The 215,751-nt window shown below is 40.5% G+C and overlaps 16 protein-coding genes and 1 long non-coding RNA gene across 24 annotated transcripts; 9 read left to right on the top strand and 8 right to left on the bottom strand.

Moving 5' to 3' along the window:
• Positions 1 to 11,177: 11,177 nt before the first annotated feature.
• LOC133155672 (homeobox protein otx5-like) lies at positions 11,178 to 15,233 on the top strand. Its single transcript, XM_061281168.1, has 3 exons — positions 11,178 to 11,521; positions 12,234 to 12,385; positions 13,566 to 15,233. Exons 1-3 carry the CDS (start codon positions 11,422 to 11,424, stop codon positions 14,202 to 14,204), a joined length of 891 nt encoding a protein of 296 aa, XP_061137152.1. The 5' UTR covers positions 11,178 to 11,421; the 3' UTR covers positions 14,205 to 15,233.
• Positions 15,234 to 23,208: 7,975 nt separating this feature from the next.
• On the bottom strand, positions 23,209 to 26,181 carry LOC133155076 (histone H3.3A). Of its 2 annotated transcripts, XM_061280079.1 has the most exons (5): positions 25,984 to 26,181; positions 25,511 to 25,568; positions 24,916 to 25,059; positions 24,478 to 24,631; positions 23,209 to 24,389 (listed from the first exon to the last, which is right to left on the bottom strand). In XM_061280079.1, exons 3-5 carry the CDS (start codon positions 25,041 to 25,043, stop codon positions 24,261 to 24,263), a joined length of 411 nt encoding a protein of 136 aa, XP_061136063.1. In that variant the 5' UTR covers positions 25,044 to 25,059; positions 25,511 to 25,568; positions 25,984 to 26,181; the 3' UTR covers positions 23,209 to 24,260. The 2 variants fall into 2 exon arrangements, with proteins under 2 accessions (XP_061136063.1, XP_061136062.1); XM_061280078.1 differs by lacking the exon at positions 25,511 to 25,568 and having other exon boundaries at positions 25,984 to 26,167.
• Positions 26,182 to 26,711: 530 nt separating this feature from the next.
• On the bottom strand, positions 26,712 to 29,101 carry LOC133155075 (histone H3.3A). The gene is made up of 4 exons (XM_061280077.1): positions 28,950 to 29,101; positions 27,942 to 28,087; positions 27,621 to 27,774; positions 26,712 to 27,531 (listed from the first exon to the last, which is right to left on the bottom strand). The coding sequence occupies exons 2-4, from the start codon at positions 28,067 to 28,069 to the stop codon at positions 27,403 to 27,405; spliced, it is 411 nt and encodes a 136-aa protein (XP_061136061.1). The 5' UTR covers positions 28,070 to 28,087; positions 28,950 to 29,101; the 3' UTR covers positions 26,712 to 27,402.
• Positions 29,102 to 29,206: 105 nt separating this feature from the next.
• Positions 29,207 to 34,719, top strand: nop53 (NOP53 ribosome biogenesis factor). Its single transcript, XM_061280076.1, has 12 exons — positions 29,207 to 29,831; positions 30,055 to 30,140; positions 30,254 to 30,356; positions 30,668 to 30,870; positions 31,299 to 31,354; positions 31,435 to 31,530; positions 32,149 to 32,250; positions 32,333 to 32,497; positions 32,668 to 32,843; positions 33,428 to 33,494; positions 34,004 to 34,080; positions 34,184 to 34,719. The coding sequence occupies exons 1-12, from the start codon at positions 29,629 to 29,631 to the stop codon at positions 34,242 to 34,244; spliced, it is 1,395 nt and encodes a 464-aa protein (XP_061136060.1). The 5' UTR covers positions 29,207 to 29,628; the 3' UTR covers positions 34,245 to 34,719.
• A 2,585-nt stretch (positions 34,720 to 37,304) lies between these two features.
• LOC133155787 (gap junction delta-2 protein) lies at positions 37,305 to 53,253 on the top strand. Its single transcript, XM_061281338.1, has 3 exons — positions 37,305 to 37,843; positions 37,957 to 38,176; positions 51,916 to 53,253. The coding sequence occupies exons 2-3, from the start codon at positions 38,106 to 38,108 to the stop codon at positions 52,763 to 52,765; spliced, it is 921 nt and encodes a 306-aa protein (XP_061137322.1). The 5' UTR covers positions 37,305 to 37,843; positions 37,957 to 38,105; the 3' UTR covers positions 52,766 to 53,253.
• A 21,406-nt stretch (positions 53,254 to 74,659) lies between these two features.
• On the top strand, positions 74,660 to 76,527 carry dmac2 (distal membrane arm assembly component 2). The gene is made up of 6 exons (XM_061280971.1): positions 74,660 to 74,729; positions 74,963 to 75,153; positions 75,369 to 75,449; positions 75,683 to 75,822; positions 75,930 to 76,092; positions 76,192 to 76,527. Exons 1-6 carry the CDS (start codon positions 74,712 to 74,714, stop codon positions 76,346 to 76,348), a joined length of 750 nt encoding a protein of 249 aa, XP_061136955.1. The 5' UTR covers positions 74,660 to 74,711; the 3' UTR covers positions 76,349 to 76,527.
• A 282-nt stretch (positions 76,528 to 76,809) lies between these two features.
• sirt2 (sirtuin 2 (silent mating type information regulation 2, homolog) 2 (S. cerevisiae)) lies at positions 76,810 to 82,769 on the top strand. Its single transcript, XM_061280657.1, has 16 exons — positions 76,810 to 76,973; positions 77,119 to 77,165; positions 77,507 to 77,555; positions 77,658 to 77,768; positions 77,833 to 77,874; positions 77,969 to 78,075; positions 78,252 to 78,308; positions 78,422 to 78,490; positions 78,584 to 78,713; positions 78,991 to 79,050; positions 79,488 to 79,543; positions 79,627 to 79,703; positions 79,831 to 79,882; positions 80,146 to 80,213; positions 81,244 to 81,310; positions 81,550 to 82,769. Exons 1-16 carry the CDS (start codon positions 76,958 to 76,960, stop codon positions 81,655 to 81,657), a joined length of 1,116 nt encoding a protein of 371 aa, XP_061136641.1. The 5' UTR covers positions 76,810 to 76,957; the 3' UTR covers positions 81,658 to 82,769.
• Positions 82,770 to 83,294: 525 nt separating this feature from the next.
• rinl (Ras and Rab interactor-like) lies at positions 83,295 to 89,847 on the top strand. Of its 5 annotated transcripts, none has more exons than XM_061280652.1 (11): positions 83,295 to 83,594; positions 83,732 to 83,897; positions 85,752 to 85,863; positions 86,299 to 86,371; positions 86,498 to 86,586; positions 86,671 to 86,756; positions 87,011 to 87,149; positions 87,674 to 88,330; positions 88,820 to 89,137; positions 89,215 to 89,346; positions 89,429 to 89,847. In XM_061280652.1, coding segments are annotated over exons 1-11 (2,097 nt in total). In that variant the 5' UTR covers positions 83,295 to 83,592; the 3' UTR covers positions 89,752 to 89,847. The 5 variants fall into 5 exon arrangements, with proteins under 5 accessions (XP_061136636.1, XP_061136635.1, XP_061136640.1 ...); XM_061280651.1 differs by having other exon boundaries at positions 83,297 to 83,594; positions 86,930 to 87,149; XM_061280653.1 differs by lacking the exons at positions 83,295 to 83,594; positions 83,732 to 83,897 and adding an exon at positions 84,307 to 84,841 and having other exon boundaries at positions 86,930 to 87,149.
• A 5,531-nt stretch (positions 89,848 to 95,378) lies between these two features.
• meis3 (myeloid ecotropic viral integration site 3) lies at positions 95,379 to 105,478 on the bottom strand. Its single transcript, XM_061282036.1, has 13 exons — positions 105,202 to 105,478; positions 104,849 to 104,937; positions 101,086 to 101,225; positions 100,717 to 100,891; positions 100,600 to 100,650; positions 100,474 to 100,524; positions 99,607 to 99,756; positions 99,403 to 99,511; positions 99,170 to 99,315; positions 98,459 to 98,535; positions 97,502 to 97,560; positions 97,328 to 97,414; positions 95,379 to 96,392 (listed from the first exon to the last, which is right to left on the bottom strand). The coding sequence occupies exons 2-13, from the start codon at positions 104,858 to 104,860 to the stop codon at positions 96,193 to 96,195; spliced, it is 1,257 nt and encodes a 418-aa protein (XP_061138020.1). The 5' UTR covers positions 104,861 to 104,937; positions 105,202 to 105,478; the 3' UTR covers positions 95,379 to 96,192.
• Positions 105,479 to 115,892: 10,414 nt separating this feature from the next.
• On the bottom strand, positions 115,893 to 120,938 carry itm2ca (integral membrane protein 2Ca). The gene is made up of 6 exons (XM_061281567.1): positions 120,690 to 120,938; positions 118,410 to 118,556; positions 118,069 to 118,257; positions 117,618 to 117,728; positions 116,998 to 117,148; positions 115,893 to 116,880 (listed from the first exon to the last, which is right to left on the bottom strand). The coding sequence occupies exons 1-6, from the start codon at positions 120,780 to 120,782 to the stop codon at positions 116,789 to 116,791; spliced, it is 783 nt and encodes a 260-aa protein (XP_061137551.1). The 5' UTR covers positions 120,783 to 120,938; the 3' UTR covers positions 115,893 to 116,788.
• Positions 120,939 to 121,634: 696 nt separating this feature from the next.
• Positions 121,635 to 129,606, bottom strand: cab39 (calcium binding protein 39). 2 transcript variants are annotated; one of them, XM_061281051.1, is made up of 10 exons: positions 129,376 to 129,606; positions 128,975 to 129,058; positions 126,635 to 126,790; positions 126,377 to 126,541; positions 125,360 to 125,478; positions 125,071 to 125,239; positions 124,647 to 124,706; positions 124,366 to 124,431; positions 123,732 to 123,875; positions 121,635 to 123,502 (listed from the first exon to the last, which is right to left on the bottom strand). In XM_061281051.1, exons 3-10 carry the CDS (start codon positions 126,746 to 126,748, stop codon positions 123,314 to 123,316), a joined length of 1,026 nt encoding a protein of 341 aa, XP_061137035.1. In that variant the 5' UTR covers positions 126,749 to 126,790; positions 128,975 to 129,058; positions 129,376 to 129,606; the 3' UTR covers positions 121,635 to 123,313. The 2 variants fall into 2 exon arrangements, with proteins under 2 accessions (XP_061137035.1, XP_061137034.1); XM_061281050.1 differs by lacking the exon at positions 128,975 to 129,058 and having other exon boundaries at positions 129,376 to 129,605.
• Positions 129,607 to 130,290: 684 nt separating this feature from the next.
• On the top strand, positions 130,291 to 132,879 carry her8.2 (hairy-related 8.2). Its single transcript, XM_061281430.1, has 4 exons — positions 130,291 to 131,566; positions 131,681 to 131,776; positions 131,857 to 131,935; positions 132,161 to 132,879. Exons 1-4 carry the CDS (start codon positions 131,504 to 131,506, stop codon positions 132,496 to 132,498), a joined length of 576 nt encoding a protein of 191 aa, XP_061137414.1. The 5' UTR covers positions 130,291 to 131,503; the 3' UTR covers positions 132,499 to 132,879.
• A 2,355-nt stretch (positions 132,880 to 135,234) lies between these two features.
• Positions 135,235 to 137,798, top strand: her13 (hairy-related 13). Its single transcript, XM_061280902.1, has 4 exons — positions 135,235 to 135,407; positions 135,493 to 135,579; positions 135,684 to 135,765; positions 136,068 to 137,798. Exons 1-4 carry the CDS (start codon positions 135,321 to 135,323, stop codon positions 136,511 to 136,513), a joined length of 702 nt encoding a protein of 233 aa, XP_061136886.1. The 5' UTR covers positions 135,235 to 135,320; the 3' UTR covers positions 136,514 to 137,798.
• A 3,137-nt stretch (positions 137,799 to 140,935) lies between these two features.
• LOC133155518 (period circadian protein homolog 2-like) lies at positions 140,936 to 156,959 on the bottom strand. Of its 2 annotated transcripts, XM_061280899.1 has the most exons (22): positions 156,772 to 156,959; positions 153,376 to 153,934; positions 152,458 to 152,550; positions 152,126 to 152,280; positions 151,871 to 151,992; positions 151,535 to 151,736; positions 150,472 to 150,523; positions 149,713 to 149,855; positions 149,439 to 149,517; positions 149,241 to 149,347; positions 148,970 to 149,123; positions 148,732 to 148,840; positions 148,382 to 148,649; positions 147,966 to 148,104; positions 147,748 to 147,884; positions 146,812 to 147,009; positions 146,361 to 146,606; positions 144,390 to 145,432; positions 143,593 to 143,830; positions 143,268 to 143,505; positions 143,001 to 143,151; positions 140,936 to 142,871 (listed from the first exon to the last, which is right to left on the bottom strand). In XM_061280899.1, the coding sequence occupies exons 2-22, from the start codon at positions 153,816 to 153,818 to the stop codon at positions 142,716 to 142,718; spliced, it is 4,473 nt and encodes a 1,490-aa protein (XP_061136883.1). In that variant the 5' UTR covers positions 153,819 to 153,934; positions 156,772 to 156,959; the 3' UTR covers positions 140,936 to 142,715. The 2 variants fall into 2 exon arrangements, with proteins under 2 accessions (XP_061136883.1, XP_061136884.1); XM_061280900.1 differs by lacking the exon at positions 146,812 to 147,009.
• Positions 156,960 to 160,950: 3,991 nt separating this feature from the next.
• Positions 160,951 to 202,294, bottom strand: pik3cb (phosphatidylinositol-4,5-bisphosphate 3-kinase, catalytic subunit beta). The gene is made up of 23 exons (XM_061280628.1): positions 202,075 to 202,294; positions 175,696 to 175,891; positions 174,654 to 174,882; positions 172,456 to 172,676; positions 170,872 to 171,051; positions 170,148 to 170,315; positions 168,926 to 169,015; positions 168,456 to 168,710; positions 168,282 to 168,378; positions 168,052 to 168,182; positions 166,951 to 167,001; positions 166,180 to 166,368; positions 165,565 to 165,686; positions 165,254 to 165,397; positions 165,011 to 165,110; positions 164,346 to 164,527; positions 164,136 to 164,245; positions 163,968 to 164,046; positions 163,531 to 163,698; positions 163,321 to 163,444; positions 163,062 to 163,207; positions 162,404 to 162,536; positions 160,951 to 161,967 (listed from the first exon to the last, which is right to left on the bottom strand). The coding sequence occupies exons 2-23, from the start codon at positions 175,852 to 175,854 to the stop codon at positions 161,830 to 161,832; spliced, it is 3,216 nt and encodes a 1,071-aa protein (XP_061136612.1). The 5' UTR covers positions 175,855 to 175,891; positions 202,075 to 202,294; the 3' UTR covers positions 160,951 to 161,829.
• LOC133155372 (uncharacterized) lies at positions 165,295 to 171,625 on the top strand. Its single transcript, XR_009714662.1, has 2 exons — positions 165,295 to 165,425; positions 170,116 to 171,625. It is a non-coding gene; the product is annotated as an uncharacterized LOC133155372 (long non-coding RNA).
• An 8,479-nt stretch (positions 202,295 to 210,773) lies between the features above and the next one.
• foxl2a (forkhead box L2a) lies at positions 210,774 to 212,628 on the bottom strand. Its single transcript, XM_061281556.1, has one exon. The coding sequence runs from the start codon at positions 212,313 to 212,315 to the stop codon at positions 211,401 to 211,403; it is 915 nt and encodes a 304-aa protein (XP_061137540.1). The 5' UTR covers positions 212,316 to 212,628; the 3' UTR covers positions 210,774 to 211,400.
• Between the last annotated feature and the right edge of the window lie 3,123 nt (positions 212,629 to 215,751).

Here is a 215,751-nt window from a genome sequence, read left to right as displayed (position 1 = left end):
ATATATTGCATTTCATACACAAGGTAACTCAATGTGATTCACAGGAATTAAAAATGATATACAATAGCATTTCCAAACAAAAGAGTTAAAGACATTTCTAAGCAAAGTAAAGAAATGTAGCTTGCTAAAAGAACATACAATGCAAGAACGTGATTTGGGAGTAGATAATTTAAAAAATGCTTTGAAAGACCTTAATTACAGGTATGGAAAAAGAGAATACAGTTATTAAACTGGATTTAAAATCATTTACACTTCTGTTGGAAAGTCTATTTGTGTGCAGCGAAACTGTTAAAAGGTGCTTCACCATGTTTGTTTTGAGCTCTACTGGGTTTATCTTCCAACAGCATTTCTGCAATGTAATCAGGACCTTAATTATAGACCTCAAGTTATAGACCAGTAGCAGATTTTTTAAAATTTATTCCATAGCTGACTGTGGAAGTCAGTTGAAATGCTTTACAAATTGTTCATCAATCAATGACAGCAAATAATAGTGACAGGCAGAACAATTAATCCCCAGAGACAATTCCAGCTAGCTATGACGACTGCGGCGGTGTCCGTGCGGATGGGTGTTACACCAAATCTGACCTGATGCGTGTGTGCTTGCGTGCGTGCGTTTAACAGTGACGCGTCAGGATTCGGTTTTACGGATCACTGTCCTTCTCAATTAATGTGGACCACCAACATGGTGTTTATTACTATCCACAGACCAACAGAATCCGATCCAACCATTTCAGTAAATAGATTTCAACCAATGACAGACTGCACCAAATGAGGTCTTCTTTTATTCTTTATTCATAAAAGTAATTATTTCATGTAGGTAAAAAAAAAAAAAATATATATATATATATTTATATATATATACGTGTGTATATAACAAAAACAAAAATATATATATATGGTAATTTAAATGAACTCCATCACATGAACAGCCAAAGGCACTTTATCTAGTATTCTCGTTGCCTACTTTAGGTTTGCAAAGAAGGATGTTGGCTCCTCTCCTCAGACACAATCGGGATTTAGATTGAGAGTTCCGTAACAGTACAACACCGAGATCAGGAGCCCAGCCAGTCTCCTTAAAGCTACTATAGTGCAAGATGCTCTAAGTTACGTGACTCGACCAGATAACGTAATGCTCTACTGAATCCACTTTATGCTTACAGGGTGTAGGGATACTGCACGAGGTGCATTTTGTAGTGTGTGTATAAGATGCAAACCAATTCTTCTCCATCTCCATCTTCTTTTGAAACCAATTGTAGTTTATACAATATTTGAATGGTGGTGTCACGACTTTTCCCCGGTCATTTCATTGTGTGTACATTTTGTCATAGTTTGTGTTAGCGTCTCTGTGTACTCGCGCCTCCCCTCCTATGTGATCGCACTCACCTGCCTCTCATTACCTGTCGTGTATTTAAGTCCAGTCTGCCCGCCCCTCGCGCCCTGTCAGATTGTTCTTGTCTCTCGTCCCACGTCTTGGTCTGTCAGTTCTATTTCTCTTAGCCAGTCTGTCAGTCAGTCCCGTTGTTGTGTTGTTAGGTCATGTCAGTTTGTCTGTTGTCTGTTCCCCCTCATCTTCCCCTCTAACTACCTTTTCCCTCACTAAACCCTGATCCAAGCTGCGTTTGGTCGCCCTGCTCCATTCCAATCAGGTGGGAGTAGACTGAGATGATTTGTGTACTGTTTGCAGGCTTCCAGTTGTCATCTTGCTCTGCATGGATAACCTGTGGCAGGAAAAAACATTTGCTTTTGAGTACATTTCATAAGTGGATAGAAGGCAATTTTCCCAAATAGTTTAGGGCAGTTTCCTGTTGTACCATGCGAAGCAATAGCCATATTTGAAAAACATTCGCCTGATTCTTTTGGCCCAAGCTCATTTAAGAACTGACCCAAAATAAAAAATGAATTCTCTCATGTTCACATTGGGTACAATGAATCTTTTTTCATTGGTTGAACAAACTTTAGAATGCATTGTTTCCTGTGATTAATTGTGCTATCAATTAAGACTTTTTACTTTTCAGTCGACTTATAGAGTCCTTTTTCAGCAGCCGTATCTCATTCTGACAGATGGAGTTTTTCCATGCCCACTATGTCCAACATCTCAACCCTCTAGCAACCCTTCCACTTCTGTTAGCTTGTCACTCCAAACTTGTCCACGTTTCTGCAACATTTTCCTTCCTCACACCATTCTGTGCTTCTTTCCCCCGGTATGAAAAGTTGACCCTGTGGCTGGCATTGCCTAGTACTGGGACTCCCGGCCAAGCTGAATAGGACCAGAGCGTCGGGCACTCATGTTGTGTGTGCTTGTGCCTGTGTGTGCCTGTTGGGTCACGGCGTGGGGATTAGGTGTGTGTGAGTGATTGAGGGTGACAGCGGCCCTAGCATTAGGGGGCCCTGTGGCAGATTTTGAAGTCCTGTTTTAGACACACTAAGCTGGATTTACCCGCAGCAGTGTGTCACCAGTGATGCAGTTTGCTGGGACCTCCGACAGAACACACATGCACAACAGTGCACACACGTAGCCTCTTGCCACCTGTGACTTCAGTTATTTCTGTGTCTCAAATACTTTTATCCCTCTGTTTTATTTTTCCATCCTCCAATTGTGTCCTTAAATTTGTCATATTCACATTTAATACACGGACAGAACTTACTTTGGCCACTGCAGCCAAGCCTACCCTGCACAAACAAACAGGAAATGTACTCTTAACTTTGTTCATTTTCCTATGCCAACAACATATAGTGACAGGCAGGACATTTAAATGTTCCTCCACTAGATGGCAGAAGGTACATATCGCCTTTCTATGACATTTGTTTGGTGGTGTACTTGGTTGGTGTAATAATGTAAAATGTAAAATAGATGCCTAAATTCAGTTTGAGTTGGGCTATTTTTTTTGACCCAGCAGTTAACAATGCACATGATAATTTGGTCACCAATGAAAGTAGTGCCAAATTCACAATCATGCTAAACTAGACTTAGCATGGTTGTGAATTTGGCAGACCAGGCTGCACATAGCCAGGCCTTCCAGCAAACAGAGGGCGTTTTCCATTACACTCCCCTGGCACACCTGTCAATTGGTGAGAAAAAGTAGACTAAAATTTAGACTACCTAAAAGCAGGTCTAAATAGTAGTGTAGGCAGTGCAACGCGATTTTGGTGTATTTGATCGAGAGCCAGGGAGAGAGATTTTGGTGCTCTGGGGATGTGTGCGATGGATATGTTGCAACCTAGAAGTTTTGAAGGAATAATTTTTTATTATCTGTGAAAAGATATGATTTCTTACTTTTTGATACTATATATTTTATTTTTATGCAGTTCCTCTGTCTGTTAATTGAATGATCGATAATCATTATCATCTAAAAATATTTTAGGAGCACCCATCCTGACCCACCCAGCACAACTATTGGGGGGTGGGAGTGGAGGGCTTTGATACACGGATGCATGGTAGTGGGTATAAAATGGTCTCCAATTGCCCACGTCACATGCACAGCAGACATCTGCGTCATCTGCAAAAAGAGATCTTGCAGTTTTCCTCTATAAACGTATTTGCGGCTCAGAGATTCAGATGATTTGGACAATTCTAAAACATCCTCTATAAACGTAATTGAGGCTCCGCGATTCAGATGATTTGGACAAAAAATGTCTCTAAACAATTAATGGATGATCAAAACAGTTGTCAGTTAAGCAATTAATTTTGACAGCTCGACTTTGGACCCAGCACTTTTAAGACTGTTTGCCTTTTTCTAACATGATTTGTTATGTTAGGGATGATTCATTTAAAAATATTTTGCATGCAAAAAACTGCTCTAAACACATACTAATTCTCCATTTTGTTTCCTCATGTATACCTTTGTGTGTGTGTGTGGCATATTCAGCCGCATGTGTGAGTGTTTGCGCCCAGATCTCTCTTACAGCCCGTCCATTGTCAAGCGATTGTGAGTGTTGAGCAAGACCCCGACCCACCGGCGGGTACTAATCAGACGCATTCCTTGGGATTAAACGGCCAATTAACAATAAGAGAGCCATTGTTGCCTTGTCTCCGTTTGCGTCATAGTTAAAGGGTTTTGGAAGTATGGCCTACGTGTTGCAGTGAGTGTAGCTTTGACTCTTTGTGTACATGTGAGGACTCTTTGGTGTGCAAGGTATTGTTCATCAAATACTACAATTATATGAACTGTCTCATGTGGGTCTAACATGGAAACAAATCAGGGAGTGTGTGTGTCACAGTGTTCTTAACAATGCATGCTAATCTTGCGGGCACCAGTGGCAAGTTCACCGGCCCTTTTATACATGTGCATAGTCATGCAAATAAAAGGATGAACATTGTTCATACTGTATTGTGTTTGCATGTGTGTGTGTGCGGGCATGCGTGTACAGAGCTGGGTTCTACGCATCAGTGTGGCACGTGTCGGAGTGAGGCTGGGGATTAGTGAAGCTCAAGCCCTGTTGCTCCACTTCCATGATTACTACTGCTGTCTACTGCCATATGGGATGATGGGGGTGCAGGTGGAGGTGCATGTGAATGCTACAGGGCACCATGCTACACCCACTTCACCTCAATACACCCAGATTTACATGCATGTATTATAGTGTAGTCACAGCAGCAAATAAATATAGCTATAATTCTGTACATGCTAACCTACTTCTGTCTTTGTGACATTGTAGAACATAATTTATGTTTGGCTACAGACGATTTGCTTACTCAAAAAGACAACAATAGATACTGTGTTCTTCACAAGCAATATAGTAAATGTAATGATGGAATGTACATCTAAAATAAATAAAGTAAATAAAGTAAATGAAGTAAATAAAATAAATAAAATAACTAAAATAACTAAAATAACTAAAATAAATAAAATAAATAAAATAAATAAAATAAATAAAATAAAATAATGCAGTTAATCTCAATAATATCAAGCCCATGATAGTTCATACTGTTGAATAAATAGCTCTCTGACTGTTTCAATAAAAACACATAGCACTATCACAACAATTGATAGCAGTAATATATAGGAAACAAGAAGTAGGGCTCAAATAAGTTCCTGTACTCCTGTTGAACATGTAGACGGCATTGAACTAAAATAATCAATTAATCAATCACCATCAAAAGGCATAGAGGATTTTTGACTGGATAATTATGAACATAATTTTTAACATTGTCCTTTGTTGTATTTATTTTGGTCAGGATAATTGGTAGTCCTTGAATTAGATGTAATTAAGTGAATGTGTATCTAATCTGCAGGCAGTTATTCCATCCATCCATCCATCCATCCATCCATCCATCCATCCATCCATCCATCCATCCATCCATCCATCCATCCATCCATCCATCCATCCATCCATCCATCCATCCATCCATCCATCCATCCATCCATCCATCCATCCATCCATCCATCCATCCATCCATCCATCCAAACATCCATCCATCCAAACATCCATCCAAACATCCATCCATCCATCCAAACATCCATCCATCCATCCATCCATCCATCCATCCATCCATCCATCCATCCATCCATCCATCCATCCATCCATCCATCCATCCATCCATCCATCCATCCATCCATCCATCCATCCATCCATCCATCCATCCATCCATCCATCCATCCATCCATCCATCCATCCATCCATCCATCCATCCATCCATCCATCCATCCATCCATCCATCCATCCATCCATCCATCCATCCAAACATCCATCCATCCAAACATCCATCCAAACATCCATCCATCCATCCAAACATCCATCCATCCATCCATCCATCCATCCATCCATCCATCCATCCATCCATCCATCCATCCATCCATCCATCCATCCATCCATCCATCCATCCATCCATCCATCCATCCATCCATCCAAACATCCATCCATCCAAACATCCATCCATCCAAACATCCATCCATCCAAACATACGTAAAAGACATGGTCAATTACTCATCGTAAGTGTATGAGTATGAGGACATGAACAGGTGTCGCTTGCTAAACTGCAGACTCTAGCCAAGAGGGGGTAAATGGTGTTCTCGCTCTCTCACACACACATACACACACACACAGACACACAAGCACACACACACACAGACTGCCCCCCACCTGCTGCTGTCTGCAGTGGATTAGAGGTCTGTCTAACCCCCAGTGGGCAGCAGGACACGCACTTGCACGCCACGGGGGGCTGCTGTCTGTGAAATTGATCAAAACGCTACGTTCACAATAATGTGAATGTCACAAGCATGTTAGACAGGCCAGTGTGTCTGTTTGTGCGTCTGAATCTTCTGATGAATATTCATCCATCCATTTTCCAAACCACTTTATCTACACGTCTTCAGCAATAGGCGGGGTACACCCTGAACTTATCGGCAGTGAACTGCAGCGCACACAGAAAAACAATCATTCACACTCCCATCCACACTTATGCACAATTTGGTCAATTAGCCTACCATGCATGTTCTCATGTGGGAAGAAACCAGAGTACCTGAAGAAAACCTATGCAGGCACGGGGAGAACATACAAACTCCACACAGGAAGGCCTGAGCCAGAAGGGAACCCTGCAGCTCTTAACTGTGAAGTGGATGTGCTAACCAGTGCATCACCCTGAGTGCAGAAGTGATTTGGTCCTTCGTTTATGCTTTGCCCACTAATTCTATATGTGCTCACGCCGGCCTATTAACTGTAAATTCAAGCAGGCTCCTATAGAATTTAAAACAGGCACACACTCAAAACGCAGGCTCACCTCTTACAATTATTATGATCTGAAATCTGCATGTATTCTGGAGTTTGTTGACATTTCTGAGGAGCAAGTGAGAAATGATAGCCTTTGCACCCCACATGATTCCTTCTGAGGCAGACTGAGATGTTTGGAGGAGCAAACTCTATTCCAGTAGAAAATTGGCGACAAGTTAGAAAAGTCAACGGGGTGACGGCGGTGCTACACGGTACTATCAAGCACAGCCGAATATACGTGTGCTCTTCCACCGCAACTCCTTGTCTAATACGTTGCAATTCCGGTCTGAAATGGACCGCTCCGTACCGGAGTTTTTTTTTTTGTCCCGACAGCATTTATTTTGGTTATATAAAAAAATATATATAGAAAAAAACATAAATATATATATAGATTTTTTTTATAATCAAGCACGGGGGAGAACAAACTCCACACAGGCGGGAGCCAAGATTCATACACAGGATTTTAAAACTTGAGACAAATGTGCTGTATGCAATGCGATAGGAGAACATTTGATCCAGCCAGTTGGATCTTTGCTTCATTGTAATGACAATTTTATCTTCACTGACGTTGACATAACACACTCCACTTCACACAACTCAAACACTCAGAAGCAGTAGACAAAAGATAGAAAACAGGAGTGTTCCATTGTAGAACATAACAAAAGCATCCTTCCCACATTATGGAAAACTCCACTGATGCCCCTCCCATAAGCCCCCTTCCTCATCCCTCTCTCTTAGTTCAGCCATGTTTGACTATCTTGCTCTTCTTACTTGCACACCTCCTTCCCACTACATCTATTCTTTACCCCACTTTCTCATTTCCAACTTCCACCAGTCCTTATATACACAATGCATGCATGCATGTGCTAGCCAGTGGCACACACACACCAGAGGCTCACCCTGCCTTGGCCCTCCCCTCTCAACACACACTACCATCGCAGTTACCTTGTCAAAAGTGATCGATCCGGCCCAAAAAGTGCACGTCCCGCTCTGTATGCCTGCATGTGCAGCCAGTGCTCCATTCTCTCCATCCACCCTTCCTCTGTCAATCTGGCCACAAACCCCTCTTTCCTCCCTTTATCCCGAGGTAAGATACTTACTTTTCAGATAAAGCATATTATGATAAATCGGCTGAACTCTGTGCATGCGTGTGTGTTTATGTGTGGGTGTGTGACTGTCTCACACACACACACACACTATAATCACACAGTGGCGACACAAACATACAAATATGCCGTGGACAGTGTGTGTATCGAACATCATGATGTCAGAGGTAACAGCTGGGAAAGTGTGGGAAAGGTTGGTGTGAGCCTGATTTGGTCTTTTAGGATTGTGATGCTATTTGATTTAACTGACTCAAATGAAATCCTTGTAAATGAAGATATAAACTTCCATAACACGTTAAATTCTGTCATCAGGTAAAAAGGCAAGTAAATGTATTGTAAGAATGTTTTTCTTTTGGTTCAATTTTAAAACTTTTTTTTGTTTGATGTTCAACTTGCATTCTAAATGACAACTCTCTTTCTCTTTCTCTCTCTCTCTGTCTCTCTTCAATTTACTGAGAAAGACCCATCTGCTAATGAAATTGCATGAGAGAAATAGTAGAACATATGGGCAAATGTTCGACAAAGTGGAAGGGACGATGAGGTCAACCAGGGAATAAAAGAGTTTGGAGAAAATGAAAAATAAATGAAAATACAATGGCCTACATGGTTACCTCTGGGACGTGTATGCGTGCCTATTGGAAAATGGGATGTTTATGAAATACTGTGTGCACGCGTGTGTGTGTGTGTGTGTGTGTGTGTGTGAGTACAGATTAGATGTACTAAGCCTCTTACGTGCATGGTGTCTGTCCTTAATTTGTTTGGGCTCCGGGTCCTAGTGCGTCCAAACTACTCCCAAAGTCAGACACTGGGCAGTGTAATTTGCTACACAAACAAATTCACCCTGTCAAAATAACTTAAATTCATAAACAAGTTTAAAAGTTTTAATTTAGACAAAGTGGGAGAGCGAAAGACAATAGAGTATGAAGGTGTTTTTATAATGCCTTAAATAATGCAACTATTCTAATATTAATTTGATTTGAATGCAGGTATGAACCTTCCGAGAAATTGCTGATTCCTACTTTTGTAACAACAACAACAAGAACAACAACAACAACAACAACAACTACACTAACAACAAGAACAACAACAACATCATATAATGATTATTATCATTATTTTTTATCTGTGTACACACGTTGACAGAAAAACAGACAGAAAGTGAAGGCATGCAATGTTTTGGTAAAAATTGATCGAATTTAGCTGTTCACTGCAAAAGCGCGTGCACACTCCAGTTGCGCGCGCACGGAAGCACCGGCCTCGCAGGCCCCATTTCTATTTTTATTAAATCCATTTGATTCATTCTACGAATCGACCTGTTAGTTCATTCAACAATAACAATACAACAACGGCGGTAGCAGCAGGTAGAGTACTAAATAGCACCCACGCGCACGCGCAGCCACCCCCCCCCCCCCCCCACACACACACACACACGCACAGTCACGCAGTCACAGGCCTGTACGAATTACGAAACACTCACCTCATTGAGTAGATGAAGACATTTCACTTCAGATTTTGAACCATTGAAACACGCTGGTGAAATTCTGCCTGTGGCTCTGTGTGTGTCTTTATATCTCCGCTTTGGCTTTACAGAGCTAGATAAACCCCTTATACACTTTGGGCCGCAGCTACATTGTGCGCTTGTCTTTCATGTCTATGTGTGTGTGTGTGTGACTGTGGATTTTAAACTATAAGAAAGCCGATTCAATTAACAAGCAATGAGAATCGGCTTTGGACTTCGTGAAATTGTCTCGGCGCATTCGGAACCTGAGAGAACGTATAGTGACAAACGGAAACCTAAAGAAGAAAAAAAAGTGTAAACATTGACAATATACAAAAAAGATTTGAGTTGATAAAACGCCACCACTTGTAGTTTTGCAACGAATTTCACGAATAATTCTACCAATCGTTTCTTGTTTTCTTGATTAAGTTCCAGCTGTTTTTCTCTGCATCTGCGCACAATCTCTGTTTATGAAACAAATAACGGACCAAACAAATTGTGTTACATGCTGGAGCCGTCGTTTGTAATTGTAATATAGTGGTAGAACCTCTACGGTGAAATGTTTCACTTAACTTTATTGCGTGAGCGCGTTGTGGTTCCGGTGACTTTATTTGCGCCCGTTAAATTACAATTGTTATTATTATTATTATTATTATTATTATTATTATTATTATTATTATTATTATTATTATTATTATTATTATTATTATTATTATTATTATTATTGTGTGTCACGGGCTGGTGGTACCCTGCATGTTGGGATTTAAAACGGATTTAATTGCAAAACAAGCGCTCTTTCGTGCTGCCTTTAATCCGACCATTGCTCTCTTCCACACTCAGTCAGTCATTTCCATATACAATTACGAATACATGGTCGTTAAAGTCTATACAGCACAATATATTTATCTTTTTTCTATGCATAATCTTCCATCATTTTTGTCTGTGATTTCCCCATGAACCAATCCCGATTTGCGACCAAAAATGATGAAATGAAAATGAAAAACAATGATTACACAACAACCACTTTATATGCGGCGGCAAACTTGTTAAAGTTTGAAGAATTAATTGGTTAGTTTGTTAACCGTTTGTATCGATTGATGTGAATCAGTGGACAACATCAGCAAACGCCGTCTCAAATATATTTGAATTTGTTCAGAAACAATATGCCTGTATGCTATTTATAATATGTATTCAATCGAATTAAAAAGTCATTATTAATCTTTTTTTCTAAACAGTTTGTTCATTCTTAATAAGGGCAAGAGTGTGAAAATAATAATACAAATATAGGAAGGAAAATTAAAGGTGGACGTGCGAGACAGAGAGAGAGAGAGAGAGACAGAGAGAGAGAGAGAGAGAGAGAGAGAAAGAGAGAGAGAGAGAGAGAGAGGGAGAGAGAGAGGCAAGAGGGAGGGCTGTCTACTTAGGCAAGTTCTAATTAGCCAACCACTTCTTCTCTCGCCTCACTTTGTCCACTCTGCTGCCAAACGCATCTTCTCCAGCCGCCAGCTGAAGCGAGCTAGGGACCACCCGGACCCTACTCAATTGGTCATCATTCATTTGGAACTTCATTTTCGGCAAAAATCGAGCTGGAGACGTGCGCACTGCTGTTACGCATGACGGGGACTGCATAAAAAGACATCTTAGGGTCGTATACAATTACTCTGTAGCGTTCTGTTATAGCGTGTGGCTCGCTTTTGGGTTTTGTTTTGCACCTAAAATATTCAAACGGGTTATACGCGCACGGATCTTAGCTGCTAAATTTGCAGGTGTCACGCAACAGGTGTATTGCACACTCCTGCATTGTGAGCATCCCGTTAAAGGACACCGTAAAATAGACTGGAAATTCGTGGAAGAGAATCAGGAGAGAGAGAGAGAGAGAGAGAGAGAGAGAGAGAGAGAGAGAGAGAGAGAGAGAGAGAGAGAGAGAGAGAGAGAGAGAGAGAGAGAGAGAGAGAGAGAGAGAGAGAGAGAGAGAGAGAGAGAGAGAGAGAGAGAGAGAGAGAGAGAGAGAGAGACCCCGTGGAGACAAACGAAGACCGTGTCGTGTTGTGAGAGAAGAGGAACAAGTGAGTGAGGGAGTGAGGGAGTGTTTTAAAGCCCACAGGAGGCATGATGTCCTACATTAAGCAACCCCATTACGCCGTGAACGGGTTAACTCTGTCCGGCCCGGGCATGGATCTGCTACACACCACCGCCGTTGGATACCCCAGTGAGTATTAATTGATGATCCTTAAATGGTGTCTTAAGTTTATTATTTTCCGTTGATTAAAAAAAATTAAATGCGTGGAAATAGATCGGAATCAGTGAGAAAAACGCGTGCAATTCTTTACTGTGATCGTGCAATCATAGAAACATGTGTCAGTGTTCACTTGACCTATCAATTTAGCAGATTATAGAGTCAAAAAACAATGCAAAAAGTGTGTGAATAGGAAGACCGTTTGTTCTCACACGGACTTAACATTCAAACAAACTGCAATCTGTTGCATAACCTATATTTGATAAGAGACCCTCTTTGTATTTGGTTTTGTGCTAATCATGCTTTGCAACATCTGTCATCTGTGATGAAGAGATGACAGAAGGGAGGTTGGTAGCCAAGGTTGGCCCTTAATGTACCAGTCTGAAAATTAATGTGATGACTTGTGCGAATGTTTTCGCTTTGTTTACTTCTGCACGTTTTATTCGTTTGAAAAAAGTCAGTAAAGTGAGTATCTATTAGAAACGAATAAGAACATCAGAAAATAACTAGAGACATTATTATTATTATTATTATTATTATTATTATTATTATTATTATTATTATTATTATTATTATTATTATTATTATTATTATTATTATTATTAAAGACTGATGTAAGAACAATAAAAATGATTCAAATACGGCTGTTCTAATTTTCCTTTTGATTGTGTTGATTTCCACGCAGGTACTCCACGGAAACAACGTCGTGAGCGCACCACCTTTACGCGCGCACAGCTGGACATCCTGGAGGCTCTGTTTGCCAAAACGCGCTATCCAGACATCTTCATGAGGGAGGAGGTGGCCCTCAAGATCAACTTGCCCGAGTCCAGAGTACAGGTAAAGATGTCACATTATTAGGGACACTTATTGAACTGGCTACAGTTTTTTTTATTTTTTATTAGTAGCTTTTTTTATTTCTATTGAACCACTGGCTTCTCAACCAGGGCTCATCAACGTGGTGCCCGCACATACCACACGGTAGCCCTTTAAGGACCATATGACTTAAAAAAAAAAAAAGTCAGCGGTTATGAGACAGGAATGTTGTATGATCATTTTAAGATGTTAACTGGCAGAGAATTATACAAAAACAGTTTTCTAATTATTGTGAGAAATATGCTAATGGTCTTCATATGGATTAATAATAATAATAATAATAATAATAATATTTGAGCACATTTGTTATTTCAAAACCGTGTCCCATACAGGTACCTTCTCACTAATCAGTACCAGAGGTAGCTCTCAGTTTGGTGGTGGTTGGTGTCCCCAACTGGGCAAAAACTCACAAAAGAATATTAAAAAGTAGAGTAAATTGAAAAAAAAAAAACAAATTAAAATCGATCAACACGGTACAAATCCCGGACAGACAGGTCGCATATAATATCACTTTTTGACTTTGACTTTGATATTGGTAAGCCACCTGATGTATCATTTCCACTCTACTGCATAAAAAAAGGGGGAGGAATCTTATAGCTTGGAATATTAGTCATTCCTTAATACAGATGAAAATCACAATAACAGAACAAACAAAACACTGGCAAAACTCACATTTTGTCAACCGGTGGTCTTTGGCCCTCTAGTGGTCCATGCTGGTATTGCAGGTGGTCCGCGTAATCAGAAATATATATATATATATATATATATATATAAATTGATTGATTGACTTGATTTATTTTCCAGCTAATTTCATGAATCATTTACCCATCCAAATTATGTCAAATGTAGCTGAGATTCCCAAAAAAGACATACAGATGCAAATTAATAGCCAGTATAAGTCTATCCTCCTTCCGTGCGAAATAAAATAAAGCAGTGGTCCCCGAGTTGCTTCTTGGTTATAATAGTGGACTCTTGGATAAAACCAGTTGAAAACCCTTAAAGTAACAGATTGTTCAGAAGAAAGGTGTACAAAACAATATTAAAAATGATATTTCTCTTTCACTTTTTTTAATTATCAAGATTTCACATGGATTTTGACACTGACATCAAAATGAAATGTTATGTGATCTTGCTTATCATCCAGGTATGGTTCAAGAACCGCCGTGCCAAGTGCCGCCAACAGCAGCAGCAGAGTACAGGCCAATCCAAACCGCGGCCTCCTAAAAAGAAGGCCTCCCCAATTCGGGAGGCCAACGCTGAGGCCAGTGCCAACCCGGCCAACGGTCCCTACAGCCCGCCGCCGCCTCCTCCGGGCACCGCCATCGCCCCCAGTTCCAGCTCTGCTAGCGCTACAGTGTCCATATGGAGTCCCGCCTCCATCTCTCCGCTGCCAGACCCCCTGTCCGCCTCCAGCACCCCCTGCATGCAGCGTACCAGCGCCTACCCCATGACCTATACCCAGGCCCCGGCCTACAGCCAGAGCTACGCTGGCTCCTCCTCCTACTTCACTGGCCTGGACTGTAGTTCCTACTTGTCACCCATGCACCCGCAGCTGTCGGGCACAGGAGGTGCCCTGAGCCCTATCACCGCCTCCTCCATGGGCGGGCCCCTCAGCCAGTCGCCTGCCTCGCTCTCTTCCCAAGGCTACACGGCCGCTTCGCTTGGCTTCGGAGCGGTCGACTGTCTAGATTACAAGGACCAAGCTGCCTGGAAGCTCAATTTCAACACCACAGACTGTCTGGACTACAAAGACCAGAACTCCTGGAAGTTCCAGGTCTTGTAAATAGCATCAAGCAAGAGCTTGGGAAGCGAGGGGATATGGGAAGAAATGTACAGTCAGTCAGAGTTGGATTAATGATTAAATCACTGTTGTTGATTGTACAAATTAAGCAAACAAACGGGCCTGGAATAATTTCTCTTTTTTTTCTGTTGATGATGGGCTCAATTATAAACTATTGAATATTAACAATAATGATCATAATGACTAATAATAATAATAGAGAAGAAAGTGATACTGGTCCATCCAAATGGCATAGGTTTTTGATAATATTTGCTAAGTCAGGTCAAAATTTAAAAATAACACTAACACCACGAATTATTGAAGCAATCAGCTGTCATGTCAAGCACATAAAAAAAGACATGTTCAAGGAAAGTGTAGTTATAATAGAAATATAATCTTTAAATAATTCGATTTTTATACGACAATATTTTGGGTTAAACTGACTTTTCAACATGTGATCTGTAAAAGACACATTATGTGCTGATTTATTTCATACCACCTAACCGCCTCAATGGCCAAACTGTTTTGAGCAAAATGAATGACAAATTAACATAGTGAGTTCTTTATGTTTTCCTTCAAGATGTGTCTTGTTGTATTTACTGACATTCACTTCTCCAAATAAGACTGCTTTCCATCATTTGAAGCATTGAACCCACCAGATGAGCTTCCCCAATGGGAACCTTTGAGAAGTGCAGATCAAAAGGCCATCCAAGCTGATGATTCCCCAGAAGCCTTGTTTGATATTGACCCTCTTCAGCCCGCGTGTGATCCAAGTCAAGAGGATGGATCGAGTCCCCTGAAGTGACTGCAGTACAAACTTGTTGCCTTTGAGCATGCTTGGGGTGAATGGCTCATGCATTGTTAGTTTAATAGGATCAAGTCTTGGGCAACAATGGCCCCATTGTGGCAATTGGCACTCAACAAAAAGCCCCCCTCCTGCTCCTTTTCACGAGAGGTTGGCAGAATTTAAGCAGTTCTGTTAAATGACTGTATTGTTTGACTTTTTTTTTTTCCGAGACATCTGATGAGCAAAAAGACTGCACCAGGGAACGGGGAAGAAAGTGCCAATGCACCTGCCCCCCCTTAGCACAGAGAGTTAGTTGTCTCTCAAAATGTCCATCCAACATGTAAAAAAATGTGATGGGTATCAATATATGTATTTCATGTATCTTATTTTGTATTAGACTTCAATATTGCTGTTTCTTGAAACATTTGTGGAGTTGTCAAAGTAAAAGTAAAGATTGTTGTCATTTGTTTTTGAAGTTGATATTATCAGTATAACTTACTGTGATCAACATCAATGATATTATTTCTTTAGCTGGCACGGCCATTACTTAAATACTTTTTTTTTTTGTACATACTCAATCCTGGTAATACAACCACGTCTCATATATGCACTCCAAGCAATGCATCTCTCGCGCTTAAATCTTAGTAAAATGCCAACTTTTTTCTTTTATTTTTCCTTTCGATATTTTTCTGCTTTTTGTCCAACTCAGGGTTTTGTCTGATAAAAGTAGCAGTAATAGGAACAATGCTGGTAATGCTTCTTAATCTTAATTTACTCTACATATGTCTTTTGCATCATTATATCATTTCTGCTTTATTTTTCTGATATGAATGATTGTTCTTCTTTTGTATATTTCATTTGTCTCCTGTGTTTGTTTGACCAGTCAGCACCAGTATCCTGCTAGATAGCTTTAATGTTTCAAAGACATTAAACAACCTTGTGTAAATTTGGGGTCTGCTGGGGTTCTTCTTACAGCATGCTGCTGCTGCTGAAGCCTGATGAGATCATCAACGAAGACCTCCATGTCTGTGTGTCGTATCTTTAAGAACCTGAACTTTGCAACCAAAGGTGCAAGGTTTGAATCCTGCTGTGACCAAACAGGGTATATGCCCTTTAAAAATGCTGGAATGAAAATAGGACCGACCCAGGAAGTTGGGTTAGTTTGAAGGACGAATGGGCGGATGGACAAACAGATGGATGGACGAACAGAAGGATAGATGGACGGACAGACGGACGGACGGACGGACGGACGGACGGACGGACGGATGGATGGATGGATGGATGGATGGATCCATCCATAGATAGATAGATAGATAGATAGATAGATAGATAGATAGATAGATAGATAGATAGATAGATAGATAGATAGATAGATAGATAGATAGATAGATAGATAGATAGATAGATAGATAGATAGATAGATAGATAGATAGATAGATAGATAGATAGATAGATAGATAGATAGATAGATAGATGCTAAGGGTCCTGTAATCCCCCAGCAGCAGCATATGGACAGGGGAGTGCAGAAACACAGATACACTCTGGACTTAGAAATATGATTCATTTCTTTCCGAGCTCTAATCCTCTCGAAACAAGCTGGCGGCCAGTCTGCTCTGAAGGCACACTGTAATCATGCCCTGGGCTGAAAGCGCTGACCAGCCTCTCTATCATCCCCCATGACCCCCCCCCCCCATTTTCACCCACCAGTCCAATTTCATCTTAATCGATTCCTAATCCCGATGCCGCCAAACGTACACGCGCCAAGCATGAGGCTAAGCGCTCGTCCATATACATACATGTTACACACATGGCAACAAATTCACACATGCACAAATCATTTAGTTGAAAAATTAAAAACATGTATAATCTTACAAAGACACATATGGTAAAATTCTATTTAAATTATAGATGGACCCAAAACTCACGCAAAAGTACGAAGGTAAGATTTTGCTTTGTGGAATCAGGACACAATGTGATTTTGAAGTGCGTTGCGAAGCAAAATCAAAAGCATAAGTCATGAAAGAAGATTTGTAATCGTGCAGTAATGCTGCTAAATCACACCTACAGCAGTGTAAGTCGGTTTGAATGATCTGCAGCTAGCAGTGCTAACAGGATCAGCATTACTCTATGAATGGATCAACCAGCGACTGTCACATACACTTCTGATGAGGGCTTTGCTGCAGATTACAATTTTAACACCTTGTTAATATCACTAATAGTAAAAATCAGTGTTTAGCATTTAGACTAATATGCCCCCAAACCAGTTGGATTATAACACTGATTGACCTCTGTACATACATACATGGGCACTCACAAAAGTTATAGTATTTTGTTGCTGCCCATTGTGCATCTGTATAATTTTTCTTGATTTTGTCAGATGTCTTTTGAGCCACAAAACCAAAGTGTAAACATGTCCTGTCTGCTTGACACCCTCTTTTATTTCCATTCACGCTCAGGCCACATTGGTTTCCTTCAGTCCGGTCATGCCATGCACCTCTCGCGGTGTGCCCCTTCTGCGCCACCTCTCCTTGCAGTTTGTTATTCTTGCTGATCTAATTTAGAGAATGTCCCAAATCCTCTTAGTGTCCTGCGCCCTCAGCGCAACGCTAAGTGAATTAGACAGGATTACTGTCTACCTCTTCCTTCCTTCTCTTGCAATTTCTTGTCACCAGACTGTCACTCATCAATTCATCACTCTATGACCAACTTTCTCCGGACAAGTCTCATTTAACCAGCAGGATAAGATTGCATCAGTTTTATAATGATATTGGTCCCATAGAATGAATGCTTGTCCAGCTTGATACCTTGTGGAACAGTAATGAATATGAGACCGATATTCAGAAATCCGGCATTTATTTGATCATATTTACATCTAGATGTGTTGAACAACTCAATACAGAGCACCTTTAGTTTGAATCCACCCACTTTTCACGTGACCAAAAGTATTGGAACATGTGACTGATGGGTGATTCTATAATAATAATATAATATATGTTTAGTAAACATGAAGACCTGAGAGCTGTTGACGGGAGTAAAGCAATTTTTTTTTGGACTCCTTTCAAAGCATCGTAAATGTCCACATGTTTAAAGTATCAAAACATAAATATTCATAAAACAGGATAGATTTATTTGACAAAATGTGCAGTTGAAAATAATGTACCACCTGGTTTATGATCCTCCATGTCACTGCCAAGTCTGTTTTTTTAGACCTTATAAAACTTTTTTTTTCATCATGTTTTGTTTTGCTCACGTAGTGCATGCAGGTCAGTTCTTTTCATTCTGATAAAATCTAGCTTGCAGCATAGCTGTTCTGAAAGGGAAACTATTTTGTGCCGAGACTATTTTGTGCCTATTGTGCCTAGGTATCAATATATTGATATATATATTATAGTGATGTACAACTGTATAATGTGTGCGTGCGTGCGCGCGCGTGTGTGTGTGTGTGTGACATTATTCTTAAAAAAAAGAGCACTTCTACTCTTAGAACTCAGTTTTGTCCAAATAGACACTTTGCCGCAGTTACAGCATCAAACATGACATTTGCATGTGTTCATGATCAAGCCCCCTTTTAGAGTAAACCTCTGTCCCCCCTCTCGCTTTGTCTTCCAATGCTCTTTGTCTCTAACACACACACACACACACACACGCACACGCACACACACATGCACACACGAATGCTTTCCTCCCTCACTTTCAGTAATTCCAGCGTTGCCTCTCTCGCTTGCGTCGCTCGTCCTAATCCAGTTTTGACCTCAATCCCGTGATGTAACGGATCATGTGATAGGGAGAAAAAGTGGGAGAAATGGAATAAGGAAAGAGGGGAACAGGACAAAATGTGGGGGAACATGCTTTAATCCTCCGTGATCGAGCCACATCCCAATCCCGCATTGTTGGGATGGGTGAGGGAGTGAGTGGATGCCTCCATTAAGTTACCACATACTGTATGATCTTGCACTCTCTCTCACAGAGACACAAACACACACACTCACAAACATGCGAGCACAGACACAATGTGAAAACAAGTCAACATGTTTGTTTCATCTCTATGACTCAGACGCTATTAAAGTCTGCATGGTGCCAAAACACAACAACACAACATCTATTGTGTTTGTTACTGAAGGCCACAAGCTAACAAATATTTACTGAATTTGTGGTCATGCATGCATTTGTATGGCTTCTGTTGTTAAGCCTACATATATATGAATTTACCTGGATTAAACCAGATGCATCATTCTATTGATTTATTTTAAAGTTTCGATTGTTGATTTTAGGCACAGTAATGTGATGTGACACTTGTATAAATATATATATATATATATATATATATATATATATATATATATATATATATATATATATATATATATATATAAACAGATGGATGGACGAACAGAAGGATAGATGGACGGACAGACGGACGGACGGACGGACAGACGGACGGATAGATGGATAGATGGATAGATAGATAGATAGATAGATAGATAGATAGATAGATAGATAGATAGATAGATAGATAGATAGATAGATAGATAGATAGATAGATAGATAGATAGATAGATAGATAGATAGATAGATAGATAGATAGATAGATAGATAGATAGATAGATAGATAGATAGATAGATAGATAGATAGATAGATAGATAGATAGATAGATAGATAGATAGATAGATAGATAGATAGATAGATAGATAGATAGATAGATAGATAGATAGATAGATACATACATACATACATACATACATACATACATACATACATACATACATACATACATACATACATACATATAATATATATTTATATTTACATTTATATCATATATATACCGTTTTTTTCCGTGTATAGTGCGCCCCCATGTATAGTACGCACCCCTAAAAATGGCATGCTGATGCTGGAAAAAAGCTTGTACCCATGTATAATACGCACCGAATTTTTATGATTTTTTTTTAAAAAAAATTTAAATTTTTTTTTTTTTTTTTTTTTCTTTTAAGTCCCAATGATCGTCACACACGCAGGGAGGCAATGGGTCCCATTTTTATAGTCTTTGGTATAGTCTTAACTAGGCTGGATGTAATTTTTTTTGTTGGCGTTGATTTCTCCGACTGCCCGTAAACGCACCACCGCGCTCCGTGCGCATGGAGCGTGTTTGAAGTGAACAGCAGAGAAGAAAGGAACAAGGCAAAGTGTTGTGAAATAAAATATTACCTGTAATACGGATTTAGGTAGAGAACTGAACTCTCGCTCTTTATATAGCTGACGTGTCTTGCTCATCCGTTCTGCGCATCTGTAATGGCGGCCTCCGTATGATATCCGGTTTGCGTGTGTGCGAGAGCGAGAGAGAGCGAGAGAGAGAGCGTGCGAGAGAACGCTCAACCGTAGCGCGCCGCCGACCGCCCAACTGCACCGGGCTGGCCGATTATTGTGACAGAGCCGTCGCTGAAATTTAGAAGATCTTTTTAAAGTCCTGATGTACTTTCTAAAATTTAAGTGGACCTCAGTGCGCACTGCGCAGGGAGCTTAATTGGTGCGGTCGCGCAACCGCAGCGCGCCGGGCGCTCACTGTCGCATTGCTTAAAGAGCGCCTTTGTGTTTTAGGATGAACAGCAGAGACGAAAGGAACAAGGCAAAGTGTTGTGAAATAAAATATTACCTGTAATACGCATTTTGTTATTTGCTGATTGAAACTGCTAATTAAACTGTGAATTGAAACTAATAGGAAGAAAACAACTCTCGCTCTTTATATAGCTGACGTGTCTTGCGCATCCGTTCTGTGCATTTTATTTCACAACACTTTGCCTTTCTTTTCTGCTGTTCACTTCAAACACGCTCCATGCGACCGCAATGCTCTCGTATCAGACGCTTGCTCGATCACCTGCTCGTTTGCTGTCCCGTGCGCGCACGAAGCGCGGTGGTGCGTTTACGAGCAGTCGGAGAAATCAACGCCAACAAAAAAATTACATCCAGCCTAGTTAAGACCATACCAAAGACTATAAAAATGGGACCCATTGCCTCCCTGCGTGTGTGACGATCATTGGGACTTAAAAAAAAAAAAAAAAAAAAAATTAAAAAAAAAAAATTTTTTTTTTTTTTTTTTTGTACCCATGTATAATGCGCACCCCGGATTTTAGGACAATAAATTAGTAAAATTTTGCGCACTATACACGGAAAAAAACGGTATATATACATACATACAATATATATTTATATCATATATATATATATATATATTTGACTGAACGAATGCAGTCATATATATATATGTATATCATTTTAAGTCATTACAGCCATTGGGGGAAACCATAACCACCATACAGCTTCCATTGTAAATACATTTAAAACTTTTGACCTACTTGCTTAATTTGGTTATGCACAAAAGATCACGGTTTGATGGGTCATAATATATATGGAGACATAATGGCATCCTACTGTAACAAAAAGTGAAATATGTTTCTGGCAAATGTGCAAACTCTTCATATTACTGACATAAAAAAAAATTCACACACAGTCACATCTGGTTTGATTCCCCACCCCACAACCTCTCAAGCTGCTCCTGCATTGTACCACTCTAAACTCTATGCCCCTCCTTCCTTGTGTACCAGTTGTGCACTAATCTGTCACCAACCTCTCAACCTGCTCACTTGTCACCACTCAACCCACCATACACATCTCTCTCTTCCTCAACAGCCGTCTCTATCTTCCACCCCCTCCTCCCCAGCACCACAACTCTCCTCGACCCCCCACCCCCCCTTGTCTACCAATCTGAGCACTGTGTTAATCTGGTGCTGCTCTGCTGGTCAGCACTTTGAGAAGCAGACAGACAGATTGGCTGTAATCCCCTGAGTGCCACAGATGGAGGGCCACCACACAGACCTTGGGGAAGGTGAACACACTGTTGTATGTATACGTGCATACAAATACACACACACACACACACACACACACACACACACACACACACACGCACATGCACGCACACACACACAAAGAATTCTCATTAGAATGAAATATGTATGCATGTCCTGGACATGATGTCCTTCATTTAGATGCGTGACTGCATTCGTTCAGTCAATTAATTATATGATGAGGCTGATGACCAATGTCAGCATCCATCAGCCATAAACAATACAAATACTCATGCTCATGTTGTTAGTTATTTGGTGACAATGGGTAAAAACGTTTCGATCTCAGTTGATAGCTTCAACATACAAATAATGTTTCTGTATCATGTAGAAACATTGTGGGCACATGTATATACTATGAGATAAGAGCACAATAAAATCCCACCAATTTATCATTATTCCAAATTTATGGTGGCACAGGGGGGCTATAGCCCCATCAGAAATCAGTGTAGTTCGTCGGTGAAGCCCCGATAATATTAAAAAATGGATTTATATCTAGTTTTCTCAGACCACCTATTGGTGAAGCACCCCCTTCAGCCGTGCTGCATCCAGATCATAAATTATTGTTTTGAAGAGTTAGATCCACAACGCACAAATGCAATAAACAATTGTCCATTCATACTTTATCCGATGTGTGTGTGTTTGTGTGTGTGCATCTGCGTGTACACAGTGATGTCCATGCAAAACAACAGGATTAAACTCTAGTGTTTGATTAGATGTTTGTTCATCTCTGAGTATTTCATTGAAATGAGCATAGCCAAGGCACGTTTTTCTACTTCAATGTAATGAATATGGCTGAGGACATAGCTTTATCCCTTTTAATCAAGGAAGTAGAATGATTACGTGAAATAATGTTGAGGGGATATGCATCAACCCATGAAACGGATATAATGCACACAGGAAAATTAGTTTCCACATCAAATCAATCGGGGGTCCATCAGGGGCTTCAAGGCCGTCTCTGTTGGCCTAAAAATCATCTGAATAACAGACAGATATTAATTACATTTTGTCCATGAATAAGTAAGAAATCATTTCAAAAGGACCATTTATTTGCCAGTTGATAGGAACGACCAGGACAAGACACGCTGCAGACTTTCTTTCCCAGCTTGTATAGAAATGCCTGAGTGCTTCAACGGGATGGATGGGTAAGTCTTTTACTGACATCTAGTGGCATATCTTACAACTGCACCCAGTCCAATAGTTTGGTTCAAGTCATTGTGAAGCGCTCTTATTACCAAATTCAGTCCTGAAGAGAGTAGAATTTATTTGGAACATAATTCTTTATATATTAATAAGAGCACATAAGGACTACACGTAATAGGCGTGTGTAACATCCATTTATTACCATCTTATTTGACAAATTTGGAAATTACAAACATTGCTTTATTAAAACATCACCAATGTTTCAATAAAAGAACACGAGAAACACAAAAATTAAGTTGTGGGGTAACAACTAAACAAATAAGACAGATGATCAAACTACTTGGAGGGAGGGAGAAATAAAGAAGCAGAGGGAAAACTGATAGAGAGGGGAACAATTTTTTTTTGAAAAAACACTTCATCTCACTTTGTCTTGAAAAAAAGAAAGAAAAAAATAGAATTGCCACATAATGGAACCATATAAATCTCCCATCAAGATATATGTTAAAGAGCCAAGAATACGAGAGTATTTGCACGAAAGACTCTTTCAAACTTTGGCTAAAACATTTCAAGGAAAGCAAAAAAGAAATAACATTAACCAAATGTTTAGGTCCTTTTGTTTTTATTGGAAAAGAGGATTGATTATAAACCTATTTCAGATCTATTTAGGTTTGTTCACCATCTTGCAGTGAGAAGAAATCTAGTGTTATTCGAGGGAAAGAAAATATATGAAGAATATAATATTTGAAACATTGTCTCCAGATATGTTGATGGATTGTGTAGAGACCTCTGTGGTGATCAGAGCTAACACTTATGCAGACACATTGAATGGACAGAGAACCCCACCGAGACCGGTGTTGAGGTCTCTGCGCACCTGGGAGCTGAGGCTGGTGCGTGATTCAGAGCAGAAGAGGATCATCTCCTTACCTGCTGGAAAGAAGCTAGAAGAAGCCCATCCTCTGTCTAAATTAGCACTAGGTTTACTGGCAGTATTCTTGTCATCATGGTTTCCCCCCCCCCACAAGAGAGTGCCCATTCATTACCAAAGAGTTGATACATGCACATAAAAGGAGTACCATGGAAGGCTTCTGCTGAGAGCACTAAGAAAAAAACCCACTATGAACTTGATTATTAAACAAATAGTTTCCCTACATACTACTACAAAGAGAAAGGGATGCGGAAGTGAGCATATACTGTACAAACAGACGGGTGAAAAATACAAAGACATTTATTTACGCGCGCTCCCCACGGATGCGACGTGCCAGTTGGATGTCTTTTGGCATGATGGTGACACGCTTGGCGTGGATGGCACACAAGTTGGTGTCCTCAAACAGACCCACCAGGTAGGCCTCGCTAGCTTCCTATGACAGCAGAAAAATATTGAGGCGCTTTAGTGAGATGACATCACCACATTGATAAGAAACCAAAGCTAATCTGAATGACACAGACCTGCAGAGCACCAATGGCTGCACTCTGGAAACGCAGATCCGTCTTGAAGTCCTGCGCAATTTCTCTCACCAAGCGCTGGAATGGCAGCTTGCGGATCAGAAGTTCAGTGGACTTCTGGTAACGACGGATCTCACGCAGAGCAACAGTACCGGGCCTAAAAAACATTTCCACAGCAAGAAAATCAATATTAGTTGTGATCTATTTGATAATGCATTTCACACATTTATACTGTTTACTGTAGGGCTGGGCGGTATATCGGTATTACGAGTTCTACTGATATATTTCAGAAAGTGATACGTATTTGGGACAATCCCAATATACCGATATATATTTTGATGCTGCCCAGCCCCAGTTTACTATATCTCTGATGCGCCAGCAAAAATTACTCATACAACATCTAAATGTATTTTGACACATGAACAGTTACATAAAATGCACCTGTAGCGATGGGGCTTCTTCACACCTCCAGTGGAGGGAGCGCTCTTCCGGGCAGCCTTTGTGGCCAGCTGCTTACGTGGAGCTTTGCCTCCAGTGGATTTACGGGCAGTCTGCTTGGTACGGGCCATTGCTGCTTAAGATTGTCTGAAGATGATGGAAACAATATAAAGACATGTTGCGTCTTGCATCAAATAGTTGGACATGATTATCATTAGTTAACAACATACGATGGAAATACTAATTCACTTCCTTCTTTCTTATGTGATAAATGCACTAAGTCAAGATTACACCACCCCAACATGGAGCTCCATGAAGAGTTAAAATATTCAACACGACTGAGTTAGATGTGGTGCTCTGCAAACAAAGGCAAACATTGGGAAATTCATATCTCTGAATTATTAGCAAAACTGTGCTTTAATGTATTTTCAAAGGGAAACATTTGGTACAGCTATTGCAGCTCATCAGTCTCAATAGTTTGGAAATATTCATGTTTCGATCAGTATTTTAAGATTTCGAACTTTAAAAAAAAGTTTACGTCACAGACCCATGAGACATCAATCAAAGACGAATAGCTATACAATTGGCGCGTTCCTACTCGTAAGCGGGCGGGCTTCACAGTTGCTTCCAGTCTTTGTGGCCCCGCCTCCCTCGCTCTGATGATGGCGGCGGTTTGATGCGCAAACGGGGTGAAGACCAAGGCAGACAGAGCAGCACGTAAACAACTCAGATTTAACAAGTTGCCAGTGTTACCGGTTATCGGAAAATACAATAATTTCTTGGGAGACATTCCAAGGATTTCCGAAATATTCAAAGCACTCTTGAACGGCCCCACTAGCGGTGCAGAACCGACTTGAATCGGCGCACAATTCGAAACAGAAATTCGCCTCGTCTGAGCGGCTGTAGAAAGACTGCGACTTGACTGTCGTCGTCTCCTCCGCGGCGTGTTGTTTTAAAACACCACAAAACGAGCGTTTATTCGTCGAATACATTAACGCGAGAATTGAGCAAGTTATACTAAAAAATCTAAAGTTAATTGGCAGCTAGAATAGCTTGTAGAAAATGACTTACGTCGAGAAAAAGTGAACCGAAGTGACGAGAAAGCTTTTGCTTGTTATTTTCTTCGTATCCACAATGAGAGGAAGCGTCTAGCGGGTAAAATGGCCGCCGCATCAATCAAGTGTCCCAAAATGCGACAGTATCGAAGTCGTTCACGTTTATTTTGGACTTGACTCAGGACCATCAAATTAGTCTCGGCATGTTTGACCACACTCGTTTTTTTGTGTAACAACACGACGTTTGCTTATAAGTTAGTGAGCTGCTTGGTCCTATTTTTAACTTGTCAGCATGTATGTGATTTCCGGTAGTAAATTGAGTGGCAGAAAAAAAGTTACTTATACTGTATTTATGGTGGCATGATATAAATGGACGTGAAAGAACTTGTTGAAAGAAAATCAATTATGAATTTTGATTGGCATGATTACATTTTTGGAAGAACCCATTACTACCAAACTGTATTTATTTTTAAACGTTTTATGCTTTTATATTATGCCATCTATTTTTGTTCCTACCTCATCACTCACAATTATATTCACCATTTTTTATTAAATATTACAGCAGCAACTCTGGCTAAAAAAAATCACAGGCTGTCTAAACACTCATTACTATTTTCTTGGGATTTAATGTATCGGCGTTAATATTGCAGCCCCCAAGATATGTTTGACAGCAAAATTAGGCTGTCATTGTGGCTAGACTGTAATTCATATTGGATGTTAAAGATGGGATTCAATCACACGCTATTCAACCACAATTAGTTTATTTATGTCTGTATGTGAATTTTGGAGTACAAATGTTTTAGCCTTCAAAATGACCAAACACACACATACAAAAAAAAACAGTAGAAAAAAAATAGGTTATCGACCTGAGAGAGAAACCAAAACATCATATAACCTTGCATGGACATAACAGTGTGGTGAAAACCAAGTGTAAAATCAATTTCGGTCTGCTACATATTTGCCGTGTATAAGTGTCAAACCATGCAGTCATTATAGTGCAATGACATTTTAACCAGAATAAAATATTTGGATTCTGATACAATATTAAACACCACCGTTGTAAAAATAGAACTGACTGTGTTTTATGTCTTTTAAAAAGAAAAGAAAAACAGAGGACCCATTATATCATTGTTTGCAGACTGAAAATGTCGACGCTATGTAATATACTCATTCCAGATTACACACTACTTACTTATGGCTAATAAAAACACCATATTCATATCAATAGATAAAGTGAGGAGTGTAAAGTTTAAACCTAAATGAATATATATCTAAACAAACTCTTCTACTTGTAGCACCAACCAAGACAATCACACATTTACGATTATCACAGTCATAATATATAGAGAACCTCAAACCAAACTACTATCTATATAGGGAGAAGGAAAGGATGGTGATGAGAAGAGAGAAGAGTATTTCATAAGAGAAAAAAAAATTAAGCGCGCTCCCCACGGATGCGACGCGCCAGCTGGATGTCTTTGGGCATGATAGTGACGCGCTTGGCATGGATGGCACACAGGTTGGTGTCTTCAAACAGACCCACCAGGTAGGCCTCGCTTGCCTCCTAAAACGCAAGAAAAAGAATGAGGCATTTTTAGTGAGATGACATCACCACATTGATAAGATAGCAAAGCTAATCTGAATGACACAGACCTGCAGAGCACCAATGGCTGCACTCTGGAAACGCAGGTCTGTCTTGAAGTCCTGGGCGATTTCTCTCACCAAGCGCTGGAAGGGCAGCTTGCGGATCAGAAGCTCAGTGGACTTCTGGTAACGACGGATCTCACGCAAAGCCACGGTCCCGGGCCTGTACAATACAGAATAAAAATTGCACTTTGTTTCCTGATGGTCCACATCAGTACATTACAGCAAATCTGATTTTGACATCTTGTATAACTCAAACAACAGAGCAAGATGTTGTTGAAGATCATTAAATTCTTGTCTTGCTTAATTAAAGAGGCGGATGGCTCTCACCTGTAGCGATGGGGCTTCTTCACACCTCCGGTGGAAGGGGCACTCTTTCGGGCAGCCTTGGTGGCCAGCTGCTTACGTGGAGCTTTACCTCCAGTGGACTTACGAGCAGTCTGCTTTGTACGGGCCATTGCTACTGTGGATCAAAGCTAAAAGTATACAAAGTTTGGTTTCAGTTAAAGTATGTCACGTGAATATAGCATTGTGGTTGTGGATATAGAGGGCATGCAAAACTGGAATATTAAAATAAAAGCTGGAAAATGTGTAAAACGATATAAAAGTATGGTATTAGCATTACAGACGCTTTTATTCAGATTGTTGTATGCGTTAGGACATGTTTTTCAACAAGGGCAGTTTAGAAACAGAATGCGTGATGTAATAAATGACAGCCGAGAAGTCCAATCAGGGGAGCACTTGAGAGCTGTTATGGAGGTTTCAACCAATGACACTAGTATTGCAGAAACCCCTCCCATTGCGCAGCGAAAAGGGTATGTTCGCTTAGTCTGAAATGTGCTCCCTGTGTGGCACTAGCGTATATTTTCCTATTGAGAACGAGCTATTTTAGAAGAAACCCAAGTGACACCGCCCTCGTTGGCTGCCCTATGTTCATACGCTAACACACCCTCACATAATGGCTGGCTGCTGCCATGAAGCACGTAAACGGGAAGGAAAATTCACTAGTGTTTGCAATACTGGTGGAAAAAACGATCGAATTGCGTAAAACCCGTTGAATGAAAGTGGAATATTATTTTCGGAGACGATATTAGACATGTCAAGTATTCACTTGGTGTACATTATTTTGTCAGCTGACTATTTAGTAAAGGCGCACTTCCGAGACAAAATCGAGCAGACCACGAAAGCTTCTTCAGGTTGCTGACTCGCAGCAGGCGGATAAAGGCTCGACGGCTTTGCGTTTTATTTTGGTTTTCAATCAACGAAATATTCGTCCATCCGATATTTAGAACTGCTGGAAATGATAGATTTACGTTCGAATGAAAATATGATACGTACCTTTGGATTTTTAGTGAGAGATTGCAGCTTTCAATTGCGATTTAATTTCTTGAGTCTCTTACGCGTTGTTCTCGCTACAAAATGAAGGGAGGGAAAAAAGAAAAAGAATCGGAGCGCGTTTGGAGGCACGTTTCCCATGATGCATTTAGGACAAACATACATGCCACAACATGATAACCAACGAACACGCCATGTGCACTATAAAAACATTCTCAATATAAGAATTATATATTTTGCTCATTCATCGAGTTAACTTTAAATATATCTTGTGTTTTAGAGCTATATTTCACATAGAAATGAAATACAGGTAAATCCGGTTTCTATAGTATTTGGCATATTTTTATGAAGCATTATGTACTTTTCAATATTTTAATTGGGTGTATTGTTGTATCCTCATTTTATTATGTACATACAAATACTAAAGAACACTTTTAATTAAATTTGTACTTGCAGGAATATGACATGTAAGAACATTTTCTATGACGATTTAATGTTACGTTCAGAAAAACAAGAAGACGTACCAAAATAATAGTGCTGTATGTACTATCATCAACTTTATGTCAAATATGATGTGTAATACGATATCGAGCCTTTGGGTGACGCCAAAGTGCCCTTCCACGCTGTACGTCACAAAAGCCATGAAAGAAGAAGACACGTTAGAAAAAAATTCAGTTCCAACATGGCGGCTGCCCGAAAACTGAAACACATGGTGGCCTCGCAGCCAGGCTTTTTAAGTTTGAAGTCCTCGGATCCTACAAGTGGGGTTAGCAGTCGAAGAAAGCGCGTGAGCAAGAATAAGAAAAAGAACTGGAACAAACACAGTGACATTCGAGATGTAGAAGACTTTTTAGAAGACATCAGGCATCAGGAGAGGACTACCGGGTGAGTTGTCCTTAGGTGCACTTATGAAACTACAAAAATTCAACCTCAGAAAACACGTCGAATCGTTTAATGTATCGATATGTTGTCCATGTGTGGACACGGTTTCTCATTAACACCATGTGCGCGTGCATCTGTTGTGTAAATATACTGTACAAGTTATTCGTTTAAGTGATGGCCTTTTGTATGAATTGACGGCCTTTTGTATGTATTGTATTTGTTGCAGTGGGCTGTTGGCTGAGAAATCGGATGACAATTTATTCTTTCTGGATGTCGGACAACAACAACAACAACAAAAAGATGATCACAAAGGTAGTCAAAGGGCATAACGCAGTATTACTTTACACTCATGTATTTGCAGTCTTTTCTAAATTGTAGTTTGATACACGCTGAATTGAATCTTAAATAAATGTTTGTCTTAAAAGCATCGGAGCAGGTGAAGGACAAGAAGAAGAAAGGGAAGTCACAGCGTCCTCTCAGGATAGACTTGATCCTCCAGCATGACTCACTTGTCCCACCAATTAAAAAGTCAGTATACACCACTTAATGATTTCGTTGAAAATCTCCCCTAACATTAGTCCTGACATTTTTGATGATTTATAATGGTTTCTCCAGTGATGATCTTATTCTTGCGCTTCCAGTATTTCCTTTTTTGGAAATGTGAAGACAACACATGGGAACTCAGGAAACTATTGTGTGAATGGTCTCTTGAGATCTGAGGAGTTGCAAAAGAACAGCCAAATACAATTTAAAGCTAATGTTGCTATCAACTAGGTTTTTTATGTACTTGTTCCCCCCACAATAAACTGCTAAGCGCTCCCATCTGTATGCTTCTCCAGTGTGCTGGCCTACCAACAGCCCAATGCAAAGAAACTTCGTCATCGTCTCAAGAGGCTGGAGCATTTGGCAGCCAAAGGCGTAATACCACGGACGCAGAGAAAGGCTCTCAACAGACAGATATCAAACACAACACTTAAAAAGGCAGTGACAGAGGCCAACAACAACCCAAAAAGAGAATATTATGACATCTGGGGTCTAGAGTGTAAGTGGTGTTTTTTTTCTTGTTTAACAATATTCTCATACATTTGCTTGCTGTCTATTTTGTTTATCATGTGGAACTGACCTTTTTTGGGGGGGAAGGGGGCTAAAGTTTTTTTTTTTTTTCTTCCAAGTGTAGCTGTGCTATTTGTAGTGCAATGCTTTGTTGCAATGGCACACATTTCCTGTTGTGGGCTCATCTTAAAACATTTGTGCATTATTTGCAGAGGTTTCCATATCCACTCTTATTTTGCATATCTGTTAGGTTGTCTAGTTTGTTGTAACACACTTGGAACACCACTACCATTCAACTCAGATGGCGACATGTTAGAGAGACTGTCATACAATCTTCTGCCATCTTCTGTAGTGCTTAAATATTTAAAAGACTCAAGTGGTAAGCCTCAGTTTTTGTTTTTGGTTTTTTTGTAACAGCCAAAAATACAGCAGATCCATGGTACCTTCAGCAGACTGGCAAAAAGCCAGTCAAGGTAAGAAAGTGTATCAAAATGTTCATCACAATACGTTGCTAATCGATTTAGTAGTAATTTGTTGGTTTATATTGTGGTAGCGGCCAGAGAAATTGAATGAGAAGCCATCCATTTTACCGGCAGTGGAGGTGATTGCACCTGGAGGTTCCTATAATCCAGACTTCTTCTCCCATCAGGTAAGTTGTCCTTCTACTGTATTGACTCAAAGGACCATTAATGCATACAACCTGTCAGTTTCAGGTCAAAGTGTCTGACTGTTCAGCTTGTGATTGTTTGACTACTTCCTCAGAAACATGAACAGTGAGGAACTTGAACATAAAATGATCAACTTTCTCACGCTCAAACTGCGGGGGCTTTCTTCCTTTCCCATCGACCTTAAACACTGAGATCTAACTGTTAGAACTCTCAAATCCTTGTTTGAAACTGATAATACAACCTCTGATGATGATTCATGATAGTGCATTGCAGAAAATACATTCAAATGGGCTGAATTGTTGATGAATATTTCCGAGATGCGTGTCCAATGATGATCTCATCCTTGCGCTCCCAGTATTTCCTTTTTGGAAATGTGAAGACAACACACAGGAGCTCAGGAAACTATTGTGTGAATAGTATCTTGGGATCTGAGGATTTTAAAACAAGCTGCATAAATTAAATATACATTTCAAATACACATGCTACTTTTTAGATGTGAATTGGAAAGAAATCAACATATCAAGGATGTTTACTTTTAAATATGCAGATAATGAACAGAAGACTTGCATGGTCTTTATTTGCTTCCATTTTGAATACAGGCTTTACTACAAGAAGCTCACAACGTGGAGGTTAAGAAAAAGAAGGTGAAAGACAAAATTAACAGACAGCTCTCTGTCAAGAAAGCAGATAAAGCGACACAGGTACTGAGTCCTTCCACTTTTGCCATCACTCCTGGGTCTCAGTTTGGCAAATTCCTGATTGTAACTGTGGTTGGGTCTGCAGGAGACTGTGTTTCATGAGGAAGTGGAAGGCCTGGTGGAGGAAGATGAAGATGAAGAGATACCTGCTGTCGGGGAGGAAGAAGGGGGTGGGGTAGGAGGAGGCATCGCGCTGGCAGAGAAGAAAACTGAGAAACAAAGAAAAAAGGAAAAGGCAGCGAAAATGAAGGTGCTCACAAAGTTACTATATACTAAAAGAAACTTACTGTTGAAATTTGTTTACTGTTGCGACCACGGTTTTGTCTTTTAGTGTTGCAATTCTGGATGCAGCTGGCCATATGCACAAGCGTCCTGGAATAAGTTACCATCTTTCCTTTTGTGCAACTTTTGTTCCATTAGGAGCAACAGCGGCTGGCTGTGAAAGATCAGACCAGCAAACGACAGCAACTCTTCCAGCTTCGCTCCATCAAAGATACCATCAAACAGCAAGAAAAGAGAACCGCTGCAAGACAGAAAAAACGGAAGGCCAAGATGGAAGCCGAGAAATCTCAGCCTCGACGCCTCGGCAAACTCAAGTATGCACTTAACACGCTCATCAAATCGGTCTCATTATGTTAAAAGCTTTTCTGAGATGACATTAAACTCGCTAGTCAGACCAGTTGCATTCTGGGACTTCCATTTAGTCCCTGAATGCACTTTAAAAACCATTAAAAGCCACATTCCTTGCTGAATTATCTCATCAGTCTAGTGACAAAATGTCAATATGCCAACAGGGATAGATTTGATTTATAGTACTATTTACCAGTATAGTTATATTTGAGACCCATTTGAAGGAGCTATTTGGCAGCATTTTTACAATTTATTTTTTTAGTGGTATCTTAAAAGTTTTTAACATTCTTCCATCAAAAAGCACAAAGGCTAAAGAATAATAGTGCAATTAGCATCGTCTTGACTTAACATAACTAAAGTTTTGTTTTTAGGAAAGCAATGGAATACTGTAGCTCTGTTTCTAATTTACGTTAGAAATAGCTGGCTCTGCATTTTCGACTCAACTTGCCCTCTTCTGCTCATTTCTCTCCAGTTGTAAGGTTATATTGTTGTTTCCCCCCCTAACCCTAACTGATGTTCTGGATTTTGAGCAATCTTGTCCATTTTCCAGGTTTCACCCTGAGGACCTTGAAATCAAATTAAGTGACGAGCTCACCAGTTCCCTACGGCAACTCAAGGTACTGCTTCCCTGTCAAACTTTCTTCTTACCAGTGACGATAGTATTGTCCTCAATTGAAGGGTTTTGATACATTTTCGGTGTTATTTACCATAATTTCTGAAGTTCTTCATTTTCCCAGAGTTTGGGTGGTCTTCTGAATTATACTCAGGAGCAAATTGTAGGTCTTAAAATTAAAGCTAAGGCTCTCCCCCAAAAGCCCCGTTCCCAATGTTTGTTGACTTTCTTTTGGTGATTTACAAAGAGTTTTGCTTCATTTCCATCAATGGAAAAAATGTGGTGGTAATGGCCCGAAATACGGACTTGGTGTAATAATAATAATAAATAACGTCCAATTAAATTTAAATTTCCAATGGGGATAAAACCTTCTCAAAAACATTTTTGTGAGTACGTTTTTAAATAAATATGGGAATTATAATGTGTGAGAGTAATTAAGTATTCAAGGCACTGACTGAAAGAAATGTGTCCTGGCTGTTTTTTGGGACATGTTGCAATGCCCTGCTGCTACAGCCAGAGGGCAGCATCCTCAAAGACCGCTTCAAGAGTCTGCAGAAGAGGAACCTAATTGAACCCAGAGAGAGAGCCAAGTAAGAATATGCTTCACTTTTACTTAACATGTCATCCTTAGATCACAAGGACATACAGATTGTTAAAAATGAACGCCTTTCCACCCCTTTTTTTTTTTTTTAGGTTCAAGAGGAAATATAAACTGAAGTATGCAGAGAAGAGAGCTTTTAAAGCCATCACTTAACGCCGCGGAGCCTGAGAAGACTGGAGCGCAGTAAAAGCTTCAAATGCAACATATTGGAACTAGCTGTGTATATATACACCATTATGACCCGGTGACCTTTTTGGACAATACTTCCAGTTTACACACACATTATATGGCAAATAATTATTACAGAAATGCTGTGTGATTTGTGTTCGGACAAGTTGATCAGTTCTGACCAGATAACAATGGTTCTGTTATTTTTTTTTAATTGATCATAAATGACTGTTCATGCCAAGTGGTGGTGTACTTCCATTCAAGTGTGATTTCCAACTAAGCACGATGACAAGCTCACTCATGTAAAGTGTAATTGTGCAGCAGATTTGTTCAAATTTGAATTTACTGTTGCAGAAATGTTTGAAAAAATATCCGATATTTCTACTTTGTTTGAGGTTTTAGCCTTACTAACAGTTGAAATGATCTGACTTAAGACTCACTTAAAGAAGATTGAGCAATACCAGTGTTTCTGATTTAAAGATGATGCAAGCTGATGACATTTAGGAGTCGGTGCTTGTGATAATTGATTTCAGGCCATCAATGTAAAAGCTTAACTGCCTTCGGTCAGATGGGGATGGAGGCGCGACCACTTTGTTCTTAGGTGCCTTGAGTTACAACAAAGCCTCTTAGCCACTAATCGGTGTGAAAACGTCTTTCACATTTGAGAGATGGGTGCACGCTTAACAGATTTGTTGCTGCTTTTCACACGTATATGGTACACAGGTGCAGTTTGCTAGCGGCGATTTAAATCTAATGCTGCAGTTTATCTCTAACGAACCAAATCCATATTAAAGGTCACACTCAGTTATGTCATTATTAGCTGTAATTAAAAAAATAATTGCATTTTTTACTTTCACACCCTACATTTAAAAATTGATAATGGTATATATTACCCCTTTTTTGTTGTTGAAAAAAGATCATTACTCCCCCCCCCCCAACTGATAACTAGAGAGCGGTTTAAAAACAACAGTGCCTGAGATCTAGAGAGCTTGGTGATTTAAAAAAGGACAACAGCAAGATAAATAATAAATCAGTGAATATTAATGACGACTAGGATGAGGATAGTCCTCGTTTGACAGGCCAAAACTCTTTTGGGATTTGTAAACAGTAGTTTTGAAATCTATTTAGTGATAGACTGGAAGCCAATGAACAGCTATTAGAAACTGATGTTTTCAAATCTTCTTATCCTGATTAAAATTAGCACCAGTGTTCTGGATACGTTACAGTTGTTTAATGCTGTTTTGGGGAAGTTCTGTTTAAAGGCCATTACAGAAATCCAGTCTACTAGAGATTAAATACAACTTTCCTAATAATCTTTAAAAGCACAAAGATTCTCAATTCCCAGTCATTATCCCACACCACATAGACCATAGAACTGAAGAACCTTGGGTTGCAGGTATCTCAGAGTGAAGATGGAAAGACAGAAAAGCAGGGTTGTCTGAAGATTGGAAAGACTTAGAAAATCAGGGTTGTTTGAAGATAGCCAAATTAGTATCCATCCTCCTCCTTTGTACACTGTTTCCTGGGCTCTAGTTTTCCAGAAGGTGCTCAATTTCTGTGTTGGGCAAAGCGTTGCCAACCATCTGATTCTGCCATCAATACATTCCCCCTACCAGCAAGTACAAAAGTAAATTAACTGGAATGAGAACTTTTTATGACAACAAAAGTAATTAAATCCAAATGTGGGCGCTGCTGTGCACCTCACAAAGCTGTTTGAACATTAAGGGAAATATGTTTCTTATTCTGTATGCTCATGCCAGACAGAGGCAGATGGCACCTAAGTTATTTGTGTTTTGCTTTCCCTTTTTCCCCCCCTTCATGTTGTGTCTCTTTCTTCATGTGGGAGGCAGAGTGCCGCCAGATTGTTTTTGGAGAGTGCCTGTGTTTGTGAGCAGTCATAGTGATTCATTACCAAATATAACCACCTGCCTCTCACTTCTGGACTCTTGTGGAGTTCACAGATGCTGTGTCGGAGCACATCGACACGCTCCAGATGTGAGCTGAAGCCAGCTGAGGTCAGGTAAACCAATATGTATAATTTAGAACACGCACACACACGTGTGTGTATATATGTATGTATATAGACTGTGTGTGCCGTGTCTGTGTGTGTATGTATATATATATATATATATATATATATATATATATATATATATATATACTACTATTCTGTAAATATAATAAAATATTATGAATTAAATATTATAAATTATATCTTATGTTTGTATAAGATTATATATAATCTATGAATATAAGTATACATATATATATAAGATTTTTTACACAGAAGATTATATAATCTATAAATAATTATCTAAATAAATATATACACTACCGTTCAAAGGTTTGGGGTCACCCAAACAATTTTGTGACCCCAAACTTTTGAACGATAGTGTATTTTCTTTTTTTCTGTAAAATCTTATTTTTTTTATTCAACCAAAAGTTAAAAAAAAAACACTTATTTTACTTTTATATCCACTATATTTTATACATTTATTTCAATGACATATCTTTCGCCGTTATGACGAAGCAAAATGTATTGCGTTGGAAATAATGAATATACTGTACATCCGAGCATGCTCACTGTATAGTGTGCTCCTAAATCCATTGCCATTCCTCACACAGTCAGTCAGTTACTCACTCACTCATTCCAACACATTTTCTCTCTGTCTCACACTTCCCACATGCCTGCTCAGTATCCTTGCATAGACTCGTTGTAACTCTGGAAGTGGGTAAACAGCAAGCGTTGCCTGTGCAGTGAATCAACGATGCTTGACAAGGTGATGAGAACAGGCGGAAAGCAAAAGCAAAAAAAAAAAAAAAAAACATTTTGATGAGGAGTTGGTTATTCGAGAATGGTGTAGCTGTTTCAGATACTGTATATGTAAAAACGTGTGTGTGTGTGAGGGGGGTGCTCAGGGGATAAATACGGTGATGAAGAGTGAGCGAGAGGAGGGGGAGGAGCAGAGAGATGAATCCTTTCTGTAATCCTCTAGACACACGCTCGGTCTGGCTGCCTACTAGCTCTGAGAGCAAGAGAGCGAGAGAGAGCGAAAGCGAGTCAGGTGGTGGAGGGTGCAAACAGAGGAACCAAGTGAGAATGAGAAGATGAGGTGAGGAAAAGAAAGGAGAGCTGCCTCTTGTTAAGAGAAAGAGAGAGAGTGGAGGCAGTGAGTTGGTAAAGGAGAGGAGAAACCACCAAAGGACTCTTGCAGAAGCAGTGGAGACAGTGGTGGAGGAAGGCAGGAGGGGGGTGATGCCTCTCTTCAACGCTGCCTGAACCACAACCAGGAGAGAAGGAAGTATTACTCCAGCTTGGATGAGAGGAGGAGAAACTGAAGATGGGAGGGGGATCCATATCTCTTTTCATTCGGGCTCACATGAGTGTGTGGACATGACCCCGGTTTGGTGTGACAAGCTGCTCTCAATGAGTGAGTGGAGGCAGAGTGTTAGTGTTTGGGAGATGGATGCTCACTGGCTCTAATTTCGCCTGCTTCTTGAAAATCATCTGGAGACGAGACGAGTGTGTGATTGGACGCAAACAGGTGCACTCACAGGAAAAGTGTTACCCTCGTGGACGGCGGGTAAGGAACAATTCACATGCACACAACACTTTTTTATTAAATCACTGTACGTTTCGAGTGCATTCATAAACAACTCCAATACATATTGTGAATGAGTTCCTTTGCTTTTTCAGGTTCGCAACACCACATTAACCTGTACTGCCTCACCGTCACGCTCAAGTGGACTCAAAGAAGAGACAAACAGCAATCCTGGTGTCTTATTGAAAGGTCGAGGATCAGCCTTATCAGCCCTTTCCCCAGTGGATGCCTCCAAACCGCAACCATGGGAGAATGGACCATCCTCGAGCGCCTCTTGGAGGCCGCCGTGCAGCAGCACTCTACTATGATAGGAAGGTGAGTCTGCGCCGATTAAATATCGACACAGTCACTTCACACATCCTCACCAGAGCCATATCCTTAGTGTGTCGCGTGTTCAATTGCGAGCGTACTTGTTGCATGTCCCGAGCAGGGACCCGGTCTTGCTTCCCGTTAAGTGATTGCCGGTCCGGAGGGGCTGTTGGCAGAGCAAGGGGGGGGGTTTAGCTTCTTTAATCCCCCTGAGTGACATGATGGAAGATTTAGGCAAACAGGAGAGACACTATTAGCCCACGCAAAGGCTTTGGCTATCGCTGCTATCCGAGCGTTGTGAGGACATCTCGCATTTCGAGTCCACTGCCTTCATTCACGTTCTCCGCTGTTGCCATACTCCAGTGCCTCTCCTTCTTTTCAAACATGCAAACACAGTTGCCCCCCCTTATTCACTCAGTTGATTATGTCATTCCTAAATATAAATTAAAAACTAGTCACTTGAGTAAGGTCATGGAGGCTATGATTTATGTATTTGTTGACATGCCGCAATGTCTTGTACTTTATTTTGAGTAACTCATTGTTGTAAGCCGCAGTAGGCGAAATTATTTATGAGGACTTTAGGCTCACAGGCACATCAGCTCAGTAGTCAGTCTAAAACACAACTTTACAACTAGTCGGGGACTTAGTTTTTCTGACTTTGGGGTTTTCTTGGGACAAAAATCCCGTTCAGCATGCATTCATTAGTAGCATGTATGAATTAGCACTTGAAATGAAGCTCCTTTCCCGAAAGCATACTGACTCATTGTTGAGCGCAAACTTTGAATTATTGAGTGATGGCATTTTATGAAGTAACCGACATGTAGATGAATATTCTGCCTAGAGTGTAAAATGTTCTTGAGTCTATTCATGAAACAGAAAAATAGTTTGAGCTCATGTAACTCATGTAGTACTTTGCTACCGTTCAGTTGCTTACATGGGAAATGATGTAATGAACCAACTCGGTCACGCTTATTTGCACTTGCAAATTATTATTTAAAGTCAAACATAATCTGTCAAATGAATCAGTTGGTTTCATTCTGCCGTCAGGGTCCGAATTTGCTTGCATTCCTCCATGAAACAATGAATTGTCACACTGCTGCAGGCGCTCTGTGACACTGATATGGAAAAGAGATTGAAAGCGGGTGTGTTGAGCAGTTCAAATTCAAAGACAAATTGAGAAGAAACTCAAGGAATGCTGGGCACCAAAGACGAACCGTCCAGCTGCAATATGTGGGGGGAAAAAAGCGAGTACCGCTGATGGAGACGTAGGCAAGGTGAAGGCGAAGCAAGCAAGAAGCACTTCTACACAGACAAGCACGCAGACACATGGCTACTGTCTGCGGGGCGTTGGGAAGAAGCCAAGAGGACTGTCTCGTCACGAGATGCCGCTGTGCGTCGTGACCTCAGCGGGGCGCCCGGGACACCCAGAGGCAAAAATCCTCCCATAATCTTCTGCGGTTTATTTTTGTCGCCCAGACAGCTGCTATGTTATGATGACGAGCATGCAAGAGTGGAACTTTAAACATTTAATCGTGACATCATGAAAAAGGCATGTAGTATTTTTTTTTGTTTTATAGAGCCATGCTGTCTTCATTCATTTTGTCCAATAGGACTATAAATCTGACTGAAAATGAATCAGAAACAATTTTCAGAAGAGTGAAGAGAGTGACTGAATTATTGCTCTTTGGGACCAGGACGTCACATTTCTACAATGAGATGACAGCGAGTCTCTTAATACGTGCTGATAAGAGAAAATTGCCGATCCAGAGTGTGACTTCATCACACTGTATAAAACATGATTTTCAATGGATTTACTTAAGCCTAAATGGGTTTCTGTTCAGGGGGATTCTGTGCGCTTGTGTATTCACCTGTTCCCCATGATTTATTTCTGCCATTACTGGCTGTGGTCCAGCTGTAAATCGACTTCTACGTGACAAAGTGGGGGACGGCGTTCCCGTCGGTACACATTGAGGATAAGCATTCTCTATCCAACCGCTGTCAACACATCGCTGGGGAAGTCTCTGTAAGCTTACGCCCACTGGTCCCACCTTTGGACAATATAGCGGTGCTAAATATGCAAATGCATCCTCCCACTTGAAGGATATTGATCTGGAGTAATGGGATAGGAAGTGGGAGTTGATTGAAGGTGGGACACTTAAATAGTCTTTGGCCTTGTTCATTTGCATTATAAATATACTCACGGGTCACTGCAAATGGAATGCTGAGTGAATAATTAAAGCTTTAAGAAGCTCATGGACGTTTAAGTCATAAAATAACACATCACTGTTATTATATATTAGTATATATATATATATATATATATATATATATATATATATATATATATATATATATATATATGGTTTAGATTTTAATACAATTTGATGTAATAAGGTACAGTCGCTGTTTGTTGTTTGGAAATTAGCCATTATATTCAAATTAATTAACATGAATGTATAATGTAGTTATGCCATACCATATTACTGTTTATGAATTAAGGCAGGGACCAAAGGCATTTTAAAGCCTTAATAAATTTCACCAGGGACAGTTTTGTGGTGAGGTTTTAGGAGACAAGGTAGAAGAGACATTGAAGATAAAGATCTATTGGTGTCTTTTTTTAGTACGCTTCTATGCAGGAGATCAAGAACGTGTTTGTTCTTTCTTACATAAGTTGCTTTTTTTAATCATGACATAGACTGACCCGATCTGCATGACTGAATCAAATGGGCTTCGTCACTCAGGTATAATCTTCCATCTAGGAAGTGTTTATGCCACATGTCCTCTTTCAGCAGTACTTTGCCACAGCAACCTAAAACCAATATTAATCAGTGAGCGGTATTTACGTGTGCCTCTGTCTGTGTTTGTTGATGGGCACAGCTCACATGACCTTTATATGCTTTTGTTTAGCTAATCCCTCACAACCCTCATGGAGGTGATGGATGATTATGTTTATATGGCAGGAAGTTGACCTGGCATACGTGAGCAGAGAAAAAAAAAGGCACGACACCAGAAATAGTTTTGGTCCGATTCCCTTGAGCGATTGTTGAAAAACAAGTTACAGCAGACAAGTGAGAGCTCAGCCTTTCATTCATCTCATCTTTTACTGTTTCCGCGTTCACTCTTTCAATCTATATGTACATAATAACCCCTCGGGAGTGGTGGGCTGTATTGTCACTGCCTTTGCAGTGAGGCTGTAAGAAGCTGATTATTAAAATGACCTAAGGTGATCCACAGGGAGATTACTGGTGCGAAGCAATTGTACTGTACGCCCTATCGCAACTCACGTGTATCATCCTTCTTTGAGCATGTGTCAAAATAACAAAACCATCTTGAATACAAATGTATGAAAATTTAGAGCTGAGGTTGGAAAATATATATATTTTTGTCATTCATCTTCTTTACATAGTCCGCAAGTCAAAGTTAACCTTCCAGGAGCTTTTCTCCATGAGGGTATGAGCATGGTTTACAGGTTTAAGTATACTCACATTTGAACTAGCAATATATTAAGACTGATGCAAACATATCCAAAAAGCTGCTCATTGGAATGTATATTTTAAATATATGATATCACATTATTCTGACTGGTAAAAGAGGTACAATATTAATCCACTGAAAATTACATTAGGTACTCTGCCGCACAATCTCATTTGCTGATAATTTTAGAAACTGTTACCGAGTGTTCCAAGTTCATTTGCTATGGTGCACTTGAATAAGGCACATCATTTTCCTTACTAATTTTCCTGGTTTTGATGACTATAATAAAAGAGTCAAATCATGTGCAATTCATGGAAATGGGGCTGTGTGCCCGAGACTATGGGATGATGCCTACCTTCGGCTTGACATTGTCAGACAGGTGTAACAATGCTGTACATTTATGATTGTAATAGTAGTTTTAATGAGGTCAATGGGTTTGCGTTCTACTCAGAAGTGTTCCTAATATTTTGCCTCAGTATGCTGGAAATGCAGAATTTGCAGAATTTTGGTTTCTGTGATTGTATTCGTCCATTTGCATTTATGGATAAGATGCTTGATGACATATTAAGATGAAGACATGACCTGTCAGCATCCTCAGTTGTTTAGTCTGAATATGATCTTAATTATCAGAGGGAGACAATCATCTCACCAAACTACGGTTTTCAGAGCGATATCAATTGTGGTAGATTACTGGACATTGTCATTGTAGTTCTTTAAATACTTGTATGTATAAATTTGGGGCTTGTTAATAAGCATAAGATGACATCTTTTTTGTACGTTCATGCTGATGCTTATAGTTTCATACCCTCGTAAGACCTCTCGGTCACATGCGTGGAAATATATTTTGGATTATTTGACCACAGAAGTTAACGCTGTTTATCTGAAACCACGTTTGGCCACGTCTCAGGCCACTCATATTACCATTTAGCCTAAATTGTGGCACATATTTTTATTTTTATTTGATCAAGGTGCAGATTCTGGATTCATGTTTGGCAGTTGTCATCATATTTGTTTCATAGATAGGAAAACTCAATCTGCTCACCTTGGATATTTCTTGTATTTTGGTCACATGGGTTACTCGACTTACTGAATACGGGCTTCCGATTAGCTGTAATAAGTAATTGGAACATTATAGCAGCATTGAGAAGTGTCATGCCAAATAAAATGTTATTTTAAGCACATCAGCTGAGACACGAAATAATTACTATAACAATAGTGAGGCGCTTTTAATATTGTGACAGCTCTTATTATCCGTTTTGTCATCATCCTCATCTGGGCTCTTACTGCATCATTCAATAATTCATGTGCTACCTCTCACATGAAGATGAAAATGATGCAGATTGATTTATTTTTGTTTAACCTCACTCTGCTCAACTCCCGTCATTGGCTGGCTGCATCTTCACACTGGGGTCTCTAATGTACAAGGATGTATTTAGGCTATTAGAACACTGAGCACATTTGACTTTATGGACACTATTTTTGTACATAGCGCACGTGCTCGGCACAAAAACTGTTGGGGCAAGTCTAGTTCATCGTGTTTGGGAATTTGGCAGACTGTGTTGCACTAGACTGGGCCTTCTGGCAGACCAAGTGTGTTTTCTTTTACACACCCCCAGTGCACCTGACAATTTTATGACTGAAAGTAGACTAATCTTTGGAACTGCTAAAAGCAGGTCTAAGTTGTGGTGCAGGTGGTGTAATGTTATTATGGTGGATTTGATTGAGGCAACGGCAGACAGATTCTGAGTTCCGTGCGGTGGATGTCAATAGTAATAATAATAATGGATTTTATTTATAGGCATTTCATTCTTACCTATGACAACGTTCATGGAAATGTTCAAAATTCCCTTGTGATAAGAAACACATTAAAGCTGTTGGCAAATATCTGGCAAACTTTGAACAAAAACTGACCAACTCTGACGAGAACTCAACATTCGCTATCTTCAAACACTGGCAAACTTTTCGAACTCAGTTGGAAGTGGGCTTTGTAAACTTACTTGACACACATCCATCTCCCGCATTGACTCCAGTGAGTTAGCTTTTCTGCCATGAACCTCTCCTGCCCTGAATTTAAAGGAAATAAGAGGAGCAGCTCGAAATGGCTGGGAAGCAAATCACTCCCATAACAAAGCAGACACCCATTTCTGACTGCATGCGTTTACCCCCCTTACCCCCCAAAAAACAAAAACAACTCCACCTATGCACACAGTTAGACCGTGCTTTGCTCTTGACCTGGGCTCGGCATAAAAATAGGGCGTGCGTGTGTGTGTTTGTGACACCTTCCTTAGTCACTATCATTTTCTTCGCAGTGTGATTGACTCAACATGAATAAAATATGTGGAGCTCACTCTAAACACCTTACAGCTTGCATGTTTGACTCTGGGCAATATATAAATAACACTCTAAGCCAATTATAGAAAGCTTTTTGGTGAGAACAGATATGTTTTTGGTTTTCAAAAATTTAGATTTAATAGCAAAACCTTGGTGTTGGATTTCTTTTTAATTGACAGTTTTTTGGCAATTAATGATGTTGGTGACAGGCTATTTAGTATTAAGCATCAAATCAATGTAATCAGAAGTAAACATTGGGAATTACTTGTACAGAATTTTAATGAGTGTTCTTTTGAAGTTGTACAGTACAAATCAAAATGCATTTGCTGTCCGCAGCAGCGGTTGCTATAACTCTCTAGTACCTTTTAGCAAATCAGAATCCTGAAGAAAGCCATTTCTGAAAAAGGCGTAGTGCAACAAGTGAAATTGTGGCTAAATAGAAGAGAACTATATATTTGTGGCGAAATACTCCTGAATATTATACTTCAGTAAAGTGTGAACTAAACCTAAACGACAAGAAATAAAAAAAAAAAAAAAAACATGTCACACATACATTTCCATCACACAGTAACCCGCTTTACCTTGCGTTTTCTGTACTTTGTAGTTCCATACTTTCCCCTTGTATGTCTGCATTTATATTCCCCTTCAAATAAGAGTGAATTAAAATAAAATGATACGTGATGGTGACGCCAATTTTGACCATGATGTGTGAGTGTGTGTGTTTGTGTGTGATGGAGGCTCCCAGCATGTGCCAAAGCGCCTGATTTGCGTTGGAGCTTGGCACGGGAGAGCTACAGAGGGTAGGGAGTTGGCATGAATGCAACACTCTTTACTCGGGATTGTCCAAAACCCACAGTTTTAATCTGGATTATGCCCATCAATTCTCTCTATCTGTGTTTCCCTCCTCACCAGCCCCCCGCCTCCCCTCATTTGCCCCCCCCCCCCTGAGGCTTTTGCTCTCTTTCTCTTTCCTGCTGCTCTTTCTTCTGCTCCTGCTTCTATCTCAACCTTACAAGCAAAATCCTAAACCAAGAACCCGATGGCTGTTATGTTTCCATGGTGACACATCATGTCACTCCTTGTGCTTGTCACGTGTGCCATTGATCTACTGTGAATGAGCTCTCGGAAGTATATTTTAGTGAGTCTATTTTTGGTGTGTGTGCTTCTATTTTCACCCTTACTTGATCCTGTAATCTGTTGCCAAGGTAACTACATCTTTTTTTAATTTATTTTTTATTAAATCTTCACAGAGACCCCGGTGAACAGTGTTACTGAATGTTTCCCAAACCAAAACCCTCCAATATTAATCTGTAGTCCATTCGTCATTATAACAATACCCGTTTATAGCCATTGGATAACTCATTTAACCATTCGGCAACAAGTTACAGCTCATTTAATTTCGCTGATATCTGCACTGGTGGTATTTTTAATTGTGTATAATGAAAGTACAGATGTGACTGTGGCAGAGATAGAGATGGACTTCATATGGGCAGACATGGAATATTTTGTTGCATATGCAGACAATGCAAGCATGTCACGATTAGCAGCAGTAATAAGAATAATCAGAAAGAATTTCTGAATTTATTTTCTTTCCATCTCTAAAATAGGTACTTGGTTTTGTGCACCATGGAATACATACATTGCTATACTGCTCTTATGTTTGTCCACAGGCTATTACTTATTCTTTATTCTCTGCAAAAAAACCAACAACTAATATTATTGCATTTTGGTTGAGACGTTTCATCATCTAATTGTGTAATTTGTCTGTAAGTATTATACTGCCCTTGATGAAAAAGCCATGCACACACAAGCGCAGCACAGTATGCATTTAATTATGATCATACATGTTTTTTTTTACAATACATTATATTATAACTATGATTATATTACACTATTATTTATATTTCGCTGTGATTATGAAGTACTGCACTGTAGACCCATAACAGGCTTGTGCTATGCACCATTTTGAAACCTGATTGGAACTTCCACGACATTGTTTATTTAAGAACAATTTCGACTGTGTATGAACCATAGAATTTGAGAGATGAATGGAAGCTTTGAATTAAATGAATGAAGTTACAAACACAATCGCACACAATAGAACTCAAGTTGAATCACATTATTGTGCAGGTGTTTATTTAACATTGTGTCGGAAATAATGAATACAACTGACGTCAATGAGATTATTTGGAACAACCTGATAGGAAACCCGTTTTCATTTATGTTACCACATGTTTAGAATCCCAGACAGTCAAAGCTGTACTAAAATAACTATTCCTAGTTGGTATGAAATTTATTTTCATCTTTCTCTGAAGGGATTGGATGAACCTGGCAATCGGCTTTGTGACGCCCTGCAACATCTGGGAGACTTTTTTTCTCTGTGATTAAAAAGTCTTTGTGTGCATGTGAATGAAGAGGTGTCCTTACCATGTCACAGATAAATATTCAGAGTCTGTGTTGTAGGTACACTCCATCTTTCTATGCATTGAGTGTAGTTCTGTGTGCGTGTGTATGTGTATGTGCATGCTTGTTAGGAAAAAGGTGGCCATGCAGTATAAAGGTCTGTCAGCAGGACAGAGTGCAGCCACATCACTCCTTCTGTCACTGGCCTCAAGCCCCGGAACATCCCTGTGGGCTTATGAGTGTGCGTGTGTGTTTGTGTGTGTTTGCACGTGTGTGTGTGTGTGTGTGCTTATAGTTTGATTCCAGATGACCTGCTGTGAACTATGAGCTATTGATAAACCACAGCAAGGAAGATAGTCTAGTAGAGAAGTTGTATTGAGAATTCATATTTGATAAGATCAGGATGAAATTATTGATAGTTTGTGTTAGCATGAAAAACCACAGGAAGTCAGGTGCTCGATTAATTAATTAAAAATACACAACAGTAGGTAAGCCTCGGCGTCGTGTGTTTATCGTTGGCTAGAGGCCAAAACATTGTCCGCATTGACCTATATTTACAACATGAGTTCTAATACAATATTTGTTTCATTAAATAGTTTTAATTTATTCCCAACAGCCTCTTCATTTCAAACCTTTCTTTTGGCTGCGCTGCATTCTGTACTGTATATTTTTTGAGCGACCAATCAGATTTCAGCCTCTATGTGCTGCCAATCTAAAGCTTAGGATATGCCACAAATGCAAAGTACATAAAGTAATATGATAAAAAAAAAAAAAGGCTGTCCAGGTTGCTGTGTTTTTTGCTTTATTTTGGAATTAAACCTTAGTCAATGTTAAGTGGAATATTGTATCATGAGGAATGGATTAAAAGTTAAGACCTGAAGAATTTGGGACAAAATGTCCTTAAGCAACAGTCATGTGACATTACATACTATCGGCAGCCACCGCTTTTTAGGTTGGATCTTTTTAAGCTGTGTTGTGTTGAACTTCCCAAATGTCTGGAAGGCACCATTGCAGTTGATTCCAAACCAGCACATGCTGCTCCCTAAGTGTACGATGAGTGAACAAGCAACTGACCGTTAGTAACACAACATTCCAGGAAGACGGGTGGCTCTATAAGCGGAAGTCAACAAAAGAGCAAACCAGGAAAGAAATGTAATTACGAGTAAAGATGGAGACACAGGAGGGACAGAGAGGCGATCTGTGAAATGGCAAAACTAAGCAGAGTGAGCAGGTGATGAAGGTTAAAGGTGACAGTCTGAAAAAAAAGAACTGGTCCGCCATTAGACTGTAGAGGTTTGCAAAAGCTGCCAGCAGAGAAAAATCTCTGATAATAGCGCCACCATTAAATGAAATACCTTATTCAATTTCTTCTCAAAAGGGCACCATTATCTGTGCCCGTTCATTAAGTTTCCATCAAGCTTTCGAAATGAATTATGCATGAAGTAAAATGAGAGCAATAGGGCCTATTTTCCCTCCAAATCTTCAAAGCATCTTCAACATCGCAGTCAACCGTGCAGCGTGCGGCTGGTCCAATAGAACCCCAGCAAAATCAAACTGTGTTAGTTTACTTTGCTGCTCGGCGCCACTCTCCCTGCATCTCCTTTCTGCTCCTCGCCTGTTGCCTTGGTAACAGGCAGAAGGAAGTTGAGTGGAGAGAGGATGGAAGGGATGAGAAAACGGCCAAGAAAGGGTGGGGGGGGGATTTAGATGGGGTTTCTGGGTAAGGAACCTCAGCTGCTCTTCTCCCTTTTCTTCTAATCTCTCATTGTTGATGACTTCCTCTACTTTGCCTCCAACTTCTCATTCTTATCCCAGATTAATGTACAGTATTGTGTCGTCAAAATGATATGACATTTTTGTAGTTTGCAGTAATCATAATAAGAGCCGTGTCTAATATCTCGAATAAAATAAAACATTACCAAATAGTTGGCACATCCATAATATTATTCAGGATCATCATTTTGCACAATTAATAAGTATGGTTCACCACATAATACATATGCACAGTGGCTACCTAAACATCTATAATGAAGAGGGAAAAAAAGGAATATACCCAATTGCTGCGCTCGGTTTATGAGATGTGTTGGTGTAATGTTTTCGCATAATCCCCAACGCCTGCGTGGTCACACAGGCAAAATATTATTCAAAGGGAACAACAAACAGCGTCTGTTGGGAGCAGAAGGTGTGAGCGTGTTGAAACATGCTAATGTGAATACAAATGTGACCAAAGTGCGGGGAGATGAGGCCTAACTATTGTTGATTGTTTATGGGAGCAAGAATGCCATTCACTAATTTGATGTGTGCAAAAAAAAAAAAAAGAAAGCATTTCTGCTACAAGAATTGGTTGCAGAATTTGATTTTTAATTTACTAATTTATTCAGAAGGGTTTCTTGTCTCCTGTGGCGGTGTAAATGTTCTTTCAGATCTCTTCTCTGACTCTGAGACAAAAGGGTGATTGGGTAAGGCGGGGATTTTACTGCATGGGTTATGATAATCTCAAGCTATTTGATGGCATTAACAATAAAAAATGCTAAAGCAAGAATCCTCCCTTGGCCCAGTCACAGATTACATGCAGTGGGTTTGCGTGTTGAAACTATTATATAATTTATTCTCCGTGGAGATTTTCTTCCATCGCTACCCCTCTCCCCTCTCGATCTCTCACATACTGTCCTGGCACTGGCAGGTTCCTCTTTTAATTTAAGGCGAAGATGTCTCAGCCTCACTGGCTTTTTTCTGTGGGTGACTTTATAATCTTTTTATCCCTGTCTGGAACTAATTCATCCTCGAACGCAATTTGATGTCCTTTTTTTCTTGAACTCGGCTAGTTGAAATATTTTGCAGCTATACGATATATAGTACACGTTTTGTGTGTAGTGTCGCACTGTCTCTCTCTCTCTCTGCTATTGTGAATTATCTGCTCACTAAGCTTCTTAACACGGCCATTACAAGGGCACAAATATTTTTTCTGTTTTTCTAAAATGGAATTGTTCTGGATCCCCACTCACTCTTGGCAGCTCATCACAGGTGGGAAGATTGAAGAAAAAAAAAAATGTCCTCATATTTTTCCACTTTGGAGGTCATCAGTGGTCTGTGGTTTGGATGAGAGGCGCATGTCAACTGCATGCCCTCACGAGATGGAAAGGATTATCTCCGCCCTGTGAATCTACATCTGTGCCACACAAGACTGGCAAAATGACTGTGATTGGTAGATTTCCCGTCACACTACTAAATTCAATCCAACGGTTATCTGGCAAAGTCTCAAGTTCAGCGGCCAGGGGCCTTTCTGTGGATTCACATTTAACAAAGTAGCAGTACTATTGTATTCATAAACAGTAGGATCATCTTCCAGCTACTTAGGACGAAGAGAAAAACAGGAAATTCTTTTATAGTTTGATGTGCTTTTTTTTTTCCCCTACCAAATTCTCTTCTAGGGGTACTTTTGGGAAAGAAACTAAAAACACATTTTTCACATTATAATTTTACAATTTAACATAAATAAAAAATGCTTTTCGGAGTGTTCATAGTGATTTAACAGATAAGATACTGTACTGGTAACTCCAAAGTACTACTGATTATATGGTTGTAAACAATTTATAGGGCTACCGTTTATGTTGGTACCAGTAGTGACTTGAAAAGAAGTACTTTAAGGACTCCAACAATTTGATCACCTCTATTTAGATTATAAAATCACACAATATCACTACATACATACGTATTATATGTGCTCCAATAAGCAGTGACACTTTTTGGGTAACGGTAAAGACGTTTTATATATTCTTGATAGACGGTTGCGAGCCCGCAGTCACATGGAAAAAGTCGATGAAACATTTTCCTGTGCAATTTTACTATGTGCTGAGTGAAAGAAGCGAGCAAGATGAGAACAGAACCGGCTCATTATGTTCATTTAGACATTGCTAAATCATGTTCAGATTTATATATATATAAATATATATATTTATATTTTTATGTTCAGAAGCCTTTATATGCATACACGCACAAACACACAAAAACACACAACTTCACAACAGTGCCTGCAATTTTACTTTGATATGTCGCCATCTTTTGACTTGTATGCACACAAAACCCATCAATCCATGATTAATGTAATGAGGTCAGGTTTGATGTGCTTTTTTAATGCTGTGCACTTTGAGTCACATGGAGTAAGAGGAGCCATTCATCATGTTGTTCTTCATGAGATTCTCATTAAAATAAATGGTGGTGATTACTGAGAGATGATCTTGTGGAACTGGACTCAAACTTCACGGCAACGCTCAATCACCGGAAATATTCTTGTTTGCATGCGGTTTACCGTGCAGTACAAGTCGAGTGAGACAGCCAAACTTCACACAAAATGCAAAAAGCTTGCTGTTGAAGTGCTGTTTGCCTAGCCTTGGATCTGAAAAATAAATGAGACAAGAAACAAAGTAAATTATTTCACTGGAGAGGAACAAGAGAAGAGGAAGACTACAACAAACTGAGAGTGTGTTTACTGATTTGTATGTGTGTGCGTATGTGTTCGTCATAAAAAAGCACACACGTGATGTAAAGCTATGTTAAGTCAGCATCTGATGCAAATGATTCAAAGGGCAAAGGGTTCTGTTTATTTTTGACACGATTACCCATAGTACATATTTGCAGCTCCACTGAAAACAAAATAGAAGAAAGAAACACAAAGCATATGTGAGTCATGGGATTGCCCGTGCAAGGACATTTTGTGACATTTACGACCCTGCTGATGAATCGAATTTTTCTTCCCTGGTGCTCATCAGGATGAACAGTGGCTCAGAAGTGACAGTGTGTCACACTCCATCATGAAGGTGGTGTTTTCTATTTCTTTACCTCTGTGACCTAGCTCTTCATGGTGAAGAGGACCCACAAAGCCTCCTCACTTGCCTTTTTTTTTTCATTCATATGCATGGGCCATTTCTTTCAGAGCTACTTTGTGTCTAAAGTGTTAAGACAAAGCGGTTGGAGAGTAGGTCACACGTCAGTCAAGATCTTCTTTCTTGACTATAGTACATTGCCTTCCTTTGCAAAGTCACTGTGGTTTGCACACTTTGGTCAAATGGTGCGTTCACCGACTAGGAATTCCAATACGAGAAGTTGCGCTTGAATGCTTGACCAGTATACACATTTGTTTTTTTTTTCCCAGGAGAAGAAATAAATATACATTCCTAAATCTTGACAACAGGGTTAGCTGACTTGTATGGAAGGACTATTTTTCCCATGTCTGAAAAAAAAAACATTTTAGGCTTCTCTGAAAATGTTGCATGTGAATAGGCCCTTGAAGAGTATGAAGGATGGAGAAAAAGAGGGAAAAAAAACTGGACACCCTGTTCCACATTCCATCAAACGTCCCTCGATTGCAATTGATGTTGTTGACCATGGCATGTTAAAAAACGATCCGGCGATGGAATATTTAAATCAAATTCCAGTGGCTTTCCATTTCTCTTTCAATAAACGAAGATCCAGATGATTGATTGGGCAGGAAAGAATTGATTTCCTCATTTCTCTGTTTTTTTTTTTTCCCTTTCCAGGATCCTGCTGACGGTGGTTGTGATCTTCCGCATCCTGATCGTGGCTATTGTAGGCGAGACGGTGTATGAGGACGAGCAGACCATGTTCATCTGTAACACCCTGCAGCCGGGCTGCAACCAGGCATGCTATGACAAGGCCTTTCCTATTTCCCACATTCGCTACTGGGTATTCCAGATCATACTGGTGTGCACGCCCAGCCTGTGCTTCATCACCTACTCCGTCCACCAGTCGGCCAAACAGAGGGACCGACGCTACTCGTTTCTTTATCCCATAATGGAGCGGGACTACGGGGCAAGGGATGGTGCGCGAAAGCTCCGCAACATTAATGGAATTTTAGTTCAGCACGGTGGCGACGGTGGCGGAGGGAAGGAAGAACCTGATTGCTTGGAAGTCAAGGAGATCCCCAATGCCCCACGAGGCCTCACGCACAGCAAAAGCTCCAAAGTACGCCGGCAAGAAGGGATCTCACGGTTTTACATCATTCAAGTGGTGTTCAGAAACGCACTGGAGATTGGATTTTTGGCCGGCCAATACTTCCTCTATGGCTTTAGCGTGCCTGGGATTTTCGAATGTGACCGCTACCCGTGTCTGAAGGAGGTGGAGTGCTATGTGTCCAGGCCCACGGAAAAAACGGTTTTCCTAGTCTTCATGTTTGCCGTGAGCGGCATTTGCGTGGTGCTCAACCTGGCCGAGCTCAACCATCTGGGTTGGCGCAAGATTAAAGCGGCCATCAGGGGCGTCCAAGCCCGCAGGAAATCCATTTGTGAGATCAGGAAGAAAGACATGGCGCATCTGTCCCAACCGCCCAACCTGGGGCGCACACAGTCCAGTGAGTCAGCCTACGTCTGATGGTGATGAGTAGAGGAAGAGGAGTGGGATGAATGTGCGAGTGTGAGAATGAAGTCATTATGATTTGAGTGCAATGAAGATATACCGCAGTGGTCCAACTAGATGAATGACTTTCTGTGATGATGGAATGACAACCAAGCGTCCATCTTGATCACTTAGAGAACCGAGTCAGAACTCTAAGACTCATGATGAGCACATATGAATCTCTTTTTGGAGACTGTCTGCCATTTTTTACTACGAGCTCCTCAGCCCTCTTGTCTCTCGTAACTGGGAGAGACAAATCCTCCCAGGGCTGGACAGGGAACAAGCAACTGGGGCTGCTTTGTGTTATTTGGGGATACTGCGGGAGAAGATGGCAGTCTTTTGACGCATCCCATGGTGCTTTTCTGGACTATGTCAGCTTCCCTGAAAAAAGGGACCGGACAGGGAGGATGAGCGGCTACGGCACGAAAAGAAGGAACGGAAGACCTGTCAGAGGCAGGACAGGAGAAAGGAGGCGAGTTGGTGAGTGTGAGAGACTGGGGAGGGGGGACATGACGCTTTGGCAAAACGTGTGAATGGGGGGGGGGGGGGTGTCTCAGTGGCTTCCTCCTGCGGCTGAAAGTGAAGCCAAGCGAGAAGGAACTGCTTCTGATCATCGTCACCCCTGTCCAAGCCAAAGCCAAGAGAAGAAGAATGATGGTGTTTATGTTTTGTCTCTTGGCAAAATATTATTTTAACACAAACACAGCTAGTACCATGAACACATTCTTTTTTTGCTCCTCTTCCCCATCTCTCGCTCACTCTTACACCAGAGTTGGCAGCTATGTAGAGCCCAGAGGGGGTTTGGATGACAGTAATGACCCTCGCTGTTCTCCTTCTACGTAGATGTTGGAGAGGAACGAATGAACACATGGGCTTGGTGTGTGAACGTTCGTCTCTCCCAAAGCACAAACCAAACGTTCCTCCTAGCTGGATTCCAGGGTGCTGAGGGTCGAGGGAGAACCCAAACAAAAGGGTGAGTGGGAAAAGGGAACCAAAGGAGAGCCGAGGACTTGAAATGTATTCTAAATATCACAATGTGTTATCATTTTTTTTAGAACGCAAAGGTGCCATCATTGAGAGACCAATTTATCGTTGAAAAGATAAGCAGAGTATATGAGTGATATTTATCCATTTAGAGTATATCCAAATAGATTTATTTATCTTTATGGGTGGAGTGTTTGTGACATTGTTGTTTTTGTTCCAAATGTATGAACTGTCTGTTTTTTTCACTGGTGAAACTGTTTATTGGCACGGAGAAGGAATGGTTATGAGCTTTGTTTGTCTTTTCTTTTTTTTTTTTTTTTGAGGATGTGCAACTGATTTTGTTTTATGCAATGCTTTTTTTAAAAAACAACAACAACACGCTAATCTGCATTGTTTTTTTCCCATAAAGAGCCTTGATATGCTTTTTGGAAATCAGCTGCACAGCTTCAAGTAACTAAGGCCATGTGAAAAAGGCATGTTTACATGATGCAATGTTATTGAATGATCCAACTGTGTAACCCAGTGAGTTGTAGATTGTCTTGAGCATTTTTATTGTGCATTGATCTCCTGAGTGGATTTCGGCATGCATGCAATGTAAGAGACTAGCAAAAGAGCGCGATGAAAGTATCAGAAAAAACAAACATTGGAAAATGTTGCACCTTGATTTTTGAAGACAAGCTGGAGAGTGGTTGACTGAAGGAATTTATTTTGAAAATTACAGTAAATGGGGGAGTGTGGCGGTGTAGTGGGTAGTGGTCGAAAGGTTACGGATTCAAATTCTTGGCTCAGGCTCCCTGTGCGCAATTTTAAAAGTGGTTGCCACAAGATTTACAAATTAGGTATGAGCCACACAGACATGATTTTGAATATTACCTGAAGTAAAATGTAAGGACACACAACTCAAACACACACAAAAACATACCAAAAATTGGGAGGAAATCTCGTTACATATTATTGCTGTTAAGATCTTGCAATATATTGTATTTTACAATCAGACACATCTGATAGAGTGGAAACTTTGACGAGTTGTGATTTTTAATAATATTTCTCATCGGAAATAGCAGAAATCAAAATATCCATCCAAAACCGAACCAAAACAAAACAAATGCTGGTTCTGGTGTAAATTATTCTCCCTTTATGTATAATTTGATTCATAGGAGAAAAGGGTCTCCGCATGTCATAATAAATGTGACTTTGTTGGCCTACGCCCCGATGAGGCCAGTTCTCCTTTTAATGCTAAAAAGCCAAAGATGCATCAAAACACGCACATAGTTTATTCTTTGAAACATTCTGATCGGAGCGGTATCACACATTATGCTGTCAAATGCCAAGGTTTTGCTCGAATTTAGAGGCTATTGAGGTTCCACACTACTTCCATTAGTTTTCAATGGGGCTCTGATGCAAGACTGTTTGTAAAGTCCGAACCTTACATGATCATTGGGCAGATAGATGACGATAATATAATTGTAGTGGTTTGTCGTGCATTGATGAATGAGGATGAAATCAACACCCATCGTCCGACATCCACTAAAATCCAGACTGACCCTTAGGCCATTCGCGTTCCATTTGTAAATCTGTGGTCTAACATATCATGGCCTTCTCATATCAACAAGCACAAGATCTAGTTTGTCTTGGAGCGACAAGAAAAAAGGATGTAGCTGACAAAAGCCCTCTTCTCCACTCTCTCCCACTCCCATAATCTCTCTGATTCTCCCAGGTGATTGTCCCCAGATTTAGACTCTTCCAAGCAACTTTGATGCTCCTCATTTGGGATTGCTGTGTTCCGCTGAAAGTGAGGGGCAGATACACTGACACGACACTCCACAATACCTAATAATAGAATTGCCATCTTGGCTTCCTCTTCAGTCAGAGCTCGTACTTGTAGAAAAGGCTTATCACTGACCTTGAGCCTTAAAGCCAAGCCAATGTCCTGTACTATCTGCAGCTCCTTCTGCAGTCAATGCCCAGAACGGCTCTCATCTCCACAACACAGGTCGTTGGGGTTACACTCTATTTTTAGAGAATGGTGGACACACACGTTGGACTTGTATGTAGCTGCCCAAAACACACACGTTGCTTGTATGTGTGTGTATGTGTGAATGTGTGTGTGTGTGGGTGTAGAAGGAAATACTGGGAAAAATGTGTGCTTTTTCAAGCCTTCATTTTGAACACATGATTCCTTGCAGGCCAACTACTGCAACACAAGCGTCAATTGTCCACCACTACCCAAAGTAGGCAAATTTCTTCCAACATTCCACTACTCTCCACAGTTGACTTTTTTATTCATCAATGTGAATTTATGCAAGTTTTTGAAGATCTTATTTGCGTATCTTTATGACATGTGGGTTCATTTTGTTGTCTGTTGCTCTTTTTGTGCAGTAACATGTCAAAAAGGATTTTTTTTTGTATGTAAAAGATCAAGAGTTAAAAAAAAATGACAAGAGAGCCTAAAAGACTAGAATTTTTTTTATATTGCCTCCCTTGCCAAAGTGATATGCAAAATTGATTTGTTTTTTTTAACTGCATGTGTTATGGATAGATTAAGCATGTTTCAGTTTTCCTTCACAATAACTTTAAATCCTTTTTTTTTTTTTTTTTTAAAGCAAGCTGTTGCATCTCAATGCCAAGTGTGTATATAGTAGATGACCAAGGTGTTCAGACAGTACAGATAATAACAACTCAGTGATTGTAGCTCTACAGACACCCAAAAGATTTGTATAACCCCAACAGTCAGCCTTTTACCTTAGGAAGCATATGAAAATACCTTTAAATTATTTTACGAGAGGTTCAACTTTACGAGCCGATAAGTCCAGCATAACACAGGGTATGCAGTGCTATATAGGGATGCTAACTAGACCAGAACATTCCAGGGTTCAGATCATAGCACATTATTTAATTAATATACAATTTTAAAACTTCAATTTATTAAAAACAAGTTCTGAAAATTACATTTGCAAAATGGTTGTTTCATTCCAACAGACTCAGGAAATAAAGTAGTTGTGATCTTTTGAAACAAAAATCCTTTTTATAGAAGTCAAATTTATGGTGCTGGTGCTATTGCGGTTAGACTTCAACTAAATATAGACATCAATGTGGATCTTTTGTTTTTCAGTTTACAAAGCAGGTGTCCTTACAATCAAGCTTGACTGTTACAAATGACTAACAGCACAAACACTTCACCAATTTTATATCACAGCTACTAACAATCAGATTCCTCAGGAAATCATTAAAACAGAGGTGTACTCGGTTATCATGTAATTCTTTATACCACTGCCAAAAGAACCTTAAAGCCGTGTTTCCAGCAAGCAGTTCACCTTTGTTCCCCCATTAGCAAAAATAATGAAGAGATCATTGTTTTGGTACAGTGTCAAAAGAAGAAATACCTGTAAGTTAAATGTGAGGGGTGGGAATTTCCCCCAAGATATTTTTTTCTGTAATTAACATCCACATTCCAAAATTAATGGAGAGAAAATGATAGGCGCCCTCCATTGTTGCCCTTTGGGTTTTTTTTTTGGTTTTTTTAAATACACTAGCAGGTTACAGGTGTCGAGCTGTTTTTATATATAATTTAATTTCCAAATTTTACAATGACAAATGAGCTGCACTGTTTGGTTGAAAAATGGCTTCAGGTGAATTGAGAAATTCCATTTCTTCGGGATTTTCAGCCCATCTACATCCAAGGGCTTTCAACTTTGATACAAACTTAATGAAGCCATAGTTTAAGAAAGAAAAAAAATAACTTCGGAACACTAGATATAAGTAAGATTTTATCAATAGGATGGGGAGAAAAGCTATTTAAAGCACTGCACTGGGGTTTCAACTGCAGGCCAATTTAGATCTATTTCAGCTTTCACTAATCACTAATCTACGAGAGTGACAATAGTGATTACTTTATCTAATTACGGTGAGTGAAAGATTCCGGCACATTGGATTTTATTGAAGACCCCTGTGCCACAGTCTCTCAGGCTCAAGATCTTGATTGTGACCTGTAGTCCTTTCAATTTCTGGATGATCATTTCTACAATAAATAAATCCAAGTGAGGAAAAGATTTTACAAGTTGATGGACCACCATTGTCTCACTATGCATGCATGCACACACTATAGGAGTGGCTTCTCTTACTGTGAGTGGTGTGAATACTGCACCAATATTTCCCATCCCACAGGTCATTAATATTCAATTGAACATAATAAACGACTCAAACAAATCCAGCCCTTGAAATGTGAGCATAGACTCTGTGACCATTACGTGCGATATATGTACAGAATTTGAAAAGGTTCAATGAAAACTGTGACCATAAATCCAACATACAAAACACATTCTTTGTGCTCTTTATGAAAATCTCTTGAACTGCAGATTCGAAGGTGTACTGTACCTGAAGAACCTTAAAGGTTTACTGTATATTCCTGACTGATGTTCTGTATGTAAAGACTGAATTAAACCTTGAATGTTACATCATGCCCAGCGCCATTCTTGATTTATGACTTGTATGTATTTGTGTTATTCAATCTAATGCTTGTATGTGTGTACGCGCCTGTGTGTGTGTGTGTGTATCACTATTTTATAGCCATATAATTTTCGAAAGGCCAAATATTTTATGCAGCCCTTGTGAACCAGTGCGGCTATAAAGCTGAGTGAAGCAACATCAAGAGCTTTTGCACTTATTTCAGTTATTTCGAAACTGAATTGGCGGCAGTAAAACCTTTCAGCAGGATTAAACGCCTTACACCTGATGAGTACTGACTGATGAGACCAGAAGAAATGTGTGTTTGATGTCCCTCCAACGTTTGTCACATTTACTTGACATACTGTAGCCTATACTGTACATGCGCGTGCGGGCTCCGAAATTATTTTCACGTATGCTGGATGCATTGTATTACATTAAGTGTGCTGTAGTATGTTGGTGTAATTGCCGAGTCTAACATCGACCCACCCTTCCCCGCAAGGTCACATGGTGGCTGTGCTGGACTGGGATTGAAGGCTCGTTGCCACGGCGATAAGCCAGCCGGTAATATCTCTAAGCACAGGCAGGATTAATCTGCTGACAGATGGCTGGCTGCTCAGCATCACTTCCTGAAAACACGCAAAACACACGCGTACACACCATATTTCAACATCCTCATAGTCTTCATAGGTTTCATCATCACCTTCAACCTTCAGTCAAGCAATGTGACCACCAGCATGTCTTCTGATGACACCCTAGCATCATTAGCAGCATTATCCATTGCCTCATCAGTGCCATCCTCCTTGTTCTCATCCATTATCATCATCTCAAGCACCTTGGCCATGACAGAAAACTACACTGGGAATCAATAGGCCATCCACCCCTCGCTGTGTAAAGGTTCCTCTTCGTATAATATGACCCTCATTACTGTAAAAAAAAAAATGGAAAAATTGCCCAATTATATGGTAGTGCGTGTTCTCCAACCTGGTTGATTGGTGGGCGGAGTCCCTGAGCTGGAACTCTTTCCAACCATCCTTGGATAGCTTCACTTCCAAATGAAGGAAAGTTCCAGAGTATCACTTTGCTTCCCGTATTGCTTCTTGTCATGACACCTCTCCTCTGACATCATTACTGTTGCATCCACTCTCGTTGTTTTTATTAGGTATACTTTTAAGGTTTGTGTGTTTGAGCACTACTGTGATTTTCTGTTGTTGATGTTTTTCTTTTCCTCTGTGCACTATTTCTTTTTTGTATAAAGTCACAAAAATGGCCAAACACTCACTGGCCATTTTTGGAGGACAGTTGCTCAATTTCATGACATTCATAGTTTCCCAAACGGCCGGTTCATTTGGTCACTGGAATCCCGCCCATCACCAAATGGGTTTTGGAGAATGTCGGTCGCTGTCGGCACCCAAACGCCCCCCCCCCCCCCCCCCCTCGTCTGATGTGTATACATATTTTATAAATTCGCATGACTTAACATTGCATTCACTATACAAACTAATCATGCTGTTAAAGGCTGAACAAGGTCAACCACAAGTCAAAATATATTATTTATGGTTAAGTGCATAAATTAATCAGCACCAGTTATTGATTTTCTCATCTGTTGCATAGTTTCCTATTATTTGCAAAGTGTGCAGATCATTGCATGAAGCAATGTAGTCCAAATATGGTAAATGTTATTTACAACAATAATGGTGAAACGAATTCATCCATGATGGAGTCAGTCACTTAGACCAGCGTCTCCACAAACAGGCTAATGAGCACAAAATTGCAAGGATAAATGCAGCTTAGATTTCCAATTATTGTTTTTATTTTCATGGTGTAAATCTGTGCATTCATTTCAAAAGAACCTTATTTTAAAACCAAGTTCCATATCAGGCAAATTTTGTTTTTATTTTGTGAGAAAGATGACATGAATGGTGTGCAAAAGGAAAAAAATAGGTAACATTAGCATTGTATTTAATTATATTACATATAATATCTTTCATCCTTGTAGATGATGAAAAATATAACAGCTCTCTGGGCAATATGATGAAAAAGAATAATCATACTGTGCAATGAATGGATTTGTCAGAATAAGATTCTGCAGGTGCACTGAGTGCATGTATGCTGAATAGGAAGTCAAACGTACAAAAAATATATATTTTAAGGGTAATGACCGAGGTGAGAAAATAATGAAGCACATGTGTAAATGAAATCATGTTTGGTAATGTTTACCCATTTTTCTGTGTCTCAAGTGATCAACTGGCTCTCAAAATGTTGCTGAACAAGATGTGACAGGGCCGTGGGCAAAGTAAGCATACAAGGAAATCATTATCATATACATGAGCTAATATGTGACACTGCATGTGAGTGGGAGAAAAGAATAATTTAAAACAAAACAAAAAAACAACTAAAAATAACAACAAGCAAAATGTTGGGTTGTTTTAGAAAAACTGGTTGTTTTGGGCAAAACAACGGTCGGTCTAGTTTTTAAACCCAAACTGGGCTCTTTTTAATTCAACATTTTTGAGGGTGTGAAGAGAAAAGTGGTGGGTTATTGGTGATGCGCTGCAAGAAGCTTTTCATACCATCCAATTATGACTTCACCTTCACTCGGGACCTTTTTGTAGACGACCGCTTTCGTGATTCAAGGAACCTTCAAGTCGATTCGATCGAACTGAGTCAACCACACATTTTGTTTCTTGCAGGCTAAACACTTTGATCATGCTATCTATTCTAATTTCCTCAATGGAACGCCTGGTTCTTTGGTTGCACACCGAGGACTCCAACCAAAGGTGCTCCATATTTGTTATTTATAATCCCACGGATTCCTTTGACCCTCAGATGGTTTATTCTGTGAAATCGAAGTGGGAAGAATAGATTGGAATGTCAATACTACATGGACCCTGGGAGCATATCTGCATGCTTGGTATTTATAATAGGCACAGTTTTCAGCTTTTAAAGGTGTATTATACAAATGTGAGGCTTGCTAAAAGTTACCCCAAGGTCAATAACAATTGCAATAGCCTGCTAACCACACACATACGTTTTGGTCATGTCCTAATTTTGTTGAGGTTAATGGCTGCATGGAGAGACTTTCCACCGCCACATTCACACCGATAGACAATCTAGAGGCTTCAATTAACCAAATGTTCATGTTTTGAAATGTGAGCGGAAGACCAAGTTCTCAGAGAAACATCACACAAACATGGGGAGGACATGTGAACCTCTTCGAGGAGGTCCCGAGCCTATATTTTAATTTAGAACATCTTGACAATGAGGCAGATGTAGTACTCCCGCCTTTCTATCACGCTGCAATAACAAAACCAGGTAACCACTCACAAATGCAGACTCTCAAAAAAATAAGTAGCGATGAGGACAGGCGATTTAGAAAGACTTTTGTGATAGGACGGCATAGACAACAAGGGGTGGGGGGGCATGCTGGCCGTTCTGCCTGGCTGCATCTCCTCTGTCTTCAGGGAGAAAAGCTGAGGAGGAGGAGAGGAAGAAGAAAAAGGAGGAGGGGGTGACTACATATAGAGAAAGGCAAAAGCTGGAGAGGCAGTAAAGTGAATTTGGGAGGTCGAAAGGGAGAGAAATAAGTAGTGAAGGATGACAAGATTCTTCATCGAGGATGATGAAGGGGCTGTCAAGCTGTTAAGTCCAAAGTGGCCTTGCGAGAGTTGAGAGGTATAGTGAAGAGATACAAATGGATGGCGACTGTGGAGGGAGCATCACCAAAGTGGAACTAAAAGGGAAAGACAGAAAAATAAGGAGGCACGGAAGTCAAATGATATTTCAAAGGCAAGCATAAGAGGCAATGTATGACAGAGAGGATTTCGGGAGAGGCGCAAAGAACGAGTGAGGAAAGAGGAAAAGAAGGACAAGCTGGGAAGGGGATCGTGCGAGAGTGACTGTGAGATGGCGAGGCAGTAGCTCAGGGCAGGGTGAGAGGAAGTGATGCGTACACTGAGAGGAAGGAGCAGATCTCGGCGGCACGCGCCAATCAAACACCAGTCTTTTCCTCTTTGACCGCCAGCACAAACACACTTTTTTACCAGCATGCAAATTATGAATCAGTCATGGGTAATCTCAATATATGGACACACACGCACACACTTGGCAGCCTCTCCGTTGCATGACACCGAGTCCATGTCTAGTCTCATCTGGGAGTGCTACTGAAACACAACCGCTGTCACTGGAGCCTTGCACGCATGACATAATACACTACTCTGAAGTGAGAAGTACATGCGAGACTTAAGAGTTTTGCATGAAGTTTATGTCACGCAGCAAGAGTCACAGCAACCGGCACTGACAGTACATCATGTCCTTCATTTGTATATATAATGGAAAAGGAAGTCACATAGTGTCCTTTTAATATCTCCTGTTGTACAAAAATGTACTGTACATGTTGTAACCTCTATAGTACAGTCTTGGCAGCCTGTTTCTCCAGGCCATCGGTCACCAACAGGGTACCCGCAGGCACCAGGTCGTCCCCTAGGACCACATGAGTAGCGCATAGGTCTTTTCTAAAAATATCTCACCAGCAATGGCACTTGGAAATTTCCTATAAGAATGTCGTGGTGATTTTTCACAAATGTAAACAGTAGCAGGGATAAAATATTTGGTGTCAAAAAGCAACTCTCCAAAATAAACACTCACACAGCTGCGTTTTGAATTGTTCCCACTAGTTTCACCGGTTACCAGCCAATCACAGTACGCAAATGCTCACACGCACAGTCATGCCCATGGACAATTTAGTGTGTTCAGTTAACCAACATGCCCACTCTTGGAATTTGGTAAAAAGCCAGAGTGCCCGGGGGAAACCCAAACAAGCACTGAAGAGAATATGCAAAGTACACACAGGAAGATTGATTTTTTTTTTCATTGGTCAAGAAAAAATATGTCATAATGTGAAAATCTTTGCTCTACTCTAATTACTCATTGGGGCAGCCCATCAAAAATGTAAAATGACTTTAATTTATAATAGAAAACGACAGCATGCTCTGCAATTGACTGGCTCTTGTCCAAAACTCGTTTGGGCTCCAGCTCACATATGAGCCCCATGAGAACAAGTGATACAGAAAATGGAAGGATGGAAAATAACAGCGTGGAATTTAAAATGAAATCCCACAGCATTATAATTGTTCTTGATTTTGCATCCAAAATGTTGAAATCTATAGGAATACATATTTTTAATCAGGACAGTAATTGAAATATGAAGGAATCCGATGTTTTAATTGTAAATAAACCAAGTGAATAAATTGCCGTACAGAGAACATTCATTAGGGTCCAGGAATGCAAATGTGCACATAGGTCACAGCCCATCTTTTATAAACACAGCATAAGTGGAGGCACGTGAGACCGTTATCGTCATATTTATGGTCATCCTTAATACGCTACGCAGATTTACAATTCATACGAGCGTGATGTATTCCTCTTAGTTTTCTTATCTAATCCACTCGTATGACCTTCATATTGCTAAGCAGGTTTCATGTGGCTCTTTCTGATGCATATGACATAAATATCACATATTCAACCTGACATGCCCTTTAAAGCAGCCTCTTTCGAAATGGCTGGTAAAGCACATACACTAATGTTAACATCGTGAGCTCATTGTTGCTGATCTGTGAGCGTTTCTCTTTGGTTTACAGACCCAAGCATCTTTTCAACAATTGAGCTTCCTTCTTTATCCTCCAACCACACACTTTAAAAAAGCGTCTCAATGAATTATTCAAAATGACTGTCAGAAGCTCTTCTTGGTTTTGTCCAGAAAGTCAGCTTAACTCAGATTTAACATCCCCCCCCCCCCCCCCCCCAATGGCCAGTGGATATTAAAAATGGTAGAAATGATGGCAAAAACTTCATTTCCAACCAAGGTAGTATTTTTTTATTAAAACCTCAAAAGAAAAAACAAAAACATCCTGAAAATTAACTGGAGAATGGTGTATAATTTTCTTTTGATTATTATTATTATTTCTAGGTGATCAATATTCGATAACTTAAATCAATATTCAAAATAGACCTTTGCACCATTCCCTATGGTGTAATTCTCAGAGAACAGTTTATAAGTGCAAAATAGCAATGGAAACTAGTACTAATAATGAAACTTTAATATTATTGCAATGCATTCAGAGCAGAAGAGGCAGTAGGCCTACACCACCAGAAAGTAGGCCTGCACTCCCCCCATCTCCATCTCTCTTCCATGTGTTTTATATTGAATACAGTGTACTTGTGATTAATGTCATTGTTGTTATAGAAGAAAATAAGTCATCCCCACTCCCAAATTCCACTGCTATCACTGAAAATCGAGTCAATTTGTAATTTTCTTTTCCCAAATGGGTTTGCCAGATGGGGCACTTGTGTTTCCTTACATATTACAAAGGAGAGGACAGTGGATATCAACCAGGAACTGTACTTGCTGCTTCTGGACAGTGTCTGGATCCTCTGGTGACAAGCACACATATACAAGCCTCCACAGAGACATATATTGTATATATCTGAAGAGTCGTGCATCCCGCCAACCCGATCTGAAATTATGTACATGTTTCCAGTCCCAATCACAGTCTTTCCACAAAGACATATTACACAAATCTACTGTGCATCTCTTTCCTTATGTAATCTCCCAACTAGATCTCATTACCAAGGCTTTAAACCTTCAATCCGTCACTTTAACTCCGACCGCTGCCATTTTGTTTTGGGTACACGGATGATGACGCACACAAGTTCGTACCGTTGACCATGCCAGGAAAAGTTGGGGTTACATATTCCTTAATGCATCTAGCAAACCAAGAAAGGTTTTCTTGCATGCCAGACATTTTCTTTTTCTGTCCTTTTTCTTTCTTAGCCATAAGTTTAGCCCTTGCATCTAATTTTTTTTTTGTATATTGTTTCATGTTTGCAGTTTTATTCTTTACTAGTCTGTTAATAATTGAACCAAATTTTTGCATTTCGACTGTTAATGTTCTCGCTTACTTGCTTAGTGGTGGGAACCTGAAGGTCCAGGGCTGCTTTGCTAACTCAGGACCTGCACTTGATGTGATTGACCAAATCATGAATTCTGATTTTCACCATAAAATCCAGAGGGAGAATGTTAAGGCATAATTTTATGACCTCAAGCTGAAACGCACTTGGGTTTTGCAGCAGGATATGATCCAAAACACCCCAGCAAAACGGATTAAAAAAGGTTTGGAAGTGGCCTACTTAAAGTCTAGACTCGAATCAAATTGAAAGGCTGTGCTTAACAAGGCCTTGCTTTTCTTTTTACACAGGTAGCTTTGAATATTTATTATTTCTTCATTAATAGAAAAACCATTTAAAAACTGCATTTTATGTTTATTAGTTTAAATATCTGACCAACTGAAATTTTAATTTGACTGATGATTATAAGATTCAAGAGTCAAGAGTTTTTTATTCGCCATGTTTGAGCGTGCCAAACAAGGAATTTGACTTCGGTAAATCACAGCCTTTGTTCAACATTTCTTTTGCAGGATCACTCCATCATAGTTTTTGTTGTTGCTTTGGCAATTGTAAAGTTTAGTTTTTTCCATTAGTACACATTTTCACTGCTTCTGCATCTGTTGTCCTATCTTCTGTTTTCACCTGTTGAACTTGTGTTTCAGCCCACACACGCCATTACTCGCCATAATTGGCATCAGTTGTACCATTCCTATACGTTCACTCTACCTCCTCAGCTCATTTGAGTCGACTTATTTATATTTTTCCTTATCTGTCACCTTTCCTTGTCTTCTTCAAACGCTTTCTTCCTCTTAATCTACATCATGCTAACTTCTTATCATCTCTACTGCACCCCCCCCCCCACTCTCTATCCAAGCCCATTATTTTCCATTCCTTCATTTTCTGATAAACAACTGCTGCCATCACCGTGCAGTCTGTGCAGCATGTCACTAAGTTCCTCGAGGTGTCCATGTTAATAAAACGGTGACCAAGTAAACAGCAAATCCCCTCCTGGTGACCCCAGTCTTCTTTTGCATGGTGTTGTTTAAATTGTTTTTACTCTCTGACTACCTTTCTCTAAATAGGACATCTGCGTGTCAGCAGCCGTTTGACATAAAATGTTGCTATGAGCCACATGTCCATTATTAATTCTTCCCCTGTAGGTTGATGGAGTGGTAAAAGGCATGTAGATGGACAGATGGGTCAGTTGCCTTTTCCGAAAGTAAATGGGCATGTCAGAAAGAAGCGTGAAAAGCAAATTACATCCATTGTGCGACAGGAAAACAGTGTGCCTGTTATATGACCCATCCATGTATTTTCTGTACCACCTAATCTGGTCAGGGTCATGGGCAGTTGGAGTCATTTAATTTATCAAGGCTTTCATTATGATCCAATAATGTTCAGTATTTCAAAACATATCTATAGATAAATAACTCTGACCAAAACAGTGTTTTATATTTGATTTATGTTTTCATACAGCTCTTGCAGTGGATCTCATTAGATTGTGCAAGTGGTCATAATGTTGTAGCTGTTTGCTAAACACTGCTTCCTGTGCTTTTAAATGGGACATGTGTTTAGTGATGCATGTGCACAGATTGCCTGATAGGTGGAGATCAAATAATGTTTGGGCCGCATGAGGTTTGGGGAGTGTTTCCACAGTCTCCAGCTACTGAGAGATTCAAAACGAATAGCTCACTGTGCTTGCGCGCGTGTGTTGGCTTTGCTGACAGAAAAAAACTGGGACAGATATCTGACAGAATTTCTTCTCTCTTAAATCAGTGCACAAAATGCATGCATACTGAGTTTGCTAAATATAATTTGCAATGACTTTGTCATCTTCATATGCCCTCTCTAGTGGTGTTATTAAGAAACCAATGCTTAACTGTAAGTACTGTCTATGTAACGTTGTTGTACGTGTTTTTGATACGTTCAATTGCCTAGAAAGCATTATTACTGTGATTCTAAAACTCAGTACTTGGCTGAGTACCGACCTAATTAGCAACATTACAATACAGTAGCGTAGTAAGCCCACGTCTTCATCAGGAACAAATTCCAAAATCTGTAGATGTTGTTGTGTGACACAGGGACGTATAGACATGTAGACAGCGATCAGCAAACACTATGTGATAGGCAAAATACGTAAGATGACAGCAATGAATCAACCAGAGGACATTGCGGTTCATGTAAAATACGTAGGCCGGGGCGGTAAACCAATCAGAGAACTGTACGTAATACATAGAATACGTACCTCCGCCGCAATTGATAATTATATCAAATTAAAATGGATACATTCAGTTACAGAAGATGCGGACTTTGATGAATTTGCGTATGAATATCGATTAGCAATAACGTGAGTACAATAGAGTACATGGTCAAATAGTAGAATAAAATACAACCGAGCTCACGTCTTGCTCCCATGACACCTTTTTGTCATGACATGCATGCGTTTTATAATGCTGATTAAGTACAGAATAGGCCCTTAGGTCTGCATCTTTTAATTTGAAGCGCTTTATGGTACAGAAAATACGGTATACTATAGATGTTTGGAATAATCAGAGATTAATTAATTCATCATTAAAATTTGAATCAGCCATCATTTACAAGCAACTCACATGACGCGAAGAACATCACTGAGCACTTATTAAGAATGACTCTCGTTAATTAGCTTTTAGCCTGCATACTTCAATATGAGGTATGAGGTGTCCTCACTGATGGCACACATGGGCGGTGCAACAAGAACTGGGGAGAAAAGGGTGGGGTAGTCAAAGAAAGAAAGAAAGAAAGAAAGAAAGAAAGAAAGAAAGAAAGAAAGAAAGAAAGAAAGAAAGAAAGAAAGAAAGAAAGAAAGAAAGAAAGAAAGAAAGAAAGAAAGAAAGAAAGAAAGAAAGAAAGAAAGAAAGAAAGAAAGAAAGAAAGAAAGAAAGAAAGAAAGAAAGAAAGAAAGAAACAAGCTCTGATACTGAATTCACAAGCAATGCGTGACTGTTTTCTCAGGTATTTCATCCTCAGACTTTTTTGATAGATTTCATTATCAAACGAATTGCGTGAAGCATGTCAAGAAAGCAATGAAGTGCAGCGTGAAGTCAATGAATATGGTTGAGCTGCACGGATGGATGAGGGGTGAAAGAGGGAATTGAGAAGACATTATGGGTAATTCAGAAGGAATATATAACCAGGGTTAGATGGGTGGAAGACGGATGAAGCTGGATGCCGAGTTGAAGGATAACGTTTCATGAGACATTCATTAAGATGAAGCGTTGTTTTCACAGTCAAAGCAACATGCTTTATGCAATCGAATCTAAGACGTGTATTAAATATTCCATTTGCAGTTGCACGAGAAATATATAGAAACCAAATTGTTCTGACCCACACAATCTATTTTTTGCATTAAAATCTAAAACATCAGCAGTAGTACCCTAAATGGCAGCACTCCAACTCAGGTAGATCAGATGAAGTGTCAAAGTCTTTACAAAGATCCATTTGCGTCCCTTAACGTTAGATCAAATTCAGTGGAAAAGACATCACGATGCTGCGTCTTAATTTGGCTTTAAAGTGACTTCCTAAGTTGCATCAAAATAGACCAACTATTTTAAGCGTATTGATGTGGAAATTTGCAGCTATCTTGGTAAATAAATGGGCCTCAATGTCGGCCTACCATATTTATATATTTAAATTAAAAAAAAATTATATATATATAGTCACCACCTAATTTACCTAGCAACAAAATAAGGAGAATTTTTTTTTTCCACTCCACCTGAACACTGGGTCAACTCAAGATTCAGCTTAGTCTCTAAAAGCCCGTGGCTATCACCTCCAATACTAATCCCACCTCTTAATAGCTCATGAGCTCATATCACATTCTGGGGTCATTTGTCAATTCTGTCGAGAGTGCAAGCCGAATGAAAAAGATTACAGCTGCTGTGTGTGTTAGTGTGCTCTGGTTTGCCTAACAAGGCATCTAACTGTAAGAAAAATGTAAAATGTAAATTTCTGCGGTGAAAAGGAGGTTAAAAGCTTGAAGCTACCGAAATTGGCCAATGAGCATCTGAGACCATGCAGGCTGCTGTATAACTTAATGAGAGCTGCCGAAATAACAGACTGCTTAAGAGGCATCCTAATGAGAATGCTTTGCTATTTTTGTGTGTTTGCGTGCGTCAGTGTTTGTTTTTTTGAGTGTTTTTTTAAATGCATAAGAGAAGATTTTGAGTTTGAGATGTTTTCATATTGTTTCAAACACATGACTTTATGGGTTGACTTAATCATACACAGGTAGTGTGTGTAACACTAAAAAAATTAAAATGAATTCTCACAATTGTTGAAGCCAACCGCCAAATTTAAATTAGTAGAGTTTGGCTCATCTCCATCATTGTTCCAGTTGTGTTTCTGCGGCAGGAGGATGTCATGGCAGTAATCAGCTTCTCACGTGAAAGACTAATAAAGGTTCCTGATTTAGTAGGTGAACTGAAGGGCGGGCAGGGTTTACAGGAGGAGACAAAAAGATTTGGGAGGTTACATAACTCTCACTGTCTTGACTAAATTTCCTCAATTTACTGAATTAACCAATTGCTGAAATTGAACACAATTTTTAGAATTATTAATACAGCATGAATTTTATTTGACCAATGTATTGCCAAAAACAAGAATAGAAAAGAATTGTTTTAATACAGACTCTTTCAATTACAATGAGATCTTGATGTTGTAGTATTTTGAAGGATTTTTTAAAAATTATTTTTAGGATTCTATTTATTTATATATTTATTTTTAAGATCCAAATTAGGAGAAAAGTAATTTTTCTTAGAAATGAATTTCTCATAATAGGCAAAACATACATTAATTAACATTATTATTAATCATGGGCCCCATTAAAGTACTTATTATTAATCATAAGCCCCATGTAATATTAGATTTCACATTACAAATTCAGTATGTTAGAATTAGACCTGGAAAAAAATGAATAAAAAAATCATAATACAGAAATGTTATTCAATCTTTCAGAAAACTGGTCAGAGAGAAATGTGCATTTTCACTGTGCGAATTTTATTCATGGTAAATTATGTTAAAGAAAAAGAAATACTGCTTTTATGAACAGTGATCAGAAAAAAAAGTGGAAACCCATTACACAGTCAAAGTCCCATTATGAAGCCACAGTGGCGTGATAGACTGACGATTATCCTCCACATTGATGGATGATACCAAGAAGAAGAGAAATAGGAAGATGATTAGTTATTCATGATTTGCAGCTGGATCGTGGTGCCATTATTAATTTGCTGTCATCTCGCCATTTTCTCCACCTATTCTATTTTTGGCTTATTGAAAAGCTTAGATGTATTTCTGCACTGACTCATCTCAGTGGTGCTGACAACGGGGACAAGAGGGTAGATAAAGAAAAAATGTCGATGGAAACCATCACGACAGCAGAATTTCTAAATTTGAAATCAAGTGCTTTTACAGAAGTAGGTCGTTGAATATTGCTGACGTAGGGAAAACAAGGCTTTGGCAAAAGGAGGAACGACAACCTAAGAAAAGAAGACTTACAAAGGTTAATCAGGCAAATGAAAAGTAATTAGAAATGAAAGGATCTTCAATCATTTTGTGAAATGCTATTAGCAAAGCACTCTCATAAACATTCGTGAAACGCTCTGCTCTTTTGCACTTTTGTCAAGGGGAGCACTTCACTAGTGTTTGTAAAAAGTAATCCTGAATTATCAGCACCTCCCATGCAAAAGAGCCCCCATACTTCACTAAATCCGCATATTGTTTTTGGAAATTGCTCTTCAAAGCTAATGCTTCAAACATCTCATACTTATTCGAATAAGTGTGCATGTGAAAATCTGTGTCTTGTGGTCCTCATGGATGAAAGAAAGAAGGTCTCCCATGACGGTTCAAGTCAAGCAGAAAACGTTTGCGTTAGTTTACAACTTGCGTATAATGTATCATAGCTCATGTAACTCTTGCGGGGTAAAAAAGCCTTTTATTTTTGTTGAATTATTCATCTGCTGACACTCTGGGGTGGAGGTGGGGGGATGGCCAGTATAATGGGAATTCTCGTACAGTATGTACAGTAGTTGTTTTTCCAGGGGAAAACGAGAGAAGGAGAAATTCTTTACATAACAAGTAAATATAATGCATTTAAATTAATTCGATTAATTTAGAACAAATGATAGTTTACGTGCTGTTTTAGCATGTGATTGTGAATGCACATGAGTATGTTTAAAGGGTTTGGTACAGCAGGCACAAAAGTAACCTTGACCTTTGAACTCCATTTACATTCTGGAGCTTTCCCCACATAGTTGCAGTTATGAGAAAGTTGTTCTTGCACTGATAATGATGCGATGCGTGCATTCACTGAATAGCTGAACATGCACAAGAATTGAATTCACTTAGTATTCAAAGAGAAAAGATGAGATCAGAATATAGTTAATCCCTCTGACATTTTATGTGATTCACAGCTAACGTGCTATCCTGCGTGACTTCATCCTGATAAATAACTGTGCTGTTGTATAATTTTACAGCCTGGGAAAGGAAGAAGAGTTGGTCCAAAGTGCTGTTTGTCTCCATGGTAATGAATTCTGCCAATGGAAATCAGTGCAGATGTGTGAAAAAGAATGATAACAAGATGGCACGCTCTGTGCAGGCGTTCAGTTGAACACGCTATTCAAAGGTGCTTAAATCATGAGAGAAGAGATCAGGTGACACATCACAATAACAGTACGGCAGCGGAAAGCGCACATCATTAGTGGAGATTTGTTAATTAGCAGTGATGCCACACAGAGTTACCTTGAAAAAGGAGCTTAGTTACTTTACAGATTATTTACTTGAACAACTATTGTAGTTACTTTATTGAAATTATATTGCAAGTTACTCTATTAGTTACTTTTAGCAGCTAGCACTATTTCACATAAAAAATGACAAAGGATCATGTATTTCTTTAAATTAAAACACAGACAACATTTTTAACTTATAATTACATTTATTTAAAAAAAAAATAAAAAGAGTCTTTTTCGAGATTTCACTTGGCCCAGCGCATCCCATCCACTAACGGCTGTCCTGTCCTTACTACAGAGATTCAAAAACTCCACTTGACCTTATTGGAGCAAACCAAACGAACTCCAAAGCACCCCTGACAGCCGCTAAAGGTCTTGAGAAGGGTGGAGCAGCTCATGTATGTGTGTCTGAAAGCATAAGAGATGTGTATTGTACTTGTTTGTGTGTGTGTGAAGAATCAGTTGAGGTGGTGTGAAAGAAGGTGCAAGACAACCGGGGGCTAATGGCTTCCCCACAGGGCCTTCACTTACTCCAACTCACAGGAAAAAGTGGAAAGTCACAGGGGACCAGCAAAACCTAAGCCTTCTAAATCATTGATGTTTGCGCTGCGTTGGAGACATCTATATTTTTTAAAAAGTGATGAGGATGAGTGTAGAACAGATTTTGAAATTTTCTTGAGGTTGCAATTATTAGATTATTAGGTTTTTTTTAAATACAGCTGCAGGTTGTGTTGATGATCTTCAAATGACTCATTTTGTTTTAGTCTCTGCGACCCACTTTTGACTCTAAACACGCCAATTGAGCACAATAGCTCGGTGATCACGTTTACTCAGGTAGGAAAATTTCAAATTTCACATAACAAAACATTTTTCTAAAATATTAGTTCACAAACATGCTTTCAAATCTTAAAACTTAGATAACCAAAAAATGTAAGCAATAATATGACATTCCTTGAAACATTACATTCTCAGGCTAGGTCAAAGGTGCTAAATATCAACCTTCAAAATAAAAGGCTTGACCTCAAACTAAAAAGTTTATTTCTTACCCACAAGGTACTGACATATTTGATTACTGTGACGATTATGCCATAACTGTACTCTGTTGACCTACTTTTTCAGACATTGAAAAAAAATGCTGCACATTACAAGGTATGGAAAGAGAACTGCATTCTGTATTCCAGTGTTGGATACCCATTATTGTGAGTCCACAGACGCTCACGCTGGTTAACTTTGATATGCAAAGCTGTTCTTGGGCTGCTTACTACAACTTCCCGTGGAGACTGCATGCTGCAAATTCAAAGCCAGTATGCACTTTGCTCACAGCTTAATTTACTGATACAAATCTGAAATCCCAAGGTTGACCACTTGGGAAAACCCTCCTAAACATGCCACACCCAAATTGGAAAGATGCAAATGTGTCACTCTGAATTCAAGGTTTTAAGGGACAGGGAAAAATACTCTTGATAAATGTTCACATTCAAAGAAGAGTTTGAAATTTAAGGCCATACTGTTGGATGCCACTTTTTTTTCTTTTCTGAAACATCGTACTGTTGCTATATATTACAACTCATATTAAAAGTGGTAAATCTGCATTATTTGAATTATGAAAACACAATTTGTCAATGTAAACCTGGATTTTTTTTGCTTTGTAATTTGCCAGATTTTTGGAAGTGGACTCAAGCCCCGATCCCATGCTGTTCAAGAGTACTGCATATATGAAGCTATACATTCTTTATGGCTCGAGGCTTTTGAGCACTCAAAGGTCATACGACTACATGTTGCTTTCCATTTAATATCCATCAAGGCCTGGTAAAAGATTGATGAGTACACTCGAATGTTGAGTTTAAAACCACCCAAAGAGTTATAAAAAGGGATAGTAATTATTACTGTATGAAGAATTCCTAAGGGAAAGACTTTGATACAACTACATGAATGTTTTTGGCACTTGATAACAGATTTACTGGGGAATCAGTGAAATCCATCCATATTGCTTAATCGTCACTCTGGTCTGGGGTGTGGAGGAGCCTACCCCAATTGACTTTGCGCAAGAGGTGGTATACACCCCAAACACAATGCCAGACAATCACTGGGCCCTTATAGACAAACATTCATTCCATTATGATCAGCTCTGTATCACGCTTTATTATGCTATTATATACCACAACCCATTCTTGCCACTTCATTCAGCCACTCACTAGTCTGTACAATGACACATCTTCTTGAAAAGGCAGCGTGTGAGCCAATTTGTTTTTAATTAGTGCTATCAGCTCAGGAAGTGCCAGACATCTCATCATCTGTGTGTGTGTGTGTCTAATCTAAAATAGTACATTTGCTTACATTATTTAGAAAAACAGAATTAACTCATTGTTTGCGCTTACATTACCACCACCATGAATGTGAGGGTTTGATCATACACTAAAGCATTGACCTTTGACGTGGTTTTTTTTTATATTGCCATCACTAAATTTAAACAAACGCAAGTGTGACTTTGAAATAGAACAAAAAAAACCTGAGAAATAGTAGGAAAAATGTTAGATGTATTCTACTGTATTATTATTATTATTATTATTATTATTATTATTATTATTATTATTATTATTATTATTATTATTATTATTATTATTATTATTATTATTATTATTGCAAAATAAAATTGAAATCAATTATTGGTGACTGCCAAAGGCGAAAAAGAGCTAAGCCTGTAGCGACACCCTGTGGGGAAAACACAAATTACCTCATTGGCAAAGTATACATTTTCGACCCTCGTGCGTTTCTGTAGAAACACAATCATGTCTGCTCCCTTAGTGGTAAGTTACCCTTGACGTTACTCGAGTCCAAAATATGCAGCACACGTTTATTTCGAACGAAATATTTGTCATTACTATTTTAATATTTTTGCTGTGTTTTGCACATTCGTGTAGGGGTTTGTCCTGTTAGCTAACGTCCGTAAACATAGCCTGTGCTACAAATACGGTTCTTGTGCATTGCCATGTCGTTAATTGTGGTGGTATTAGTAACTATATTTACCACTGTTCACTAGTCTCTACTCGGATGCTATCTACGGTCATCTCGGCTCCTAGTTGCTAGGCGACCATGGAGCTCCAGCCCTGTGAGCTCGCCTCCCCTGCACACGAGGCTGCTCCTCTACCTCACCAAGCGCTTCTATGACGTTGAGATGCTTCTAAGATTGAAGTCTCTGATGAAGAGGAGAGGGCTAAAGACGGAGAATGCGTAAGCAAATGTTCATAAAACAGTAGGCAACTTTTTTAACCTTCACCAGGGAACCTAACAATTAACAATTGTTCGGGATAGGGGCTTTGGATCTGCACATTGAAAACTTCTGAGAAGGTCAAATTAATTTCACCTCTAAAGGTTAATTGTGAGATTTTACTCAGAAATTGCAAATGTGATATTTTCTGAATCATGACTCTTTGTGTCTCTCTCAGTTACTACAGCTACACCCAGAGCCTTTATGGAGCTGACATTGCAGCAGCCTACTACACTTTGCGTTTAAAGGGTGGATTCCGGTACGTGCCATTTTCCTTTTCCGTGTATGGAAACGTGAATATAAAAGAAATTCTCCCTCATTGAGGACATGAAAGGATGGTTGCCTCATCCTTCGAATGACAAGCAGTGAGGTCATTCTGCGGGTGTCGCTGTCTTGTGTGCTATATTGTTGATTTCTTAATTTAAGAAAGAAAACCCCATAATGTAAAGTAAACCTCCCAAGCCTTTTTACAAATCTGTCATGTCTCCTCAGGTTTGCTGGCCATTCAGAATGGTACCGGGCAGACCATAAGGGCAAGTTCAATTGGGATTTCTTGAATTACAAAGACACACCTCTCGAGGAAGTAGACATGAGTTATTCAGTCATCAACTACATTGGACTATCCAATTTGGGTACTAGTCTTTCCCCGTTTCAGTTTTTGGGATTTTTCAAATACCATAATATTGTCCATCATTATTGATTTACTTCATCAGCATGTTTGGTGCTTTTTCTCTCTTAGAGGGGCAACGGTCTTTGCAGACTCTGTCCGTACGAGGATGTCCAGAGGTGGATGACTGGTTCTTGGCTAGACTCCACGTGTTCCAGGACTCTCTAAAGGAGCTGGACATCTCTCATTGTCCACGCATCACCACAGGCGGCCTGGTTGCCCTGAGGAATCTCAAGTAGTTCACACTCATGAGAGAGACATTCAACTAATTGACATAAATGTTAATTTTTATTGTATGTTCCTTTTTTTTTTTGGTGTAACTTTCTTATTGAAGGGGACTGCGGCGTCTGGACGTGTCGGCCCTTCCAGGGATTTCGACACCTGGCTTGGTGATCATCCTGCTAGAGGAGATGTTACCACAATGTGAGATCATCGCTTCTGGTTACGATTACAATTTAAAGCAAGTTGAGGAAGAGTGCAGTCAGGGGTAGAAAAAAAATAAAATCGCTTTGGTAATTAGACACATCCAGGATAAATAAAGAAAAATCACAAGTATTTTGTTGGTTTCAGTATGCATTAGATTATTCAGGTTGGATTAGATTATTCAATTATGTATTTGTTGGTAAACTGTGTATACAGTATGTTTTTAATAAAGGTTGATCCAATTCGATTCAGTATTTTATTTGTAAATGCATGTCTCTTACATTTTAATCTGAGTCTTTACAAGGCTAGCGTCATGGAGACAAATTGGATGTTCAGTTGCATTTATGGATATCAACTGTGACTGGGCTCCACATTACTGGGGGGGGGGGTATATTATATATAATATCTATCTATATATATCTATATATATATAGATATATATAGATATATAAATGCGCATTTCAAGGCTGAAGAAACACACAGTCAGGTAGGAACCAATGAAGCCTGTCAACATAATGAACACGGATGATGTATTTTGACGGACAACAACATAGGCGCACTAGCCAATGGCTAAGTACCCTAGTTGAAACCTGTCACGACGGTGTATAACCAATTTCAGGGTTAAAAGCGGTCCTTATTTAAACCCTTTTGTTTGAAAGGGTTCCATAGGGGAATAAATGTCTGAGGCACCAGGTGAGACATCTGTGATTTGACATCTGTGATGAACAGTGGCTCATAATATATACTAGGCGTGGTTTTGTTTCTCTCGCTAACCTCGACGTTATACTTGGAAAATTCCAAAAAGATCCATTTGAATTTGTTTGTTTTGCATTTTTAGAACCTCCTAACACCAAAGAAGGGGAGGAAACCACATCCGAACCAGAGGTAAATAATGATGAATACGTGAAAAATACAGTCTACGCTTGTGACAGCTGGCTGTCATTAGCTGACACTGCTAATCGGCTGCACTCATTTTTATGAAAGCAAGAAACGTTTTTATTTTATGGAAAAGATGGAGACTGAAACTTCAAATCATTCAATATACAATATCTACAACAGAACTTTTCCTACTTAAAGCACCATGACGCTATCTGATCGGGTAGTTTCTCGTGTATGCCCTGTGGCACGACAAGAAATACCTCAAAAGTGTTTCTGGATAATCCGGTATGAACATGTTATTTTTGTCTGGTTTGAACGATTCAACTGGTAAAATATGTGTCTGATAGGAGCCATCTGACGACAGCAGTGAGGAGGAAGCGACTGGAGACTCTGAGAGTATGACATTATATTGTTTATTTACTTTTACTGTTTATTGTCTGCCTAGTGAAATCAGTCTACATTATTTAACCATCATTTATTGATCTCTTATCCTGCCAGTGGACTTCCTGCGGAACTTGTTCTCCCGAAATCTTGGCTTCGGCTACCCAGAAAAGATTTTGGATGACTTGACTTTGGAAGGAGTGGCCAAATATATCCTGAGTGGCAAATGTCAGTCTCCCTTTATGTACTAGTGACCTTTATGAATATGTTTACTAAGAGATTCTCCTTACAGGTAAAAACATCATCTGTATGGCTGGAGCTGGTATATCCACTTGTGAGTATTCCACAGAGGAAACATTTAGTAGAAGTAGACAAGCATTTGGTAATAATGGACTGGTGGCCATCATTTGACATCTGTACAACTCCAGCTGCTGGGATTCCCGATTTTCGCTCACCTGATACTGGGCTGTATGCAAACATGCAGAAATATAATCTGCCCTACCCGGAAGCCATCTTTCAAATAGATTACTTCAAGGTCAGTATGTTATGGTAAAAATAATTAAATGACTACAACATAATATAAAACCATGAAGAATAACGTAATATGTACATTGTAACCCTATTTTCTGCTCACTCACTTGACTAGTATTTTATGTGTAGGGGCAATATGTTTTTGCTTTTCACTGACCCAGTTTCCTTGTTCTATCCAAGAAACATCCAGAGCCCTTCTTTGCCTTGGCCAAGGAGCTTTATCCAGGAGAGTTTAAGGTAGAGTGTAGGCCAAAATAAATACCACAATATCTTCTAAATGCTTTCAATGATATCAGCAATGGAATGGATTTTGGTGGTGATTGCGCTCCTTTGTTCGATTTTTATTTCAGCCGACCGTGTGTCACTACTTCATGAAGCTGCTGAAGGACAAAGGCCTCCTGAAACGCTGCTACTCACAGGCAGGAAAATAAACTCACTTGGAGCCTTCACATAATAAATTGCGCTTGCCACCCTGTTATTTTATCAACCTTGATGTGTTGGTGTTCATTTAGAATATCGACACCCTGGAGCGAGTGGCCGGGCTTGAGAGCGGGGATCTAATTGAAGCTCATGGTACCTTTTTCACGTCCCACTGTGTCAAATTCATCTGCCGCAAAGAGTACAACTTGGACTGGATGAAAGGTGTCTTTATACCATCTTTTGATTATTAATTTATCTGAGATGAACAAAAACGGGTGGATTTTGCGCTTTACTCATATTCCACAATATTGCAAAATTAATTATATAATTGTAATTACAATATTAATCAGAATACCATGTTTATAGTAGTGGGGGCACCTACAACGTATTACTGTAAAGAACATTTTTGGGTTGACTCCCACTTTCAAGGACATGTGACTTTTATTAATTGAGTTAGACTCATATTTTTGGGACTAAAATCTCTTTCCTTTCTTTGTAGAAAAAATATTTTCTGATGATATTCCCAGATGTGAAAAATGCAACAGTCTGGTCAAACCAGGTCAGTTTTTTTTCCTTCTTTTTCTTTTAATTTCTCCTTTTATTCCTGTCTTACGCTTTTGTTCTCGCAATACATGTGACAGATGTGTGTATTTACATTTCACATTTGTACAGCTATACAAGGCAATGATTTCAAAGTGTGGTATGCCTACCACTGGTGGCACATCATTGAATATCGTTGCAATCAGTTGAGCATATTGTTCATGTGTTCTGTAATTTACGATTGTCTCAGAGGTCACGAAGGTAACCAAGTATGATCTGTGAGTGAATGAAAGGATGACCAAGTGCTGAGCAATAAATACGTGGACTTAACTAATATCAAACACCATCTCATTTATTTAATATTACAGTACATTACTGTGACATTCTACAGTTTGAATTCCAATCATTGCGTCATCATTTTTTTTTCTTTCCTTTTTTTTTATTTTAAATACGAAGATATCGTCTTCTTTGGAGAGAGCCTACCAGTGCGGTTCTTCACGTCAATGAAGATGGTGAGTTCATGTGGTAGCTGTTTACACGTTTAGAAATGAGGTATTGCATAGTGTTTACACTCGTTTCCTTTTTACACCTCCAGGACTTCCCACGTTGTGATCTTCTTATCATCATGGGGACATCTCTGCAAGTCCAGCCTTTTGCAAGTCTCATTAGCAGGTATTAAGATTCCATCCTCTTTAGACTCAGATTACACACAGCAACTTTGCTTTTTATGCTTTGATTTTATTTTTTTTATTTTTTTACTTTTGCCAATCTTTCTTGTTTTATGGTTTTTTCTTCTTAGGGTTCCCAAAAGCTGCCCAAGATTGCTTATCAACATGGAAAAAACAGGCCAGGTGAGCTGGAGTAGTCTAACACTAGCAGTAGTAAAGTCATTATTACAATGAACAGTTCTAGGCCAGCATTACTACAAGCAGAAAAGGACCAGTAAGTAGGACGGTGACTGAGCATGCCTTTTGGAGCACAAACTAGTTAAGTGAGTACTGTTTAGGACTCTTGCAAACCGACAACAGTATCTGTTTTTTTCAGTTTTTCTTTTAGTTTTAATTAAGTGTCGTTAAATGCCATTCTTTGACCAAAATTATTTTTCTGTGTGCAGGGTGATCCTATGTTAGGCCTGCTGGGTTTTGGAGGAGGAATGGATTTTGACTCGGACAAGGCTTACAGGTAATGCATTTGTTGTTGTTTTTTGTTAGCATTAACGAACCCAGAAAGTTGACCAATTCATAGAAACACAAAAAAATGGAATCTGCATGGAAAATTTGATCTGGATCAGTTAGTTAGTTAGTTAGTTAGTTAGTTAGTTAGTTAGTTAGTTAGTTAGTTAGTTAGTTAGTTAGTTAGTTAGTTAGTTTGTTTGTTTGTTTGTTTTGCATGTATTCCCCAAATGGAAACAATTGTGGAACATAACTGGCCAATCATAGGAAGTGATCCATCCAAAAATGTTGACAGTAAAGTAACTGGAAATGGATGTCAAAACATTTTCACCTTGGTGGAGGTAATGGTTTGGTATTTAATATGTACCTTATAGTTTATACCAGCAGAGGGCGTCTAAGAACTATTGAATGAGCTCCATATAATTTCTGCAGGAAGGATCTGCTTTCCTAGAGTGGGTTTATAATCGATCTATTTCTACCACTATAACAAATAAAAATGATGATTTTCATAATTCCAGGCTTTCATCAAAAATACAAAATAGAAGATGGGCCAATGGACTGATTTTGATTTTAATGTTTCATTGATCTTGTTTACTTGGCCCCAGATGTTTGGTAATTGATCATGACAAGTGTTAGCGATACGTACACTTGCTAGTTGTCACAATTAGTCTGCACCATGACCATGATCCATCAGCCATATTACATCAAGAGCAAATTCTGTACATCTGAAGTGTCATCGTAATCAGCTTCATGGATTTCTTTGCAGCGGCAGTCGGAAATGGTTTAAACAGTTTCCTTCTGTTCAGTCATAGACATTGGATATAAATAGACTCTAAATCATTCCTCAAAGTTTTCACCATATTGGAGGTGGCAAAATGGACCATTGTTTTAATTTACTTGCTGCTCGGAGATGTAGCAAATGCTTTACACTCAAAGATGGACAAGATTCACTTGTTGAAGACTTTTGATTATATCTGACCATTGTAAAGTCAATTTATGAACAGTATAGATGATATTTTGTGTGTTGTCTCTTTCACCAGAGATGTTGCTCATATCAGTACATGTGATGACGGCTGTATGGAACTCGCTAACCTGCTGGGATGGAAGGTAAGTTACCGTCTACAGAAATATCAACTCGTTTACCTTCTCTTGTCATCTCTTATTTGTTTTCATATCTGTTTGTGCTATTTTAAACCTTTTTTGTATTGTGTTATACTAGCTAAATACAGTAGTACGGTTGCCCCACATTAAGAGATACTGGTATGGGGTATAAGTAGATTAAAATGTTTTCCTCTATTCTGAAAATAATACGTGTTAGTGCTAAAACAAAATGTGTCTGTCTACAGGCGGACTTGGAAGAATTAGTGAAGCGAGAGCATTCCAGGATCGACAGTCAGGACAAGGAAGCAAAGTCAAGTGAAAGCAAAGGTGCAAGCGCTTCAGCAGTGGTGTAAGAAGAAGTGAAGTCTTTTGGCATACTTGGCAGTTGTTCTTGATGAATTATGAGCTATGGATACAGATGAAAGTTTCAGTGCAGGCTTACATGCTCCCAGAATTCCTCACATGTCATGCTTTTGTAATTTCTATGCACTTAAATTAAGATAACTTGCTTCGGATTTTCTATGAATGATGATATGCTATCTCATATCATGCAACTCTATATAAGGTAGTCTGCAAGGGTTGTTTTTACTCGATAAACAGTAAGATTTTTCAACCGCTTTCAGTAATTTACATGAAGTTGACAGAATTTGTACAGTGGAGGATAAATACATTTACTACAAGAGTGGCAAGCTGGAAAAATCTCCAGATATGTTGGTGTTTGTTTGTTTCTTCATCAAATTATCTTCTGTTGGAATGGTCCTACGTAATTTATTCCTTACGAACAATGTCATTGTAAGTAAATGGAATGGATTGTTAATATATATTAGTGCAATATGATGAAGAAGTACCGTATTTTCCGCCCTATAAGGCGCACCTAAAAACCTAAAATTTTCTCAAAAACCAACAGTGCGCCTTATAGTCCGGTGCGCCTTATATATGGACCAAATTCCTAAATTCAAACTGGCCCGAAGTATTGTGTCATGAAATCAATCATAAGTGGCCCGCTGAAGACTATGAATCATGACTCAAAAAGACTATGGATCATTATTTTATGATTATAAAGTAATTTGTTCCGTCTGAAGTTGAAATAAAAAAGATAAAATGGAGAATTATTTGATTTGGATTAAAAATCTGACATGATGCATTAATGGTGCGCCTTATAGTCCGGTGCGCCTTATATAAGGATAAAGTTTTAAAATGGGCCATTCATTGAAGGTGCGCCTTATAGTCCGGTGCGCCTTATAGGCCGGAAAATACGGTATATATTAGAGGTTATAATGTCTATTTTTAACTCGCATGCATTCATTGTTTTGGTTTATATTTGCCCTATTCAATAACATATTGTGCGTGTTGCATGAAATAACACTGTAATTAGGAGTGACTAAGTATAACTATAACTAATATTGTATATAAAAAGTCATGCAAACTAATATCTGGCAATAAATTTTATCTTTGTAATTCATAATGTTTCTTCTGTTATGGAACTGTTAGTTAAGTTAACTGAATCGAATAACTTTGACCACCCTGCTAGAGCTTGCAAAAACAATCATTTACACAACAACATCTGAAAATTTACTCATTCATCCTACCAAGACATTTTGGAAAATTCTAGTCTTTCAACTCTGGAAGAAAATAGGGATAGGCCATTTTGTCTTCCAGCATGGCTGTTAGTTACTCTTGTGAAAAGGAGCCAAAGCGTAACGCTGTGACCATTTCATATTTTCTTCAGTCTTCACTTCCTGTGGGTAGACGCAATTACCAGGTGTCCCCAAAACCTTTCCGCGGGTCATGTATATCTTGCGTATAATTTTTTGCACTTGTTGGCTTCTAATAATTTTATAAATACATTAGTAAAATAACTAAAATTACACAGACTATTACTTGACTTGGAGTTTAATTGTCTTTGACTGTGGACATATAAAAAACTAACGACGTTGCTGCCATTTAAAGGAAAACCACGTTTGTCTGTAACCAGGTGCAGTACAAACAGTTTTTCTGTTCTGCGCAGACTTCCAATGCAGAGCTAACCACATGTAGACAGAACGTAACCATTTCACATTCTGCACTCTTATGTGCAACAATAGGCAGCAGCAGCATGAGCAGGGGACAAAAGATTCATCAGTGGGGTTCTTGGAAGATCTTTAACAAAACAGTGAGCTTCCCATTTTTAGTCTGTGCTGAAATAAATTGTGCCATACAGAAAGGAAGAAAGGATTGCGTCATGTGAAGGCTTTTGCAAAATAGACAGAAGACCAAGTGAATCATCATGAACTGAAGTTACTCAAAACATGTAAGTAGGATTCTTTTCATCCTAAAATCAGAACTTACCGAAGCTTTTTTTTGGATGCATTGTTTTGTTATTTTTGTGAATGTGCCTGATTCGTGCATTGCCTGCTACATACATGTGATACATGCATGTATTTGCAGGGAGGGTCACAGTCCACTTAATAGGCCAACATCCATCAGGAGGAGGAGGAGGAGGAGGAGAATGTCCCGGCTGGAACTCCTTAGTGGCTGTCAGAAAGCCTGGTTCCCAGCTGCACCCTGGGACAGAGAGCGGGCCCATTCGGCCCTCTCTGGAACACCCGCTGGGGTGAGCTGACACCTTACACACGTAACACACAAATGCTCTGTTACCCTTCATAATAGACAATTCAGTGAAACATGTGAAAAGTTAAGTCCAAACACAACCTCTGTCCACACATTAATTGCAATATGAAATTAAATTGTAGTAATAGTTTGCAACGGCGTAAAAGAATTTGGTATTATAGCATGATGACTTTTAAGATTTCATTATTTTATAAGGGTTAAAAAATACAAACATGTGATTTACACCTATGAAAATATATTGTCAAGTTTAGATAGGCCTATACTCTGTCATGATCAAGAAAAATAGAGCACTGGCCAACAGCACATTTTAATCAGAGATTAATGTGCGTCTCTAAATGCAAATCAGGTTTTTGAGCTATTTCCAATTTTTCTTTTTTTTTTTTTTTTTTTAGGATTGACCTATAAAAGCTTGTGCAATGTAGATTTTACCATGCATTGTAATTTATAGCTATGACATTACAGAAAACATCCACTCTTACATAGATGTTACCAAATGTATTACTATAGTACATATTTTATTGTTGGTGTGAAAACGGACATGCTAGCTTGACAAAAACACAGGGCCAGAAAAAGCTTTACTTGCATTTGTTTTTTAAACGTTATTCTGCGTCGTCATTGACTCACATGAATATATTTGATCACCATTTGTTACATTCTCTGCCCTTATTTATATGAAAAACACTTGGAAGTTTGCAACCAATATTATGCACTTCTATTCTTTTTTTCATAAACTGTGCAAGTGACCTTCCTTGCCCAGCCCACACTAAAAACGCACAAGTCTCAGCACTAAACAAAGAGTTCCCTTTTTTTAGTAGACATCCAATAACAGCACGTGTTACTTTCTGGGTTGATAGCAGAAGTAGTGTTGAATATAGGCAGGCTGACATCAATGCAATGCATGCTGAAAGAAGATGAGGACATAGCAAGGTAAATATTCCATACGTTAACAATGCCTTTGTCTAATTTTAAAAGGTGTCGCGTTGATATGTGCATATGTCAAGGGATTACGGGGAACAGTAAATCTGTTTCAGTTTAATGTCGAAGGAAATATGGGGAGCTTGTTGCGCAACTACAGTATTATTTCTATCGTGACTTGCACCCGTAACCACTGCTGTGTTTCACATTGCACATAAGCCACTTCCTCTGTCTGCTTGTGCGAAACTAACACATGCAACACGTTGAAGTGATGTAAAACACAAGATTAAGATTAAATTAAATACAATTATGGGGGATCAATGTTGCTGTTAAGGAAATGGGACCTTATTGAGATGTTTGTAAAAATGATCTTTATCGTAATTTGTTTAGAATTTATTTGGAACTATGTCACTATACGTATATCATAGTCTATGTAATGTCATCGGGAGAACAAAATGTATTCCGAAAATACGTCAGTCTGGACAATGACGAGTTAACTGCCATCAGTTTTCCCACTTTTGCAAAAGCCAGAGCAGCTCATTTTAGATTCTAAATACATATTTACTGCACATGCCATATTACATCTATTATATATGATGCCTCTCTTGATGAACCGATTTAAGTGAGAGCCCTCAGAAAAAGCCAAATCTCTGGTGTTTATTGAGAAACTCAAACACGCTAATGAGCGGGACCATCAAGGATCAAAGCTTTGTGAATATCTGTTAACCCACAAAGTGCGGAGAAATTTGAGATGCTTGTGGGACATTTACCGTGCTCAAGTTACAGCAATCGGTTCACTTTCAAAAGCAAATGAACCTCGCCGTCATCCTTTCTACTTGTCTTCTGTTTTCTCATTGCTCAAGTGGTTCTTGTCACGGTTTTCCTAAACCACCAGCTGAAATGAGTCATTGTCTCCCTCTAGAGTTTTGTGGTTGTGAGGGACTGTGTGACATCACTGCCCAAGTTCCTGTGCGTGTCTATGGGAGTAGACAATGAAGTTCTTCTTGAGTACCATATCACATGCGCAGCCACAGGTATGGACAAACTTGCTCGCTGATCAGATCACAGTGTTAGGAGTATGTCGGATTGAAAAAGTGAGTTGGATACATAGCCATCAATTTTCCTTCTTCCAAAGAGGAAAATAACCACCGCATAATACTTTTTATTTAGCAATATTCAAGCTGAAAGAAAATCTCCTTAATGGTATTTCTTTTTTAGTTCATGAATGTTGTCCCAACATGTGTTATAGTCTAATGGCATCAAAGTTTTTCTGAAAAAAAGTTGATTGAGTCATAATTTGCAAAAGTGCCCCCCCTCTTTCAGTTTCACACTAAAATAATTGTGTGAAAATATGTGGTTAAGACCTGTCTTAGCCACTTGACACCTTTATATTTACTGGTAAAGGACTGTGTTTATCACAAATACATTTTTTTGTTAAGGTTTTATCCTGTCCATTATTTCTCTGTCAGTTTTTCAGCTGTCCGGGTCTCGTCTTTGTTTTTCTGATTTGGCTAAGCTGGTGTTCTTCTACTCTTTGACCAGGTGAATCTTTATTTTTTTTTTATGCCTTATTAATACTGTGACCTAAAAATGTGACCCCTTCAAAGTTTAAAAAATCGAATCCTGAGGGGGAAAAAATTATTTCAACTGCCTTCTATCTTTTGTTAGAGACGTGTTGGCTCTCTGTCTAAGGATTCCTTGCTGGATGGACAATGTGACTGAGCGCACCAAAGATCATCTTTCTCAGCTTGAACCCGGTGAGTCTTGGTTTCATTGTCATGAATAGCTGAGCAATCAATCATCTTTTCTAATGAATGACCAAATACACTTCTGAAATGCAGAAGCCTGGCTCAGCAGCACGCCGCCTGACCAGATTTCTGATGAAATAACGCACATGGAGCCGACCACTGTCATGTGCGCCATACAGGTACCATGATGCTTCGTTTTTTATTTATTTTTTTTAAATATAAACTCCAAACTACTAAGCTGTTCAAACTGTGCACCTATGTATGTTCTCATATCCAAATGCCATCCTCTGTTCTTTTTGCACATTGTCCATAATGCTTTTAATGCTATTCATTGGCTTACGTGTTTCTCTAGCTGACCTCAACCAATGGGGCATTGTGTGTCATCAATCCACTCTATCTTCATGAACATGGTGATGACTGGCTTTCATATCAGGCAACTGGTCTGCAGACATCAAATTACAGACAAGAACGACGCCTCAGTTCCACTCGAACATGGGCTGGAGCGAGCCTGATGAGCAAACGAACCGTTTCCTTGGACCAGGAATCTTTAGTTGCCACTACTGAGGGCTCAGGTAGACATTTTTTTTTTTTAACCTTCAGTCAGTGTTTTATAGTGTGATTTGTGGACTATGCAAGTGGATGATCAGCATAGGATGAGGGGCAAACAGTTTATTAATGTTCAGGAAGAGCCAAAAGGTATACGCAGCTTGTTTGGAGCACAGCAATTTGCTCTAACTTCTTTGTGTGTATTTAAATAATGGAAATATGCTCACGCCAAAGCACTCCAGGGGGTACCCCGCCTCTCGCTCAAAGTCAGCTAGGGTAGACTCCAGCTCACTTGTGACTTAAATGTGGACATTTCCAGAAAATGCATGCAAAACCCCTCCCTCTTTGGCCTCTGTATAGAAGACACACGAGGTGAATACATTTGTTGATCTGCTTGTTAGACAACAGCAAGTTGTGCAAAATTACTTAAATATTGAATAGTTGGACTTGGACATGCATTCAAATGTTTGAAGATTATGTAAAGCATTGTTTATTTTCACACAAAAGCCAAACATCTCTTAATAACTGTGTAGTTTTTTATTATTTCCAGGATTAATCCGAGCCAAATCAGAAGAGTCCCCGCCATCAGTGTCTGTCCAAGAAGGGGTAGTCCTCAGGCATTCCAGCAACAACTCCACATCGAGCGTTTCCAAGAGAGCCAGCACAGGGAGCTTACCTCTTTCCCCAGAGCTGCTGAACCGTGGCAGCCATGGGCCTCACACCCCGCACAGGGTGTCCTGGATCGAGGATGGACTGTGGCCACCTCCAGCCCAAAGGCCCTCTTCCTTTCTTCAGGCTCCATCGCCTGAGCTCGACTCGCTGTCCATTAGCAGCATCGAAGAAGAGCAAGAAGAGCAGTCGCCAAGCCCGGCGGCGCACCAGCCGTCGGCACAGCGGCTGGCCGACAAAGTCATACATCGCTTCTCAGCAGTGGGCCAGGCTCTCGGCAGCCTGGTGTGTCAGAAGAAGAGGTTGACCAACCGCGTGTTGGATCTTAGCGAGAAGAAACGTGGCTCATTTGCAGATGCTGCGAGAGAATTTGTGGAGGTGACGCTGCAGAGAGGGACTGACCCTGGGGGCTTAATGGGGTCAGAGTTCTTACAGGAATTGAGGTCATCGCTTACTTCGCTGAGGGAGACTCTCTTGGACTACCCTGATATCCAGGCACTGCTGGACAGTATGACCGACTTTAGTGACTCAGAGATAGGTGAGGCTGTTGTTTTTTTAACATTTTTTTTCTCCCGAGAGGTTCAGTAGTTTTAGTTTTTAGTTATGTGGAATGGCATTACAGTAATTCATTGTGTTTCAACGTGCTTTGGAAGACAAAATGTTATGTTTAACCTCTCAGTAAAGTCCAATATATTTGAAGAATATTCTGAGCAATGTGAGAGTTTTCATATTTTTATGGGTCTTTTTTTTAAATTTACAATTAAAAATAAATTGTAATCGTTGTTTTTTATTTTAACATTCATACATTGATGCTACAACAACTACTAATTACAATCATATTCGTACTAATGATGATGATATCATCATTACGTATAAGAGGGACTACAGTTTAAAAAAAAAAAAAGCAACATTTGAAATGATATTTTACAAGGATCATATGCACAAATGACTCTTGGACAATTTTACTGCCTTTTTGAATTGTCAGTTTCAATCTTCTAATATTTCTATCCGTGTGTCATTTCTTCAGACTCCCTGGTAGAGATGTCAGTTCATAAGGTGGCCCTTAAACCCGTGTCAGCTCACATCTACTCTTGCATTTCCATTTGGCGCACCAATGATGGCAGTCTACAACGACTACAGAACAAACAGCGTGCTTTGGTCGACAACGGCGTGGAGGCGCTCGGGGGCGCAGCTGGAGTCGGTGTTCCTGACTCAGTCACCCTTGAGCGGATCCAGCAACGGTGGTTGAGTATGCACGAGGCCTATTCCCCAAACAAAAAAGTCCGGATCTTGCTGAAAATCTGCAAGAGTATCTACCACAGCATGAGTAGCAATGCCAGCTCAGGTAGCCTGTTGTTTGCTGTCATTTTTTAAGAGCAGGGAAAATCCTTCCCTTTGACTCAAAGATGTCTTTTCTTGCAGATGTGGTGTTTGGAGCTGATGATTTCCTGCCTTGCTTGACGTGGGTGCTTTTGCGTAGTGAGCTGGTCAATTTGCAAATAGACACCGACTACATGATGGAGCTACTGGACCCCACACAGCTTCAGGGAGAAGGTACGGAAGAGACAGTCACACGTAAAAGCAGTGCAGTAATAGCATAACACATCGTCACTTTTTTTCATCCCCTCATCAACAGGTGGTTACTACCTCACAACCTTGTACGCCGCTCTCTACTACATCAGCAGCTTTCAGCCACGCTTGGCCGCCCGTCAGCTTAGTGTGGAAGCCCAACACTCTCTCAGCCAATGGCATCGCAGGCGCACCCTTCACAGCAACCAATCCCGTCACAGTTTGCGACGACAGACCATCCGCAGACAGACGAGTCCTAAGAAGTCAGTGCAGGCTGGGGAGACCGAGAGCGGGGATGTACACGAAAGTGGCAAAGATGAGCCACAGCAGGAAACAGAAAGCAGTGCAGAGGTTGAAGGTCGAGAGGATGGAGACCAGGACACTGAATGAAGCTTGTGCTTTAGAACAAAAACAAAGGACATAGGATTGAACATAATCTGCGTGATGTTTGCAAAACTTGCTTAACCACATAAAAGGCAAACTGTGGCTTGTTCATCTTGAATTTTTCTCTCCAAAGTAGGCTCTTATAATAATCCATACTGCAATTCTGAGTCTGTACACTGGATACCAGCTTTGTCTGTCACATAGTACAATATATCTGAATAGGAATAGGAAAATAGGAGATAGTAAGAATAATCTCATAATATAATTGTCTATCATATGTCAAATTACAAACTATTGATCTTTTCAAACTGTATGAATAGACTGTCTTTACATTAATTAGTGGATGATTCATCCTTAATGTTTCAGAGAAAATGAGAAGCGTAGATTTATTTGCTACACGTCACTTGCTTTTGCAGTTGCAGATCTCGAGCCTGTATCGTGGCCCCTTCTGGTTTCAGTATGACTTCTGGTTTTTATGTTGACTATATCTGGTCCGTAAGATGTTTTGAGCTTCCACAAAATTGCCCCATCCATCAATCCATTCGTCCGTCCTTCCATCCATCCCTCCATCCATTCATCCATTCATTTTCTGACCCGCTTATCTTAACAGGCGCATATTTCTGCCAGAGCCTGTCTCTATGTAAGTATAGTGGAAACACAAAAAAAGCTCTCCGTGTGGTTTCATACTCCCTCTGTAACACTACTACCACACACACACAAAAAAAAAAAATCACACATTGATGTCATTGACAGTTTTACACTTTCTGGAGGCACACCATTCCCCTTATTTCCTCTGATTCACCACATACACGCATGCACGCGCACACACGCACGCACACACACACAGTGTTTCGGGTCAATTTAGGAATCGTAACCAAATTTCCTTTTGAAAGAATAACATTAAATGTAATTCTTATTCCTATCAAAAGGTTTACCTTGACTCTTTGTAGGCTCAAAGTGAATGCTACTGTATATTTTCCAGCCTTTTCTGTTCTGTTAAAAATAAGGCATTTGATATCTCGAGGATACACAAGTATAAGTACAACTTGGATAACCTTTTTAATTGCGTGAATAAGAAGAAACATGCATGATCTCAAACGTTTGTAAAAAGACAGTGATACAAATATACCACAAGGAGGCAGTAATGCATCTATGCTGCCATCAATTTTTATACTGCTTGTCCTTTTAGGAGGAGGAAGTGGAGCAGGGGTTAGCAACATGGTAACCAAGCAGCACAACTCCAGCTTGCAGGAATAAGCTATCTAATGGAAAGGGTCATTAGAAAATGTAAAAATAAATAATTTTTTAAAAAAGGCCAATATTTACATTTTGAAAAAGTGTTGTTTTGATATTTTTTGATTTTCTACCTCGTTAGACCAAATTTGCTATTTTAGAAGTGCGCATCAAACAGGAAACACTTTGCATTAATCAATTCAAATTGATTTTGAAAAATGCGTACTGCTGCAATTGCGGAAGCATGTATTTTACATGCTTCACAAGCATTGCCACTTTCAAAAAGATTTTCAAAATATAACGCACCTCAGCTCTTTTAGTTTTCTACACGTAGAGTTTGCATGCTTCAAGTTTAAGTCCGTGGCAGCGGCTGTGGCGGTTGTGAGCTTTTTAAAACACAAGCTAAGCTGCTACTTGCTGATGCTGTTGTTGTCTTGACTTGGTTGGTACAGTAAAGCAGATTCAAGCCAATTAATTCTCTAGCAGTGAAGGCCCTGATGAAGTTAACAAGGAAACTGACTGAGCGTATGATTGGTTTAGGGATTCATGGAACCTTAAGGACATGGAGAAAATTTTGTGTAAACTAACTTGCACTTAGGAAAAAAAGAATGTGAGATACAGTAGAGATTAACTCCTGCAGAGCAGCAGATAATATTCCCACGAGTCACCTGCCAAGCCCTCGCATAAGGGCTCAGGTATTGCACTTGTATTTCCAGGGTGAATTAATTAATGAACAGCAGATGAGTAGGTGAGTTGTGTGTTGAAACCTGCACCCACACACATATGTTAATTCTGAAATCAAGGCCAGAGATGCGACAAAAATATGGATCTAAAGGCTGAGGTGAATTATACTTAGGTTAGGATTTTCTTATTACATTCACGGCAAACATTGCAGCCCATAGAAAAAAAAAGTAATATAACACCCCCAACCTCTGGAGCCAGTAGTTTTGCCGACCTATTTTGGAAAAAGAAAATGTATATACCAGGACCAGGAACACGCTGCATTGTAATTTTGTTATCAATCACTGTGTAATCAACAGCATGTATGTAATCAATGCATGCACATAAATTGTGCATGAACACATGTGAACAGTTATAGGGGCTCTCATGTAAATGCAACACACAAACCGCTCCATGTACACACATATGGAAACGTCTTAACGCTGAATTCTTAATGACCAAGCCAATCAAATTTGCCTAATGAGACATCTGGCTTTTCGCCTGCATGTTGATGTCAAGCACTGAAACAGCTGGCAACACACACACACACACACACGCACACACGCTCACACACACTCACACACACAAGCAAAAGAAAAACTTAAGGATGTGTTAAAAGGAAAATTAGACTGGCACCATATATTTCAAATGCAATATATTATGCATACATGAGTGTGTGTACAAAAATCTTCACCACGTTCATAAATTAGGTATGTGTGTGTGTGTGTGAGAGAGAGTGAGAGAGAGCGAGAGAGCGAGCGAGAGAGCGAGAGAGAGAGTGCAAAGAAGGGAGGAGGTTAACACAGATGGCTGTGGCCTGAGGCATCTGAGGTACTGCAGCAAGATCATGAAGACTGCAAAACACACATCTGTGTGCGTGTGTGCGCACTTAGAAACCTTTACTGTAAAGAAGGCAATGGTTCATCACAAATAAATGGAACTCAATGGGTGACGGAAAGTCCACCTTTTTTTGCAAACTAATAAAATCATAAATTCATCAAATTAGAAATCAATTCAGGGAGTTATTACACTTTTACCTGTACACCAAAAGGGGTGATTTTAATATCAGGCCTCCAGTTTACCACAAGGTGTCAGCACCAAAGCAATATTTCTCAATCATAAGCAACATGTATGTTTTTTCCTCACCAAGTCTGCCACTGGCAATGAGAGCATTCGTAAAAAGCTAACAGATAGTGAGCATTTATCTAATAGTCAGACCAGTGAAATTTAGTTTTGTTCAATTTCCTCAATTTTATTATTATTTGATCATTTTATTTCAGTGTTTGCATGAAATTAAATCATATGGATTCAGATACATTTTATTAATCCATTTATTTCTGTATCCAGATGATTTTGTTTTGTGCAACCGCTTAACAAAATAAAAACGAGAAAATTCGACCCATGATTTTTTTTTTAGTGTAGTTACGTGTGAGGTTGATGTGTAACTTTCACACATAAAACATATGTACATGAGTCCATTTCTACTGTGACCTTTCAACGGCTGTCACCATCCGACAGCTTGCCCCTGTCACGTGCACGCGCACACACACAATAAAACATGTGGTTTGCTTTGGAACCCGCCCGCCTGCGCTTTTTCAATCTTCTCTACATTTCCCTCCTTTATGCCTTTTTTCTCCATTCCCAGCTGCATTCTTCTCTTCCTTTTGTCTTTCCCTCTACCTCCCACTCCCCTATTTACGCCCTCCCTCACCCTCCTCTCCTACATGTCTGAACTCTTGACAGGTGTGTAATTGAATGATTAATGACCAACAGAGTAGCCCCTGTACACACACACACACACACGTACACACACACATGCACATTTGTATGCCCTCAGACATCGGCCATGCACATTACACACAGACATTTGTTTGTTATCAAACAGGCTATTGCTAAGCGTAAACCAATGGCAGAAAATCATTGGCAATTAGTAAGTGTTTCTGCACAATCAGTGAAATATAGTACTAATATGTATTTTTGTTTTCTTTTTTACATTTGTTTACAAGTTTCAGGTTCAGTCAGTTCTATACCTATTCCGAAATATTTTCTTCTACATTTTATAGCAATTGCAGCCATATTGTAAAAAGCATCAATGTCTTGAATTTAAAAAAAAAACAACTATATTTTATTTCTGCACGTCCTTTGTGAATTAGATGGTTTCTTTTTGCTATCATTTAGTGAATTTGGCTTTGAGCGAGGACAGTGTGTAAGACAGGGACAACGAAAAATGAAAAGTATAGGGGCACTGAGGTCAGGACCTTGGAAGCAGGGAGAACAGTCATTTCCTGTTGACCTCAGTTTGAACTGTAACCCTTGAACCCCCTGCTGCTTCAGGCCCTGCTGGGGGGCAGGGTGAGGTCCAAGGGGGGGTACTCAGGTTTGAGGGGTGAATGCATGTTTCTTTATGAGAGGAATAAGTGAGGCTGTATGATGCTAGTGGAGCTTGATCTTCATCTTTTGTTATTGACAGCTTTTGTCTTTCTTCTCTTCCACCTTGCTTGTGTAAAAAAACAATGACTTAGTGTTATTGTTTATTTTCACACTTGGTCGGTGGACAGGGGCTGCAGAGACCTAATTATATGAAAACAAACAGTAAAAGTCACTTTTCCTTTGGGTTGTGGTTCATACTACATCATTACATATCGCAAAATAAGTGCGCCGTGGTAATCTAAATGGATGTACTATAAGAATGGAAGCAAGAGCAACCTTTTGGGGATTCATCCATTTTGTGTCATGGTTTTTTTATTTTGTTCAGGGTCTCGTGGGGTAGAAGCCAAACCCAGCTGAATAATGTGGCGACCATGATGAGCTCATCATCCACCTCACATACACAAAAGGTACATGTCAAGAATAAGTGGAGATCCAAATCTGTGTCTTTTTACTATTTATAATTTTAATGGTAACTCAGATTAGAAAATACTACTTACATCGCAATCAATTGTGTGAGTGGTTGTTTTGGCAGGTCAGTGAGCTGTGTATATTTAGGGTAAATTGCAAAATTGATTTTGCAATTATAATAACAGTTTCTACAGCTATGAAAAGAATGATGACTTCATTTTTAATAATATACAGAGCTCCACAAGTGTTCATGCAGTGTTTCCAATTTAGAGCAGTTGTGCATTTGAGAATTTTTTGCTTGCTTTTGGGGATATTAACAGTAAATTATTTTATCGTGAAACTTAATAATATACTTTGCATGTATTGGTTTTATGATTTGATATTTAGTTTTACTTCATTATAATTAAAGTTCACTTTATTGAATGCAGCTTTTTTAATTTATATTATTAGTTTTTTAAATTGCTAGGGTGTTTAAACACAGCAGTTCATTCATCCATCCATTGTGTACTGTTTATCCTTAATGGAGTGTATTGGAGCTAATCCCAGCTAACTTTGGGCAAGAGGCGGAGGGAACACCGTTGCCAGCCAATTGCAGGGCACACACAGACAAACAACCCTTTACACTCACACCTAAAGGCAATCTCGTCTTCAATTAAATGACCATGCATACATCGGGAATGTGGGAGGAAATTGCCTGAAAGTATTTTCAACTGTTAGGTACAACCAAATGAAAAAAAAGAGACAGTGGATTAAATTGTCTTTAGGTTGAATAATTCAGAACACACTGAAAGATGACCCATCCACGTGTGGTACAAAAAACGTTTTAATTCTTTGACCATATCATTCATTCAGAAATATTTCAATACAGTCCGAGCAGAGCAGAGTTGATAGGGAGCAGAATGTTTAAAGTCCTTTGGCTGCAGCTCCCGTCTCACTGCTGCGACACACAGCATGTATGCAAATGCTTAAAGAGCTTGTCTCATCAGTGTGTAAGTGTGTGTGTGTGTGTGTGTGTCTGTCTGTGTGTGTCTGTGCGCGCGTGCAACGGACACCTGTTGGCATATTAAGGAGGTCAGTGGTATGAGAGCGAGGCAGACTGGAAATCATTCATCGTGTTTTAGCTTCATGCTGAGGAAGAGCACTAAGATTTCAAACAAGCTTGTGTCAAACTGCAACTGCCATGAGTTGCTCACATAAATACAAAAATAGAATAAGTAAAAACTCAAATCAGCTTTAAATAAAGTGTGGGAAGGGTGTTTGTATGTGTTTTTTTTTTTTTTAATCTGGGCAGTCACTTGTGCAGGAAGACAGAGCTTGAAGGCATGGTCACACATAGACTCGAGTCCCATCCGGTAATGTCGTAACATAAAATCATGTCTGGTGATAAATATTGGTCTTGTCTCTTCCAGTGGTCCAACAACACGTACAGTGGGAAGGTTAAAGCATTGTTCTCATCCACGGGACACAGTGGAGATGATGGGAGCGGCGGAAGCACTTCTACTCGGAGAGAGGTATGGCTTAAACCAGTTTATGTGTTGTGTGTGCGAGAGCTACATTGAGGTCATTGTCTTTTGGTAGGGAATGTAAACTCAACTTGTTTTCTTTAAATAGTGTGTAGGAATCATCACACTCACAGAAACTCCCCCCCCCCCACAGCTAGTGTGCATGGATGTCCAGTCCTTGTGCAAGGAGGGGCTCTGTAGGATGCGCGTGTGGTGGCGGGTGAAGCAGCATGGCGGCGTGTGGGTGTGGGCCCGGGTAGGGGTGGAGGGAAGGTCCTGGGTGGGCTGGGTAGGCTGCTTGGGACAGCAGAGCACTGGAGTAGTCCGCCTGCAGTGATGGCATTCCTTGAAGACCTGCTTGAGGGGGTAGAGAAGGTGTGTGGGTCACTATTGGAGGACGCCCACCACAAGGATGTTTCAAATCAAATACAGGATCCTATACTGGTGTAAAATGCGTGGAAAAATGATACTGCTGAACATAATTATTACATAGCTCTTATGTTTGAAATTTTAGGCACAGTCTAAGATTATCACTTGTCTTTTTCACATTTTTACAATGTTTTCAGTTGTAATGGGGTGTTCAATTTTTTTTTTTAAATTATATTACTAAGTTTGGTATTGAGAATAGCAAGTCATGCAGGTATCATGTAGTCTGTTGCAAAATTTAAACTTTTTTTGCAATTCTTTTAAATGAAATTAATTCTGTTACTGTACCCAGAGTTACTGCAACTACATTAGTATACAAACAAAATTAATTTTAATTTCTCCATTGTTAAGGATTCATTCAGTCATATTTAAAAAAATATGTTTTTCAGCTACTTGAAAATCGTTGACAGGATATGTTTGTAGGTCTTTCCATTGGGTGGACTGTGGGTGTGTGCTTGCAAATGTTCATGCGTGTGTGTGTTCATGTGTGTGTGTGTGCGTACATGCGAGCATGCATGTGCATGCTTCAAAGCCCTTTACTATAAATCAGCCCCTTCCAAACTGTGACCAACTAAAAAGTCACTTAAACGTACACTTAATCTTTGAATCAAACATGCAGCATGTACTGTTTGACTGACACATCATTAAATAGAATGAAAAGCATTTAAAGAAGAAGTATGCAGGCATCCATTGAAAATGTAGGCTCTTAACTACAGTACACCAAGCTATGTACTAAATAATCCCTTTACCATAAATAATTGATTACATTTTCAGCAGGAGACCGCAAAAGTGGCTACGGAGAATATTAAGACCACATTTTCAATTTTATCATCAACGCGTCTGTGATGGCGTAGTTAGTATACCTGCTGCTCGGAGGCTGAGGTGGGCTTGTCCATCAAGTCCGTAACCCCCAAGCGCTGCTCCCTCTGGGCTGTAGGGACCACCCTGACCTGCCAGACGATATAATATAAGCAACCTCAGTACACTGCCAAAAGGTTTTGTGGCCGGCCAACATTGGCTGACTTCAAAACACCAACCTGAGCGATTTGACTGGTCAATCATGGGCTGAACGATTCTCCTCCTGGCGTTGATGAACCTGAAACAAGAGAGTGCCGAGAGCATATAGGGGGTCCCCGTTAATGAAGAAAAAGTCTGACCGAGGGACTGTTAACCTTTTTCCTTTTACAACCACTTAACCCTTTCAGAGGCTGGAGTAAATCAACGTTAGGCCTTAGCCTGTATTGATCGCCTTATGATAATTGATTGATCTGCATAGATGGACAACCGCCATGTGCTTGTGTGCGTGCGTGTGTCTACCTGTACGTACGTACGTACGTACGTACGTGGTTCCACAAATAAATGAATGTTTGGAATGTGAATGTGGTTTGCCTGTTAAACACAAACATAGCCTTTGAAAGAAGCTCTTTATTGGATAACAGACCATATTTAGTGAGTAAAAATTCAAAATGAATACCACTTTCAGAATTATGTGTTTTTCCTTAGCCAAGCAGTGAAGAAAAGACACATTTATAATAAAAGCAAAGTTTTAATTGATTGGACAAAATTGCTATCGTCAAATCTTGAGTGCCTTGTAAAGGGTTAATAGAAAATGGGGATGCTGTGAATAATTTGCATATTGTGTATTGATTTGGTATTCAGTTTTATGAGGTTGGAGTGAGTCGATTTTACTGCAGCATCGCTCCTGTAACAAAATGCTTAGTAGGATGTTTCATCTCCCTTTTAAATCGGCCTTATTTTTAGAATTCATTGCAGTCTCATAAAACGGCTGACTTTTATTTAATTCACCTTTACCAACAAAGTCCCCTCAGTTGAGCTTTAAAAATCTAAAAAAAAAAAAAAGAAAGCGGACCAAACTGGTTTTATAGTTTTTACCCTGCGTTTGAATAATGCCACTTAATATATTTAAACTTGGCCAAGTGATTATTGATAAACCGTACCGCGCAAGTGGTGGTATTGATTGGCAGTACACTGACCAGTTGTTGACCTGTAAGATGGTCAGCCCCGTGTCCTGCGACAGCTGCTTCTTCTGCTCCTCTGATGGGTACGGGTGCTGAAAGAGGACACAAGCAGGTTCGAACAAAAAAAAAAAACAATACCACAAGGCAATTTTTTATTATTACCATTATTTAAAAATGTGAGTCAATTTCATTGTCTCTACAACAGGAGGCTCTGTGGGCTAGTTACTGGAGGTTTTAGATTATTTGCAGAAAGAAGAGCAGTATGGGAAATCTCAGGCTAATTACCACTGACTTGGAGTCAGAATTAACATCTGCGCTTTTATTTTCAACCTTTCAAGTCCCTGTGTGTGTGTGCGTGTGCCACGTGCACTCCCCCCTTCCACACACACACACATATGCATCAACACACACACACAATCGGAGGGAAGCAATATTTGACCTGCCTCATTTAGTCACTAATTACCAGCCTAACAACCTCGCTGACAATTACTCACCCCATTTATTTCACTTCCGCAATCATTCAGTTGCCAGCATATTCACATAATCACTTCATCCCCAGTTCTCCGTTTAATTTAACCGGCCTCCCTGATACACTCTCTAATATTTCTCGCCATGTCAGTAAAGCTGCACCTTTCGCCAATCGTCTTCTTATTTGCTCAAGCTCCACTCTCGGTGTTCACCATAGATGAGCGATGATTAGCAGAAAAGGTCAAGCTAATGTCTCACCGTTAGATGCTGGAAGAGCCACGCTCTCATTATGTTTGTGGCCACTTTGGGGAAAATGCCTCTCTTCTTGTTGTTTCTTCTCTCTCTGTCAGACTCGTCCTCTTCTCCCGTGCTGGGGGAGGCCATTCCAGTGTCCAGACCGTCACCTGGAACGGGACAAAGTATTGTGTAAGCTGTTGCTGTGTAAAAACTAACTAATGCCAACAACCCTCGAACACTAAGAATTTGTGTACCTGTATCGCTACAATTGTCCCCTGTGCTGTGTGAGGGCAGACCACAGGTGCCCGGGGTTCCCAACGGAGTGGCGGCACATTCATCCGGCTCTCGTAACCATGATGCATTCTGTGGAGACAGAGGGAGAGAACAAGGGTGAAAAGAGTGAGTCATAAAACCTTGAGCCATTAGACAGACATATCTGGTTTTACGTCATAGCCCACCTGTTCCGACAGACTGGTGCAGGATCCGTTAAAGTCCTCCATGTCGGACTTGGAGCCTCCCTCCCGTTCATCCAGGACCAAGTCCGTGGGCATTTTGCCCTTCAGGCAGGTGATGTAACGGTGGCAGAAATTATCACATAGGTCATGCACCTAGGAGAAAGAAGATCATTTTCAGGTGAACATTTCACTTCATTTATGTTCTAGAGTGCCAGCCTTTGTTCGACTTCCTGGAGATAACGCGGCTAAACACACACAAACAAGCTCGCCTATGCAGGCAATTATTTGGCGAGCCAAGCTACAAAGACTCGTGCCGCCCCGTTCGTCATCAAAATGTAACGCATAATAGCAGGTGCCCGTGGTGATTATCTCACTTGGGAAATCTGTGTTGTTCGGCGACATATAGAAAGATGGGTTACTGCTTGTTAGTCCCTTCTCTAGGCATTAGAGCCTTTTCCGTTTGGAATTTCTCAAGATGGTTGGGGAGTTAGTTGCAGTGAGTCACAGGTAGGTCATCATTTTTTGGTTGCCGGTTTTAGTCCCCCATTTAAAAAAGTAGTAGCTGCTGTCTACTAGTGTGGACTGAATGGGCGGCAATGACAGGGAGATGCCGCTATTTGGAGGGTAGTGGCTCGCAACAACAGTGGAGAAAAAAATTAAGTGGTTAATTTGTGGAATGGTGAACTTATTTCAACATTTTGAATGATTGAATATGAAGTGAACAAATGAGTTAATCAAAAAACATTTTTGTCCTGATTGATCTGATTCATTGATTGGGCTCAGTAAAAACAGTATTGGAACTGTTTGCATTATTCTTCTAAAATGTTTGCTCTCCACTTATCTTAAATGAAAAATGGATCATCAACCAACCTTTTCTAACTCCAGTAAATGAAAGCGAAGAACTTGTATTGCTTGAATCATCTATGGAGAAAAGAAAGCTGATTATAGGTTCAACATATCATTACTACGTCTCCAAAAACATTTGACGTATCTTACCAAGTTGTCCAGTTCAGGATTGGAAGAAAATATTGGTTTCTCTGAACGAATCTGCAAAACAAAGCCTCAAAATTAGTCACGCTTTTTCTGTCATTGGCTCTCATAGCTGTCTCTCACCTGTTTAGCAAAAGCAGCAATGTCATCATTGAAGGATTCCGAGGAGCACACGTCGCTGTGACTTGTCATGCCAGGGAGGTGGGATGTGGCTGACAGCGAGGCGGAGTCTCGGGGAGAGCAGGTGGCAAGCTCGCATTTTTCAAAAACTAAGGCCAGCAATGGGAACAATGGGTGACTGCGCACACACACACACAGGGGCAAACAGTTAACATACTTCACATAAACACAGTGACAGTTGACACACGGTGTAAACGCCAAACATTCACTAGAGGTTTAAGATGTCATTTTATAGCACAGAATTTCTGAACGTGACAGCTGTAAACGTCGTGTACGCTGAATGTTAATGTGCTTCACGTGTTGGGAACGCACCCATAGATCTGGTCCTTGTGGTGTTTGAGGGAGTCGGGGATGACGGCTCCGTACTGAGGGGTTGGAAGTGTTCTGACATCATCCCCGTACACCCCCATTGACATGCCCTCCGTCCCCGAGTAGTGCACCAGGTCTTCATACTAGCGGGCAAAAGAAGACAAATAGAGGACACATGAGACACTCATGAACATTTAGCGTATTTTTATAGTAGTGGTAGAAAGGTTCCTTTTTTTAATTAAGGGCTTTTTTATTGAGATGCATACAGTGCAAAAGTCTAAGGCCACCATTAACTTTTTAAACTATACTGTCATCATAATAAAAGAGTAGAAGAGTAGAGGGTTCCATTCAATTTTGCGCATAAGGAAACTTGCTCTATGTTACATATAAGAAATTAATGCACATTTTTCAGGGGAGGTCACGCTAATTGTCAATTTAACTTGAGAATGTTATTCTATTTTTGTGTGTTTTGCAAACAAGAAAATTGCATGTGGTTATTTAAACCTTTCAACAATACACATCAATAATATCTTGGAATGACAAATGTAGCCTATTCCTCTACTATGTAAATTATTATTTTAATGCTGTTTCTATTTGCTTGTACAAAACCGAAAGTGATTAGTCAATATTCAGGCATAGATATGTAAGTGTGGGTTAGGGTTGAGAAACGTCATGTTGTCTATAAGAAAAATGTCTATCACAACCACAAACCACCATTCCAGGAAATGAGCAAAATAAAGCTTCATATTTATTTATTTTTTAACAAATCAATATACATTTTTTTTCCATCTACTTAACAGTAAGGCAAACGCTGCACTAATAAAATCTAGGTTTACCAAAGAACTCATGCAATGAAATACCTGCCACTCTGTGTAACCCTCAGGAAGCCCCCAATAGACATTTGAGAATGCGACGAGACAACAGAGAGGTTCAGGATCTAAAAAGTGAGGCTTTATAGCAGACTTGATTGGCCATGCAAAAACAGCCCTCATAACCCGCTGTGACTGCCTCACTGGGGTTTGAAATCATGCCCTGAAAATTTGTGGGAATTGTGTGTGCCCATCATAGACACACACATTCTCCCACAAAGCATCCCCTTAGCAGCACTTGCACATCAAGCATCATCAATATACCGTGCATGTGCTCGGCTCCCTTGCTCCAGCCTCTCATCCTCCTTCTCTGTGTTAGTGAGCTCATTTGTGCTCCACTGCAGCTTCCCTCTCTAAGGCTGCACAGGTCAGCACATCTACTTTCCTTCCTGCTGGATTAAAGGGACTCCTGTCGTGGTCCCGTAGGGCACACCCACCAACAGACAGCATCTGCTCCGTTGGCCCCAACACCTTCTTCTATACTTCAGTGTTATTTTAAACGCGCCGTAAAAGTTATGATCTGCTTCGTGTAGTTTATGTCTATGATGGATTATTCCCTGTGGCCGGCCACAAAGGTTATGATTTACCACACAAGTGTGTGACTTTGCACACTGTGGTTGTAGCGGGTACAGCGAGGGCAGTGATCCCCTTACCTATATTAAAAAATATAGAACATTGCCTGTCCATCCATTATCTGTGCCACTATCGCTGCCAGCCAGCTGCAGGGCATTGACTATAGATGTTTTAAATAGACAGACAGATAGATAAATAAATAGATAAATAAATAAGTTCATAGACAAATAGACACAAATAGAACAAATAAATAAATAAATATGCTAAGAATCTTTTTTTGTCGTCATCTGTAGCTGGCTCAAACAATAAAACAGACTATAAACACTCACCAGCGACAACATATGTCCATGTGTGGTAAAAAAATATATATATTGACGCTGTCAGAAACCGACTGATGACGGTGTTTTTTTATAAATGTAGGCGTTTAGAACTGGATTGCATAATACACAGAGGTCTTTACAATATGTTGGTAATCTTAATCAGACCGCCAATATATTAGGAGCAGCTCTCTGTAGAACGCAAGAATTTTCAGTGTCACTTCAAACTACAAGCGCTGCAAGAAATGCATGTAAATTAATATATCTCTTGAAGTGTCAATCAAAATTGAGCTGGGTTGTTTTCAAGGGTAGACTTTTTGATAGCCCTTGAATCGGATCCTAGCAGATTATGCAACTGGTCATAATGGTAAATATGGCCTTAAATTATTTTCGTGACCATTTCTGCAGGTTCCACATTTGCCATATTGCATGACTTCACTGGTCCATCTGGACGTCACCCAAAATAAAGTCCACTTTGGTAACCAGTGCACTGTCCTAAACGGCTGATCAAATTGGTTCGTTTCATCGTCCCATATGGCCACCGGGATCACAGAAAGCACCTGCTCTGAGGCCCTAGTCCGAGACACCTTCTAGTTTTATGGAGGTTGGCTATTAACACAATCACCGCTATCGGATTGCGCCTCTCTTTTACGCATGACCCCGATCGGGTTTCGGTGCGTCAAGCGGATCAAAGCGCAAAGCTCGAGATGACAAATTCCGTGAATTTCCCCCTTTTTAAGTCGCAGGGCTGACAAATGGGCTACAAAAGGCAAGACAGCATTACCATTGCGAGATGTAATTGTGTTATTTTAACAGATAATGGGGCTCTATAAGATTCAGCCGGCGGCGGATGGAATCCGCTGTAATTCCATCTCAGAGAACTTTGTTTTTATTCAACATGAACACTTTGTTTATCTTAAACGCTTAAATAAAAGCAACTTATTTTGTTTGCTGCAAACAAAGAAGAAATTATGTGTCTATAAATTCTAAGCTGTGGACTGGCTTCTGGAATTGAAACGTTTTTACAATGATGTGCTTTTTCAGAAAAACGCTTTGATGCATTTGCAATTACGTCTAATTTTGGGTGAACATTTTTGTCAACTTTTCAGGCGTTTTCATTCGGCTACTTCTCATTTTAAAAGTTGTTGAATAGTAATGCCTCGGAGTTAAACGAATGAACAATTATTGTAATTCATACATGTCAAGAATTCTAAAAGCTTCTTATGTTCCAGAAAATTAGGATGGGTTGTTCCAAAAGACAACAACAGAACCTTTCAAAAATTATACAATTCTTTAAAAAAAAGACTACCAATTCTAAAATTTCTACATAATAAAATGATTTTTCTGAAGAAATGGGCGGCAAAGGGACTAAAAATAACGGCTGCTATTGGACTCTGGTGGTCATCTTGACCTTAACTAATGATGTTCAATGACAGCAAAACCAACAGCAGTTTACAAAGTAGCTCACACTTGCTTATAAAAAAAAAATGTGAATGTCCAGTGTGTGTGCGTGCGTGCATGCGTGTGTCCATCTCTAATTGCTCCCCTCCTCAGTGAGGTCTCAGCCTGCAGCCTCACTTCTCCTGCGCCATGCCTCTGAATCAGTGTAGCAAAAAAAGTGACCTACTTACCGAGTTGAACAGCCGCCCCGCTCTCCTCCTTTAATGACCCACACTATCTAACCCCTGTGTGCATTTCGCATAGTCGCTCAACCAACATTGTATTTCCACAAAGGGGAAAACATCCAACATAACCAACTGCATCCTCACAACCTTAAAAGTTCAACTATGGTTTGCTATCATAATGTTTAATCATAACACCCGAAAGCCAAATTTGTAGTTGCTTCGGTCAGCACACCTCAGGTTCACTGGGCCTTTAAATACTGTAGTAGGAATTACATTCTAATGAAGTTTTCAGATGCAGCCATTTCCAATGTTGGTGCAGCTCACTGGACATGAGTAAATGAAATAAAAACACACACAGTAGTGAGTGAGAGCATGGACATACCCTCTTCTCCATCCGACTCGCCAGTCGGTCCTTCCCCAAGATGATGATGCACTGCCGGGCTACAGTTCAGCAGTCTCAGCCTCCGTGCCCTGGTAGAAATTGAACACACTTTTCAGTGTTTACAATGAGACATTCAATAGCAGCTCGTGTGCTTTGCAGTCACTGCATTTGCATTTTATAGCAGTTACGAAGAAAGATGGCATTTTGAGCTCGTAAATAAAGACATATAGCAAGCATCCAGAGGGGGTTCACAATGTGCACAGTGGCAATAAACGCTTCTATAGCCTAAATGCTATAAAAGGCTACTACAGGAGAATGCACTAAGAATTAGAGCAATATATTAAATATCCCACCTAAACGAAAATATCTCCTAGTTGTGATCGAGTCGTGTTTTAAGTCCAGAGAGTAGCGGCTGCTTGTAGATCCTCGCCTCCGCCTGGTGCGCCTCTCGCTCCGGCTACAAGCGGATCGGGATGCTTGCTGCTGTCGGGAAGAAGGGAAGGGTCCAAAAGAGACGGGGAGCTTCCAAAGAGGGTGTCCGCGCAGCGTGCGGCGACAGGCTGCAAAATGTCACGGGTGGCAATGAGCGATTGTGTTTTCAGTCTCAAGAAGAGAGGAAGGAGGAGGAGGAGGAGGAGGAGGAGGAGGAGGCGTGATGATGGTGGCGGTGTGCGGGAAGGTTTTGGAGGGTCAATACGCGACGGGGTCTCTTACTCCCCCTCTCCTCCAATCCCTCCGCCTCTTTCTCTCCCTGGTTTACTCCTCCTGCTTATCACGCCAGAGAAGACCCCACACTCGTTTTCTTTCCTTTTTTTTAATGGCGTCCTCTACAAAATATAACTCCTTTCTTGTAAACCTTGCGCTATGACGCACATGAGAGATGCAGATAAGATACTTTAATTATTTTTCTTAATAAATGATGCATGCATCACATTAAAATATTATGCAATCTGACATGTTTTTTTGTGCTCGAGGGTCTTTAGTTTAAAGACTAATTAAGGAGCTAATTGCGATAAAGGTTGGCGTGCATCGTATGTCATAAATAAAGTTAGTGTGCTCCGTGACGTAGAATTTAACGGCCGATAATAGCTTTCAAAGTGTTTTATTGTCCGCATATATTCTGAAGTGAACAGCCTTGTGACTCAGCCCAAAGTCGCCAGCTACTCCCCCCTTAATGGTGTGAATGTTTTATGTTCATTTAAAACAGGGGGGCAAAAAAAAAAAAAAAGATCTCACCCACGTGGTTAAAAAATGGTCTTGTGTTGTTAATGACACGTCAGTAACATAATAATTATTCAAAACGTCCCTCTTTGCTGGGTCCTGCTGCGAGGGGCCAACAGGCTGCTGCACTTCAATCGGCGGCCCGTCCAGAAGCTCCATGGGCGGCACGGAGCTCGAGCGTGCATGTGGCCGCTTTTTGAGAACCCGAAAAGTTCTTAGCTCTGCATGGTGCTGGTTTTCCTGGGGGGGTTGATCACAGCACCCCGACCCCTCCTACACGGAGGCGATGAAAAGTTAACATTGAAGCAAAAGGATTAACCCCATCCCAATCTGCTCGAGGTTCGAGTGAGATGCGTTGGAAATTTCAAGGCACCTTCATGTTTTTCGTCCTGTCTTTCTATCTGTTGCTAGAAAATCGTTATTTCCAGTTTGAGTAATAATGTAGATCACTTTAATTAACATCTCAAGCACTCAAAAGTAAAGAGGTTTTTTTTCCCATCACATCCGTGCGTGTGGGACAACACTTCCTTTTACATGTTAATGAGACATTTGTTGAGAAGTTTGTGCTGAAAGTTAAAACGCGACACCAACGTCGATTTAAGATTTTTTTTCATGCAAAAATCGGAATCAGATGTTTCATCAGTCAAATTAATGGTGTGAGAAACATTAAACAAATAACTGGTATTAGTTTATTCTGGACACTACGCCTATTTTTTTAGATTATTACTTCACATATGATAATGTTGCGGGCCACCCATGGTTTCCCTCAAATTGTCATTATGACTGTAAAAACATGCAGATTTATGAATAAAACAACCAGTTGATGGATAGTTTATAAATCATAAATCAATTCAAAGTTTGTTCAACCATTGTTTAATTTATTTTAATAAAGTGGGGTTTTGCTGACTGCTAAACCATGCAAATGTAACCATAAAACAACCAATTGATGGATAGTTTATAAATCATGAATCAATTTAAAGTTTGTTCAACCTTTGTCTAAGACCTCGCAATGGACAGCAACTTGATTTGCTTTAGTGGGCCACATAAAATAATGCAGCTGGCCAGATGTGGCACCCAGGCCTTGAGTTTGACACCTGCTCTTTAGTGTCACATAAGTGTTTATTCAACAATGTTGAATATTGTGGTTGCACTTCGCAATGGTTGTAATCAGATATGTTGCTAATAATTTGGTTCTATAGCTTGTTCAGTTGAGAAGGTGAAACTGTTACACCATTTCAAAGTAAAAGTACAAAACGAACAAAAAAATCCTTGGCATTGAATTGAGAAATGTTGACTTTGTAAAGGCGATAATATATATAGTTGTGCAAGTGTATATAATAATTTTGTGATCATGCAATAAACTTGTACACTTACTGTATATACTGACAACTTGAGGAAATGTGGTTATATGATGTGCTATAGTACTGAAAAAAATTATCTAACTTGCTTCCTCAATTAATATTTTCAACGAAGCTCTAAATGGAATCCGACTTATTTGAAGTTAACCAAAAGAATTTGTGTTTGTCAGTGCTGTCAAGTTTCTTGACATTAATTCATGCTTGCGTTTTGATGTCAGTTCATTGCAATTGAAATGATGGACTGTTAGGCTAGTGTTGCAAAATATCATAACGATTTCAAACTCCTTTTTGAGCATGTGTCATAGTAGACAGTTACTAAATACAGCCCATGAAGCTCCACGGTAAAAGTGTTGAAGTCACACTGAAAGTGTGAAAATAAGAGAAAATAGTTTGTGTGTGCGTGCGTGCGTGCGTGTGTATGTGTGCACATGTGATGAATGCTAATACAAGAATTAATGTATTTCATTTGATCCTGGATGTAATGATAAGATTTCAACCTGTGTTGACATCGTTACCGAGAGGATATTACTGTGCCGTCTGACTCAGTTGACAGAAATCGAGAGATGTGAAGCCAAAGCCAAGCAGCTCAAGAAATGTGTGTTTAGTCTTAGGAGACTGAGCAACAGAAGAGCTAGCCTGCAAGGCCACCCAGCCTACTTGACTTGGGTGACTCGGCCATTAAGAAAATATGGCTGCCGTGACCTTTGGAAAACCTTGCACGAGTACCCAAAACATCAGAGAACTGTGACCCTCCACCACGTGCATGAGTGGGAGTAGAGGTGAGTGCAGAAAGAGAAGATGAGGGGAAAAAGTTAAGGCGGGGGCAGGGGGGGGTTACACAGAGTGCATTTTTATGAGCCTGCGCCTCTCTAGTTTCTGGGTCATCTGGCTGCACGGGCATAAATTTGGAGGCCCTACTTTGCTTGGCCTTCCACGTTTTCCGCACTCTTATCCAGGCCGGCTTGTTTGCAAACTTTTCCTCCAGAGTTGGCTTTGCTCCTTACGATGTAAGCCATTTCTCTTTCTTTATTTCTCCACTTTTTAGAGTATTGACCTTCTCCTCCACCATCTTTCCTTGCAGTCCCCCTCTCCATCTCTTTTTGTTTATAGTAAGGCAACACTACTTCTCTCCCTTCTGTTATTTTCTTCATCTCCCAGCCCGCATCCCTGCCCGCCCGCTTATAGATGGAGATTAACTGGGGAGTGCAGCACCATCCGTCCTCATGACTGTTTGTTGTTAAGGAGATGGATGAAGGTTCCTTCTGCCAGCCCCACGCAGCCGCAATTACACCAGCCGCCATGATGGATGGCGGCGAGGGAAAGGGCGGAGGGAGAGGAGGAGATGGAGAGCGGCTGATAGAGAGAGGGGCATCTATCACGCCCCTTAATCTACCTGTCAGTGCACAGGCATGAGCGAGTGGAGGGGGTCGGCTTTACCCCGACTGCTGCTCTGAGGTGTGTTTCTTCTCCGTTACTCGATTTGTTCTGACTCATTTTCAAAGACTCAAGGCTAAAAGGACTCAACTTATTAAATGTCTCTATGTGTAGAGGCAGTATTTATATACATTATGGAACACAAATTAATAGTTACGTCTACAGTTTTTACTGGCTTTATATGCATGATTGTAGTGGAACTGTATATGAGAGGTGTTTCAAAAATTTAAATGAAATTCACATTTACATTCAAAATCAATATGTGGCTTGCACAGACAACAGGCAGGTAAAGCACTATACCATCTGTGAGGTAATTTTAAACATACTGAAAGGAAGTTCCGGACCCTTGGAGACCCCACAAAATAGAAAATGGATGGATGTCTTATATTTACACACTGACGATTCATTATTGCACAAGCTTAATGACAGCCAATAGGAGTGGAATATGCAGTGTTGGTCAACACCGCTTTAGAGTGCAACCGCTATAATAAACCTCTGTTAAATCAATATCTCACTGGCAGTATCGATCATAAATTACCATTTTTAAACAGTTCTAAGTGTAATTCATTTGTAAATTATCCACTCACACATTTGCACCTGAGCAGTTTTATTCTCATACCTGTTGATGCCATCAAAGAAACAGCCGGCGATGAACTACGGTGGAAAAAAATCTACATGCAAATTATTGCCACAATGCTACAGAAACATTATGAAAAGCAATCAGGGGTCGCCTGCCCTCTGCTCCTCCACCCCCTCTCATCCTCATCTTCCTCCCTCATACCGCCTCATCTGTCCAGAGGAGTGAGAGATGGGATGGAGGGATTAATACTCTTCCGCCCAGCCAGCCCTGGGAATGATAGATGGACAGATCCAGGAAGGGAACCGAGGAGGACAGGAAGATTAAAGGAGAGAAGTCTGAAGGTTCATAAATTCAAAGTCAGGGACCTGGCCCACATCACGCACTAATAAGATCTGCAAGGAATCCATGATGTTGGAAAAAGGAGACAAAGGAGAAGAGAGAGAGATGGGGAGCAGTATAATAGCATTAGATATAATCTAATCATGGCAATAAGATGTGAATGGATAGCGGTGATTATGTAGAAGAGAGACGGTGGCGCCTTGATGAAGCTTGGAGGTGTGAGGAGAGAACATCGGGCCTGGCCTTTTGCCTCCCAAAAAATATTGCACTGCACCTTTGTTACACTTTTTGTTTATCTCAGGTTTCCTCATTCCAATCAAGAGGCTGTGCTGCTGTGCACTTGTTGGTAGATGTACATAGTACATATTTGTTTTATATTATGGCAAGGGGGGGGGGGGGTCAATGCGATGTTAAGCATCCACTGTAAGTGAATAAAGTGCAGTTGCGCGGACGTGACCTGACTCAGATGACATAAAGTGCTCGGTCACCGCCCTCCTCTCATCTAGGACCCCGCATGCTTCCCCCACTTCTAACCCCCGAGTCCACCGGGGCACATTTTTCATGGCCCAGCTGTCGGTGGGCCGTGATTGGTTGGCTCGGCAGACAGATAGCCGATAGGCTCTGATTAATAGTTGAGGCCCAAGAACTTCCTCATTGATCAACGGGACAGGCTGGAGGAGGAGGAGGAAGGCTATGGTGGAAAGAGAATAAGCATGCCTGTCGCTCTGCAAGTGCTGGCTGATAACCCGGTCTGATAGCGTGCGTGTGCGTGTGTAAGTGCATGTGCGTGTGTGTACGTGCTTATTTACAAGTATAGATTAAGGGAAGCAAGAAACAGAATAAAATGGAAAAGTTGCTGATGTATTAAGTTTTCGTCTGTCTTGCATTGTGGTCAGGTGCCTGATAGCAGCTGAATATGAATAGGAGAGGAGCTGATCACACTCATCAGACACGCGCATGAAAGGACGACTTGACTATTTAATTTTCTTTGACTTTCACTTGAAATACTAATAATTGTTTTTGTCAGGCATGATTGACAGAGCATCTTTTACTGTATCTTGGATTGTGTGTGCGTGCATGTGTGTGTGTGTGTATCTGTCCCTCCTGCTGCTCTGTCCAGCCTCCAGTTGATTGATGATCTCCGCTCCCACAGGGTCAGAAGGGTCGTGACCTCCCACTTTTGACCCCCTGCTGAGAGGGTTTTTCTCTCTCTCTCTCTCTCTCTCTCTCTCTCTCTCTCTCTCTGTCTCTCTGTCTCTCTCTCTCTCTCTCTCTCTCTCTCTCTCTCTCTCTCTCACACACACACGCACACGCACACACACACGCAGACAGAAATACACGCAAAAAACAGATGGCTTTATGACAACTGGCAGTCCTTCACCTTTCCCAGAGGAAAACTGCACATCCCAACATATATAGATAGATAGTCATTATAAAATCATTGTTAAATCATTACATCACTGACTTTGATACCTTATACACATATACGTACATACATACTCAAATACAGTAATCAAACGTTCATTGGAATTGGCCTTATGAAACCATATTATCACACTGAGGTGCAATCGTATTACATTTTTTCAAGTTTCAACCACCCCATGGACATATATATATATATATATAATTTAGAGATGCACCGATCCGATATCTGGATCGGATATCGGCCCCGATATCAACAAAATAGATGGATCGGGTATCGGAAAATACAGCCGATCTGTGAGCCGATACTTTCCTTAATCTATTGGGACGCGGGCTACGTCATACGTCAGCAGCACGTGTGCCGCATGCCACGAGAGTTTTCTAAACAAACGCAAACATGGAGCGAACGTTCGCTTCTCTTCCCCGGGTTGCTAAGCGGACGTCAAACCATGCGCGTTCGCTTCTCTTCGGGTTGCTAATGGGACGTCAAAGGCTGCGCGTTCGCTTCTCTCCCGAATGGGGGTGGGGGGGAGGCTAATCGGATGTCAAACGCTGCGTGTTCGCTTCTCTTCCGGGGGGGTGTTAATGTTATATGTTTTCAGAATTTGCTGCGGGCCAATAAAAACTGGACCGTTAGTTTGGACACCCCTAATTTAGAGCAAAGAACTGTGTAGTCTGCCTGATGCCATTGCCTTTGGTCTTTTCTGTTCCACATGTAGAGTTATGTAGCTTGTTAAGTCAACCATAATATCGGATCGGTATCGGGTATCGACCGATACGCAAAGCCACGGCATCGGTATTGGAACTGAAAAAGTCGGATCGGTGCATCTCTAGTTGTGGTCCATTGATCCCATCAATTGTATTTTAGTTTTATACAACAAAATGACCAGTTAATAGGAAATATTGATTTAAGGCACTGTTTTATGTGAGTATTTAAATGGTTTATGAAGGGAACATTTCCAAGTAGGGAATGCTGGAAAATTGTGGGTCTCATCTAAATGTGGCTGGGTCACCAGTTTATCCAGTCGCGTGTGTGTGCCTGGCATCGTTTTATAACTCAACAGTGACATCTGTTGGTTAAAGATTGTCCATACCAGGGATAGTGACAACATAGTGCTGCTTATTTCCATCTCTCGAAGAAATAGCGCCTCCCACAGGGGGAAGAGAGAAACAAGGTGCAAGCCAAATATAAACAAAATGAATTGTAGTGTATTACACATGTTGTCATCATTGATCCAGCAAATTTGTGATCCGGTGATTGTCTTGTTTGGGAATTTGCAGCAGAAAAATGGCAGCAAGACGTCAGCATCCTGTGTGGTGAGGCGAAACCCAGGTAAAGTATTAGTTATGTTGATATGATAGAACATACCTTTTGAGGGAAGGGTATTTTTGGGTATTATAGTGTTATTATTTTTAATGAATCAACATTGAAAAAATCAAAACACTCTCCACACTGTCACTGTCGTGTTTCAAAGCTGCCACCATCGTACCTGTGCCGAAGAAACCCGCTCCGTCCTGCTTCAATGACTACCGCCCCGTAGCACTCACGCCCATCATCATGAAGTGCTTTGAGCGGCTTGTCATGGAGCACATCCGATCCGTTCTCCCCCCCACCCTTGACCCCTTCCAGTTTGCGTACCGAGCCAAACGGTCTTCGGAGGATGCCATCTGCTCTGCCCTCCACTCGGCCCTCACCCACCTGGAGAGGAGGGACTCGTATGTGAGATTGCTGTTTGTGGACTTCAGTTCTGCCTTCAACACCATTGTGCCACAACGCCTCATCAGCAAACTTGACGCGCTGGGCCTCAGTACCTACCTCTGCAACTGGCTACTGGACTTCCTCTGTCAGAGGCCACAGGTAGTACGTGTTGGCGACAAAATCTCCGCCAGCATCACGCTGAGCACGGGGGCCCCCCAAGGCTGCGTGCTCAGTCCGCTGCTCTTCACCCTCCTGACGCATGACTGCACTGCAACCTACAGCGACAACCGTATCGTGAAGTTTGCTGACGACACGACTCTGGTGGGTCTCATCACCAAGGGAGACGAGACTCAATACAGGCTGGAGGTTGACCTTCTGACCACGTGGTGCAGGGACAACAACCTCCTGCTGAACGTCGACAAGACCAAGGAGATTGTTGTGGACTTCCGGAAGGGTCACACCCAACACCTGCCGCTGACCATCGACGGTGCTGTGGTGGAGAGAGTGAGCAGCGCCAAGTTCCTGGGGGTGCACATCAGTGAGGATCTCTCCTGGTCCACCAACACCGCATCACTGGCAAAGAAAGCCCAGCGCCGCCTGTACTTCCTGCGGAAACTCAGGCGAGCGAGCGCTCCTCCGGCCGTCATGACTGCATTTTACCGCGGCACCATTGAGAGCGTCCTCTCCAGCTGTATTGCTGTTTGGGGTGGCGGCTGCACTGACTACAACTTGAAGGCCCTGCAGCGCATAGTGAACACGGCTGGTAAGATTGCTGGTGCTTCGCTCCCCTCCTTGAAGGACATTTACACCTCCCATCTCACCCGCAAGGCGACCACGATTGTGAGTGATGTGAGTCACCCCGCTCACTCTTTGTTCGAGCTTCTGCCCTCTGGGAAGAGGTACAGAAGCCTGCGCTCCCACACCACCAGACTCTCAAACAGCTTCATACTCCAGGCTGTTAGGATCCTGAACTCGCTCCCCCGTTCTGCGTAGCGTCTTGTACTTTTACTGTCTGTACTGTCTGTATGCACACTGGCTCTTATTTGTTGTGTTATCTGTTTATTTATTATTTATTATTACTCTTATTATTTATTGTTTGTGCTTTTTTTGTTTATGATGTTTTTTACTTTTGCGCTATGCTTGCTGGCTCCGTTTTGCTCCTCTTATTTATTGTGTTAACTGTTTATTTATTATTTATTCATCACTCTTACTATTGATTGTTTGAATTTCCGCCTTCTTGTTTTTATATTGTGTCGCGTACTTGTATGTCTATCGTGTTATGTGTCTCGTCACCGTGGGATAGAGAAAAACGTAATTTCGGTCTCTTTGTGTGTTGTGACGTGGAGAGATTGACAATAAAGCTGACTTTGACTTTGACTTTGAAAAAATCAAAACACTCTCCACACTGTCACTTCATGTTAATTGGTACAAATAACATTTTATCAAAGTCCTGACTCAATGTTTGAATGATGAACAGAATAAAATACGGTGAGGCTGTATGAGAATAGAAGTTAATAGTTTCATTATCATATTGCATGATGCAGTGCTATTCCTGGGGGGGCGCGTGTGACCCTGGGGAACAGGCTTTTTTTTGGGCAGTACTAGAATAAAGTGTAATTGCGCGTTTACTACAGCAGGGGGCAGTGGCGCTCTCATTGTTACTTCTGTCACGTTTGCGACAGTGCAACATTTTACGACTTACAAGACAAGTTAGGATAGTCACGGTGGGGAGGGGGGGCGCGAATAGTTTTCTTCTTGCTAGGGGGGGCGTAACAGAAAATAATTGAGAAGCACTGGGTTAAATAAAGGTTAACCTAAAAAAAAAAAAAAAAAAAAAAAAAAAAAAAAGTGAACCCTGAACTTTGAACCCGCGGTGACCCCGCGGTGACCCCGTGGTGACCCCGTGGTGACCCCTGGGTGACCTTTGAACCCTGAACTTTCAACTCTAGTTAAAAATCGAAAATGTGCACATGACCCCGTGAACTTTGAACCGACCTTTGACCCCTGGGTGAACTTTGAACCGTGAACTTTGACCTTTGACCCCTAGCTAATTACGTTTTTTTTTTTTTTTTTTTTTAAACCGGCATAGCAGAACGATCCATGGTCTTCAGATGCCATGCTGTCGCCATCTCCTGGTCAGTTAGTGAAATGCTTTTGCTGATGTTTTTTTTTCTCTCAATTAAAACAAATCAATCAGCCAGTTGGTTTTCTATATTTAATATCTGATATCAGACAAAACCAAATTGTGAATCAGTCACCTAGGCTATAGCAGAACAAACAATCCATGGTCTTCAGATGCCACGCTGTCGCCATCTCCTGGTCAGCTAGTGAAATGCTTTTGCTGTTTTTTTTTCCTCTCAATTAAAACAAATCAATCAGCCAGTTGGTTTTCTTTATTTAATCTCTGATATCAGACAAAACCAAATTGTGAATCAGTCACCTAGGCCAGTGCTTCTCAAATAGTGGGGCGCGCTAGGGGGGGGGCGTAACAGAAAATAATTGAGAAGCACTGGCATGATGCATAAAACTGTTTAGATTGCATCATGTGTGCTGTTTATTTAACTGCCAACAAATGTGAACTTGTGTCATCATCTGAAATTTCCAAGTACAGTACACACACACACACACACACACGCACGCACGCACGCACGCACACACGCACACACACACACACACACTTGCCTTAGACTTTGTTACAATGCAAAACATTGAGCTCCAAAAGCTTCTGATTTGAATGGCCACCTGCTGTGCAGTACCAATGTTGCGATCACAAGAGTTGCAATTAGAGAGGCATCGCTCCATGCAACTAAATCCCATGGGCGTGTGTGTGTGTGTCTAAGATGTCATGGTAGGGAATCGTGGTGTCTGGTGACACATGCATGTTAATTACTAGATGTATGCGGAAGATTTGTAGATCTAGATTAAAATATGGACCTCCTTTTATTACAATTTACAGTTCTTGGACATTGAAATAAAAAATATATACACTACTGAGAGTCTTTTTAAACTTTATTCACAGACAGAATTTCATAGGCAGGTAATATATACAGATAAAAGTTGGTTGTATTTATCTAACATCAAATATTACGCACCCATCTGTTTTATTAGTAATAACATTAGTCCAGTCTTTGAGTCTGGACTAAGGCGTTATACATCTTACAAAACAGTTTATCAAATAACGAAAATACATGCAAGGGGGGGGGGGGGATATGGGTGATATGAGGGACAGATACATTATACTATTAAACGATTCACAGATACATTATTTGAAATAAATTATATTGAAAAATGATGGGCAATAAAACTAATTATGGCTCTTGATTTCTTTAAGGGTGGAAGTCGTGCGCAGTAATGCCCAGCGAAGTCTTCTTTTTTACCAGCAAAATGAAAATGGAATAAGCAAAAGCAAAAGCAAAAATGCAAGCAACTAGTCATCAGTAGTTTGGTCTTTCCGAGACAGAGATCAAGAAATGACCAAATTTAGCACTTCTTTTCGGCGCTAAAGTTTGTGCGCCTGTGTGCTATTTTTGCCTTTTGTGCTGTGTCAATCCACAGATAATTAGCTTCCAAAGCAGAAGGAGAAACAAAAAGGTCACTTTGACAACATACCAAGAGAGTCATCTCTCCTACCAACAGTAACCATCGTAGTACTCCCGAAGGGCAGAGGCCAAAAGGATTGGCTACATGAAAATCCTGTGAGAGAACCTGCATCTTATTATTGCATTTTAAGATTGGCTAATGGAAAAAGGAGAGGCAAATAAGCAAGGGATGGAGAAGTACATAAAGACGTCAAATGAGTGGTAAAGTGCAACATGATCAAATCCACAGGGTGCTACAGTAGCTGGGGAGGTGACTAGGATGTGCCGTATCACATGTGACCATCCCGCTCACGCCTCCTCGCAGATAACCGTCTCCACCACGAATGTATTCTCAAAATGACGAATGCGGTGGCAGTCCTTTGCCTCTCGCTTGGTGAGGCCTGTGAGAGAAAAGTGTCGAGACACACACACATGCTGAGAACCTAAGCCACACTTTTGATCAGATTACAAAAGCAAGTCAATGATCTCCAAATAGCTTTTTGTGCTCGATTACTCACGTCTGCGGGAGACACGGCGGTTCAAGCGGTACGTGTCTTTGCCGTTGCAAAGGCGGTAGATGAAGGGTCCAAGCTGACGCATGTTGTGCACTTTGCCGGTCACCATCATCTCTTCATGAATTATGTAAGTCTGCGGCAGGTATGTTCCTTTCTACAGGACCCCCAAAATACAGCAAAAAAACAGTGAAACAGTTTATCACAGGGAACAGGTTCCTGACCGACGCACAATAGATGAAAATATGCACTATAGAGAAACCTTATTAAAAAAAAAAAGAATTTAATTTTTATTGCGTTACTCATTTTAAGTGTGTACTCCAAGCACGCACGGCACCACACTGCCCCCAAGAGGCCAAAATGCGCATAGTAGGAAAAGTCAGTATATTTATTTATTGCTATTAATTTTAGTAAATTGTTGTTTCTACTTCTTATTTTCTTTGTTATGTAGCATTTCTTTCACGTTCTTTCAAGATATATTTGGAGTTTAAGGATTTCTTTTCCTGTCCTACCAACATACACAATTTCACATGATACAGCAAATACTGTATTGAAATCAATGAATAATCAATTTTATTCATTGTGATATCAGCACCAGTCAAAAATAATCACGATCAATGCAGTACCTTGACATTGATAAGCAACTCCCAAAGGTTACGCGGGGGCATCACAATGGTGGTGTTGAGCTCAATCACGTAGCACTTGTCCAGGGCAATATCATGGTAAGCAGTCAATCCCTGCAAAACACAACTGCTTATTCTGGATGAATATAAAAATATCCATAGCTTAAAAGGTTTTAAGTCATACAGTATTTTTTGATATTCAAGCAGCAGGTGTCTGGTAATGTTGCATTTACTTGATTTTCCACATGGGAAGTATGCTAACAACTCTGAAGCTAGTTTGAAATTGTTCATGATATAAATTATAAAGCGAAGCTGATCTCAAAACAAAATGACAGTAAAAGAAAGTTGCAGACTAAAACACTAGATGAAATCCTTGAGCCTTACAAATGAATGCATGTTCTATGTGGGTGAAACAAAGTGTACATCGAGTACAAGTACAAATCAAATTGCTCACTCTGTGGAAATCGTGGATTATGTCAGCAGGATCGCTGCCTCCAAAATGAGGCACAGGCACAGTGATCTTCTCATAATTGTCTGCCAAGTAGATCCCGACGTTTTCTGCCAGTTCTTGTCGCCCACGCAGCGGTGCGTACACAGAGTCCTCGTAAACCACCTTGCAGTGGAACAAGTTTTCTTCTGGGGCCTGTTTTCGTGCAAAAGCAGGCCAGAAAATTTTTTCTCAAAGTGAATCAAAATGACTCATAATTAAAAAACATCAACAAACACCCACTGTTTCATTCCCTAGCTTCGAAATGCGCATTTCGCAGTAATGACCAAAAAAAAAAGATGGCCTACGTGAGGTATGAAGTAGTAGCGGTACACATAGATGGAGGAGAGGACCAGACCGGCCATGAAGACAACCAGGCCGAATGTCAGGCAGCACAGCCCGTTGAGTGGCGACTTCTTGGGCCGCAAAGGCAGGACAAGTTCATCCTCCTCCTCCTGAGAAACACAAATAATAATAAAACATTTGTACTGTATATAGGAAGTCCAAATTTAAAGTTGAGCACTATTAAATGCGGCGTAATTAAAAGGGAAAAAAAATAGAGAAGGTCCCCTACTAAAATACTGTCAATCTGGCAAGATTATACGGTTTTGATTGAACACTTTGTAAAAACAAGCTTGGTTCTCTTTTGTTTTTTTACATTCAACTGAAAGTGACAAATATCTTGAAGCTGGTTTTATTCAAGTGTTGTTCTACAAGTCTCCTATTCTTAGAGGTAGGATTTATTGAGCAGTTATTGTAGATTGCTTCGGGGTGTAATTACTGTACACTGCAAGAAGTGTCTGTATTACTATGCTCTATTTATGCAACTAACCTCCGTATTTTAAGCGGTTTCAAATGTTGCAAGGAACACCGGAAGTGATGCGAGACACCTACGATGAGACAAGATGGTGTGAGTGCAGCATTAACGCCTCCAGTCTCACAGCCCATCTGCAAGTGCTGCTTTTTGGCGGGTTGTCACTATGTAGTAGGGTATGAATCAGCGGTGACTCCAACCGAGAAGTGAATTGGCCGTTTAAAACCAACGCTGAATCAGAATTTGCAGATTCCAGTCAGAACAGGTCATATTGAGGCGATCCCCGATTCATCGGTAGAATAATAGGACAATCGATTGCAAAAAGATTTGTTTGTGACAGCTGTGTTAGCTATTCATCTACATTCAGCGAACCAACTCAAATCTGTTACTGATTGTACTTTTGACAAAAAACACATCTAAGTACAAAGAAGTGACGAATGGGAAATGGAGTGCATTTTTATAGTGCTTTATTTATCCCATATTTTATTCAAATCAATTATCCTATGACTTATTCCAGGGGCGTCAAACTCGTTTTTTTCGCGGGCCGCATTGTATCCATAGCTTCTTTGGGAGGGCCATCATGACTGTCAACCCAAATAAATGTATGAGCACCTCATATTATATACAGTAAAAGCTACAAAACAAACTGACAAATAACTCGTTTTCAAATCAGACGAGTAAAAACTGGTCAAATATTTAAAAAGAAAGATATTAAAAGTGAAGACAATTTGTAATTCTAGTAATGACACACGAATTTGATGCACAATTTGTCTTCGCGAGCCACATGAAATGATGTGGCGGGCCGTATCTGGCCTTGAGTTTGACACTTGTGCTTTATTTGAAAACATGAAAATAAACAATCTTAATCCAAACATTTCAGTGTTATTCTGTTCATTGTCAATGCTTGAGCTGAGTTTGCTTATTCTTTGGACAAGATGTGCAGTGCCTACTCGTCGGTTCCTTATCTGTGTGAATGACACTCTGAACAGGAACATTTGGGGAGACTGAGCTAAGTGATCGAGGACAAGGACACAACTGTGCATGTGTAAACACAGTCTGTGATACACGCAACCCTTTGTGTTCTTTCTTCCCACAGAGATGGAGCGTTTTATTTCACACCAGCTGAAAGCGTGACGCACCACGAGGCCTATTTGCCTCCCTTCTGCTCTCGCCAAAGCATATTTCCAAGTCGGCAATGCACAAAAAAAAACGCTGCAGTTTGTCAATATATTTCCTGTTCATTTGCAATTAGAGACACTGAGGTGTGCAGGAAATCTGCCACCCACGTCATTAGATGACGAGTGCATCGCTCACTAGCTGTGAACATTTAAATATAATCCTGCAGGCAGCTGCATCTGCCATCTTGTCAGCAAAAGCTGGTGCATTTCTTCAATCCTGCCTGAGGTGAAAGGCTGCAGTTCTGAATTTTGGGCTAAATCCTCGCAAGTCATTGCAGACTGCGATATTCAATATACAAGCTGCAATATCACTGTACTTTGTACTTTTGTGTGTTGTCCTCTGGGGGGGTAATATAACGCGCGTGCGTTTGAAATAAATTCAATGGACGCTGAAATGAGAGCACTGTAAGAGGAAGCCATCACAGCCTAAGCAGGTTTTTGGAGTCAACCAAATGGCGTTCGGTGTCATGTTAAGCTTCACACTGGCGTGCAGGTACACGATGTACACTCACACCGCGTTAGAATAAATTAACCACAGGAAATATTGTTAACAGCATAACAGTCACTATAAAAAAAGAAAAAGAACGTGAACTCACCATCGGATGAGGAATGAGGATTTCGGTCTTGTCGCCATCATTCTGTTTATCCCCTTTCTGCCCCGGAACAGGCTGGAAAGTAATCTTCACCATGTCTCAGTGTGTTTGTGTCAAGTATGCGTGTTTGTGTGTCTGTTCTTCTGATCGTGTTGAATAGCTGGGCACAAACGAGACCTTCACCTTTCCGACGAGAAACCGTCTCACCGCTCTACTGCTTTTTGTTTGTCTCGCTCAACCGGAAGTGGGCTGCCCCCCTCTCTCTCTTTTTTTTTCATTCTTAAAGGGGCCTCGTAAGGGCACTGTTTTTTTCCCCATGTACTTTTGAGGTCACTGAAAAACTAGCAATATCTAGACATTTAACAGCTTGATCAGGAAAAAAAATGGAACCCCAAATACTCGCAGGTTGCCGCCATTCGCGTTTTTTTATTCCCAAAGCAAACTTTATTTTAGGATATTGAAAGTTTCTCAGCATAGAGCGAGTATGACTAATATAGTATTGTTTAGGACTTGATATTAGACGCAGTATACTTCCGTGTAAACAGAACTGCAATAATGTTCAAATTTTGTGTGAGTTGATTTTTGTGATAAATGCACAATATTAGTCATTCATGCACTTGGTACGTTTTATGCACAAGAGCCTTTTATACTTGGCTATGTGGTTATTTTGTGGTTGAATAGTTAATCTTTTATACATACATTGAGAAATTTATTATTAAAAAAAATCAACAGGCTATACTCAGAGAATGTTTGTTCATGTTCAAAATTTGATTAAACAAGTGCGTAGTCCATTGTGCCACCACCCGCCTCAATCATTTAAGATGCCCATCCCTGCATTAGGGCAATGCAGTTCATGAACTATGTCTTGGACGTTTTGTACCCCCCCCCCCCCTCCCAAAAAAAAAAAAAGGGCATAAACATCAGGGTTGAAGCCATAAAATAACACCATTATTTAATTTCAAACTTTTTTTTACTTTATTCTCATTCGGCTCAGGACTTTTGACACTTCCGAAAGCACCCATTTGTTTTACGCTGAAAAGCTGCATACAAGCTGAGTTCAATGTGACATTTCAAAGTTGTTAAATTAACAATTCCAGTACAACATCATTAGTACAGCATCATGCACAGCCAGTGTAGGAACATGCATGTTCAATGTGCGTGGAGGGGCTGGGCTCTGAGCAGTGCTGTGGCCTGCACTATAGGTATACTTATTACCTGTTTGATATATATATAGTGGACTATGTCAACTCACTGCAATTCTGTTCATAGGTTTGTTTACGTACCATAAGGTCAAACCATCACGCCCAATTCTTCCAACCACAGATGCTTAGCACTCATAACTGTACTGGATTTATATTCCATTAAAAGACCCTTAGAGGTAGTTGGAAAGCTACCAAGGTCTTACTAAGTGTACCACAAAAGCACTTCCCAAGAAACAAGCCAGTAGCTCAGAAAGAATGGGGAAATACAATCACTGATATTGAGGAGTGGATATCCCTTGGGGTTCTTTCCTCCAATTTGCAGTTGGTTTCAATTGGCTTTTAACTAAAGCACTACTGATCTCAACCTCCCTTTTCTATCCAGGAGAGATGTTGTTAAAAAAACAAAAAACAGAATGGAGCCCTTTCTGAGCCTTTCACTTTCCCTCTTTGCACATTTTATTAATATTCCGTTGGGTAGGAAATATGGGAGCGACACTTTAAGTTACAAACAAGAAACGCAGCAACCATCTCAGCAGTAAAATGAAATGTAAAAACAATTGCTTAATGAAGGTTTAGAAATTCGATTACCATTAACGTTATGTTTAAGGTAAATACCAATATTACGTATATTCCTATGTTAAGGTTAAACAAACAAAAAAACCTACAAAGCAAAAAAAAAAAAAAGTCCATATGTACATGTTCTCACTATTCCCCAAAAAATAATACAGAGAGAACTTTTGGGTATTCACAAGTTTCATTTCTCTTGCTTTTCCCAAGAATTCTCAGTGGTGGGTTATTTAACAGCACTCAGGCGGTCAAGACTACTGTGTGTCATGGCATTTGCGAGCCCCCCCCACACACACTCACACACCATATTGGACGAAGGCATTGACTCATGTCAGTCTGACCAGTCTGAACATGGCAGCAACACTGGCCGGGTCGCGGCAGTGCCGCCATCAGGCGCCGATGCCCCTCCGTCACCTTGCAAGGCAGGCGGCAAACAACCATGTTTCTCGTACCATTTCCATCACAAAGGTTTGAGGCCATAATCTTTCAGAACGCGTGTATGTAAGTGTTGGTCATATACTCATATCTAATGAGTACTCATTACGACTAAAATCCTGACTTCTATGTGTGTACCAAGTAGGAGGCGTTCATTAACTTTTGTTTATGATGGACTTGTGTGTTTCTGGACCGTGTTTGGGTTAAGGTGCATGGAAGCAGCAGCATCTACTGTTTTCTTTTGAACTAAAGAAGGGGCGGGGGGGACAAATGTTCACTTGATGGCTGGCAACCTCCCAACAACTTTGAAATGCTTTTTTTGTTCAGAAACCAGAACGGCAGCAGCTGATGGGTCTGTTAAGCAGGTGTTGAGCGGTCGGGAAGTGGTGGCCCCGCCTCCTTTGTTGTCCTTGGCACCTTGCCTCAGGCCTCCTGTGGGGTGGGCCTCTTGAGGTCTCGGATCTGTTTGACCAGGTAGGTCTTTTCATCATTAAACTGTTCATCCTCTGTTCTATCGTTCTGGAACTTGCTGAGGAACTCGATGAGCTTGGCCTGGTTTTTTAATAAGATGTCCAGGATGGGCTGCGTCTTGTTGGGGTTGGCCACAAACACCTGACACAGGAAGCGGGAAAGCACATGTTCAAGTGTGTGCCGACTGCGGTTCCATAAGCTGCTTGGCAAGGAGGTTTTTGTTGATCTTATTGTAATTTTTAAGAAACAAAGCTGGAAGGATACATTTTGCATAATGCTTAGCTTTGTAAATGATTTTGCGACTAGATTGTGACACATGAGATTGTGTTGCCAGTGAAAGTGTTTTTCATTTTCTTCTCACTTACTTTACCTTAAAAACATGGAACGCCTCAAACTGAATGTTGCGGCTCTTGTCACGCAGCAAATTCATCATGAGCTTCAGATTTTCAGGCTTGCTGATGTATTTTGTCATGATGCTGAAGTTGTGCCGGTCAAGAAGCAACTCTCCTAGTAACTGCCAATTCAGAGTGACAAAACGCATGACAATTAATCAATCATTTACTTATAGGATCTAAGGGCAAGAGAATACTGACTATGAGAATGGTTCGCCACTAGATAGTGCTCATGGGAGGGATCTTAAAGAAACAACTCTTGACACTATGAAATTGAGTGAGTTAATAGTAAGACATTTACAAACATGGAGCAGAGGACTGAAGAAGCGATTTTAAAGGTTGTAAATAATTTTCTTTGGATGTGTGTCTTCTGCGCTACTAATAAAATGGCAGTGTTGAATCCCCTTCTGAAGAAAAGTTAGTTAGGCCCCTGATTGGGAAATTACGGACCTTTATTCAACTTTGCATTTTTAAGTCAACCTTTAGACGAACTGAAGGTGCTTAGATGTAGGAATAGAAGAGGTGAATTTCTGTACGTTTGGGGGTTTTGTTTGACAAGTGATCAGGAACAACATTTTATTACACTGGATTTGTAGACCTGTGCTTTTTTACCTTGAGAGACTGCCTTTTTGTCACGTAGTTTTCAGAGTGGAGTAACTTCTCGTATTCGCTAAAGAACTACATAGAAGGGAAAAAAACAGGACATTAGCTGATGGGCCAACGCAGCCCTGACAGAAATACTGTATGACTGATAACAATTTAATAAATTGTTGACGGATTCAAACCTCAGCAGTAAATGTAGCTCATTTATTCCCTCAATGATAATGTCTTGCACACTTTATGTGGATCAATGTCACACATCACAACCAGACAGGCAAACTTAGTACACTTACTTTATCATAATCTTGCTCCAAAAACTCTGCACTCAGTAGCTTGTGTCTTGTAAGGAGGTCCTACAATCAAATTCACAACAAATGTAGATTTGGTCATGACAATCTCTACTTCAATTTTTGATGACTAGACACCACCGTCAAGTCATAGTTGTAATCGTTAATGGTGTAAATAAAAACTAAATTCGATGGAGTGATCACCATACAAATAAAATTGTGAAATCAGCTCATAATATATAATTGACTGATGTCTATCATAACTCAAATTTTGGCCTCTGCTCTTGCATGAATAAATTGATGCATCAAGCAACTTTCTGTCAATGGTACGATCTTACATGACTTCAGGTCCAAAAAAAAAAAAAAATCAGTAAAACAGATGTTTGTGGGTGTGCTGCGTGCAGTACTTATCACAATGCAGCCTTCTTACTTTGAAAGTGGCGAACGCATCTGAGGCGATGTCAAACGTGGACATCTCTACATATCGGAAAAAGTCATAAAACTGCTCCGACCACAGTGTGATTTTGGCCAGGGGTTCATGTCGGATGCATTCCCTCAACATGATTCCGCAATTTAGGGCAATCTCTGGAGACTCATACCTGCGCAGAACAACAACAGCCCATATTAATCCCAAAACATACACACAGAGTATGTATTTTTTTCCCCCCCTCCTCAATAGATTCCTTGTGATTTGAGCACACCCGATAAATGTTTCCTACCCTTTTAATAACATGAAGAGTATATTCTGCTGGGTACAGAGGTACTCCACCGTCGGTGTTCGAGTGCCAATTTGACGTCTCAAGATGTTGTTGAAGATCTGCGCTACATCCTTCTTGCCCTGTGTGTGAAATGATAAAAAACCAAGCCATTGAGGTAAGAGCAGAGAAATTTAAGATAACAACATGGCCACACACTTCCATTTTTGTTTGGTGATGTGTATTTCTCAACCATACTCTCGCAGTCGGAAGTATTCAAGAGTGTGAAAGAAGAAGTGGCAGATCACACAACAAAGCCACTACACAAGTGCATGAGTCAAGGAAGCAGCAGTGAGCAGCTCTGACGAGGCACATAGCAGAAACACGGGGCTTTGGTATACACAAACCCAGAGAAGGTGTACTTCTTGTAAAAACACATTTGTTCAACGTCAAACAATACCAGGTACCTATCAAACATCAACCAGTAGAGGCACAATGGATTGAACATTTTCTAATGTCCACTTAAAACTACAAATGTGTGGTTCTCAACATTTAACCAACTGGAAGGTCACCAATTGTTTATCATACATGTAGAAGAGTGGTTCTCAAATTTCTTAACCCAGAACCACCCTAAAAAATGCAGTACTTAGCTTTCAAAGTACCAATGCTGGAATGTGCTTCTGAAAAGATTTTCAAAGAAACCTCTCTGGAATTGCACCAGTATTGGACACTACTGACATTAGTGGTTTCATGAAGCTCAACATATTCTTCTTCTCAAGTACACAAATATGAGGAAGCATGACAAATAGTCACTTCAACTAACTGTAGAGATACCACTGATATCAAGTACTTCTCCTTTGAATGTAAAACAAAAACTGCAACTTGTATTCTAAACAAACAAAAAATCAAGACAGTGGCCCACTGAGCAATCCAATAAATTTTGACACCCTTCCAACATACGCCCTTTCATATGTAATACAAAGTCATTTTTCATAGATAGGTACATGGTAGTTTGCTTTGTCTTCATCAATAAGCTTTTACCTCAAAGTCAATGAGCTGGAGGTCAGCTATCAACGTGCTGAGCAAGCCGCTGTTGTAAAGCTCTTGAGCGAGTTGGGCCACAGCTTCGGTTTGGGGCTCTTTCTCATTAGTCCCATAAAGGATTTCCTTCATGGCCACCAGGCTCTTTGACACCTCTTCCGTGGCCTGAATAAGTAGATACATGTGAATTAATTACTACACACTACATAAATGGTATATTTAATAAGCCCAGGAACCATTTTCGGAGACTCAGCTTACCTTCTCAGCCTTTTTGTCAGAGATGTCATGCTTCTCAAGCACCGTCATGCTGTCCTTTAGGTTCTTGACGATGTCTGTCGGCGACTTGTGGGACTTGCCAAAGGGGAACGGCATGGCGGTGGGTTACCACGAGAAACTGATCAGCGCACGCTCCACCTGAGTTGTCACATAAAGATGGAACCGAAATTGTAATTTATACGGCATGAAAGTAGCATTCTGCCTATGACGACACGTTTGAGCAAGTTCAAGATAATTGCAACACCGTGTGCAAGGGTGATACACAGAGGTGACTGTTAAATTATTCCACGCAGACGTGACAGAAGACATGCTCGTACAGAGGCTGACAAAAATGATAACAGTAGATACCATGTACATCCATACAGAAGTGCAAAGCTAAAAACATCAGCACATAATGTGTACAGCATTTTAAATACAAAATGATGGTGAAAAATCATATTGGTACTTTAACCATAGGGTCAATGGAGTACTTGTACATCTGGATCTGAAAGGCAAATATAAAAAGCATCTGCATTGACCTGTGATTTCAAATTGCTGCATTGGGTGTCAAGAGGCAAAATAAGAAATGCTGTGGTTCTAAACCCCTCCTTCACCTTTAATACTAGTTCAATCTTGTCAGACTGATTTGAAGAACTACTTGTGTTGACACAATGCATAATGCTCAGTACAGCCTCTCCTACAAATGATAATAAACGCACCCTTGGAATATAGAAATATATATATCAAATATATATGTATAATAATACAGCACCTCATGTCGGTCATCGGTTGACCCTGACCTCTAAATATCGGCATTGGTATCGATTTAACAACAACAAAAAAACATCGGTTGACCCCTAATTACAATTATGGTGACAAAAATTAACATGGTTAGTAGTACTATCATGATGTTGATAAAATAAATGTATGTTATAAATAACACAGCTATATAAACATACCCACATACAACATATTTTATTTAACACAATGACAACATAGTCAACTAAAACATAATTCTCATGTTAACTGTGTCAATATCTCTGCTCCTCAAACCTGAACCATGTGACCAAAGACACACGTAACAAACAGCTGTTGACAACCTTATCTCACTGGAGCTGGTTAACTTGAGTTACAAAACAAGGCCACTTATCTACCGGGGCCCCACCTAGTTACTTTAGACTCACGCCAGACAAACATTTTCAACAGATAGCAAGATTGCAAACCACGCTTTTGTTGTAATTTTAAACAGGACCTTTTAGGTGGCCAAAATAGTTGCAATGGTAAAATGAAGCTTCATAATGCTTCATGAACCAGTTGGGGTTTTTTCCCTCTAGATGGCACTATTGGTTTAAAAGTGGTTCAGAGATGTCAAGTGTTCAACAAAAAGTTCATATTTACATACCAATAAAAGCATTCATTTCAACACGATTGGCCATGAGAAGTTTGCTTAATGTTACATCGTTAATAATCTGGAGACACCTCAAGTTTCCCAGGTGGCCAAATCCGTCTTTCACCCTGACTAATGCTTGTTAACATATCCAGCAAGGCAGCCTTTCTACTCCTGACCTGCTTCAGTACCAGTGACGCAAATAGGAAGGTATCACATATGGCAGGTTCCATCAGCTGCTGCTGCTCCAATGACTGCTACTTGGCATGTTGGGGTGATCATTCAACCAAAACCTATTCACACATTTCAAACAGTAAGACAACAAGATGAAGAAATATTACACAAACAATGCAAACAGTGCCACACACCTATGCATCACAAGAGTTGCAACATATTGTCTGAGCTGTTTTGGTTTCAAATTATTTTTTGTAGTTTTCTAATCGGGCTATTAGCATAAAAATGAGACAGTGCACTATTAAAACAAGTGAGTAGGATGCAGCGCAATTCTCCTCCAAAACAATTCTGGACTACATCTGTCGGAGTAAGATTGTTTTGTGGGCTTGTTCTGGTGTAGCAATGATGAAGTGAACAAACGATCATCAATTTGTCGGACTGTTATTAGATTGATATACTTTCTTTTATAGCGTTCTCTGACAACCTTAATTAAAAAACAGGGGATAATAAATAAAAGCTAACAGCCCATTTCGTTGTTGTAACATGAAGCTGAGTACCTCCCATCTGTGTTCAACCATGCGTGCTTTGTGATGGGCTAACGCCAGCCAACTTTGCGCCAAGCTTGCACAATGCATACTTATTCATTGCGGAGCAAAGACAGACACAGCATCAATGCGGAGCCATGGACGTATGTGTCATGTAGTACGTACTGATTTGGCAGCAAAATAAGAATAATATTTTAGAGAGGCAATGCGGCCTATTATACTTCAATCTGAGCTCACCAAACCGCTGCGTGTGCGTTGTAGCGTGCTTGTCAGCGCTGTGACAGGCCTCCAGCTTCCAAACCATCTCAGGTGCTTTTACTCCTTGGAAGTGTGTGAGAGCGCTGGCTGTCAAAATATGTAGTATGATCGTCGAAGGGTCAACAATATAACAGTGGTGAGCTAGCTTAGCATGGCCAGGCCTGGCAAAGGCTCCGCGCGACAGCTTGCACAATCAAGCAAGCCTATGACACCAACAACATGTTAAAAAGATGTGCTAAACTCCTGACGTCATCAAGACAAATGTCAGAAATTGTAAAACGTTTTAAATGAGATACCTTTTAGGGCTTCGGATGTTAAGTTATGTAGTCGCACAATATAATCTTGACAAATTGGAAAGACTGGAAAATGCAGCAGATTACCTCGTGAACGGCGTTTTCACTCGTTCCCCCCAATTCGTCACGTCGGTAAAAGGCAACGCAGGCCCTCCTCGGAACAAAAAGTGCTTTGTTTTCCTGCGTCGTCGTGCCCCCTTGTTTGTAGTGTAGATAGATAGTTGTGGATGTGTAGCCACAGTTTCCCTGTTCCCCCTTGCTGACTGTGTCCGGCTGGTAACATTGGCAGAAGCGCCACTGTCACCGTCACGTGTCTCGTGCGCCCCCCTCTGGCCGTCCGAGGCGGTGCAGTCATTGTGGATGAACGTCCGCTAGGGGACGCGCTGAACCCTTCATCAGGTCGATTGTGAACCGCACTATGGAGCTCCTAATTTAGTTCAGTCATACTCAATCATAGTGAACATTTCAGGCAAGGTGCATCACGTAAGACTTACACATGAGGATTTTTAAAAATAACAGTCATACTTAGAAAGTGAGGTGAGCCAAGATATCGGTAAACAGATATTTTTAGACATTTTCCTTTCATTTTAGTTTGAGTTATTTTGGTAAATACTCAGTATATTATTTAAAAAATGTCTAAACTCAAACATAGAGTCGTGTAATACAGCCTAGACTAGAAGTAGAGTTGACCCTGGACTGATAACCAGCTCACCAGATCACCAGGCCGCATCCAGATAAACATCTATCCACCATGCATCCTTGTTTAATTTAAAGTTTTCTTTAGTGTATGTAATTAGACCGAAATTGATGGATGGATGTTTTTTTAGACACAAAATTATAGATAGATTCATTGAGTTATTGATGATTAATTAATGGTTACTTATAACCATTAATTGATAGTTAAATAGTATATATAAATAATGTTAATAATTTGTGTTTGCACCTCAAGTGTCACTTTAAGATGAAGCTGACTGCTAGCACTGGTCACCTTGCCAGAGGTTCCTCCTCTTCTCCAGCCTCACAGTCCAGCCTCTCTGGGGGTCATTACTCTCTTCATGCTGATTAGGTTTGCATGAATACAAGCCTTTGTTCATCCTCTGTTCCCACGACCCAGCATTCGCCTGGCAGTCGCGTGGCTTCAGTGCACGGGCCCCCGCTTCAACGCTCCGTCCAAAGATAGGTTGGGCATGTGGTCAATCTGACATCTGCTCAGCAAAACATCTAAAAGCAGATGCTCGACACTCGCCAGTACAAAGTGTGGTCAGTCAGCCGGTCCCTGGTTCAGCAAATTGCACACTGCAGGTATTTTAAGTCCGTATCTCATTGAGAAGCAAAGGTTTTGCGTATGTTTTTTTTTTGTCAGGGTTTGTTGTTGAATGCTGCAATCAGTTGCAAAAACATTAGCCAGACATTCCTAAACAATTTTAATGTTTGCAAACAGTTTCTCTTGTCATCATCAGATTTTGAAACACTGTTGGCAACTGTTTGCAATTGTTTGCAACATTTTAGGAACCCTAACCAAATACCAACATCTGTACGCTTGCAAACACGCGGCTCAGTGAGATACGGGATTTGGGGAAGGTGCTTTATCCCCATGTCAGTTGAACCGGAAAGTGCAGAAATAACTTATTTAAGAAGAATACTTTAAATAATCTCACCAGAGAAAATTACATTTCACAATTCAAGGATATTTCACTTCATGACTGGACAATATATGCGCTGTGTCACACCCAATGTGTATGCACGTGTGCTGCCCTATTCCCTGGTGATTTGTCAACATTTTGTTTTCGTCTGTCTATGGCCTTTGGGAGTGGAGCTCTGGCTTCTTTGCAGGTGTAATATAACGTTGCTGTCGCGAAGAATGGCTGAGGGGCTCCCCGGGGCAAATACATGGTAACTGCACACCCTTGTTCATCTCTGGGAGAGCAGGAAACGTGCAACTTTCCATGGGTGGAGGCCTGCAAAAGAGTGCATGGTTTCAGGGTGGACATCTGTTGCTCGTGCTTTTCCCCCGCCTCCTCCAGGCCGGTTGGTTCTCTGGGTGAATCTTTTGAATGGAGGCAGTGACCTGGCAGTCTTGAGTGTGTGTGGGAAAATCCCACAGCCAAAGAATTGCTGTATTCACATGCTAATCGTGTTTGTATAAATAGGAGGGACGTAGCGCGCCGAGGGCCCTAGAGACACACTGAGATTCAGAGAGGAGACTTCCAGCATCATGACTGCTTCATCGATGGCCCACGCTGGAGGAAAACACGCCAGTGCTAAAGAGGAGCGGAAGGTGTGCCTTCATTTTATACTATTAACCATTTTCTGGTTTGAGACAAACGTACAACTTGTTGCTTAGCTGTGACACATCTTAACTGAGGTTTATTTCCCCTTCTGCACTTTACAGATGCGGAAGCCTCTGATCGAGAGGAAACGGCGCGAGAGGATAAATAACTGTTTGGATCAATTAAAAGAGACCGTGATCAGCGCCTTCAGACTCGATGTGAGTACTTCACGTGCTCTTGATCAGAAAGGCTGAAGAGAAAGGAACTTTATAAAAACTGTCTTTTTGTCTCTCAACAGCAATCCAAACTGGAAAAAGCGGACATACTCGAGATGACAGTGAAACATCTGCAAAATATCCAGATAAATAAACTTAATGGTGAGAATCTTTGCCTGATTTGTGTGATGCAACTTGTTCTATTTAAATAGTGCCTTTGGAGTAATGTTGTAATGTAATTAAATTTTTTTAATATATATGATAATTTTTGGAAATAAAAGCCTGTAGAATATCCAACAAATGAGAACATTCTGGGAGGGAACGCCTGATGCAGGTTATGTCGTCATCACTAGGGGCGCTATGTTAAGCAGCCATCCTCCCTTGCAGACCCTTTGGAGGCCCAGCAGAAATACAGCACAGGTTACATCCAGTGCATGCATGAAGTACACAACATGCTCCTCACTTGTGACTGGATGGATAAGATGCTCGGCTCCCGCCTGCTCAACCACCTGCTCAAGTCCTTACCGAGATCCACTGAAGAGCTACAGCCCACAGCCAGAAATGATGTCCATGGAACTCCAGTCACTCAAGGTGCTCGACCTCAGCGCGATTCAACCAGGAGGGAGCGGCCCGGCTGCCATGTGTCTGCTGTCTCTGGGCGCCAGGATAGAGCTGTGCTCCACGGTTCGCACTTGGGGATGCTGGAGATGTGGCGGCCCTGGTGAAGCTCCCAATTCAATTCCATCAGCATGTTGTTAGGCCAACCTCTGTTATGTATCTTATAGATATGCTGCTCAGAAGACAAACGTGGGGCAGTTTTGTTCCAGTCGTTATTGTTTTAGGTGTGCTATAATGTTTCTGTAAAGACCTTTGCGCAGTACTTCCCGTCCGAAGTTGCCTTCTCGTAGCCTGCATTGTAGAAGGCCCTTATTAATCTTTCATGTATTTATTGTGTTAACACGCTATTTATTTGCCATTATAATGTATTTCTTTCCTTCATTCTTTCACTTTCTTGCCATTGCATAGATCTTTGTCTGATCCTTGTGCTGAATTAATATCATCAATGACAATAAAAGATATTATTTACTGCAATTTGGTCAACTGTATAAATGGATGTGTTTACTTTGACTTTTTTGCAAAGACCTCACTCAGATTACAATAAATGTCCCCATTTGCAACGACTCTTTTGTAAAATACCATTGTTGACATTTTTAATATTTTCAATTGCACTGACTTGCTGTTTTGACATGTCAGTCCATGGCTTTTGTTGCTCAGTCAGTACAGTATCCATCCACCCATCCACCCATTCATCCATCCAACCAACCAACCATCCATTCATCCATCCGTCTGTCCATCTATATTCTATGCTAATTAGCTGAAATAGCACCAGTCATACAACAGGTACTGAGCAAGCACTGAAATGAAAAGGAATCCCAACTCCACTCAAATAATGCAGAGTCACACAATTACAATTACACAAAGAACACACAACCCGCTGAGTTGCTACGTACATTGCAATAACTTTCATTTCCACTTCTATGGCTATCATCACACTTCTGTGACTGGCATCACTTTGTGTGGTGGTTTTCTGATTGTTTTGAAGTGACACTGTAAGCATTATTTGGGACGTTTTGGTTTTTACGCCTGACAAAAGTCTAACCTGTATTAAATATAAATACATTAGGAAAAACAATGTCACTCCCATAATGCAGTGCTGAGACCGACCGCGGGTGTATTCTGGGCAATGATGTAACTCATGAATGGGATTTCAAAGCTGTACATATGGCCCATTCTCCTTCATTATAGTCGTTATGAGTGGCCCCCTTCATGGAGAGGGGGGGATGCCTGGTCCCTCATCGAGTCCTCCAACAAAGGCTGGTCGGGACAGCTGCTCCCAGTCCGCACCATTAAAGATATGGCGCGGGGATCTGGGGGTGGCGAGGTGCCAAAACTATTCCACTTCAAAGGTCTGAGACGCTTCCTTCATTTGGGGCAGTAGAGTTTTACTGACGCTTCTTGCAGAATGACGCGCAACAGTGGCATTTCCGCGCGTAAACGTGCTCGGTATTTGTTTATCCAGAGACACTGTGCGCATCTCTCATCAAAGCCGCTCCATTGTAGTGCTCGTTTGCATCATAATAGACTGCACAGAACCTTCGCAACAGGGCAGAGATTCTATTCTGCAAAAAGAAAGCTATTCCACTCGAGTGGGAGAAATAAAAAAAATATGATTTCATCATATATTTATTTTAAGTGCGGTCTTAGTAAGTAGAAGCACAATCTTAATGTTAGGAGGTTGATAACGTGGGAATACAGTAGAGTTGCACACAGATCAGGAGTCAACAAACAGGCAGAACAAACGCATATGCAGCAGACACGGGCCATGCAACACCTGTCGCTTTCTTTGGATAAGGGCCCTTAATTCCCCCGGCTGATTCTGTTTGGGCCGAGGGGCCGCCAGCAGCAGCAGCAGCTGCCAACTGAAGGCATCGCATTACAACCACCCAACAGGCGAGGCGATCTGCTGAGGCATGGACACAAAAGCGAGCAAGAAAGGGAAACGGTCGGGCACAAAACTTGCCTAAGGAACCATCCAGATCCAATAGAAGAACATTTCTATTTTTGTTTTTATTATGACATCTAGGAATATTTAAATGTTATATTTATCATTTTAGATGTAGTTTGTATTGATTTAATTCTAATGTAATTTGAATTATTTAGCTTCAACGACACCGACTATATGTTGTAATGGATGTCATCTCATTTATCTTTTGCTATGTCATACAGGGCTGCATATTATGACAAAAACAAAAAATACATGGAATTAATTCAATTAATATTAATTATATTAATATTGATTTTTACAACCTTAAGTGGCTGTGTCTTTTAAAACTAAATGAATACAAAATAAAAACACAGTGGAAGAAAAAAAATCAAACATAAATGTGTTAAATATAGCACAATTGCAACTACTGTTAACACAAATACATATGACAAGGATTAATGGGCCTTAACTTCCTTATTCATATGCAAAAATGCATATATGCATTATTTATTATTGTGTGCCAAATACACTGGTGGGACAAGAGTACAGTATTAAGACTGTCATATTAAAGTAAATGAACTACATTTTTTGCACATCATATTATAAAATAGGCTTTGCTTGGAAGAAATAGCTAGCCATCTGCCATTTAAGCAATAAATAAATAAATAAATAAATAAATGTGAGCAGTATTGCACGTTATGTGGCCTTTACTCTTAAGTTTTGCATACAGATGGGGAAAAATGAAGTAGTCGCTGCCTTGACACAGAAAAACTCTCTCATTAAAGTCTGTCCAGCTCTTGCGCTGCTGACCAGAGACAAAGAGCTGCTTGCCTATTGGCTGCTGCCGTGTGCGCTCTGTTGTCCCCCAGCAGGAGCAGCTCGGCCCCTATTCACATGTAAATAAGCCCCTATAAATACTTACAACAGTCAGCCGGCGACTGCACCACGTCTCACTTGTATTGCACAATAAACACGAGAGGACTGAAAGCTCGACTACGCAACATGGCTCCTTCTGCTCGGCACAGCAAGAGCGATATTGACGTGCAAGAGGAAGAGTGCTACTATGGCATCCAGAAGGTGGACAGGAAGGTAGGCGAGAGGACATAGGAGAATAAGTCGCGCTGGGCTGCAAAGCGCAGTGGGAATAATTATATGGAAATGTAATGTGTTGCAGACAAGGAAGCCTCTGGTGGAGAAGCAAAGGCGAGCTCGCATCAACGAGAGTCTGCAGGAGCTGAGGACCTTGTTAGCAGATGCAGACGTGAGTACGCACACGCACGCGGGTGCGTGCGCTTCATCTTATTCAAATGACATTAACATTCAGAATTTACTGTTAACTACTGTTTCCAATCCCCCTATCAACAGTTGCACTCCAAGATGGAGAACGCAGAGGTGCTCGAGATGACGGTGAAAAAGGTGGAGGACGTCCTGAAGAGCAGAGCCAAAGGTTTGGACATCTTCCATGTCATTCAAATATAAGAGGAGATAAGTGATCATCATTGAAATTGAAAGTCTGGAGGCTGAAATGAAATTCATTGGTGTGGCTCCTTGATATGCAGGCTCCGAAATTAATCAATGTCCGTGATTGCTGCATGGGCTGGCTGAGTTCAGTGATTCCCAACATCTGAGATTTGAGAGATCTTAAAAATATCCAATGTCATGTAATTGGTTTGAAAAATATTTCTTTACAGAAAATAATGTCTCATTTCCATCACAGTTGAGTTTTTCTTAATCTGCTTGCGCCAACAGAAGCGGACACGCTGAGCCACGAAGCAAGCGAGCGCTTCGCAGCCGGCTACATCCAGTGCATGCACGAGGTCCACATGTTCGTGTCCACCTGTCCCGGCATCGACACGACAGTGGCCGCCGAGCTGCTCAACCACCTTCTGGAGTGCATGCCCCTCAACGAAGATCACCTCCAGGACGTGCTGATGGATCTAATTGCCGACACATCCGGGAACGCAGACGGCACGTGGCGCGGAGGCGGAGATCCGCTTTGTTCGACGCTGGCCTCCCCCGGGGGAAGAAGCGTGTCCAGCGGGTCGTCCTCCGGCACGTCCGGCGAGGACTCATGCTCCGATCTGGACGACACCGACAGCGAGCACAACCAGAGCACTGCGGAGGCTTTGGAAAACAGGGAAGCTCTGAGCACACCCACCGTGACCTACTCCAGGTCCATGTGGAGACCCTGGTAGGAGCCCGCCAGTTTCCATGGGCTGCGTGGATCTATGGACGCCCTTGAGGAAAAATTCCACCCCAAAACAAACACTTACTAATTACGGATGAACACACTCTTGTACAGTTGCCACGGCCATGGATTTACAAATGCTCTCCACAACTCACCTTCACAATGACTCTGTGGATCCAATTTTTTTTTTCCTGTCTCTTTGCACATGCCAACTGAAAGCGTCTGCAACTGTCCATTGGATTTCGTGGCTTGGTTATTTCAGAAGAGTGGCTTTTCCTTTAGGCAGCACAATGAAGTAGTGGGAAGCACATCTTCCCAATGCTGAGGTTGTGGACCCCAAGCTCAGCTTTGAGTTACCCGTGTGGCGTTTGCATGTTTTTCCTTTTTTTTTTTTGTCCGACTTACATTCCAAAAACATGTATGCCATGTTAAATGAAGACTCCATATTGTCCACGGATACAAATTAGAGTGTAAAAGGTTGTCTATTTGCGCCCTGCCCACCGGTTCAGATTGTCCTCACCCATGCTGACCCCAACAAGGAAAATAATATCAATAACATTGGTCAACAGCAAATTTTAATCAGAGGTGGCTTTATGTGTCCCTAAACATATTTTTTACCCTGATTTCAAAACGTCTATTTTTTACCCCCTAGCACATCAGGTTTGCATTATTAGTCTTTTTGTTTGACCTATAAAACCTTGTACAATACGGATTTTACCATGTGTTGTAATCTATAGCTCTGACGCTTCAGAAAAGAACCTAACCATTAATTCATAAATATTAATAAATATATTACTATAGCACATATTATTATTATTATTTTGTGAAAACCTTTTGTGCTAGAGAAAAGACAAGGGCAGATTCTGAATCAATGCCCCAAAAAAATCTAGAAAAGTTGACATGTCTGATTAAAAAAAAAAAAAATTGTCAACCAGTATATTGGGTGGATGGACGTCGTTTGTGGCCTAATAATGACACTCTTCCTCACAATATTCACTTATCGTTCTGCCACTAAGGACAAATGAGGAATTGAGCCCTTTTTTATGTGAATAAATTTCATGTACTGTATATAGCATTTGTAAGGAGAGAAGCAAGCTCTTTTAGAAAATGTAAGTTTGGCAGTGCCTCTAATTAATATAAATATTTCTAATGTATTTCATAAAGATTTGTAGTTTATCTGTCCTGTAAACTCCTTTAGAATTGTTGTCTTGCTATAAAGTATAGATCTCTGTATTTGCTTAATAAAATACTTGGATGGAAATGCTTGAGCTACTTATGTGACTCAACGTGAAGACTTTTGTGGAGAATGTTTTGTTTTGTGAGTGACCAGCTGTTAATGAGATTGTTGAGATCACATCAGAATCATCACGAGTTGAACTCAATGTTGCCAACTTTGAATTTGGATTTAATAGCTTTCACCAAAAATAGCCACAAATATAGCAATTAGCTTGTTTTGCATGTAGTTCCTCGTGTTAGTTTATTATTGGATATAAACCTTCAAAGGCATCCTGTCTGCCTCCAGACTGAACATTAATGTGGGAATAGGAAGCAGACACAGCAGAAATTGATAGCGTGCATGTCCAACTTTAGAACAGTAAAAGAAGGAGAGGGGCCAGTACTTTGAAAAACATGCCACAAATTATCCAAGCTGATTTTCTTTTATGGATATTAAAGACCCTGTGGATTTATTACTGACAACAGTAATTATTTTGAGCACATTCATTTCCAATTCCAATCAACAGAACAATCAGCTTCAGATGTTTTCTTTTTCTTTGTGTACTGCAATGCTGGAATTACATCAGCAAACAATTTAGTCTGATTTTATTTTGTCATGGAAGTCATAAATAAATTGGAATGGAGTGGTGTAAAAATGGTCTGAAATGTAAATAAAATACATATATGTGAAAAATCTACTCCAGTACAGACATTTTTGTACTTGCTCATAATATTCTCGCCATTGTTTGAACACTGCACAAGGGCATTTAATTATTCAAGAGCTATTATAATCCATAATAATTGCTTCACACGGAACTTTGCATGGCAAATATTTTTAGTTCCTGATTGCACAGACATGCACACACAGTCATAACAAGGTGTTTCAAAACATGTTTTGTTGAAGGTTTTGTGTCCTTGACCCGCATGCAGTTAGAACGTCACGCATGGTACACAGACAGGGTGTGTCAAAAACGAAAAGAAACGGAATTTTACTTTCATTCCATATGAAGCCCAGCACGGCTTCACTCGTGTATCGTGAAGTCCTTAATCCAATTTGAATCTACTCTGTTTATTGTGAGCTATTTGACAAAAATAACATTCTTCTTTAAATGTCCGAATACATTGTTCAAAAATGCAAAAACTCTTCAACAAAACAACTTTTGCATTGGTTTTCGTTAGATGTGTACCTGTTGTAGCTGGTGAATGCGTGTGTGCGTTCCCATTAGCACATCCTCCCCTTCGAGTCGCACTTCTTCTCACATAAGCTCATTGACAAAAAGCTGTTAAATCCTGTCAGGGTTGAATGGACCCACCATCAAAATGTACTGACAGCCATTGTCTTCCTTCCTGACAGAAACAAGCAATAGTGGAAAACATTCTCAGTAAAAGCAAATGTTAGCCCATTTCACACGGGCCAAATTGGATAAATGAATATTTGCATGGAATAGTTGCTGTCAGATGATCTTGAAAGTATTTAAGACAAGTAATTAGCAAGGCTGAGTGTTGGAGAGGGGTGTGAAAGTGACAGGAAACACTCTCAAGGAGTAGCCGTGATCAAAGGTGCCACTGACCATTTGACAGGGAAGCGTCAAAACCTTGCAGAGCTGAAAAGAACTTGGAAAGAATACAAGCTGCCTCAGATTCTTCAAAGGCACAACACACGCACACACACTGAGCCAACAAAATTACAACAGGCATATGATGATCTCATTCCAATTTACACAATTTGAATTTCTCCATATGAAGCTTGAACCTAGTTGAACCCAAAGCTGATCATTTTCCTCCACCAACGCCATCTTCTCGGTCTCCATCGCACATGAGGCTGGTTCAAAGGTCATCTTACTTAATGCAGCAGTTGGCCCGAGAAAGATTTAACGGGCGCTCGGTGGCATATGGCACTGAAAAGGATCCCCTGGGGAGCCCGGCAGCCACCCTCAACTGTCTTTGACCGTGAGAGAACAATCACTTGGAGCAGCAGCAGAAGGCTGAGCACTCCATGTGTGTTTAAAAGCATGCTACTGCATTAATAAGAATCTTTTTTTGGTTTTCATTCTGTCAGGAATGATTGGAACCAGGGTGACCAAATGCAGCTTGAACCGGGGTTTATTGAAGGGAAGGGAGGTAGGTGGGGAACCGAAGACACAGACGGGATAGAGACTCACGGACAGCAAACAGACAGAAGTCCACGGATAAAATTCTGACCCTGAGCCTCCAGACAAGACCGACAGGATAACAAACAGGCAGGGCTTAAATACATAAGGTAACAAGAGGAAGCAGGTGACAGACATTACGGCGATGAAGAGGTGTGGCTGAGGGAAGTTGCCGGCCGAGCGTGCTCTGGCACGGACAGGCGTGACACATTCACACACAGAGGCCAGTGAGCGTGCAGTTGCAGACTGAGGTTGAAGTCACATCACTGTGAGCACGCACGCCCTATTATCTTGGGATTTAATTGATCGAATTGAGTTCATTTGGGATTTTGAACACCATTTCTTTTCCATAATGTGACTGACCCTTCAAATTTCAATACAAATACCCCATTAGGAACATGTCTAAAATGTCATTTGTTTTTGAATTTCTTAATTATTTTGATATCTCACTGGTGATGGGGGCTCCCTGAAAAGTGCTGATTTTGGAGGATTTCATCAAACGTCAATATATTAATATGTAACTATTGTTAACTCAGAAACCATTTTGTCCCCTAAAGTGTCACATGATCATCAAACTAGGGATGTGTAATTCTGCCTAGTAAGTATAAAAAATATACTCAAAACTTGGAATTTCTTGTCACATAGCAGTACAATTTTTATTTTTATATGTTATTTTGAACGTTACTGTATGTGTAAAGACATATATAAATCAGTGGCTGCAGAGAACCTAAATCTATTTGCTGATATCAGAAAGTGCGCAATTAGTTTTGTCGATTTTGTGAGTCATGTAGTCTCTTTGCCCTTTCAAGCCAATAATTTCTTTGAGGCATTAAGAAATTCACAAAAAGTCCAACTAGGAAGTGATCACAAATCTGAGAATCAATCATTTTCAAATAATTAATGCTTTTTGGGCCCCAAGTTCAAAACACAAACGTGCAACTTCCAATCAGAGCCACTTTTGCTTTGTATTTTTTAACTCCTACCTTCATCACGTGTTGCTTATTTATGAGATATATTCATAACTATCTGTGTAATAAGTATCACATGATGCAGTCTTTCAACAGTTTAAATAGTTCTTGTAATTTTATTCGAACATTGTCAAACTTTCAAACACAAATTGCTACAAACAAAAATGCACAAAACTGCACTATAATTGAATCTAACCTGACTCATACAGTGGCAACAAAATTTACGCGACAAATTTTCATGTGCCAGTCCCGCTTATGTATATATTTATGCATTTACAGCTCAGGCTGTTTCCTCCCATTCACGCACCACTCTCATCAGTGTGGAATTAACTGACTTCCCTCTTTGTGGGAAAACAGTAAGGCGTAAAAACAGTTTCCATTTCCTATTCCTGATGTATGAACCGCATTTCCATTCTCAATGCGGAACGTATCTAAGACCGCTGGGTCATCCTTACCACTGTACTGGGATGTACAATTAGAGCAAATGGAGTTTCTTTGGGTTTCTTTCCTCTCCATGCACCGAGGCGTGGAGCCCATACGCAAGGGAATCATTTAGGGGCAGTTCTTCACTGTTCACAGTAGTAACATGACAGGGGACTATGCCCATCCCCAGCTACACTTGCATCTAAAAGCTTTTCTGCAAATTAAGTGGGCAAAACAGGACCATAGAAACCCATTTAAAATTGAATGAAAAGAACAAAAGAAAAGGACACCCACAAAAACTACTGAGTGGGATGTCCTTGGTCCAGCCTGTGCTACATTCCGAAACCAAGTTTGTTGAAGGACCTGAGCTGGTTCCGGGGCACCGAGCATCCTGGTTTTGTACAAAATAGCAAGAGGGTTGTTTTGGCAGAAATATTGGATACATATTTCTTTGCTATGGTCCCCTGATTTCCTCTATTATTCTGTATTCACAGAATACACTAGGATTGAATACAGTGCTGGAAACCATCGAGGCATGCACGTCTCCGCTAAGTTAAGTATTCTTCGATTCGTATGGATTTCATACTCTTTGAGGGGAATAAATAATGGTGCACATTTCCTCTTGTGTGCAGGATTCATACTCCAGTTTAGATTAAATCTCAGAGTAAAGTGATATTTAAGGTCCTGCAGATGACTAACATGTAACATACACAGTAGTCAACTGTTAATACAATCTTGAAGTGATTTGGCAGTAGCATAAGAAACCCTGGTCTGGTTTATAACAACTACAGAATAAATAAAACAAGTTAAATGCACGTCTTGTGGTGTGTATCTGATTGTCACTGCTGAGGCAATTTACAGTCAGACTGCTTGTGTCCCGTCCCGTGGTTGATGAGTGAGTATGACACTCGTCAGTCGGTTTGCCCGACTACAGAAGTGCTATGCGATGGTCAAAAAACATATATATATATATATATATATATATATTTTTTTTTTAAAAAGAACGAGGTCCCTGCTGACAACAGCCCATCAGTTCCAATATTCGTCATGGGGAACAAATGTGACAATCATGTCTTCTTCCATTTTAAGTTACTTTCATAAAGTCAACTACACATTATTAAATGCTCACGTTGTCTCCCAGGAAAAAGGGGTAAATTAAATAAAATGGAAAAGTGTACATTTCATATCTGAGACTGTGTTGAGACAGCTGTACAGCATAAAGGCTCTGCGTTAACAGACTGGTGCGTGATCCCACTTTCTCAGAGTCAACACACAAACACGCTCGCAGCACCCACACAATCATCACAGCTTTAGTTCATCTGTGTTTAAGAGTCTTGTTGAGGACGGCCAGGCACACGGTTGTTGCGTGTCACATTTACAATGTTGTGTGTCTGAGTGTTTGTGTGTTAAGGGTCCATGGCTGGTCAAGTGTGTCTCCTCTCCCTCGAACGCTTCATGAGTCAGGGTCCAGTTTGGGCTGCGACTCCTCCGTTTGGCTCTGAGCATTCTCGCATTCTTGTCTCAGCTCCTCGCCCATCTCCCCCATGTCCATTTCAGGGAGGTTCTCCTCGATGTGGTCCTCTGCAGCATCTTTGCAGTACAGACACTCCTGAACACACACACACAGTCAGGTTAAAGCTTTTAGTTGGTTGGCATGCTTTGACTGGCCAGCACACACAGATAAACAGTCGTATAAAAACATTTGCGTCTCAAATCTTTTAAGGATTTCACTGCGGACCTTCACATTGATAGCTGCAGGTAGACCCCCTCTTCGCATCCACGGGTGTTCCTCCAGCAGCTCTCGGCGCTGGTCTGAGGAAAAGTGGGGCTGGCTCTTCTGCATCTGTCTGAGCCGTTCCTTGTCTTCCCGCAGGATCTTCTGAATGTCCCTATGGAACAAGTCATGCAACATTGTAATGTTGTGCTCAAGGGAGGGATAATAAGCCTCACTCGGTGTGCATTTACAATTACAAATCACCACTATTGCTCTGAATCGTTGACTCACCTGCATGGCATTTGATACGTCATCATGACCTTGTCGTCAGCATTGGCCATCAGCAGCCAAAGAGGCTCCTGGAGAACGTATTTGATGAAATGCTCGCCCTCGCCTTTGGCCAACGCCTTGACTTGTGACTGGCCATCGCCAGAATCTCCTTCTCCTCTCGCCTTGACTTTGGTTTTAGTCTTTGGGTCATGTTCCAAAGAATCAATACTGCCAAAGTATTTGCTTGTGTTGCTGCTCCCTACATAGCGGTTAGGAGAAACAAGTCAAGTCAAATGGGGCTTCAAAGCAGCTTTCTGTTAGCTTGGATTGGCAACTATGGACAAACCTGTTCTGCTGCCTGAGGCTCCACTTGCTGATGTACCGCAGCCATTACAGCCAGAGCCTGAACCTGAACCTGAGCCCGATCCAGATCCTGATCCTGAGCCCATGGAGCCAGATGTTGCTGAACCAGTGCCGGAGTGAGAGTCCTCCTGCTCTTGGAGAAGGATGTCCAGTAGGTCACAGGATGATGAGTGACCGTCACTATGTGCGCCATCTTCTGGAGAATTAACCTGCATTGTCACCTAACACGAAACACCCCCCCACAAAAGTTGAAAAAGCTGCCATTTGTGTAATCATTCATTTGCAATAAAAGTAACTTTTATTTGTTCATACATTAAACAAAAAAAGTGGACCACACGCTACCTACAGTAACATTACGAGGTGGGATTAGTGACATTCGACACATTTCCCAAAAACTGACAACCTCGATGTGGTGTAATACAGCAGTCATAAAACCAGCTGAATGAAAATAAATACATTTACACTTAAAACATGTAAATCTTATGTATGAAATCAATAAAGATGAAAAGGAATGACATTTGGGCTATGATTGGCTCATTTTGTATCATTTTGTCAACAGAAAACATTTTAATGAATAAAAAGTTATTTCATCTAAAATGTTCATTATTTTATTCATTTACATTAAGTATAATAACCTTGTAGTCATTCTAATACCTACTCTTGTACTCGAGAGGACAAAGCGCCTACTGGTAAACGGACCTTAAGCAGAATATCAAAGATAGTGGGAAAAACAAAAAATATATATAAATAATAATAATAATAAAAAAAAGGACCTCTCACCTGCTGAAGATTGTCAGCCTTGGCTGAGGCGGTCGCGTTCCTTTCCCCTGCAGGTCCTGCTACAGCAGAACATGCCGCTGGACTGGTGCCCTGAAGTCCAACAGAGGCCACTGTACTGTCCTGCCGTTCCATGGAGCGTTGGCCCTCTTCCATGCTCAGTAAATTGAGCTGCAGGGGCGAGCTGCACCGCGACTCAAAGAGCGTCGGTGACGTGGTGCGCTCGCGTGCTCCAGACGCCGGAGTAGAAGAGCGAGAAGCCGCCCCCTCTCTGGGCTCCAAACCTGAGGCTTTAGGGGCTTGGGTGCTTAGGCTATATGGGAAGGGCTGCGGTGGATATGGGGCTTGAGCTACAAATGGAGTCTGCACTGAGAAAGTAGGTTGGGCAGCGAAGGGCTGCTGGGCAGGATAGGTGGTTGGCCGAGCCTGGAATGGCTGCTGGGCTGGAAAGGCAGTCGGCACGGGGAAAATCTGTTGGCTGGTGAACGGAGGTTGTGTTTGCATGGTGTACGCTGGCTGCGGGGTCTGAAAGGGCTGCTGGCCATTGAACTGAGGTTGCGTCTGAGCCTGCTCCAGGAAAAACGCTGGTCTGGGAGCAGGTCCCATTTGGCCCAAAGGTCCCATTTGAGGGAACAGGTAATTTGGTAGCACATAAGCCACCACTGGCGCAACAATGGGTGCGGGGAAAGGAGTGGCAGTGGGAGGGATTTGGTTGCTCTGGCCCTCAACAAAGGCTGTGGAAAGAGAGGGGTCGGGAGGGGGGACCTGTGCTGGAGCCGCAGGTGCCGGTGGATAGAGCTGGTAAGCGGGCTCCATGGCTGGGTAGGACACATTGAAAGCTGACAGCGACGCTTCAGACGGGGACCATGACGTTTGGTTGAGGCCCTGAAGAGGGGGGCGGGGTTTGCGGTTTGAGACGGCGCTGTCTGACGACTCGGGATGCTTCATGCGTGGCTTCTTGGACTTTCTGTTACGGTTCCCCTTTTTGGCAGTAGTCTCTGGCCGGGTGGTGCCCTGTTTGGCAGCACCTCGTAGTCCCGATGGTTCTGAAGTGACCAATTACAAGGTCAGAATGTTGTACTTCACAATATCTGCATTTCACCAAGAAGGTCATTCAACACATAAAGGACACAAACACACAAAATACTAGCTCAACTGACAACTAGCTCAAAAGACTATGACAAACTAGAATTCATATTAGTGACCATGTATGCCAAACATTTCACAGGAGTGGAACATTTTGTTTCAACAAAGCAAAAAACCAACTCCTCATTCTATTCTGTTTCCGCTGAAAGTATTTGTAAAACTAGTTTTGGCACCAAAAGTCAAGACAGACAAACCAAAGGGCAGGTGAAAGTAGAACGAGATTGTCTCTTTTATGTGGTTCGAGACTAGTAAGTAGCTATGGAAATAGGCCATACTTGAATTAAACTTCAGTGCTCATATCCAGGGCCGATTTGTGCTATGGGCAATATGGCTGACCGCCCAGGGCGCAATGTATGTGGGGGTGCACGAGCGCTCTCAAGATAAAAAAAGAGGGGACAGCAGAGGCCAGAGAGGAAAAGACCAAGGGATTCCAAGGCCACACAACTGCTTCTGAATAAATTGTAAATTGCACTGCATTCATAAAATAACACTACCTATCCACATGTAATCAATTGGGTTATGTGAAATGCACAAAAAAATTAAAAAAATGGACAGTGCACGCACTATGTTATGGCCGCATTACCTGATGCACGCATACGTGACGTGATCAATGTCAAGTTAAGGTTGTTTGAGGGACCGGATAGTGTTGGCAAAAAAAATTGTTTACGGAAGGGGGTGCCGCGATGCACGGATCACCCAGGGCGCAAAAGGAGCCAGGACCGCCTCTGCTCATGTCAAGTAAAACGCCCCAAGTTAGAGGGAGTGAACTTAGTTAGTGACAATCCATATACAGTCATTTCATGTTGTCATTCTGAAAATATTGCTTACCTTCAGGGTTGACTGGCCCTTTCTGCCTGTGCAGATGGTTGGAATAGTCCTTCTGGAACGTCCTGGCTTTACAGAGTTCTCGGCAGCGAGTGAGGAAGGCCTGCTCTTCTTTCTGCGTGTGGGCTGCCAGCACCTGCTTGGTCAGTCCCAGGCGCTTATAGGCCTCTTTCTCCTGGCTCAGCGGAGATACAACACTAACGGGCGGAGCAGGAGGGGCAGGGCTCTCAGCCACGTCCTCAATTATTTCTGCCAAAACAGCACATTCATATAGGTCAGTCATTAGGATTGCTCCCATCTAAAACCCTATGCTGCTCTTACACTCTCTTGTTTTTGCAAGGCATTACAACATATTGTTTCGTATTAGCCAGTGTTTCAAGTCCTCATCTCATAGCTTTCTTTTGTCTTCTGTTTCTGAGGGAATTGTAATATTTAACTGCGAATATACACTTACCAGACTCTGGGTGTGGCTTCTTGTCTCCCACATGCACAATGGTGCTGCTATAGCTACACTGAGATGTGATTGACACAACACTTTCGGCCTTGCTGGGTAAGGGAAGGGGTCCCATTGGTGCTCCAACCACCGCGGCTTCGGACTTCTTCAGCGCTTTCATGTTTGACAATCCAGGCTGGCCCTCAAGCATCAAAGCATCTAAAGAACAGAGTCACCCATTGTTCGCTCTGAGTCTCACAAATCTCATCATCCATGCAACCATCCATTTTCTGATAACTAAATCCAATAAAGGCGGCTTGGTGACGCGCTGGGTCGCACGTCCGCCTCATAGTTAGGGGGGTGCGGGTTCGATTCCACCTCCGGCCCTCCCTGTGTGGAATTTGCATGTTCTCCCCGGGCCCGCGTGGGTTTTCTCCGGGCACTCCGGTTTCCTCCCACATCCCAAAAACATGCTTGGTAGGCCAATTGAGCACTCCAAATTGTCCCTAGGTGTAAGTGCGAGTGCAAATGGTTTTTTGTCTCTGTGTGCCTTGCGATTGGCTGGCAACCGGTTCAGGGTGTCCCCCACCTACTGCCTGTTGACGGGCGGGATTAGCTCCAGCGCACCCGCGACCCCCGTGGGGACTACGCGGTTCAGAAAATGGATGGATGGAAGGATGGATAAATCCAATAAAAGTCATTCACGAGAAATGTAGAGGGGAATTTCTCAAGTGACAGGAAATAATCTAAAAGACACATTAACGATAGTAGTAAATAATAATAATAATGCTGTGAACATATTTTAGTTTTTACTTAACCATAAAAGACACTTGTCTAAGAACCATAATCGTGACAGCAAAACTGAGATACGAACCGAACTGTGAATTTTGTAAACCCTTCCACCTCTGCTATGTGTCTACGTGGGTGTGTGGACGTATCTGAATCATCAGCCCATACCTGTGTTGGAACCACCAGGAGCCTGCACAGTGTCCTCTGTACACTTTTTGTCATCATCGGAGTTGGAGGAGGTAGTATTTGAAGAAAACTGGTATTTCCTCTTTACAGTAATGGGGATGTTACAGCTCTCCAGGTACCTGAAAGAAAGGTACGGTAGATTATAAATCTTGAGAAGGAATACTACACAAGCACAGACAGATACACTCACAAACACTTACCGGATAACACTGTCAAGGCAGCTAATCTGCTGGTAGGAGCAGACGGTCTGGTCTTTGAAGGTGAATTCATCCATGCTAGCTGCATTACCATCTTTTGGTGCAGAATCCTTCAGACGCACCCCTGGACTCTTTTGAGACGCTGCCATTGTAGGAAGAGAAACGGAAACTTGTGTCAGAAAGCTACACAGCAAGGCATGTAAAGGGGTTTCGCACAACTCGTGCGTACAAAAGAAAACAAACGAGCTGTCACGCTCTCCCTCAATTTCTGTGGGTAACCTGTCTCAGGACACTATGCTAGGATTTTTCACAGTAGAAAAGCATCCTGTAACAACATTTTAATTTGTTTCTGACCACTTCTATAGAAAACAGTGCCACCTTAAAATGAACACTTTCAATAATTGGAGAATTGAGCTTACCATCAGAGTTCTTCTTTTCAGGTTTGGATGGGTATGGAGCTGGTGAAGGCGGAGGGGAGCGCAGGCACACCTGGGAGTCTTGGTTCTTGAGCATGTGAACTCCCTTACAAATCTCCTGGAATGTCCTGGTGGGCTTGGCCTTGCTTGTCTCCTCAGCTGTGTTCCCGTTGCCATTGCTTTCACTGGATGAGCCATTGCTCATCTGTTGTTCGTGAGAACCGTTGCTGCCGTGGCTACCATAACCACTGGATCCCATGTTGTGAACCGGCTAAGGGTAGAGAAGCCATTACAGAAGCTGGCAAAAGCTTGTTATAAGGTGTGTTTAAATAAACTATAATGTGTATACATACTTGTAGGAGAAGCCTGTGGATCTGCTCACTAATTTCTTGGATGTCTGAGTCCATCATCTTCCCTTCATTCAAAGCCAGGGGTGCAAAAACATCTTCATTCACAGGACCCCTGAAAATAACATCAACCGTGTCAGTAAAACCACTTGAATATGGACAACTCCTGTATAAATGATCAAAATCTAAATTCGCCGTCAAAAAGGGTAACATAACTTTTAATGTGTGCGAGTAAAAGACTTACATGCGGACTTTGTGCCTGCCGATGACAAATGAAACTTTGCGGCTCCATGGGTTGACAAAGCTGGACCAGCTGGTGTCGATTGTAACGTATTCGCCATTTCTTGCGCAGAAACGGATTGAGGAGTGGTCAAAAGGCTGGCCAGCATACTTTAGAACTGTTGGTAGAAGGCAAAGTGTTTATGAGATGATATGGTCGTGCAAGTAATTCACAAGTAGTAATTAGTATAGCCAGATGGCACATATCAAAAACCCAGAAAGAAATCTAGCCTTACTCTTGCGATGCACGGCCAGCATGATAGGCCTGTCACTCGGGTGGAGATTGAGGAGTACAGGTGTCCCGATCAAGTCCTGGGGGAGATAACCCAGCAGCGGAACAGCCCTGATGGAGAATATAAGAATATTAGGAATTATTTCCCACATGCATCGACATAACCTCGTTCATTAAGTTCAAAAGGCATTCTTTTACTCACCTTTCATCCACATCCTGAAAAACACAGTTAGGGGTGTGTGTGGTGGTGAAAATGCGCTTGTCAGAAGGGATTCTGGGTGCTAGTAACAGAGAACAGAGAAAAAGAAAGTCTGCATTAGCCCTTTGCTGAAATCTAACCAATTTAAATCAAGGATGGAAAAGAAGTACATTTTAAATTGCCCGACTGGCCCCCATCAAATTCATATTTCAAAAGTAGGAAGTAAATCATGCTTCTCACATGAGGGGCCAATGCTATCTATCATTAGTGGGCTCACCTTCATAACCGGAGTGCACCCTTTCTGCCAGCAGGAGGCAGCAGAACTGTTCCTCAGACAATTCCGCATCTTGAACTTTCATTAGGTAAGGAGTCATGCGGAATGGGTAGTACTGCATGTCCCCATAGTGTTCCTTCCCGCCACTGAAACAACATAGATGAATAGTTCAGTTAGTTTTGTTTCATTTATATCACAGGCAGACTTGCACTTGCAGTTATTTTGATGTGTTGTGTCTTATTATCGATAGTTTAAAGTACGGGTCAGCAACATGGTGCAGTTGCGCACCAACTAGTCATTTTCTAAGAATGTTGTAGAAGTCATCATTTAAAAATAAACACTTGCATAGATTTAGAGAAGTGGTGCGTATTGATATTTATGAATTATCTATGTTGATAACCATTTTACTATTAAATGGGTATTTTAAACAAATTTCAGAAGTGTGTATGAATCATACATGTAGCCCTCAAATAGTTTCAAGAAGATTGGTTGGTGACCTCAAGTTAAGCCTTTAATGTGGCTTCAAGCAAGTGACCTAGGAGCAGTACTTGCCCAAGCAGCCAAAACTAAGGCGGGTAAACCCAAGAATAGCGGTGTTAAGCCCAGTTGGGAAGAAAGTGCAAAACAAAAGGGGCTGAATATTAGAAGCTCTCAGCACTACCCCACACACTCTCTTTGCTCCTGCTTGGTGTGACTTGTCTTACACAGGGATTGTTAGAGCAGAAATCTATGAATCGGAATCTGCCGTGCGCTCTCACTCACCTGATGCGGCAAAAGAAGGATTTCTCCTGCATGCACTCCGTGGGAGAAGACTCTGAAAAAAACACAGGGAGGAGGGTGGAGAAACAGGATGATTATATACTCAACAGTGCGCATGACCAGAATCACCCATCCGTTGCAGTTTGCTGAGACTAAAACGTCAGTGTAGTTCTACTCAAAAACATCCCCAAACCAACATTTTATCAAAATAACAATAATACCTGCTGTACTGAAGGTGTTAAGTATGATTTTCTTTTTAAGATATCTGAAAACGGCAGGAGCCAGCATACACTCCATAACATTGGCACCCCTAGTTAAAAGCCTTATGATAATTTTGTTTTTTATTGCCGAAGCATACTCTCTTCTGGAAAATTGTAGTTAGGATTCACCAGATACACCAATAAGCTCCTTGAATGGTTATCTCGGTCCCTAGACCTCAACCTCTTCTTCAGGTTGCTGGATGATTTCAAGAGCTTGTGCAAAGAGAAATGATCAAAAAAACTTCTTCTCTGTATTCTCCTCTGTTTGAAACATAGGAGTAAATTAAGTGTTGTTTTGTTAGAAAAAGGGGTATGTACAAAGTATTAACATTAGGGCTGCTAATAATTGTGGCACATGATTGATGGTAAAAATCTCAACTACTCAAAACTAACCTCAGTGGAGGTTTTTCTTAGCCACTGAATAAACGCATTTGAATTAAAGGTTGGATTTACTTTAAAGGGAATAAAAGAACTCATGAAAAGTTACAGAATACATCTTGATGAGGGGTACCAATAATTATGGAGGGCAGTGTATATTAAAGAGTATAATAAAAAACTGTGTGGCAGGTGTCTGCATAAATTGGTTTGTGTGATATTGGTCATGCTAATAAAATATGTGCGACGTGTGTACAGGCATGTGTGAGTGGGTGGCTCATGTGAAGGAAACGGATGAGTCTATGTGTGCAGGTGGTGAAATTTAGGTTTCATGTGGGTTTTCCACGTGCCTGGTGCAGCTGGTGGGAATCCTGCCCCCATTTAGAGTGTTTGAATGCAACACATCCCACCAGTTTAGAGATTGCTGTTACCTGCTCCAGTGCACATGCTCCACGAGGGCAAGCGGTAAGGAGTCGTGAAGCTGTAGAACACGCTCACGTCCTGAGGCGTCAAGAATTCCACAAACTTGGCATTATGGAACACCTCACGCTTGCAGTTTAAGATGGTCGCCGCCTGATCGGAGATGTAAACTATTTTCCCTGTGATTAGTGAGACAGCCACAGCAAATATGTCCTGCAAGAAACAAAGCAGGTTGCTGTTAGACACTTTAAAAGAAAAAATAAATGTACAGTAGAAAGAGGCAACATTTGAGCAGCAATGAATAAATGTATATCAAGTCAAGGCTCACGTGTGACAAAAGAACTTACAGTGTTTCTGAGGGTGTATTCAGAAGTGATGCTGTTGATCTCCTCAATGCTGTAAGACGACACGTCAAAACCAGGTGGTTGGCTGTCGTTGATCATCAGCATCTGGTAATACTCCTCGTTGGCTGTCAACAAAATAACACCACATCTGTAAAGCTGTAATTGAAGATGCTGATGCATGACAACATTTGCCCAACAAACATATAAAACATTGATGGTATGTTCTTGTTGCGGACTGACACCAGTTGGATATCTTACCTTTCACCTGCTTGACACACCGTAGAGCATATTTGAGTGTGTTGACAGTGGTAGATTTGCCCTTGTTCCTCTTCTCCTTGGGCAAATGCATCTTCAGTTCCTTAAGGGTCTTGAAGAGCTCCTTCTGTGTCTTCGCTTTCGCCGACTGTTCGCTGCTGCAGAGCGTACACGAGACACATACATGTGCATCAGAGAAAAGGTCTCACCGAGGCTGGCACACTCTTGAGCGCGGGGGTATAAATTGGCGGAGGAATGACGGTGGGAGAGACTGGCACGGAGGTGAGTCAACGTGATGAATTAAGGAGCCAAACATGTGTAAGGTTCATACTAACCTGCAACCACTAGTAGATGGATTGTCCTGCTCGGAGCTCACCAGACTGAAGGCATTGGAGCTGCTTGGTGGCGAGGGGCTGTGAGAGTTTGAGCTGTACAATAAACAACATGGTATTGACAATGTTAAGAGCAAAAGAGCAGCGAAAGGGCCCAAAAACAAATGGTACGCAACACAGAGTGATCTAGGAACTTGCTAGAATGTGTCGAACCAACAACGTGAAAGTAAAGAAGGTGATTTCTTACGCATGGAAAGACGACAATGATTTTTATGGACAAACTTCTCTGTAAAATACGTCGATCAAGCTAATTACGATCCCATTACAGAGTCTTCAATGCAGTGCAAAACACGCTGTGGATGTGTCTTGGACTACCACTAATTGATTGCATTAGAAAAGATGTATTATATTTTTGATTCTGAATTACAACAGCAAAGCGCTTGCATGAGAAATGCCTGACATTCAATTAGTTGAACTTCCCATGTTAAAAAGTTACCAAGGTGCTTAGGGTCGCAATGGCTCTTCGAGGGCTCCCAAGGAAACCAATTAGTCCATGACAACTTGTCCAGGATTTGAGTTTAGACATTCCAAAAATTTTGCATTGCGCTTACACGGACCAAAAGGATCAGATAATGATAAAAAAATGTGTCTGTTACTTTAAATTGGTCACAAGTGGCTTCATAGGGATAGTTCAGAAGGCAGTACATTAGTTTTAAGAATTAAGGTGCTTGTGAATAAAACTTTTGTGTCACTATCAATTTGAGTCGAAAGAAAGCAAGACAGCGTTGCAGCCATGACTCATACAGGAGAAAATGGCCCCTTTGTTATATTTAATGATCCATACTTCCATGACCTAGATGGTCTGCTTCCACATAACGGCGGAACATTCAAACACAATTGAGTGCGTTAGGGTGCTCTCACCTTTTGTTGCTTCCCGATGACTCGTGGATAGCGGAATCTTTCCCGTTTCCATTTGAGCTGCCCACAGATTCATTGCCGTGAGACTCATTTCCGTGCGATTCGTTGCCATGGGACTCAGTCCCACTCCCACTTGAGCCGGCCATCTCTACATCTTCGTGTAAGCGTGTCCGCTTCCTTTCATCGTGGGGAGAACCAGGCGAGGCAGGGTGCTCTTGGCTGCTGTCGCTGCCTTCTGAAGCCAAGCTCAACTCTGGCTCCATGTCGCCCCCATCCCTCCTGCCACAACCCTCGCTGTAACTGCTGGCCATACGGTGAAGTTGGCTGATGGCGGAGCACGGGGAAAGTTCTCCTTCCTCCCCTTGAAGGCCGACCCTTTCGCGGGACCGTTCCCGCCCGTCCAGGGTTGAATAGAGGTAATGCTGAGAGTCACTGCTCTCTGACATGGAATGGGCCAATGGACGCGAGATGGGACTTTAGATTGTCTTCCTCATGGCAGCACCAATAACGGTATTGTAGTGGGGTGCAAGCGTAGTTGATCCCTCACCAGGAAGCATTCACTCTACAATAAAATAAAATAATATGCATTATTATATTGCAATGAGGTTTTCATGCGCAAACAACAAATAATCTGAGCCTGTTCGGAGCAGCTGTACATAAAATATTCAGTGGTCTGGACTGTGATCCGATCAGACAGTTTGGCATTGGATGCGAAATGACAGGGCGCCGTCTTCCAAAATAAACCAACACTCTACCTGCGCATGCACACACCTTCACATTCCTCAAAATTTCAATCCTCAAAAATAAAAGGGAATTCCAACCTTTTTGGGTGAAGCATTTCAATTGAAAGAACAGTATACAACTATGAAATATCTCTACAGTCAAACAAATATTTCAAATACAGTAGCAGTCGTAATACATATTTGCAATCATCATTCTTGTACTCTCTAAAGGATAGCCAGCACAGAAAACATTTGGATGCAGATTTGCTTTCTTGATTGCAGCATTGTTTTTCAATATTAGGTCATCTACTGGAAAACTCAAGTACAACAGCTCTCAGAGAGCACATTTAATACACCTAATGGTATGTTAATAATGCCTTAGATAGTAATTCTACACAAACGTGGTAAATTATCCAAGATTTCATCTTATGTAACGCAGAGATGCGCAGCAGAATTTGCTCGGAGGCGCTATACGATACAGGTGATGTGCCTTCTGTGTGTCTGATAGCAACCATTCCCTAATACTGTACCAACAAAGTTAATATCAGACATGTTTCTTCAAAAGACAACTTATGTCATTAAGAGATAATACAATTACAATGCAGAAGATTCTTCAAGAGGTACTTACAGTATGTTTGTTTAATCCACCCTGCAACAAGCACTGTGGAAAAAATCCAAGCAAGCTGCAGCTACAATACTTATGTAAACAATTTTGGGCAATTTGATCGTTCTATTCTTTACATAAGCACCTCTGTGCAAAAAAACCCCAGAAATACAGGTATTTCTCTGAAAACACACAATAAAGTCCAAGCAGCCACAAATCCTGCTGCTTTTCACATGGTCTGAAGTTCAGAGGAGACCTCCTATTGGCTGCAGCCAACAACCAGTCAGGAGAGAACAAGGAGTGTCAACATGTTAAAGTCATAATAGCCAATCAATGGATTTACAGCAAACATCTCCTTTGCTCTCACATTTAAAAAAAATAATAATAATAACGTGTGTATATTGTATGATATGGTATGTTTCTTAAAGAGCATTCTTCACCACAAAAATCCATCCAAACAGGCACCCGACATTATAAAAGAACCCACAAATTCTCTAATAAATAGTTAACCATTTCTAATGCCACTTAATTGCCAATTCATCAAAGAAAACGTTACAAAACTAGATTTTCATCAGAAGAAAGTAAAAATAAAAACATCAGCATATAATAAAGCATGCCCTTGCTTTGCTTCTGTATTAAACTTATACAGAAAAAAACAAGATACTGTTTAAAAGGGCAAGAGAAAATGACGCAAGAACCTGGAAAAAAAAACTTACCACAGGCTCCTTCCACTGAGAACACACAAGCAATGGCAAATGAATAAATTGCCAAGGAAAAAGCTTCAACGTCCCATAGAAACATGCTCGCAGACGCATAAATCTCAGAATGACATAATGAAACTCAAGTCAAGTACAGTAGTGCTTTAAGCACTGCATCATCATTCAGGGGCCGAACCAGTCATACTAGCCCAGCTATCGCAGCATTATACAACGGCTGCTCCAGTCACATGGATTTGGATCCAGCTACCACAGCCTTGTTTCATAAAACCAAATGTTTTCCACTTCATCCAGGCGTGGCACTTCATCAAACTCATTACCAACAGAAATTATAAGAGTAAAAGCCTCAAATACAGAGGGAATATAATTGTTACTTGATATCTCTTGTTTAATTTCATTCTGTACAGACACAACATAAACAAGACATAAATAGTTACGTCATTCCAAGAATAACATTGATTTATATTCCAATGTTTTGAAATAATCCTCTGTGACTTCCTCAATTTTAGACAAATGAAAACTGTGTACTCAGAAGTTAAAAAATTAAAACTAGGGAAACACCGTAGCTCAAAGAAAACAATCATAGATTTATGATGAGCGAGAAAAAAAAGCTTTCACAGTTCACTGTGGAAGGGAAGGTTTAAGTTTTAAACTTTAAAATTCAGACTCATGCCCTTAAAATAATGAGTAAAAAAATAACCGTATATTAATAATTTCTTCCACTTTCCTATTATGCAGCAGCAGAATTGCCTCATTTCAATCGGTTATCCCCAAGCATGACAGAATGTTGCAATTTTTACATTTCAAATACATTTTCACACCCATGAATCTGGTTATGCCTATTAACCAGCTTCCACGTTTCGTTTCGTTTCGTTTTGTTTCGTTTATTTATTTTTCACGTTGGTAACAATTAAGACATCATGTTGACTGACATCGATTATTTCACATACTCCCATGTGCTTGTACTTTAAAGGTCAGAAAATATACAATAAAAACGCTTGAAAGGGGCAAAAATCCTCCCTCCCTCCCCCTCACCCACAGTGACCTGCTATTCACAATCCACACACACGTTGACCTGCAATCCAGAGCACGGTACACTGACACAGTTATGTAAAAGTGACGATACAGTCCACAAACAGACGCAAAAACAGCATTCCCGTGCCCCCAAAGGGCCCATGTTGCGCAAATGGACGTCTTCCTTTATAGGTATTCACAAAACAATCAAATGTTATTTCTGCCTTAGAAATAGTAAAAATGTAGAGCAAACGGAGAGGCCGCGCATGCGCACATCGGACTTAGTTATGCAATTTTTACGCTCCGACTACATCTACAAGGAGGAATTTAAGCATAAACTCACCTGCTTGATCGAAATAAACCCCTTTTTCTGGACGTGCCAGACGACATGTAAAAATAAAGGCAAAAGGCAACAACAAGACCCACGTAAAGCTCAGTGTTCGTCAATAGGAGACGGCATTCAGATAGGCTGTCACAGTAGTCAGATAGGCTGACACAGTAGTCGGCAAGTCCTCCCTTAGTTTCCTCCGTTTTAGATACGCCAGCCAATCAGCGAACTCGTAGCGCGACCTCAATTCTTCTACCGTTGTGCAATTGGTCAGAAATCGTAGATATTTATGGCAAACGTGACGAGTTCACAAAGACCTGAGCTGATTGCCCGAAGAACCTGCCAATCATTTTATATAAACAAGCCAACCTCCACACGTGGAATCCCATGTTACGTGTCTCGCGTGGAGCGAGCCGGTTAGTTGAGACAGCGCGTTGTAGACGAGAATTACATAAAAAGAAAATACTGTACAGACTTTTAATGGAGAGTCACTCATGAAGCCCTTTGACGATTGCCTATTCACCAGATAAACCTTTCGCTACGTGCGGGCAAAGCACTTTACCTTTGAAAACGCCAATTGCTACAGGAAATTTCCTTCCCAACATAAGCGACGACCAAAAAAAGGTCGTCAACCTGGTGAAGTCGTAACCACAACATTAAATCTACTCGCTAAAACCAATAAAGTCTAATAGAAAACTCATCCATACATTTATCCCAGCCGACACGCAGTCAGTCACAGGGCACAGACTAACAATCGTTCATATTGGGATTCACAATTTAGTACAAAGACAAACTCAATTGTCTGTTAAAGGCTGTCTCTGCAAGGTAAAATGTTATGTAACTCGCCCTGTTTTTTTTTTTTTTAGATAAATCTCATTTTTTTTTACTTGGCAATCGTGCAAAGAAAGGGCAGTATGATGCGCAAGGGGTCAGAAGCGTGTAAAACAGGGACGGCTCCAGAATTGTTTTCTCCGGGGGCTAAAAGCAGTAATTCATACATACGTGGCTGAGAAAATAATGCATTTATAAATCTGTGCAGCCTTTTCAGCATTTTCTTTTATACTCTAAAATATATTCATAAATTATTTTTCCAATTTAGTATTCCAAAGCCAATTCTTGCCAATGTCAGCTTCAACCAGCTACATTTATAAGAGGTCTTAATGAGGACAAGCAAGTGTACCTAATGATGTGTCCAATGAATGAGCATGATGAGCAGACAGCTCAAGATGTTATCCCATATTTGAATTTGCATAGCAAGTTGCTCCGTTTTATGATGCTTGTGCCATACTGAAGTCCATATTGTGTTTACTTGGCTGCAACACAGGAAAATGAGTCCATCATGAGCGAACATGTGTTGTTTTCCCATGATGTCATGATAGCCACAACATATTTTACACTCCACCAAAGTAAATCGCACAAATATAGCCACACGCTTGGTGAGTAAGTGCCAATGTCTGGTCAACAATCTTCCCTGCTGTCTGCCATCCTGTGGTCCACTTAGCACTCCTCTCTCACATCAACCTCCTTTCGCTGCTTGCATGCACCCACCACTTTCAGTGGCATCACACTGAGATGCTAGAAATTTCCAGGTTATGTCGCTAAAGGCTCTCAAGCACAGCGAGGAAGGCTCTCACTTCCAATTTTGTTACTGTGGGGTAGGAAATCTTCAGACTGTGTGAGATGATCACTCGACTTGGAAAGATGGCTGCAGTGAAGGAAGGAATTCCAGAATTTGAGGTTCAGACAGTAAAAAAAAAAAAAATTGACACAGTTTGGCTTTAGCCACAGGTAACCGGCACATTTGAGATCCTCAGTGTATCAATGAAATTGAGGTCAGGAGAATGTGACACTCTAGAACCTTCCCTTTTTTTCTGTTGTTGCCAGTGAAGAGTTGACCCGGCCTTGCTTTACATGTTGGATCATTGTCATGTTTGTAAAGTCGAAGTGTGTCTCTTACTATCTTCCAAATTTTTCCAAGAACATGCTTGACCTCAATTTTGACGAGATCTCCTGTGCCATTGTAGCTCACTGACTCCTCTCTAGTCTAATCAGTTAACACCACTTCTTTTTTTAAAGACCATTTGAGCTGACGTTGCTTTTGGTTTTCTCTTTACATCCGTAACAATCTTCATTATAGTTTGGCTGAAATCTTTGCTACCCAACCATGGCTTACAATCAACAGAACTACAAGATAAAAAAATATCAATAATATATAACTGTTTAACCAACCCGTGTTGGTTTACTAACCAGAGAGAGAAGAGAAAGAACTTTTTTTTTTTTCCTGTTTCTTGTCATGATTGGTCCCCAGTTTTGCTAAGTTGCCATGGTTTCTGTTCGCGTCGCCCCTCCCCTCCTGTGTTCCCTCAATCAATGTAACCGCGTTCACCTGCCTCGTGTTTTGTGCTTGGTATTTAAGCCCTGTCTGCCCCTTGTTCATTGTCGGTTCATTGCTCGTCGATTGTTGCTTGTCGATCAATCGCTGCTGTCATGGTCACGTCACGATGTCTTTCTGTTCCACGTCTTGTCAGGTCAGTCCTATTATTGATGTCAGTTTACCAAGTTTGTGTTTGAGTTTGTTCCAATAAAACCCTGGTCCAAGCTGCACATGGTCGCCCTGCTCCATTTCCACACGCCGTCCGTGACAGTTTCTAACGTCATCGAATGCTTGCTCCAATTTATGCGAGGTGTCATGCGCGTATCCGCGCATGAAATAGGCTCCATTCAATATTCTCCACTCAACACCATCCTGTCTTTTAATAACATCACATCTTCATCACATCATTAGACTGGGAGAGTTTACATCCCAGTCCACAGGTGGGTGGAATTTTCTGAACAAGTGAGTCACCACGTGGGCAGCGCCGGAGCTTTAAAAGGCACGTCTGATTGTCAGGATTATCTAACCAGAAATCCTCTTGGTAATGTGTGTTATTATAACAATATTTCCTGACATTATTGGGTGGCAAGAATACTGAAGTGTAATGGATTACTGGTAAAAGATTACTTTACAGGTACATATTCCTAGAGTTTAAATTTAGTTGATAAATGCAAAAGAGCATAAAAAAAGTGTAATACATATTAAAGCAAAATTTTGTTGTTTTCAAACCACATTTGATTCTGCTGATCAATGTAAATCTCCCAGTCATATAAATCCTTCACGATTCATGTATACTGAACCCATTTAACACTTAAGCTATCGATATGTTTGTGTTTTCATCCACCTGGTTATATTACATAAATTGATGATCAGCACCAGCAGGTAACAGCCACAGAGTAAACATTGAGTTCTCAATCCTAGTGAGCCTATTAATAAGCACTGCATGGCAACATTTTGCAGATAACGAAAAGAACAAACCTGAGAGGACAAATAATAATTAATACTTAAACTACTGCTAATGACAAGGCTCAGAAATGGAGCATTACCCAGCTGATTATCAGAGAAATAAGTTGTGTTTTTTATTTATTTATTTAGGTGGTGGTTTTGTCTCTCTGCTGAACTGTGTCATAGTATATGGCTGACTGGTGATAATAAATACGTAATGACAATAACCTTATTAATAATTAAATTATGTACTGCCTTTCAAGGAACACAAGAACACCACTGTCTGTTGACACAAAGAATAACAGTCTAAAATAAAATACGTTGCACACCCAACTAGAGCATTTCAAACAGCTTGAAACACACTACTTTCACAGGACATTACATTTGCATCAATACAAAAACGGAAGTGTTTCATACATGCATTTTCTGTACCGCTTTTCCCCATGGGGGTCGTGGGCGTGCTGGAACCTAACCCAGGAGTCATCGGGCAGTTGGCGGGGAACACCCTGAACTGGTTGCCAGCCAATCAGAGGGCACACAGACAAACATCCATTTGCACTTGCACTGACACCTACTGGGATTTTAGAGTGCTACCATGCATGTTTTTCAGATGTGGGAGGAATTTTTAGTTGAACCCACGCAGGCACGGGGTGAACATGCAAACAGACCATGCATTATTTTGAATGGACAGGCATTTTTATTGAGGCACATTTGTTTTTGCTGTGATCGATAATATTTAGTGCTTCAAGATCTAAAATATTTTTGGCAATGTTTGACTGTTTGCCATACTTTAAGCTTTAAGAACAGGGCACACATTCTGCAAAACTGAACACATGCACACAATCCCCACGTAATGAACAGACCACGGGAGGAAATACAGCACAGGGGAAAATAACCTTTAATTAATAAAACTTATTAATAGAACTCCTATGAATAACAGCAAACAACAATAAAAGTCTGTACATTTGACAACATCCAGTGTCTAACTAAGACTGTCAATGGCTAGTGGTGCAAACTACAGTTGCTACACAAAAAAAAAAAAGATAGGCCAAGACCGTAGGAATTTTATACATGTAGATATGGTTTATATACTCATTGATGGATATTGCACAAAATACAGAGACAGATCCTTGGGGGGTGCACCCTGTCAAAAATAATCGCCCAATATAAAAACCGCTCCTGGGAAAAAGTGGCACATTCATGAATAAAGTCGGCAACCAAAACATTTGCTTTTTGTTATTTCTCAGCAAGTCCAATTGTCGTTGGGTGGCGGGTTATTATTATATATCTTTTAAACAAAATAGATTGCATTCATAGTAATTATTGTTTTGGACTTGATTGGACTTTCGGGGGAAAAAAAGCCATCTCACATTTCTTACAAAAATGTTCCAGTGTTTAAAGGTCCAATTTGATTCAAGTCAACCATTGTAAAACAAGGACAAAAGGCTCACTCCCATCAAAGTCTCCTAGAATGAGGAGAAGAGCAATAAAGGCATCTCAAATAAAAAAAATACAATCCGCCTACAGAAATGGGGTACACTTATAGCCCCACTGCCAAGCTGTACTTCCTGTTGGTGTTGATGGTCCTTTAAAGTATAGAGGAATGTTTGAAGGAGCGTGGGGCTGTGGTGAGACCATGTACCCGTTCGCTTCTACAGTACATGTGGCAAAGACATCACACCTAAAGGCAAAGAGCGACACCGGATCAGCCTGTGATGTGGATGCATCCTTGCCTTCAACGTGTCTCTGGTGCTCTAGGAACGGTTGTCTTTGGCAACATTGTGGGCCATCCAGTTGACTTTGGTAGTCCAGCTCTCTCTCAGAGCCTCATCAAATTTCTGCCGGAACTGTTTGAGTGCCTCCTCGTCTGTTTTGCCCAAAGCCAAGGAATCCTGTGGGGCGGCGTCCATGGAAGATAAAGATATTAGAAGAAAATAAATAAATAAATATTTATATCGTGCTTATATAGTGCATAAGAGAGAAAGAAATTGACGAAATTGAACAAACTGGATTAGTGGCATTATGATTTTTTTTTTTTAAATGCACATTTCCCAACTGGATCTTATCTGTGCTTAATTTCCAGCAATACTATGTGGCAGAAGTGAGTGCCGCCAGAGCCGTATGTGAAGTACAACACTGCCCCCTGCAGAGTTGTTAGTGTATATCCATACATGTTGCTTATTACAGTAGACAGAAAATGATCAAAACCGGTTTTGAGGCGTTCTAATTACTGTCCTGTCACTCCAATGTCATTCATTTTTATTAGGCATTATTGCTATGTCAGCAAGAGATAGTGCTGAAAGGCATGCCCGCAAGTGTCTTGATCACCTTCAGGTATTGGATGTCTTTGACCGAAGTGAGCTCAGGCAGGCCAGCGGTAAGCATGAGGGCAAACAGGGTGATGAAGAGGTTCCCATTCTTCCTCAAGATGAGATAAGCTTCCTCACAGTACTGACGGAAGCTGCCAATACAGTCACACACAATGGAACGTCATTCACAACTGCAATTAACATTTATATTAAAGTGGTTATGTTGAATATGGGTGAAACATGGACTCGGAATGTCTCTATGAGCTTATGTTGGCAGTATGAGGAAATAACCTAATGTTCAGCTTCATTCCTGAAATTATTTTAGAAAGAAAATACAGACTACAATATTATTAGTATATATCAAAATAATTACACTAAACTTTGTCTTAAATCGAGTGTATGATCATGTAGGTTTTTAGAAAAATATAACTAATATAAACGTGCCGCAAAACCGCAGTCTTGTCTGCCACCTATTGGTGGCTACGTACATTACAGTAACAGACAGAAGTGATCCAGCTGGTAGATGCTATTCCATTTTTTTTTTTTTAATTGTAGATATAATTCATACAGACAAACAATCCTTTAAATATGATGACCAAAGTAGTTTCCAACAGCTTATTGAGACCAGCAGCTTATTGAGACTTATGACTTGATAAAGTAGACTAAGTGGAACAGACCTGGCAAATTTTTCAGTGTACCCAGTTTTGCCCTGTTGTATGACGTGGATAAAGTCGTGTGTGAGGATGAATGGCACACGTTCCCTCTTTATGCCAAACTTTGACTTGAAGTTGCCCAGTATGTGACCAAAGTCTATGTGGAAGAGCTGGTGGGCAAAAAAAAGGCAATGAGCTCCAGCTTTAAATCAATATTAAAAATATTTATTTACTGGTGTTTGAGGATACTGCACACTAAATTATAATAAAATAATTTTCCAACCTGCCCAGTGCTGCGGACCATGATGTTGTCACTGTGGCGGTCCCCAATGCCGAGGACATATGTGGCTACACAGTAGCCTGCACATGACAAGGTGAACTCCTCAATGGCCCGATCAAGAGCATCTCTGTTTAAATGCAAAAATGGATATTTGTCAGAAAAAAAAGCACAAGCTATTCATAAGCAATTACTCATCCTGTGGTACCATCATACCCAGAGTTGCGTTCCTTGAGCCAGTTGAGCAGAGCATCCTTATTGAATGCGGCAGTGGCTGCCACATTGGAGCTGGTCAACTGGATATTGGCAATCGTGTCAGCCGATGACACAACTTCAATCAGCCCTGCCCGGTCACCTGTCGCTAGGCAACCATATGGTACTACCCTGCACGACATACGGTGAGAGAATCAGGTTTTAGGGTGTAAACACACAAGAACTACCCCAGGGCAGTCACTATCGACTATTTTATCGATTAATCGAATACACATTTATTTGCACCCACTCAATTATTGTTTTATACACAGTTGTTTTTGTTAATTGATATTATTTAGTGATTAAAAATCAGGGCTTTTCCAGATATTGAGCCACAGGCACAAGGTAGTTAAGTGCCTCCTATTTCCTACAAAGCAACAAAAACAAGCAGATGCACTCACCTGAGATCAAGATTAGCCTCCTTCCATAGCAAATCCATTAACCGCAAAATCTGCAGTGTCAACATATCTTGTCTTAGGTCTGGGGAGGAAAAGTGAAATAGGAAAGAAAACAGTCTGACAACTGTACAGTAAGTAAAAACGATGCCAGCTCTTCTTGACTTTTCTTACCATCCCCATTCTTAAAGATGATTCCTAAGGTGTCTCCTGCCAGCAGCTTGTTGTTGTAAACAATCCAGAGCGGCTTCATCTTGGAGTCCATGTAGCGACACTTTTGCACACTGTCATATAAAGAATGAGCATGTTTAAAATAAATAAATAAAATAAAAAATCCCTCTTTAACACATTGCCCCACACGCGGGTTGTTGACTGTTGTCTCACTTCATGCCTGACAGCAGGATGTTGGGATTTAAAGGAGAGTGCAGGTCCGACAGAGTCTCCGAGTAGCCACTCTGCTTTAGGCAAGTCATCATGGCCTCCTTGGTCAACTTACTCCGAGCATTCTTCATGGTACCCAGCTTTATTAGCTCATTCACTGACTTTAGCTTACTCAGGGCTTCCACCTAGTTGGAATATATCCAGAATTAATCAAGGTAAATTATGATTTTGTTGTCCTACTTTTACATTGTTACCAATCAGCATGCGAGTCATATGTTAAACAGTAGATCATCGATTCCTATCGCTGTGCATGTTCGCCTTAAAAACACAGTGTCAGCAATATGTCAACGCAGTATGTATAGTGTACTTTTCAAAACAGGAAGTGGCTAATGCACAAAAGGGTTGAAAAGGAAGTAGAATCTCCAACGGACCTTCTGTCAGAGCAGCAGAAAGGGTAAAGGTTAAGGGGCAAGAGGGTGATGCTATTGTCCCTGTAAGAATACTATAAATCCAATGTGATAGAGATGAAAACAGATTTGTTTTATTCTGGTCTAATTTATATAATAATAATAATAATAAAAATAATAATGCTAATAAAAATCCCGTTTGAATTTTAAGACGACGATGACATTGCTTTGGTGTGAGTTTAGATATGTTAAAAAAGATACCTGTTTCTTTAGAACCTCAATATGAGGGATACTGCCTCTACAGTAGGCTTCGAGCATGAGGGCAAACTGAACTGAAACAGCAGGCATGTGGATTTCTGACCTATAGGTGGCAGCACACACAAAGACTGATCAGCAAGTGGAAAACTGTGTTGCCAGCGTTCAATTTCATGTTGTAAGAAAAAAAAGACAACAACAACCATCTCTCTTTGGACTGTAAACAAACAAACAAACAAACAAACAAACCTTAAGTGCCAGAAGAGGAAGTGCCCTATCTTGCGATTTCCTTGGGCTCGCTCCAGCAGGAAGTGGGTAAGGGCGCAGTCATAATAGGGCTCATAACGCAACACCTGAACCAACTGAAGCAAGTACTGTGACAGCTCTTCGTTACTTAAGAAGAACAAGAGGGAAGCGAGAGGTCAGATTCTTACACTCCTGAAGATTGACAATTTGAGAGGAAGCATACAAACATGATGATAGTGGAAATTATGGAAATGACAGAAGAGGATGAGACAAAGGATGGGATTGAAAATAATTGGGACAGTATTTATGCTTACCTCATATCATACAAGCAGCGTACAGCATACTCTCTGACATATTGATCTGGATAGTTAAAATCCAGAAGCTCCAGTGCGTCTCTTGGACACAGTTTAGGCCAAATCTGAAGCAGTGCTTGCAGCTAAACACAGAGAGACATAAAATCAAAATTATTCAGAAATTTTAAACACTTACATATAGGCTGGGGGCATGTAGTGTTGTTATGAACACGTTTTACTTCCAGTTAGAAATTAAGATGATCAGAATTATTAACTTTTCATGACAAAAATATAATGGATTCCTCTAGGGCTACATTTAAACATAAAATAAAATAAACCAGATAGCTTGTCAAAATGAAACAAAAATTGTGGGATGTTTATCCAGCGTGACATTATATTATGTGCGTTTAAAATTTGTGGCCTTTTCGTTCTACTTTTACACATGCACTTGTGTCTTTTGTAGGCGAATTTGTTTTGGGTAATTTTGGCATTAAATTTGAGATTAGCAACATTCATACATGCATTTATCTAGAGCTTTCACTATGATAATTTTAATTAATTTTAAGCTAAGAATAAAATAAATAAATACCACCATTCTAATTGTAGCATTTTCTAGAATTTGTTGTTTTTGCAAACCTGGGCCATGTCCTCGTGTTTGCTCCACTTGACGGAGAGCAACAGCTTGGGCAGTGACTGAGGGAAATTTTCTCGGCAGTCGTGGCGTAGTGTCCAGATCAAGTCCTTCTCATTCTCACATAGCTGAGAGAGTGCGTCGCGCTCCATGATCTCCTTCAGCTCAATGTGGAACTTCTTACCGCCACGACTCTGAGGAAAGTGAGGTAACGTAAGAGAGAGACGAGGATAGTAAAAAGGGAGTTTGAAAAGTGATTGTAGTTACTATAAATGTCCACTAGAAAGCAGGCGTGTATCAACATTGTCTTTTTATCCAAGCTTCCATAAATTTAATCAACCACAAGATAAATATGTAAAGGTAAACAAAAGAAAACATTAATTTCACACTTTCCAATAAAAGTATTACATGTATTCAAACTATCAACACTTGCAGAGCTTTGCAGATCACACACTACCTCACAGATCGTGCATTGCAAAACAAACACAGAGCTAATGTTAGGTTCAGGCATGCCAAAGACAAAATTATGTAATGGGCTGTCGACGCCCAGGGGTGGCTTTCAGGTTGACGGATACGTAAGGCAGGAAAAAGCAAGAAATCTGATTGGAGTTTCTTTTCTTCTGTTACACACTGACAGAAGGAAACAATGGGTTTCAAAGGAAGAGCGTTGCTCTAGAGGGAGTGGTCATATTTAATAGCATTATTGCTCATAGTGCCATGGAGTTTTTTTACTTGCCTTTATATGTGCAATTACAACCTACTGTACATTAACTCACCATTTGTGCACAGTCACTTGCTCCAGCAATCTCAGCAGCCTTTTCCAGGATCTGTAAAAAAAAGTATGAATGGACGTTCACCCCACATATCAGAGAATTCAGTGTCTTGAAAAAGTGTTCATAACCCTTGAACATATTCACAAATTACTTACAACCAAAAATTCAACTGTTTTATTATTAAGATTTATATGATCAACCTACACAAAGCAGTACTTAACTATCTGCTGAAGACTGTCTGACTTAATTATCAAAAGTTTCATGATATAAATTTGATAATGTAACATAGATGCCTGGTTTACAATAGTGCCATACTTTTCTCATATTGAGACGGATGGATTAAAAAGTGCTCCTTTTGATGATTTAGAGTTGGGATATATACAGTACACGTTTTATAATTCAACTATGCTTTAAATTTCACAACTTGTCCGGTGAGTTCCTTGGTCTTTATGATGTTTTTCACGAGTGTTCTCTAACAAAAGCGCTGAGGCATTTACAAAACCGGTGTATTTACTGTATACTGAGATTAAATTACACACAATGGACTCTATTCACGAAATAGGAGACTTTTTAAGGGAACTGATTCACTGGATTGTATCTAGGTGTATCAGTACAGGAGATGAATGCAAAGGCACAATACACATTTAAGATTTATCCATCCATCCATTTTCTGAACCGCTTTTCCTCACGAAGGTCGCGGGCATGCTGGAGACTATCCCAGTCAAAAATGTTTTATGCGATGTGCGAGGAAATCTGACGATTTAAGATTTATATCACATCCAATTTTGAAGACTACCGTATTGTCCGCACTATAAGGCGCACCGGATTATAAGGCGCACCTTCAACGAATGGCCCATTTTAAAACTTTGTCCATATATAAGATATATATATTTGGCCCGCGGGCCGGACTTTGGACATCTAAAATACGGTAATTTGATTACATGGTACTTTGTGTGTGTCTAGCTAGCACATAAAATCTCAACAAAATACATTTGTGATTCTAAGGTCACAAGATGTGAAGTTCAAGGGGTATCTGTACCTTTTCAAGGCACTGCAGGTTCTGTACCAAATGATCAACAGTTCAATTGCTTACTGTGGTCTGACCTTGTCAAAGGGAGGGAAAATGATGGGGTGCGTTGAGTATTCGACGAAATTGATGTGCAGAGCTGTGGCGTTTTCTGTGAATGGATTGGTCTGAATAGTTCCAATGGGATTCAGCATCTCTTCAAGTTCATCTGACCAAAGCAAAATCATTTCTTGGTTAATTGCTGAACACGCTTAACCAGCTTTTCAATGAAGTCAAATAATTAGAAGTGAATGGTTGAGTTTAATACCAGGAAACGAAGACCAGCAGTGAAGGATGATATCTCCCATCTTTAGATGACCTTTGTAGTCAAACACCATTGTGTTCACCCAGGCTATGGGGTAGTGCTAACAAATAAAGACAGAAGTTAGGGGTCAAGGGTATCGTAAAAGCGGGAAGGGTAGTGAACCTGCTGGCTTCTTACCACTTTCCCTGCTTTGCGAATAGTCTGGTACTTGTTTGGATGGGCGTTTTTGGTAGACTTCTGCTTCTTGACCTTATCCATGACGGCATAGATGGCAAAGCACAGGCGTGTCATCCGCGGCAGGTCACAGACCGAGATGTCAAACTCTAATGTGCTGTCTTTCCACGTGTGCTCTGAGCGGCCGTTGCTCTCGCTGCTCACAGCTGGTTTGCATAAAAGCTCTGTTCCGTGAAAAAGCCCGGCCCTGACCTGGACCTGTGTAGACCATCACAAAGAAATATAATCTGGTTTAAATTTGATGGCGCTAGTGACAATAAATATAAATAATACATTTTGGAGATGGTTATTATTTAGTAAGCTAGGATTTTCCAATCCAACTACCTTATTTTGTTTTTTTTTTGTTTTTACTGTTACTGATTTCTTTATGTTAATAATAATGCAATACTGTAATTGATGTGTACAAGGTTTACCTTAGCAGTCTCCTCCGCATTCACCTTGCAGCCTTTCAATAGAACTATCTTAAATGGGCTTGGCACATCCCACACACAAGTCTGTGCTTGCTGTAGGATAAGAAAAAATACAATGAATGCAGCAGCAGCAGCAGCAGCACAATAAACAGCCATACATACTATATGCATTAATTCATATCCTGGATTGCAAATATGTACATAATGTGTGCATGTGGTGGGCTGTATGTTGCGGTGGGCACGGTATTACTACAACCACAATAATAACAAGTGTGTCTGTGTGTGTGAGTGTATGTCAGCGTGTGTGTGTGCGTGTGTGTGCGTGTGTGTGGGGGGGTATCTTTATTTTTACGTTTTTGTAACATTTCCATTGTTGAATACTTGACATGAGGGGGAGACAACACCATGTTTATAGCAAAACTGAGCGGTATGTTTACTTTTATGTATTTATTTTTTGGGGCAAGGTGGCAAATAATGTCAGGTAACAAAAAAACAGATCCTCGTAAAACACAGGAGTTCATGGCGACGCATGTTTGCTTGGTAAACCTGAACACCTGTCAGTTTTTGGATATTTTGTTGAAACAATGACTGCGACATGACTGCATAAACATTGGGTTATTTGAACAGAGTATTTAAGTGTGCTGAAGAACATTTACCGTCTACACATCACATCTAAACTAGCTACAAACAAATCATATTAGGTCTTACCCCAGCCCCTTTTGAGGGCCACTGATTTACAATTGTCTATGCAGCCACCCCATATATTAATCAATGTTTATAAAATACTATAAACCTATTTACGTCAAACATAATAATAACAACACTATTAATAATAAATAAACATTACACCATTTATCCTGTTATGGATCAAAGGAAAGATGGAACATCTCAAAGCTGACTTGGGATAAGAGGAGAAATTGATTACCAATCAATGACAGAGTGGACGGTAATAGAGCCTGAAATGCTGCTATGTGAATCACTACACTATCAAATGCTGCCCTGACAATGATTATCTTTAGAAAAATCTCAATAAGTAAAAAACAACAATTCTTAATTTCCTTGAAAAAGCCTTTCCTTATATTCTAATTTTCTAACAATTTCAGAGTGTACAAAGAGCTATAATAAAAATGTATTCATTATTGTGGTTGCAATTTGTACTGCATCACATTGTGTTTGTAATGACCTTTTTCCAGCTTCTTGAGAATCAAGCACATGAGTGACTCACCACGGGAACCCTTCTTTTTGGAGGTAGGGGCAGAGGTGGGTTGGAGGACTTGCGACTGACTACTGCCCCAATGGCGGTGATTTCCTTTTCAAACATGGCCTTGACTGTACTGGAGGAAACCAGGGTAAGGTGTGGAGACTCCCTTGCCTGCATACACGTGCGTATATACTACACACAGGAAAGGATACACTACATTGAATAACCAATGACAATTGAATAAACATTTATCTGATACATATTGAAAATGCCATGCTTGGATATAATAAGCAGTAAAGCTTTTTTAATTAATTTTATTCTGACAGCAATATGATTGTATAGGCTCCATATTTTTGTATCTGTATCAGTACTAAACGTATTTTAATACTTTTTCCAAATAAGACGAGGACACAAAAAATGTCATTAATGACTATTATTTTTTCTTCATAAAGTTGATTAGTAAACACAATGAAATGACACAAAGACAATCATTTCATAGCCACACAACTTTCAAATGAATAAAAAAACTAACATTTTCTTAATGCATTCATTAACATTTTTAGAAACAGTGAAAGTACAAGTCTTTTCTTATTGCACTCATTTTTTTCCAAGTCAAAACACTGGCATAAAGTCCTTTGTGACATTTGTCTCCGTGCACCTGTGTCTGCCTCTCTAACAGTCTCATCAATCTATTCTTGATTCAACATTAAATCTTCATCTTAACTTGCAATCAAACACACTCACTGACCTTGTATTCACAGAGCGCATGGTCTCCACAGAGGAACTCCATGCAATGGCTGACTCTCAGGACATACTGTCCTCTCCATGCCTCCTCCTCATGCCCATGAGTGGTCAACCACTTCCTTACAGCCAGTTCTATCAGCTCGACAGCGTTGCAGGATGCAGGCACTTTCAAACAGGCAGAATCCTTCAGGAAAAACAATAAAATATATGATTGTGTTTATCACTGCAACACTTGTAGTTCTAAAATGTACATAAATCCTAATGAAGAAATCCTGGTCAGCATGAAATGCTTTACTAAATGTTTTGTGTTTATGTAAAAATGTAACGACTAAAAACACAAGTCACACATGTGCGTGTTGAATCAACTCAGACGGATGGGTCAATATGTTCTGAATGAAACAGGGAGGCTTACTGTTGTATTCTAATTATAGCTCAGTACTGACCCGATTCCTGAGATGGAATTAAAATTTCCTGGCGATATAATCGAATTGCATCAATAAATTAACAGAAGCGTTTTGGAAAAGATGCAGGGGCATACCGCACAAATCTTTATGTTGAAACAACATCAGCATAAATATGAAAACATCAATAGAGATCAGAGGCTACATGGCTGACAAACTAAATGAAATCCCTAAAGGAAGACTCGCACCAATGAACAATGATCATGTTTGCTTTACAACAATAACACACTTCCTGCCCATATTACATCTTATTGTGTCTGACCTTCCAAATAAAACTTTCTGCCAATTTTCACTTGAGCTTAATATGGCCTTTACTTGTGTAAGAGAATAAATACTGTAACGCAAAAGGTCTTGAGGATCACCCCATGATTATGAACAAAAAACTGTGTGTATAACAGAAGGACAGAACGGAATGCTGAGGGAAATAGAACCATGGACCAAAGGCAGGGCTTCAATCCACTGACCTATCCGTCAAATTCAGTGAGAATGTCATAATTATGATGTTACTTCTGACTCATTTAGACTTGTCACATGACGTACATGACTTTTCTGAATTACAGTCATAAGATGACACCGAGCAGAAACAGCTGTTGAGAGTTGCTATTTGGCAAAAACGATCTCCCTTTTGCAATATTTGGTGTTTTCTTCCTTTAATCTGGCAATAGGATGGAAAATGATCTGCTGCTGGCAACAATATGATGCAGTCAGCTGACTGTTTGACACTAGATGGCATTGTAATAGAATAAACAAACACATGCCAAAAAGAGAAAACAAAAAACTGCCTGTTTTACCTCATGTTTTTTTTTCCTCTTTAGTGAGTCGCATTTTGTGACAAAGTTTACATTTACTGATTTAGGATGCTATTGATCATAGGTATGAATGTGAGAGGTCATCTAGCTCTATGTGAGCCCTGTGATTGACTGTCTATTATGAATGAGCGTGTTTTCTATATCTGCCCTGCGATTTACTGGCAATCGGGTCTTTCCCAAAGTCATCATAGCGAGGCTCCAATTTAGCAGCAATCCTCGCGACAGAAATCGGATAAATGGATATTTATTTCAAACATTAACTGAAACAGTGTTATACACACAAAGTTATGTCAAGGCCGCTGGGCCGTGGAAGCTCACCTGAGATTGGTCAACATGGATGATGACTTTTAAGGTAGCTGAGCGGTCATTGAGTCCATCTTTGCTGATCCAAGGCTCAAGCTGTGGGCAAAAACATGCCTGCAACCACTCTGTCCATGTCATCATCTGGAGACGTTGCATTCTCTCTTCACTGATGCGAGACATTTTACAGCGAAAGTCTTTTACTTCCTGGTCATTCATGCCATCGAGTTCATGAAGGCCTAGTAGAGATTGTGGGGAGGGGGGTGAAAGCAGTTGCAATTTATATACAATAGAATACTTCGAAGCATAAGACAAATAAAATGTCATACATATCCTATCGATTGTCGACACGATATTTAATTTTGGCACTTTTGGTCCTCCATAACATGTGGAGAGACTTTAAATGAAAACAGAAGAAAGCAACAAAAGCTCTCTACAGACTAGTAAGTCTTGTGATATTATTCTTCCTGACTGTTAGGGTTGATAGATTAGTTTCTTTCAGTAAACTTATGTATGTGGCATTAAGAATGTCAACCCCCTGGCTCATTCCAATGCAGTACTTTCTTCCAAGAATTTCAAACACCTATTTGGCCCAACATGTACGTACAGTGGAGGAACCAATTTTAAAATTACAACCCGAGTCCCGTATAGAATTAAACAGACGCCTCCAAATATTAATGCTGGACCTAAATGCCAAAGGTACTGCTTGGGTGATTAAATCTCTTATGATTCAAATTTGCTAAAGAGCTTTCAGCACAATAGTCCCTTGCCAATGAAAACATCAAGCTGCTATTTAAAGCCATTTAACATCCGCATGACCCCTAGCTTTGATTGAAAGTCTCTGCTCCACCTCACCTACTTTTCCACTTGACTAACAGCACAAGTTTATTTTACGTTTTTTTAATTTTAAAAAGATTCCAAGAACAGAAAATGTCCATTGACATCTACTGAGCTGAGATAAGGAGATTGTGAAATTTTGTGCCCATACCATACCATACCATACCATACCATACCACCAAATGCTTAACCTTCCCCTCCTATCCAAAGTATATTTTTAAAATTCTACTGCAATTTTTCGCTATTTGAGTCATGATATACCCGAAGAAGCTTTATCTTGAGCAGACAATGAATGATTACGTCCCACTTTTTAGTAGAACCTATATTTGGAGCCAATATTCATTTTCAGTAACAAAGAAAACATTTTCAAGATGTCAATTTTGTTTACAACACAAACTCAACACTTCGTTTAAACACCTTAAGGCATAAACAGATTTCAGATTTGATACACCCATTATCTGAACCACTAATCTTCACGAGTGTCGTGGCCACGCTGGAGCCTAACCCATCTTACTTTGGGCAGTGGCCAGGGGATACCCTGGCCTGATCGCCAGCCAATTGCAGGGTACACGGACAAACAAGCATTCAGAATCACACCTAAGTGCCCAATTACAATACCTTGTTTTATCACCAACCCACATATTACGAGTTTCTCTCTTACATTACAGACATCTTTGATGACAAATTCTAAGAAAAAGTGCGGAAACCACCCAGGCACAGCAACATCTTAGAAAGTTGAATGGAAACTTCAACAATCGAGAGAGAGCTACCTAACGTTCTCTACAGCATAAAGTGTTCCACAATTTCAAAATAGTTTAAACGTTAATGTTTAACTTAACTTTGTGTTAGTTAGTTAAAACGAAAGAAATGTAAGGAGTTCCGAAGCTAAATGAAAAATTAAGAAATAAAAAAATCCTGAGGCTTGCCAAATTTTGTGAACTTCTATTGGAAGGAAGATTAGTTTTTTTAAAGGTCGAGGCTGATATGCGTGAAATGCCAAATACTGGCCCTGACAATCAGCTGAGTCAATGTTCTAACCTGAAGCCCTTTTACACTGAAGTATTGTAGAAATTATTTTTACACTAGACCAGGAGTATCAAACTAATTTGTGTCAGGGGCCACATTATAATTACGGTTGCCCTTGGAGTGCCGTTACAACTGTGTATATATAATTGGGCCACTGATTTGAGCAAGCTACAGACAGGACACCTGGCTGATAAATAAATGTGCGAAATTCTGTAGTGGTGTTGCTGGGGAGGAAGTGCTGAAGGCATTTTGTGATCTGGGAATGATTTCATAGCTAGAACTCCAAAGCAACTTCATTATTTTGAAATCGGATTCTGTGTGACAGCTTGAATTGTTTATCAAAGATGTCTTACCCTTGCCGATAAGCACACCAATTTTGGAATCCAGCAGCCGTTCAGCTCGACCGCAGTTGCGTGTCACCAACTTGAGAACCGGTAAGAAGGGACGAACATCACAAAGTCTCCTCGTTTCATCTTCTAGTTCTTCGTGCACGGCCGTCTGGTTGACACACTGGAACATGTGGCTTTCCATCTCGCCCAAGGCAGGAAACAAGGGGAATGTCTGAGCGTGTTTCCATAAGAGCTACAGAAGAGAAGAATTAACTGAGAAAAATTGATGACAAAAGAACTTTCGAATTAGTAAGTTGTCTAGGTGGAGTCTTATGCAATGGCCAAAAGTATGTAAATGTCTCAAGTATCTCAATCAAAACATAACTCTTTATGAAATACAGTATTGTCAAAAATCACTTCTGTACAGTATGTGTTTCCCAACATTGCAGTTGATAAAAAAAGTAACTTTTCCCATCAGTTGATTGAATGAGAGTTGTATTCCAATATGTTTACAAAAATGAAATTAATAATTTCCTAAAAGGACAAAACACGAAGTTTCCATTTAACTTTTTCTAAATGCCCTTAATCTGTGCTATCCCAATAATTTCCCAAAATATGAAACACATAAAGCGTTTTCAACTACATCTCTTGACACTTTGATCATTGAATGGGCAACAAGGTAAAGAAAAAAGTTTCTGGTTTAAGTCATGTCCTTACTTAACATCTCACGTGTCCTTATTCATTTGGTGAAACGGCCAAGAGGGTTTTTACTCTGGTAGGCTTCTCTCCTGTTTGTCATATGATAATGTAATGGTGTTTTGTCTTCTGTTTAGAGACTTCCTTCGGGGATCACTCTCATATGGATGCTCCACTGACATTATATATTTATATATATATATATATAAACTCAAATCGATCAAATTCTCACAAATTACTCAACAAATGCTTTTTGGTGACTTGCCTTTTTACGACTTAACGACACAAATCAGGTAAACAAAATTCCACAAATCATGTCCAAGGCGGGTTTGAACAATAATTGTGTTAAAAACAAACAAGCTCTTCTTACCAGTTTGATATGTTGAAAGGTGGCCTCGCGTGGAACATCCATTTGAATGTAGATACCAGTGGGAAGCAAGAAATCTACCGTGATTTGGTCCGGGGCATGGCCAGCCAAGGGCGAATGGTCTGCCCATATGTCCAGGAGGTCTGTCATGGCTGGAGGCATGGCAAGAGGTAGCACACACCACCTCAACCATAAGGACCTGCAGAACAGTCAAACAAAAATGGGTGGCGATTTAAAGTGTATAACTGGAAGACAAAAGAGTCAAACAACTTCCTGAAACAATCCTTCCACTGCTTCTTGTTTGCTACATACAGATGGTTCTGTTTGTAGCCTTCCTTAACAACAAAGTTAGCATAATTCAACGGTTCACTGTCCACATGGAAGCTGGTGGATTTAACTTGGGCTAAGGCCAGTGCACAGCGGAATGGCCACTAAGCAAACAAAACAGGTCAGCCAGCCCTTCCCACAGTGGACACTTGTCTCCATGCAAAGACCACATAACAGACATGTTCAGATTAAAATCTAGGACAAAATATATAATCAAACTCACAAGTGGGTGTGGGAACTTAAATCCAACGGGTTCTACCGAGTTGCACAAAGAGGACATCCTACTGCTCTCAATTTGTGCTTCTTCAACCACAGCACTTCCATCTGCTCTTTTCCTCATTAGCTTGTCCTCAGATGTTCGTGCACATTACCTTCTTTACTTCGCCACAGATCCATTTCGGCTCAATCAGCCCGTTGGAAATGACAGGCCTGATTGCCTCTAATGTTCTTTCCCTTCCAAGCTAAGTGCTTGAGCAACCAGCAGATGAGCCGCTGTTATGCCACGTGTCTGAGGATGGTGCAATATCTGCAGAGTGTTTGGAGCCACTTGCCATTATCAACTGTACAAATGGAGATAATGTTGTAAAGTATGTTGTTCCAAAACTAGATTGCCCGGAGAACCTCTCTTTAGATGGCCTTTCTTCGACTGCATGGGATCATGATGAAAGATAATCGGGTAAATGAAATAGACACACTATGTTATTGTATGAAATCCCCTGAAATCCCCTCTAAGGATTGTGTGCCACCAGGAAACATAAACAGACAAAAGTGAGTCTTGAATGTTAAGGGTGCACGATTACCCAGACGACAAGAAACATGAAACCTAGCATGTCTGACTGATTTATTCATAAGACCAAAGGCCACTCGAACAAGACGTGCATGAATATAAAGTCTGAGCTTGTTAATTATAGGCTCTATAAATGACGTTTTCACACGAGACAGCTTGGAGAGTGTCTGCACATGCTGTGATGGCACCACACTGTGCCTCTCTGTCTCTCTCACATACAAATGGGTTGGTGTGTGCGCACATAGCCACACAAACGCAGGTGAGTGGGGTTATTAAAAATGTGGTGGCAGAAAGCAAGAAGTCTACTGAAATGTCCGGTTTCAGTGGCAAGCTACAGTACAAGAGGACAGCAAGATTCATGCAGCAACAAAACAGAGGAGCCTGAGGGGCTTCAGCCAACAGACAACCTCCCCTACATTGTTAACGGCCTATCTCTGAAAGTGAAGAAATATGACCCAGTTTATGTTATGTTCTTCTTTTCTCTTTAAAGTGACATAGAATTTGCTTCCTAAACCGTCCTTACGGCACACTAAAATTTCTGTTACAGAAGTTTATTTTATTTGTCACTTTTGTGTAAACAACAGCTACCTGAGATGTAAATAATTTGGTCACCAATTAAGATCAAATTCGTGTCATTACTAGAATTGCAAATTGTCTTCACTTTTAATAATATCTTTCTTTTTAAACATTTGTCCAGTTTTTACTTGTCTGATTTGAAAACGAGTTATTTGTCAGTTTGTTTTGTAGCTTTTACTGTATATAATATGAGGTGCTCATACATTTATTTGGGTTGGCAGTCATAATGGCCCTCCGAAAAAAGCTATGACTACAATGCAGCCCGCGAAAAAATGAGTTTGACACCCCTGACTTACCCCATGCTTTGTGCAAAATGTCTACTCATGGGTCAAGTCAAAGTTAATACAATAACTCACAAGCCAAAGATGATGAGAGAAGTTATTTTAAAGCACTTAAAAACTTGTGGTGAGTGTTTCCATAAGCAGATGCATTGTGGTTCTTTTAACACTCGTGTTACACAGTACCGTCACGTGATCTACATTTGTGTGTGCAAATGTTGAAAACAATTAGGCGCCAACACAGTTTGTGTGTAAACAGTGATCAAATGCTTTGTGACGCACTTTCTTCCATAATGCGTTAAATATAAGTCCACAACAACGGAGTCACCTCCTGACTACAAACACCGCACTCTCCCGTAAATGACTGATGACAAATATACTGGCAATATTGTGGGTGCTTGTGTCAGCAGAGTGTGACTGTGTGTTCATGTGTGACTGAGTGTAGGTGGAATGTGAAAAACAGAAGGCTGCGCGGAGGTCATGTTGACGACATCTTGGACAAAGTTACCTCCAATGTTGCTCAAAGAAAAAAGTGTGACCGATTTACTGGAACAATTACAAGCAACGATAATGTCCCAATACAGGAAACTCACACTCTTTATGGATGGTAGAGACAGAACCAAGCTCTGAAAACTAAAAACAAAAAAAGGGAGTAATTGAGACCCCCACCCCACGAGAACGTCTAAAATTGTTTGAGTTGTCAACATACTTTGATGATCCCAAAACAAACATTTCAAACAGATTTTCCAACATTACTCTAAAAAAAAAAAGATGTTGTTGAAACAAAACAAAAAAAAGAACCGGAAGTATGACGATAATGCCGTGTCTCTATCTGCTTTGGAAGTCATAAAAATAAAAATCGTCAGGCAAGAATCTACATTGTATGTTAGCTTTTGGGAAAAAAAAAAAAAAAATAAGATAAATAAAATCCACATACTGTCACAAACGTCCCTTAAACACCCAGGCTAAAATGAGCTTCTCCCCAAAAAACAAAGATCTGACCAGTCAGGATGCATCATACTTGATTTCTAGTTCAGGCTATGGTGGTCTTTTGTGGCATCATTGAGCTTTATAGAAAGAGCATCTACGAAAATGTGGGTTCATTGTGTACTTTTTCTGACAAGATAACAAGGAAGGAAGAATCAATCCACTTTGGCACTTGTGTGTGTGTGTTTGTGTTGTGTGGGTGCTTTTTGTGGCTGAATCAGCAGTTACAAAACAGCAACAATACCTATATTTAGGATTGTAAATGGGTGGGTAGGTGGTGACTGTTCAGTAAATATTATGTACTTTTCCATTACAGGTTCCGGAGTGGCTATAGCCCGCACCGCCCTGGCCTCTCTTGGCCAAGCTTGTTGCTTTTCCATTACAATCAACTGGGAAGGGATCAACTGAAACTAGAATCAGATGACTGAAGTCGCAACCTTGCTCGACCTACCTTATAGAACCAGGCACTGAGGAACGGTTCCATTGTAACCGCACAGCCATCAAACACTGTAATGGAAAAGCAAACACGTGGTGCCGAACCAGACTGTTTTGGGGTATAACACTTGTGTTTATGAATGTAGAGTTTGTCGGCACAAAAAAAAAGTTCTGCCTTCTTGCACATCAATGATTCAAGCGGAGACACTGACTGGTCGTGATTTTTCTCCATGTGTGTATACAGAACACACAATACATACCAACATGTAGTGTCAATTTTACAGTGCACAGAGTTTGTTTCGGATTAGTACTGCTACTTAAATTGTCAAAGACAAATGATACTTCAAAAAGGAATTCAATTAACACGCTTCTGTAAATTTTGTTGCACACTTGGGAAAATGCTACGCACTGAGAATCAGAGCACTGGGTTACAGACATGCAAGAACAAAATGTAACTGTGCTGTCATTTTCTTCATTGCGATGTTTTACTATTTTTTCTGAGTTTTTTTAAAACAGACAGCAAGTTGTAAGATGCAGATATGTACATTACAAATTCAAACACTAAGCAATAAGAAGACATCAAACAAATGCTTACAGCATGTGACAATGTGGATTTGTGGACAGAGTTTTTCCTGTATTAGCATAATGTTGCACGTGGCCCATTCATATCTGGGTCAAACATCGTATTACACCAACGATCTCCGGTGACACAGAGGCACGCACCCACACTCAGGAAGGAAGCAAGCAACGACACCAGACAGGAAGTGAGTGACAAATAACAGCCGGTGAAAAATTCCCAATAAGTCATTCATAAAGTGCTGATGAACGCTGAATCAGATGCTTGGCATATGTTTTATTTCAGTTTTTTTCATTACAAATAAAATTTGAACTCGAGTCAAAAACCACTTTAAGCCAATCAGTCATTTTTGACAAGACCATTGTCTCTCTTTCATTTTGTTTTTTGGTTCCGTTTCAAAAGAAATCCAGGGACACTGTATAAAACAAATAAATCAAGACTTGTTTTTAGCAGACTAATATCCTGTGGGGAAGTAATGTTGAACTTGTAAACCACAAAGTGTAGCTTCAAAATAATCATATTCAGGAAAATGCAATGAGTGGGCAGACCAAATAGAATTTTTCCTAGTTTTATTGTTGATACTGACATACTATAACAGCCAAAATCTTCAGAGTCAACTGCATTACAGCATCGACATAAAGTACTGTTATCTGTGACATTGATGAGCGACTGCCAGACAGATTGTGGCAGTGCAAGTCTGCAATGTGACAATATTGAGTCTGAATGACATTAGCTCTAATGGCACTACTTGCCCTTATACATTTACCGAGTGGAAAATGAATGAAGACAGGGAGACAGAGGGCAGTCATGAATAGAAAGGGAATACCACGGGCACTAAACATTGGTTTTAAGATCATCCCACAACAGAAGAAACAACGAAATACAAATATCCATCCATCCAATTTTCTGTACCGCTCATCAAACAGTCAAAACTAGAGATGTGTATGAATCGGTGGTAATTCGTTCCCTTGTTTAATTGGGAATCGCATATTAAAAATAGATTTATTATTTGGGGATTAGAATGAGATGACGTGACATTACTGGAACTACTGTTTTGTTCACACTGTAAACAGCTGTCAGATGCTGTGGCAATGACTGTATGCAGTCAAAGAAGCCCAGCGAGTCGCTTACAAATGGTGCACCGGGCAAAGTGTACCAACTTGTGGTGTAGTGAGTAGAGTGCTCACCCTGAAGGTGCTTATGTGTTTTGTCTGTCTATAACTAGATTATATTCATTACTATTATTCTATTAACGTTTTGTTTTTTACTGTTTACTAAGGATGGGTGAGTACCATTAACAGGTATCGATAGGGGAAGAGGCTGATACCCAGGGTATGTCACACTCTCCTGGCTGTTTTACTACCAAGAAGTAGAAAGTAGAAGTTAGAAGAACAGATAAATTACCATTAATTTCATGAAATTTTGGTCTGAAAGTTGGTTAGTCCCACCTACAAAATGAGTCTAAAATTAGTGATGCTATTACCGTACACCCTGGTGTAATAAAGAGATGGTGAAACTGTTCAAATTGAATCCTACCCAATTTGGAAGTTGTAACGCAACTTGAAAACCGAGTTAAAGGATGTGAGAGACGTTCTTAAATTAATGTTTAATCCCTCTAGGGGGAAATTCAATTTGAATTCTACAGAGAGTGATGTGTGAAAGATGATAAAGAGAGATAAGAGAAACGCCACAGTTTGACTACGTGACACAATGAAGTAACTGTAATGGGTGGACCCAACTGGGAAGAGTGTCCACAATAAGGCTCTGTTTTTGGCAAGTGTGCCTATGTGAACATGCGTGCCAGCAAGGACAGTCCCGTGCCCTGCACAAACACTGCCCTTGTGTTGCCCTTGGCTCACCCAACCACCCCTCCTTACAACATTTCTTTCTTGGGCACAAACACGGACACACAAAATCCAACCAGCTTGACCTCAGCGATCCTCCACACACGCACGTACACACACTTGTACGCACACACAAAGCTGGCTCGCGGGGGCAAAAGGGTCACATGGCGATCATAGAGCCCCCCAGACCTCCACAACAAATATTTACACTCACATGATCTGTATTTTGAAGTGTGGATTCCAAAGCCTCAGGTGACTTGCAGACACATTCAGTACCTTGCACCACACACAACCAATAGGATCATAGATATGTAAACAACCTGAGAATATTTTATTACAAATACACCTAAATCTCGATTTTACATAGCCTTTGGGGTCCAGAATTTGGGAATTGCGTTAACCCTGAAAGCACGTTGTATAGAAAGTCTTGTTTTTTTTTAGAAAGTCATGTTTTTAGGCAGCTGTCTGTCACCTTGCGTGATCAACACACGTTGAAGTTTATTGGCATTTTAATAAGAAAACCATTACTCAGATGACAATATCAGGAGGACTGAGTAAGTCATTTCGATGCTTTGTGAATTGGATAGAAGAGAGAATAAAGCAGCCAAGAGAGAATAAAGCAGCATTCTACTAGTGTGTCTGGCCACGCTCTACACTGTAATAAAGCAGTCATAAAGATCAAACAGCCTGACTTCTCATCAAACGTCTTTAAATTGTTCACGGAAATTCATCGATTGACTAGCGTTAAGGTTTACGCGCCAGTCATTAGACTACGGTCCTTATATCGTCCATTTAAAATTCTACTTGAAAATGTATTTATGAGAAAAAAAATTGGGGTCCATGACCAAACCGCGTTAGACAGCAAGTCGCGTTGTATTGAAGCGAGTAAAATCAAAATTTAAGTGTTTTCTTTCTCGGTCTGCAATAACTCCATCCAGCTTGTAACCAGCTGACATTCCCAAACTGACGTTCTTTTTTCCCCCAATGCTTTTCCAGAATCTCACTGCAGCCTCTACGCATGCTCTGCCAGGGACTCGAAATTGATTGTCAGACTGCAACCTTTACTTCTTTACCTTAATGAGTGTTTTGGGTCGTTATCAGTCTGGCAGCTAAAAGGGCTTTATAAATAAGCATAAATTATTCAACGACTGGCAATATGGTTTCAGAAAATAACAGATCAAAAGCTCTGGCGTTGACGGACCTCATAGAAGAGAGAACGGAGAAAAAAAGTTAACAAAATGTATTCTGTGGGTATCTTCGTTGATTTAAGATAATACTTTGGCAAAATATATCACAATATAGTATTTAGAAAAGAATTGCAAGAAAATTTGAGTTGAAAATTGCAAATAACTGGGTGAAATCTTAACCGACACTATGTCCAGATGGGAAAATATAGTTCAAGATGGAGGAGGATAAATCGTGGTGTCCCCCAGGGGTCTGTGCTAGGACCTTTATTGAGTTTGTTTATATTAATCCCCCCAGAAATCTGCAAAGAAAAGTTTGGAAAGGAAACAATTCAGATTCTACGGATGACTTGATTTTACAGCCTATAAGGTTGATTTTCCATGGGCATTAAAAAACAATCTAAAAAGATGAGCTATGAAGCAAATTACCTGACCTGGATATTGTAAACCTACTGTATGTAGTCAAATAAAAAGTAAGAATTTAACTAAACTGACTAATTATTTCAATTTTATTTTCTTATTGAAAGAATATTCAGTTTTACAATTCAACAACATTTCCTTTGCCAATATCATGCAGACAATTTATTTCCTTACGCACAGCAGTGACGTGATGTCATCTTTAGTAGACATCTCCATCAAATGAAAATTATCGTGTAGCATATTAACTTCCGTAAACAATGTAGTTTTTGCCTGTCACTTGACGTTATGCTTTATGCACATGCGTATCATATCACATGTTCCGTTTTCATTAGAAGCCAATTTTTTTTTATAATGCAAACGAGTACATAAAAAGATTGAAATTTACATGTGAACATAGCCTTATTTCCTGTTTTATGACCGCGACATCTAGCTGCCAAGACATGTCAACAACATATAATGTAAGATTATGCACTTCGCATTGTCTGGAATGTACCATGCCCACTAAATTAAACCGAACTAATCTTATCTCCCAATCAGGAGTATTTTGGTCTTCCTTTAAATCTGGAAGACTACTTCTTTCTTGAGGCTTGTCTTTGACAACTAAAATCAAATCTCTAACGGATTGAGCTCAGATTATTGGCTTTGGCCATAGAACAATAAATAAATCATTTTTGGTGGTGTATAACACTAATGGGACTGCTGGGAATATGATTGTGTACATCATCAAAATAGCTCTTTGTCTTTGTTATATACCACCAGTGCAGAGAAGTATCATTGGAAATGATAACCACTACAGAAACCCAAGACACACTGATATGGAAATAATACTTGTGATCACCAACAAAAGCACACACAAACTACAACTTGGTGTTGAAAAGTAGGAAGTTAAAACATACTGCAACTATAATTACAGTCTGTCAGGCAGTCTCAACAGAACATCAACCACTGGTCATTTCGTGTCACCGTGGAAAGATGGGGAGAGACAGCCAAAAATAACACTGAATCGAGGCATTGAATGTCGTAGTTTTCAGTATTGGTCTCTCAGCATCTTGCTAAACCACCATTCATCTAAGAACTGGACAAAGGGCCCCACATGGGCAATGAATGACATGCACAGACAGACACACACTCAAAGATGTACACAAGTTACAGTCTTAAAAATGCTGGGTCAAAACCAAAACAATTTGGGTTAAAATTTGGACTCTAAAACTGACCCAACTTCCTCTGATGTTTTGTAAAAAAAAAAAAGAAAATCTGGACAGAACAACCCCCAGAATTTTGGCAAAAAAATGGCAGACCTTTGCTGGGACAGCAACATTAAAAAAACATGTACAGTTTCTGTCAAGACTGGACTAGACTACAAACACTCGTGCAAAAGCAGATCTTACAGACGATGTAATGATGCCCAACCCTGTTATATTTTAGTAGCAAGAGTAATGGGACAAGAAAAAAAGAAAGAAAGAAAGGAAAGCCACCCAAACAATGCACTGCACGGAGGGGTTTCCTAGTATTGTAGGGTTGCAGCATATGGCTTCATGTTGCTATTTACATCAAAAAGAAATATATTACTGATTACCTTCTTGGTCATGTTGGTGTGTTAGGTCGATAGAACACAATATGGATCATAAGTAATTGGAGGTATTCTTACATATGTGACTAGTAGGGGAATCAGAATGAGCAGGTGGTAAGAATCTGCACCCATGACCCATTTTTGATGCCTGTTGACAGTTTGCAGGAGGAAATGTGGTTCTGCATGTCATGAAATGCCACACCTGTTTACTGGTTTAGACGTTTACCAGTACTTATGTATTACCTAGCGGTTGTTGAATGAATGCATGAATGAATGAATGAAATTGTTTGGTTTAAGCTTTGCATAAGCATGTGCAACTTTCACGTACAGAAAAGGCAGTTTCACCGAGGTCGAGTCACACATCAAGCAAGGCTTCTATGATTTCAACATCAATCTAATCTTTATTTTTTCCCCATATTCTCCTGTCCGGTCAGGAATGTGTAATTTAAAAATCACACCTCGCAGTTTTGATTTTTCATTGTATTTACAAGTAACATTCAAAAAGAAAGAGGCAATGCAACAGTCATGGCTGTGCTGGGGGGCCTGGAGGAATTAAGAATGACATTTGAACAGCAGAGTCAGCAGCATGACTGATACAGGCGCTATTTCTGGAGGCCCAGGTGGAGGAGAGGGCAATCTGGCCTGATACTGTATTTATTCAACAGTGGGAATTTCAGCAGATGACGTTTTTGACCAGCTACTGTCTATCTGGGCCATAGAATCAAAATGTCCCACTGAACTAACAACCATTCTTCTTTTTCACATGTTTGTAGTATTCATTAATTGTGTGTTTCCACTTTATGCTGTGGCTTAAATGACATTCTTATCATTATATTCATCATAAATGATATGATTATTTATAGTATCATTCACAAATCAGCATTTTCCATTCATGGCTGAATGTTTGTTTTAACTTCTTCACTTTACTTGAGCCTGTTGATTTAGCGGCAACCTTCATTAGTTCTACAGTACAGTTTTTGAACTAGACTGACACTGGACTTGACCTCAAATTAAAAGCTGAAAACCCTCAAAATATATTTCATTATTATTATTTTTTCAAAGTGAAAATAAACCCATGCCAAACCCTTTGCAATACACATATTGTAAATTTAGCAGTGTAATACAAATTAAACTACAAAATGACAATGTTGAGTCCTTAATGGGGTCACTTAAACCAAATAAAATATGGAATTCTTTTTTTTTTTTTTTAGAAAAGTGGAGAAGGAAATTCATGCATTTCCAATATGTAGTAAAATGTAGATCAGACCTTGCTCACCCCTAATGTAGATATTTATCAGCCATGGTCTATATGGCATCCAGATTTCTATCATCTGCCTCAAGTTCAACGAAAGGAAACCAAAGAGATCAAAATGTGAAGTGAGTGATATGGTAACCAACTTTGTACAAAACAACATATAGCAAAGCAGTGCAGTGATGACACGAAACATGGTTATTCCAGCTAAAGTCAGACAACTTCCTGTTTTTCTTCAGTGGTTAAGATGCTCTATCTCGCCTCTAACAGATTGTGAAATGCAGCGGGGAAAAAAAACAAACCCACACAGTCGTGAATATATGAAAGTCAAATATGTCAAAACAGGCAAAAAAATGATGAGAGTTTAGGTATGAATTTGAAGAAATTGATTACACATACACCTATGGTGAAACCATACTTGGGTTGGCCAGGAAGTGAGTTGTTTTACACAGTGATAAAATCTCAAGCAAAAGATGGCCAACATTTAACTCTTTGAAAGGACACATTGAAAGCGTCACACAATCAAAAGTTTTGTTTGCTGTGTTTCTTTAGACTTTTAGATCATTTCCAGAAAACAAAAGTTATGTGATCAGCATGTGTTCATCTTTCTGACGCAAAAGGGATGACACTGCTGCAACACTCTGCCCTGTCCCTATTGGGCTAAGAAATACTTGTCATCTGAAGAGTCCCCTTATCATTGTGCAGTCACTCCAACAGAGACCAGACTTTGATAGAACCTCTGCCCCTGATACCCCTCCCCACCTTTAGACACACACTCTTCCTTTCCTACACCTATCTTCAAGAGAAGGAATGTTAGGAATGTTGAACGTTAACAGTCAAAGACTCATCCTCATCTTCATCCAAGTCTCTCATGTGCAGGCTTTCACAACACTTTTTGTCTGCAAATACTACCTCTATTTGGAATAACATCGGAAATGTGGATTAGTCATTGGATTATTTTGACCCTTCATTCCCGCAAGCAACTTCAAGACTGTGGCCTACTTATTATACTGCACAGTTTAGGGTATAACATTTTAAAATTTTTGGGGGGCCCTGAAAAGTTTGGTAATTTTTGGAGGGAACTTCTTGTTTCACATCGTTGTATTCTTGCACAACCTTTCAAATGTTGTATCCACAAAAATGCAATTACTGTCCCACGTGGCTGTAAAGTTTGTAGAGCAGTGGCCTGTCAAAACAAGTTATCCTTGTTGATGAATAAGGTTTCTTTCTTTCTTTCTTTCTTTCTTTCTTTCTTTCTTTCTTTCTTTCTTTCTTTCTTTCTTTCTTTCCTTCTTTCCTTCTTTCCTTCTTTCTCTCTTTCTCTCTTTCTCTCTTTCTCTCTTTCTCTCTTTCTCTCTTTCTCTCTTTCTCTCTTTCTCTCTTTCTCTCTTTCTCTCTTTCTCTCTTTCTCTCTTTCTCTCATTCTTTCATTCTCTCATTCTTTCATTCTCTCGTTCATTCTTTCTTTCGTTCCTTCTTTCTTTCTTTCCTTCTTTCCTTCTTTCTTTCTTTCTTTCTTTCTTTCTTTCTTTCTTTCTTTCTTTCTTTCTTTCTTTCTTTCTTTCTTTCTTTCTTTCTTTCTTTCTTTCTTTCTTTCTTTCTTTCTTTCTTTCTTTCTTTCTTTCTTTCTTTCTTTCTTTCTTTCTTTCTTTCTTTCTTTCTTTCAGTATTGCCCGGTTTAAACGAGGCCCAACACTTTATATCCGAATAAATCCGAACTGACTCTGTGTATAGTGTGTTTATCAGCTTAAGAGTCAGGCACCCTTTGGAATGATCGCTAAAAATTACCCAAGCAAAAAAATTATGTAGTGAATGAGATTAGCGGAATGAGAAAGCACCAAAACACAGCCATTCAACTGGATGTGGGCCCGAACGATTAGTTGGCCTGCCGATCAGATCAAACTACGGCAGCATTTCTAACAGCGGTACAAAAAGTAATTGGCAAATGTTAGCCAAATGTTTCTCTCTTTATATGATAATATGTAGCTACCCAACTACCGGTGTGATGGACAGTGCGTCTCACAAGCCTATTGGCATTAAAGAAATTAACTACGATATGCCAAATAAAACAAAAGGAAAGGCATGTTTTTATGCAGCCGAAGGGGTAAAGCAGTCTTTTATTCTACTAGTTTTCTTTTCCTTGAAGAAAAATAACAGGTGGGGTCAGTATGTAGTTTACTATAATCATCTTTCCACGTTGTGGTAGTGTGGTCTGGTCACAGTTTTTTACGCTGCACCCTGATTTGGTTAAAATCACCCAGCTAGGTATGCATCTGATAGAGTTGTCACAAAAATATAAAAACTGATTTTGAGCTATATAAATAAAAAATGTTAATCTGATTATTTGATTAATTATTGGAATAATTGAGCAAATAAAATCAGTTAAAAAAAAAGATGCAATAGTGATAGCCCCAGTAGGTGATCTCTGTAAATAGCATGACATAGTATGAGCCATGCAACAGGAGAGTGTATAACTTGCCACTGAATTCCATAGCTGTATTTTGAGATGACCTAAGCCATGAGAACTAGGTTGAAAAATCAAAAAAATAAACAAAACAAAGAAAAAAGAAAACAACCACAGGGTCTCCCTCATATGTGCTTAGGCCTTGCTGTTCAACCGACTGCATCTGATAAAAGATGGTGAGAAATCATTTACTTCTGCCACACACAGGAAAAGAAATTGCTAATGTAAGCCAGTTACACATTCCTCTCCTATTATAACACAAAAGCCCAGCTCCATTCTCCACACAAGAATTTGTACAATTTGTACTTCTTTGAACATGCCTGGTATAATCTGTATACAAGTGAATAAAGCTCCCTAACTACTATTTGAGGAAGTAGAGTACAAACTGCTAAGTTGTGCTCTGCACCCGACTGGTGATTGTAGCCGGTCTCTTCCCCCACAGTCAGCTAGGATAGGCTCCAGGTTCCCCATGATCCTTGTACATAATATGCAATGCATTAATTTACTACAGATTTTTTTTAGAGCAATGGCAAGCAGAGGCATATTTATAGGCTTACAAAACACGGTTGTAGTGACGACAATGTGTTATGTAAATAGCACATAAAATGTCTTCCTTTAAAACCATTATGAAATCCCACATCAACATTGCTGTGTTTGTTTAATATGAGCTCAATTCAATTTCAGGTCGGGTCGTTATTGACTAGGAAGAGGTTTTAAGTAAAAAGCACATGAAATGTCTACTTTTAAAACTATCATGAAATCCCACATCAACATTGCCATGTTTGTTTAATGTTAGCTGACTGCTCGTTTAGGTCAGGTTGTATTCACTAGAAAGAAGTTTGTTACGAACAACGAGGAGCCAGTTCAGAGCAGAGTTTACGACTGGCCGATCCAATAGAAAAGAACTGGCTGCATGCCAAGTCAAAAGCGAACAATTTATATGCATTACATGTCTCAATCTTATCAGTTTTTATTAACTCTAAGCTAATACAACATGAGTTAAGCACTCGGATATCTTATGTTGGCACAGTGGTTTAGATTAAGGCCGTTCTGCATTCAGTATTTAATAATCAATTATCAAAGCATTTATTGATCAGTTATTTATGTGCATGCTGCATGAGTAGAAAGAAAGAAAACTGCCATGTTTGATATTTTCTTCTTTTTGAAATTCTGTGGGCGTGGCTATTATTCCGGGGCGCACAACAGTCCCAAAATGATGGTATTTAACGTGGTATGGATTCCCAAACCGTGCCTTGATATATTGTATAAAGGGGGATTATGTGTACATTTATAGGCCAAACCTGCCAAAAACACTTGATAGGTTGAACACAGAGCATGAAAACGGGCTGTGTCGTTTGGGAATATCTGTATTTGATTGCCATCTCCAAAAGCATTTGCATCAACCTGATTTTGTCATAATTCGATAATGACTCTTTACAAGCATCTCAACAACTCATTTATGAATAATTTGATTTCAGCATGCCTTCCACCACTTGTCTCTCTCTGTTAGTCTTTTTTTTCTTTCTGCCATCTCCTTTGCATTCCTTGGCAGGTCTTGGCCTGCTGTACGTTTGTTACCTGAGGGGAGAATTCCAAAAGGCTCCTCCTATCTCACATTTATATTTCTAGTGAATTTTCATGTGGATCATGCTAAAAGAATATCTTTTTTATTTATTTATTTTCTATAAAAAGCTTGGCTTGCAAATAAACATTTGGGTCTGGAAGCTTAAATGTATTGTGAAATGCTCCAATAAGTGAATAAGTCTCAACCAACTCCCTTTCGCTATGCACTCTCAGGATGTTACACAAGCCGCTAACAGTAATACCAGGAAAATGTCAATACAAACCCAGTCGACGTCACATTTACGACTGAAGACTATTTAGCCTTTCTTCTCTATTTGACATTTCAACAACAGACATCTTTAAATGTTAGCATGTCATCTACCAAGCACCATTGTCCAAGCACTTACAGTCTTCAGTTAGATGTGGGAAAAAAAACAACTCTTGATTTACGGCAGTGGTGGGGTGAGCGGCATTGTCACAATGAACTTGCCAAAGCAATAAAAGTTTTGATTGGTCACATTGAAGGTTAATACGGGACAGCAGAGTATTAGTTGACGCCATGTGCCTCACAGCCAGACTCTTTGGGCTTGTTTATTCATTCAGAATAATACTGTATGATGGATCATTGAAGACTGAATTATTCATAGATGTGAAAACGAGTGTGAATGGTTGTTTGTCCACGTGCTTTACAACTGACTGGCAACCAGTTTAGGGTGTACCCCGTCTCACGCTCAAAAGTCTGCAGTCAAGGGAGGACAAGCACTATTGGCCTCTATGTGCTATTTCATATTTTACTATACTTAAAATGGGGTTGAACAATTATTGCAAAGGCTGCAATATGGATGGACGGCCTAATTTTGGTCAGTTGACTACATTATGCACATATGCATGGATTATCTGTACGTGTGTGTGTGTGTGCGCTCATGAAGGATTATTTTAAAAGTTGATTCATCTAACAATTATTTTTTCTATCAATTGAAAAATCTGATGAAACAAAACACTATATATTATGATTTAGTTACTGGTTCGATCTCTAATTTACAGTATGCAGCAAAGGGGGGGGGATGCTACATTGCACACAGGCTGCAAATTATGGGCTTCTGGTGATGAGTTTTGTGATTGGCATTGATCGACATAGATGTCAGGGTTTTCCAAACTATCTTGATCTATGATTATGGTGGAATGTATATAACCGGTAATAAATAACTTAGGTAGATTAGTTTTATGCTTACGTTGGTATGTAACCGGTAATAAACCACTTAAGTCTGCCCCATCCTAAACAATGTCGTAAAACATCCCCTGCTCTGTTTTCCTAGATGTCAAGAGCTTTAACTTGTTTATTCAGTCTACTGTCACCCCCACCCTGTTCCTCTTAATAAAGATGCGCTTGTGGGAAGGGAGAGTTAGACTTCATTCGACCATCGCTGTGACAACAGCGACGAGTGAACTCTCCACCTGCAGGTGCCCAAAACGACTAACTTGTCTCCGAGTGGTTCTTGCAAAATAAGTTAGAGTGAGCACCACCCTAACATTTTGGTGCCGAAACCCGGGATCCCTCATACCCGCCATCTGGCTGACGGAGGACGACACGCTGCACACCGTCGACGGGCCAGCGTCCATTTAGCCGGACCTGGTACAGAAAGACCTAGGAAGGAAATTCTTCGCTGGGCCAGCATCTTAAGTCTGCCTTCGTCTGACAGATGTGGATTGACGGGATCCGGCTGAACAGCGAACCAAGGAGACAAGTAAGTTAAAGCCCTAAAGTTGTGGGATTGTGTTGTTGTGAAACGCGTAAAAGTGCACAGGAATAAAAATAGGCAAGACAGAAGATAAGAAGTCTTGTGGAAAGAGGGGGTGTTGTAGAGTCCCCCTCTGGATGAAGTGGCTCTTCTGGAGCAGTGGTTTTCAAAATATTTTTGTCAAATCTCACGTACCTCCGTGTACCCTGATTTGACAACCGCTGTTCTAAGGGGACAACTTCGCGTTGGCAGGGCTGGGTAACTGGACGGTTGTCTTTAGTTCCCAGGGAAGGAAGGGGTGTTGTAGAGTCCCCTATCCGGATGAAGCAGCTCTTTTATTTTTAAAAGAGGACTTCGCGTTGGCAGGGATAAGAAATTTGTGTGGTTGAGAAAGTGTGACTGGTAGGATAAATTGACTAAATAGCAGTTCTAGCATTGATCCACGAAAATAATACAGGCTAGTAATTGTTCAAAGGTCAATTTAAACTTGCATTGAGGATCCTCAAAGAAAAAGAATAAATTTAAAAAAAAAAAAAAAAAAAATTGTATAAACCTAAAATACCAAATTAAGATGGGAAATAAAAACTGTAAATCCCTAGCTCTTGACGGAGATGAGAAGTACATGGCGAGTAAATTTGTTAATTGTATGCAATACATGCCGAAGTGGAAGAAAAAGTATGGAGTAGAAGGGAAGTTGAAAGTTGAAGTGTGGAAGATAGTGGTGGATGTTCTGGAGGAGAGTGTGAATAGAAAGTCAGAGGGACTGAAAAAGAAAAGAAAAGAGAAAGAATTGATTTGTGCTAAAATATGGTTGAATGCTTCACAAGAGAGAAGAGAACAACTCCAAAAGACAAAAGATAGAAAGATGAAAAGTGATGAGGCTGCGACCATGTTTGTCAGGCCGGAAGACAATGAGGCCACAGTGCGCAGGCGCACTGTCCCGGATACAGCGCAAGCAGAGGAGCAAGAGAGGCTGTCCGCTTGTGCGCAAAACTTGTATCCAAGCTTAACAGATCTGCGCCCTCCCCCATATAACAGCAAAAAAGGTCAGGGTCAAGTGATTAGAAGCCCTGTACAAACAAGAAGTTTGACCACTGCTGCTAGATTTTCCCAAAATTTAGACAATGTTGATGTGTGCCCAATGATCCAAGTGCCAAACCCTATTGCAGGGGAAGGCCAACCTCCACATACATATGTTTTTCGGCCATGGACTTTGGAAGAGGCAAGGAAAGCAGTTGAAGGGGTTACCCCTGTTGCTGAAGACCCAGAAAAATGGGCAGAAGACATGGCTGGCATCATACATTCCTATAGACTGAATGGACATGAGGCAGGAGAAGCTGCAATGTCTTCCTTGGGAAAAGACTGGGCAAAGGTTAGAGGAAATTACACAGGTAGAAATAATCAAGGGCCTTTTCCCTATCCCGTTGAGGGAAATCAATTGGGAGGGGAGTATGCAGCACAATGGAATGATCTTGTGCAAAGAGTGCGAACAATATTTCAAAGACGAGCGAATTATGGTCATTTGGCAGGAATAAAACAGAAGCCTGGGGAAGATACTGATGATTTTCGCTTGAGATTTGAAAAAGAATTCAGGGTGCATAGTGGCATCCCATTCAATGATGCAGCTGAGAGTGCTTATCAGCAACAGCTTAAAAATGCGCTCCTTACTAATTTCCGCCCTGAAATAGGCAACTGGGTGAGGAAACATTTGGTGGAAGTAGATATTGCAAGTGTGACAACAACTATGCAATGGGCCAGACATGCTGAAAAAGTGATAAAAAGAGGCAAAAGTTCTGATGTATTTCATCTAGACGTTAATGACCTAGATGAAGATACAACAGTCTTCTTCCAAGGGTCCCAGAGGGGCAGAGGAGGTAGAGGCCAACAAGGTCGAAGGCCACCATACAATTCAAAACCCCTACAAGATTCTGACAACTGTTGGAACTGTGGGAAACGTGGACACTGGTCAAAAGAGTGTTTTAGAAAAAAACAAAACCAATCAAGGGGTGGAGGAAGGGGCAGAGGGAAAGCCAAATTCTCAGCATGACTAGATTGCCCCCCTATGACCTCTTGTGCTCCTACAGAGGAAGAAATAGTAGATGTCCATACAGCATGGGACATTCTGAGTGCATTAAAAGAAAAACCATATGTTACCTTAAACATTGGAGGAAGTGAAGTTGAGTTTTTGTGTGATACCGGAGCTTGTAAAACCGTAATAAAAACTAAAGTCCCTAATCTGAGGGCCTCCCAAAATACAATCTGGGTGAAATCTGCTGATGGGCAGGTACACAAGGAGAGTATCTCCAATCCAGTTGTAGTGAGAGATGATGAAACAGGAGTCATAGCTTCAGTCTCGATTGTTTTATCCCCAAAATGTCCCATAAACCTGCTGGGACGAGATCTGATGACTCGGTTGGGAATTGCAATAATTCCAGTAAAGGATGGCATGCGAGCATGTAGAGTGAGAGATGTAGACTCATATGCTGCACAAGCAGGTGAACAGATTTCCTGCTCCTATGACATCACTCCCGACCGGAATCCCAAGCTACCAAGCAGATTGCTGAGTGAAGCTCGAAAACAATTGTCCCGACCTGAATCAGAAATGACTTGTAATCAATTACATGTCACCATGAATATCCTCACTGATCCACATGATGAGTATATTGAAAGTTTTCTCAGTGACACAGAAGTAACTTTAACAATCACTGCTCTGTACACAGATCGCGGGTCATTTGCAGCTGCTGCTGTGCTCCTACCCGCTCCTCAGAAAGACAAATACAAGTTGTCAGCTGTACCCCACATTTCATTGTTCAAACCTCACAGTATAACATGGGCAGATGTGGGTTGCCGAATTAAACTTGCTAGATCTGTCACTGATTATGAGGACAAAGGTGATGGGTGGAGCTACAGTACCAGTTGTGACATGTGGAAGCAAACAGTGTGTGAAGTAGCTGTTGGTAGGGCATGCGCTTGTGCGCTAACCTGACTAGTTGACATTTGTTTGAATGAGAAGGAGGAGGGGGAATTGGCTGGGCTTCCTGAAAAACTGTGGACAAAGGGGCCATCTGATGTGGGACTTTTAACATCCATTCCACCGGTACAGATCAAACCAAGATCAGATTGGCGTCCAAGAGTTAAGCAATATCCTTTAAAACAGGAGGCAATAAACGGGATTGCCCCTGTTATAAATGATCTTTTGACAGGAGGAATCATTAGGAAGTGCTCGGATTCTCCTTGCAACACTCCTATTTTTCCAGTCCAAAAGGCCAATAAAATTGATTGGCGAATGATACAAGATTTACGAGCAGTGAATGATGCAGTGCAGACAAGAGCACCTAATGTGCCTGACCCACACACACTTCTGAACACTTTGAAACCTAACCAGAAGTTTTTCACAGTAATTGATCTTAGCAATGCATTTTTCTCAGTGCCAATTCACCCAGACTCACAGTTTTGGTTTGCGTTTACCTTTAAAGGACAAAGCTATACGTACACCAGATTGCCACAGGGATTTGCTGATAGTCCAACTATTTTCATTCAAGCTATCATGGCCTGTCTGGCTGATTTTCAGATTTCAAACAAAAGCCAACTTCTAGTTTATGTAGATGATCTCCTGATAGCCTCTGAAACTGAAGCTGCTTGCAAAGAAGACTCCTTAGCATTGTTACACTTTCTCTGCAAAACAGGGAATAAAGTGAGCAAGAACAAGCTACAATGGGTCAGACAGGAGGTGAACTATTTAGGTCACACTTTGTCAGCTTCTGGAAGACAGATACAGAGAACCAGAAAGCAGATCATTGCAGATGCACCGAAACCTGAAACAAAAAAACAAATGATGTCATTCTTGGGACTCTGCAATTACTGTAGAGCATGGATCCCACATTATGCGGAAAAGACACAACCGCTGCTGAACATTGTGCATGGAGTCCCCATGGCAATGACAGAAAAAATTATGTGGACACCAGTGGCAGATGATGCTTTTGTGGTGCTGAAACAGGCTCTGATAGAAACTACAACTCTTATCTTGCCAGACTACAATAAAACCTTTGTGCAAACAGCAGACTGCAGGAATGGTTTTATGACCTCAGTGTTGCTGCAGAGTCATGGCAGCAAACTAAGACCAATTGCATTTTATTCAAAAAAATTGGATCCAGTGGCTCTATCTTTGCCAGACTGTGTCCAAGCAGTGTGCGCGGCAGCGCTTGCAGTGAGACAGGCTGCAGATGTGGTGCTTTTTCACAAAATGGAGCTGCTAGTTCCACATGCTGTAGACGTGTTGCTACTGCAAAGTAAAATGAGCTTTTTGTCACCAGCCAGACACCTATCTTACACTGCTACACTTCTGTCACAACCACACATTGTGATAAAGAGGTGCACAGTCCTTAACCCAGCAACGTTGATTCCGTTGCCGGGGGATGGTACACCACATAACTGTTTGGATGCCACAGAACATCTACAGCTGCCCAGAGAAGATTTAAGTGACACGCCACTTGACAAAGGGGAAAAGTGGTTTGTGGATGGATCATGTTCAAAGGATCCTAGAGGGAACAATCAAAGTGGCTATGCAATTGTGGGATTGCCAAACCAGATTGTTGAAGCAGAGAAGCTTCCATACAACAGGTCAGCGCAGGCTGCTGAGCTAATTGCGCTAACAAGAGCTTGTCAATTAGCAGAAGATAAGGAAGTCACTGTATACACAGACAGTCAGTATGCGTTTTCTACTCTGTTCTATTTTGCGAAACAATGGGAGCGCAGAGGGATGACAACATCGACCGGTAAGCCGGTTACCCATGCCTCCTTGTTAAAAGACTTGTTGCAGGCTATTCATTTACCTGCTAAACTAGCTGTGTGTAAATGTGCTGCTCACACCACTGGCACAGATGAAGTCTCAAATGGAAACAGATTAGCAGACAAAATTGCTAAAGAAGCAGCAGCAGGGAAACATGGCCATGAATTCTTTTTAATAGATTCAGAGGACACACAACTCATAGATAAAACTATACTGACAGATATGCAGGGCAATGCTCCAATGGTGGAAAAACGAATGTGGACGACGAAAGGTGCAATGATGGATACAGATAATATCCACCGCATCGATGACAAACCTGTTTTACCAAAATCACTTTTTAAGGCAGCAGCAATTGCGACCCATGGGCCTTGCCATGTGTCGACAGGAGGGATGAAGTCTATCATACATCAACAATTCACTACCTTTGGTTTAGATGCTTACTTGAAAAATTTTTGTAAAGCATGTCCTGTTTGTGTGAAACATAATCCACAAGGAAATATGAGACCTAAGAGAGGCTCATTTCCAAAACCGTCTTACCCATTTCAAACCATGCACATGGATTTTATTGAGCTCACACAAAGTGGACCTCACAAATACTGCTTAGTGATGATTGATGCATTTTCCAAATGGGTGGAAATAGTTCCATCTAAACGAGCAGATGCCTTAACAGTGGCAAAAGCCATCTGCAAAGCCATCATACCGACTCATGGCATCCCCCAAACCATTTACAGTGACAATGGTCCACACTTTGTGAACCAAGTTGTACAGAACATGGCTGTACACCTTGGGATGACATTAAAAAACCACTGCGCTTGGCATCCTGCGAGCGCTGGTCTGGTTGAACGAGCAAACTCCACTATCAAAAGCAGGTTGAAAAAATGCATGGAAACAACAGGCAGATCTTGGCCAGAGTGCCTAGACTTAGTGAAGCTCTATATGAGAATTACTCCCACTTCAGAAGGGCTAACACCTTTTGAAATCATCCATGGGAGACCTTATAGACTACCTGTGTTCCCTGCAGATTTGCAAAAAGCAGATGAAGAGCAGTCCTTGGCAGACTATATGATAAGGACGCTCAAACTGAAAGATGTGTCAAATGCAAATTTACTGCCGCCTGATCTTTCCTCCTCACAGGTCGACAAACCCATCGATCCAGGAGACTGGGTCTACATCAAGGTCGTAAAAAGAAAGAACTGGCTCAGCCCACGGTGGGAGGGACCATTCCAAGTCTTGCTGACTACCCCCACCGCAGTGAAGATTGCTGAACGGCCCAGCTGGATTCACCTCAGCCACTGCAAGTTGCAGAGAGTGCTGGACCCCTAATTCGGAGTGGTGGGGAAGGCTAACTTCAAAGGAGTCCTATCGTTTAGGGTGGGACGTCTCAATGTTGGTGAAGAAAACAACGATCCCCACTCCGCTAGGCGAGGGGATGTCCCGGTGTCTCTGCCATCCTAGTAGCAACGGGGCTCCATATGCCAGATGGATCCTCTGCTGCGTTGTGGTTGGAGCGTGCTATGGTCTATGGACTCATTTGAACAGACCAAGTGACAATGTTGACCGTGGAAAACGATGGTCACACGATGAGAACTTTGAGGACTGGTCATGGGACCCCAAAAACCCATACGAAACCAACACGTGGTACCGGTACGTTAAGTTCACTGTGAGAGCCCACACACAGGAGGGATGTTATGTGTGTTCAAAACTCCCCCCTTCCTCCACGCAAGTTCACTTGGAGGCCAGAGCAATGAATGTCACTGAAGCGAAATGCATGGCATCCATGGGAGGAGTTGGATATCAACACCCTGCCGTCAAAGTGAGTGATGACGACCCTTTCCGCCCTGGACTTGTGGAAGGCACCTGTGATAAGCTTTTCTGGACAAATCTCAATGTGACTGTTAAAGGACGAACATTACCGCAGGTGGCCTACACAGAGCGGCGGCCTGGAGTGAACTATACGTGTTACATCCAAGGAAGTGAGACCCACAAATGCATTGACAGTGACTGCTCTCCAGGAGGAAACTGGATGGGAGCTTTGGACATCGTCACTGAGTGTCAAGATAGGAGAGCCATTTCAGTTGGGGAGGGCTCTCCGACTAACATGTCTGCACCATCGAACGGAACATACTTCATACAGAATGGCTGGTGGCTGTGCGGTCACAAGGTTTATCCAATGCTGCCCGCCAACTGGACAGGAGTGTGTGCACCAGTGTGGGTGACAGACCACACCTACAGGATACGACATCGACAGCTGACGACAGCACGCAACTCTTCTGGACGTCAACGCAGAGCGGTTGCAACCTTTGACCCTCATGACCCTATCTGGGGTGCGAATGTTCCAGGCGACCATAAAGTATGGTCCGTTGGAGACAAAGTTGTTCATGCGCTTTTTCCCTGGGTCGGAATTGGAAAACAATCACTCTTCATCGAGACACTGAACTATCGTTTTCAATCCTTTGCGAATCTCTCACTACAAGTCAACGATGGACAGAATAGAGAGATTCAGGCTATTAGGCTGATGGTCTTGCAAAACAGGATGGTTCTGGACTTGTTGACAGCAGCACAAGGTGGTGTGTGCCACATCATTGGGACTTCCTGTTGCACATACATTCCTGGAGAAAATGATACACACATCTACGACGCCATGGCTTCGCTGAAGAACTTACAGCAGGCCATGTCAAATGACAAAGTTCCACAACAGTGGGGTTTCTTTTCATGGCTATTCTCTGGCAACTGGTGGCAACTGCTTTTGAAACTAGTGTCTCCTGTGCTTGTTGTGCTGGTGTTGTTGTGCTTGTTTACGACCTGTGTTATCCCATGTTTGAAGTCTGCTGTGACGAGGGTCGTCTCTTCTACCGTAGCACACGTAAATATACAACTTCTTAGTCGTGACGGATGTGATGACCATGATGAAACGCGGATTGCGTAGGTGCTATTATACTGGACGTGTTTTACAGAAACTTGATGATTTGACCGTCGAAAATGCTTCGCAAGTGATGGATACAATGATGTACTGTTTCTGTGTTTTTCTTTTTATTTTTTTGTTGATAGCATTCTGGTCGCCTAAGGCAGAGGGACCGTGTGTGACTTTTCCTGCATATTAACATCGGCCAGCAGGTTTTTAGACCACACAATAAGTTTAATCTGGAGTATTGAGGAATGTCCTCATCTTCTCTGGAAGTTGTTGCTATCGGTGTTTGTTGTTTTTGTCGTGTTTCACCCTACACGCTCCCCAACCCGTCCGCTGTGATCTCAGTTTTTATTGATCTTTTTTATTGTTGTTTTTTTATTTTTGCTATTCTTCTTTATATTTACTTACTTACTTATGTTTGATTGATCGGGTTCACATAATCATATGATAAAACAGGAGGGAGATGTCAGGGTTTTCCAAACTATCTTGATCTATGATTATGGTGGAATGTATATAACCGGTAATAAATAATTTAGGTAGATTAGTTTTATGCTTACGTTGGTATGTAACCGGTAATAAACCACTTAAGTCTGCCCCATCCTAAACAATGTCGTAAAACATCCCCTGCTCTGTTTTCCTAGATGTCAAGAGCTTTAACTTGTTTATTCAGTCTACTGTCACCCCCACCCTGTTCCTCTTAATAAAGATGCGCTTGTGGGAAGGGAGAGTTAGACTTCATTCGACCATCGCTGTGACAACAGCGACGAGTGAACTCTCCACCTGCAGGTGCCCAAAACGACTAACTTGTCTCCGAGTGGTTCTTGCAAAATAAGTTAGAGTGAGCACCACCCTAACAATACCGATCGAATACTTTTCCACGTAAATCAAACAATCACGATTGGAGCATCGCTAGTTAATACTGTAGCTGCTTTGTTCACTCATGTCTGCCCAATTACGTCAGTTGGCCTTATCAGTGTTCTGTAAAGTTAAAACAACAGTGGGGGACGGGAGGGGGCAGCTGGCAGTTGCCCCTTCTCGACGCAGGACACAGGGTGGTGCCTGAAAAAAACAACTGTGCCATAAATAACTGCAATGTCACAGTGACATTTTGTTGTTGTTCTTTGTATGTTTGTCTGTCTTTTAGACTTGTAAACATATGTTACAGACATACGTTTAGAAGTATTTTTGTCATTTTGCACTCACAGATAACATGAAAGAATTGACCGACTAAAAACTATAAATTCTGTTAAGAAGATTACTAAAGCTTGGCTATAAGCTGAAAACCCGAGTAATAATAAATAAACACTTTGGTCTTGTATGTTTAAATGTATGCTAAAATTAAGGCAAAAGAACCATGAAGTAAAATGAGAGGCAGTTCATCAAATTCAACGAGACTTTACCAAACCCCTTACTTTTAGCAGTCTATTAAGCATTCAATACAACAACTTCACAAAATTCTACGAAACAAGTCATAAACACCAGTTGGTCATAAATCAGATATGCAAATCAATTTGTGGCTTTTTCATAAAACCTTTTATGTTTCATGAAAAAAATATGTGGACCACACTTCTTAAGCCCTCAACTATCAAGCAAAAACAATCATTATTATTTTCCATAATCATCCAGCCCTAAGACTTGTAGGTCCCTCCACTTTTCCAGTGATTTGTTTTTAAAATATGATTGTCATGTCGGATTAAAATTCTCTCACAATTTGCACGTTGGATCAGTTTGGTCCCCCCCCCCCTTCCGATTTTCTTAATGTGGGGCCTATCATAAAATGTGTCCGCTGCTCTGCTTAACTTTATGGTAGAATGGCTGACAACATCAACAAAAGTTTCACATCCTCTTTGTTGCCGTCCAACTGTCAAAGATGTGTGCAGCTGGTATCAGTGGCATACATCTTAAATACAAAATACAGTGGGTGACTGCCACAACCAGCTTGGTAAACATTTCAGAGGTGACAGCTGTGCATCTGCTGTACATCTTAAATACAAATTACAGTGGTTGACTTCCACGAATGGCAACAGCCAGCTAGGTAAACATTTCAGAGGTGAGAGCTGTGGCGTTTAAAGTAAATCCTAAAGATCAAGCCAGATCCGATCCACTGGTGAAAGGAGACTTTCATTACAAAATGTTAAGAGTTTGACAAATGGAAGTATATTGAAAATGAAACATGTCTGTTCAAATTGAGGTAATGAGCCAAACGGGCGGGGGGTGGGAAACAATCAAACCAAAAGCAAACAAAAGTTGATCTGTTGTTGCGCGCCTGGTAACATGAGCAGAGGCACAATAAACGGGGAAGGTAGTGGTGATTTATAATAGCCCATGATTGCCAGAAGCCAAGAAACGAGTGTTGAAATTTGATTTGAAGGAGGGCAAAATGTATTTTTCTTTGCCCACACGGTATACCAAATACATGGCAGCAAATTAAATTCTGGATCCCAAACATATCCAAATGTGCTCTACAGATCGGGCATTCTTCCACTGTATATATAAATTAATTCAAATAAACATAATCTTACTGCAATTATGCATGACATTCCTGAAATGCCTAAATGATGCGTTTGACTAGAAAGCGTGTCAGTTTATAAATCGCCAGATTTATGAGCAGAGTTCGGCGTGACCCCTCATAGCAGGGCAACAACTCAACTTTACTTGAAAGAAGATCGAATGGTGACTTACCTTGGGTCACCCTTCTTGGAAGGACTTTAGACAGCGTTGCAAGAAAACAAACCTCGTCACGGTTTACGACAAGATTAGTATCGGGCGTAAAAGAGTCGAGTAAGAGGCGATCATCTGGCCGGGTGTCTCCAGTCTCAGGTGGAAGCCCGGCACCGCGGACGAGCTTCCTGTTTGCAGCCGGAGGTGAAGAACCGCCGCCGCCACTGATACTTTCTCCGCCAGCAAGCCCACCTCCTCCTCTTCTCTAAGTTAGCGACAGGAAGTTGCACTTCCGGTCACCATGATTTAGAAACTAACGCTACTTCTCAAAATTCACAAAACGCTACTAGTAGAGAAAGTACTATAAACTTCATAGCAACATTGGAGGAGTTATGTAGAAAATGGGTGGCTTGGCAATGTGAATATATTTGCACTCATTTAAAATTTCAAATAGCTATACTGTATAATGCCTTTATTTTGAAGGTCTTGTCTCTATTCTAGTCGTTATTCTTTCTCGCCCGTCAGGAGCAGACTACATCGTTTGCGCTCATAACATACGCGCTACGCAGTGTCGTTCCGCTCTTTTTATTTAATCAACAAAGTTTATTTATTTTTCAGCATGACGTAATAAAACAAACAAAACAGAAAATAACAAAAGTTACAACATGTCTACCGTATCTTCCTTTAGTCCAACTGTAATGCAGCCATTGAACCATTCCTCACGTCAATTATGAGTTTAGTACAGCATTATTGCGCTTCAGTCAAATAGATTGCGCCTTGTCTGTAAATACATAATTTTGCTGCCCTTCACTAAAATAGATAGCGCCTTGTCTGTAAATACATAGTTTTGCTGCCCTCTGGCGAATTCTTACCCTTCACGCACAACTACATCATGGAATTATATATCACATAGCTTGGAGTCGTTTAAGATTTTTGAGGAACCGTGATCATGTTTTACTTTTACTCACTTCTTGAACAATATTAAATTGTATTGCTTTTTCTACAAAGAGTTGAGTTTTGTTTGTTTGACTCATATGAGAAGTCTTCCATGGATCACCTTTTTTGGTATTCTCGCAATAGTTTACAGTTTTATAGACGCAATCGTGTGCTTCTTTTACGGATCCTTGGTAACGGTTACGACGTAGTGTATAACATTTGATTTGTATTGTTATTATTTTGTAATAAACACATGTGTAGTTGGGAAAGATAGGCTTTGTCATCATTTGTCACATTTGCCTTTTTTACATATAAGTGTTTTTCATATCAATATTTACGTTCCATTTAGGTTCCAAATTTCGATTTACAAACGTCTTCGGCTTAGGGCGTGAACTCTGAACTACAAGTAAATAATTAGACAAACCATTCCTCGTTAAGCCACAAGGGAGCAGTACAGATCTACGTAGTGCATCCACAATTTCGAGACACGCACATTTAGGCGACTTTAAAGAACATTGACTCCCTTCAATAAAAGTTCAATTCATTGATGTCATCTTACTTGTTACCGCGACAGAATGGAACCATTCCATAACACATCACAAAAACCCCAACATTGAATCATGCTGCCACGAACACTGAGACAATTTAGTCACGAATATCATGTAGCGTGTGTGTGACAAAGTAGTGTATCAAGATCAACCCAATTACCTTTTGAAAAGCATTTGTTCAAATAGTCATCCAGTCGTTGCTTGCCCTCTAATTTGATTCAAATGTTCCACGGCCATTCATCCAAACCAGCGCTATGCGTGTAATAAGAAGCACATTAAACTTGAAAAGTTCATTTAAGCGAATGTCAATAACCTTGCTTAATTGTCAGAATGGCCTTGCCATCAGTTTTTCTGCCTGTCTGGCCATAAACCTGCACTAAAGCGTAAGAGGAAGAAGCGCAGGTGTTCTTTCTTATCGGCACAGGAATGAGGTTTCATCCTTGATTAATTGTAACGTTAACAGGAGAACGGTTCTTCTACAAGTTTTTTGTTGCGGAAGTTTGTAAGGGATGGAGAAGAGGAAAGGGTTTTAAAAATAGAACCAGTCAATGCACGATGGGAAAACACATGCCATTTAAATCCCGACAAAGCAATTTGCAGCTCATAATCAAGAGAACGGAAGCATTTTATCTCATTTCCCTTCGCAGTATAAGCCGGCTTGTTCCGGTTCATGTCGAGGCTGGTAAATTTTTAAACACATCAATGGAGGTGAAATGCGATTAAAAAAAAAACAAGAGCGTGGTGAAGATCGTGATTGGCTTTGTTTGTTTATTTCTTCCATCAAACAAATGCACAATTTTAAGCACATTAGAATGTTTATTAATGGTAATTCTTCGTCTTAACTGACAATTGGATTGGAAATGGATCCAATTACACTCAAATATATTATCTGGTTGTCCCAAACAATAAAAAGGAGTTGATGGATAATGATCGTTGTTTAGGAACTAAATATATGTTGTGATTAGTTTTGTACGTGTAGAACAGCTTCATAGATACAAAATATTTGGTAACTCTTTTATTTATTTATTTATTTATTTATTTATTTATTTATTTATTTATTTATTTATTTATTTATTTATTTATTTATTTATTTATTTATTTATTTATTTATTTATTTATTTATTTATTTATTTATTTATTTACATTTAGACATCTTTATTAATGGGCAATTTATTTGTTGCTTCCAAATGTGCATTCATACTTGCAGTTAGTCCATGAATGAATTGGCCTATACAAAGAAACACGGTGAAGCACAGAACAGAAAGAGATACTGGACGTAAGTACAACTTGTCGGGCAAGATAAGCAAGATATGATAAGATCAAATTAAAAAAATGGCAGGACAAGACGGTGTAAAAAAAACAATATAGTTCGTATTTTTAAACTAACAGCTTTGCAAGATTTTATTTTATTTTCCTTTTGTCACACACACACACACACACACACACACACACACACACACACACACGCGCAGGAATCGAACTCACAATGTCGATGTATCCCTCTACCATCAGCGATTGCTTTGCTTTGCAAGCTTCTTAAACTGCACTAGTCACCAGTAACGACATGCTTGAAAGCTAATGAGCTCAAATTTAGAGATGCTCTGCTCTTTTCTTGGTTATAAACAGAGCTGGGAAATCTAGGTCCAGAAAGTAAAAACCCTGCCAGTTTGGCAGTTTGGTTTTAGTCATATTCTACTCAATTGGCAGCCAAAGAAGCTTGTCACTTTCTTTTGTTTCCTTTTTACGGCTGGTGAACTATCTTGTTTACCTGATGGTTGAGTTCAAGCACCGTGGCTTAAACCATGCCGTGGCAGGGTTCTTACCTTCTTGACCTGGATTTCCCATCTCTGGTCATACAGTAAATACAAGATTATAAATTTAATAGAACACATTCATTCAAAGTGCAGAAGTGGCTCAAACCAAAGAATGAACCCAAATATTCTTACTGCTGATGAATAATTCAGTAAGTTGCTTGGATTCTTTATGATGTCTGGATTTATAAATCTTTTACAATTATATGGTTATTGTTAAGTACTCAATGACAATGTCATTGACAATGAGAATGTTAAGTGCTCAATGACAATTTAGTGAGTAGGTCCTACATAAAACATCTTATTGACAGAAATGTTGTTAATGCATATAGCAAAATTGCGTTACAGCTATAAATTCTTCCAAATAACCTTTGGATTTTGGTAAATATTGAATTTTTGGTACAGCTCATATAAACTGTATAAACTGTGCTTACATGGTGGGCAGATTAGGTCACCTTTTTTAGTCACCTGACCTGGAAGATATACAAAAATTTGTTCCAAATAAGAAACAAAAGTTATAACAACGTTTCCTATTGATAAACCTTGCAGCGTATATCAACACACATTATTGTGATTATTTTGGCTTGATAGAGAAATATTAGACGTTGCTATTGTCTTGCCGTCTTGTCATCAAGATAGCAATCAGCAGCAATGTAAAAACATCACGTGAAGAAATCCCTGCATGGGTCAAATGAACCAGAAATGTGGAGGGGACTGTAAGAGTGAAACTTTTAATATTTGACCTCCAAGAAAGGGGGGCGGAAAATAACACTCGTGGTGATTCAAACAATTGCCGGATTTTCTATGAATCAAATGGTTGCATATTTTCCTGTTTGGAGCAGATGTATAGCAAACAGTGGTGACCCCCCCCCCCCCCCCCCCCCCCCCCTCTCCTTTTCAATTGCTGTGGAAATGCTTGCTCCTCATTCTAAAACAGAAAGAGAGAATGTCAGCCATTCAATTGTGTGCGGGAAATAGTGTGACTTGACCGGACGGGTTGCATCGCATATGCTCCGTTAAGCATGCGAGCTCTCATAACCGGAACGAGTGCAGGTAGAAGTGCAGCACGGGTTTGCGCATGCGTGCAAGACAAAAGGAAACGGGAGGGTCAAATGCGTTGCTCCTACAGCGACTTGACCTCGTTTGTCGTGTTGATAATAATCTGTCATCTGGGAGCGCACGACAAAGGACACAATCACGGTTATTCATGCGACTATTCAGCGGAAAAGACGCACGCAAACAAAACCACACGTTATTCTAAATTTAGGAGACGTGGGGGGTGGGAGGGGGGCATGATGAGGATGTGCTTCGTTCAGGCTCACGTGTAAAATATAAAGTATAGGCGCAAAGATTTATTTTCAAGATAAATGCAAACAACTCGATAAAGAAAAAATGTCCGATTTAGCCGAAAACAGTTTCAAAGGAAGTTCACGTTTCATAATGGAAGAAATCAAATATTTTATTTATTTGTTTTATTTTTTAAGAATGTCTCATGATGTTTCATCAAGATATCCTCCAAGTATATATAATTTTTCATTCCTACTGCATACTTATTCTGTTTAATTAAACCAATGTCAGAGTCAGAGTCAGCTTTATTGTCAATTCCTTCATTGTATTCAGAGTTGTGGATTTTAAAACGTATAAGCCTACTTAAAAACTGACTGTTTATTTACAAGGAATGTCGACTAATTATAAAAATGTTTAGGTGAATGCAACCACCGGGCCGCGGATCGGTACCGGTCCGTGGGTCATTTGGTATCGGGCCACACAGAAAACAACAACAACAACAACATTATATATTATTGACGATCATTTAATTCAGGTCAAGACGCTCGTCTCGGTCACATGACATGTTTCCCTAGTCGAGCCCGCAAAGTTAGCATAAATGAAGAATTTCTTTTGAAAAATATAAACATTTGGGGATTCTCTCCAAATCACATCCGTCGGTGCACCTGTGCCTCTTGACAGGTGAATTCAGGTCAAGACGCTCGTCCCGGTCCCGTCCCGAAGCGAGCAAAAATTAGTAAGAAACAGGAAAAGGCCCAATGTGGAGACAGAAGAAGAGGCTACAACCTCCAAGAAAAAGAAAACTGGATTAAAATCAAGGCAGAATATCCCGAGATCGCCACTAAAGCACTGAAAACCCTGCTTCCCTTTCCAAAGGGATTTTCTGCAGTTACAGCGACCAAAACAAAGCTACGGAGCAGATACTTAATGGTGAGTTTTATTTTAATGCGCTTTGCATTTGTTTTTATGCCAGTCGTATAATTTTATTTCATCGTATTTATACATTTATCATAAATTTCCGGTCCGTGAAAATATTGTCTGACATGTAACCGGTCCGTGGCGCAAAAAAAGGTTGGGGACCGCTGATATAATGCATGGCTAATGAAGTTAAATACACTAATTGTACACTAAGATAAGCCCCGTGCAATAATTTTGCACGAATTAAGCAAAGAATAATATTTATTTATTTTTGCTGATATCAGTATAGTCAGTTTCCGTTGAAGTCTTGCATTTAGAGTGTGGCCCACAGAGTTTGCGGATTATAAAAAACGTAAAAGGGTGTTTTTATTGTCTTGATGCGTGCATTATAACGGCACATGTGTTAGAAACTGCCGAACTCACTCAGCATGTAAAGCATGCAGCTTTTTTATTGGTTGAGAGTTCCGGATTGAATGTTTTATGGGATTTATACAGGCAGAGTTTTTCTTTGTAATTTCATTATTATTAATAATAATAATTTCACGAGTCATTAAAATATACCTGGAAAATTGGTTTGATTGACTTATAGGGCTATAAAATAAAGTTCACCGAGTCACTCACAGTGCTGAATGTCTGGGGCAAGACCAAATCTAGGCTTGTGGAGCCATGAACCTCGACTAGCCTTATCTCCCCGAGCCCCTGAGACATCCTGTATGCAGGCCCATTGTTCCAGACATCCCGGGTGAACTGTCAACCTCTGTGAGCGCATGCACACCTGCCTTGCGCGCCACACTTCACCGACACGTCCATTAATATACTTCGTCGTTATGAAAACCTTTGTTCTCTTGAGGTCTCTTTATTATATTGGTGGGAATAAATCTTTTTAGACTCGTTGCCCAAACATTGAAAAACTGTCATAAAATGATAAATCAAAGGTTGTGTTTTATCCAACCAAAATTCGTTACAGAAAGGTGCTAAAACATTTTCATGATCGAGTCAATGTAACAGTTACATTATACATATTCCGTTACATTGTAACGGGATATTTCTGCGCGTCAAAGCGTCGTTTCATGTGTTGCGTGAACCACATCCCTCTAAAACCTCGTCGGTACTAATAGTTTATGTTGCGCGTTGCGCGCAGGCTAAAACAGTTTTTAAAACACTCGTATTTGTTGTTCTAAGAAGTGTGTTTGGAATACATTTGTCATTCAAACGCGCCCTTATCTCCTGCTTGTTTATAAAACATAAATGTGAGGAAGCAGAGAATGTACATTGCTACATGCTCCCCGTGTGCACATGGATACACAAGTGTTGCTGCTGGTTGTATTCCGATTGGTTGGTATGTGATGCACGACAGGCAACAAAGTGAAACAGATTTAAATCATTTAACCTTTGAGAACACTGCGAAAGACAAATATGCCTAAACGCGATCGATCTCCATGGCTGTGATAAAAGACGGGGCATAATAATAATAATAATAATAATAATAATAATAATAATAATAATAATAATAATAATGATAATAATGATAATGATAATGATAATGATAATGATAATAATGATAATAATAATAATAATGATAATAATAATAATAATAATAATAATAATAATAATAATAATAATAATAATAATAATAATAATAATAATAATAATAATAATAATAATAATAATAATAATCATCATCATCATCAAACATATTTGAAAATTAAACTGCTGCAAGGCAAAATCGAATGCTTTCATTGTTAGTGTGCTTTGACTTAAACTTCCATTTTTTTCTACTGTCACAAAGTTGCCATTATTATGTTATGCTGTGTAAAATTAATATGGTATAAATTAAACTAGTGCAAGGCAAAATCGAATGGTTTCATTGTTGGTGTGCTTCGACTTAAACTTCCATTTTTTCTACTGTTACAAAGTTGCCATTATTATGTTATGACGTGTAAAATGAATATGGTCAACCCAACCACCCTGTAAAAAATACAGCAAATACGTCAGAGGGAAGACTGTTATTCCTGCACATGCACCGTAGATTTAATAAAAATTCCCCTTGGAGCAGACACACGGGAGTCTGTGTGTGTATTGATGTTGCACTTGGATGAAAAGTGTGTTGGACAGTCGTGGGGAGAAAATGAATATGAGTGTGTGTATGCGCCTCAAAATGAAAACATTGCTCAGTTTCACTTTGAACATGGGCGCCAAATTCATGTGATCTCAGAAGGGTGAGCCCATAACTTCATTACCGTTGAACTCCATAAGAGGAAAATAATAGACTTCATCTATCCACTTTCTTCCAGGCAAAGACCAAGTGTACACTCAATTTGCATCATGAACTGAATGGAGCCCTACGTATTTATTTGTGACGTCCACCCGAAAGTTCAACTCAAACAGCAAACGTGCCAAACACAACCATTCTTATTATTGAAATTTGATCACAACGTCAATGTGTTTGAAGTTGTAGCACAATATATCGGGTTATTCTGCTGCTGTCACAACACAGCCATGTCCCTGTGGGTGATCTACGGCTGTCACCCAAAAACACACACCCAGAGGATGTAGGTCCTCAGTGTGCATGTCACCTGGCGGGTACTTCGATTGTTGCATGCATGCACACTAGAGAGAGCTTATAACAGACACCAATAATAATTATTATTGGTTTTAATGCGGCTGTGGCTTTTGTTATTCTTGTGATTAATGTGCTTTTGGTTTTCTCATGCATAACTGTCAATGTGACTTCCGTTAATGTTTCTAAAATTAAAAAAGTTGAAAGTACAGGTTTCAAATACAGTCTTATTTTAAATTGGCTGTTTTTGTAAAAACAGAATTTCGCAGTATGCTTCTTCCCTTTAATCTTATTTTCTCTGTAGGCAAAATGAAGCTGTACGTTTCAACGTTCAAATTAAGTATTTTCCCCAATAGTCTCACGATATGTGCCAGGCTGAAAATGTAGACGTTATAATGTTTATGTGCTACAGAACAATACAATACAGCTTTATTTATGGTTCGTGTATATTTTATGATTTTATTATATAAAAAAATTGAATTAGAATCAAGGAATCCGGTTATTTAAAATAATTCATTTGATTATTTTTGCGCAGGTTGTGAAACGCTCAAGTGATTTTTTTTTTAATGCTGTTGCAAAAGCGAGATATTTCTAGACATTCTTTCATCAACAGTAGTTAACATTGCCTAATGTTTGAAATAGATAGCGTCATCAACACTGTTTTTTTTTTTAAATCAAATACATGTTTATTAAAAAATTCACAAATCTAGAAAATATGGAAAAGTGCTAATTGAAATTAGACATGGCCCCAAGATCAATGAAACAATATACAGTATCACTTTTCTTAAATGCAAAACCTGGTCCTGGCCTATTTCACGTTATTAGAAATTAATGTGTCTGTGTGTGGGGTGTCAACAGAAAACATAGAACAACTAAGTGACGATGAATCATTTTTGTCAACTATAGAGTTACAACCATGAAAGCCTGGCTCAGTTAAAGTTTTTAGAAGCCTGAAGTTGATTCAGTTCTATACTTTGGCTTGCATTTGGGTCCAGCCATGCGTAAAGTTGAGAAATGAAAAATGAATTCCACAACCATTTCACGGTGGAACAATACACGAGTTCGCCACAACAAAGTCACACACACAGGCAGTCCAATTACACATGTTGCGCTACCTGACGCGCCCTGGTGACCCCGGCGTTTACACTCGAACTCCGGTTTCGCATCATTGGCACCTCCACTGGCTGCAAACAAACATGGTGCGTCCCCCCGCAAAAAACATTAAAAAAATCAAAATCACAGGAAACGATAACAAGGAGTCAGTTCTTATTTGTACACGGCGCACAATTAAATATCAATCCTCGTGTGCAAGGCAGAGTGTTTGCTCTCGTGTTCCCAATACGAGCAGTGCATCATGGACAGCTCCGCGGGCTGACGGGAGCAAGCGAACTGAAGGCCGGCCCCGTTGCCGGCCGAGACTGGGGGCGGCGCGGCGGTGGCCGGGCTCAGCTGCTGAGAGTGGTGCGGGTGGGCCGGGTGGTGGTGGTGGCTCATGCCGTTGTAAGAGTTCACCATCCCCGGGAGCGCCATGCTCTGCACCCGCGAGTAGGGGTTGTAGGAGGCAGGGGCGGACAGAGCCTTGACCGGGCTCACATTTCCGCTGGCCATCTGACAGGACGTGTAGGGCATCGGGGTGGGCGGCTGGCCCAGCGACCACGAGTTATTCATGAAGCTGGACTGCAGGTACTTGGGTGGAGACAGATAGCCATAGCCGTCCGCTCCAAACAAGGACTTCCCCGGCTGAAAGTGCGTGGGCGGCGGCCGGAACGGTCGCTTCATTCGGCGGCGCCTTCGGTAGTTGCCCTTCTCGAACATGTCCTCGCAAGCCGGGTCGAGGGTCCAGTAGTTGCCCTTCCTTTCCCCGCCGCCCTCCCGCGGAACCTTGATGAAGCACTCGTTGAGACTCAGGTTGTGCCGGATACTGTTCTGCCAGCCCTTTTTGTTTTTCTCATAGAATGGAAACTTACTGATGATGTACTGGTAAATACCAGACAAAGTAAGCCGCTTCTCGGAGCTCTCCCTTATGGCCATCGCAATGAGGGCCACATAGGAATACGGAGGTTTCTGAGACGGATCCGGCTTCTCCGCGACTTTTTCCTGGACCGGCTCTTCTTTGGGCCGCTCTTTCTCCTTCGCGGTGTTGCTATCGTGGATCATCAATGCCATTGCGTCATCGTCCGGGTTTTGGTAAGTGGCCATCATTTCCCAGCGAAACCAAACCGGTCCGGTCCAAAAGCATGCAGAAAAACCAACGCGCTTGTCTCCCGATGCTCCCGTGGTGGTGATGCGCGGACGCGGACACAGCAGCGATGGGTGCACGAAAAAGTCTTTCGTTTGCGGCTCTTTAGGTGGCCACACATGAGGACCTTCTTCGCTCTTTTTTCCCCCACCAAATTGGTTTATGACCGAGGCGCAACTCAAGTTGTCATATGTGACTCGGTAAGCCCAACCCTTTCCTCGTTTTTTCCCCCCACGTTCATACTCGTGCTGCGTTCGCTCACTGAACGACGTAGTGACTCGTGATTTGTGCACATGAGAGTTCCGCCTCCGCTTTAACACTAGATTCAACAATAAGTTACTGCAACACCTACTTCATAAAAGTATAGCCTATGCCACTTTAGCATGCATACTTTTTTGCCAGCGTTTCAAAACAACATGGCTATTATTATTATTATTATTTACTGCACATAACTCATTTATTTTGTTGCTCACATTTAACCACTTATCAGTTAAAGGGCTAATGATATACATATTGCAATGCAAAAAACATATAATTGTATATTTGTTGAAGAACAGTGGAACCCGGCTTAGCATCTTATGTGTATTTTTGCAAGTCAACTAAAACGGTCAGATTGCTCAAGATGTGAGCATCTGAAAATGCCAAATTCATACTTTATCATACGTTTGCAAACGCAGGGACTTGATGCCGCACTTATCATTAAAATGATCTTAACTTCGCGGGACAACATCAACAAAAACATCAGCAACGGACGCAAAAATAAGAGTAATAATAACGTGAAGAACATGAACAAATATTGTGCTCGGTGCAATTTATGTTGCTATTCCACAAAGACTTACACATACAGACCATCATGTTAAATATTATTCATTGTAAAATTGCAGGGATGAAAATCTGTTGTAACATGCATGGGTCAGCAGCATTACCACATTGTTTCAAAGTAATTAATAATTTGTTGTCTCCTTCCTAAAATAATAGCCTAGGTAACCCTCCCCTCGGAAAACACAAACTGAATCATATAACGAATTTTATACACACAGTAATTCCTCTACAGTGGAATTTGTCAGTTCAACTTGAAGGTGATTTTAGCAGAGGTAGTTGCAGCGTGTTTATTGTTTTTGCTTTTGTGATGCGTGTGCGCGTGCGTGTTTGTGTGCGCGTGTGTGCGCATGTCTGCGTGTGTCCGTGTGTAAAAATTGCTTTCGCACATTACCTTAAAGGACGGTCACATTATAGGCCAAGAAGCAAATAATATAAGAATAAAAATAAGAATAAAAATATAGATAAATAAATAAAACAAAAATGGGAAAAACACAATATTTAAATATGTGACACTACTGTTTGTATTCGTAGTCAGCAAAGCTGCGCGAGAAGTAATACCGGTCAGAGACAGCTTCATTATCTCACAATGAGAAGGGAGTGCATAGAAAAGCGCTCATTTTCCTGGCCACCCATGAGGGTCCCGCCGGGCTCTCGTGGAGTGTATTTCCGTGTTGTGGGACTGTGCGCAGGTGGAGCAGCATTGGCATATGTGTCATCACCCTGCCGACAGTCTGCACTCTGCAGCTTTGGCCGCAGCAGCTGAACTGCGCCGAGCCAACCGTCTCTCAACGTGCAATTACCGCCGACTAGCACGTTCAAGACTTCCACCACTCGTCTTTTGACTTATGAGGATAATTTCAATATACCATTATGCAATTGAGCTACATTAAATAAACGGTACGTTGGCTAATAATTTAATATAAACATCGGGCTCTTTTCTTTGGTTTAATTAACCCACTTTTTTAATTGCAATCAGTCCTACATACTGTAGTCCATTTAATTGCTTTTTAAAAGTACTGCACCGACAATTTTCAAATAATGCTTAATTGTCATATAGAAGTTCAACGAAACACCCCATGTTTAATGACTTACTGTAAATTACTATACGCAGAGGTGAGGGCACCGCTGAAACATAATTGCAAATCATAAAAATCATATTCTAACATGATGAGAATATTATGTATTATATATTATACAGAGATGGACAATGAAGTTGAAAACTGTCCACCAAAGTCTCTCTCTCTCGCTCTCTCTCGCTCTCTCTCTCTCTCTCTCTCTCTCTCGCTCTCTCTCGCTCGCTCTCTCGCTCGCTCTCTCGCTCGCTCTCTCTCTCTCTCTCTCTCTCTCTCTCTCTCTCTCTCTCTCTCTCTCTCTCTCTCTCTCTCTCTCTCTCATGCGCATCGCGTCACAAAGCACGTAAACCAGTGTGTCAACAATGTGTAAACAAAACAAGGGGTTTGAAACACGAACTGATTGAGGCGCTGTGGAATGTTAATTTGACACTAGCTTGTTTTCGTGTCATCGCCTAAAAGACCCAAAATAACATTTGGAATAAAGTCAATAGCTAAGTATTTGTATCATTGGTATAGATTTGTTACTTAGCCAACATGTTTTTTTTAATGTATGGCTAAGCATTTTTAATTTCTTTCCAAAAATGCACTTATCTTATTACAACTAAAAACTACTAAATAGAAATCCGAAAACAACAACCCCTCACAATCAATCAACAAACATTGTAAACGCATCACAAACACAAAACATATTTATTTATTTTTTTATTTTTTTATTTATACGATGCCCTAATTATTGCAGACTTGACCATACATAATACTGGACTGTCGAAATAATTAATTAACGCCGGAACTTTCTTTAAAGTGTCAATGCAGACACTGTAGTCTGCTGTACTTAACCGCCATGAAAAAAACAGATCAAATGCATGTAGTGTATTAATTATTTCTGTCCTGCAATTAACACACAAAGAGGCAATCAACATGCATAGTGACGGTTTGAAACAAAATGTTTTTTAGTAACTCCATCCAAGCATAAATAAAAGCAACCATACAAACAACTAAAAACAGAAAAAACCCATAAATCTTTCCTCTCATGAATACCTGACAAAGAACCATTTGTCTTCTCGCCTTATCTTTCCTATTTTGGCCTATACGGCCGTCATTGCGAAGGGCCGTAATGTAATTTGAAAGAGTGGAATTCCTGTCTTCTTTCACTTCCTGCCCTTGCAGATCTGGGACTAGGATGTTTATCATAGCGCGTGCGGGTGGAATGCGGCGGACGGATTCGCCGGGTCAGGTCGAGACCAGAGAACTACCACCCGGGGTGGAGAGGACTCATCAAGGCGGTGACCTGCATGTTTGCAAATGAAAATAATGAGGTTGTTGATCATTATTAGGACCAATATTAACATCATAAATTCTAAGACCGTGACATCACATATCCCGGTGAGAAATGACCTGTATGGATTATTCAAATGGTGTGTATACCTTGCACGTTTTATATGATTTTATGGATTATAAATTTAATGCAATGGAATTGTTAATGTGCTCAAATCCTATAGATTGA

This window comes from Syngnathus typhle, linkage group LG6 (assembly GCF_033458585.1).
Source record: "Syngnathus typhle isolate RoL2023-S1 ecotype Sweden linkage group LG6, RoL_Styp_1.0, whole genome shotgun sequence".
In the NCBI taxonomy this organism is placed as follows: domain Eukaryota; kingdom Metazoa; phylum Chordata; class Actinopteri; order Syngnathiformes; family Syngnathidae; genus Syngnathus; species Syngnathus typhle.
This window is presented reverse-complemented; position numbering and strand designations above follow the sequence as displayed.

Excerpts from the sequence above, each read along its gene's own strand:
- nop53 (XM_061280076.1), top strand. The coding sequence starts at position 29,629 with ATGGCGGCTGCCCGAAAACTGAAACACATGGTGGCCTCGCAGCCAGGC. Across the intron at positions 31,355-31,434 it reads CTGGCAAAAAGCCAGTCAAG|CGGCCAGAGAAATTGAATGA; the intron begins GTAAGAAAGTGT and ends ATATTGTGGTAG. Across the intron at positions 31,531-32,148 it reads CAGACTTCTTCTCCCATCAG|GCTTTACTACAAGAAGCTCA; the intron begins GTAAGTTGTCCT and ends TTTTGAATACAG.
- foxl2a (XM_061281556.1), bottom strand. The coding sequence starts at position 212,315 with ATGATGGCCACTTACCAAAACCCGGACGATGACGCAATGGCATTGATG.
- dmac2 (XM_061280971.1), top strand. Across the intron at positions 75,154-75,368 it reads GGGCTAAAGACGGAGAATGC|TTACTACAGCTACACCCAGA; the intron begins GTAAGCAAATGT and ends TGTCTCTCTCAG. Across the intron at positions 75,823-75,929 it reads CATTGGACTATCCAATTTGG|AGGGGCAACGGTCTTTGCAG; the intron begins GTACTAGTCTTT and ends TTTCTCTCTTAG.
- LOC133155787 (XM_061281338.1), top strand. The coding sequence starts at position 38,106 with ATGGGAGAATGGACCATCCTCGAGCGCCTCTTGGAGGCCGCCGTGCAG. Across the intron at positions 38,177-51,915 it reads CACTCTACTATGATAGGAAG|GATCCTGCTGACGGTGGTTG; the intron begins GTGAGTCTGCGC and ends TTCCCTTTCCAG.
- rinl (XM_061280651.1), top strand. Across the intron at positions 83,898-85,751 it reads TCTCTGGAACACCCGCTGGG|AGTTTTGTGGTTGTGAGGGA; the intron begins GTGAGCTGACAC and ends GTCTCCCTCTAG. Across the intron at positions 86,757-86,929 it reads CTGTCATGTGCGCCATACAG|CTGACCTCAACCAATGGGGC; the intron begins GTACCATGATGC and ends GTGTTTCTCTAG.
- sirt2 (XM_061280657.1), top strand. Across the intron at positions 79,704-79,830 it reads TTTGCAAGTCTCATTAGCAG|GGTTCCCAAAAGCTGCCCAA; the intron begins GTATTAAGATTC and ends TTTTCTTCTTAG. Across the intron at positions 80,214-81,243 it reads GACTCGGACAAGGCTTACAG|AGATGTTGCTCATATCAGTA; the intron begins GTAATGCATTTG and ends CTCTTTCACCAG.
- itm2ca (XM_061281567.1), bottom strand. The coding sequence starts at position 120,782 with ATGGTGAAGATTACTTTCCAGCCTGTTCCGGGGCAGAAAGGGGATAAA. Across the intron at positions 118,557-120,689 it reads TCCTCATTCCTCATCCGATG|GAGGAGGAGGATGAACTTGT; the intron begins GTGAGTTCACGT and ends TGTGTTTCTCAG. Across the intron at positions 117,729-118,068 it reads TAATCCACGATTTCCACAGA|GGATTGACTGCTTACCATGA; the intron begins GTGAGCAATTTG and ends TGTGTTTTGCAG.
- LOC133155076 (XM_061280079.1), bottom strand. The coding sequence starts at position 25,043 with ATGGCCCGTACCAAGCAGACTGCCCGTAAATCCACTGGAGGCAAAGCT. Across the intron at positions 24,632-24,915 it reads AAGAAGCCCCATCGCTACAG|GCCCGGTACTGTTGCTCTGC; the intron begins GTGCATTTTATG and ends AATGTTTTTTAG. Across the intron at positions 24,390-24,477 it reads CAGCCATTGGTGCTCTGCAG|GAAGCTAGCGAGGCCTACCT; the intron begins GTCTGTGTCATT and ends CTGCTGTCATAG.
- meis3 (XM_061282036.1), bottom strand. Across the intron at positions 97,561-98,458 it reads ATCTTACAGGTCAACAACTG|GTTCATCAACGCCAGGAGGA; the intron begins GTCAGTGTACTG and ends CTCTTGTTTCAG. Across the intron at positions 96,393-97,327 it reads CCTCAGCCTCCGAGCAGCAG|GTCTTCAAGGAATGCCATCA; the intron begins GTATACTAACTA and ends CCCCTCAAGCAG.
- her13 (XM_061280902.1), top strand. The coding sequence starts at position 135,321 with ATGGCTCCTTCTGCTCGGCACAGCAAGAGCGATATTGACGTGCAAGAG. Across the intron at positions 135,580-135,683 it reads CCTTGTTAGCAGATGCAGAC|TTGCACTCCAAGATGGAGAA; the intron begins GTGAGTACGCAC and ends CCCTATCAACAG. Across the intron at positions 135,766-136,067 it reads CCTGAAGAGCAGAGCCAAAG|AAGCGGACACGCTGAGCCAC; the intron begins GTTTGGACATCT and ends TTGCGCCAACAG.
- LOC133155672 (XM_061281168.1), top strand. The coding sequence starts at position 11,422 with ATGATGTCCTACATTAAGCAACCCCATTACGCCGTGAACGGGTTAACT. Across the intron at positions 11,522-12,233 it reads CACCGCCGTTGGATACCCCA|GTACTCCACGGAAACAACGT; the intron begins GTGAGTATTAAT and ends ATTTCCACGCAG. Across the intron at positions 12,386-13,565 it reads TGCCCGAGTCCAGAGTACAG|GTATGGTTCAAGAACCGCCG; the intron begins GTAAAGATGTCA and ends CTTATCATCCAG.
- her8.2 (XM_061281430.1), top strand. The coding sequence starts at position 131,504 with ATGACTGCTTCATCGATGGCCCACGCTGGAGGAAAACACGCCAGTGCT. Across the intron at positions 131,567-131,680 it reads GTGCTAAAGAGGAGCGGAAG|ATGCGGAAGCCTCTGATCGA; the intron begins GTGTGCCTTCAT and ends TGCACTTTACAG. Across the intron at positions 131,936-132,160 it reads CCAGATAAATAAACTTAATG|ACCCTTTGGAGGCCCAGCAG; the intron begins GTGAGAATCTTT and ends CCTCCCTTGCAG.
- cab39 (XM_061281051.1), bottom strand. The coding sequence starts at position 126,748 with ATGCCGTTCCCCTTTGGCAAGTCCCACAAGTCGCCGACAGACATCGTC. Across the intron at positions 124,707-125,070 it reads ATGCGTTCGCCACTTTCAAA|GACCTCCTTACAAGACACAA; the intron begins GTAAGAAGGCTG and ends ATTTGATTGTAG. Across the intron at positions 123,876-124,365 it reads CAAAAAGGCAGTCTCTCAAG|TTACTAGGAGAGTTGCTTCT; the intron begins GTAAAAAAGCAC and ends CTGAATTGGCAG.
- LOC133155075 (XM_061280077.1), bottom strand. The coding sequence starts at position 28,069 with ATGGCCCGTACAAAGCAGACTGCTCGTAAGTCCACTGGAGGTAAAGCT. Across the intron at positions 27,775-27,941 it reads AAGAAGCCCCATCGCTACAG|GCCCGGGACCGTGGCTTTGC; the intron begins GTGAGAGCCATC and ends TGTATTGTACAG. Across the intron at positions 27,532-27,620 it reads CAGCCATTGGTGCTCTGCAG|GAGGCAAGCGAGGCCTACCT; the intron begins GTCTGTGTCATT and ends CTTGCGTTTTAG.
- LOC133155518 (XM_061280899.1), bottom strand. The coding sequence starts at position 153,818 with ATGTCAGAGAGCAGTGACTCTCAGCATTACCTCTATTCAACCCTGGAC. Across the intron at positions 152,551-153,375 it reads TCATCGGGAAGCAACAAAAG|CTCAAACTCTCACAGCCCCT; the intron begins GTGAGAGCACCC and ends TTTATTGTACAG. Across the intron at positions 147,010-147,747 it reads TCCTGGTGGTTCCAACACAG|ATGCTTTGATGCTTGAGGGC; the intron begins GTATGGGCTGAT and ends TCTGTTCTTTAG.
- pik3cb (XM_061280628.1), bottom strand. The coding sequence starts at position 175,854 with ATGCCTCCAGCCATGACAGACCTCCTGGACATATGGGCAGACCATTCG. Across the intron at positions 170,316-170,871 it reads ATGCGCTCTGTGAATACAAG|TATATACGCACGTGTATGCA; the intron begins GTCAGTGAGTGT and ends TCCTGTGTGTAG. Across the intron at positions 164,047-164,135 it reads CATCTTTAAGAATGGGGATG|ACCTAAGACAAGATATGTTG; the intron begins GTAAGAAAAGTC and ends TTTCCTCCCCAG.